This window comes from Sceloporus undulatus, chromosome 1 (genome assembly GCF_019175285.1).
Source record: "Sceloporus undulatus isolate JIND9_A2432 ecotype Alabama chromosome 1, SceUnd_v1.1, whole genome shotgun sequence".
Taxonomy (NCBI): domain Eukaryota; kingdom Metazoa; phylum Chordata; class Lepidosauria; order Squamata; family Phrynosomatidae; genus Sceloporus; species Sceloporus undulatus.
Window position 1 is genome coordinate 321,149,196 of NC_056522.1, and position 208,774 is coordinate 321,357,969.

At 40.7% G+C, this 208,774-nt stretch overlaps 7 protein-coding genes across 12 annotated transcripts in view; 3 read left to right on the forward strand and 4 right to left on the reverse strand.

The window, feature by feature from the left end:
* SPINT1 (serine peptidase inhibitor, Kunitz type 1) overlaps positions 1 to 41,454 on the reverse strand; it is an 87,835-nt gene extending 46,381 nt beyond the window's left edge. The window contains exons 1-3 of the mRNA XM_042460138.1: positions 41,425 to 41,454; positions 28,636 to 29,083; positions 2,019 to 2,173 (exon numbers count right to left, since the gene is read on the reverse strand). Of these exons, the coding sequence (XP_042316072.1) occupies positions 2,019 to 2,173; positions 28,636 to 29,083; positions 41,425 to 41,454 (633 nt within the window). The remainder of the gene's footprint in view (positions 1 to 2,018; positions 2,174 to 28,635; positions 29,084 to 41,424) is intronic.
* Positions 41,455 to 42,481: 1,027 nt separating this feature from the next.
* On the forward strand, positions 42,482 to 63,348 carry PPP1R14D (protein phosphatase 1 regulatory inhibitor subunit 14D). The gene is made up of 5 exons (XM_042460150.1): positions 42,482 to 42,868; positions 51,309 to 51,408; positions 52,449 to 52,480; positions 53,759 to 53,791; positions 62,661 to 63,348. Exons 1-5 carry the CDS (start codon positions 42,626 to 42,628, stop codon positions 62,727 to 62,729), a joined length of 477 nt encoding a protein of 158 aa, XP_042316084.1. The 5' UTR covers positions 42,482 to 42,625; the 3' UTR covers positions 62,730 to 63,348.
* A 10,148-nt stretch (positions 63,349 to 73,496) lies between these two features.
* ZFYVE19 (zinc finger FYVE-type containing 19) lies at positions 73,497 to 98,808 on the reverse strand. Of its 5 annotated transcripts, none has more exons than XM_042463747.1 (12): positions 98,690 to 98,808; positions 94,935 to 95,085; positions 93,034 to 93,155; positions 92,172 to 92,225; positions 90,879 to 91,039; positions 86,909 to 87,054; positions 84,390 to 84,504; positions 83,118 to 83,324; positions 79,819 to 79,898; positions 76,639 to 76,746; positions 75,199 to 75,353; positions 73,497 to 73,734 (listed from the first exon to the last, which is right to left on the reverse strand). In XM_042463747.1, exons 2-12 carry the CDS (start codon positions 94,986 to 94,988, stop codon positions 73,662 to 73,664), a joined length of 1,275 nt encoding a protein of 424 aa, XP_042319681.1. In that variant the 5' UTR covers positions 94,989 to 95,085; positions 98,690 to 98,808; the 3' UTR covers positions 73,497 to 73,661. The 5 variants fall into 5 exon arrangements, with proteins under 5 accessions (XP_042319681.1, XP_042319686.1, XP_042319705.1 ...); XM_042463752.1 differs by lacking the exon at positions 98,690 to 98,808 and adding an exon at positions 98,586 to 98,668; XM_042463771.1 differs by lacking the exon at positions 93,034 to 93,155.
* A 98-nt stretch (positions 98,809 to 98,906) lies between these two features.
* DNAJC17 (DnaJ heat shock protein family (Hsp40) member C17) lies at positions 98,907 to 126,276 on the forward strand. 2 transcript variants are annotated; one of them, XM_042463800.1, is made up of 11 exons: positions 98,907 to 99,122; positions 104,348 to 104,417; positions 107,031 to 107,089; positions 107,955 to 108,042; positions 108,245 to 108,327; positions 108,905 to 109,001; positions 111,730 to 111,770; positions 112,305 to 112,382; positions 114,563 to 114,643; positions 117,271 to 117,393; positions 126,073 to 126,276. In XM_042463800.1, the coding sequence occupies exons 1-11, from the start codon at positions 99,045 to 99,047 to the stop codon at positions 126,193 to 126,195; spliced, it is 921 nt and encodes a 306-aa protein (XP_042319734.1). In that variant the 5' UTR covers positions 98,907 to 99,044; the 3' UTR covers positions 126,196 to 126,276. The 2 variants fall into 2 exon arrangements, with proteins under 2 accessions (XP_042319734.1, XP_042319726.1); XM_042463792.1 differs by having other exon boundaries at positions 98,910 to 99,122; positions 111,721 to 111,770.
* On the reverse strand, positions 121,711 to 125,462 carry C1H15orf62 (chromosome 1 C15orf62 homolog). The gene is made up of 2 exons (XM_042463814.1): positions 123,957 to 125,462; positions 121,711 to 123,086 (listed from the first exon to the last, which is right to left on the reverse strand). Exon 2 carries the CDS (start codon positions 122,979 to 122,981, stop codon positions 122,442 to 122,444), a length of 540 nt encoding a protein of 179 aa, XP_042319748.1. The 5' UTR covers positions 122,982 to 123,086; positions 123,957 to 125,462; the 3' UTR covers positions 121,711 to 122,441.
* Positions 126,277 to 127,327: 1,051 nt separating the features above from the next.
* Positions 127,328 to 144,434, reverse strand: GCHFR (GTP cyclohydrolase I feedback regulator). Its single transcript, XM_042445440.1, is given in 4 exon segments — positions 127,328 to 128,102; positions 134,854 to 134,911; positions 134,913 to 134,942; positions 144,364 to 144,434. Coding segments are annotated over 4 exon segments (312 nt in total). The 5' UTR covers positions 144,400 to 144,434; the 3' UTR covers positions 127,328 to 127,914.
* Positions 144,435 to 156,174: 11,740 nt separating this feature from the next.
* On the forward strand, positions 156,175 to 202,348 carry RMDN3 (regulator of microtubule dynamics 3). Its single transcript, XM_042454427.1, has 13 exons — positions 156,175 to 156,309; positions 158,528 to 158,736; positions 159,751 to 159,946; positions 161,557 to 161,703; positions 166,402 to 166,669; positions 168,666 to 168,768; positions 169,909 to 169,969; positions 181,083 to 181,158; positions 183,035 to 183,112; positions 186,638 to 186,736; positions 187,796 to 187,849; positions 192,650 to 192,730; positions 196,043 to 202,348. The coding sequence occupies exons 2-13, from the start codon at positions 158,535 to 158,537 to the stop codon at positions 196,094 to 196,096; spliced, it is 1,419 nt and encodes a 472-aa protein (XP_042310361.1). The 5' UTR covers positions 156,175 to 156,309; positions 158,528 to 158,534; the 3' UTR covers positions 196,097 to 202,348.
* The last annotated feature ends 6,426 nt before the right edge of the window (positions 202,349 to 208,774 follow it).

The following is a 208,774-nucleotide window of genomic DNA, read 5'->3' on the forward strand; positions in this document are numbered from 1 at the left end:
GGACCGAGCTTCTGGTCAGAAGGGCTGGGGCTTCCACCCAGAAGGGCCGTGCACTGCCCCTCTTTGTTGTGGCTCACTTTTCTGTGGGAGAACTGGACTGCAGCAACAAGCTGGGCTGGCCATGTGCATGCCTCCCCGCCCCTCCTTCCTGTGGCCACTGCGTCCCCTGACAGATGGCTTCATATGCCACAAACAGCATGCATGCCATGGGTTCTCCAACATGGAGCTATAGAGATAGGAAAGTAAGTATGCGTGTGTGTGTGTGCGCGCGCGCATGCGCCTTCATGTTGCTTGTCAACTTATGGCAACCCCATGAATTTCACAGGGTGTTCTTAGGCAAGGACTACCCAGAGGTGGTTTTGTCAGTTGCTACTTCTGAAATATAGCCTACAGCACCTAGTATTCATTGAAAATCTCCACTCCAAGTATTAATCAGGGCTGACCCTGCTTAGCTTCCAAATTCAGATGGGCTCTGGCTCCTTTACAGAGTATTTGGAAAATACATAGTCCCAAATCACCACAACACCAAAGGATCTTCTGAAAGGCATTGTGAATGTGGAACCACATCCACCTGAAATAAATCCAGTATCCACTTAATATATTCCTGGGAAGGTCACTCTGATGTATTGAAATAACTATGCTTGCAATTACAGTGCTTATCAATTGTACCATCCTTTAAAAAAAAAACACCCTGTTACTGAGTTTGAAAATTTCTTTAATAAAATATATATTTTAAAAACAGGCATACAGAAAGGTAGTTGACCCAATCTTTTAAAAAAGTGATTAACTTAAGTTGTCTTTTGGATACTTCAGGCTTCCTAGATTTTCAAATCATCTTACTAGAACAATGAGGCCCTCCATTGCAAGACAGGGAAGTGTGAAGGAAATACATTCTGAATTGTAAAATAGGTGCTCCTGAGCACATTCTAAGCCCAGGAATTTGTTTAGTGCTCAATCTGAGCCAGTGATGGCTGATGGCATCCATGTCAAAGGGGCAGTAAATCCATTCATGGTTTTAATCTGAAGAGTAAAGAATCTGTCCAAGGTGCTGAAACTATTTGGAGAATAATGTCCAGCCCTCAGACAACTCCATTAAAGGTAGGAAATCCAGAATGGACAGACCCTGAATTAGTCTTACTCTGACTTTTAGAAGTTCTTCTTGAGAAGTGGCACAGGAAAATATTGCAATATAGGATAACAGCAGCTAGAATGATATATGCACAAAGATGGAAAGATCCAACAATCCTTTTGTGAGAAGACCTGATGTTAAAAGTATATGACTTAGCAGAAATGGATGTTGACTATAAGTCCAAAGCACACTGTAGAAATAATCCAGTTTGAGACCACTTTAACTGGCCTGGTTCAGTGCTAGGGAATCTTGGGAATTGTAGTTTATTGTGGCACCAGAGCTCTCTGACAGAGAAGAATAAATGTTTCAGAAAACGACAGTTCCTGAGGGAAGAGGGAAAGGGGAAAAGGGAGGAAAGAGAGAAGGAAAAGGAAAAAGAGAAAAGGAAGGAAAGGGGGGGGGCAGGATAGAATAATATTCATATGCATCCCCTATTCATCCTATGGCTGGAAACAAAGTATTAACAATCCTAATGGAACAATGGACATGCCGCATAAGAACATAAAAATAACAGATGACGACAGAAAGACAAATATCGTATACCCGTTTAAACAGCTCAACCATGTTCACAAAACAGAGGTATAAAGGTTATATATTCTTGGGCAATTTATATGTATTGTAATGTAAGTATGTTTTATATGTTTTATTTGTTCTGTATGTTTTATGTTTCTATATATTTTGTATGTCATGTTCAGTAAAAAAAAAAGGGGGGGGGAGAAAATGACAGTTCCCACAAAACTGGTTCAGACAAAAGAGATTACAGCTCTTGATTTGATCATGGTTCATGTGAAGGAAAGAGTGAAGCGGGTATAGGTTTGGGCAAAAGGCTTGTTCATCTCTTAGACATACTACATACGAGAACTATGCTTTAAAAAATCTCCTGTCTAACCTCCATTACCACTGAAGCATCTCCAGAGAGAAGTGTCCATTCATATTTCACAATTCCATTGTCATCAAAACTTTCAGTACCCCTCAGTGTCACAGGTTCATTAGGCTGCACCTTCATGTCCATCCCAGCACGGGCTACAGGTGGATGATCGTCCGCTGGAGAAAAAATTGCACAAAAAACATATATTATTTTCATGTTTGTCCAATTTCTCTGTGTATAGTGTCCACAGCAGGAAATAATCATTAAAACAACTTTAAAATAAACTAGAATATGAAATAATAGATCCAATTATGAACAGAAAGAACAACCAAATAAAAAATAAATAAGAAGCAATAGTTACACTGTCCCATGTGCAAAATGGATGCCCAGAGATAAGGCATACTACCTTCTAAGTTTATTTTCATTTAATGGGGATGGTTTATGGACAAGCAATACATCTTTCAATTCAATTTTGACTGAATCTCAGCAACTGCATTAGTAAAGCAGTTCTATGAGGGAAGAGAAGAAATGAAAGAAAGAGAATTGGAAACATGCAGTTCTACCAGCTTTGCTATTTAGGCAAAAAGAGGGTGTTGCAGGATCAGATGCTTTCTCCACAAGTTTTCTGGATTATACAAGAAATAATTTAAGGGCTTGGACTGTAATTTTAGTTTTATTTTAGCAGTGACCACAATCTGAAAATATTATTTGGGCCTTCATGACCTAAGATGAAGTGAGGGGATTAAAAGTTTACTATTTGTACACTTTTACTAGAAGAAAGGTGTTTTTCAGACTAGAGGAAGTAAGACTCTCAGCTGTTGCCCCAGATCCTAGAACACAAACCAATGGATTCCTATTACAAGAAAAGAGTTTCCACTGAAGCGTTAAGAAGAACTTCATTACTGTAAGAGCTGTTTGACAGTGAAACAGACTACTATGGAAAGTGGTGCACTCTCCATTTTTGGAGGTCTTCAAACAAAAAGTTGGATGAGCATCTTTCAAGGGTGCTTTAGTTTGTGTATTCAAGCATGGCAGGAGGCTGGACTAGATGACCCTTGTGGACACCTTCTGATTCTGCGAATTTATGCTTGCTAGGTCTATGACATTTTGCTACTTGGTTTTTACTAGTACTCTGAAATCCCATCAGTGCAAGACAGCAGCTCAGTGTGTGCCAGAGTGAAGGGCTCATACTTCAACCTAAAGAACAGATGCACCTGAATTTGAGCTTGTAGGCTTCCCATACAAAAATCCACCCCTGGTTTTTCACCACAGAGTATCACAGCAGATAACTATTTTCTTAACAGAGCAAGTTGAGGTGTTGAGATAGCCTTTCTTACAGAGAATAACTAAAATTGCAAGTGTTCTTTACCTCTCTAATTCAAAGTAATTTAAAACTGTTATTCTAGGACAAGGGAAGACATGAGTCTCAGATCAGCAGCTCTCTAACAACTTGCATGGAACATCATACCAACACTTGCTTATACATAAGGTTGACTTATAGTTGAGTATATATTGTACATAATAGTGTATAACTCTTCAGTGCTGGGAATTTCTGCACTTTGAGAAGGTAGAGGGAGGTTGCTGCAAATGAAATAGCAGCTCGGTTACTGAACACAGCCAAGCTGCTGCTTGGAGCTTCAGCAGAGCTTCAGCTTCAAAATGTTACTTTTGGGGACCATGATTCCAACTATTCCCCTCCCTTCCTCGATGCTACCAAGGTGTCCATTCCAGCTTAGCATTTGAAAGCTTATATAACTATAAACAATCACCACCTGAGCCTGCTTGTTTTATTTTCTCTTCCCCTCCCCTTTCCATCTTTCCTTCCTTTCATTTGTTTGTTCATTCATTTTATATCCTGCCTTCTTCCTGGTATAGGTACAAAATCCAAGGCAGCTTACTACAAGACTGCAGACATGAAATTTTCAACATTTATTTAAACAGCACCAAGCCTGGCATTTTATAAATAAATTCTAAGCAAATTTATTTGTGATCAAACCTTTATCATGTCCAAGAAGAGATTACACTCAAAGAAGGATGCATAGAATTGCAGCCCAACTCAATTTTTAGAATAAGGATCAACTGATGCTTAAAATGTATATGGATGGGGTTCTGAACAACCATTGACACACCAAGATGCCCAGGCCTAAAGTTTCAGAACTAGGCATGGCCACTGGAAAGTTCCCAAGTCTTGTGGATAATCCTACAGATCTCAAAAGCACTCCTTACACTCTTGAACTTTCTTATTCCTTGTTGGAGTGAGGGAGACTACATCATTTCATCAGACAGAAACAATAGAGGCTGTATATATTACAGATGAGAAACCTAGATAGACCATGACAGTGTTTCATCCAGCCTGCAAGCTCCATCTTCTGAGATCTGAGCACATTGAAAAGCCTAGGAAAGTTGTTGCATAGAACACAGTAAGAATTGTGCTGTGCTTTGTGGATTGGTGGAGAACTATTCAAATTGATAAAAACATCCCTTGGCTCCCTGCACTTTGAACTGCTTTCACCTCCATGACTTTCACCCACGAATTGGCTCCTTGAGATTCCTGAGATTGGAACTTGGCCTTTGGGGGTGAAAAATAATTTCCCACCCCAGTATCCATCCTTTATTATTTTGTATGCCCATTAGTTTCCTTCTGGAACATTATTCACACCTGTAGTTACTAGTCAAAACTTGAAATAATGTTATAAGCAGTAGTAAGAAACAAACTATTATTATGTTGTTGTTGTTGTCGTCATCATCATGAGGTGAGCTATCTTGCAGGGGCAACAAGGAACAGGATATTCACATTTCAAAAGCAAACCAATGAGAATTACAGTTGCCAGAGTGAAAGCCGGCGAGGGCTCCTGTACCTTAACAGTTGTGTAGAAGAGGGAATTTCAGAAAGTGTTGCTTGTTAATTAATTGCATGATAAGCAATACCTGTTAAATTTTCCCTCTTCTCTGCAACCATTACATGTTTCACTCTGGCAGACTAGTAGGAACAGTGTTATTTCAAGTCTTTTTCAACCTTTTTACTTTGAAGGAACCCTTGAAATAATTTTCAGGTCTCAGGATGCCACTGCATAAAAATTATTATATCTATTTCGCAAAAAAAGTTTTCTTTGTTTTTTAACTCACAATCTCTTTCAGAACCCTGGCTTAAACATTATAATGAGTAATGTGAATTGAACAACAACAACAAAACTTTCCAAGCACTGTTAGCTGTGTTAGCAACTATACTCCAATGACATTGTGTCATACTGACTGCTACTTTGTGGCATGAAATGTAAGTTTTGAGGAAATGGCAAACCATTTAAGGAAGAGGCATTAAAACTAAAAGTTTTACGCAAATGTCATACCTTTCTGCTTATCCATGTTTTTGACTGTTAACTATCTGTTGCACAATTTCTTTTAACTGGGCTGAGTTGCACTTGTATATTATTATTATTATTATTATTATTATTATTATTATTATTATTATTATATTTAATCACCTTTTAAAACTTTTTAAAATTAATGTTTTTTACAAGATTGTTTCCACCCACCACCCTTTTGTACTGTCTCATTGCTCTAACTGTATTTTGTTTTAACTTCAATTATGAACCACCTTGAGTACCATATTGAAAGAAAGGTAGAATATACGTAAAATAATTAAACAAAAATAACAACTATGATAGGCATCACAGAATTGCTAAGGTATCCTTCAAATATACTGCAAAACTTGAAACAGTTTAATTTGTCAGACTGAAACCTACAGTAATGAGTTTTGTAACTGTTTCACTACTGCCTCTTCGTTTATTCTGAAAGTGCCATGTTGCCTGATTCTTAGCCAGGAGTGTCACTTGGGGGCGGGGGCGTGGGTCACACCAGGTAACAACCTAAGTGTGTGTGTGTGGGGGGGGGGTGACACCACTGTTTCCCAAACACCTGCCTTTTGGCAGAAACTGGCTGTGGCTTTCACCTGTATCCTTTTAAAATACTGGAGCTCAGGACAGATGGTGTGAATGGGGATGAAGCTCACTGGGAGGAGAAAGGAAACATTTCAAATTTTTGTTTTTTAAAAAGAATCTTTAAAAACATCACAAAATTTACAATTTTTTTCACTTTAACCATATGAAACTGAATTTAATTTTTCTATTTGTTTATGTCACAACTATTGCCATTACATTCAGTGATATATAGGAATTACAATTTAGGAGTAACATTAGTACAACAATTTTTTTTTTACTAAGGATTGTGTATGATTTGGTATGGTAGGAGGTCAATGGGAATGACACCATGAGTCACCGCACCAGGTGACACCAATCCTAATGATACCATTGTTCCTAGCTCGATTGCGAAATTAAAAATCTTTATATTTATTTGGAAAAAGCAAGTATTTAACTTGAACAATAACATTTCAAGATGCAGGTGAGGGGCAAATTTTGCACAAGCTGCTATGCTCACAAAGGACAGGTGGAGGAGGAGTAAGAGTACTTGCAAGGAATCATTTTTCAGTGAAACCATCTGCAGTGGTAAAGTCTGGAACAAGCATGGTGTGGCTTGGAAGAAGTATTATCTTCTTGTGTGCCTTCAAGTAATGTTTGACTTATGGTGACCCAATCACAGATTTTTCTGGGGCTGGAATAATGTGACTTGCCCAAGTTCACTGAGTGGATTTCCACTGCAGAGCAAGGAACAAAACCCCAATCTCCAGAGTTACAGTCTAATGCTCAAATCACTATACCACACTGGCTCCAAGTATTATTTACTGGTTGCATAAACAAGCCCTTGTTCGGTTGTCTTTTATACCTAAAAGTTCAACTGTAGTCCTTTTGTTCAATGCTCAATTTTAGTACAGGTGAGAATCTATTAGCACATGTTAAAATTGGATTATTATTTTTTTAAAGGTGTTCCAATGTATTTCTGAGCAGCAAGTGCTGTTCATCTGAGATAGAGAAGGGGTACTAATAGGCAGCAGCACAAAACCTTTGCAGACAGCATAAACAGGACAACTTACAGTTTGACGTCAAAATGAAATATACCAGGAAGTTTCCAGTGACATTAACTGGACTGCCTTTATATAAGACAGTAAACCAATGTATTTGCTATGTTACCTGAGTTTCAGCAATTAAAATGGGCAGATAATTAAGGCCAATAAAAAAAATGTCAATGTCAACCAACATGGTATATTATTGTCCAAAATATTCAAGACACACTCAAAAGTTTTTATTAGTCCCCCCAAACACTCACAGGCACTCTCTTTTCCTTTGGACCTACGTGATCACTTCTGTATGTACCTGTAAGCAATCTGGCTACCATATTCTGAACCAGATGAGGTTTCTGGACTTGGTACAAAGGTAGCCCAATGTATAGCTTATTGCGGAAATCCAGCCTTACCAGCAAGTGTACTATCATCTTTAGTTCCTACGATTTTAGGGAGGGGCACAGTTGCTGTATCAGCCAAAGCTTATAATAGGCACTCCTGACCATCACCTTTATCTAAGCTGACATTTGGAGATTGGCTATCCTGACTAACTATCAAGGAAAGAATGCAACAGGCCACCTGTCTGACTAAAAAACACATGCAGCCAGCAGCACAAATAACAGGCACCATGGATGCACATTGCAACATCAGTGTAGCAAACTAAAAGTATGTCATTGCTATTTTCAAATCAGCTCCCTGATAACACTGTAAGGAAGAATCACTTTGGAAACAAATAACTCCCGGTGGGTGTTTTATGTCACCCCTTCTCTACCGAAACTCTTATGATCGGTTTCATTGTAGCAACAGGATGTTCTCACGTCACAAAGATTTAACATAAGCTGCCTCCTATCATGGCTCAGACTGTTCATGTATCAGGATCAGACATTATTTCCTCATGAAAGTTGTTATTTCCCCTGTTCTATGCAAAGTCAGTGGGGCTGTAGAGAATGTTTATATGGACTGCAGGCAAAGCTCCCTTCTACCATGATCACATTAGAATTCCCCTCTTTCATTTTATGCAAGGGGATACAGCAACATCAGTCACAGATCACACTTATTTTGTACAGAGTACTTTCTTATTCAGAAAAGTTACTTGTTAAGGACTATCAACTATGCTGACTGAGGAATTCTGGGAGTTTTACACCCAGAAACATAACTTTTCCTAGCTTAATCCCAGAACCATATAGTTTTCCCTGTTGGGCTGCTGCCAGTCAGTGGTCTCAGGCCAAGCTCTCTCACATTCACAACAGTAAATTGATACCTCCTGCATGCAAAATATGCGCCACTGAGTCACACCCATTCTCTACCAGCCACCTGCCCAACTGGCTGGCTATAGTAGTAGTAGGACTGTTTTCATACCAACTATGCTATTAAGCTCTACTCCTGCCAGTGGTGTTTGTCATACCCCATTGTGCTTCAGCCTTTCCACTGTAGCAGTACAGTGTCAGACCTTCTGTCTGAGGAACCCGAGAACATTAACAGAAACCTCCAAGGTTAGCCCAAAATGTTTTGCTGCCTGAGATGAAAGACAAAACTGCATCCCCTCCACAGTCTATCAACAGAATATGACTGGACTGGCAGCTGAAACTTACTTCTTACCTGGGCAGAAGGACAACATATTCTGCCACACCCAAGGGAGCAAGCTAGGTTAGTGGACCCAGGAAAATTGTGTGTCCTACATATTTGGTGTAACCAAGACCAGAAAGAGAAACAGCTGAGTTTAATTATATTCACAATTTTCAATCATAGAATAATAGAATAATAGAGTTGGAAGAGACCACAAGGGCCATCCAGTCCAACCCCCTGCCATGCAGGAAATCCAAATCAAAGCATCCCTGACAGATGGCCATTCAGCCTCTGTTTAAAGACCTCCAAGGAAGGAGACTCTACCACTCGCCAAGGGAGTGTTCCACTGTTGGACAGCTCTTACTGTCAGGAAGTTCTTCCTAATGTTGAGGTGGAATCTCTTTTGCTGTAGCTTGCATCCATTGTTAGCAGTGTATAAACAAAGACAATGGCTTCATGGCACAATACATATATTAATATAAGAGTCCTCGTTACTGCCCATATAACAAAAGGAATAATCTCAGAAAAAGTTTTCAATGTAGGGAGACTGACTTTTGATAACCAGATTTACTACATTCACACACCACCACTAACTGACTACTGTAAGGGTCTGGAAAGACCTATATCATCTTGCCCAACCCTTTGAAAATTGCATCTTTCTGGATTTCATTACATTCTATCCTGCTCCCTCCAATATAAAAATATGCTTTATATGTGAGGACTTTATATCAGTGTACAGCATCTGAAAAAAATGAGTTTATATCCATGAAAGCTCATGCTAAAATAAAAACTAGTCTTAAAGGTGCTATCACATTTTTATCCCCTCTCCCTTCCTGCTTTTTATACTAGTGTAACTATGTTCACCATGGCTAAAATCAGGGGTAGGCAACCTGCGGCCCGCGGGCCGGATGCAGCCCGGTGAGGCCTTGGGACCGGCCCCAGCCCAGTCCTGCCGCCGATTGCCGCCGGGGCCTTTGGCCTCTTGTGCGCAGGGGCAATTGTCTATAGAAGCCTCAGAAACATGCATATATATTAAAAAATTTTTAAAAATCAGTAAACGTTTTCACATGTCCTCCACTTTTTTAAAAAAAGTGTCCACCATTTGAAAATTTTGTCCTACATTTGTCCCGGTTTATTTATTTATTTAATGTTTAAAAAAAATATTTAATTATTTATTTTTTGGCTTCGGCCCCCAGTTGTCTGAGGGACAGCAACCTGGCCCCCGGCTCAAAAAGGTTGCCTACCCCTGGCTAAAATAAAGCCCAAAGCTTCACTCTGAGGAGATGAAATGCCACAGGTAACCTCAGTCCCAGCCATTCACCTGTGGAAACAAAACCATCTGCCTAATATGCCAAGTGCTACAGAAGTGGTAAGAAATTGACCTGTTCACTATAAATCACAGCTTTTTAATAAAAGATCTAAGCCAATTTCTGGGAGAGGTACAGCCAGCCAAAGATGGTCGAGTATATATGGTATTTCACAGAAAAGCACACTCATCCACGAATTGCTAAGAATGGTTTAAAAAAACACAAAGGAATACTGCACTTCCAAATAAATGTAAATATATTTGCAGCAGCAAGCTCTATCAAAAAAACAAGAAAGGCACCATTATTCATACCTTGATGTGATACATTACCTTGAACTCACACTACAGTCATGTGTGTTGCCCATGGATGCTTTGATGACTGGCATTTTAGTTAGGTGGTGGTGGTGGTTGCTATTATTATTACAGTGTTCTTGTTGTATCTCAGTTTCTCTCCAAGGATTGTGAACTAGTAATTTACTCATATAAACTGAGATCAACTCAAGAAAAACTAAGCATGTTCAGTGGCCATGGAACCCAGATCGATGGGGGGAGCATAGAGGGAAAAGTGGTCAGGAACCTACATTGCGAGCAACTGAATACTGCAGCATTTTGATACAGGTTCTACTTCAGTTCAGAAAGTAAACCTGTGGAGTGTCAAGCCATCTGAGCAAAACCTCTCAATGTAGATGGCAAATCATTCCTGGAATTTGCCAAAACTGAGCTTACCTGTTTGTTTCAGACAACAAATTTCATTCAAGACATGTTGAAGAAAAACAAACAGAAGGCAGATTCACTTCTAGAACTGGCTCAGCTTTTACAGAACTAAATTCATGCTGGCCAGTACTGAAGCTGAGTGCACCAAGTTCACCTTTGCAGAAAAAAAGAACATTTAAAAAACACAGCATTAACCTTTGTTCCTTCAAAAATGTTCATTTGCAACAGGGAAATTAAAAGAACAAAAGGGACACACCTATGTTATATATGAAGAAATGTATTACAGTACTTGCAAAAAGAAAGGTTGCTGGTCCATGAAATAGCACTACAGCGGACCCTTGTTATACGCTGGGGTTTGGTTCCAAGATCCCCGTGGATAACAAAATCCATGGATGCTCAAGTCTCATTACATATAATGACATAGCAAAATGGTGTCCCTTATAAAAATGGAAAATCAAGGTTTGATATTTGAAATTTATACTTTTTTTGAACATTTTCAAACTGTGAATGCTTGAATCTGTGTATAAGAAATCCGTGTATAAGAAGGGCCAACTGTACTTTTAAACCCGCTAGTGTCCAAAATACACTGCAAATTTAATTTTACAAAGTTGAAAATAATCTGTTTGTTGAACGAGCCCTAGCTTTGGGGAAGGGGGTGGGCATCCAAGTTAACGTCTGTAGCCTAACCATACAAAAACTAAACTCCATGGAAAATGAGAAGCTATGAAACAGTCTTCTATAGAATCATATTACACCTCTTGTCCAGCATTTGTTTATTTCTGACTGGCAGCAATCCTCAAGGTAGGAATGAAGAACATGTGCTCCATCAGATATTGTTGGACTCCAAATCCCCTCACTATTAGCTAGCATGGTCAACATCTGTAGCAAAGGAAGCTGGGAGTTGCAGTTCAACAATATCTCATGGCATGCTTTGGGTCCCAACCCAGGAGAAAGGCAAGGTATAAATTCAGTAAGACACTGGTTCCTCCATGCTGCTCTAAGGTCTCTAGCAATGGTCTCACATCAATAACTTTTAATTGGAGATGCAACTAGTAAAACCTAAGCCTTCTCATTCAACATGTATTCACTGAACACGGTTATACAGGAGTGGGTAACAAGGTCTATACTAGTATCAAAGTGCATCATACAATTCTGGATGAAGTACCCATGGCAAATCAAAACACAAGTTATCCTTTATGTATGAACTCTACACTTTGACTCAAAGCACTTGCATGCCATAAACTCGGACCAAAGTTCAACTTCATCAAATCATTCCCATGGTTACTTCTTCAGCACTTCTAATACTTTGAGCTACAAGATATTGCTCAGAGTCTCTCCCAGCACAGGGCTTGTGCTTCTTTTGTGTTCTCTCAGGCTTGGCTTCCCACACTTTCAGGGAAACAGAACTGCAATTTCCACAGTAAATCTGCCAAGCTCATTGCCAAATGACCTTAAAATGGATTAGGCTATTGTGAAGATGACAGATTTTAACTCTCTCACAACAATTCTGGTAAAGGAACAAGACTACTTTAACTTAAACCATCCATGTTGTGATCAATTTCAAAAATAAACTCTGAACAATCAAATGCATGCATGCATGAATGCATGCATGCACACCTTTTGAAACAGTATGCTCACACCTACCCATAAATGGTAGTACTGTACTGTATTTTTGTTGTAAAGCGTCTTTTTTTAAAGTTTTTATTTGTGATCCACCTTGGGTCCCTTTCTGGGAGAAAGGCAACATAAAAATGAAATAAATAAAAATAAATAGATAGTACAGCAGAGCTAGGGTTCACAAGATTGAAGCCAGGGACTTTCTGACAAGCAGGGATAATGATTTCATTTCCACGCCCTTTCCCTTTTTGCTCTGAAGTGAGCAGTACTTTTCATAATTGTAGTTGAAGTTAGGTGGGGAATATATTGCTGTGAGCAGTCCCTGTTGTAATCTGAAGTATTTCACAGGGACCTTAACTTGAAGGGGTCAAGATCTACTCCTGATATAAATGAGAACTGCTAAAAGTAGCTTTTAAATATAGAACAACTTGTGGCTGTGAGAACTCTTACGTTGAACATCTTAACATTTCTAATCTATTTCTCCACAGTCCCCCACAGCTAGGGCAAAATAGCCATAGTGCTCTACAGTAATGATTCCCAAAGTACTGCTCTCTGGAGATGGTGCGAAGATCCAGGGGAGCAGTGAGGGGAAGCAGGAAGTCCTTCAGTCAATGTATTGGCACACAAGAAAGACAAGGGGAACCTTTCAGACTATGGTGGCAATTCGGGTTGCCATAATGTGCTACCACCAAACCCGGACAAAAGTACAAAAATGTAGGGCAAAATGTAAGACAAAATTTGTCTGGAAAATGTAGGACATTCAAGAAAAATGAAGGACACAATCAACTAGAACCTGAAAACATTATTTTTAAAAAAGCACACAACAGTAGAATTCAAAGATATCGAGATCATTCCTGTGAGACTGATGCATCTGAGGAAGCGGACTTTAGACTAGGAAAGCTCATGCTGCCAAGTAGTTGCTGCTGCAGCAGCCCTGCGCAGCTCCACTGTCGCCGGAGGAGGCCTTGCCATGGCAACCTCCTTTTTTGGGGCCTTGCCGGCCAGCTAGTCCCCACCCAGCTCCCTCGCCACCAGAGAAGGCTGTTGCCATGGCAGTAGCCTTCTCTGGGGTCTAGGCCTCGCCCAGCTCCCGCACTTCTGGAGAAGGCCGTTGCCGCGGCAAATGTCTTCTCTGGGACCTAGCCAGCCAGCTAGGCCCCACATGGCTCCCCCGCCACCAGAGAATTCTGTTGGTGCGGCAGTGGCCTTTTTGGGGACTAGCCAGCCGGCAAGGCCCCGTGCGGCTCCCCCACCTCCTCCATGGCGGCCTCCAGAGGGCCCAGCTGGCTGGCTCAGGCCCTGTGCGGCTCCACTGCCGCAGGAAGCCTTGCCACCAGCAATGGAGGCCCCGCCCCAGCCCCTCCTTGGGCCCAGTAAGGCCTAGCAAGGCAGCTAGGCCTTGCTGCATGCTGCTGCCACAGAGGAGGAGGGGGGAGCCGGGAGCCGGGACTGGCTTCCACCCGGGACGGGACAGGCAGCACGGTTAAAAAAACCGTGATTGTCCTACGAGAAACCAGGATAAGCCTAGTGGCAATGAGGAGTTAGAGCACTTGGTGACAGGAGAGAAGTGGCAGCAGAAAAGACTTTTCACATTTGCAATAGCAATAGGAATAGCAACTTCATTTATATATTGCTTCATACTGCACTAAGCAGTCTCTAGATGGCTTACAACTGTAAGCTAATTGCCCCCCCCCCCAGCAAGCTGGGTACATCTGATCTTTGACAGGGCTTGGCTGGCAGGTTGGAGTTGCGCAGTTGTTCCTGCTTTCTTTTGTTGGATGGGCCAAGAAGTAGCAGAAGAAACAATGTTTGTGTGGTGGGAGGTTGACTTGAAGCTGTGTGACGAAGGCACATATAAGGGGAAGGAGGGCGAACAGTATTCAGGATTGATTCTTCAAAAGAGTCCTTCACCTTTCTTGCCCCAAGAGTCCTTCCTTGCTGAGAAGAAGCTTCTCCTTTTAAACATGGTCACCTTAGGAGCAGCAACCTAGAAGCCCGTCACCCTTATCAGCAGTAAAGGCTGATACAGGCAAGAGGCCTCTCAGCTGCTACTCAACCAGGCTGCTTGGTCAGCAGCCCTGCCTTTTACTGTAAGATCAGCATGGGCGAGAGAGAGGAGCAGGCCCGGACCACTGCTACTGCTGTATTTGCTCTTGAGAAGCTTTGTGCAGAGGAAGTAGTAGTTGCAAGCCGGGTGTGGCTGAGGTAGACATCACTACCCAAGTTGCTCCTGCAGAAACATTAGCCCTATTATCAATAAATAGGTTTGGGAGGGGGGGCACTAGGGTTGTCACCAAAGAGGAAAGGGGGCAGTAGCCAAATAGGTTTGGGGACTACTAATCTAGAACAAGTCTTCTCAAACTATCTCATATGATGGACCATCAGGTTAGGTTTAGATTCCCAGGTTTCAGAAAGTTTTAGCAAGTCACTGGAGAAGAATCTACATAATTTTAATTGAGCTATGTTTCATAGACACCTTAAGTAGACAGCCTGCAAAATGCAGTACAGTATTTTAATAATTTTGTGCATGAAACCAAGCTTGTGTATACCAAACCATCAGAAAGCAAAAGTGTCACCATCTCAGTCACCCATAAAAAGTTTTCCTTTTTGGAACATTTTGGATTTTGGACTCTTGTCAGGTAACTCCTAGATCAATTGCATCAAATGAATGAGTTATAATCCAGGGGATGGCCACACAAGAACTGAGATGCCAAAAAAAAAAAAAAAAAAAAAAAATAAGGAAGGGTGGGGTCCATATAGGGCCCACAGCCAATCTTCCCACCCCTGCTTTAGGCACTTGTGTGGCAAGAATACTTTTACTTTCACGTCAGTCTGCTTGGAAATTTTGAACGACCATGCAGTAGCTGTAGTTAAAAAGATTGTGGGCTGGACGCAAACTGAGTCAGAGCAGACCCATTAAAATCAGATGGACTCAGATTAGTCAGCGATGACTAAAGAACAGATGAAACAATAAACCAAGCAACTCAAACCTATGACTCCAGCAACAGAAGGTAGGAGTGGGGTGGAGGGAGGGGCAAAGAAGAGGCCTTAATGTCAAATTCAGAATTACCTATATTTGTTTGTAAATTTAAAACTCTTGGGGATATTGTCTTTACGACCATCTTGAAAAATTCTCAAATATGCTACAATTTACCATTTGCTGCATACAAGGTGTGAAGAGAAAATATGAGCAAACCTGGTTAAAGCCAACAAATCACAGCACAGGGATGATGTGAAGGCGAGTCTACAGAAGAGGTTAGAAAATAAATTAGAGGTTTCTCTAGAAAAGAGTTTTAGTGTAGTTAAGGTGTGTCAGAGAAAGGGTGAATATCTGAATAGGGTTTTGGGAGCTGGGAATGTGGAAAGTGTTTGGGGCATTCATGTTTAACATTTGTTATATAATAAATATTGCCAGGTTTTATTCTCTACAACTGTGTCTGACCGTTTACATTTAAGAAGTGAAAGGGAGAACTGACCATGTTTTACCATACTGAACCCACTGATCAACACAGCCATTGGTTCCTACAGTGGTCACCTTGAGGACTGAGTACTAGGGCAAAGGTGAGTGATGGGAACCTGGGGATGGAACTATGAGACCAACACAGAGAAGGGTTCTGCCTAAGTTTCAAGCCTGGGTTCATCCGAAAAGTGTATGACTTCAAGTTCTGTATCTGGAGCTGGGAAACCCAGATTAAAAGCCACACGTTAACCCTGGATGAATCACACACCATCTAAGTTTCAAGTTCTCTATTTGTAGCACACAACAACTTTCCTTAGAATGTTTTTGATTATGATGTCTAGAGCAGAGAATTACAAAACACCACCAACACTGCAATGCTAAGACATATGCTTCCAAGAAAATCCCCAATTCATTTTAGTAGAACTTATTTTCATGTACAGGTGCTTAGAATCAGACTTCAAAAGTCCTCAGTCCTTGCTTATTTATATTATTTATTAGTTGAGAGCCAGTGTTCTGCAGTGGTTTTGAGCGCTGGACTATGACTCTGGAGATCAGGGTTCAATTCCCCACTCAGCCATGGAAACTCACTGGGTGACCTTGGGCAAGTCACACACTTTCAGCCTCAGAAAAAAACACAACAGGTTCGACTGAGGGTCATCATAAGAGGCAAACACTTAAAGGCACACAGCAACATTCTTTATTAGTTATATTTACATCCTGAGTTCCTTCCAATGAACTGAAGGTCTTCCTGATCCACATTTTTATTCTCTCAATAATCATATAAAATGGGGCAAACACAGACTGTTCAAGGTCACTCAGTAAGAACTAGAACCCAAGTCTCCCAAGTCCCAGTCTAACATTCTAACTAGGATTTTTTTTTTTTTTTTTTTGCCAATCCATAAAATGTATGGCATAAACTAAAACTGTGGATTGTGCTTCCAAGTATTTCACAATATTAGAAGGTGCATTTCTAAAAACAGGCAGACGTTCAAGGATGTTATTGTTTTGATGCCACAGAACTGGTTTGCCTAGACCTAGAATAAACCCATGAAGTCATAGTGGAAATAGCAGGGCACAGTGCTGCTGGTAAAAATTTTATGTGACCTGCCCTTCCATGTAGCAATATTCCCATTTTGCAGAGAAAACAATAGGAGAAACACAGTACACTGTTGCTTCTAAAGAGTTAGGACAGAGATGGGCAAATTGTAGCCCTCCATATGCTGCTGAAATGTAAATTCCATACTTCCTCTCCATTTGCTATACTGGTTAGGCCTGATGGGTTTGCAGTCCCAACAGCTCTGTTGGGTAGGAATGCTGTCCACTCTTAAACTAGCTAGAGAATTGATAACTCCTCAGCATGGCAGTCAACTCAAGGAAAGAGATTATGGTGAAAAGTGTCATTCTCACAGAAATACAGTTTGTAGTAGCCACAACAAACATATAAGCCTTGAAGAGCATTGATACAACTAAGAAAATAAGAGTTCCATTTCTCTCCAACTTTACATATATGGATATCTATCATCTTCTTAAAGTGTATCTACTTTATTTTCATACATTTGAACTATATTTTCTTCATTGTCTTTTGACAGAGAGGTGGGGTAAAAATAAAGATTATTATTATTATTATTATTATTATTATTATTATTATTATTATTATCTCAGAGTACTGTGAGCTCATCTAGAGAATCATCACAGGGCTTTTGCCAGCAGGACAGCTGAAGGGTGGGGAGAACAGATATAGAATTTGGAAAGTTACTTTAAGAAATAATTGGTTCTTCCATCGGTTTGTTACAATAACAGTTGGATTTTCTTTAAAAGGAACTCTCTGCTTTCCCATTTCTCAAATGAAAATGAAAAGATCACTCTTAGTTTTGTTACTGTTGGGTGACTTCAAGTTATTTCAGCTTATGACAACCCTAAGCAAACCTAACAAAAGGTTTTCTTAGCCCTTTCTAAATATATATATATATATATATCTGAAAGCTACATGCTTTCTAGCCTGTTGTACAAAACAACTAAGCAACTTAAGACAAAGATGGGCAACTTTAGGGTTTTGGAGGGCAATCTTTCAACATCCAATGCAGGCCACACAAGTATTGAAAATGTTGTGGGTGGTGGTTGATAAAGTCCACGTCGAGTTTGCACCCTGTTTTGTTGCAAAATTCCTTTTCCTACAGGGCTCTAGACATGGAGAATTGCAATGGGGAGCCAATGGTGGGAAGGGAGGGGCATGAGATACCATGGAGGACCCACAAAAATAAATCATTGGCCTCACTTTACCCATCTCTGGCTTAAGACAACATGCAAAGTAAATGCACACCTACCCACAGGGTTAATAAGTGGCATAATAGTATGCTGAGACCAGTACATCTGTGCTCCAACAAGACTCAAGAATGATACACAGATTTTTTTTAATCAGAAAATTATATTTAAACGATTGCCTTTAAAATACAGTCCTTTCTGCTTCGGAGAACCCAGCTGCTCAAAGACCAACAATTGCTTCTGGTTTTCTTTGTTCCTCTTTTGAAATAAAATATTTTAGTGGTCTGCCTTAAAGGTTGCAAAAGTTAATGCTGTTCATTTGATAAAAGTAAAAGTGTATTAAAAATACACTGGAGTTATACTACAAAGAGGAGCAATGGTTTCCCTCATGTTATACTCATGGTTGTATGTTACTGGAAAAAGGAAAAGTTTATTTGTTGTTCTGTGCCGTCAACATTTTTAAAAACATATTTAGCCTGATGAATAAGCCAGTGGAGCATCAAAATCTTGCATTATCTATTTTGTGCATTTTGGCTGGCTCATAAAAGTATTGCTTTTATGTGGATTTTGTTGGATTTTGCTGAATGGGCAACATCGATATCCCTGAATATGTTTATTTCTAACTAGTTATACCCAAATTTGGGGGAACATAAAAGGGGGAAAGTTATTTCGGTGAGGGAAATCTGCCTATGTGGTACTCAGGCACACACAAACCTTCTTCTAAGCAATGGTTGGGAAAATGCAAGCCCAGAGGCTACATCCAGACCCTTGGAGGCACACCAGCTGCTTTTTAGTTTTCTTCATTCTAAAAGACTGAAAAGTCTAAGATTTAGGTACTACCAATAAGAGCCGTACTTTAAAATATGCTCATATTTTGGGTCTCACCCTTTTGCCTTTGACCCCATTAACTGTTGGAATGTAACCCCCAAGAATTTCTTTGATAGTAAATTTCTCCCTTAGGCTGAAGGAGATTCACCACTTTTTTCTAGCTATGGAAATTAACAGAGAATTCTTGCAAACTGAACAACTCCAGGTGTACATTGAGCTTCTGTACCTGGAACAGAGAACTACAACATTAAGAGAATCGTAATTTATATCACAACTTGAGTGGTGTGTATATTTGACTGCAAAAGTCAACACATACATGGGATGTCGCAATGTTTTGTGACCTGATTGGTCAACACCACTTTATGAAGTAGGTAGAAGGTTGCCATCAGAACTGGGCAGGGCTCTGAGAAATCACACTGGACCTACCAGTTGAGGCATTTGGCCTACAGGATGGTGAAAAGGGAAGTGAAGTGGACTAATGCAACTGAGGTGCCCATCCCTTTAACATGTGACACTATGGGTCCATCCTTTGCTATTACCAACATCATCATCATCATCACCACCACAACCCTAGTCCTACATGCTTAATGTTTTACTAGCCCAGAGATACCAGGTAGGTTTCCCCACTCTCCCAACACACACCCGCAGGTGCCCATTATTAATAATTATTTTTCAAGTACACTAGAATTCCTTCACAGTCATTTTGTTAACATCAGAACTGGGAGTTAACATTGTCCCCATATTATTGACTGGGAAATGAGGATGAAGGAAATGTTATTTTCTACATATCTATTCATTTCTGATTGTTGTTGTTATTGTGTGTATTCCAGCTGACTCTAACTTATGTTAAGCCTATCATAGGATTTTCCTGGCAAGATTTATTCTAAGGCAATTTGCCATTGCCTTCCTTTTAGGGTGAGAGAGTTGACTGTCCAAGCTAACCAGGGGTTTCCATGGCTGAGTAAGGTTTGAAACCCTGGATTCTCAGAGTCCTATTACAGTACAATAGTCACATCATTACATCATACTGGCTCTTCTGATCCCATTTTTAGCCCTGCCCCAATTCTCTCTCTACTAGGAGCACAAGAACATCAGGAGGACTGCCATTCTCTTCCTCACGAACACAACCTTGACACTTGTTTTAGTTTGGTCTTTCACAGTCACCTATGCCCTCCACCAATACCTTTATTTCTGGGATTGTAAGGAATAGGAGAACCCAATAAACTGATATATAAGATTTAGATTTAGAGAGAGGATAAGCAACTCTGGTGGATTGGAGGGGGCAATTTCCTAGACCCTAGAACCCTTCAGGGGTTAGCACCATCTCTTTGCTAACAAAATCTCCTATCAGAAATGTTTACCTAATTCATGTTCACCTCTGGTTTGGGGGAAATTCCTTTAGCTAGAACAACATACAGGGGTGCAACCTGTTTTAAATGACAACTGTACTGCCACAAGGCTCCCAGGATCAATGGTTTTTTGTTTGTTTGTTTGGGTGAGTGGGCAGGCCTGAATTTTGAGATTGGTAGCTGCCAACATACATGGGCCCTGAATGTGGCCTGCTAGCTACCTGATTCCTACCAGTAATTTACAGCCTTATTGCCTTTTGGTCCCCAGTGGCAAGAGGCAGGGACATACTGCACAGTGCATGCATTGCACAAAGTATGCATTAAATTGATCTTCACTCCTTCTGCAGGAGTATGTGAATAAAGTGTGGCCTCCAGATGTTGCTGAACTGCATCTCCTATCAGTCCTAGCCAGCATACTTAATAGAAGGCTGGAAGTTCCTGTCTGAACTAGTTCACTTGCATCCTTTCTACAAAATCTATAGCACTAATCTGCTAAATTGTACCGTAGGAATAGTGACATCTCCACTGCAATGTTTCTCTGGTTGCTGCTGCTCTGTGCCTTCAAATCATGTGCAACTTGTCTACCCTAAGGGGAACCTATGATGATGTTTTCTTGGCAAAATTTACTCAGATAGGGTTTGCCCCTGCCTTGCTCTGAGCTGAGAACATTTGACGTCACTCATTTTCCATGGCCAAGCAGGGATGTAAGCGCCAGTCTCCTGGAGTCCACTGCTCAAACCACTATTATCATGCTTGCTCTCCTCTATATATTTCCTATAATTTCTAACATAAAATAATTTGATGCACTTGCAGGGATGAAACAAACAAGATGAGTTTCAAGATGCCTTGGATTTTTTTTCTAGGAGTAAAGGTGGAGTATGAATCCAATATATAAATAATAAAAATAAACATGGAAACAGGACAAGTAGATATTTTTGAGCAGCTCTGCCACCTTGTAATTCTGTAGCATATATACAAAGTGCCTTGTTTTACCAAGACAAGATCTCACTTGTGAGGACTTGGCCGAGTACAGTCTTTTGCTTGAAAATACCCTCTATTTGAAAGGCATTCCAGCCTAAGCCCAATTTAGCTTATATTTATAGACAAACCATAGAAAGTGATAATAAGGACCTTTTAGCTGCCCATCAGTAGTTAAAACCTGGAGAGCAGGTTTTAACTATTGGTCACAGCCTTCCTTGCTCCCTAGGTAAGTTGTTTATTTCTATTTAAAATTAAGGTAATGTTTAACATTACAGTAATTTTAAATACAATTGAAGTTATTTTGGTGATCCATTTCCTCTTATTTATTTATTTATTTATTTATGGCTATTTATATGAGTCTATGCTTATTTCAAGTTCTTGATCCAACCAACTCCATCTTTCATTTAGTTCCCAGGAAAATGGTCTCCCTGTCTGGCAACAATTAATGTTTCATCTTCCAGCCCTGTAACTGCCACATGCATGTGTGTGCTGAATTTCTGATGGATTAAATCTGCCATCCCATGCCCAATTATCCTGATACAGTCTGAAGCAAACCCCCTTTCCTTAGAGTAAATAAAAACATGCCAGAGAGTGCTACATTGTGTAGTTAATGCAATATATAGTTTGACCCCAAGCTGGGTCACTCTAGACTTCAACCAGGGACAATGGAATATTTCTCCGTACTGTATAATAAATCTGTTAAACACAGGAAACGAGGTGTCAGAGTAAGAGGGTCTAATTAGCCTTTTCCCTGGCATGTAGTTCTCTATGTGCAGGGAATTCTTCATTTTTGACACAGAAGGACATTTAGTCATGCAAGCCTCTTTCCCCCCCCCCAACCACACCCACTTGCAGTCCGAAGTGGCCCAGCCCAGACATAGGTTTAGCTGCATAGCAAGGAGACAACTGATTGTGTTTTGTTTCCTGTACTGCCTTTCAGTTGCTTTGAAGTTTTGTCTTGTTCCGCTATGCACTGTGTGTCCTTCCGCCACTGTTCAAACTAGTTAGAGTGTTCACGGCATGACTACAATATGCAGTGCTGGTCAAAGATTTCTGCTGTCAGAAGCAAAAGGCCAGATGACAGCTGCCTTCCATTTCCATGTATAAAAGATGCCCTGATCTCAGTATCAGAGAGTGCTATCCACACCATCCAAAGGAAGACTAAGGGAGCAAATGGCACCTACTGTTCTATCCTTCAACAATGTATCACAGCTTTCTGATTCCATGGGGCTCGCCAACAGAGGCAGATGCCTTACCCTGGCTAATGGTAGAGCTGGCCCAAGTGCACATTTTTCCAGATAAAGTGGAAGAGATAATTATGTGCATCACTTTCAGCTCATCAGAGGAAAGGTGGGATATAAAAAATAACAACACCACATATTTATGTATATAAAGAAGACCATAAGAAGCCTCAGAATAGGTGGGGGAGGGATGATCAGCAAATTTTAAGTACACACAGCAACAGTCTTGACAGAAATCCCTCCCCAAGAGAGCCATTTGAATCAAGAGAAGCAGAACCCAAGGGAAAGGCATTTTCCCCTCAGGACCATGACAGGCAGAGGGAAGAACTCTCTACACCCATGCACTCACCTGCCCTGTTCAAACAAGCCTCACATTCTCCCCCTCCTGACCTAGTTTATACATCATATCACTTAAATTCATTTATTTGGGGGCTGTTTCCCCAAGTTGTGATTTTTTTTCTCAGCCACGTTTCCCCTATTCAGCTTTAATGCAGCTAATGTGCACGCACGCACGCGCGCACACACATACACACAGTCCTGAGGGTAATTAAGCTTTCAAGCATGCACATTAATCCCATTCCCACAATTAAAATCAAAACTGCACTCAAGAAATTGACTTCATACAGTTGGCCCTCCATTGAAAATATTCAATAACAAAAATTCTAATAAGCAAACCTTGATTTTGCCATTTTATATAAGGGATCCAATTTAATATCCCTCTGTATATAATGGGACTTAAGCATTCATGAATCTTGGTATCCATGGGGGTCCTGAGCCCACTATAGTTTGTTTTGCCCTCAGATTGGATGGATGATTAATGTACTTTGGGTCACAAATATTGATTTGTCTTCTGTAAAAAATCATATTTTAAAAGGAAGGGATGATTTAGGGGCATAATGTTTTCAAATGCTATCAAAAGTTTTTTCTCCTGAAATGGGACACTTAATGCAAAACATGCAGCTGTGGAATTCATGGGAGTGATGATCCATGAAAAACATTTCCATACTCCAAGAAAAACACTGTGGCTTTGTCTCTTCCAGTCCCTATAATACACCAGAGGAGAATATCTGCAGAGGTCTCTAAAAGGTCATGACAAAAGAAATGTGACACAAAAACTAAAGTATTTGCCAAGTAGGTGAAGTCATCTCACTGCTCAGAGGCTTTGTTAATCCCATCTCCTAGAAAGACACCTGCACAGCCTCACTCTTTTCCATTGCTCAACGGAAATGATGCACTCACCTGCCCTGTTTCAACAAGCCTCACATTCTCCATAGGGTTCCCCACCTCCTGACTTAGTTTATACATCAGATCTCTTAAATTCATTTATTCGGGGGCTGTGAGCCAAGCGTCGTTCCGTTTCCTCAACTTGTGATTTTTTTTCCCCTTAGCCACATTTCCACTATTCAGCTTTAATGCAACTAATGCACAGAGAGAGAGAGAGAGAGAACACCAACAAAAGACTGAAATCCCTTCTAAACAAAAATCATGATTAAGAGTAAAACAGTAGACACCAAGCAATCTTTCTGAGAAAAGCACTGCAGCACACAGAGTTTGGAAAAATTACCTTTTTGGAATACATGGACTACAGAGACATATGGGGAGATGTGGTCCAAAAAGTAACTTTTCCAAGGTCAGCTACAGCATCTGTACCATCAACAACCACAAAAGGCATGACCTGAGATTATAATCTAAATTCATGTGCATATTTGCATGGAAGCATTCAGATACCTGGTTTCCAGGTTAAATTATCATTATTATATTAAGCTTTCTTAATTATTTTACAACTTTCCCTACCTACAACAACACAACAATATGTCAGCAACATATTTCTTAAATTGCAAAGAAAGTGAAACTAATGCATTTCACTGTATTAGTAGGTTCTACATACACCAGCACTTTTCTTACAATGTCATGCAATTTCCACACTCAACGTTTGGGAATTTCATGTGAATCAGTTACCATTGGGGAATTCTGCAGTGATTTTGAGTGCACAAGAGAAATGTGTAGTAATTCTACAACAAATTTTTCAAGCTTCCATGTGAAACCAGTCTTCTCAATATAAAATGACAGGGGCAGGAGGAGAGTAATGTTAAAAAAGAAGGATGGATGCTACAGTGAAAATAATTATGAGCACATTACAATAACTACAACTGCCTTAGCAAAGAAGAGACAAGAAGAATTGCTAGGAGTAAGGAAAGTGTTGACTCTGTTATTGTAACTTCTGAATCTTAACCTTGTTTTTTTATTTAAAAGGGGGGGGGATGACAGAGAAGAGTGAACACACTGCACACAAATAAGTAGCAAAGGCTTTAAAATATCCTGAGCCTGGACAGTTATTTTCTTGGATTATAACCCCCAAGGATCTCCAGGTCAGCAAAGCCATGCATGCTGATAGATTCTGTGAACTGTAATTCAAAATACGAACCTTTCCAAACTCTATAAACATCCCTAACATCATTATAGCACTTGCTGGGATTCCTGGCTGTGCGACTTTACAGAAATATACAAAAACTACTATGTCACAAATTACACTATTGGTCCACTGTCTGCTCGGCTATCGGTTCTATAATGATGCAGAGAGAAGCCTTTGAGGTCTGTTACCAATTATTTTAACTGCAGATGCTGAAGTCTGATCACATATTGTTAAGCCCATAATCAAGGCATGTCTGCCCAGCAGTTACAGTATCTCCTTCGAACAGAGAACCGTCCCTTATTTCACAAGGGATGAGGTATTCCAGACGGCTCAGAATTGAGCCTGATGGCATTTCCAGCATTACATTTAGATTTTTTTATACATTCTTGAAATTCTTGTGACACAAAGGGGAGAGGGGCCATTAGAATGGAAAATATAAAACTATTTAACAGAAGGTAGGGGGCTCAACATAACAGACCCATTAAAATGAAACTTTTCTTAACACTTGGAATCAGAAATTCAATGGGCTTCTTTAGATGATGCAAAAAGAAGAATTTTAATTTTAAGGGTTTCTCACAGAAAGTGAGAAGACATTGCTTTGTTCCCACTATTCTTTTGACATCTGAGAATCAATTTTAAAAAAACACTAGGACAAATTTAAAAAGTAAAGAAAACACTTTGGATGGTTGCACCACCTCTTACAGACCCTTCTTTCAGCACTATAACTACTAATCACACAGCTCAAATCCAATCTTTGTTTAAGCAGAATATTTCGCATGGTCTAGCACCACTTTATTCATTCAAATGAGTTTAAAGCTGTCTTTGATCAAAGAATATAAGGCAGAAGAAGACATCTTTTCTACTATCTCCTGGGAAATTTCCACACGGCTATACAGTAATCAGAGCTTATACTTAACATGACACTCCCATAATCTGGATCTAGGGCAAGTAGGCTTATAACACATTGCTGTGTCATAGATGGATTAGTGGAGCCTTCTAGCAGGCAGTAATCTTTTGTGGGTCAGCAAATGGTAATCAAGCTGTTCCTCGTTTTTCTTTGAAAAGTAGTTCACAACCACCAGGGAGACACACTGGATATTAGTTCATGAGAGCTAATCTAACTGTCTTTAACCAGTTGGCCATGACTTCAGACAAGAACCACAATCACAACACTACTGGTGTGTGTGTGGGGGGGGGGGGCGCACAGGAAATCAACTGTCCTCTAGATGTTAGACTCCAACTCTCAACAATCCCAGTCAGCACGGCCAAAGAGTTGCAAAAGCTTCTTTCACAGAATCTAACCCCAGAATCCCCAACCAGCATGACCACAGGCCAAGTTAACTAAGGGATTCTGGGAACTGCAGTCCAAAAAGGTATTTTTTTCAAAGCCCTGGGGGAGCCACAAGTACACTGCCTCTGATCTAGGGACATGGACCCAGGAAAATGCCTACAGCACCATGTCCTGGGACCCACCAATCAAGACTATGTGCTCAAGTACCTTCTCAGTTCCTTTGTCAGGTTGAAAACATTGGCCTTACAAGAAAACTGCTTTAACCTTTGTGGTTTGTCAGTGTGAATGCTCATAGGACCGTTATATCAGTTCTGTGCTGCTCAGACAGTAGACATTTGAATTATTCTGACTGGAACTGCAGAAATTGAAAGAAATGGTAAGAGGGGAATACTAAAGATGCTCTTTGCATGTGGTGCCATTTGGTTTCTGCTCATCCTGCTCCCAAGCAATGGTTACACCAACTTTTGTCCACGGAACATGTAACATCCCCAGAACAGAAGCAGGACTTTGAAGGACAAGTAACTAAAATGTACTCAAAACGTATGCAACCGTGAAGTAAAAATTATCTGCGCAGAAAAGCCTTTGAAAAAGACATTTCACATCTGACAATTTTGCTCATGAAAATACTCAACATCATCCTTTCTCCACACCAAATGGGGATGCAGGATGGATTTTCATTACATGAATGATTTGTATTGGTACACATAAAGTAATATGATAAGATAGGAAGAGATTGTTAGTTAGTGCCATACTTAAAATAACTTGGGAGCTTCTTGCTGTATTCAGGAAGAAGTCTGAAGATCTATTAATTAATGATGACAAGCAAAATAGTGAAAAACGCATTGTGGTGACTATCTCTTTCATACACATACATTAATTCTTACTAGATCAGACTAGCTTCCATTAAATCCAACAGTCCGCTACCAACAGTGGTGAGCAGAGGCCTCTGGACCCTCATTCTCAAGAAAGTAATGAACTTCTCCCATTGTTTGTGCCCATGAGCAGCTGTTCAGAGATATGCTCCTCCTAGACACAGAGGTTTCCTTTAACTATTGGGTTAACAGATCTCTCCTTCTCTTGTCTATCTAGTCTAATCCTTTCTTAAAGAATCATCAGGATGCCCCAAATTATTATTCAGTGCCAAATCAGGAGAAGAAATCAGAAGCCTAGGATTGTGAAAGGCAACTATGAAAGAACTAAGCAAGATCTTAAAGTGCAAAGATATAAAACTGAATACTGAAGTCAGGATAGTCCAGGCCATGCTATTTCCCATCACCATGTACAGGTGAAAGAGCAGCACAGTGAAGAACTTCTATAGAAAGAAAATCGACTCATTTGAGATGTCGTGCTGGAGATTAGTGCTCAGGATACCGCGAATGGCCAAAAAGACAAACAAATGGGTCCTAGAACAGACCAAGCCTGAACTTTCTCTTGAAGCCAAGGCTGTCACATTATGAGAAGGCACTAGAAAGGGCAATAATGCTAGGGAAAGTAGAATGCAGTAGAAAGTGAGGAAGACTGCATGCCAGATGGACAGACTCACTCAGCCATGGCCCTCAGCCTGCAGGACCTAAACAGAGCACTTGAGGACAGGGAGGCCTGGAAGGGTCTCTCATTCATGGGGTCTCCATGAGTCCAACCTGACTCAAGGCAGTTAACAACAGCCGCCCAATTGAAATAGTATTTCTTCTTGCCTGTATAACAAAAGAAGCATAAAAAGAGACCTATGAGATAAGACCAGAGGCCTATCTAGTCCAGCATCTAGTCCGGCATCTTATTTCCCAGAGAGGCTAAGGAAATGCATGACAGAAAATCCAGAAACAGAACATTTGGTTTGTTCAGGTCCGGAAACCATGCCCTATGAGGAGCAGCTTAGGGAGCTGGCTTTGTTTAGCCTGGAGAAGAAAAGGTTAAGAGGTGACATGATAGCCCTGTATAAGTATTGGAAGGGGTGTCATATTGAGGATGGAGCAAGCTTGTTTTCTGCTGCTCCAGAGATTAGGACCTGGAGCAATGGATGCAAGCTGCAGGAAAAGGCATGTGACCTCAACCTTAGGAAGAATTTGCTGGTCATAAGAGTTGTTTGAAACATACTCCCTCAAAGTCTGGTGGCGTCTCCTTCTTTGGGGTTTGTTAAGCAGAGGCTGGATGGCCTCCTCCAGTCGTTTGCCTGTGTCTTCGACAGGGCCGGGAGTTGGACTGGAAGGCCCTGGAGGTCTCTTCCAAGGCTGTGAGTCTATGCTTCAGGTTGTCCCCCATCCAGCAGCAGCAGCAGAAGAGACCTGCCACTCTGCCATGGAAACTAGCCCTTGATTTACAGCCCCCTTTCTTCCCATAAGCTGAAGGCAGGGCATATGGCTCTCCTCCTCCTCTTCCTCGCCAAGGGCTCCCCAGAGCAACTCTTCTGGGAGGCGGAGGAGTGGTCTTTCGGAGCTCAGTGGGAACATGAACCTGGATCTTTCGAGGCCTGTCCCAGTGTTTTAACCACCTCTCTCTCTCTCTCTCTCTCTCTTTGGGGATTCTGGGAATGCTTGCTTGTTGCGGCACCAGTCCCCCCCCCCCCCCCCAATTCCCAGACTTCCAGAGCACGGAGCCCTGGCCGTTAAAGCGCTCTGAAGCCGGCTTCTTCCTGGCCTGGGCTGCCCCTGGAGCTTACCGCGGTGCCCTTGCTCCCCGAGGGCCACATAGGCGTCGTAGACCTCCCTCTTGACGTAGTTGAGGAAGCCGACCTTCCTGGCGAACTTGCAGACGAAGGCCTGGTCGTAGAGGCAGTCCAGCAGGAAGCAGCCCTGGACGGCCGCCTGGGGCTCCGGGCCGGGCCTCTCCTCCACCAGCGCCAGGTTGCAGCGGGCCTTCTGGCAGCAGGCCCTGACGCAGTCCTGGGCCCGCTCCACCGGAGGAGAGCCCAGGAAGCTGGCCCCGTTGGCCACCGAGGCGTCCGGGTCCAGCACGAACTCCGGCAGCCCCCCGGTGAAGAGGCCCAGGCAGCGCTCCCCGAAGGAGGAGGAGGAAGAGGAGGCCCCCTCCTCCTGGCCCAGGGCCCCCCGGAGAGGACAGCCCGCGCCAGCAGACAGCACCAGCAGCGGCAGACCCAGCCGGGGGAACTCGTCAGGGCCAAGGAAGGGAAGAAAGAGCAGAGGAAGGAAAGGAAGGGAAGGATGGAAGAAGAGCAGGGAGGGGACGGAAAGAAAGGAAAGGAAACAGAAGAAGAGAAAGAAAAGGAAGGGAAGAAAAGAGAACGAACTGTGAAATGAGAAGGGCTGGAGCGCCTCCTCCTCCTGCCTCTGCTCCTCTTCCTCTCAAATGCCCCTCCAGACGAGGCTCCTTCTTTCTGGCTCAAGTCGCTTTCTCCGCTGCCAAGCCTTCGCAGAGGCAAGCGAGGGAGCTGGCCCTTCCTCGTCGCCGGCTGAGCTGGGACGAGGCTTCCTGAAGCCCTGGGGCTTGGGAAAGGTGCTGCTGGGGTTCCCGGCTCTCCCTCTCCGCCCTGGCTTTAATGCGGGCTCTGCCTGGGGTCTCTCTCTCTCTCTCTCTCTCTCTCCTCCCTCTGGCCCTGGCTCCCTGCGGGCAGTTCAGGTGAAACTGACTCAGCTGCAGCCGGGAGGAGGGGAGGGAGGGGGGACTGCTTTAACTCCGGCTTCCGCCCTCCTCGCCAGGTGGGGCCTCCACGGCTGCATCCACCGGGAGAGATAACCGGTTTGGCACCGCTTTAAATCTTTGTCGGCTCTTTGCTAGGGAATTCTGGGAGCTGGAATTTGTTGTGGGCCCAGAGCCAAACAACACTTCTTAGGCTGTTACAGACAGCCAAAATAAAGCTGCTTCGAGTCACATGGTATTGGGTTTCATGATGCATGGGTCCTAAGAGTCCAGAAGTCACACCAAGAGCCCTAAGGACTGGAGCATGGCTTTTTGTGTGGCTTCTGGACTCCTTAGACGCCATGCATCATTGAAACCCATATCTCCACTGTGACTCGAAGCAGCTTTATTTTGGCTGTCTGTAACAGGCCTTAGAAAGGTAAATTCATCCTTCTTAGGCTCAGAGTGGAGGACAGTTTGAACTTCCTCCTGGGCAGAAGGTTGAAAGGGAGAAGAAGATGGCCAAAGAAAAGCCAGACGCTCTCTTGAGAAATGTAAGGACATGCTTTCTACCTGGGCTCAGAATGGAGGACATGTTGGACTTGCTCTTGGGCAGAGGCTTGAAATGGAGGAGGTGACCCCATAAAAACCAAAAACTCTCTTAGGAGTCTAAATTGTTGCCTTGTTTTAAACATTTGTACCCTTTTAACTGTATTTTATTCTTTTAACATGCAATTTGTTTGAATATTGGAATAATTTAAATCTATTCTAATGTACAGTTTTTGTATGCTTTTTAAAATATTGTAAGCTGCCCTGAGCCCTAGTTTTGGAAAAAGGGTGGGAAATAAATAAATAAATAAATAAAATTAATAATAATAATAATAATAATAGTCAGCCCTTCTTAGACATAGATTTTTTAATACCCGGATTCAAGCACCCACGGTTTGAAAAAGTTCAAAAAAGTATAAATTTCAAATATCAAACCTTGATTTCCATTTTTTATAAGGGACACCATTTTGCTTTGTCATTATATTTAATGGGACTTGAGCACCCACGGATTTTGTTATCCACGGGGGATCTTGGAAGCAAACCCCAGCATATAACAAGGGTCCACTGTAACAATAATATCATGCTTCTTAACTACATTCAGAATGAAGAGTGTTTCAGAATTTCTCCTGGACAGGAGGTTGAAATGGAGGACATGACCAAATAAAAGCCAAAAACTCTCTTAGCAATCTAAATTCATGCTTCTTTCCAAGGCTCAGAATGGAGGACATTTTGGACTTCCTCCTGGACAGAAGACTGAAATGGAGGAGATGACCAAATAAAAACCAAAAACACTTGTAGAAATGTAAATGCATGCTTCTTAGTCATGCTCAAGATGGAGGAGCTTTTGGAATTCTTCCTGGGCAAGAGGTTGAAAGGTAGGGCATGTCCTGGAAAAGGAGGATGTCTGATCACACTGACTTGGAAGAGACCTCAAGGGCCATCTAGTCCAACTCCCTGCCATGACCAGGGTGTCCAGACTGGGTCCTCCTTTTCCTATATTTCAACCTTCTGTCCAGGAGGAATTCTCCAAATTTGGCTTGTCCAAATTTGGATTTGATGCTGAAGTAAAGAGGGAGGGACCAGTCACTTATACCTGTTGAAACTTGTACATTGTGCTTCCCCAGCAGATGCCACAGTGCTAAAGCAAACAAAAAAAAAGGTGGGTGGGAATATCTCTGAGCTTGAGGATGTTCACATAAAAATCAAAATGGTTTGAAAGCGCTACATTAAAAATGGTATAGTCCTTATCACACTTCAAAACAATGTTTTTGTGTAACTAATTTGTGTTACAAGATCTCTGTTGTGCTGTTCTCTGAGTAGGAACTTTTCAATATGCACCCATATAATTGTCTTAAGGACTGGAGCAAACAGCTGGAATCTTGTGGGAACATTTTTATTGTAATTAGTATGATATATCCTCATTTCACAGAAGGTTTCCATGTCTGTAGGAATGAATAAGGTACTTTATATTCAGTCACATTTGGTCTCTCGTGTCCAGGAATGAGGATCCTGTGACCCTCCAGATGTGGCTGGATTGCAACTTGCAGAATTCCTCACCATGGACTATGCTGACTAGGAACTGGTGGGACTTGCAATGGAACAACATCTGCAGGCTCATAGGATTCCCAACCTTATTGTAGCCAATACTTTCTGCCATTATGATTGGCAGTGGCTTTCCAAAGCATCAGGCTTTTCCAGTTATGCTCCAGGAATATTTTAACAGGTGATGCCAGGGAATGACGATGGAAAGCACATGTTGTGATTGTATTTATTTGTTTATTTATTTATTTATATCCCACCTTCCTCCCAGTATAGGGACTCAAGGCAGCCAACAAAATTTAAAGCGATCCAAGTTAAAACAATGCAAGACATTAAAAATACAAAATTTAAAAATAATTAAACAAGTTAAAAACATTGCATATTAAAATCTAAAACTTAGGGCCCAAACAGACAGGCCAGAATAAAGCTGCTTCGGGTCACTTTGGAGGTATGCTGTTTAAATGCTGCATGCATCCTAAAAGGCCAGAAGCCACGCCAAAGCCACACTCCAGTCCTAAGGACTAGAACACAGCTTTGGTGCAGCTTCTCGCCTCTTTAGATGAATGTGTCATTAAAATAGTGTGCCTCCAAAGTGACATGAAGCAGCTTTATTTTGGTCTGTCTGTTTGGGCCCATTAAAACTCTATATAAAACTCTTATATAACCTTATACAGCACCCATGTCAGTGTGAGAAAGCCTGGTGAAATAAAAAAAAGTTTTATCTGCTGCTGAAAGGAAAGTAGGGATGGTGCACCCCTGGCTTCTCTAGGGAGGGAGTTCCAGAGCTTGGGAGCAAGCCACTGAAAAGGTCCTCTCTCTTGTTCCCACCAAACAAGCCTGAGAGGGTGGTCAGTCAGAGAGGAGGGCCTCTCCAGATGATCTCAGTGTCCTAGTGGGCTCCCTAAAGGGAGATATGGTCCTTCCTTGGACCCAAGCCGTACAGGGCTTTATAGGTAAAAACCAGCACTTTAAATTGTGCCCGGAAACAGACCGGCAGCCAATGGAGCTGTTGCAACAAGGAAGTTGCGTGCTCCCTGTAGCCACCGCCAGCTAACAACCTGGCCGCAGCTGTCTGGACCAGATGAAGTATCTGAGCACTTTTCAAAGGCAGCCCCAGGTAGAGTGTATTACAGTAATCCAAATGGGATGTAACCAAGGCATGTACCATTATGGCCAGATCTGACTTCTGCAGGAACAGCCGTAGTTAGCATACTAGTTTTAACTGTACAAAAGCACTCCTGGTTACCTCTAATACCTGGACCTCCAGGCTCAGAGCTGAATCCAGGAGTACCCCCAAAGCTGCAAACCTATGTTTTCAGTGGGAGTGCAACCCCACCTAACACAGGCTGCATCCCTAATCTTGGATCTGTTTTACAACTATGGCCTAATTTACAACTATGGCCTAATTTAGTGGTCAAATTGACAGGTCACAAAAACAATGTAATTTATGATTTAATTTAGTCAGCCTCATTATTCTATAGACTTATCTAGAGAACAAGGCAAGAAGTTACAATTAAGAAAGTTGAAATGGAAGATTTTCTCCTACACTCAGCAAAGGATTAGAAGAGTTACAATAAAGAAGATATCACAATGTCATTTCTAAAATACTAACTTTATCCTATCCTATCCTTTCTCACAAAGGAGCTCCACATGGTACATCCCTCTCCCATTTTATTCTTAGAACTAACCTACAAGGTAGATAGTGCCCAAGTTACAGTACCTAGCACAAAGCAAGCTCTTATTACTCCAAGTTAACTATTTTTCCATATTAAAGGGCTTTGATCTCAAGAGGCATGATTGTAATTTTAAAAAAGTAGCACCAGGAGCATTCTTCAAACATTTCTCTTTACAAAATGATGAGCTAAAATGGAATGGGAAGCTAAATTAGATCTGCTCACAGATCCCTGGGCACTTTTCAGTAGGCCAGTTACCATTATTGACTCATAACTGTTTAACAAGAAGAATAGCAAAATTATTTCCCCAGCTAACTTGGGCTGAATGAAACAGAGACCTCAGGCGTGGGTAAAAAATGAAGAACAGATTTTTCTGTAAAAGGAATGGCAGATTCAGTTAGCATACCAAAAACAAATTCTTTGCCCAAACTCTGTGCCTGGAGATAGCTCTTTTTGTAATCCTGCTTAATTTTTATCTACCACCAACAAATCTGCCACTGTTTTACTGCCCAAGTGGTGTGCCCTGAGGTTTTTTTTTAAAAGAAAAACAGAAAAGCAGATCCCAGGAGTCTGAAGTCTGCCCACCCCCTGACATAAGATACTGCATCAAAAATACCAGGAATTCAGGGGCTATTTGAGATCTCTGCCCCTTAAGCATAGTCAGCATCCCAATCTGATACACAAAGCAGAACTGCCCAACAAAGCCCTGCAAGCTACCAGCATTATTGGCAAGATTAGGGTTGCAAGAAGAAACACAGTGACAACATCCAAAACATAAACTTCTGATAAAGCATACCTCTTAATAAGGGAGGAATCAGAAAGTCCAGCATGCTGGCTTATCTAAAGTCAACTCATTTGTGTACTGCTTCTCTCTCTTAACTCTTTCTTTGTTTGCTCTTTCTGCAGAATGACACAAATTCTTATCAAGAATAAATACTGGCCCCATTACATAGCTTGACTTTCCATATCAATTGTCTATGCTGACCAGGCAGTGGGGTGAACACCACAGGTGTTATCCAGTAGTTAGAAATCAAGAAGACTCCTTTATTGCCACTTGGAGAGAATGGAACAGTGTCCCTCCCTGGCCCCTATCTCTGTTTCCTCATACTGTGGCTAAGAAAAATGTCCAGTAATGCTTTATTGAATACAGTGGGACCTTGCCATCTGCATAGATCTTCCTGATTGAGTCTATCCACCTGGCATGTGATTTTCCTCTCTTTCTACTACCATCTACCTTCTGGGAGCTGTTGTCCAAATAGTTAACTTGCCCAAGCTCTGAACTGAGCTATTTCTTTTTTGTGTAACACAACTTTACACCCTGACATCATCATTCTTCATTCTCCCCACCCATGATGCATATCAATCAATGGCTGCCACTGGCAGGAAATGCTCACCATGACATCAGAATGTGAGGTAAGGGACACTCTGTGTGTTGGCTATATTTCAGAGGAAGGAACTGGCAAAATCATCTTTGGGTATTCCTTGCTATGAAATTAACAGAGTCGTAAGTCAACAGGTGACTTGAAGGCACATATACAAGTCACCTGTTGATTTTTTTTATGACCCGAATTAATTTCATAGCAAGGAATACTCAGAGATGGGTTTAGTAGTTCCTTCTTCTGAAATATAGCCAACAGCATCTGGAATTAATTGGCAATCTTTCATCCACATACCAGATCTGACCATGCTTAGCTTCCAAGATCAGACATGATCTGGTTTTAGGGTATTTAGGTCCCCTAGAATCAGAGTTGGAAGAGACTGCAAGGGCCATCCATTCCAACCCCCTGCCATGCAGGAAATCTAAATCAAAGCATCCCCGACAGATGGCTATCCAGCCTCTGTTTAAAAACCTCTAAGGCAGTGGTTCCCAACGTGTGGGTCGGGACCCCTTTGGGGGTCAAATGACCCTTTCATGGGGGTCGCCTAAGACCATTGGAAAACACCTATTTAATTACAGTTATGAAGTAGAAATGAAAATAATTTCATGGTTTTGGGTCACCACAACATGAGGAACTGTATTAAAGGGCAGCGGCATTAGGAAGGTTGGGAACCACTGCTCTAAGGAAGGAGATTCCACTACACTCTGAGGGAGTTTGTTCCACTGTCGAACAGCCCTTACTGTCAGGAAGTTCCTCCTAATGTTGAGGTGGAATCTCTTTTCCTGGAGCTTGCATCCATTGCTCTGGGTCCTAGTCTTTGGAGCAGCAGAAAACAAGATAGCTCCCTCCTCAATATGACATCCTTTCAAGTATTTAAACAGGGCTACCATATCACCTCTTAACCTTCTCTTCTCCAGGCTAAACATCCCCAGCTCCCTATGTCGTTCCTCATAGGACATGGTTTCCAGGCCCTTCACCATTTTGGTCGCCCTCCTTTGGACACACTCCAGTTTTTCCATATCCTTTTTAAATTGTGGTGCTCAGAACTGGACACAATATTCCAGGTGGGGCCTGACCAAAGCAGAATAGAGTGGGACTATTACTTCCCTTGATCTAGACACTATACTTCTATTGATGCAGCCTAAAATCGCATTGGCCTTTTTAGCTGCTGCATCGCACTGTTGACTCATGTTCAACTTGTGGTCTACTTGCACTCTCATATCCCTTTCACACGTAGTCTCTTTCAGCCACGTGTCATCCATCCTATATCTATGCATTTCATTTTTCCACCCTAAGTTCAGTACCTTACATTTCTCTGTGTTGAAATTCATTTTGTTAGCTTTGGATCAGCTTTCTAATCTATTAAGGTCATTCTGAAGTTTGATCCTGTCCTCAGGAGTATTAGCCACTCCTCCTAATTTGGTGTCATCTGCAGACTGCAATAAAGAGAAGGAGGCAATCTTGACCTGGGACTGTTGTTTTCAACTACAGTTCTTTGCTTCTTATAATGCAGGGGTTCTCAGAAGTTTTACCCCCGTGACCCTAGTTCCATTTTTTATGCAGAGTGTCCCCCAACATAGTATACGGAAAAAAATATTTGTGGTGTGCATATTTTAATTTACCTCACAGATAGCCTCCTAGTCATAACACCTTTCTCTCACACACTGTTTTTGTTTTTTGCTATATCTGCGATTGGAAGAAGGCATAATGGGAGAAGATGCTTAGTGCCACATTTGCAGGGGCCAGTCAATCCTCAACCGTGCATGTACACAGATGCATGTGTGCTTGCCCATATTTTTCATATTTGCTGTACTTCCAGGCTGATTTTTCTTACACCATCCTTGTGCAACTATCGAATCCCTCAGGGGTCCCACCCTACAGTTTGAGAAGCACTGTTGTAAGGCATGGGTGGAGAAACATTCTTTTTCTTGATATTTTGGACTATACATCCCATGATTCCTTTTCATTGGCCATTCTGAGTGAGTGGGGTTGATGAGGATTGTGACGTGAGTGACATGTCACTCGGATCTTCAGTGCTGATTACTCTTTGCAAATTGCACATCTTTCTATCTGGTTATTGGATGTACTGTATTTCCATGTTGCCTTTATATTGCAATGTCAGCTTTGCTTCTAAGGAATACTAGGAAATATATTGGCTTGCTTGTTTTTCTACTCTGTTGGCACCCATCAGGTTAATTGCCCTGAGTGTCAAATTACCCAAGCAGAAGGAAAGGGAGTGGTAGTCAGACACCAAAAGGTGGCACAGGAAAAACACTGGGGAGGGATTCCAGAGTTCACCAGATAATGAGTAACCAGTAATGTGAAATGGAGCAAAGGAACAAATGAATGACAGAGTCTGGAGTGCACAAGGAAATAATGTGCAGTGGTATTTTGCAATATGTTTCTGTGATTTGTTTCTTAGATTTGCTTTCTAATGGGCAACCATCCCTTAATGTTAACCCATGGTATATATCCCCATTTATCATGGGTAATCAACTTCTGTCCTTCTAGATGTTATTGCACTGCAGTTCCCATGATCCTTCAGAGATATGCTGGGCACAGAGATCTGCAGACCAAGAACATGGAGAGCCATGCATTTCCTGTTTCATTTATATATTTTAGATTTTCTAACTGAACTATTCACACAAAGGATAGAGCTCAGAAAAGTTACTGTATTTTTAGACTACAGCTCCTCAATGTGGGACATAGTGACTGTGGAATTCTGAGATGTATGGTTCAAAAAGGTAACTTTTCCAAGCCTTAGGAAAGAGTTCTCTGTTTCTAGTTAATTTTCTATTTAGTCCTGTCCACATGAATCTGCAACTTGCTTTTTTAAAAAAACATACTATCAGAAATTCACATTCATCATGCTAGATATACCTTTTATGAACATTTGCCCTAAAATAATTCGTTTTAGCATGCATTTTATCCAAAATGTTGTGTTTGTACATGCATTTGGATAGCATTTCTGAGCCAAGAACTATTTGCAAAATTCAGAGAACTTTTTCTAAAAATGAAAAATAAATGCATCCTGATTCATGTATTAGTCCAAGAAGTGCAGATCAGGCCACTTTGTTTTAAGATACAGATCAAATAAAATCATCAAGCATTCATAGAACTCAGGATCTAGACCTAATAGAGCTCTGTATAATCCTTGTGCATGGATTCTTGGGCTCTTAGCAGAAAATTCACTATTATACTAGAAAATGGTGAGATGCACAATGCCCATCACCTTTATGGCTCTTTTTCAACTGCATGTTTAGCTGTGGCTTGGCCTGCACTTGCTCTTCTAGACAGTGAAGCCCATTAGACTTAGGAAGACATATCTGAATGAGCATACTTAGGGCCATGCTATGAGTGTAATATCAACATCCAGATGAGGTTTTGCACATATACCTTTGCTGTATTAATTGTACCAAATCGTATCCATTCTTGTAATAACCCCACAAGATGCCTGAGGAATTTTTCACCTTCTTCAGACCTTCTGAATTGACAATCAAGGAGAGCCAGCATTCAAGAAAGAACAGATGGTGGATATGCCTCCAATAACCAAATGTTCTGCCCACCTAGTGAATCCAGTAGACAATCCAGGATTGCATACTGTGGGCTTTGCTGGGACATTGACACTTAAGCAGCAAATTTTATGTGAAAAGAGTCATTTTCCTACCTTCATCTAAATGTGTCACAAAAATGTGTCATCTAAATGCCATTATCTAAACGTGTCACTAAAAAAGAGGTGAACACCCACCATATTTACTTTCTACTATAAAAATAAAAATATTTAAGGCATCTGTTGGAGACAATATGAATATCAGGGTTTTTTTCCCTGATAGATCCAATTTTGAAAGAATTGGCAATTTATCTAAACTATTAAGGATAATGAAGCAAGTTTACATGGGCTTTACAGTGGCTTTCGGTCCAACAGTAGGAAATTGCAATGACTTCACTCTCTTTAGAAAGGCTGCTGAATTATTTAGTGTGTGTGTAACAGTTATTCATTTTGACAGAGCAATGAGTGAAGGTCATCGGTAGACAAGCCAGTTTGTTAGAAAAGAGTGCAGTAAGAGCAAGACCTTTTTGCAAAACAGCCTGAAGGACAGTTGCAGCATATTATGCCCTGTATCTGCAGGGAATGCAAATCGTAGTTCAGATTATAACAGACTCAGAAGACATGGGCCTATGTTTGTCTGCTATACTAGTCTGCTGTTCGTTATCAGTATTGCTTCCTAGTGCGTTTTGTTCCAATACTAATATTTGCAGTGTATTTCTGAAGAAGTTTTTTGGCACTGTGCTTCTTTACTATCCAACTAGGATGTTGAAGGATATTTATCCATATTTCTTTATATTGGATCTGGTACAGCAGGACAGTAGAATAAAAGCAACCAATATTTTTACCATTATGCTGGTCACAGTAATTTACAGTGTGTATTATGTAAAAATGGAAGTATTTTGCTCATACAAATTCTTTCCACTTCAAGTGATGTTGTCAGATGTTCTCTGGATCATCTCTTGTTAGGTAAGTATTTGCTGAATTACATATATGTAATTGGCATAATAGCTGTCCAACTAGATTTGTCTTCAGTATTTAATACTGGACCAAAAGGACCTTGAAGCAGTGGTACTTGCACTGGTAACCTCTTGTTTAGATTTCTGTAATGTGCTCTACATGGGGCTACCTTTGTACCAAGTTTGGAAGCTTCAATTGGTTCAAAATGCTGCAGCCAAATTGGTCACCGGAATATCTAGGTTTGACCACATAACACCAATATTAAAATCTTTTCACTGGCTGCCGATCAGCTTCTGGGCCCAATACAAAGTATTGGTTATTACCTTTAAAGCCTTATATGGCTTGGACCCAAGTTACTTGAGGGGACGCCTCTCCCTACACAATCCACCCCGTACTCTCAGGACATCTGAGAAGAAATTATTAGAGTGTGCAAAAACTAGGTTAACAATACATTCCCACATAGCATTTTCCGCCATAGCCCCCAAGTTATGGAACGACTTGCCGGAAGAGCTCCGCCTTATTATCACCTTAGATGCCTTCAAGAAGGCACTCAAGACAGATCTCTTCCGGCGAGCCTATCCACCAAATTTGCTGTAAAATATCCCACCTCCGTTAGTACTAAATGTTTTATGAAAGTTAATTGTATTTTATTAAACTTATTATATTGATAATATGCTATTGTTTTTATTGAATATATTTGGTATGTTTTTATTGTTGGAATAATTTGCTTGTTGTAATCCTGCCTCGATCCACAGGGAGAGGCGGGAAATAGAAATAAATTGTATTATTATTATTATTATTATTATTATTATTATTATGTGACTGACATATGGTATTAAACATTTGACTGATAGCATGCAGTGATGATTAGTATCTGGCAGAAAATGAACATGATAGTTTACAAGATTTTTATATTTACTAAACCAATAAGAATCAAGAGATGTCAGCAAGAAGAGAGAGACAGAGAAAAACAGAGAGAGAGCAATTTCAAAATTTGAGATTAACTTTCACATAAAATATGACTTCAAAATGACACATTTCAGCTACAGTCGCCCCTCCATTTACACGGACTTGAGATCTGCAGTTTTGATTATTCATGGAGGGGTGACCTTCATTAAAGTTAATGGTCATGCACCCGTGACATATGCACATGGCCGCACACAGGAGCATGCAGGTATTCAAAGCTATAGGACCTGAATATACACAAATTTGCAAATGGGGGGGGGGGGGGGGAGTCCAGAATGGATCCCCCATGAATTCAGAGGGAGGACTGTAGAATGAAACTGGAATTAACCAAATTTTGAATGCCTGCAATATTGTTCCCAACTTTAATTTTATGTCTCAAAATACGAAGCAGTGGTTTGAATTCAAGTAACCATTTCTGGCTAGTAATGGACAAAGTAGACAGCCAGTGTGGTGTAGTGATATGAGCACTAAAACACTGGAGAACAAGGTTCAAATTGTTCAGCCATGGATATCTACTGGGTAACCTTGGACAGGTCATGCTCTTTCAGCCTCAGAGGAAGACAAATCTTGTCATGATAGGTTCGTCTTATAGTTGCCATAGTTTGGAAATGAGATGAAATCACACAACAGCAGCAAGGGACAAAGTCCACTGCATAGTCCAACTCCAACCTCTCTTTAAATGTGAAAGAGAGTGCATTAACGTCTGAGGCAGTCTATTCTACTTTCAACCAGTTTTTATCATTAGGAACTTTCTTATAATATCTCTGCTGTTAATGCCTATTACTGTAGTTCTCTTCCACTGAGAACAAGTCTGTGTCATCTTCTACATGAAAGCTCTTCAGATGTTTGAAGACTACTAACATGTCTCTATTTAAATAATCTTTTCTGCAGTCTAAGCCAGTCTGTCAGTATTCTTCTTAAAATGTAGCAGTTACAAGTACAGTACAGTACTTCACTATAAAATAGACCAATGTTCTATCTTGTTTATATATTTATAACATGCATCAATTGGAGCTCAAAGCAATTATATGGACAGAGTAATGAGAGAGAGAGAGAGAGAGATATTCTTCACCAAGTCCCACTTTGCGATCACATTGGAGGAGGCAGCGGCAGGTGGTTTTCATGTTAGTAGAGCAGTGAATCCACTCCAGGCTTCAGTCTGAACTTGAAAGGAGCTATCCAAGGTACTCAAACAAGTTCAGCACTTTGGACAATTTTAAAAATATATATATTTAGACTAAAACCCAAAGCAGGTTTACCTGCCCTCTGACAGAGGAGCCATCAGCCATCTTAGAGCTGATAAAGATTATGTGACTGGAGCATAAACTCTGGGCAGTTTTACCAAATCGGTAAGGTTTCAAGTATGGTCACAGACTCCCAGTGGCCAATTGCTTATCTCCCATCCAAGGAGTAGCCTATCTAACTACAGAAGGGCTCATCACATTAAAATTGTCCATTAGATGATGAATTGGCCACAGTAACTAGAAATATAAAGGAGATATAGAACAGTTGTGATCTCTGTCAGTGGAGGATTACCCACACTGGTGAACTAGTGTACGTACACACACCTGTTTCAGAAAGAGATGTCTTTGAAGGAATTAGGCCTAGATTAATAAACAAACTGGGACTAACTAGATGATGAAAAGTAATCATTGGGTACATTCTGGAAAAAACTTTCAAGTGATCTCCAGGAGGTCCATATATATATATATATATATATATATATAGTCAGTTTTGACTAAATAGTTTGCTAAAACATTTTGAAGTCCTCTTCTTTTTTGAGGTGTAGGAATCTATCTCTATTCTTTCCATGCTATTTCTGCCTCTGGTACCAAATTTTCTATTAAAGAGATCATGCCCAGGAATGCATTTACTTAATCAACTGAGGTATACCTGTATTCTTGAAATAACATAGGAATGTACAGTATGCAAATGGATCTTGTAGCACCCTTGAGACTTAACGGGTTTGTTTGAAAGATGCTACAAGATCCCTTTGCCTATTGATTTTCCAGATGAGCACAGCTATGTCTCTGAATTCTACAGGAATGTGCAGTACATGTCAGAAATGCATCATCAGTAGTGTGTGACAGCTTATTTCAGGGGGAACAGAATGGAATCCTGTCCCCTCGCTCTTCTCTTGTTCTCAATTATCCCCACTTAGCCCATTCTTCTCAGGAAGTGAATTGTATGAAATATTAATGGACTTTGTCCGCCAGGCCTATGAGGCAGCTCAGCTTCGTCTAACAACAGCCGTCATTACAATGACTCCCTCCCACAGTGAAACCCAAGCAGCTTTTTCCTGTAACAGCTGACTGATTGCTTCTCTTGCTACCTTTCTCTCTCCCTCCCTTTCTTCAAGTGACTTATTCCGGGACAAACAAAGTTATTGCTCTATTTCAAAAAAGAGAGAAAGGGATGGCAACTTTTTTGAAGAAATAGGAAAGGTGTGAAGGAAGCAGTATGTTGGAAGAGAGGACCTTATTACCGGAGACCACAGAGGAAGCAGGAGGCTTAGTGAGCAAAGCCCAAGGGTCAGGCACCCATCCTCGGGTCACCTTTAATGCTCCAGAGAAATCAGAAGAGGAGCCATCTCACAGAAAGTTGGCCAAGTTAACTGTCAAGTATAACAGAAAAGATCTTCAGAGGTGGCTAGATCTGGAGGAGTGGATTGACACCCAGCTGCAGAAACTGTATCCATATCAGGTGGGTAACTACAAGGAGAGGGGGGATGAAGGATTGGCAAACAGATCTGAATCATTTTATCTGTGTTGGATGATTGTAGCATGACAAAAGGATGTGGAGTGGAATGGAGCAGTGTCTGCTTTGGTGGTAAGAAAATATGGTCCATCAATCAGCTCTGGTCCTCACACTGCTGTTGTGTGCTTCTGATTACTGGGAGTGATTAGACTGAGGAAGAGTAATCCTCTCTGCCCTGAAGCCAAGGCATCCTGTATATCTAAAGCATTCCTGGGAGGCACCTGTCCACCTCTGCCTTGGAAATTGCTAAGCAAGAAATGCCACAATCTTAAGTAGCTCCTTTAATTAAGGAACTGTTCTTACACTCAACAAATGTTTCTTAATCTTTCATTTACATCTGCCTCCTGTAATTTAAAGTCATTGCATTCCTGCCAGGCATCTAGCCATGTTATTACCTAGGGAAAAGAATTGGTGAGTGTTCCTCTTTTCCTTCCAGAGATTTTTGGAAATCCCTGGAGAACATCAGTGTCTTTTCCTAAGTCAAGGGGAAATTGTGTGACTATCCAGATGTTGGACTACAATTCCTAGCATTCCTTACCATTGGCTATGCTGGCTAGAGAATGCTGGGGTTTGCAGTCCGGCAATATCTGGAGCGACTCACAATTTCTAGCTTGGTTGTTCCTGTTAAAAAGGATTTGTTTTTATTGTCACCTGTAAAGTAATTTGTTGTCACAGCTTGTTGCAATGTTACAAAAGCAGTTTGTTGTGTAACTTGTTATATCGTGCATTGCTTTTCCTTCATTTTCCATTACTTTTATGGGAAAACCTTATATCTTGGAATTGATTAGATAAGGGCATAAAACAGTCTCTCTTTTGATCTGCCATTTTAAACATTTGAAAGTAACTGTTACAGTACTTGTGCAAAAAAGTAACTGAACTCTTGCTTGGTAAATTAATGTTGAAATCTGATTTTATTATACTTGTGTTCCTCCAAAAGGAACTAATTCCAACTTTCTTTTCTACTTCTTAATTCTAACTTTTAAGCTCTTATACCTATTTATTAGTATTTATTAGTACATTTCTTTTCTGGGGGGAAACCGCTTTTCAAGTTACTAACAATAATGTGGCACAAAGTAAAAACAGAATCTTGATTAAAAACACAGACCTAGTCTTCTGGTTCTTTCAACCTGGGGCTTATAGCATTTTCTGTTTATATAGGCCTTAAATTTTAGGGCATCTGTGACCTGTCTACTTACCAAGAACATTTTTTGCATCATGGGAGCTGCTACAGAGAAACTTGCCCACAGTAATCAGAATGAATTTAAGAGCTGACACTGGACATGAATTAAGAGTGTCCCATTCCAGACTCACATTGAATCCATGCTTGCTTTCTACAGCTGAGTTATACCATTCAAGAGTTGGACAGCATGTGCTAAATAAGATCTTGGCAGTACCAGAGCTAGTGTGTTTTAGTTGTTGAACGTGGGACTACAACTATGAAGACCAGGGTTTGAATCCCCCCTCAGCCATGGAAACCCATTGGGTGATCTTGGGCAAGTCACACTCTCTCAGCCTCAGAGGAGGACAAGACAAACCTTTGGGAACAATTTTTGCCAAGAAAATCCCATGCTAAGTTTACTGTAGGGTCACTATAAGTTGGGTTGCAGGCACACAACACCAACAACAGTATCACTATTAACTTCCTTAGTCTTGAGATAGTGACATCTTTGCTGTCTGATGGTCCAGTGTACACAAACTTTCATGAACATTTTAAAAAAAATATGTATAAAGCCACCTTCAGGTTATGTGTATAAGGTGTATATGACACATAAATGAATTTGATGTTTAGACATGGGTCTCATCACCTGGATAACTTGTTATGTATATGCAAATCTTCCAAGTCTGAAGAAATCCAAAACACTTCTGGTCCCAAGCATTTGAATAAGGGAGACTCAACCTGCAGTAGAATTTCAGCCTTTGTAGCGAACTTAGGGATCACCTAATTCACTTCCTATTCAATTTATTGTTCTTTACTGATGGCAAATCAACTTTGACTTATGGCAACTCCATGAATGAATGAATAAATGTGTAAATTTACAGCGCTTTATAAATAAAGGTTAATAATAATAATAATAATAATAATAATAATAATAATGAATGAGAGACCTACTCAGGTCTTGCAAATTCAGGGCCATAGCTGCCTTAATAGAGTCTGTGCATCTAGAATGCATTCTTCCTCTTTTCCTACTGCTTTCTACCTTCTACCTTCCCAAGCATTATTGTCTTTTCTTGTTAGTCACTTTGCTTGTCTCCTGTCATGATATGTCCACAGTCTCAATTCAGTCATCTTGGCCTCTATGGAGAGTTCAGCTTTGATTTGGTCTTGGACCCATTTATTTATCTTTTTAGCCGTTTACGATATCCTCAGAACTCTTCTCCAGCACCACATTTCAAATGAGTTGATTTTTTTCCTGTCAGTTTTCTTCACTGTCCAGCTTTCGCAACTATACATAGAGATGAGAAATCAGATGACATGCACAATTCTTACTTTAGTATTCAATTATATATCCTGACACTTAGGATCTTGTCTAATTCTTTCATAGCTGCCTTTCCAAGCCCTAGTCTTCTTCTGATTTCTTGACTGCAGTCTCCATTGTGATTAATGGCTGAGCCAAGATATGGAAAATCTTGAACTATGTAAAGGTCTTCATTGTCTGCTTTAAAGTTATGTAAATCATCTGTGGTCATTATTTTGTTCTTTTAATGTTCAACTGTAAACCTGCCTTTGTATTTTGTTCTTTTATTTGCTTCAGTAAACATTAGATCTCATTTAATACAAGATATTTAATTCAGTTCTGGAGATGCAGGATATCATAGAATCATAGAATCGTAGAGTTGGAACAGATCAAAAGGGCCATCCAGTCCATTCCCTGCCATGCAGGAACTCTCAATGGATTGGCTGCACACCTGTTATCAACAGACCCAGGAAGACAACAAATGCATAGAAGCCAGTAAGCTCTGTCTGGCTTGGTGAACTGTTAGATCTGACCCCAGTTCTATGACACCATTAAGAACTTTTAAGGTGGAAAATAGAAAACAGCCAGGAGATAGTGGGGGTGAAAACTCTGTACAGTGGTACCTCGGGATACGAATTACCCAGCTTACGAATTTTTCGGGATACGAAAAAATCCCATAGGGATTTATTGTTTCGGGTTACGAACATTTTTTCGGGTTACGAAAAAACGCCGGCGCTGTTTAAATGGAGCCGCGGCAGAGCCGCGGCTTTTTTCCCCATTAGCGCCTATGGCAATTCGGGTTACGAAGGTTTTTCGGGTTACGAAATTAGCCGCGGAACGAATTAATTTCGTAACCCGAGGCACCACTGTAATGATTTTCAAATGTTTTCCTTGATAACATATTTTATCATATTATAAGGCATGGGAGGCTAAGATGTTATATAGCATCAAGTCATTTCAGACTTAGGGCAACTCTAAGGCCCCCTATCATGTGGTTTTCTTGGCAGCATTTCTTCAGAGATTTACCTTTTCTTTCCCCTGAGGCTGAGAGAGTGTGACTTGCCAAAGGTCACCCATATCTTAACAGAAAGTTGAACCCTGGTTTCCAAAGTCATATTCAGATGCTCAAACCACTACACCATGCTGGGTCTCATCTAAATGGGATCAAAGCAGAAAGCCCTGCCAGTACAGTAATGTGATTTCTGGTGTTTGCCACTATGCCCATGGCAATCCCTGATTAGAAACAGTGACTTGCACTCACCAGACAAGGTCCTGGATACCTCATTGCAATGAAACAACTCACACTACAATTCGTTGTACATGTAGTTTGCTGCAATAGAATCCTGCCTTGTATGTCTTGCATATGTAAGACAGCTCAAATGGGCAGCTGGATTCAGTTCTACACTGGCACTGGATCTCTCTGTCTTTTAACAGAGTAACATAAGGAAACAGGACATCTGGCTACTTTGAGGACAGCAAAATAAACTAGACACACAAAATTCATATTCTGTCCTTCTTGTGCTTATACCTGATTGAGACCAGCTAACAATCTGGCTACAATTTAATTTAAACAAAATTGGTCATGAACTAGAATCTCATCCCTTATGAGAAGGAAAAAGGTACTGATAAAAACAGAGAGATGGAGGAGATGAAACAAAGACAATGTATGTAGTGGTTAGAGTGCTTGACTACAATTTAGGAGATACAGGCTCGAACCCCCCACTCATCTTTTTAGCTCACTCTAAGTGACCTTGGGCTACCAGGCACTCTGCCTCAAATGAACTTACCCCAGTGGTTATTGTGAACTAGATTGTGTGGGCAAGAGGAGACCCCACCTTACATCCTTTGGAGCAAATATAAAGAATGTATACACACACACACACACCAGCCTAAATACCCTAAAGCAGTGATTCCCAAACTTTGGTACTCCAGATGTTTTGGTCTTCATCTCCCAGAATTCCTAAGTGTGGACCAAGGTGGCTAGGAGGTCTGGGGAATGAAGTCCAAAACACCTGGAGGACCAATGTTTGGGAACCACTGCCCTAAAGGCATCAGAATCCATCTGATCTTGGAAGCTAAGTATGGTCAACCCTGGTTACTAATTGGATGGGAGACCACCAATGAATACCAGGTGTCGTAGGCTATATTTCTTGCCTAGGAAAACCCTATTAAATTAATGAGGTCACCATGAATTGACGGGCAACTTGCACGCGCGCGCACACACACACACACACACACAGACATTGTTATTGCTGTGTGCCTTCATGTCATTTCCAGTGTAAGGTGATCCTATCACAGGGTTTTCTGAGGGCTAAGAGTGTATGATTTGCCCAAAGTCATCCAGTGGGCTTCCATGACAGAGCGGGGATTCAAACCCTTGACTCCAGAATCATCCAACACTCAAACCATTGTTCCCTGCTGGCTTTATACACGGACATACTTACACATTTAAGATAAAATTAAGCAGTCTTTACACAGGAAGAAAATCCAGAATGCCGTGTACATTCTGCTAAGAACATAAGGTCCAATAAATTCCTCACCAGTCTTGCAGACACTTTCATTTTGCAGAAAGTGAACAAGGCAACAATAATCCCAGGGGCAGAAAATGGACTCCCAAACCTACCTAAATTGCCTACTTCTGCTTTAGCCTCAGACAGTTTCCTTTCCTATATAGCAAGACTGGCTACACCATGATTTTGGAAAAGTTATTTTTGGACTATTATTCCCATAGCGATGGGAATTCCTAAGAGTCATAATCCAAAAACTTTTCTTAGTTCTGTCCTTGTCCATTACAGAATCCAGGAACTCTTTCTTCAGTGAGGTGAGTTTGAATGGGGCACCTGAAAATCCATGGGATATTTTCCTCTTTCCTGCGTCTGTAATTATGACAACAGGGTCTATATAAAGTGACACCAAGCAGCAGCTGCATGGATAATACAAAGGGATCTCTAATGAATGTCAGTCTGCGGAGGTGTGCATATAAATTGTGCCCTTCAAGTGTTCTTCATGGTGAAAGGACTTCCTGCTATTTCCATTGCTGTTTTTCCTTGTTCTAAAAGGAAATGGTGAAGCATGAGTAAAAGAGATATAGAAAAATGATAAAGGAATGTGTGAGAGCTCATTAAAAGTTAAGTTAGTTGTAGGTTGTCCCTCACAATTAGTCAGAGGCCTAACAATAACCCCTGTGGCTGCAAGGGAACTGTTTTGCCCTTTCATCTAAATTCCACAACTTGTGTTTTTTACACAATTATTTTGTTCATTGTTTGCTTTGCTTCAATATTACCTGCTTTTCCCAAAGCCACATTAAAATGGATCTATTATTAACTAAGGCACTGCACAGACGGGCCCTACGGGGAGCTGTTGTTACGTGTGAGGGGAGGCGCTTCCAGAAGCGATTTGCCCCTTGCACGTGACGAGGGCGTCAAAATGGCGGTGCCCTGTACATACGGGTGCTGCCATTTTGACGTGACGGACACATAGCATCCACACGTCCCGGCGCCTTTGTGATGCCACAAGTGCACCATTGGCGCCTTGCAGCATCACAAAGGTGCCACAAGAGGAACCCGCTTTTTGCGGGTTCTTTTTGCTCCGTGTTGGAGCCGCACAGTTTGTCCGCTGCGACTCCCTCGCAGAACAAAGCAGGGCGGCGGGAGACTGCCCTTTTTGGGCGGTCTGTATCCCACCTAAGATAACAAATAGAAACTTGTGCTCTCCTGTCGATAGACTCCAACTGTCCCAAATTGGCACAGACAATCCCAGTTAATGTTCTGCTATCCCATTTTTTCAGCTGCTTTAAAATGTCCCAGTTTCTCTCTTCCTCTAATTTCCCTCTTTGTCCTCAGCTTTCTTCATTTGCTGCAAACTGAGTTCAAAGTGCAAAAGAATTTTCCATTCAATTAGTTCTAGAGGGAAGAGAGGAGAAGGGGCAGAATCTTGTCCTTCCCAGTAGGCTCAGACAAAAGGAAACTGCTGCAGGCTCTCCTAGCTTTTCTATTATTCTGCATTAATAACTTTTAGTAATAATAATAATCTTTAACATACTCTGATGTTGCTTGGCCACATGTTTGTTTAGTTTTTAGTTGAACAGGGTTGGATGATATGCCAATGTTTACCTCTCTTTGTATAGTCTTAAAATCTCACAAATGAATATTTGAGAGAAAAGGCTCAGATAACTAATAGAAATAGGCTCTCCTGTCTTGTCCATTGTGCTTAACATGACATGGGAAGAGGATATAATTTTAAGTGGAGGCATGGGACTAATTGTTGTGGCTGCAGCAAAGGCGAAGAAAAGCAAATGATTGGAATTCAGGAGAATTTGTGGCTCTTCAGACTATGACTATGTTTATATTGATTTATATTTATACTTTTTCCAACCTGGAACTCAAGAAGATTTACAAAATTTGAAGCAGATAATAGCTTTTTTAAAAAAACCTGACATCATGCAAAAGTTAAAAGTACACTCATACCTCAATTTTCACAGACTTCAAGTCCATAGTCTCGGTCCTTCATGGACCGGCAAGCGGGGAGGGTTAAAATAGCGCACCCGCCCATGGCGCATGAACAAAGCTGTATGCAGGAGCACATGGCCATTCAAGTCAATAAGGCTTGAATATTTACAAATTTCCATTTTCGCGAGGAGTCCAGAACAGGTCCCCTGCAAAAATGGAGGGATGACTGTATAACTAAACTATCAATAAAATTAAAAGCAGTTATAAGCAGAAACAAATAAAAAGAACAACAAACACAAACAACTCAGCTCTCCCCCCCCCCCCGCTGAAACAAAAAGGTCTTCATCTGTCTATGAATGGATAGTAAGGAGGGAATTAGTTCCAGAGCTGGGAGCAACCACCAAGAAGCCTTCTTCCTTGTTCCCACTTAAAATACTTTTAATGTGGTGGACAGAGAGAAGTACAATCAACAAGATATTGGACTGCAATGACTATCATCTCTAATCATTATATTAAAAAAAGGGGATGCAGTCCTACAATATGTGACTGCTTGAGGACTAAGGATTGCTTGGGGGGGCTCCTCTCTGTCCCCCAGTATCGATGTGGGAGAGGACCTTCTTAATTGTAGCACTCCAAATGTGGATGCCCTCCCCTATAGGGCCTGATTGGTGCTGACGCTGGTTTCATATTAAGTTCCAGGTAAAAACATGGCTATTTGTTAAGCTGCTATTCCCCCCATAGGTTCTGCAGTTTAGATAGTTTGGATAGTTCACTGAAAGTTCAGGGTAGAGTTGCCATAAGTCAGGACCTCCAAACCGGGACAAATGTAGGACAACATTTTCAATGTAGGACACTTTTTTAAAAGGAGGACATGCACAAAAAATTGATGTTTTTTTAAATGTTAATATAAATGCATGTTTCTTAGGCACCCCCTCCTCCTCCTCTCCTCCTCCTCCTCCCTCCTCCTCTCCTCCTCTTCATCCTCCTCTTCTTCCTCTTAACTCCGCCTCCTTTCTAAAAAACACACTAAATCTAACAAACAAGAAACAGAGGGCCTGAACAGACAAACCAAAATAAAACTGCTTTGGAGGTATGTTGTTTAATGATGTAGCGTCTTAAGAGCCAGAAACCAGTCAATCCTAAGGACTGGAGTGCACCTTTGGCGCAGCTTCTGGCCTCTTAAGATGCATGTGTCATTTAAACAGCTACTTCCAAAGTGAACCAGAGCAATTTTATTTTGTCCTGTCTGTTTTGGGCCCTTCTCATACTTTCCAAGATGAAGTTCTCACCTGAATATTCCTCCTCTTTGCCCTGAGGGCTGGAGAAGTGGGGGCAGGCTCTGCAATGGGGAGCCCCAGCCTTAGGAGAATGGGGCCCAAAGTCCAACAACATCTGGGGGTGACAGTTGCTATCCAACACTGATCTGCACTGAAAATAAGGGGATTTTTTCATTTGAACACTGATTATTCTGCTATGTTGCAGAAGGAAGAGGAGGAGACGGAAGCAACAGCAGCTCCTGAGCCAGAGATTGACATTGAAGATCTTCTTGACATCTCTAATGGGAGCAGGAATCAAACTAACGGTTGGATGGAGACATCTGAGAGCTATTAAATTTATTTGTGGGAGGTAATAAAGTGTACCTTTCCAGATCATGCAAGTCAGCAAGACAACTGTAGCCAACCCCATGAGCCATTTTGATGGGGTTCATATACAGTGGGTCCTTGGTATCTTTGGGGTTAGTTCCAGGACCCTCCATGGATACCAAAATCAATGGATGCTCAAGTCTCATTAAATAACTGTATATAAAGGTATGCCTTATAAAAATGGCAAAATCAAGGTTTGCTTTTAATTTATATATTTTTAATATTTTCAAGTCAAGGTGGTTGGATCCAGGATGAGAAATCCATGGATACAGAAGGCTGACCAGCTTGTCCAAATGCTATGGGAGAGGGAATCCATCTGTCCTATTTGTAGGTGCGTGTTTGAAAATGGCTCACCATTTTCACAATTTAATTCACAATTAAAGTATCTAGCGCTGCATTGTGATGGGCATCAGAGTTTTGAAGAGGCAAGAGTTATGGCATGAGGCAGGACTTGCCTAGGCATTTGTCAGTCTGAGGCAAAGGGCAAGATGGTGCCCAGTTGCCTGCGTTCCATATATAGAAGCCAACCAGACTGGCAACTGGATCTTACTTTGACACTGGGAGTGGGATAGCCATCTCAATGACATCTGAAAAGAAAAGGCCTATTTATGAGCTTTCCTAATACAGGAATGTTTTGGGGGCAAGAAGATGAGTTGGGGGGCATTGCCACTACTTGCCTCACATTTGGTACCTAAGGCAATTGCCTCTTGTCAGCCTAATGTCAGAGCTTGGGGAAGTTACTATTTTGGATTGCAACTTCCAAAAACCCCCAACCTCCATAGCCAGTGGCCATTCTGGCTTCAGCAGTCTGGAGTCGTAGTCTAAAAGTAATAATGTTTTGAAGCTCTGCTAATGGTTGGATGAGCCCTGTCCAGAGAAGGGTAAATTCTTTTCTTGTTGAGGGCAAAATTCTTCAGGGTAATCTGTCAGATGCGCATATGGTGATGGGAAAGGCCTCTTTTCATTCTCTCTCTTCCAGCCTCCATCTACCAGAAAGATGCCAGGGAAGGGGTGAGGCTACCTTTAGCTCTGGGCCAGAAGCTGTCTAACCTTGGGCTCTTTTTATACCACACAGTTATAGTGCTATGACTCCAGTTCAGTTGTCTTGACAACATCCTATGGAATTCTGGCAACTGCAGTTTAGGAAGGGGAAATCTTCAACCATGCATTCTAGTGTTTCTCTAAACTGCAATTCCTAGGATTCCATAGGACTTTGGGCAACTGTTTCTGGGGTTTTCTTGACAAGATTTACTCAGGAGAGGTTCTCATTGCTGTCCTTCTCTAAGTCTGAGAGAGTGGGACTTGCTCAGGTCACCCAGTGGATTGTGTGGTTAGATGAGCATTTGAACCTCATCACTCTGAATCCTAGTCCCAACTGTCAAACCATTGCATCTGTAGTAGTGCAGCAGTTTGAATGTTGGACTTGGACTCTGGGAGACCAGAGTTCAAATTCCCATTTAGCTATGGTGACCTACTTAGTGACCATAAGCAATTATATTCACTCAGCCTTAGAGAGAAGGCAATATCAAACCTCCCCTAAATAATCCTGCCAATAAAAGCCTAGGATAGGGTTCCCACGGTTGGCATCACTTGAAGACACATAATACACAGCAGCTTTTAAAAGCTCTCTGTATCTTGATCAGTGGGATATGTTTATAGGCACGTGTGTAGAACTTAGACATGTTACTTTATGTTATGCAGTGCCAACTGGTGTCTTCCATATCAGTGGAGTAGTGGCCATTTTTGTACACCTTTGACCTCCCCTTCACCCTAGCAATATGACAGGAGCTGGATCTTACAGCCTTCGTCACACTCTTGTGTAGCAATAGCAATAGCATCTACATTCTATATCACTTCAGATGAACTAAGCAGTCTTTAAGCGGTTTCAATGTGTAAGCTAATTGCCCCCAACAAGCTGGGCACTCATTTTAGCCTGTGGGTGGAAGAGTTCATGGGCTGCGATTCAGCCCTTATGACGGCGCAAAAAGGAGCTGCTCTTGGTTGCAACGTGCTTAGTAAAGAGGCGGTGTTTCGCCATCCATCTGTCCAAGACCAATGTTAATAATAATATTCAACATTTGATACTGCCTGCTCAATATTTTGGTTTCTCTTACAAAAATCAAGGTTTGTTCTTGGAATTTATATATTTTTAAAATATTTTCATGTTGTGACTGGTTGAATCCATGGATAAAAAATCTGTGGCTATGAAGGGCCGACTGTATGGTTTTTTTTAAAAGGGGAAATGTTGCATTACAACTATATAGATAAGTATTATCTTTTCTCTTTTAGGAAATTCTTCATGAGTGTTCCAGACCAACAGAGGTGAGCAGAATTTGTCAATGACTATGACAGCATGTGCTCAACACTGTAAAGATGCTCCCGTATATAAATGAATGGCTTCCTTTCTGCATAGATTTTGAACTTTGCCTTACATTGTGTTCCTTATGTTTCCACTTTCCATCATTTTTTAAGCATCTGTGTGGTATACATTCTTTTCTCAAATCCTTGTTGTACTCACCAATAATTGATAACCCAAAAGGATTAATAATCAGATGTGTTACTCACTGTCTGCAAACAACCGGAAGCTACATAGGAGAATTGTAATGATCTTAATGACAAAATAGAAGTTCACCTGTTAAATATATCGTTTTTTTATGTGGAGGAGTAAATATCAGTGCACCTCTATCACAGCTTGTACAAGGACAGGTTGCTTACCTGTAACGGTATTTTTCGAGTGGTCATCGCGAATACATACAAATGGGTTCACTGCGCCTGCGCAGTGCTGCTCGGAACCTACTGGAATCACTGGGCAAAGTTACTTTGCAACATATAGAAACTTTTTGGCGCGGTAACTCCGCCCCACCCTTTATAAGGCCCCTGCCTTCCCGCTCTTTTCCCCAGTTCCGCAATTTTTCCGCCAAGCAGGGATGGAAGAGCCAATGAGAGCAGGAACTGAGGGGACGGACGGGTGGGATGTGTATGTATTCGCAGATGACCACTCGAAGAAATACCGTTACAGGTAAGCAACCTGTCCTTCTTCTCGTTGTCTCCTGCGAATCATACAATGGGTTTAGACTGACAAGCTAAGGTATGCGGCGGATGGAGTGTCCTGAAACCAAAGCTATGGTGAACCAAAGGTATATTATTACGTATAAAACCTTGAACATAAAAAGAGTCCGTCTTTGTTGTTCATGAAAGGCAAACACAGCAATAACATTTCTAAACTTAAGAGGGAACAGGGGTCATGCAAGGACCGGTCCCTCTAGAATTGTACAAATCAACATTCAACCGAATGTAAACAGTGTATATATGTACATCAAGTGCTGATGAAACAAAACCATCAGATGCAATCAATGCAACCCTGAACCAACACAGCCCTCTGAAAGCTGCGTCTCGGATGGCCCTGGTGTCCAACCTATAATGTTTGATTAAAATTCAGAGGTTGGGACCAGATTAGCAGCCTTTCAGACATCCTCCAAGGAAATCCCCGGCAGGAATGCAGAGGATGCTGCCATGCCCTTGTGGAATGGAGACCGAACCCTCCAGGAGAGGTTTGCCCAAAAGTTCATAGCAGAGTGGATGGTACCAGCCACCCATTTGGAAAGCCTCTGCGCCGACACAGGCCACCCTTTCTTCGGTTCTGAGTGCATTGGAAAAGTCTCTCGGACCGGCTGGAGGGCAGCAGTTCTGTCCAAATAAAAAGCCAGTGCTCTCCTGACATCAAGAGAGTGCAGGCGTCGCTCCGCATCCGAAGTCGGGCTGGATGCGAGAGTAGGCAACACAATGTCTTGGCACATGTGGAAAGCAATCACTAACTTCGCAAGAAATTATGTCTGTCCAGAGGACCACCTTGTCCTTGTGGAACCTCAAGAATGGCTGGTCCCTCCGGAAGGCACAGAGTTCGCCCGCCCGGCGGGCGAGGGCAGAGGTGATGGCCACAGAGAAAAGCGGTTTTCCAGTCAGTAGTCTCAGTCCGCTGTTGCCATCGGCTCAAAGGGCTTGGATTGGAGGCCGGACAGTACCGTCTCCAAACTCCAGCCTGGTGGTAGGTACCGACACAGGAGGATAAAGGTTGGCACATCCCTTAAGGGAACCCCTTCACCAAAGGGTCCTTGAGAAAGAAACCTCCCCGAACTGGTATTTGGCACAAATGGCAGACAGTGTAGCATTTGAGGGATAAGGGACAGCCCCTCATCCAGAGTGCCATCAAAAAACTCCAGAACCACTGGAGGGAAACTGAGCAGGAGACAAGCCCTTTCGTTCAAGGAAGAGGCTAAACCTCCTCCATTTCAGGGCCTAGGGACCGCTGGTGGAAGGTTTCTTTGCAGCCAGGATCACCGTCCTTACTGCCTCCAGCGGCAGTCAGGGCTGTATCCTCCAGGCTACCAGCGGTAGGCTCTCGATGTCCGCGGTGGAGACTCGTCCGTCCTGGATCACACAGCAGGTCCGGCGAGGGTTGAGCGGAGGGAGCATCTCCTGGAGAGGTGAAGAAGGATGCAAGCCAAGGCTTGTCTCGGCCACCACGGGGTGATCAGGATCGCATGCGAGTGGTCCACTGTCATCTTGGACGCCACCCTGATGATGAGAGGGAACGGAGGGACGGCGTTAGAGAAGCTCCCTGTCCGGAGGAGGCGAACGCGTCTCCGAGGGATCCGTTCCATTGCTTCCTGGAGCAGAACTGGGGACAGTGGCTGTTCCACCTGGTCGCGAAAGAGGTCGATCTGGGGGGTTCCCCACCGGTTCAAGCAGAAGAGGTCGCTGACCGTCTCAGGGTGGAGCCTCCACTCGTGGACACACCGAGGGAGATCTGCTGAGGCGATCTGCCAGCTCGTTGTCCTCCCCGGGAAGGTGAATCGCCTGGAGGAGGACGCGTCTCTGGATGCACCGTCCCAGATGCGGAGCGTGAGGTCGAGGCAGGGTCCGGACCTGGTACCACCTTGCTTGTTGATGTTTTCATCACAGTGGTATTGTCCGTCCTCAGGAGGACCACCTTTCCTGTGACGGCAAACTCGAAACGCCCTCAATGCCTTTTCCACCTGCCGCATCTCCAAAGCGTTGATGTGGAGGAGCTTGTCTTGTGTGGACCACCTGTCTTTGACGACCAAGTCGAGCAGGTGAGCGCCCCATCCCTCCAGAGATGCATCGGTTGTTCAGAGTCAGTTGTGCCTGGCTGATTGAAATGGCATTCCGTTGCATGTTTGCGGCGGTTCCACCACCTCTGGGGAGGCGGCTATCGGTCTCGTTACCTGACCCCTTGGACGGGGGGTCTTCTACCGGAGGAAGACGAAAGAACCAGGATTGGAGAGGCCGAAGACGAAGTCTTCCCAGGGGGGTGACGAATGTCGTCGATGCCATGTGGCTAGGGCGACTTGGACGTCTTCTGGCTCTCACCCTTCTTGGGAGATGCACGCCCTGAGGGACGTTGTCCGGCCTGAAACCGGTCCGGAGGAGGAAGGCTGCTGAGCAACTTTCAGAGTCGAGGATGGCCCCCCCCGTGAACTGACCTGCCTGGTCGGTTGTGAATGGGACTTTTCCCTGTTGACGACCAGCCCGTAGGGAGGTCCAAGCGGTGCAAGGCGAATGAGACTGCCTCCTGCCCTCGTATTGGGATTCGGCTGCAAAACAGCCAGTCGTCAGGTAGGGAAGACCATGAAGCCCTTTTGATGAAGGTATGCCACCACGGTGCCATGCATTTTGTGAAGACCCTTGGAGCCGTGCCAAGCGAAGGGAAGAACGTTGTAATGGTACGGTGGAGCCGACAGCGAAGGCGAGGAAATCTCCGGTGGGATTCTCGAATTCCCCGATGTGGTAGTAGGCGTTCTTCTAGGTTTGACGGTCGCAAACCACAGCCCTGTGTGAAGCAGAGGCAGAATGGTGCCAAGGTTACCATTCGAATCGGCGTGTCAAGGAACAAATTCAATTGTCTCAAGTCCAGATGGGCCTATCTGCCCCCATCCGCTTTCGGTACCGTGAAGTACCTGGAGAGGTGAAATTGCGGGCGGTGGGGGAGATTGCTCCCTTACGAGCAAGGGTGCCACTTCGTCGAGAAGGGTGTCCGGGGGGGAGTTGACATGAGGCTCCAGTTGGAGGGAGGCTCTTGGAAACTCGAGGCATAACCCCTAGGACGTGTTGAGACCCCCGAGTCCGATGTTTGGAGTCCCAGATGTTAAAAAGGGGCCTCAAAATGTCCAGTGAAGACGAGGGGTGAACGGAGGGACGAAGCGCGCTGCGTCCCTTCGGTTCTCTTCTTCCCCTGGTCGGTGTCCTTCCGGCGGGATTGCGGTACCGGGCGGGAAGTTGCGATGGCCAGGGAGGAGGCAGACTGCGAGGGAACAGTGTCGTCTCTGGGCGCTCTGTTGCTGGGGACTGCCGATCCCGGGAGAAGGTCCCCTGTGACTGACCTTGTGGCTGCCACGGGCTGCTGACGCCTTCCGAAATGGAGAAGCCAGTGTTGAGGACTGCTTCCATGCTTCTTCCCGCTGCCTTCATCCTGAACTTCTGTTCAGGCGGGTCGTCGGTCTCGGCGTGGAAGAGCCCGGGTCCCCCATCGGCGGCATGTCCTCGATGGCCGCTCTTGACAGTAGGGTTGAGGTCCGAGGCCCTCAACCAGGCTGAGTCTGAGTGCCATGGTGCAGACATGGCTCTCCCTGCACAGTCAGCCATGTTCCTGGATCGGTGTGTGATGAGCAACTTCCGATGGAGTGGGTCTCGTCCCTGACTCGGCCAACTGCCTCTGAACGTCATCCGGACGTCCGGGATGAGGGGGAAGATCCGTTCCTGAGGGTCTGGATTTAGCCCCATGGCATTGGCAGTGTAGTTGACGGCCTTCACCGCAAGGGCCGCTTGCCAGTAGGCCTTCTTGGCCGGCCTCAACTTTCTTCGCCTCCCGGTCACCGGGGAGGGTCGCCTGCTTCGGGACGAGCTGTGCTGGTCTCCCTCCACATAGCAGAGTTCGGCCTGGGGGTGGTCCAGCCAAGGACAACTCGCCGGAGCGACTTCTGTAGAGAGACTCTACCTTGCGGGAGGATGCAGACAGGGTGGCCGGGGTGTCCCCAAGACCTCTTAACGATGGTCTGAAGCAGGGAAGCGAGGGAGGCAGGGGGTGGAGTAGGACCCGTCCGTGCACCCGATGTTCAACTGGATCCTGAGCGTCGTTCGTTCCGGGAAGCGAGCTCGATGTCGAGCTCCTCGCCATCTTCACGACTCTGCTCACTGAAGGAACGAACGTCGTCCGAGGGAAGACGGCTCAGGATTGTGCCTCTTGAGGCGAGGCTGACACGGAGAGGACATCCTCATCGGATGTGTGCCTCGGACGGAGGCAAGGGCTCCTCATCGGAGTCCAAGTCAGAGGAGAGGGCATCCATCACTCTGACTTGGGTTCTTGGTTGGACCGGGAGGTCGGTTCGAGAGCGTGAGTGCCTGCGAGGTGGAGATGGCGGCCTCTCTACATGGATATGGTCGGGACGATCTGGACGAGGTGCCTTGGCGGGTCTGCTGGATGGGGGTTCAGTCTGGTAACTCCCTGATAGCTCTGTCCTCCCATACCGACATGTAGTACCGGCCCGACTGAGTGTCGAGGAAACAGGTCCGGTATCTGTTTCTACGGAGCGGGGTCCTCGTAGTCGTCGTTCCTGAGTGAGGGGTGGACCGCTGTTCCAGAGGAGAGGAGGAACGGTTTGTCATCCGTCCCGTGGACGAAGTCCATGGTGGGCTGAGGTGGTGGCGTGTCCGGTACCGGAGTCACGGACCTCGGCGCAGGCTCTGGATCACGGGAGCCCACTGGAGTGGGGCACGGGCCTTTTGGAAGGGGGAGCGCCTCTTGTCCTTCGCCTTCGGTGGGACGGTACCGGGCTGATCCTTGGCACGTCTTAGCCTTTTAGAGGCAGGTTCACGACCCGTCTTGTGTGATGCCTCTTCTTTCCCGGCCTCGGGTCTCTTCCAGTGGGGAAGACCGGATTGTCCGAAGATCCCAGGAGGACAGCGCCACTCCTGATGAGGAGGGTCTTGGAGACCTTGCCCTGTCAGCTGACGGGACGTGGGCGCTCCGAGAGCACAGCTGGCTCCTTCGGCTTTGGAGCGTGGCGAGATGCCTTGGATGCCCTGGGGACGAAGCGAGCGAAGCGAGTTGGACCTCCGCCTCGGTAGCTTTCCTCGCATGGGAGCCCTCGGTCTCTTTGTCGTTTGGAGGCTGCTCGGTCCCTCAGTCCCGAAGACTTGTGGGGGCGCTTGGAGGGTTCGTCGGTGGCACTGGGCGGTTTTGAGCCATGGGCCACATCGGATGGTGGTGGAAGGAATTGTCCGGCCGGGACACACCCACGCTTGTGGAAATGGTGTGTGCTTTGGGTCACGCTGGACACACTGGCCCGAGAAGTGTGAAGCAGGGGGCGCGGAAGGCGGGACGAAGACGAACGCGAACTCCCTTCTTGCACCTTTCCCAGGGCAATCGCCGAAAGTAAGCCGGGACTCACGGTTTTCCGGCCTGAGAAGAGGGGATCTGCAGAGCAGACAGGCCTTGGTGTCATGTTCTGGCCAGGCACAACAGGCAGGAAGAGTGCGGGTCTTGGACGGGCACCTTGCCCGCAAATGTCGCACTTCTTGAAGGGTGCGGCATTCCGAAGGTCGTCAAAGCCAGAGGAACATTCAAAGCGAGGTCCAACAGTCAGAGAGTCCGAAGTTACCGGGGGCGGGAGACAAAGAGTGGTCAAAAAACAGTCCAGGTCAAGATGAGAAGTGATTCCAATGCAAGCTAAAGCGAGCGAAGTTCCCTGAAGCAGCTAGCGCGGCGGAAAAAAGGAACTGGGGAAAAGAGCGGGAAGGCAGGGGCCTTATAACGGGTGGGCGGAGTTCGCCAAAAAGTTTCTATTGTTGCAAAGTAACTTTGGCCAGTGATTCCAGTAGGTTCCGAGCCAGCACTGCACAGCAGGCAGTGAAACCCTTTGTATGATTCGCAGAGACCAAAGAAGAAAGTTTATTTTTGGACTGTGATATCCAGAATCCCCTTTCACCATGGTCACTGGGAAATTTGGGAGTTGGATCCAAAAAAGGAACTTTTTACAAGCTCTGAATTCTGTACTTGTGTATTCAGAAGGACTTCCCACTGAGTTCAGTGGGCCTTACTGCTGAGTAAGTAGATTGCAGACTATCCAGTTCGTCATCATTATTCCCTCTCTCCTTTTCACACATATTACTCCATGTAGTAATTACTCCCTATCACCAATTTTTTCTACTCCATCAGCAACCCTTCCCCTTATAGAAAGCTGCTTGACATCATAAGAAATTGGAGTGGTTTGTGTGTGTTCTTAGTTATTTTGTTATTTTCTCTCCAAAAACGATGCAAACTTAGAATCACAGAAATCAAATCATAGGTAGTATCATAGAATCATAGAGTTGGAAGAGACCACAAAGGTCATCTAGTCTAAAGCCCCGCCATGCAGGAACACACAGTATTTCAAAGTGTAGTTATATTTGGAGGATGTACATCCAATCCCACACCAGTTATTTACAGAACATCATTCCTAACCAAATCACATTCAATATACCTAATCCTGTCTGATTTTGAAAGCTAAGCAGGGTCTGGTCTAGTAAGGACTGGACTGCAAGGGAACACCAAAGATCTTTAGGTAGAGCTAAGAAAAACAAAGTTGCCTAAAACACTAGAGACGTCTTGCTGCCAATCAGAGTTTATAATACCGGGCTGGATGGACCAATAATTGCTTCCTATGACTTACTACAGCTGAAACAGGCAAAATTGCCTTTTCCCACAATTATGAAATGTGTTTTACCCCCTACAGTCATTCACATGACAACTGATCTCCTTTGTCTCGTTAACATTTATTACCATGGTTACCTGACCAAACCTCGTAAAAGACATGCAGCAACAAATAGGCTGGTGAATGATTTACCAGTGAATAATAAAGATATGACAGTCTTGTATGCATATAAACCCATCTGTAGCTGTATGCTCTAGAAGTTTTCCAAGTTCTAGTACACAAAGTCCTTCATCTGATCTAGCAAGAGAGCAGGTTTTACCTGAGTATTCTCGCAAGCTGGTTGAAAAACCTTATGTACAATTTCTGCTCTAATCTCTTTGTTAGAAAGATGAATAATATTTTAAATATTGTATATATACGTATATATCCATATAAAAACTAGATATCAGAGGCAGAACTCTAAAAAGTTACTTTGGGATATGACAGCTCCCATAATGATCCAGTCAGCATGGCCAACATCTACACTGCTGGGGGTACTGGGAATTATATTCCCAAACAGTAACTTTTTCACTCTCTGGTCAAGTGACAAAATTTGGCTACCAGTCCTGAGGAATAGCAAAATAAGGACTCAGCAAATGCAAATGGGAAGCCATTCAGAGTCAGGGGCTTTCCCAGCAGATAATGATCACCAATTAGCAGACATTAATCTTCTGTTGCATTAGCCTCCCAGGCTGAGGCCAGCCATCAGCACAGAACAATACACATGCAAATCACTCCTGCATTCCCAGGCTCACACAGTATATATACACCTAACTTTTTCCAGGCAAAGCATTCTCTAAAGATGCCAGCCACAGATGCTGGCGAAACGTCAGGAAGAAAATTTTGTAGAACATGGCCACATAGCCCAAAAAACCCCACCAAAAACCATGGATGCCAGCCATGAAAGCCTTTGACTTCAAACATGCAAGTTCTTGCCTTCTCCCTTCATGACAGAAATATGTTTTCAGCTCCTTCCAAAATGAATTTAAGTGATTACTGTTTCAAAGGCTTGGTTTTCAAGGAGATGGCTTGCCCATTTGTTTCTATTTAATGGTTTATGAAGCAACTTTCAGAAAGATGTACAACTGAAGTGACTTACTTTCTTAATTAGAGACTGTGGCACCTGTATGGAAGAGAACTTTAAAGAGATTTTTTTCAAGCCTGGCTGAGGTTAACTATACCTATTCTGTCTGTTTTACTTATTTATAGGTTTAGCAAATATTTGTATCATTTGCTAAATGTTACATGTGAAATCATTAGTGCCAGACTTTCCTTGTTAGTTTTTTTGTGCTACTTAGTACAAAAGTACTAAGTACTTCTCTGTGTTAGGGAATAATGCCCAAAGTTTTCTTGTTGGGGGAGGTGACTAAGTGAATAAAAATGCACAGCTTGCATGTTAAATTGCTTCACTAAAAAGTTGTTTTTTACTGGTTTTGATCCAGGAATTTGTCACAGAACTGCTCAGTCGACTGAGAGGTCTCAGGAAGGTGACCAATCCTCAGAAGAAATGATTCAAAACGGCAATAATTCCACTAAACCCATTATCCTGCAGAAGGTAACTCTCCATGGAAATGGAAATCCAGCAGAGACAACCACCCTCATCCTTCACCTTTGGATTTCTGCCTACTGGCAATGGTGTATGCGTGTGGAAGAGGATGTAGCTCACAGATGGATCAGATGCTTTGCTTGTCCAGTGTCCCAGATTCAGTTCCACCTGGACATTTTCAATTGATAATCATGGAGCAGGAAATATCTTTCCCTGAAGTTATGCAGAGCTACTGCAGGCCAGCTAAATTGTGAAAAATAGACCAATGGTTGGACTAAATCCCCACTTCTGTCAGGAATCTCAAGGTGCTTTCAGACAATGCATTTGTCTGATTCCTAACATTTCCAGAACTTTATTGAGCTGGCTTCCATTTGTAACCTTTCTGTATTCTCCCACTATTTCTCCTACTTTTCTTCTTTCCACAGAAAATCTGTGGGGGAGATAAGACAATATCTCTTGATTGGTAGTGCTAGGTCCTGTCTGTCTAAAGCAAGAGTGGGCAATTGTGCCCGTTTTTTACCCCCATGCAACTCCTGGGCCTGCATGTCTGTACAGTGGGCCCTTGAAATCCACTCAGGTTTGGTTCCAGGACCCCTGGGGATATCAAAATCAATGGATGCTCAAATCTCATTCAGTAGAATGGCTTAGTGAAATAGTGTCCCTTACATAAAAAGCAAGATTTGAAATTTATAGGTTTTTGGAATATTTTCATCCCATGGATGGTTTAATTCATGGATATGGAAGGCCAACGGGATTTACCTGGAATCATTGCATCCAGTTTCAGTCATATGGTGGGAGAGATTTATGAAGTATAAGAAAAGGACAACCACTACATTTGTGAGTGGTTTATCAGTGTTTGGGGGTGTTTGAAGGGGGGGAAAGCCACTTTTTAATGGTCTCTGGAGGTGTCCTGGTAGCTTTAGGAGACTCAAAAAGGAGTTGGGGACCACAAATTACCTACACAGTCCATTTCCCAAGGAGACTAAAGAGGCAAGAAGTAAATCCTTCTTGAAAAACAGCCAAGGAAAGTCAGCTAGGAAGACTGCAAAATTTGACAAAGGGCTCAGTGTTTCTTCCTCACTTGCCTTTTTACTTTAAATCATCCATCCCCATCCTGGTGACATCAGTCCCAGGTAACATGGTCAATAGCCAGGAATCATGGAAGCTGAAGCATAAAACACCTGGAGGGTACAAGTGGGAGAAATCTAAGATTTGCTTTAGACAGATAAGGCATAGCCTGCAAATAAATACATAGGGTGTGCCATCTTTGTATCTAGTTAGGCCTTTATGTTGCTTTGTGTGTGGATGTTGATGTGTGTTGTTTACTGTTATTAACCTTTCCAGTTACCTTTGTAAATAGTTCATGAAAAGATTCTGAGTACCTTCAGAAATCACCCAAGGTTTGTATTCTCATTGATGAATAGGAACAAAATAATTTGTTTTTAGTTTTATGCTTTAACTTTTTCTGCTGCTGCTGTCTAATTCTGCCTCTCTGCTTATTTTATCTGCTTATCTTGCACATCCCTAATGACTGCCTCTGGATAAAGATAACAGTAAATGAGCCATTTCTTATATATGCAACATACCTTGTTTGTAAAAGATGGGCAAACAGTATTAATAATGTTTCTCCTGCCATGACTGTTTACTTTATTAGAATTAATACTTAATGTTGAGCTATGTGAATAAATACAGCAGCTGTGATGATGACTGAAGGAGGAACACTTCATTCTTACTTCACCATGGTCCTGTGAAATTAGTTAGATGAATTACAAAGGTATGTCTTTTGGAAGATCTATGCTCCTTCACCAGATACACTGCCATTGTTTGTTACCTCCCCAGACCAACTAATAGCCTAATCATATCAAAAGTTTTTTAATGTTTATAAATACCTTCAGACTCACCTGAAAGCCAATAAGGGAAGATGCCAAGTGCTATCCTCTAATTACTGAGAACATTCTATTGATTTTAGCCACCCGCTGTACTTCATGGTGGGAACACTTTCAAGACCACTTCAGATGATCTCAATGGACATTGAAAATATATGCCAGAAAGTGTTTCTGAAGATAGTAGGACATAATGTTTTAGGGATAAAAACACTGAGCCTAGAAACAAGTAACAAGTGCAGATTAAATTTTCTTGATAACTGTTATGCTATTTGCACCTCCCTCCTTCCCATGTCCTGGTCCTGTTTATGAAAAAAGAAACAGACAGCATAGCCACCAATATTTCACAGATGAAAGCCAGGAATACGTGTGGTCAAATGATGCCAGCATGTGATCAAGATTAATGCTATTGCTTGCTATTATTTGGGACCCTCCCTGCCAAATCAGGACAGTTGGAGTTCCCTAGGCTTCCACAACTGTCCAGTAACTGGAATCATTTTGGCTAGTTTTTCAAACCACTTATTGGGCAGCATCCTGTTAATGGCAAACATATGTGTAAGTGTAGGTGTGTGTCTTTTTGGACAAGGTGCAGCAAGTTACTGTTACTCCTTTGCTCCATCGAAAGCTTTCCAATCTTGGCATCCCAGGAGAAGCCATAACATTGCTGCTATAGCTGCGTATCAGTGGAAAGAGCTCTGGTGATGCAGTGGTTAAATGCTGGTACTGCAGCCACGAGGTTGTAAGTTCGATCCCTGGGCTCCACGGTTGACTCAGCCTTCCATCCTTTCATAGGTTGGAAAAATGAGTACCCACCTTGTTGGGGGCAATTGGCATACAGACTGTAAACCGCTTAGAGAGTGCTGAGTTCACTATGAAGTGGCATAGAAATGTAAATGCTAATGCTAAATGCTAAAGAGGAGGGAAAGGAGAAACGAATTAAGACAATACGAATATGTGGCTGCTCTGGGCTGGAATGAAAGGAAAAGGAGAGTGCATTCTGTCTGTGAGCACATGGAATAGACAAGTTGTTTTTCAGCAAATGATGGAAAAAGAAGATTGGACATGGAAGAATGGTTTTAACAGAGCCCTATTATACAATAGTGTGGGGTTTTTTTTTCCCTTCTCTGTGGAGAAATATTCTGATGTATTCACATGTGCTCCATTATCAGGGACACCAGAGCTTAGAATTCAAAAGTATTTTGGAGTAGAAACATGCAACGTGTTAAAAAAAAAAATGAAGGGAAAAAGCTGAAAAACCTGAGCTGCTGTAGAAGTGTGAGTATCATTTGGTTGCACACATTCTTTCAGGTAATTACAAGGTGGGGTTTCCTGCCCCTTCATTTCCTATGAGAAGGAATAGACATTGATGACTAAGGGGCTGGGTGTGCAGGTTACTTTTTTTCCCCAGAACAGTGAGAATTACTTTACCAGACAGCAGTTTAAAATGTTACTTTTTGGTCTACAATTTCCAGACTCCCCCATGGCCAATAGATGGGGGATTCTGGGAGCTGTAGTCAAAAACATAACTTTTCAAAGTTCTGCTTCACCTAAACCAATGCTCCATTTCTTTATCCATATCAATAAATGTGATCCAAGTTATAACAGTTTTCTAACATCTGATGTTTCATTCTCCTTTTCCTAGACATATGATTACTCAGGATACATTGGGAATTAACACTCAAAACTGAATTGGTGTTTCATTGCCATCATTATGTATGTCCTGTTTCACTACCTGTCACAAGAGCCGCATAACGTGTACCATTTCTATGCCACAGGCATGTTCTTTCAAATATCACTCACCAAAGGATTGTGTTCTGTAAATAACTTACCCCTTTCTCTTGGTCTGCCCTGTTCAGTACAATGGGAATGGAGACAACTTCATGTTAGTCCCTTCTAGATATTTTGGACTACAATTCTCATTAACTCCAGCTAACACTGGCAGCAGTGAGAGAATATAGGAACTGAAGTCCAAAATAGCAAGAGCAATTCTTCTTAAGCTATCTGATGTGAAAGACCAGCAACTTCCTACCACTGATATTAACACCAGCCTGGAGCTGTGAAAAGCTATTAGGCAATCTGGGATAAAATAAAGAGGTTTCAATTTCCTTTGTTGAAGAATAAGGCCACTGTGTGACTACCTCCTTGCGTGACCAGACAAAAAGAGCCTTTATGTTTTGTTAGTCTTTAAGGTGCCACAAAATTATACTTTAGCTAGTGGATATGAATGTCATTTAGAGAGACTGAAAGAAAAAGAAGTGGGAAAAACACAAGAGCCAACATGATGTATAGTGGTTTGAGCATTGGGCTATGATTCTGGAGGCACTCTGGAGATCTGGGTTTGAATTCTCACAGTCATGGAAACCCATTGGGCGATCTTGGGCAAATCACATTTTCTAAACCTCGAGATAGATTTGCCTTAGAGTCACCATAAGCTTGAAGGCATACAAAACAAGAAAAACATGTCACATGTGTCAGTGCCCATACCGGAAAAGGTCCCCAACCACACAAGGAACAATGACCACCTCTAAAGCAAAAAATAAAATAAAAAGTTTAGCAAATGATGGAAAGCATTGAGAGCCAGAATGGTGTAGTGGTTTGAGGATTAGACTATGACTCAGGGTTCAGATCCCTGCTCAGACATGAAAACCCACTGGGTGACCTTGGACAAGTCACTGTCTCTCAGTCTCACAGGAAGGTAATGGCAAACCCCCTCTTAAGAAACATGCCAATTTGCTCCTGTTCCCACTGGTCAATATATATTGCCTATGTGGCACTGGATCGTGACTGGGAAGAATGTGCTTACTCTGTACTTTTTTTGAAAACAAGGCAGACACAAATGTGAAGTAATGTTAGGTAGACATGCTTTATGTACCTCTCCTAGCAGCTATTTATACATGTGAACAGAAGTTTGGCTCACTTTGAATACTCCTGGAGTTGTATTCAATCTCAGGAGTAGAAATCCAGGTTATCCACACTATTATTTCTACACCAAAGGAAAATCTTATCTATTTTTTGAGGAAAATGCTGCATGCATACAACATATGTGGGTAGATTTCCAAACATTCATCCTGTCTTCCTCTTGGTATACAATGTGCCTCTCTGCCATTACTCTCCCCTAAATACCATTTACTGGTTAGTTGTAATGCTGAAATTTAGATTTTGAATCTGCCAAACACTCTCCACTTCTTTGCTTGCCCTTTTAACAACTCTGTGCAGTCAGTGATTCTTATTCTCAGTTTACAGATGGGGAACTAGGTCTGACATGGAGGTGGAGGAGTAAGTCATGAAAGCAAGGGCTTCAATGACTTATCTCTTAATCAAGTAGCACTAATACTTCACAGAAAAACAGAACTTCAATGCAATGAAGACAAAAGTGGCTATATACAGTAAGTAAATAGGCAATTTAAGAGCAAACAAACAGCACTTCTCACAAGTTTGTTCTGGATCCCAGAAGATTGCAGTTAATCACAATTGTTCAGTTAATAAGGAAAATGGTTCAGGTTCTACTTTCTTCTGTTGCTTAAGGTAACAACTGCTGAAACTACAACCAAGGAAGACAAAAACTGAAATATTTTGCTTATTAACTGAACTATTAAATTCTGGTTGTTCGTCACTTTAAGTAAATAAGTAAATAAATGCACCATGGGAGGGTTTGCTCAACTTTGTGGTCCCCACACACACAAGAATCCACAACCAACAAAACCGGGTTGACAAAGAGGATGTGTCCAGCACATTTAGAGGGCACCAACTGCCCTGTAACACAATTATTCCTATAAACTGGAATAAGTACACAAAATTGTTTTTGAAATGTTTATCCATTTTCTAACCAACTCTCTCCAAAACATGTTTTACTGGTTTTACAAGTTGGTTGAACACACACATGAAAAAAATGAGCAAACAATGTGTCAAGATGAAGTTGAAGTAAACATTGTGAGCTACAGGAAATATACCCAGAGCTTGGGAAAATGTATTGTTTGACATACAGCTCCTAGAAATCCTTCAGCCAACAATACCAGTGCTAAGCTAGCTGGTGGATTCTGGGAGCTGTACATAAAAAGAAGCAACACATCCAAGCTTTGAATATCCCATTATCAACTGAACCTGATGTTTCCCTGCTCAGGCATGCAGCTTCGTAACAACTTCAGCATGAATGTATTTTACACCAGAGCTTCTCAGGCTAGCTGGTGTGAAGAACTGTGCCGTGGACCAGCACAATGTGCCCACTGGATACAATTGTCTTCTTTCCTGGAAACTTACCTGGGGCCAGCAGCTAACAGCTCAGGGACTGGTGACAGTCTAAGGTTTATTTTTCTGATCTTGAATTCTGAAGTGAAACCTTTGATGAGGAATCTGATTTACCCTATCCCCTTTCCTTCTCTGTTAAGAAAACTTTCTGATAAAAAGGACTAAACATGCAGAGGGAATGTGGGGGGGGGATTTCAAACCAAAGGCAGGGCCCAGAATTGCTAAACATCAAATCTGAAAAACTGGTTATTGAAATCATTCATGGAACAATAAGCTTGATGTCGCATTAACTGTCACTCCCTAGCAGACAGTCTGAAAAACAGAGAGGAGAAGCCAACTTTTTGTACAGCAATCCAAGGCATGAATCTGGTTGATTGTCCCAATTAAATCTGACTCATTTAATTAATAGGACCTTCATAAGAGTCAGTCACAATTCAACAATTTATCCAAGGGATCTACCAGTTGGATTCAGGGCTAAATGAACCCCTGCCCCCAACAATGGCCTGACACTATAGTTCGGCTTTCTGTACTATCTTTAAACTGAACTGACGGTATATGGACCAAACACAACAGTGTGGTTCAGCAACTTGAGATAGGTGGATAACTTTGAATGTGTTTAACATTCTTTTTTTTGCTTCAGTTCACAGCAGCCTTCTAAAGTGGTAAACCAGTTTCCAGCGGTATGTTATTAAATGATTTTCTTCCTATGGTGGAAAAGAGCCAATCCCCATCCACTATGGACATGATGTAACATGAGATGTCATACTGGTGTTTTAGAGGAATGATTATGGAATCAGACCTCTGAATGCAGAGTGCAGCGCCCTACCTTGTCCCCTCTCCTCTTATGATGGAGAAAACATTTACCTTTGCTTCTCTATCACAAGAAAAGGAGCCTTCAGGTGGCTAAGCATATATAACTGGCCCCATATTGTAGACGGAGAACTGAAGCTGAGAAACAGAGTAATGTCCAAAGCCATTTGGGAACCCAGATGTTCCTCAATGGAGTTCACATCCAATGCACAGCAACTGCAACACCCTGCTTGTTAAATTCATTCTCCTCCAGCCTGCTGCCTGCCTGATGTAGTCCAATAGACTATATTCTTTATCATCTCCAGCCATCTTTGCCATGCTGACTGGAACATACAGTCCCACAGATCTGGGAGGGACCAAGTTGGTGGAGAATATACTAGTCCAAAGAAGTGAAAGCAACATCTCATTTGGCTTCACTGGAGCTGGAGATCAACCAGGTAGAGTCCAATTAACTTACAAAGAACTTTAACAAATACATTATTTTCTGATGATGCACCCCCTCCCCATCTTGATGGATCCTTGTTTCCATCCAGAACTCCAAATACTCTTTCTAAAACCCAGTGACCGTGATTGCTGACCACCTTAGTGTTGGGTCCTGAAGCTCTTCCATTGAATTTTCTAGTTTTATTCAGAAATTTGATCACTATAATCTATTAAATATATTTAGGTAACTTATGACACTACCCAAATAAATAAAAAAACTTTAAAAATAATGTTCATGACAATTTTTTTTAAAAAGAAGAGCTTCCACAATTTCCCATGACAGTGCCATAGATTAAAACAGCATTGTCTAGTAAGTGTTTACTTTTGTTTTAATCTTTCTAATGCTAACACACTACAGCCACAATCCTATTTGCTAACATAACAGGCCTAGTATGGGAGGTGATGCAGGTGGCGGAACAATGACAAGGGTAAAATAGCTACAGCAAAGTGAGGGAATGGCATCTGGAAAGAGAAGGCATATCTTTCAAGAGAGAAACCTGTCCTACCAGTTCCTGAGCTGCTTGGGAGCAATGGCCTTTCTCTGCCCATGGAGAGAAGATGGCTTTCTCTTCCATTTCCTGCCAGTGCTGCATATCCTGCCAAAAAGTGTCTCAAATTGGCATAACAAAACATTACACAATCATAGGTCACTGAGAAGAATCTAGCCATGGCTGCAATCCAAAGTACATTTCCCTAAAATAAGCTCACCGTGCACAGAGGGACTTCTTAATATACTAATTTCAATGATGCATGTATTACAATAGCATTGCTAAGTGCTGGGGTTATTTCCAGTTCTATTGATATACAAATTACCACACAGATTGAGATGTTCTGAATATAACTCTTTGTCTGCTCACACTTGCCTGCCAAATGTCTGGCTTCGCAAAGCAAATGGTTCTTTTCATTTACCTTTGAGGAAGATATGTGAAAAGGGCAACTATTGGATCTAAAACAGTACTGCAAAAAAGATGCTAGCAAGTACAGCTCCATTTGCGTGGGGGATCCATTCCAGACCCAACCCCATGAAAACGGAGGCTTGAACAGGGTGCCCCCCCCCCGTGCGTGCACACCATTAGAAATGACATAGGTCATCCCTCTGTGCATACATGAAGTCGTGAATCTCAGATCTGCAAGTTAGGAGGAGTGACTGTATTACATTTTTGCAGAACATCCTACAACCCTTTAAATTGATTGGTTCATTTCATTTCAATTTAGTTTGTTTATACACCACATTTTGTCAGTGATCGGTGCCCAAAATGGCTTACAACAAACTTTACTTAACCAACCATACCATATTTGAGAGAGAGAGGAAGTGTGGTGCCAGGGGCCACAATGACTGGAAGATTCTGGCAGTTGTAGTACAAAAGCATAAATGTTAAAAGCACTGGTTAGACCAGAGATGACAAAGTTGCTCAAGTATATGTTCACACAATAAAGCAGTCTGTTCTGTTCTGTTTCAATGACTCTACTGCCCTCAGTTCAGTCATGAGCTTAATCCATGTCAAAGACTGAACTCTGTATGAAGAAAAGCAAAGTGCTAGACACCAGTACAAGTCAATCAATAATCTGCTTTATAATTTTATTTACTCACAGTGAGGCCATTTGAGTTTTCTGCTTTAGGTGAAAAACATCTTGGTCTTGCCCTTCACACAATTCAAAAGAGCAAACTGGGCATAAATGTGGCTAATTTTAATTAAAAAAAGACACTGCTGGTTGTGTTTTACATTGTAATACGCCACAGTGTGATGTGCTGAAATATGTGTGAATCCCTACACTGCTAATAAGCTGTGGTTTAACCAGCCACAAACCACAATTTCAACCCACAGTTTTTTGTTGGCAAATTGTGGCTTGTTTAAACTCTGGCTTGTTATGAAGTCCAAAACTGAAAGCATTTTATCCCAAGTTTCTTTAGCTGTCCACCTTGGCAGAAGTTGATAAAAATGGTGGTGACTGAGAGAACAAACCAGAAACGAGGATGATAGCCATGGTTTGTATGGTTATTTGTTGTGCAATTTGTGGCTTAAGGAATACAAACCACAGGTTATTGATATATAACTAGGCCCAATGAATTCTCCAGAAAGAACCATTCTACCAAAATCTGGCAGCCGAAGCAGGGGTAGTGTACATCTGAAACAAAAAAGTTCTGTTCTGAGTCTGAAGTACTTCCTAAACCTAAATTTCAACAGACTTTTTTAAATGCCCAGTTGTTTTTAAAAACAATTATCTGCTTGTTTCAGCAAAAGACTGAGATTGGGAAAAGAAGACACAAAACCATATTCACTATCAGATTTTGAGATCAAATGCTCTGTCATACTATGCAATTATAGAGCTACAGTATTATGATTCTACTTTAATGGCCATTCTAAGGAATCTTGGAATTTGTAGTTATAGAGGGGTAGTTAGAGGGGTAATTTGATGAGGTACTAGAATTGCCAGATCGTTCTAGTGCCTCACCAGACTGCAAACCCCATGTTTCCCAAGGGTGTTACCATGGCAGTTAAAGTGCAATCAATGCTCTATGGGTGGATCTATACTAGAAATAACAGTTTGACATCAATGTAACTGCCATGGGCCCATCCTACAGAATCCTGGATTTTGTAGTTTTGTGAGGCATCAACACTCTTTGGCAGAGGCTAAATAATTTGTAAAACTACAAATCCCAGAATTCCACAGGATGGAAGTGATATCAAAGTGCACTATAAGTGATGATCAAGTGCATTACTTCTACAATGTAGATGCACCCTATAATTGTATGGTATAAAGGGACCCTAGGTCAACAAAACCACTTTACAGCTATCAGCCCAACAAATCATTATTTAATTCAGCCTTCTGCAATCATTTTTTTTTTGCCCAAGAAAGACAAAACCACTTGACATGTTCTCTAGTAAAGAAAGGACAGAGAGGAGTAGGTTTGGATGTGAACAGCACAAAATCAGCTAGCTAGCAGATTGAGTGATCATGGGACAGTCCAAAGGATTAACAGGTTACTGTGAAGAAAGAAAAGCATAGTCATTTCTTTTGGAAGTGCCATAAATCAAGTAACAGTGTGTGTGTATGGGCGGCTGGGGGGGGGGGGGTTAAGCATGAGATCCAAATTCAATTTTTAGTTTAAAAAAAATGAGAAGAGGAAAAGGAGCAATACATCTCCTACATTAATCTCGTGCTATAATTTATTAACTTACAATATTATAATTGTTTATCTCTTCCAGTCAGAATCATCCGAAGAAAAAAAGTCCAGCTCTTCAAGCATGCTATTCTTCATACCCTTAATTTGACTCACAAAACAAACCACATTCTGTCTATCATTTTTCTTCATAGCAGTTGCCTTTTCCACCAATTTTGTCAGCACTGAGAAGTGGCTGTTCACAATCCAAGAAGCTCCCAGCTCATGTTGCAATGGCAAACCCTTCTTTCCCCTTCTCCTCCTCCTATTTCTCTTGTTTTCTTTTTTCATTTTTCTCCATTTGTCTTTTGGCTCATTTGTGATCACGGGAAGGGTGATAACTAGCTGTCCGATGCTCTTTCCGATCAAACTCATCATGGCTTTCTCTGGAAGCCAAAAAAGGAAGCGTAATCCACGTTTAGTGAAAGTTGACCAGGTCAAGCAATTATTATTTATTTATTTGATTTAGATTCCAATTGTCACTTACAATTTATGTTAAAACAAAATAGCTAAAATGATGTGTGGTACAAAAGTTTTTAAAAAGCATTAACAAGCCCCATTAAAACCTTAAATTAAAACAATTAAAACACATGAAACACATATTACAAATTAAAGAAACGGCATAGCTATTGCACATCCTTCTACTCCAGCAGTTAAATGGCCTGTTTAAGTTCTTTGCCAGATGGCAAAAAGAGAACAGAGAGGGGGCCCTCTTAGCCTTTCTCAGAAGGGAGTTGCAAAGTCTCTAGGAGCAACCACCAAGAAAGCTCTCTCCAGTGTCTACATCAGACAAGCCTGTAAGGGTGGTGGAAGAGAGAAAGCCCTCTCTCATAGATCATAATAATCAAACAGGCTCATATGGCAGGATTTGGGCTTTCAAACAGTTGGGACCCAAGCTGTATAATGTATGTATGTTTTATCTCACTTTACTTTAAATGAAGTCAGTGCTGTGAGGTAAGTTACACAGGGTGGGAGACAGACAGACCCAAACTCACCCAGTGAGTTTCATGATAACTTGACTTGAACTTGGATTCTCAGGTTCCACTCAAAGGCTCTAACTGCTACAACATACTGGCATAACAATAATGGCAAATAATTTCCTCTGCCCCATCCCGGATTCGCCCCTTTTCACTTGCTGCCCCTCACTCCTGGAACCTTCTTCCTCCACAAGCAAGAGCCATCACTTCTTTAACCAGCTTCAAAACGGAGCTGAAAACCATCCTATTCAGAGAAGCTTTCCCAGGCATCGCATAATTGTCGCTTACTATCTGATGTTCTGTTGTTGGCTGTTTATCGATCCATTTCCTGTATTCCTATGTACTGTATATGTATTATCCTACTTGTGATTATGTATTTTCTCTGGATAATGATTAACCATCCATTATGAAGCCTTGCCCTCCCTCCAGTCCATCTGCCTTGGTCCAGACCTCGGAGGTTGAGAGGAACTGCTGGACCTCTTACCCTTTCCCTCCACCACTCCCTTCTCCTTCTGTGTCATGTCTTTTTAGATTGTAAGCCTGAGGGCAGGGAACCGTCTAACTAAAAAGATTGCATGTACAGCGCTGTGTAAATTTACAGCGCTTCATAAATAAAGGTTAATAATAATAATAATAATAATAATACGGGTGGGGGCTCTCACGCAGTGAAAAAAATTAAAGCAGCAGAGATGGTTGTGTGAGAATGTATGGACAATGTCTGGAGAAAAGTTTAAGGGAGTTATATACAACCTTGTGGAAAGGAGGAGGTGGCAATGCCATTTAAGGTGCATTGCCTTGCAACTTGAAAACCAGGTCCTGCTAAACAAATGGTAAGGAAAACTTGATTTTACCCTCTGAGGCAACTGCCATTACCTGAAGCATCGCTGGCAGTAGAGGTCATCATCGCAACCATGGCAGCGCAAGACAGCATCTTCATTGCAGATACAGCACCAGGGCAACTCTTCCTCATCACTGTCTGATGCTTTAGCAGGCAAGATGGGAAGTTTAGCAACAGTTGGAACTTTGGCCTAAAGGAAAGAGTGGGGAAAATGTAACACAATCATAGACATAAACTCTACTTGTTGCATTTTTCTTCAAAGGGCAACTGTGGGGAATAAATGTTTGTATCCCATAAATCTCTTCTGACCCATCCCTGCTATTCCCTCCTTTCTTTAATATAGTAAGAATGATGCTAGTCTTCTTTACAGGACTGTTACAAAGATTACAGTACTATGAATGAGAGTGAAGTCATTTCTGACATCTGAACTGTCAGCATAAATATTAACATCCTACAGCAGATGAGGGCAACTGCAAAAGGTGACAGCCATTTCCCATCTCCTTACCCCGCTTTCAGCAGGCTGTACCTGCACATTAAATGTGACAGGGAGTGACATCACACCACTTCCAGTTTCATTTTCATCTGATTTTCAACTCACATTGGAGGAAGAGTTACATTTGGGGAATGTGGAGTTGCTTGGAGGTATGTGAAGGGTAAAACTGCTGCATTTTGACCCACTTGCATGATAAAAAAAAAAATCACTCCTTTTTTTAAAATCTGGGGCATCTGGAGGGTTTGGGGGGTGCTTCAGAAGTTGCAAATTGGGGCCCTGAGAATCACACTTTGCCCAACCCTGCCTTACAGCAATGAGAACTAGGAGAAACTATATAGAACTATACATGGAAACTATATAGAAAAACAGAACTGTCTAGAATATGGTCCAAAGTGTGCTAGGAAAATAGGAGCTTTGCTAACTGCAGATAACTATGAACAGGTCTAGCAAGAATTACAGTAAAGGAGAGGCACAATTGAAATACCGAGGGCTTACAAATATTGCCTCAAGTCAGAACAGGAAATATGCAGAAAAACTGCTCATCATTTCACTCATCAACATGAATCATGCTTGAATGTTACTTATTTTCAAAAGCAAACACAAGGTCAAACACCTCTTTTGATTTGCTCACTCCTGGTTGATTCCCTTCCCTTGCATATGTGATCACCATCCCTACATTCTAGAGTGTTGAACTAAAATGTTACAGGATCCCTAGTAATTTTGCAAACAGCTAGAGAGCTTTGAATTGGCCAAATTAATAGAGAATGAAGTTTCAGACTGTGGGTTCTGAAGTCACATGTATTTTGCTTTTTGCCTCAGTAATTAAACCCAGAGGTAATTTTGATTGTTTGGTCAAATGTAGTCCCATTTGCTTTGTGGGAAAACATGTAAAGGAACCTGGCTGATAATTAGTGAACACTTGGTTACAATGAGCACACAGGTCTGAGACTGCTGCATATCTAGGATTCAACAGGCTGCTCACCTGTGCAGTTTTCTTGGCTGGTTTCTGCTGTATAGTTAGTGGCTGAGTGGACTGATCTGGGGAGATGTTGAAGCCACTTGCTTCATCCAGAGCAGCTTCCTCAGTAAGCTGAAGATAGACAACAACATACAAAACAAAGCCTTATTTCTTTACATAAAAGTCTTTCTTGGCTCTGTTCTGCCCCTTTAATTTTTTGTTTAACAGACTCCAAAATACAGTGCTGAAATATGAACCATGACCAACATGCTTTTACAACTAGTAGGTTTTCAAAAAAAAAAACCAAATACCACTGCTGAGCAAGTAAATATTCTCAGAGGGCCTAGGTTCAAATTTCTACTTAGCCAAAAAGTTTACTGGATGATATTTGAATGGTCATAACCTTAAATGTGCCAAACAGTTACTAGGCGGCGGCAGCAATGAAGGGTGACACGGGCAAACACTCGCTCAGAGACAATGGCAGTGGCACCATAGCTAACACTTATTGGTACTGAATGGAACAGAGCACAGTAAACTCCTTTGAATGTATTTTACTGTGAAAACCCTATGATGAGCCAATCCAAAATACAGATAGCACTAGAAGATAACATTCCAAGGTCACAAGGTGCTCAACAAGGTGGGGTACAGCAAAGGACAACTACAAGTAGCACTGGGGCTAATGATGCAACTGGACTCAAGTAGAAATGACATCCAGATGTTCCCATGCTCAGAGTGAAGTCTAAAGCTGCATAACAGCATATTATAGGAACATATTATAGGAAGATAGACATAGGTCGAAAACCGCAGAAATAATCTAGTTTGAGACCGCTTTAACTGTCCTGGCTCAGTGCTAGGGAACCCTAGGAATTATACTTTATTGTCGCATCAGAGCTCTTTAACAAAGAAGGTTAAATGTTTCACAAAACTGCAGTTCCCAGAATTCCCTAGCATCGAGCCAGGGCAATTAAAGCAGTCTCAAACTGGATTATCTCTGTAGTGTGTTTTGGACCACAGTAAAGCAAGAAATGGAATGTACAAACATTGCAATACTCCACAAACTAATGTGGAGAGGAATGGGACATTTTGAATGAGATAGTCACATATTGTTTTACACAGCAAATGAACATCTAAGAAGACATGCAGTGGCATTAATAGTGAGGAGTGAAGTAGCAGAAACAGTCAAAGGATATAATGCAAAGTCTGACCAAATAATAGCAGTAAGACTTGAGGGAAAACCCATCAATATAACCTTAATCCAACTTTATCCTCCCAACTACAGAGGCAGAAGATGAAGAAATGAAAGATTATGTGCTGGAGTCCAGGAGGAACTTGATCACACCCCAAAATAGGATTTCTTGTTAATCATAGGCGACTGGCATGCAAAAATAGGAAACAGGTCTGACTCAAAGAGTGTAGGAAAAATTGGCCTAGGGTGAAGAAATTGAGCAGGAGACTGAGTGATTTAATTTTGTGAGGCCAACTGGTTGTTCATCACAAACATATTCTTCAAGCAACTCAAGTACATCACTACATCACTGTATACATGGATATCATCTGATGGAGACTACAGGAATCAAATTGGAAACAGATGATGGGGAAGCTCCATTCTCTCTGCAAATACAAGACCAAGAGCAGATTGTGTAACAGACCATGAACTGCAGATATCAAAGATGAAAATAAAGCTGAAGATGAACACTAAATCAACCATTGTGCCAAAATGCAACCTGAAGGACATCCCTGTAGAATTAATGATAATGTTAAATATATATATATATATATATATATATATATATATATATATATTTGCATTATTAAGCCTAATTGATCAGGAGCCAGAAGAACCTGGGCTGAAGATACAGTGTCAGGGACAGTGTCAGGAAAAAATTCAAAACAACATTATCTGCAGCCAAAAAGAGAAGCCTGAACAGACAGAATTATTCAAGAAATTAAGGGCAGATGAGAAGCAAAAATAAAAAGTGACAGAAATAGGCTCAGAACATTGAATGCAACTGTTCAACTTCTTGCGTGCAAGAACAAGGAGAACTACTATAATAGTCAATGCAAAGAAATAGAATATAATAACAGAAGAGGGAAAACAAGATACCTCTTCCACAAGATCCAAGAAATCAAAGGGAAATTTAAACAAGTGTAGGGATGCTATGCAACCAGCCAGAAATGCATTATATGATCAAGTACAAATAAAAAGACAATGGAAACAATACACAGTAAAATTATATGAAACAAATGAAAGAGTCATTCGAGGAAGAAGCATTTGAAGATAAACCTACAATTTTAGAAAGCAAAGTAGAAGCTGCACTCAGAGCAACTAGGAGAAATAACACACCAGGAACAGATAATAGAATCATAGAGTGGAAGAGACCACAAGGGCCATCCATCCAAACCCCTGCCATGCACGAACTCACAAAGCATCCCTGACAGATGGCCATCCAGACTCTGTTTAAAGACCTCCAAAGAAGGAGACTCCACCACACTCCAAGTAGGGTTGCCATAATTCTCTACTATAAACCGGGACAAAATGTAGCACAAAATTTAGACCAAAATATAGGACAATTGTAGGATAAAATTTAGCCCAACATGTAAGACATTTAAGAAAAATGGAAGACCTTAAATGTCCTACATTTTGGGCTAAATTTTATCGTACAATTGTCCTATATTTGGTCTAAATTTTGTCCTATATTTTGTCCTGGTTTATAGTAGAGAATTATGGCAACCCTAACTCCAAGGAAGTGTATTCCGCTGTCGAACAGCTCTGACTGTCAGGAAGCTCTTCCTAATGTTTAGATGGAATATCTTTTTCTGTAGCATCCATTGGTATAAGCAGGGCCCACTAAACACAGTGTGCTTAGATTTGTGTAAACATGCATAGGAATTGCACTGAATGATTCATAGTTTATTGACTAAGACTACAATCCCATCTACACCTACTTAGTATATGTCCCACATAATTCAATGGAAACAATAAACTTCTAAGCAAAGAAGCAGTGGATTTCATAGCATGATTTGCTTAATCACAAAAGAGACAAAACCACACAACAAAGCTTATAGACCAATCTGGGGAAGTCTTTTTTTAACATGCTCAGAAGATGGAATTACCACACTAACAGTAGGCTAATTGTGCCAAACTACTTGCCTGGGTAGCTGGACAAAAATATCAAGACCAAGGCTAACAATGTAATTCCAAACCTGTTTTAAAACTCTCTGAATGGCTTCCTCCTCCTCCATTTCTTCATCACTGTTGGGAAGTTTGTAGTCATCCAAAGTAACTGCAAGAAAAAGAAAGGGAAAGAGATACCATTCATCAACAGCCTTTCATCAACTTATATCTCTGCACACATGGATAAAATCACACTGAATGATTCACGTAGGTGGATTTTCCTTTCAGATGAAGTTCATGAGGGATGAGCCAATCTGACTTCTCTTGGGAAAGAGTTCCAAAGTTGGGGCTCCTTTATAGAAAAAAGTAGTTTTGTGTTCTCACCAACATGACCTTGTAAGAATTGGTGGTATAAACAGCAGGGAAATCTTTGAGGATCTCAAGTTCTGGGTAGATTCATAATGGGGGTGGTGGCCCTTCAGATATCCTAGCCCCAAATATTTAGGACCTTTGCTCAATTGTTTATGTAAAAAAAACAGCACCCTGAACTGAGCTTAGAACATTGCAGAAACTGTGCAACTGACCCTAGAGTATCAACCAAAAATCAACAAAGGGTTGTCATGGTCAGTGAGGCTAACAACAACAAAAAAGTCATGGTATGTTTCCACCACTACATCCTCAACATGCCATCCAGTAATTATTTCAAATGAGGAGCCTGTGGGGATAGGGTTGAAAGAAAACAGCAGAGGGCTGTGACAACTTTACCAGGTACTTCAAAGCAAAAAGTAGCTCATATTTGCTCAGAACATGACACCATGGCTATTGCAGTTTGAGGACATGTCCAGTGCCCCAGCTGATCAGGATTTTTGGGACTGGTTTCAGGTGTTGTGATGATGTGAACAAAACATTTAAAGTGGTCTGTCCCACCACTTTTAATCTTGAGCCTTGCCACTTTGTCTAACAAAATATAGCATGGGTGGATTGTTCAGACAAGTACAAGAAGTAGTAAATGCTAGGGAGAGGTGCCTACTGTCTTGAAGAACTATTATGCCCTTTCCTGAAGAGGACCTCTCTGGACCCAGAGGAATGTGACAACTGCCATTCCATTCCTAAAATTACCTGTTGGGGCAAGGTGCTTGAGTGTATATGGCATTAATAAGAGAAACAGATTAATCAGGACCCACTTCAGTCTGGATCTGAGCACAGCTCCAAATCAATCTTGGAACTGAATAGTAAAAGGTAAAAGACAGTGGGCAGGGGAGTGCTACCCTGTTGATCTTTCTGCTTAGTTACTGATGGGAATAGCACACATTATGTTGCAGTGGTTCTCCTCCTAGCCATGGGTTGGTCCCACAGATTCCTATTCAGTCCCATGTGTATTAAGTTGTGGGGTGCCATAGGGTTACATCTTGTTCCCTGTGTTCCACTTTATATGAAACCACCAGGGGAAGTCATAAAGGGTTTTGGGGTGGTATCTCTATTTATCCTTGTCACCAGAATTGGACCCTGGTGATGTTAAAAGGATGCTGTTACAATGGGCAAGCACTGGTGATGATATTAACCATGATAAATCAATCTCAGCTGAACAGAGTATGCCATTCAAATCAGGTCCTGTCCTGGGAAAAAGGCAGAATATAATAAAGTAAATACATACATACATTCATACATACAAGAATAACAAATGAGGGGCAAGAATACACACACACACACACACACACACACACACACACACACACACACTTTTCAAGGCATTGCTCTAACCCTAAGCTTTCTCCACTTTGCCTTGAGGACCAGAGAAGAGATGCCTGATCCTGAGACCTGTCAACACCATCTAGCAGGGAATGAGAACAACTAGTGATGATCAGGGACAGAGAGGTGTACAGGTCAGGCAACAGTATTTTCTCACACTTGGGATTCTTCAAAGGAATAACAGGAATATTTTAAAGAAAAGTTAGCTGGGATGGTAATAGCATAACTTACAGCTAGAGAGGAATTCAGGTTTGATGGAGCTTTAGCAAACTGCCCTATTAAAAGACTCTTCTTTATCAAAGCAACCCTTTTGACATGCAGGTGACTCCTGGTGGGCTTGGTTAGTGGTGACAGAAGCAGAAGAGCATCATTTTAAATTTCCACAATCCTAACTGTGAGCGGAGTGATGCTACATTAGAGGTACTCTAATGGCAGCTCCTAGGCATATTCACACATAGTGTGACTATAGTCACACATAGTCACATGTAGTGTGTTAAAAGGCGCTACATGGAAAGTATTAATAGCTGCCACCTCAGAGTAGTATACAGTGATGTTAAGTGTGGATAAGACACAATGAATGTATTGAATCTTTTTTTGTGGTGGTGATGAGGGGGCTGTTTAACCAAAGAGAGCTTTGTCTTCATAGTTTTCCTTGTGAAAGGAACTCAGAGTTCCTGTTACCAGTCAGTGCTGAGCTGTCTGCTCATATTAATTACCCGTATATACTCGACTATAAGTCGAGGGCAGGTTTGGGGAGCAAAATAATGGATTTTGATATGACCCTTGGATAAGTCAAGGGTAAAACTTAGGGACATGTAACAAAGGATCTAAATGATGAAGCAAAGGAATGTCAATGTCAAAGAACTTACAAAATTATGGCAGGCATAACTATTTTGGCTAAAGGCTGGATGGAAGAGAGAGTAGAGCAGGGGTAGGCAACCTGCGGTCCGGCGAGGCCTTGGGACCGGCCCCAGCCCGGTCCTGCCGCCGATTGCCGCTGGGGCCTTTGGCGTCTCGCACGAGGGGCATGGTGGGGCAATTGTCTATAGAAGCCTCAGAAACATGCATTTATCTTAACATTTTTTTAAAAATCAGCAAATTTTTTCACATGTCCTCCATTTTTTGTTTTAAAAGTGCCCTCCATTTGAAAATTTTGTCCTACATTTGTCCTGGTTTATTTATTTATTTAATTTAAAAAAAATAATTATTTATTCTTTGGCTTCAGCCCCCCAGTTGTCTGAGGGACAGCAACCCGGCCCCCGGCTCAAAAGGGTTGCCTACCCCTGGAGTAGAGGGAGGTCAGTGCTTCCAGGAAAGATTGCAATCTTGTCTTTCACCAGTGGATGGTTCCCTTTTTAATAATAGTTAAAATATAGTATTTACACTGACCCATGGATAAGTCGACCTAGGTTTTTGGGGTCAAATTTTGACTAAAATTTCTAGACTTATACATGGGTATATACAATATCTGCTCTGAAGAAGACTGCAGTACCCACACCAGGAAACAAATACATTTCTTGAGAATTACATATTGGACACTATGTAAGAATATCCTACTAGTTAACAAATAAAGGTTTACATCTTCCAGAGAAATAATGTGGCTACCCCTCAGCTTACTCCATTGTTCCTTGTTACACACCTGAATCAGGATCTTGGCCCTTGAGTGTTGCTAATCGCTTGGCTACTTCTAGAATCTTCTCAGCCCTGGTGTTTTCCTCCCTCAGCTCAGAAGCAGCCTCTGCAAGAAGCCGGTTTTTTTCCTCTTCCAGCTGTTTGGGATCCAGATCCATTATGCCAGCAGTACTGTCAGTTCGATTTAAGTCATTCAAGGTCTGCGTCCTAACTTCTGCAAAACAAAGAATGAATTTGCTCATGCAGATCCAATTTGCAGTTACTGCAACATCAGATAAAGCCCTGCATGTGCAAAACAAACTTTGCAGACCAAACAGCAGTTATAAACCTACGGTTATAAAACCATATAAAACTACAATATATTTCAGTAGTCTCAATTCATGCATTGGATTAATACCTATCATGTGATGAGATGCAGAGTGATCCACAAAACTTGTTAGCCCATGAATCTTTGTAATAAATGCAAAAAGCTACAATACAAGACACTGAAAAAATAATATACTAAAAGGCATAATGTAGTAGTCATAATAATATGCAGTAGTAATAGCAGCAGTTTGCAGTATTTATAGCAAACTTTCCCAGCAAACTGTTTATATTCAAGAAACATATTAGCCTTGTTTCATAAGTAGCAATTTTGCAAGTTTTCAGAAGACACCAGTTGTAGATGGTGTCAACGGGCTATTGCCTGAATGTCATAAAGGACTCTGACCACTTGATCCACAGAATAGTTTTGCAATTCTTAAATCATATTTCTTATTAAGGGGGAAATTAAGACAAATGTACACATGGGTGACATTTTTTAAAAGAAGAGGATAATCTCCTTGAAATATAAAGGAAGTGTGGAGTGAGACTGCTACTGAGTTACAGGAATGTAAATATGACACATGAAATGTGAGACAAAGCTCAGAGTTGAAAGCTTAAATATCTCCCCACTGTACTATGAAAATGTGGATCAAATTAAAAAATCCATTATTATTTCCCTTATGATATACACATAGTTGTAGTAGTTAGATGCTACAAGTAATGATACATGAGGTTTTTTTTTTTTTTTTTTGGAAAGTGAATCATTGTAGAAGTTACATTTACAGAAAGAAAAGTGCCAACAAAACATTAACACAAGGCACCACAGGCTTTAATTAAAACAGCATGCTTCTATATTATGACTATTGTTATGATGCCCCCCACATACACACACACACAAAGAGATCTATACTTGCTTCTTCATCTACATTCAGAGGATTCTGAAAAACTGAGCCAGAATTTTTTTAAAATCAGAAACCTTGAGGAGTAACTCCTGAACCACCATTCTTGTCAATGGCAACTTCCTCAGCCATCTGGTTCAACAGGTCCTGTGACTGTTCGGTTTGTGTCCGGGTGTTAGAGAACTGGTGTACCTAACAAGAGCAAGTGAGACACTGAGAAACGCCCATCTTAGGAAAGCGCTGGAAGACTCCAAACTCAGAGCCTGAACATGCCCAGCTATGCAAACTGTCAAATGTCTCATTGACCTGGGGATATGCATACAAAATCCTGAGCATATTAAGGCAGAGTTGGGAAAGACCCCTGTCTGAAATCCTGGAGAGGCACTGCTAGTTATGAGAATTTACACTGTGGATAGAACTGAGCTAGATGGACCATTGGTCTGACTCATTATAAGACATTATTATGTTCTATTTTGTGCTAACACAAGGCATTTTAGCCTTATTTATATAGACTGAGTATCCCTTATCCAAAATGCTTGGAACTAGAACTGTTTTGGATTTTGGCACACTTGCATATATATAATGAGGTATCTTGGAGATGGGATCCAAGTCTAAACATGAAATTCATTTATATTTCATATACACCTTATACACATAGCCTGGAAGTAAGTTAATACACAATTTAGAAAGTAATTTTGTGCATAAAACAAAGTTTTTATATACTAAACCATCAGAAAGCAAAGGTGACACTATTTTGGATTTACAGATAAGGGATACTCAACTTGCAGAGAAGAAGGCTGTTGGTTAGGACCAAAATCTAACAAAGATAGGTATCTACAAACTCTAACTCAGTCAGCACCTCTGCAGTCTGAGTACTATATCCAATTGTGTGCCACTGCCCATGGAAGTTTCTTTTGTTCAGTGGTGGCTTCTATAAACAGAAGGCATGGAAAGAGATTTTAATTAATTTACCCTTCCCTCTGCACTATGTAAATTTACTCTGGAAAGATAGTGGCCTCTTTGAGAGTTTGCAAAAACCATCTCCCTCTTTCCTCTACTTATGGATGCCTTCTGTGAAGCAGAGGACCTTACAGGAATTGAGGGATACAATTTGACATAACCCTAAGACATAAAATCAAAACATCAAGAGACCTGCTCACAACATTCTGTATTCAATAGGACTAAAACAGTAGCACATCACCTGTGGTCAAGGGCTGTCCTCTGTGGGGCATGAAACTGATGGGCCTCATCTACTTTTCTCCCCGGGTACACCATTTGATACACCTCTAAAATCTGAAAATAGCACTGATCCCTGGCAGTGGGAAAACAGACATCTCAGCAGAGACTACTGGCAGATAGAAGCATGATGGGTATGTGCATATTGTTGTGTACCTTCAAGTCATTTCTGATATATGGTAATCCTAAGGGACAGGGTTTTCTTGGCAAGATTTGTTTAGAGGGGGCTTTTCATTGGCTCCCTTTCACACTGATAAAGTGTGACTTGCCCAAGGTCGCCCAGTGGATTTCCATGGCTGACTGGGGATTTGAATCCTGGTCTCCAGGGTGGTAGGCTCTATGTGCATGTAGGTGAATGCACATGCATCACTGTGTGGACTATGGACCCTGCTCCCTCAGCCAATGGGGAACATAGTCCTGGGATCAAAAACCTTATGTTGTCCTGAACTAGAGGAGAGGGGAAACTGATATCAGCTTATGCTTATATGTCTACCAGGGTGAAGAACCTGTATTGATGGGAGGTGGAGTTTAATAAAATCTAGAGGGCCATAAGTTACATAAGAAGATCTGTCTCAACTTTAGGAAGAACTGCCTGATGTTAACAACTGTTTGACAGTGGAATGGAATACCTCTGGGAGGATGGATTTGCTTTTACTGGAGGTTTGTAACAGAGGTTGAATGGCTATCTGTCTGCAGTGTGTTGAGTCTTGGGGTCTCTTCCAACTTCACAGTTCGATGACAGCATGAGAGTAAGAGAGTATCAAGACTGAAGAAATAACATTTGACTTTTATTTTATTTGGTATTGAGTCTTGCCTTCACATGGCAATCTTTCTCAAAATTACAGAAGAAGAAAAGAAACCTCAGGCTGTTCCAAAAGGTATGTTTCAACTTCACTGAGAAAAACAGCTTTTAGAATCATCACTAACATGTGGAATCTATACTTTCTTTGTATTACCGCTCCCAGAATTTCCCAGCCAGCATGGGTATGAGGGCTAGGGGTTCCTGACAGCAGGGACGTAGCTAGGATTTTAGGAAGGGGGGGTCCAGACTAAGTGCCACCATTATAATGGGGCTTGGGTGCAGCGGTGCAGCAGCACACACCATTCATTTTTCTAATGGAAGGGGGGGGGCCGGCCCCCCAAAACCCCCCCCCCCCGGCTACGTTCCTGCTGACAGTAACAGTACACCAAAAGCGAATTCTCCAAGCCTTGGCTGTATGAGACAACAACATGCTCATTAAACTATTAACATTTCTCTTAAACAAATACGTATATATATTTGGACCTATAATACTTTTAACAGCTTTTGTGGTAGACTCCAAAAAGGCATTTAAACAAAAAGAGAAAAAGGGAATCTTACTGATTGGGCAGCTGTGGAGGGAGGCGTTCTGCCCTGTAAAGCTGCCAGACGGTCTTCCATCTCCTGGGCTGACGGAATAGGTCTTGCAGGGTCATCTTTCAGTGCTGCCAGTCTAGATTCTATCTCAGCCTGCGAAGGAATGGACTCTGCACAATATAAAACAAACGTGTTTATTCATGCTGTCTAAGACTTTCATATAGCTTATTTCCTCACATTTAAACCAGTGGCACAGTAGTAACTTCTGAAGAGCATGAGCTTATTCTGTTTGCACATACACACATGCACAGACAGCAGTATAAAATGCACTACCCAGATAACTGATTCAGCATACACCTTAGAGAACAAGCTGTACAGTCGGCCCTTCTTATACACGGATTTTTTTATACACGGATTTAAGCATACACAGTTTGAAAATGTACCAAAAAAGTATAAATTTACCTTGATTTTCCATTTTTTATAAGGGACACCATTTTGCTATGTCATTATATGTAATGGGACTTGAGCATACACAGATTTTGTTATACACAGGAGATCTTGGAACCAAACCCCAGCGTATAACAAGGGTCCACTGTAATGAATTCAGTAGTGTGTGCTTACTTCTGACTTTATACGTTCAAAGTTGTAAACCACACTGAGGCGGTTTACAGACCGCCCCTTTAGGGCAGCCTGTACCCGCCCCTTTCCCCGACGGATCGGGGCCTCTACTGCCACAGCGGCAGCCCTGAGGCCCCAATCCGCTACTTTTCCAGGCCACGGGGGAAAAGAGAAAGGGGCCACTCGGCCCCTTTCTCTTTTGTGTCACTGGCGCAGCCGTATAAAGGCTGCGCCAGCGACACAAACCCAGGAAGGAGCTCCATTTCGGAGCTCCTTCCTGTCCCATGGAAAGGATGCCCTTTCCACAGGCGTCCTTCTGCGGCACCAGGATGTTACGTCCGCGCCACTCCATTTGGAGGCAGCGCCCATGTAGAATGGGCGCCGCCATTTTGTACGTACCCTGTACGTACTAGGGTTGGGGGTGTCTGAAAGAGACGCCCCTGGGCAACCCTAGTACACACGGAGTACATACTAGGGTGCCCTTCTGGAAAGGGCCTGAGTTTTAACAAAATATCTCTATCCAGCTCAGATGTATCCTTTAGTTTTTCACATGAAGTATGACAGTGAAGCAGGTACCCCTCAAAGAAAACAGAAGGATCCACCCTATTTTTTGTTGCTAACTGCCCTCAATTCAATTTTGGCTCATGACGACCCCATGAGTGAGACATCTTCAAGTCCCACTGTCCACAACAGCTCTGCTCACGTCCTGTAGGCTAAGGGCCATGACCTCCTTGATTGAATCTATCCATCTAATATGATGCCTTCCTCTCTTTCCTAGCATGACAGTCTTTCCCAGTCTCTACTGACTGTGCTATTCTGTCATAAACAACAGCTAAACCGTAAAAGCCTTATTATCCACTCATTCTTTTGGCAGGATCTCTCTGTGCTCTGGCAGATAATGTCATTGCTCCACTTCTGAAAACAATCCTAGAGCTATACTGCACTTCATCCTGCCTCCGCTATACTGGGATGCATAGACTTTAGGCCTCCAGGATCTACAACCAGGCCCTGGAAAAAGCAAGGACACTTTGAATGAAAGAACTGTGAGCTCAGCAGTTTGTTTTTAAGTATTAAGAAAAAACAGAACTCATAACTGTTCGACAGAAAATCCAGTCCTTAATGTCCCAGCATTTTTCAGTTTGAGCACTACAGTCATCCCTTCTTATACACGGATTTTTTACACACGGATTCAAGCATACACGGTTTGAAAATGTTCAAAAAAAGTATAAATTTCAAATATCAAACCTTGATTTTCCATTTTTTATCAGGGACACCATTTTGCTGTGTCATTATATTTAATGGGACTTGAGCATACACAGATTTTGTTATCCACAGGGGATCTTGGAACCAAACCCCAGCGTATAACAAGGGTTCACTGTATATCCAAGAATGTGGATGGAAATCATGATGTTGCTGGATGTCAGAAATCCTTGTTGCTCTACTAAAAATCACTCAGTAGATCCAGATCTTCCTTCTCCCCATCCTTGCACTACTGAACTAGATTATAAGGGGCAGAACAGATTGGCATAATACACTGGCTTGGGGACAGCGTGGCAACATGGTGTTTAGATGATGCATGTCCTGACGATGCATCCAAGCTGGCATCATGCCGCCCACCCGACCAGACGACAAGCAGCATTGCAGCGCTCCGGCGATGCTGTGTGTATACGCTGCATGTGTGCTGAAAAGGCACTGCCATGCATTTTTCCACCCCAAAAAAGGAGTGGAATTTTGCCACTTCTTTTTGGGACAGAAAAATGCAGGATCGGAACTTCAGCATGTAATTGATTCAGCCCTGATCCGGTGATCAAAGGTGCAGCGTCAAGCCACCCCTTTAGGGCTGTTTGTACTAGCCCTAAGAAAAGCAGATTTCTGCCTCACAACACACACAGCATAATAAATTTTGCTGAGGGACATTAACATAGAAGCCTAAATCCTTTTGTTGGTCCTGACTTAGTAGATTCACTGAACAATTGGATTTACTTTACCCACCATTCAACAGCCAATTCATTGGGTTTACTCTAGTTGGGAGTAATCAAAAGAGTTTTGGCCAAAATGTGCTCCCTCAGAACTATGCCCATTTATTGGCTCTGATCTCCACGTTCTTCTATCTGAATAAAGCTTAAGAAATACATAACAATCAATCCATTGCCTGCCAACTGTGGAGGCAGGACAAAGACTTATTCAAAATGCTGAAACTCCACCTGAAAACTCTTCCGATCTGAGTTTGAAGTTTCACATGATACTGCCCACACATTAAGCAATGTTCTCTGAAACCAAAATGGCTAGATGCCAACTTAAAAAGAAACACAACCCACAACAAACAGAAAAGCTACAAAATACTTCTTACACTATCATGATGTAATTATTACATTCTTCTCCTGTGCAGCAATTCCATTAGTGCAAGATTTATACACAGCCTTGCTATGGATAGTCTAAATATAACATGAATTAGTTAGAAAAACAAAGAGAGTCCTCTGGGGATTTTGTGTCAAAAAAGGGGGGAGACCCAGAGGAGGCTCCAGCAAAAATAAAAAGAGCTTTTTTAAAAATAAGGAAGCAGAGAAGCCCTATGTGAAAACAAATATAGTGGAATCAGAACATGCAACAAAATATCTACTACATGTAGTAGATATTACAGTGCAATATCAGATGTGTCTATTCAGATGTAAGACTTACAGAATTCAATGGGGCTTATCCCTAGCTAAGTGAAGCTAGGACTGCAACCTAACAGTGTTAAACAGAACTATCATATCAAAATTATACAAATGCAAATCTAATATAGCATTTTAAGACTGGAATACTGTGGGCAAGGACTTGTCAGGGACAAAACATGGAAGCACCATTGTAGACCAGCAGCATTGGTCTGTAATAACTGTTGTTTCACAACAAAACTTCCAAGATTAAAAAATCACACATACTGGTTGGGTGTATACCATTACTTTAAAAACTGCCTTCCTTGACTTAGTATCGTTTAGGATTATTAAGATTATAATTTTGAGAACTTCATAACCAGTACAGAGCAAGCATGTGTCAAACAACAATGGAAATAATAATGTAACATTGTGGAGACCATCAGGTTGGAGGAGGCTGCTTTAAACAAACAGTATGTACAAAACAACAGATGCTTTTGGGTGTGTATATGCTTGGGCATAATATGTATTTGTGTGTGAGACCCATAAGCATGCTGTTCATTCACGGGGTTTACAATCCTGCCACAGTTTCAAGCCCATGCCTAGATCTCAAAAGCTGAGGACAATTCCTCCTCCACATTTCTATGAATGGAAAGAAGGGTAGGGATTCCATTTTAATGTTGCACCTGAAGCGGACTCTCAGCAGGGTTGGATGGGATTCCACAGAATGATGCAAAACTCACTTGGCCGTGTCTCCTTCTTGAGCCTCTCCAATCTCTCTGCTAGAACTCGGTCCTCTTTGGACAGATCTCGATATCGGGAGTCTGTTTGACTTTGGGATTTCACCAAGCCCTTCTGAAGGCCCTGTGGCTGGTTCTGCTTAGCATCAAAAGCTGCTATGCGCCTGCAAAAAAAAAGGAGGGGGGAAAGAGGACCCCATATGAGTTAAAAAGCAGAACTACAAAACCATTTTCTGTGTGTTTCTCTAAAAAAATGGTTCTTTCTCAAGCACACTGTATAATCACCATAGAATCACTTGAATCATGAAGGCTCCAGCAATCAAATAAACGTAGAGCGGTTAAAATACAAATCCTCTAGCTGAAGATTAAACACGATACCAAAATTTAAATTAAATTTAAAAATCTGCAGGCATGTGAATGTGTGTGTGTGTGTGTGTGTGTGTGTGTGTGTGTGTGTGTGTATCCAGGGTAGCCATGTTGGATAACGTCCAAAATCCACAAAATAGCCATACCTTTATTGAGCTAATCGAAAATACGCAAATGCATAATACAAGCATTCGAACCTCCATTTGCTTCTTCATCAGGCAAAGGTTTTAAAAATGATACAGAAGAATCAAAAACAATGACAATGTTAGAGAGTCATAGGCCTACATTTTGCAAGACGTTTTTGTTGCTGTCAGTTAAGACAATCTGGAGATGTAGCAATGCAGGCAGAGGCTACATCTCTTTTTGGCCATGTGGACTCTGGGAGACAAAGAATAAAAAAATCCATGCAATAAAATGTTAACTCCAATAAAATGTTAACTCCTGTTAACAGCATCTTGACAAAATGTAGTCTGTGATTCTCTAACATCATCATTGTTGTTTCTTCTCCTATATGATTTTTAACACCTTTGCCTGATGAAGAGGTCAGTGGAGCTTCAAAAGTTTGCATGATGTATTTTGTGTATTTTGCTTGGCCCAATAAAAATATCACTGTTTTGTGGATTTTTTATGTATATGTGTGTGCAAGCTCAAGGGCAAGCACAACAACTTTAATAAGAAATAAGAGCGGCTAGTTTAGCAGCAGAGTTACTTTAAACAAGGTTAAGAAAGCCATATGAACTTTTAACCTTCTACATAAGCATTTGAAACCTGTCACAGACAAGAGCATTTTTACAGATGGTGAATAGATGACCAAAACTATTGGTCTCAGTCTAGTTCAAAACAGAGGTAAGAATTTATAGAATGAGAACACGGACCCACAATTTTTTTGCAATGTGTACCAAGGTGGGTGTTGAGGCTATTAAGACTCACTTTTTATAGTTCTGTGGCGGAGACCATTTAGCTGAATTGGATTTTGATGGACCACTGGAAAGAAAATGAGAAATGTGAGAAGGGCAAAGCATGAAGCTTGTATTTATGATATCAAGAGGTGGCCTCAAACCAAGACCCATCTTGCATGAAGTCCTAGGGATGGCACTATGATAAAGTCATGTTACTGCCTGAGGAATACCAGTTGGTGCCCTCTTAACCTTCACAGACAAAAGCCAATTGGACAGGCAGTTGCATCACATTATGGCAAGAGATGTTTGACTGTGGAATAGTCTCCCTCAGAAGTTCAGTGGAGGTTCTTAAACAGAAGTTTAATAACTATCTCTCAGGGATGCTTGACTCACAGCTTCCTGTACTGGTTGGAAGTTACACTAGTTACACTAGATAGCCCTTGTGGTCCCATAGGACAGCATCCCCTACTGTAACCTATGGCAAAAGATAAGCCGGGGGGCACAGAGCCACCTCACTCTGGCTAATGAGAGGGCTATACCAGACTGTGATATTCTGCCTTCTTCTCCAAAAACAGCAAATGAAGTGGTAAGTCTGCTTCTTAATTGTATCACACTTATTTGCCAAGTGAAAGACTGTGTTGCTGAATGCTTCCTCATACATAAAGATGATATGCATCATCTTTTCTCTCAAACCAGGACTCAAGGCAGCTGACAAATGAACACTTAAGCGTCCCTAAATTGTAGTGAAGTATCCACATATCTTTTTCCCAATGGCAGGAAGAAATACCAAAGTGCTAAATCTGCTAAATACAGATCAGTATAGTTTGCATTCTGTGCCTTAATAAAAAGCAAACCTGAAAGTATATCAATCAGAGCCATGTCTTTGGTCTTACCCTGTTAATTCCCCATGACACTGCTTGCAAACCTTCTGTTGAGCGTTTCCACAACGGGGAACAATGGCACTGAATCCAAGGCACCCTGAGCAAAATAACCGGCCACAGTTCCTGCATCCACACTGAGAAAGAAAGTAAAGTGAGGAGGGAAAAGGGAAAACAAGTCCTCTGAGCAGCTGGTTGTAGTCATAGGGAAAAGTCTGCAGTTCCTGTTTGTAGAGCATCCACTAAGGAGATGCTTCCACACCAAAAATGTTTAACTATATAGTGGAGGCTTTGATTATTTTCTGAATTTTAAGATGTAAATACTGTAATACATTTTAATGAAGGGTCTACAAAATCCATAAAGAATTGCATAACAATGCATTACTGTTAATTTGTTCATGAAACCTCCACCTAAAGACATGCACCTTAATTTTAGCCATTTTATTATGGAGCAGTAAACCTGGAGTTGCAACCAAATCTAACGAAGACTGGTAGGAACACTGGCACCTCAATACTATATATTATACTGTATACACATGCTTCCAAATACATGTTTGCCTCATATACACATTATGCATTAAGCAATTCTATACACAAGTGCTCTACAACAGCATGTTCTTCATCTCTCTAATAAACATTAATGATACATTTCAGATAATAATTAAATCTCTCTTTCTTTCTCTCCCACCCCCCACACTTTTGTTGTTATTAAGTGCCTTCAAGTCATTTGTGACTTATGACAACCCTATCATATGGTTTACTTGAGAAAATTTATTCAGAAGAGGTTTCCCATTACCTTCTTCTTAGGTTGAAAGAATGTGATGTGCTCATGTTCAGTCAGTCAGTTCATGACCAAGTCCTAGTTGAACACCCCAAACCATGCTCTTTTCTCAATATCTCTTACACACACACACGTACCGAGAGAGAAGTCAGTTATCAGTAATTTTAATGCAGACTATGGGCCGACACAGACGGCCCAATTAAGCTGGCTTCACGCCAGCTTGGGATCGTGGTGTTTAGACATGCCATGCCCCCAAGCCGGACAAAAACCACGTTGGCGATTACACGCAGGCTGGCTTCTATACAGCTTGGGGGTGTGGCATTTAAATGCCATTCGCCCCAGCGCTGGAGAAAAGCTGGCTCTAGAGGCAAAGGGGTGGCTTTTTTCTATCACAAATAGCAGATTTTTTCTACTCTAGGGGCAGCTCCAAGCTGCCCATTTTTGGCTGTTTGTTTCGGCCCTATATTACACAGTGAAAAGCAACACCTTACTAGCATTGACAAGCTTAAATTCTTTTTTTAAATTGGTCATCTTCACTTTGTAATATACACAAATGGTATATGATGGCACACTAATGGTGGATATAGTTCTTCTTAAGTGACCTTTCCTTAAAGAGACTATGAATAGTAATAATCAGTAATTATTAATGTACTTATCATTCTTATCTCACAATATTGACAAATAGTTTATAAAAGGCTATGTGTCATAGAATCATAGAGTTGGAAGATACCACAAGGGCCATCCAGTCCAACCCCCTGCCATGCAAGAAATCACAGTCAAAGCATCCCTTCAGTCAACCATCCTTTAGGTTTCAGAGAGGAAGCAGATTCTATCCATCTTCTCTAGCTCCATTAACTCCTCCTTAAACTTATACAAAATAGAGAAGTGAAGCTGAGAGGCATTGTCTTGGGCAAGATCCATACCATCCACTTCCAAATCTCTCCACATTTAAACATTATTGTTTACATTATTGAAAGTGAAAAGAAAGCACAAGTCATTACAAGATTGGAAACTTGGACACTGACAGGCTATTCTGGAATTCTAAATCCTGCTGTTCACACTCACAGGTCTGAAGACAATGATTCAAGTATAATGCTTACATTTCTGATGTATAAGTTAGCAAAGAAGAACTTGCCTGTTTCTTGAAGACACTGAATTTTGATGCACAGCCATAACATCTACTATCCATAGTGTCAAGATGAGATAGCACACTCAGTTCTCACAAAAAGCACAAATGGAGGCCCATGATTCTACTGTCTGTACACAGATATCCAAATTTTCTTCCTCTTTCAAAGAGAGAACAAACAATAAAAGAAATGTACAGTTATGAAATGTTAGCAATGGATCTCTGAAAACCTACCTTGCTATGAAATTTATACTCTGGTGCTGATTCAGTTAAATAAAAAGTTAGGTTTTGGACCTTGCTTAACCAGAATAAAAGCATCAGTATTAAATATTAATTTACACTGCAGCCTGGGAGGATTATGTTACTAATGGTTTTCATAATACTTCAAAGGCTCTTCTGTAGAAAATTTATAGGTCTGAAACTTTATTTTAGTCAGTCTTCCAAAGTGAAGAAAAATAGTGCTCAAGTCTCCTGAAATACATAATTTCAAGAAGTGAGAGCCCATGACATTTTGCTGCCTGAGAAAGAGCAGCAAATAGCATAGTCAATATCCATCCCATTCAAGGTACATAGAACTTATTAGCTAAGCTATTTTGGAGCAAGGTAGAAAATCCTACAAGTGCTTCTTCTTTCCCTCCGAGAGGAAAAAATAACTAAGAATGGTCTGATCTTTCATGCTACTCAAAATCTGCTACCTGAATCTGCCATCTCACTCCAGTTTTAGTTTTAGGATTCCAGTAGCATACATATCCAGTTTCAGTTGGGGGAGTATCCCATGAAGTCTGAATTTTTGAAACCCATTTACTTTAATCCAACTGTTACTTCCAACCAGAGTAGACCCATTGAATCAATGAGAACATTCCACTAACTCAGTGGGGCTGCTCCACTTGGGACTAAGAACTTTGTTCTCTGTCATCACCATCCATAATGAATGGCAAAGACAGCTCTACTGGCTCCTTCATCAGTCAAAGGTGTTAAAATCATACAGGAGAAAATAATAATAATTTAAAAAATGATGACATTAGTCACAGGCCTGCATTTTCTCAAGATGTTGCTGTTGTTGTATTGTTCTGTGGAGAGATATCTATGCAAGCAGGTCCCTCCTCTTTCTGGATATGTGTCACTGGGAATAAAGCATTCCAAAGTCCAGGAGGTAAAATGTGATAACCATTAGCAATACAAAAAAGTACTTCCTCTGAGATCCATCTGCAACATGGACCTCATTCTTAGTTCTTAAAGGATACATGTTGCAGGTGGAATTCAGAAGCATATAGCTGTGTTGGTCTGGAATATCAGTATGCAAAAGGATCTTGTAGCACCTTTGAGACTCACTGTCTGAAAGCTTTTGCATAGAGGCAGCACTGATGACATGAGAAAGGCAAATGGGCAATGTACTTTTCGCACAGTGAGTCTCAAAGGCACTACACCTTTGCCTGATAAGAAGCCAGTGGAGCTTGTGACATATTTTATGCATTTTGGTTGACCCAATAAAAGTATCACTGTTTTGTGGATTATGGGTGTTACTGTAAGATCCCTTTACATACTGATATTGCAGATAGAAATTTTCCTTCCTCTTTTTCTCAGTCTGAGTGCAGTTATCCCTCCTTTCTCCTCTCTTTTGGTAATACAACAGCAATAGCATTTACATTTCTATACCACTTATCCGTGAGCTCAGTGCTCTCTAAGCAGTTTACAATCTGTAAGCCAATTGCCCCCAAACAAGCTGGGTACTCATCTTACCAACCTACGAAAGAATGGAAGGCTGAGTCAACCTGGCAGCCCTGGGTACGAACTCACAACCTTGTGGTTACAGTACTGGCATTTAACCACTGCACCACCAGGGCTCCAACACAAAAAGGGGGGAAAGATAAAAACAGCAATGTTGATGATGCAATTTAGGCTCTGAGGGTTGAAATGGAGTGTCACCCCCAGCTGAGTCACTGCTGGAGTCGTAAAAGGAATGGACACACCTGAGCTTAACCAATATCTCTCTACCACAGAGGAGCTGTCCTCCTTTTCCAGGACACATTCTACATTTCAACCTTCTGTCCAGGAGGAATACCAAAATGTCCTCTACTTGGAGCATGAATACAAGAAGCCCATTGTGTAACACCGCGTTTGCTGTTCCCCTATGAGAAATTTGTCTACTTGGCAGCCTGTTCTCACTGCAAATAGGAGGATAGGACAGATTCTTCTCAACCCTTTTTTTCCTTAGAGGTAGAGTGAACAGATTTCATAATCCCAAAGGAGGAAAAGGCACCACAAAATATAGGAGAGTCAAAACAAATCATAGAATCATAGAGACAGAAGAGACCTCAAGGGATAGTCAGTCCAACCCCCTGCCATGCTGGAAGTCACAATCAAAGCAAAGTTTAAAAGCTTTCAAAGAATGAGACTGAAGCAGCAGAAAAGAAGCTTGATCCACCCTCAATATGACATCCCTCCAAATATTTAAACAGGGCTATCATATCACAAATATGAAACGTTCCAAAATAAAAGCTAGAAACATTAATGTAAATATAAATTCATGCTTCATAGTCATGCTCAAAATGGAGGGCATTTTGGAATTCCTCCTGTACAGAAGGCTGAAATGGAGGGCATGTCCTGGAAAAAGGAGGATGTTTGGTCACCCTTGGAGCAGCAGTAGACTAGATTCGCACCCAGAGCTGAGGATGCATTTGTTTCTCAGAGAGGAAAAGGACAGCAGAGGGGTTAGGAAAGGGGCTGCCTGAGGACACAATACAAATGCTGAAAGGGTTTCCCCCTTAATTTCAGCACAATGGACAGGAAATGAAAGGAGTAATTTAAACGCAGATCCAGTCAAGGGTCTGTGGTTAGTAAAGCGCAATTTCAAGCATTTGTCTTCCTCAGAGTTCTACACAAGTATGGTCCAAAACACACTGCAGAAATAATCCAGTTTGAGACCGCTTTAACTGCCCTGGCTCAGTGCTAGGGAATGCTGGGAACTGTAGTTTACTGTGGCACCAGAGCGCTCTCTCTGACAAAGGAGGCTAAATGTCTCATGAAACTACAGTTCCCAGGATTTGAGCCTGGGCAGTTATTTCTGCAGTGTGTTTTATATACATATTATATAAGGCCCTCTGAGTCCCTATGCTGAGAGAAAGATAGGATGTAAGAAAATAAAACTAATAGCAATAAGAAGGCACTGGGGCTGAGTCCATGATCAAAGGCAGCCGCCCTTGTCACACAGCTGCAGATGAACGACAAATGAAGCCTAGTCTTAATTTAATTTGGATGATTTAAAAATCTTTTTTGATTCTTGATTGATTGATATTTTATTGCCTTGTGGATGGAGGCAGGGGATTAATGGGGTGCATTTTATATTGTCTTTTGACCTGACGCTGTAAGCCGCCTGGATCCTGCGGGGGAGAGGCGGCATATTAAATAGATATAAATATAAAAGGTAAATAAAATCTATTATTATTAATATTGTTGTTGTTATGTATTACATGATATTAATTTATATTAGAGTCTTTTAGCTTGTGCTTTTTCTTGAAGATCCCCCCATTTTGTGGTGCCTTGCTGTCTTCCTTTGCTCTGGTGCAGCCCCTAACCAACTACATTTCCCAGAATTCCATAGCATGGGGCCGTGGCAGCTAAAGCGGGATCGAAGCGGATGCAGCCCGGGATTAGACCCACCCAAACTGAGGCGCCTCGCTATCGAAACATCATCAGAGACCAACGACGGAGCCCAGCCCGGCTCCCTTTTCGGTATCTGGCACCGAAAGCCGCCTGACACTCACCTCTCTAGCGCTCTCCTCACAGAAAGAGGCGCCGGGGAACTACATTTCCCATGAAGCCGCTTGGTGGCGCGGTGGCTGCTGGGAAACTCCGGAGGCGTCGCTTCAAAACGTCCGCGTCCGCGCTTTACGGCAGCGTGGGGGTTCGCCGGAAGAGGGGCATGATGGGAATGGTAGTTCGGCTGGTGTAGTTTCATTCTATAGGGAAGTGGAATTGTGGAGTGGAAAGAACTACGTTTCCCAGGAACCGTAGCGCGGTCGAGAGAGACCCTTGTGTGGGAGGTAAACGGAGGGCTTGGACCTTGGAGAGAGACCCCAGAGGAGAGGAGGCGACGGTTGGAAAGAGCGAAGGAAGAAAATGGGGTTGGAGAAGGAGCTGCTGGAGCTGGACTTGTACTCCTTGCTGGGAGTCGGCGAGAAGGCGGCGGATAAAGAGGTCAGAGAGGCCCCGGGAAAAGGAGGAGCAGGAGGAAGCTTCCTCAGAGGGCTTTGCCGTTGCCTCCCTTGAGGCCGAGAGAGTGTGGCTTCTTGGGCCCCATGACTGAGCCCTGGTCGAAGGCCCCCCTCTCCCTTCAGGTGCTGTCAAAGCCTAAGAAGCCTAGTCAAAAACTGACCCCGCAAAGCCTGAGCGGAGTTCTCACCCATGGCCCCTGCAGACACGGCCCTCTGACTCCCCCTTTCAAAGGAACCATCTCCTGGTGAAAGGCAAGAGTCTTATTCTGCCTGGGAGCACTGACCTCCCCTCTCTCTTCCCTCCTCCATGGCCAGCCTTTAGTGTCCCCACAGGGAAGGGTGGAAGGTTTTTGGTACTGCTTTGCTTTCCTTCATCCATTAGATCCTTGGTTCATATCCCTAGGTTTTGCCCTCAGTTTATCCGTGGGGCATGTCAGAGTCTATCATTTTGGCCCCAAAGCCTTCTCTCGACTTAGACGTGAAGTTGACTTATAGACAAGTACATATGGTGACTTCCTATAGATGTCCCACTGGGTCATGCATAAGGGCAGGTTTGGGGGCCAGAATGATGGATTTTAACATGTCCTGTGGGTAAGTATTGAAACAGGGCTACCTCTTAACCTTCTTTTCTCCAGGCTAAACATCCCCAGCTCCCTAAGTCGTTCCTCATAGGACATGGTTTCCAGACCTTTCACCATTTTTGTCGCCCTCCTTTGGACACGCTCCAGTTTCTCAATGTCCTTTCTGAATTGTGGTGCCCAGAACTGGACACAATATTCTAGGTGGGGCCTGACCAAAGCAGAATACAGTGGCACTATTACTTCTCTTGATCTAGACACTATACTTCTATTGATGCAGCCTAAAATAGCAGTGGCCTTTTAGGCTGCCGCATCGCACTGTTGACTCATGTTCAGCTTATAGTCTACTAGGACTCCCAGATCCTTTTCACACATAGGCGGGGTACAGACCGCCGCTTTGCGGCGGTCTGCCGCCGCCGCCAGTAGGTCCGCGGGGGAGCCGGAGCCTTCACACGGCCCGACTCCCGCGCGGACCAAAAAAGAAGCTCCAAAATGGAGCTTCTTTTTCCGTCGCGTTTGTGACGTAGCGAGGCGCCAGGGGCGCGCTCGCTACGTCACAAGCGGCGCAACGCGTACGGACGCTCAGCGTCCGGTACGCAAAGATGGCGCCGGCCATGTAGAAGGGCCGGCGCCATCTTGTACGGACAGAGTCCGTACTAGGCCCAGGGGCGTCTGTAAGAGACGCCCCTTTTTTAAAATGGGACGTCCAGAGGACGTCCCAAATGACGGTGCAGAAAGCACCATAGTTTCATTCAGCCATGTGTCTCCCATCCTATATCTGTGCATTTCATTTTTCCACCCTAAGTGCAGTATCTTACATTTCTCTGTGTTGAAATTCATTTTGTTAGCTATGGCCTAGCTTGATCCTGTCCTTTGGGGTATTAGCTATCCCTCCTAATTTGGTTTCATCTGCATAACTAAACATAACCAAATGTAAAGGACAAAGCAAGGGGGGGGGAAGCCAAAGAACTTAGAAAGTTCTGGCAGGTATTATTATTATTATTATTATTATTAACCTTTATTTATGAAGCGCTGTAAATTTACACAGCGCTGTACATACAGTCTTTTTAGTTAGACGGTTCCCTGCCCTCAGGCTTACAATCTAAAAAGACATGACACAGAAGGAGAAGGGAGTGGTGACGGGAAAGGGTAAGAGGTCCAGCAGTTCCTCTCAACCTCCGAGGCCTGGACCAAGGCAGATGGACTGAAGGGAGGGCTTGGCTTCAAAATGGGAGGTTAATCATTATCCAGGGAAAATACATACTCACAAGTAGGATAATACATATACAGTACATAGCAATACAGGAAATGGATCAATAAACAGCCAACAACAGAACATCAGATAGTAAGCGACAATTATGCGATGCCTGGGAAGGCTTCTCTGAATAGGATGGTTTTCAACTCCGTTTTGAAGCTGGTTAAAGAAGTGATGGCTCTTGCTTGTGGAGGAAGAAGGTTCCAGGAGTGAGGGGCAGCAAGTGAAAAGGGGCGAATCCGGGATGGGGCAGAGGAAATCCTGGGCTGAGACAGGAACCCTTGACTACCAGAACGGAGGGCCCTGGTGGGAAGGTGAGGAGAAAGAAGGTCAGATAAGTAAGGAGGGGCCAGTCCATGGAGGGCTTTAAATGTCGACAGCAGGAGCTTATACTGAATGCGGAAAGGGAGAGGGAGCCAGTGAAGGGATGCCAAGACAGGAGAGATGTGGTCAGAGCGGTGGGTGGAAGTGATAATGCGTGCAGCTGAATGCTGAACAGAGATTAAAGGACGGAGGTGAGAAAAAGGAAGCCCAGCCAGGAGGACATTACAGTAATCAAGTCGTGAGACCACTAGGGCATGGACCAGGATCTTGGCAGTAGAGGCGGAGAGATATGGTCGGATTTTGGCAATATTGTACAAAAAGAATCTACATGCCTTGGCTGTGGTCTGGATCTGAGGGATACACGACAGAGAAGAGTCAAAGATAAAGCCAAGACTGCGGGCTTGCTGGACTGGTTGAATGGAAATGTTGTCCACAGAGACAGAAAAGGAGTGTTGAAGGTTGGGCTTAGGAGGAAAGACAAGAAGCTCCGTCTTGGACATGTTGAGCTTCAAACGCCGATGGCGCATCCACTGTGAGACAGCTGTAAGGCAAGACGAGACTTGCTGTTCAAGCCTTGGAGAAAGGTCAGGGGTGGAAAGATACAGCTGGGTGTCATCGGCATAGAGATGGTAGGAAAAACCAAAAGAGCTGATGAGTTTTCCTAAGGACAGTGTGTAGAGAGAAAACAGAAGGGGACCCAGAACAGAGCTCTGGGGAACTCCAACAGATAAGGGAACAGGAGAAGAAGTCAGACCCCCTGCAACTACTGCAAAAGATCTGCCAGACAAGTAAGATCTAAACCAGTCGAGAACAGAGTCTGAGAACCCAAGGTCAGAGAGTATGTCAATTAGGAGACAGTGATCAACAGTGTCAAAGGCTGCAGACAAATCAAGAAGGATGAGAACAGAGTAAAGGCCATTAGCCTTGGCCTGTAAAAGGTCATTTGAGATCTTAGTGAGGGCTGTCTCAGTCGAATGCTTTGGGCGGAAACCAGACTGAAAGGGATCGAGAATGGAGTTGGCTTCAAGAAACTCAAGACAGCGCGAATAGACAACCCGTTCCAAAACCTTAGAAAGAAAGGGGAGAAGAGAAATCGGACGATAGCTAGACAGAGAGGAGGGGTCAAGAGAAGGTTTTTTCAGAATTGGGGAAATGAGAGCATGTTTGAAGTCTGACGGGAAGGAGCCTGTAGAGAGAGAGAGATTGAAGATATGGAGAAGCGAGGGTACAGTATATCTGTGCTCATTCCAAAGGCTGGATGGACGAGGAGGGATTTTAACTCAGAAAAGCTAACAAACACACACAAATGTCTTATGCATATCCTTCAATGCCCAATTCCTCTCAGTGCTCCTTTAAGGGGAAGCACCAAAGAGCTGCCATGACCGCCATTCACAGGGTGGCACTGAAGAAGAACCGACTGCAATTGGGGTTTCCTTGCATGTCAGCCAGTTCTGCAGGAGCCCAGTGTTCTTTCTCAGTTTTTACCCTTGAGCCCTGTCCCCTCTCAGCCAGGTCTTTCTATCCTCCCTCTTTTTCCATCCTGTGGCACTGGACGGGGTCAGTGCTTTTTTAGGTTCTCCTTAGATGGAATAAGCTCTCACCTATTGCCACCCTACACAGAGAAGGGGACGGTTCCTTTTTGGTAAGCATTATAGTACCATACTTGGACCCATGTATAAGGCGACCCAGGTTTTTAAGGTCAAATTTTTGGCTAACATTTATATAAGTATATACCAGTGGTCTCCAAACTGTGCCCTTTAAGACATTTTGGACCTCAGCTCCCAGAATCCCAGACTATTGGCCAACATGGCTGAGGCTTCTGGGAACTGAAGTCCAAAATCTCTTAAAGGGCATAGTTTGGGGACCACTGGTATATACAGTGCCTGTAAGTACTCTTCAGCACAACACTTCAGTTAAATGCATCCTTACCTCAGTCTCAGTAATAAGTGATTAATAGTACTGGTTCATTGTGTATGAGCTGTATTGTGGCAATTTAGAAAAAGCTACTAGCCTTTTCTTACTAGCTATTCTGCACATAACTATTTTTAAAAGAAAAATGAACCATTTTTGTAGAGTTGTCCTGTTGCATGGAGGGAATTTTCACTCAGCGAGGGGAACCACTTACTGTATATATTCATGTACAGTATAAGTCTAGAAGTTTTAGTCAAAAAATGAACCCCCAAAGGTTGGGTTGACTTATTCACAGGTCAGTGTAAGTAATGCACTTTGACTCTTAAAAGAAAGGAACCATCCTCTGGTAAAAGGAAAGAGTGTAATCTGAAAGCACTGACCCTCTTCATCCATCCAGCCTTTAGTGTGAACACAAACAGTTATGCCTGCTGGGATTTTGTAAATTCTTTGGCATTGTTTTCCTTTGCTTCATCCTTTAGATCCTTTGTTACATGCCCCTAGGTTTTACCCTGGACCTATCCACGGGTCATATCAAAATCCATAATTTTGGCTCCAAAACCTGCCCTCGACTTATACATGAGGTTGAATTATAGCCAATTATATATGGTAAATAGCATTTTGGAAATATGTTTTAACAAATTCTAAGAGCATGTATAAGAAGAGATGCTTTGAACAAATAGTGTTATTACCAGTAAATATGTATTGTAATCTAGTTTTTGCCCACAAGGTGGTGCACAAATACCAGATGCTTTTAGCAGGTGTGTTGACACAAATATTTTTCTGTGCCATCTCAAAAGGAGATCCTGCTTTGTAATTTGCCAAGATGGATTAATCCAGTTGCCTATGTTCTATCAATGAAGGTCTTCCACCATCAGTATTTCCATATAACCTGAAGTGTAGAAACCTGGTTGTTTAGTGAGAGGTGTATTTTGTGCTGCTATGGTGTGAAATGTGCAGTCAAGTTAGATTTTGGCAACCATTCATAATTTATTATGGTAATTGGTTGGATTCTGTCACATTTGATCAGTCACCCTTTGACAGAATAATATAATTATTTTAGCTGTTGTTCTTAAAGCTGTTTCTACTCCCTTTAACTATGTTACATTTCCTCATTCCATCCTATTTTTCTGACTCTTGCAGATTAAGAAAGCCTACAGACAGAAAGCCTTAACCTGCCATCCAGATAAACATCCAGATAATCCCAAAGCAGGTATTGACAGTCTTTGTGGAAACTCAGTCTTTTCTTAATACTGTCCCCTAGTGGTCACCAGGAGTGATTTTGTTCCAGGAACACACACACACATACACACACCGCCCCATGGATAACAAAATTGGCAGGTACTCAAGTCCCATTAGATACAATGGCATAGTAAAATGATACCCCATATATAAAATGGCAAAATCAAGGTATGCTTTTTGGAATTTATATATATTTAATATTTTCAAGCCATAACTCCGTGGATAAAGAATCCATGGGTACAGAGAGCTGACCATATAAAGAATTACATTGCTCTGTGCTGTTTCTTGGCATTTGTGTGATTGTTGGAGAGACATGGAGGTACTGTTTTATGTTGGCACTGTTCTTTCTTGGAGTGGTGCTCTCAAAGGGTGGTGCTGGGGCATACCTGCTCTACTCCTTGTGCATTGGTTTGTGGGGTCCCTCAGAGTTTAGTTTTGTCCCCAATGCTTTTTAACATCTACACCGCTAGGAGAGGTTGCCCATAGTTTTGGAGTAAGATGTCACCAGTATGCTCATGATGCCCAGCTCTATCACTCCTTCCCACCTAATTCCAAGTAAGATGTTCCTGTGCTAAACTGATGCCTGGCAGCTGTAACAGACTGGTTCAGGGCAAATGAACTGAAGCTTAATCCAAACAAGACAGTTTCTGGTCAGTTGAAAGACAGATGTAGGAATAGGGTTCCATCCTGTGTTAGATGAGATTTCACTACCCCTGCAAACATAGGTTCGCAGTTTGAGGAGTATTGTTGAATTCAGCTCTGAACCTGGAAGCCCATGTTTCAGCACTGATTAGGAGTGCTTTGCCCAGTTAAAATTAGTGCATCAGCTGCACCCGTTCTTGGAGAAGTTGGATCTGGCCATGGTGGTACATGCCTTTCTTGTATCCCATTTGCTTTACTGTAATAATCTCTATGAGCTTTGAAACTTCAGTTCACCAAAAGAGCTGCAGCCAGGTTGTTAATAATAATAATAATAATAATAATAATAATAATATTTATTTCTATACCGCTATTCCAAAGATCACAGCGGTGCACAACAAGCAAACAAAAACAATTAAAACATAACCCAATTCCCCAACATACACAATATCCAATTACAAAAAAAACCAATAAAACAGTTAACAATTAAAAACAGTTAAAACCATGCAAAACAACCCCATACAAATGGCTGGATAGATGGAATCCACCAATTACATTGCCAGGGGAGGAAGAAAGATGCCAGCAGGCTCATGGGGGAAAAGCCTGGCGGAATAAAAAGGACTTCAGGTTCTTCTTAAAACCATCAAGGGTGGCGACTGTACGGAGCTCATGGGGGAGTGAGTTCTAGAGCTGAGGGGCCGAAACTGAGAATGCCCTCCGGGATGAATTAAGTCGAGCATCTGGAACTCCTAAAAGATGTTTCCCACCTGACTTGAGAGTGCGGGGCGGACTGTATGGGGAGAGGTTAATGAGCTGGATATAGGGAGCACCACAACTCTCTTCTTGCACCAGCTCCATTGGCTGCTGGTCAGTTTCTAGGCACAATTCAAAATGCTGGTTTTGACCTAAAAAGCACTGCAGTGCCTCTTCTTATCCATGGACCTGCCATCTGCAGATTTGAGCTTCCACTGATGGCAAGGCCCCGCTGTTTGTAATGGAGGCACATGCACATGGCTGCATTAGCAACCATGCACACACCACGCTACCATAGAAAACAACAGGACTTAAGGTCCCATGTTTTTTGCTCCCCCACGAGCACAAAGGGACGACTGCATTTGGCTTAGCTCCAGTTATTTGAAGGGCCGTATCTCCCTTTATGATCCCATTAGAGTGCTGTATCATTCGAGAGAAGTCCTTCTCTCTGTCCCACCTCTCCCTCAGGCTTGTTTGGTGGGAGCAAACAAGAGGGCCTTCTTGGTGGGTGCTCCCAAGTTCTGGAACTCCCTCTCTAGAGAGGCCAGGATGACCTCATCACTGCTTTCCTTCCGGAGGTGGAATGTTTCAAACTCCTGAGGATAGGGCATTTAAATGCTGTGCAATTCAAATGTCAGTGTTTGTATATAGTTTTAAATACATTTTAATATTTGTAATATGTGATGCTTTTAACTTTTTAGATTGTTTAATTGTTTTTTAAACTTTATATCTACATTTTTAATGCTTTTGTATTATTTTTACTTATGTTATTTTAAATTTGTTAGCTGCCTTGAGTCCCTATATTACAAGTATGGAAAGATGTAAATACATAAAATAATAACAACAATAACAGCTTTTCAAAAGTTTATGTGGCAATTATTTATTGAATTTGTATCCTGCCTCCCCTTTCTATAGGACTCAAGGTCGCTCCCACTGAGGTGAATAATAAGTGAAGTTCACATATCAAAAGACAAATGAATTAAAAAGTCTATTTTAAAATATTTCAACAAAAAGGAAAGAAAACTCAGCATCCTCTTGGTTAAAAACTCAGTCGTTGTGGCAGGGGTTCATTTTCAAATGTTACAAAAAGCTTGTCCCATTCTGTAAAATCAGATTTTCAGTTTCATTATATCCAGGTATTGTGTGCAGTCTCCTAAGTTGCCACTTTAATTTTTCCCTTTTTGTTCCCTAGCTGAGCTCTTCCATCAGTTATCCCAAACATTGGCAGTTCTAACAGATGCAGCAGCAAGGGTGAGTTATTTAGTTCAGTCTCATAACTGCAAGCATATACTTGCTCTGCCATTGCACCGGAATTCTTGAAGAAACAAAAAAGCACCCAGGCACTTACTTCAACTGCTTTTGTGTGGGCCACTACAGATCCACTGGTTGTTTCCTGCTGGTCCAGTGCAAGGGAATGAGTGCCCTGGTCATTTGTAGAACTAAATCAACAAGCTTGGGCATATTTGGATGAATGGAAAACTCTGCTGTTGACAATGATTTTCCCGCACAACTCAAAAATTAATTTTTGAGAACTTCTTTATCTTACAGTGAAATAATGTGACCATAATATAGATGAACTTCTATATAAGAAAGTACGGGGGGCTTCTTTTACCTATTGATGTCATGTGTAAGAAACTGGTTGTGCTCATGCTTCACATGAGAAATGGCAATGATAATTCAGTGTTTTGATTTTCTCCATACTATTTTTCTAGAAATAAAAGGAAATCACCAAAGAATTGGGAAAGCCTTATGTTTCAGTTTAATTTATTTAAAATATTTTACACTGCTTTTCTCCTGAAAATGATATCCAGAAGGCCTTAAAAAGAAATAAACAATGTTGATAATAGTTGGCAACAAATAGCAGGACTATTTTTTTTCAAAAACATAATGGCATGCACTCATGCTTTTCCAAATTCTGGTTTTCCCCTTTATTGTGGTCTGTTTTATCCCACCTATAGTCAAGAGTGTAAGTGGTAGCTTCTTTCTCAGCTACTTACGTTATGCTTTAGTTAACTTTCTCCTGCTTTATTTCCTTAGTTTTAGAATTTTTACTTATGCAATTGCAACTTAGATTTCTTTTAATGTGTTCTTCATTATCTTGTTATTATTTCTCCAGGCAGCATATGATAAAGTAAGGAAAGCCAAGAAACAGGCAGCAGAAAGAACTCAGAAACTTGACGAAAGGAGAAAAAAAGTCAAGCTTGGTATGTAAATCCAGAACATTACTTCCACATAGGGGATAAATGCCAAGGGGAGGCATCCTTATAATTGATTCATGTCTATAATAATTAGTTTCAATAAAGTTATTTAAAAATTGAGATCATGCTATTGCATCAGTATTTCATAACCCACCCTATTATAAAAGTATTTGTGTTTTGCTGAGTTTGTGAACTTCTTATGCATCAGATCTCGAAGCCCGGGAAAGAGAGGCCCAGTCTCAGTTCAGCAGGGAGGAAGAGATCCATATAACTAGGACTTTGGAACAAGAGGTAAGGCTAGCATTACTGGACAAAATGTCATTTTCTGTTTGAAATGTGAGTCAGAGCAGACTGAGAGTTACTGGATTGGGGGTTGAGTAATTAAATAAATTATTCTGGGATCCCATGGAGGAAGGGGAATCTAAACTCGCATCTTCGTATGTGTGAAGAGGCAGCATAAAGAGATACATTTATTCAAGAGTCGAATGGATATAGCTGAATAGTAGAACATGTGGTTCATAAGCAGAAAGTCCCAGGTTTCAGTCCTTGGCATAGCAAGGTTAGACTCCAGTCTAAAAATGTAGAAACCCTCTGTTGGTCAGTGTAGTCAAGACTAAGCTAAATGAAATAGTGTTCTCATTTCATGTAAGGCAGCTTTTTATCTTCCTACTTACACTCTTGAAAATAAAAACTTTTCCATTTAGCTCTTGTTGATTGTCACAGAATGTAGAGCTAGATCTGCCATCAGCCTACTCCTTGTGACAGTCTTAGTCTGTAAAAATGTAGTCTATAAAATGTAAAGATGTAAATTGTTTTGTAACAGCCATTTTTTTAGGCAGCATGGTCACACTTTTGCCTTTCTTTCTAGATTCAACGGTTACGTGAAGAAGGGTCCCGCCAATTGGAAGAGCAACAGAGACTCATTAAGGAACAAATCCGACTTGAGAAAGAACAGCGAGTGCCTGGTAAGAACAAGCACGATCAGAGCCTCTGGTTATGCTGTGTTTTCTCTTCTGAATACGACCTTCAGTAGTCTTGGCCAGTTTGTGTTTTAGGTTATTGGGATTTGCAAGGAAGAGTGTACAGGATTGTATCTTCAGTTTATAGAATCACTTGCATACCAACATCTCACATATAGGCAATTACTGGAGTACCATATAGCACAGCCAGCAACAAACTCTGTAACTTTGTACTCACTCAGAACTGCTTCACTTTCGGAAGTAACTTATACCCTCAAATTAATGCCACTACTATTGGCACTTAGATGGTACCACATTATGCAACTACCTTCATAAGTGACATGGAATTCTTCCTCAGGTCTTGCACACAGAAGCGTTTGCTTGAACGGAGGTATACTGATGACCTCTTTATCATTTGGACTCATGCAAAAACAAAAAACAAAAAAATTGAGGCATTGCATTAGAATTACAACCATTTCCCCTCTGCCATCAACCTAAACTTAGAACAATCCACACAGACAAGTTCACTTCAACTCCACTGTACAGATACAGAGGACTACACTATAGTGTAGTGAACAGCCAAACACCACACTGTACTTAAATGCCTCCAATCTCCACCCAGAACACACTATCAAATCCAGTTTTTTTACAACCAAACCATTCAGCATCACTGTGTCTGCTCAGATCCACAAGAGAGAAACTCAAACATTATGGATTTACAATGGGCAAATTTAATGTAGCAGTTCTGGAGCCAAGGGAAAGTGGAAAGAGAAACAGCTGAATTGAGATATATTCACAAATCCCACTCCATTAGCAGAATCATGAATAAAGATAATGGTTTCTGCACTCTCTATGTATGTATACAGGTCTTCACAACTGCACATGTAACTGTGTGCAGGTTCACAGGGATGGCCATCCAATGGATTGCAGTCACCAGTGATGTGCTCCTGTGACTGGGCACAGGGATGGTGGGGGGAACAATTTTTAAGTAACTAGCTGTGCAACTTGAAGCCGCACAGTGTGGTCATGGCATGTACACTTCAGGCAACTTGGGAGCCGGCATTGCAGTTGGTGGGGACTCAGATCACTTTTGGAAAAGGCAGCTTCACATCACTTTTTCCGGCCCGTCGGTGTCGCCCCTCAGTTAATAATAATAATAATAATAACAATAACAACAACAACAACAACAACAATAATAATAATAATAATAATAATAATAATATGTATTTATATTTCCTGCCTCTCCCTGCGGATCGAGGTGGGATTACAACCGATAAAATCAAACAATACATTTACACAATACCATACTACATAAAATAATCAATAAAAACATGCCAAAATACAGTAAAATCATTAACATAGCCAAGTCGTTGTCTGTGTCTGTACTATTGAATCAGGTGTAGAAAATTCTGTAAGATCCACTATAAAAGATCAGGTGGATAGGCTTGCTGGAAGAAATCCATCTTAAGTGCCTTCTTAAAAGCTTCTAAGGTGATGATGAGACGGATCTCTTCCGGTAAGTTACTTCAAAGTGTGGGTGGGGGCTGCAGCTGCGAATGCTTTGTGGGAAGTTGTGATTAGTCTGATCTTTGTACGTTCCAATAATTTTTTCCCGGGTGTTCTGAGAGTGTGGGGCGGATTGTGTAGGGAGAGTCATTCCCTCAAGTAACTTGGGCCCAAGCCATGTAGGGCTTTAAAGGTAATAACCAACATTTTGTATTGGGCCCGGAAGCTGATTGGCAGCCAGTGTAATGATTTTAGTATTGGAGTAATATGGTCAGATCTGGATGTACCAGTGACCAATCTGTCTGCATCGTTTTGGATCACTTGAAGCTTCTGAACTTGGTACAAAGGTAGCCCCATGTAGAGCGCATTACAGAAATTAAACGAGAGGTTACCAGAGCATGTACCACTGTTTCAAGGTCCCTCTGGGCCAGGTAGGGGCGCAGTTGGCGTATCAACCGAAGTTGGTACCATGCACTCCTGGCCACCGCCTCCACCTGAGATGACAGCTGTAGAGATGACTCCCAGGACTGGTTGACAAATCTCCATCCCTGGACCAGGGATCCCTATCGCAAGCACCTCCATTTTCTCTGGATTCACCTTGAGTTTGCTTTCCCTCATCAGGCCCATTACCGACTTAAGACAGGCATTTAGAGGAGAGATGCCATCCTTAGTCACTGCAGCAGTTGGGGACATAGAGAAATAAATTTGGGTGTCATCAGTTAGTCTTAAAGGGGCTCCTGAATTCCTTATACCCCACCCCTTTTCCCCATTATGCTGAAGCAAATTAACATGGCTATATTTTTGAAAGTTTTAAATTTATCACTTGTTTTCTCTTCAGTGTGAGGAATTGATTTTGTCCTTTTGAAATCCTACCTCTTGTACAAAGAAAGGGGTAGAGTGTTGAGGAAGAAGTGTTTATCAAGAACTTGCCAAAATTTATTTTAGAAATATTTGTTTACCATTTAGTTTGCTTTTCTGTGGTAGTCTCTTGCTCTAAATAGGCATAATGAAAATAAGCATAAGACTTCGTTTTGGACTTATATCATTGCCAGGATACCTGCCAGCATAGATCTTGTCTACAAAGAAATACTTTGTGGTGGAGGTACATTAGTGTGTCCTTAATGCAGAATTGCTTGAATATTTCCATTTAGTAAAAAGCTACCTTATACTCTCAAAATAGTTTTCGTGGTATAACTTTTTTCCCCTTTTTTTCTTTGAGGTAAACAAGATGTGTATGGAGAGGAGGGCAAAGGAACACCCAAGCTCAAAGTAAGACATTCCCCAAAATCTGAGCTATGAAGAAAGATGAGCAACTAACTTATCATTCCATCAGTAGAAGCCACATGGATCACCTCCAGCCTCCCAGAAAGCTGGACTGTCCCTGGCATCCTCGCTGCTTATGAGAATGATCTCTTACTTCACCCTAATGTGTTCCTTGCACTTTAATCTAGAATCTAGGCACTAGGATGAAGGTAATTACATCTGTGACTTGGGATAGTGACAGGTTGCAAGATGCTGCTCGATGTATGTACCAGTTTTCCCATTTTGGGAGAAAGGAAGGATATAAATCCAATAAATAAATAAATAAAACTTTCCCATGTTCTTAAAATATGGACTCTTCTCTATGTATAGAATTAGTGTTTTTTCATATGTAGTCTAGAAATCCTTTTTCATTTGCCTACAAATATTTACGTATATTTAAATTTTCCTATATCAAACACGTAAAACAAATGCTAAATTCTCTTGTATATTGCACCCAGTTTGCTACCTATGTGAAGCTAACGTGTCAATTTTCTCTATTAGCTACGATGGAAGTGCAGGAAAGAAGATGAGACTAAAGGAGGCTACTCCAGAGATGTTCTTCTGCAAATTCTACAAAAGGTTCTGTTCCAAAATGCTGCTTCTTTTTAGTTAGTCTTGCCTAACAGAGAAGAGTAAGTCAGAATTCTGGTGTATCCTGGTTTACTGTGCTTTGTGTTTTTACACACAGCCTATTTGCTTCTACTTGGCTTCTCCCACCACTGCAAGCCATTAAACAATCTAGAAATGGTTTGTTCAACATACCTGGGGAACTTAGGGTCCTGTGTTGTGGCACTCATTGCAACCAGGACAAGCCAGAAATTGGCTTTGGCTTGCTTATTTATTATAATTTATTATAATAGCTGTATGGTGTTCTGTAGCAAAAGTTCTCAGAGCAAAACTCATTAATACAATGTAAAACTATATAGCATTTTTAAATAACTTACAATTATTTAAATCAATTTAAAATCATGTACATTGGGACAGAACTCAATAATCTTGCCAGGCTGTAATCCCTATGCCCCCAAGCCCTTGATTAAAAAAACAGCAACACCATAAAATTAACCTAGTGCTGAAACAAAACTAACATCAGCATCCATCCGTTGGCCTCTTAGGGGAGGACATTCCACAGCCAGTGCACCATAGCAGAGAAGGCTCATGCATCCTAGCTTACTTGGGAGCAACAAACCAGAATGCCAGATTGGAAAGTGTGTTAAAGAAACCATACCTGCTCTGTTTAATTGTTTGCATTAATGGGAGGAACCAAATGGGAACAAATCAACTGCATATACCAACACATGACTCATTGATAAACCAAGAGTATAGTAAAGCCAGGATGGTAAACCAGAAATATAGTGAATCCTGGCTTACTGTTCCATACAAACTTGGTTGTTGTGTAAAAATGAACCAAAAATGACTGATATTAATTTCTTCATAAACCTATGAGGCTATATCATAGTCAAGATAACTCCTTTAATTCTTTTTTGATGTAGTGGTTTGAGCATTAGACTATGACTCTGGAGAACAGAGTTCGAATTCTTGCTTGGCCATGGTAACCCACTGGGTTACCTTGGACATCTCACACTATCTCAGCCTTTGAGGAAGTTAAAAGGAAACCTTCTCTGAACAAATCTTGCCGAGAAAAACTCATGATAGGTTTGTCTTAGGTTGCCACAAGTCAGAAACAATGGATGAACACCCAATAAGAATTTAATAACTTGAAAACTGTCTTAAAGTTAATATATTCCTGCACATTGATTTCTGAATAACCTCTGATACAGAGATGTGGTTTTGTTTTGTTTTTCTCCTTCTTCATTACTATTACTATGTTCTTGATAACTATTCTTCTTCAGCAGCTGATTTTGTCTGGCTAGAGATTCCTCTATAATTTGTGGTTTTTGTTGAGATTAATTAATAATCACACAGTTTGCTGTTCTAATTGGTTTTGTTCCCACAAGTATGATGTATGAATTTCAGTGAATTTTCTGTGTCTCATTTCTTTCACCCCTCGAATTGCTAGCTGCCTTAGTAATATATCTGTAGATGTCAGAATCTGCTATGATGAAATGTCAGAATCTGCCATGATGAGAAACATGAGGGGGTATAGTAGTGGTAATGTAGCGATAACGGGGATAGAGAAACAATGGGGATAGAAAAACAGAGCTATGGTTTACTAGAGGAAACCACAGGAAGGGAAGGCAAACAGCTGAGAGTTCTGTAATTCAATTGAAATGCAAAAATGGTGACAGATGGACAATGGCTGGAGTAGTTAAGATATATGACTCTGTTAGGTCCTGAGTGAAGAAGTGTTTGATGGTCAACAAAGCTTTAGGAAAGATGAATTGATAAGGACATTAGGAAGTGGAGTAACCAGTTAAAAGACCTCTTTGATATGTTAGAAGCAGCATGGGCTTGGGGCTGGATAAAGGGGGGGGGTCTGAAAAGAGAATTCTGAAAGGTGAGGTGTTTTGGAGCACCACTTAGATTTGACTCCAACTGGTCAGAAAGAATCGTTGCCTTGTAATTCAAATAAACTGTCAATCAATCTCACTGCTATATTCAATTGGCTTTTCAAATCTTGGTTCGTGAATCATTACAGTAGAATGCATTCATTATAAATTGCCTTTTGCCAGTACTGTTCCCTTATTCCATTACAGTTTTTCTGTCATCTGTACTTGCAGATTTGTCAGAGCTTTAAAGTTTTAAAATATATTGTTACTCCTATAGACTTGTCTCTCACTTCTCGTTTCTTCTTCTGGCAGTATGGTGAAGTTCTGAATTTGTTGATTTCAAGCAAGAAGACTGGAAGTGCAGTTGTGGAATTTGCTACAGTAAAAGCTGCTGTAAGTTGCTGTGGGCTTTTTTATTTGTTTGTTTGTTTTTACCTTTGGGATTTCTTGGTGCATCATGCTGGACATAGTAGTGCAGGAGGTATCTCTTGTGAAGGACACAGCATTATTATAATGTGAACATTGATCTTGTAAAAGTTAGTTGTTTGGTGGCATGATACATTTGTTCTGGGAAAATATATATTGTATGGAAAGGGCTATAGTACAGTCAGCCCTCTGTATCCACAGATTCTGTATCCATGGATTACACCATCCACAGCTTGAAAATAGTCCAAAGACAAAGAAATTCCAAAAAGCAAACCTTGATTTTTCCATTGTATATAAGGGACACCATTTTACTACACCATTGTATATAATGAAACTTCAGCACCCACAAATTTTGGTATCCACAAGGGGCCCTGGAACCAAACCCCAGTGTATACAGGGGCCTGCTGTCTTGAATAGGACAGTTCTTAGCATTCAGTGTTTCTTGAATAAAGATGCAGATTTGATTTGTAAATCTGAGTTAATTTACCACTCAACAGGGCATTAAGGTCCTCTGGGAAGAATTTGCTGCAACCTAAAAAGACCAGACAGCCTAAAAAGACCCAGAAGGCCTTCTCATCTGCCACTCCTAGGCTATGGAGTGACCTGCTGGAGGAGATCTGTCACATTACCACCCTAGCAGCCTTTAAAAAGGCTGTTAAGATGGACCTCTTCCAGCAGACCTTTCCAGATTAGCCTCCCTCTTTATTGTCTTACTGTTTTGATACGGATAGCCCCTGTCTACCCCGTGAACACAGATGCTCTTGCTCTAATTTTCTACCTTTATTTTAGCTTATACTTTTTAGCCCATATTGTAAGCTATTTTAGACTGTTTTGTTTTTTATGATTGGGATGTGGGTTAGAATAGGGGATTATTTTTAAATGTATATTTTCTGTTTATTGTATTTTACTGTTTTTCTATTTGTAACCCGTCTTGATTCCTTCAGGAAAAGGCAGGCTATAAATAAATTATGATGTTGTTGTTGTTGTTAACAAAAACTTGTATATCTTTAATGCAACCTTCTTAGCACAGTATACAGTCATTACTGTACAATCAATCAGTGTACAGTCAATGTACAATGTACAATTTATCAGTTACCTGTATCAATTGGTGCTACATCAGTACATTAGGAAAGATAAGAAGTAAATTATTCAGATGCTACAGTTTAAAAACTTTTTTTGCATTTCATCAGTAAATAAATGTATACTGCCCTACAGCTAGATCTTCTCGTCTACAGTCCTCCGGTCATTTTCATTCATAGGCTGACACAGAAATTCAAGTTTTTCTGCTTTTTCCACTCCCATTTGATTTCTTGGCTTTGGGGGAATAATACCAACTGATAAAAATTTCTCTGTGCCTGCAAGAGGAAGTAACTGGCTGTGACCAATTGGCATACTAACTGAAGGAACTCTAGCTCAAAGTGGACTATGTATCCCCTTCTTATGCTATTTACACTTGACACATGTTCCTTTTTTCTTTTAAAGCAATTCTGGGAGGTAATTTTTTAAAATATTTCCAAATTAGGGGGTTCTCTTATGCTCAGGAGAGGCTATGACACTATTTCTTTTTCTGTGGTAAAATGTGGGGACCCTTTTGCCTTCCAGTCCTGTATTGTGTGCCGTAACTTACTGTTCTGCTTCTGCTCCACCTCTATGACCACAATCTCACTCAGCATATGACATTGTATATCATGAAACTTTAGTCACCTGAGAAGCAAAGCTGAAAGCTTGAGGGTTCTTTCCCAAAAGACAATTACAGCCCCTTGCTGCCATGGCTACATCCTATGAAATACTGGGATTTGCAGTTTGGGAAGGTACTAGAGCTCTCAGGCAGAGAACACTAAATACCTCAGAAAACTGCATGTCCCAGGATTCCATAGAATGGAACCATGGCAATTCAAAAAGCATCAAAGGAATATAATTGTATAGTGTGAAAGCGTCCCAGAACTTGAAGGAAGAACTAATTATTGTTGTTCAGTGCCAGACAGGCTAGAGCTATTTTTATGAGATTAATAACTTACATAAAAGCTCATGTTTGTTTGTAGATAGCTCAGTCTCCACAAGTGTGACTATGACAGAGCCATTAATTCGTTTTTGTAAGACTAAGGGAAAGTTTAGCTGTCACGTCATGATGAGTTTTACATTTAATTGTTTATTATTCAAGTAATATTTTATTTTTAATTTTTTAAAAAAATCATGAGACTTCATCCTCACTATCCAGTGACTTTACTTTTTAATTCTCCTTATAGTATGTGGCATGACTTTCCTGTTTGGAGAAATCTGGATTTGTTTTACTTACCTTGTTTCTTGTCTCCCAAGCACTTCCTTGTAACAATGTGTATCCTGCCAGTTTGTAGCAGAGAAAGAGAAGATGGCAATGGGGTGAGAAAGAGGCTATGGAATCAAACTGATGTGAACCTAGCTAGGAGTTTGGAAGAGGGACCTGTCCAAGTTTAGATGAAAGGGTTTTCAGGTTTCATCTAGCATTACAGTTAAATTTGGCTATGACTCTTCCTTTGTTTCCTGGGGTTTCATTAGGAAAACATGCCTCAGTTGAATGAAAAGGAATATAATTGCAAGCATTTAATTTTTTTTAGGCGATGGCAGTAAAAAATGAAGTTGGACTGATAAATAATCCCCTAAAAATCACCTGGTTAGAGGGCCAACCACAAGGCAGCACATTGTATGCCGATGGCACCATTCAACCACAAATATCCCAGGTAAGGCAGTGCAGATTACTGTTGCTTTGTGTGTGTGTGTGTGTGTGTGTGTGTGAGAGAGAGAGAGAGAGAGAGAGAGAGAGAGAGAGATCTTTTAACCTCTGCATCCTTTTGTAAACTGTTGGATTTTATCATTTGTATAGACATGCTATACTAGCACATTAGCTGTATTATTGCTAATTAAAATTGATTTAGAATAATGTCATCAATGTTTGTTAGGTTAGATTTGGGTCAATAAAGGTGGATCTGTGTTGTTTATAAAATGCAGTCCTGTGGGAAAAGGTACACTTGTTTTCTGTAAATTATGCTGAACATTGTACTGATACCTTTGACTATAGTCTGGCCTCTTTTTCTCTGTACACATAGCCTGCATATTTCCCCCAGCAGTGCGTAGGTGAGAAGGTGAGAATGTAGCAGTTGTGTATTTAATGAGCAGGTGTTCTGGCAGCTTCTTGGGAGAAGCTGTTGTTTGCATGTTCTCTTGTTTTGCTAGCAGGTTTCTTGGTACTTGATTCCAAGTGGCATTTCCTGAGAAACTACCTCTTAACTTCCCTGAGGTTGTGTTGGAATCTGGGCGGTTCCAGCTTGGGTATACTTGCAGCTCTCTGTGAAAGGTGGCTTCCCTATCTGACTACACAGGGCAGATTGTTTACAACCATAGATAGTCCTGCCTAGAGTGGAGTAGGTAACAGCCTTCTGACTGGATGGAATAAAACAACAACAACAAAACCAACCAAAAAAACAAGGTTAATGTTCTCCCTTCACAACAACATAGACAAAGCTGTCACAAACAGGCCTCCATAGAGTCCTTGGTGTTGTGTCCCTTTGTTAAGGATGGAAGAGCAACTGCTTACTCCAGCCAGAAGCCTTGTTTGCATTTAGGTGGAAGAACTTCGGCTGCGAGTATTGCTTCTTACTATATCTCTGGCTTGTGACTCAGTGTATCTTGGCTGATTTCCATCACAGCACTTCTGACTGGGAGGCTGTAGTCTGCCTGCTGTACATGATTAGTATGTCTTGAGCTGAGGGGTAAACCTGGCATCTGTGATTTATGTTCATAGCTCTATGATAGCAAAAGGGTTACACCAGTCAAAGAGAGGCCTTCCAGCTTCCTTTGACATTGCAGAAGTTGAAACATTCTGTTCTGAGCTCTTCCATAATTCCATTAGTAGGTTTTGTTCCTTAATACAGAAACAACTTGGGGAACATACTGCAGTTTAAACAAGCTCTTATATTTAACACTGGTATTTGGTGGGTTGCCAACTAGAATGAATAACATTGGTGCATCGTTCAGAGTGAAAGGAGATAGAAGCAAGTGCTTTTTCCAGAATGAGAGATTTGCCCATTAACTAGTTAGCATAACAGAGAACTGATCCAGCAATATCAACATTCATTAGGGATGAATTAGGGGTGAAACAGACCACCCCTTTGCGCTGACATCTGGGCGGCCTCAGAGCATGGCGTTTTGATGCCAAACACTCTGAAGCTGCCTGGAAGCCAGCTTCCAGCTGCCCAAGTGCACACACATGGTATGGCTTCCAGGTCTCATGGGGGCATGGTGGTTACACACCACAAGGTCCCAACTTTCCAGGAAGCCACCGCAGGGCCACAGAAGAACCGCTAAAGATGGCTTTTCTGCAGCTGAAATAGGAGTAATTCAAAACCACTCCTTTTCCGGCTGGCACCGCAGCAGATTAAGACTGCCGTGTGCGGCTGCCGCAGCCCCAATCTAGCTTTGTCTGGGGCAGTCTCTTTTGTCCCTCAGTTACCCCAAAAAAACTGAGATAGATTTGAATCCTGAGGTATTTTTGAAAAACATACTGAATTTTGTGCCAATTCCCAAGAAAACTGAATTCTACAACTTGATTAAGTTATATTTGCCTATAAGCAAATGAGATTATAAGACTTCAAAAGTATTTTGAAAATAAATCCCCACAATTATTCAAAATCTCAGAACTGTGAAAAGATTAATTGTGAGTCAGGCACTGAGTGTGGGGAGTGTACCTTTGTACTTTTGACCTGTGACTGTCAAAGTTCCAGTCAAGCTAACATTTTGATAATGAAAACATTTTCTTGTTGTCCCATATCTGTAAATGTGTATCCCCACCCTTCCTGTGTCTGTAGAATTACTCCTGTGTGACCTCACATTCCTTCCGGCCAAGAGTATGCTGCTCTCTACAGAACCCGTCTGAAATTCAGTAGCCAGAATTTGAATCTACATTTGTTGTTGTTGTATGCCTTCAAATTGTTTTTTACTTTTGGCAGCCCTAAAATGAATTTGTTGCAGGGTTTTCTTAGCAAAGTTTGTTCCCATTGCCTTCCTCTGAGGCTGAGAGTGTGACTCACCCAAGGTTTACCCAATGGGTTTCCATTGCCAAAAAGGGATTCAAACCATGGTCTTCAGAGTTGTAGTCCAGTGCTCAAATCACTACACACTAGCTCTCTTCAGTTTGTGTACTAATAATTTAATTCTCTGTTTCGCCTACTCTTTTCAAGCTGTATTGTTTGTCTTCATTATCTCTTATGTTAGTATTCATCTCCAGTTACTTCTTTCCTCAAAATGAGAACGGGTCCTGAAGCTAAAAAGTATATTAGTACTAATTCCATTATTTCCATCTGCCCTGCAATTGTTCTGCTTTCTGTTACATTCACATCACCATATATATTTGTCCTCCTTTTAGTTAATGTCTGTTTACCTGCTCTGTGCTTGAAATCTTGAACAGTCCATTAAAGGGGCAATCCTGTGCTCTCTAGAGGGCAGCTGAGAAAACATGGGATACTTCCAATGTCTGTCTGTCTGTCTCTCTCTCTCTCTCTCTCTCTCTCTCTCTCTCTCTCTGGCATTAATCCATTTATCAGGGCTCTACTTAATATTGCATATTCAGTAGCTTTTTTATGTTACAAGAGTGACAGACAACTTTCTCTGAAGCTTATTCAGATTAAGCAGATGTTTACTGTACCTGATAACAGAGGCACTATCCTGACACTGACATTGAAACAAAATTGTGTCTTTTTTCACTTAAGTGGAAATCTAGCATACTAGTATGTAAAGCAGAGCACACTGTACATTTTGAAATGCTGCTTACCTAAGCTTTTAACCTGAGGCAAGAAACCCTCAGTTCACATCTGATTCTGACTTGTTAGTATTATTCAGCCAGAAACTAAAGCAAGAGCAAGAGCCAACTTAATTAAAAACTCTTGACGTGTATTGGGGTTTTTCCCTTGATGGCACAGTCAGAATCTCAGCTATCCAGATGTGTGTGGGGTTCAGAAATCAATACAAGTATTAATTCTGTACTGAGACATACTATATTGACACTGGTCATATATTCAAACAGGCATGCCTAACCCAGCTAATTTTATTTTAGAGAAAAGGCCACTGCAGATCCTCTTTCTAGATCATACCCCGCACTCCCTTCTGCTTGTTTGTTTGTTTGTTTTTAATACAAACATTGCCTTCAAGGGCAAAAAGCACCCAGACACTTTTTTTTTTCAATAGAAAGCCAGTACCTGAAGGCTACTTTTCCCCCAAAATAAAAGTGGCCAGGTTAATCATGTTTATATTTTGCCCCTGTGATACTAGTGAGCCCAGCATAGTGGGAGGGTATGCCTGGGAATCACTCTTCGTTTATTCAGGATAGTCTGATATCCAATATTGTTTCCAATAGTGAGCTCCTAACACTACCAGTCAAAGGTATTGTGCAGTAGTTTCCATCCTTTCACAAAGCAATTTTTGTGGAGAGAAAAAAACAGAAGCAATTCAAAAATACTGGAGGGAAGACAATAAGTTTTAGTTCCCCACCTTGGTAAAATTCCACAAATGAAGCAGAAGAGGTGAACAATAAAAAGCCTTACTTTAAGTCAATAACCTACTACTGGAGACACTTGATTCTGGCCCTGGAGCATGCAAATTATTTTTCTTGTGGAAGGTCTCTCTTAGACTGTGGAAGAGAAAGTTTTGTTTGCTGGGTTCCTTCAGGACTTTTTTCATGTTTCTTCCCTAGAGGTAACATAGTTGGGCAGAGTCACTGTGGTATAATGGTTTGTGTGCTAGATTAGGACACTGGGAAACCAGGGTTCAGATCCCCACTTGGCCATAGAAACTCAGTGGGTGATTTCTGGGCAAGTCACACTCTCACAGTCTCAGGAGAAGGTAAGAGCTTCTAACACATTCTGACAAGAAAGCCCCATGAGAGGTTTGGCTTAGGGTTGCCATAAATCAGAAATGACTTGAAGGCAGACCAAAACAGCAACATAGGTTTCTTTCTTGTCTTTCTGCTGCTAAAGTAATGTTTGTCAATGGAAGTTAGAGGAGTTGATAAGGATGTAGAGTAAATACTTTTAATAAGGATAAAATATACAAGCTCTTTCACATTTTACAGTGGAATGCATATTCATCACATTTTGCGGAAGCATTTGTTCTATAGTAAGAGCCCTACCCCCTACCGCCTGGTGGTGAATACAAAGCATAACAATAATTGCTTTATGGCATGACTTTCCAATAGCTTAAATATGCCCATTAATTAGAATTAATGTGAGAAAATGTGTACTGATATAAAGGAAGCTAATTGTCACATTCATTGCCTCTACTTAACTAGGCACACTTCTAGGCTCCTGCCTTCAGTCTTTGAGATAACCTTATATGAAGGTTTCTGAATTTAGAGGTATTTGATATTTGGGATTGCTGAAATGATCCAAACAAACCTCTTTCTTCCTTAGGGTACTGATCATCTTGTCACACCACCTACTCTTCTGCTCACACACTTTTGTTTTAGGAACTCTCAGTCCAAATGTAGCAAATGTCTTGCCTGACTATGAGGATGAGGTACTCCAACACAGTGAGAATATTCTTAGAAAAGTAAGATGAACAGAAGCGGTACCTGTGGTTTCTAGTCAATGGGGCACTCTGCTGATAATGCACTGTGAGAATTCAATGAGAAAGGGGTACTTCTTCTTAAGAACAAAATGTAGGTTAGGCTGTTACGTACCAGTGAAGAATAGCCTGTAATCCAGTATGATTCCTTCCTCTGATCTAGCTGGAAAACCAGCTAATTTAATAGCAAATTCTGTTTCCTGAGTGTATGCAGAACATCATCGAGGAGTGAGGGCCCAAAATCCAGCGTGAAGGAAAAAAAGGGGTCTGATGGATCTGGAAGAGGTTTACCAAGCCAGGAAGAGGTATCATAGGGGAGCCAGGTTGTGTCTTGATTTTTGTAGAATAGGTCAGGTGATGTTTGAGTTGCCTTATGGGAGTGATGTAAAGTGATTGGAAAGGACAGGTTTGCAGAAGGGGAATCTGCGTGATCTATTATGTTGGGGCAGCTGGCACTGTCGAGATACAGCCGAGGGGGTTTTGGAGGGGGCTGTGGCTTTGTTGCTAGGTTTTGTTCGCTCTGGCATGATAAGTAGGCAGACTTCCCCTTCAAGTCCCGTAGAAATTCCTTTCGGTTGTACTGTCTAGTATTATCTAATGTTTGACTGTTGTGATTCAAGATAATGACTTGATTGTCCAGCTTCTTATGCCTCCTGAATGAAAGACGCTTGAAAAAACCTGAAGACCTCATGGATCCCCTCCGCCAAGTGTCCATAGTGAAGGAAGTCGTAAGAGGGTGGCAATAGTTAACTCCACAGTGACTGTTAGAGGCTTTGGTCCCAAGGGAAATTGAGGCTTTTTACCAGTTAGCTCCTATTTTCTGGAAGAAAGAGAGAGAGAGAGAGAGAGAAGGGAAAGAAACACTTTCTGCCATATGGATGCATTCACCTTAGCACCTACCTGCATTTTAAAAGCCGTAGGCAAGGGTTACATTAAAAATGATTTTACCAAAGTAGTAGATTTTATTGTTCTGGATTGGTGTTTTTTATTTTTTTAATTATGTAAAGGTACATTGGGAGTGTTCTTCCCTTGAAATTGGTTTAAAATAATAGTAAATAAAAATAAATATAAACACTGGGTAAAATGTACATGTAAGAAGGTACATACAAAAAGCCCTTCTGGTATTGTGAATTTTAAAATCTGTCTTAAGTTTTTGGGTATACATCATGTGTATTTCCCATTTTTCAACTGCTTCAAACCATTGTTTCAGGTAGTCTCTTAGAACACTTTTCTCTTGTTCTGTACTATTACAGGTTTCCATTTACACAGTCTCTTTTACAGTTTTTTATCTGTCTGTTTGCCTCCCTCTCTCTTTCTCTCAGCATGAATTCAGGCACATGCACTACCCTCCTGAAGGGTAGCTTCCCTATCCTCACTTGGTTCCATGACCTCTCCCTCCCACTTGCTTTGTCTTTCTAATGCAGACTGCAATCATAGCTTGGCACAAGGCATAGTCTGCCAAATCAGCAACAGTTGAAAACCAGCGTAGCCATGCCATTCCTCTAACAAATCTACCCAGATTCTAGAGCACAAGATAGCATCAATATTTTTAAAATATCCAACGTTCCATAGTAAAATTAGCATTGGTCCCTCATTATTAGCCCATTAGCAAAAAGATGCTTTTGAAGAGTTAATAAATCAGTGGTGGGATTTACTAGTCAGCAAAATGAAATGCAAAGTTACTACTTACTGTTAGATGGAACAGCAGGAATGTAGCCAAGAGGAACTCTGAAGGAAGTGTTTCGAACAGTGACAGCACACCTGTTTTACAGATGTCCTGCCTTGGCAGTCATTAAAAAGTTCATCTAATGTATATTTTGTCTTCCTCTAGAATACCTTTTCTTCTGTGGTGTTCTTCACTCATCTCAGTCAACCGCCTGTATGTTTTGCAGGTGGTAATTGCTTTGTGTGTGTTCTGCGTCAATCCCTTGCTGACTCAATCACATTAGAAACTGGGATTTACATTATTAGCTAATTGCCAAGGTTGCAGGAAGTAGGTGTGTAGAACTGGAGCACCAGCCCACATGCTGTGCCTCAGGCAAGTTCAAAGCTTCTATGGAGCACTTGAACTACTTTCATTAGTATCAGTTGGAGAGGAAAGGTAGGGAAGTATAATAAAGCCCAGCAACATTTAGTTCAGGCTCCCTAGCTCCAGGTTCAAGAAACCCATTTCATTCTAGCTGTTGTTATAAATGGAATTTCCCCCTCATTTTGTGATAAAATACAGACTTCTAGTGCTTGTAACTCACATACCCACCCAGCTGGTTAGTAAAGCTGATGGCCCAGAAGCTCTTAAGAGCCACAATGGGACCATCTTTATGTTGAATGTTACTCCTTACACATGAGTGAATTATCCACTAAACTTGCCCTGGTATTCTTTCTCATGGTATCATAAGGCTAGAGGAGTTTGGACATTCAGTAGCAGTACCTTCAGTTGCTATTTTGAACATTCTTTTGACTTGAAGCATCTGCTTTTTAAACATAAATTGGATCTCTTGTTTTGTAAGGTGTTTATAATAGCCCACTTCGTAACAGTGGATTTCTTTTTACTTCTATTGGAGAGACATTTAAAATGAACATTGAATTAAACACTAATTTCCTATCACATTTTGAAGTTATTACCATATACCGGTAAGCTAATAGAAGGAAGCGATTTCTTGTGATCTTCTGCATTAGCCAGGATTCAGATTAGTTCAGGGAGGTAAATACCCATTCAGCTGTGAAGCCCTCTACCTCATAAATTTACTGTAAAGGTGTAATGTTGCATACACTGATCTAAATTCATTCAAGTCTGGGTGGTATAAAAATATAAATAGTAATTAAATTTCTAGGGAAAGTTGCCTTAGATAACATTGGATGCCACCTTTTATTCCTTTTCCCAGATGTGTTAAGCATTCAGAGGAGATTCTTCTGTCAGCCTTGTACCCTCACACCCTAATCAGGATCCCATACAAAATCTATCCTCTCCTTTTCTGTTATGATTAGGATTGCCCATATCTCATAGAGGTCTAAAAATTAATTTGAGGTGCACTAGGTCAAGCAAACAAAAATTCTCAAGATTTGTCAAGCTTGAAAGCAGGCATATGTTCTACAGCAAAATTATATAAACAATCATTGATAAAACAATCAACACAATTACAGTTGGCTCTCTGTACTAATGGATTCAACAATCTAGGGCTTTAAAATATTTCCTTCTTTCCCCCCAAAATTGAATAAGCAACCTTGATTTTGCCATTTTATATAAGGGAAACCATTTTACTACACCATTGTATATAATGGGACTATAGCATCCATGGATTTTGGTATTGACAGGGCATACCAAGAGCCCACTGTATTTTCCTAAGAAATCTCACAGTTTTCCAGCTTTGAGCTTTATAGACAGATCAATATATTAATAAGCAAAACTGTACATAACAATCTAGAAGAAACTTTTTTTTCATTTACAGTTTAACAATTGACATTGTCAATTGTAGTTTATATCAAAAAGCACAATTCTAATCATTACTGACAGTTGAACAAGGTCTACATTCTGTGCATAATTTGTTCTGTTCACTATATGTATGTAGCAATTTTTATTAACTCAGTCAAAAAGATTCAGATATGAACTGCTTAGCATGCTGCAGGCCAAATATATTGCCAGCATCACAACTGTCTTAATTGAGTCTGCATTTCTATACACTGCTGTGAGATGCACTCTTTCCTTGCACCTTTGTGGCAGAGGATGATCTCCCTCTCTCTTTTAATAGAGTTATGACTTTTGAAAGAGACATTCCATTTAACATTAATTGCTGTCACTCTTTCCTTAGGATTCAGTAGTCTCGGAGAGGGATTATGAAAGCCTTGTGATGATGCGGATGCGCCAAGCTGCTGAGAGGCAGAAGCTGATTGAGCAGATGAAACAGGAAGATGAGGAAGAGTCATGCACGTAGTACAAGGGGAAACAGCATTGTTTGGTGCTTTTCGTTATTCTTCTTAAATTAAGTCAATAAATATCCTTTTTCTTAAACAACTGTATTTTTCTTGGAAATTTATACCTACTGTCCTAATCAATAGAATTTATATCTTCTGGGAATTTATATGAAGACCATTGATGTACTGCTCAGAATATTTTTCAGAAATGATAACCAGTCCCTTTTGAAAGAAGTGCATATGCTGTGTCTGTTGACCATTGTTTCTCTTCCCATCAATGAAAATGTGGGCTAGGGTACTTAAAATTGCAGTTATCTAGAAACTGCCAGAAAATATTTCCAACTCATGGTACCTCCATAAATGTTCATAAATTATACAAATGTCTTATCATTTTTATATGGAGTCTCCTCACTCCACCACTTGGTATGTAAAGATCCCAAGTCATAACTCTGATTTGTTGGGTTAAAGGGGATTTCAGAAGGGAGCATTGATACAGATTAAAATATGTTATATAAAAGAATAAATGGTTTTGTATTGAGAGGAGGAATTCTACACACTTTTGAGAAATCTGATTACTGCTTTAGCATTTACACTGAGTTTTTACAAATTCAGTTATGCACTTGAGAGCCAACATGGCAGAGTGATTTGAGTGTTGGACTATGACTCTGGCAACTAGAGTTCAAATCCCCACTCAGCGACCTAGGACAAGTCACACTCCTTCAGCCTCAGAAGAAGGCAAAGGCAACCCTACTCTGATCAAATCTTGCCAAGACAACTCTGTGATAGGTTTGCCTTTGGGTTGTCATAAGTTGAAAATAACTTGAAGGCAAAAAATAACTGTATTTAATGCATTTTCAAAGGCTACAGTATTCATAACCATATAAACAAAGTTCTGTCCTGTTCCTTCCTGGTTGTCCACACTAGAAGAGACTTGATAACACATCAGTGTTGGCCATATGGTCAACACACCATATTTGCACAGGGAATAGAGGCCTGTGCAGTTCTGATGAAGCACCAAATAAATATCCACGTAGTTTCTTTGATGAAAGGAAAAGCTGCACAATGTCACTGTGCCATCTTGACCCCCTCTCCCCCCCAAAAAATACTGCTTGTAGGTTGAAGAACACAAAATTTTCTAAAGACAATGTCAAGCCTGCTTCTGTAAACTCTTTATTATTTTACCAATTACTTCAGGAATGATTTCAGTACACATAATTCAAAACACAGTAATTCCAGCAAGAAAGGGCAACAGGTATATTTATAAAGCATGCTGAGATATTTGCAAGTTCTTTTGTTTACAATGTGCATGTAAATAGTTGAAAATCCACATATCACAGTCTCAGGATTTTCAACAAGGACACCATAGCTTATTTTTCATCTTGAAACCACATTGTGCATAACTGTGACTAACTTGTTCTTTGGCAACTTTTTATTAAGCCTTTACAGAAATAACCATCTTCTGCACCAAATAAGGCTGTTACTTCCACTGTGAATTTCATAATGCCAGGTTGTTTCCACTTAGTAGCAACAAATGGGGATAACACCTCATTACCAGCATTCAATACTCAAAAAATCTCTTTATGAAAGTTCCAACCTGACAGTCTTTAGAAGCTAAACTTGGCCACCTTTGTTCCTATAATGTTCTTGAAGTGATTGCTGTTTCAGAATATAGGGTTTGAACTAGCTTTGCTTTCCTAATGCCTAAAAATGTACAACACACTTGAAAAACAATGCCAAACCTATGCTGGGTGGTTTACAGCAATATCTTGGGCAGTCAGAAAATCTGAGTTCTCTGTACTTTCTTTGTGGAGACACCATACCAATGTCTGCCCCACTCCTGTCATGCTGATCACTCGGTAACCACATTTCTCCAGTTTGTCCAAGACGATCCGGGGGGCATCCTGCACATAGTATTCCCAGCTGTTGTAACAAAGATATAGCAACAATGAGAAAAGTGCAGTTTTCCAGGGAACAGGAAATAATCTGTAGCCACACTGATGGGAAGCTCTTTGAATGTTGAAATTCTAACAACGAAATAGCAAGATCTATATCTCAGGTTGTATTCTAAACCTTTATGAAGATTTTGAAAATGGGGCCAAAACAGCCAAGAGATGGGGGGGGGATAAGCTATATTTGTTTAAATCCAGACATAATATTTATTATACTGTGAGAGTCCAATGGAAATCTTTTGATGGGGACCTTCCTGATAAAGGAAATAGGGTTAGAAAACAAAGTCATTTATAGTAGTTAAAATGGTGATCCTGCTCTGTGCTTGGTTCAAATGAGATCATCAACATGATTAACTTGTCAGTCTTAGGCAATATATTAAAGTACACATGTAAATAAATTAGTTAAATTGTTAACTATCCTTTTGCATCAAAAAGGGAACAGATCATATTCAAATCAACTCTCACATTCTTACATGTTTATATTTAGAGTACTGTTGGGCAAGAGATGTCAGCATCACTATCTTATTGGTATGCTAGAAGAACTCATATTTGTCTGTTATTTTAGAGAGCAGACATTCACCATATTATCTACACAATTTGTCAGCTTGCTTGTAGCATGAAACTTCCCCATTTGTAAATACAAATGAGTTGACCTTGCCTGTGAAATCTTCAGTGTAGGTTTTTTTTTTCCATTTTAAAGATCATGTTGATGAGGCAGGTACCATGTATATATTCAGCAATTAAGGAAATTTAGCTTCATTAAGTATGAAGCCTATCATTTAGGAATTGTAACTGTTAAAGTGATTACAAACAGAATGCAAATTGACTTCTGGTTCTGCTACCTCCTTACTTTATCCAAACTAATACAGGATAATTAATGCCAGGGACTGAATGTGGAACTTAGACATGGAACGTATGTGTTCAACCAGTGGTAACAAACGCTAAGAAAAGCCACCCATCACTGTAGCCATTAGAAACCTAGCACTTACTAGAGCAGACAGTACTGGGCTGGATAGACCTAGTATGGAGCAGCTATCATTATTTAGTTAATTTTGGTGGTGTTTCTGCTAATTTGCTCAAAGTTAGTCAGTAAGCTTGTAGCACAAGCACAACTCACACCATGTTTTGGAGTTTAGCGATAAAGGAGGTTGCAGGTACCAAGTTTAATCCTCAGATTTTCAGCTAGAGCTGTCTTTGAAAACCCATTGGCTAGATGGATTTATTGGATTCTGATTTAAGGCAGCCTCATGCATTCCTACTACCCAGTAGGCCAGTAGCCTATAGAACTATGAGTCTGGATATAGGGTCAGTTCCCCATTCAGCCATGGAAACCCATTGGGTGACCTTGGACAAGTCACACACTCAGCCTCAGAGGAATGCAATGGCAAACCTCTCAACAAGTCTTGCCAAGAAAACCCCATGATAGATTCACTTTAGGGTCACCATAAGCTGAAAATGACTTGAAGGCACACAACACATGCACACACATTGGATACATAATGATAAATCCAGGGAGCCTTAGCATGTCACAGTATTAGGTGAACTATACACCTTTCAGTCTTTAAGGTCTTTAATGTGGTGCATGTCCTACATTATTTATTGTTCTTGTTATGGCTTTAAATAATTTTACAGTAGTGCCCCCCCTGTGGATATCAAAATCTATGGATGTTCAAGTCCTATTAAATACAATGGATAGTAAAATGGTGTCTTTTATATAAAATAGCAAATTCAAAGTTTTTATTTATTTATATATTTTTGATTATTTTCAAGCCGTTGATGCTTGAATCCGTGGATAAAGAATCCATGGATACTGAGGGCTGACTGTATATTGTTTTAAAGTATTGATTTTTTTTCTAAGGGAGTTTATTTAATTAACTTTTCATTACTAGTTTTTAATTAATGTACCTTGTTTTAATTCACGTTGTGAGCCGCCTTGGCTCCCACCTGGGGAAAAAGTGGGATGTTAAACAAACAATCTTGGGATTCCTCCAGCACAGCAAAAGAAAGAAAGAACTGTATTATCATCAGGCTTCTATTATGCACGTTCAAGTTGTTTAATTCCTTCCTACTGTCTCTGGTGTAGAGATGTGAAGGACTGGTAAAAAACCCGTTCTTTTTCTGTTTTTTTCCTGAATCATGCCAAAATAAAACATTTCATAATTGATTTTCTTCCTTTTTTTCAATTTTATCTGTTTTTTTCCAGGCCTTCACTTCTCTACTCTGGTGTTAAGATTCTGTATCTCCTGCATCCCATATCATGAGAAAAACAGGGTATAAATTAAAATTGGAAAGATTTTCTGACTTACTCTAAAAGTTAATCTTTCCATTAAGATTCAATGAAATTGTTTTATGGGAAAAGAAAATATTAGGAATAACTGAGCATTCAGTTAACTTTGTTAAGGATATAGCTATAATTTTAGGGTTGTCACAGTGCACAGGAAATATATCCATTTTGAGGTACAGCAAAGTTCCTCCCTTGACATTTTATTAGTTTCTCATTGTTATATCTATACTTCTATTTTGGTTTCTGAACTGACAGCTCTGTGTTCATCTCCCTGGAATGCAGCATTTCGCACCCACAACAAAGAGGCCAAGTGCTACATTCCACACAGGTTGTTTGGCTTTGTTCTCTCTTGCGGCTTCCTTCTCCTCCTCTTGTTCAATTGCAAAACTGGAGGAGGTTATACATCTTTTTACCATAGCACAGGAAAAGCACCTGTCCACTACTAAACCTCTGATTAAATGGATGGGATAAGAATTAGAACCTGAACTATTTAAATACACATGTGCTGAAGCCTAGCACAAATATTGACAAGAGCGATACTTCTAACAGCAAGATCCAGAGGGTATTGTCAGGATGGAATCTCGCACACTTATACATGCCTAAGTTGGCCACTTACACATTGCCAAAACAAAAACAAAAGAAGGCACAGATTTCCATAAAATGTGTAAATTATATGAATCTAAAATTGTCTGTCCAAATACAAATATGTCTATATGCAAGTTTGGAAACAACCTGTATAATTTAAATAGAATTCTAGTACATCTCAACATACTGGGAAAGAATGTGAACTGAATAGTGTTCAAAGTGGTATGTGGTGTGCTGTGTTTATACCTTGTTTTAAATTAAGTTTTGACTTTTTTAACTTAAATTATCTGCTTTTAATAGTACTACTGTTTAATTGTTTTTAACTTTTGTTAAATAATATTTTTGCCAACTTCTGTTTTAAATTATTATAAGCCATCTTGGGTCCCTTGTTAGGAGACAGACGAGATGTAAATTAAATAAATAAATAAACAAACAAGAGGTTTCACTGTCCCAAGTGCTAACTGTTGAGGGGTAACTTTAAGGTCTCTTCTCCCCCTTCTTATAATTCTTAATCTTTTAATCTGAGTATTTGGCTTTTAAATAGAGAACTCTCCTCATCTGAAAAATAGGACACAAGGCCATCCTAAACTTGCTTCATACCAGCTGAAAAGGAATGAAAGAATTAAATGTTGGCAGCTGGCTGAAACTGCACGAAACAAAGGCATCTTCAAAATAGCTATCTAATCAAAATTTTGCAGTGACATCTTATGCTGGTGTGCATGTGTGCCTAGCCAGAAAGTAGTCCTATTTGTAATGAGATTTGTTTTCAGGAATGTGTATAATGTGATTCTCAAGAGAAAGCCGATTCTCCCAATAAATGCCAGCTTTCAACACTGAAAACCGTTGATGTCTGCCTATTTGCTGTGTTCCAATTGCCTTGGTACCTTTGCCTCCCCCCCCCTTTCCTCTGGACATCTGAACTCTGTTTCTAAATGCTCGACTGAAGTTTTAAGTTACTGACTGCAATGCTAGCGATCTGAGGAATGAAGGAAAATTTCATTTGGGGAGCTCAATTCTGGACTATGCCCTCCATTTACATCCCTGTCTGCAAGCAACCTTAAGGAATTTTACCAAGTATTGTACATAAAAAAGGTATGATTACGAATAACAGATATATAAAATACTTTGGCAATGTTTTCTTCACCATCTCTTATTTCCTTGATCTGTCTGGTAAAAGTTAATGGGGGGAAAATATCCCCTCTTCCTCTTCATATCTGAAGAACCTTCTTGAACTGATTTCAAGATTTTCTTGATAGCTGTTAAATAAATAAATAATACCTGGAAAACCTATCTGTTTGGGGACTCTGTTTAAACCATAGTTTAAGTCTTCATGGCTGCACCCAAACTGTGATTTTTTTGCTCTGCCCCACAAACTGAAATGGCACTCTCTTGAGCTCTCATTTAGGCAGGAAATTGAGTGAGTGGCTAGATATACATCATTCAATGCCTTTGTTGTATCTGCTGTGTCTGTCTGCCTTTATATTTTCATTTTAGGATTATATTTTAATGACTGATTTGAACTTTTGGTTGCCAACCATCTGAAGTGGATAAATAAGAATTACAGAGAGAAATATTCAAAGCATGTCAAAGAAAAAGGAGGACTTCCATGTGAAAGTCAAAGCATCAGATTAAGATAAGGGCAACAGTTGGAACAGTGATGGGGAATGTGTAGGGCTCAAGCAGGAGAAGAGTAATATGTGGAAGAATGGCTGGATCATGGCACTTTTCTGGTGGAAATTCTGTCCTTTCATCAACTTGAATGTGCCACTATTTTTGTTGTTATTGCTGCTGCTACTACTATTGTTGGCATTTGGGCTCCACTTTAGATTAGGTACAAGTTCTGTTAGCATGGTTTGCACAGCCTGTGTAGGTTCACACTGAAGCTTCACGCCAGGATAGCCACCAAGTAACATGTCACGGAGCCATGTGGCTGTTCAGGAATCTCCTCCATTCCTTCTTGAAGCTGATAAAGCAGACTGAAACAGATGTCTCTTCAAAGAGGCTCTTTAATCTTCAGTTGCTATATTTACAGAATACAAAGCTACTTTCACTATACATCCACCATCAACCCACACTGTATTCTGAGGCTTGTCCCTTATATACACTTGTGCCACGCGGCCACTAAGTCCAGCTGTGTCACCTTAGTGCTTTGCAACACACGATGACCTTGCAGTGACATCACATGTCTTGATCCAGCTGAATCCAATTACTTGGTTACCAAGCTGCAAGTGATCCATAGTTACCTTTGTCACCCTTCCCCACATCTGGACATTTTTACTTCTGGCTTATTCTCCAACAAGTTCAGACATTCAAGCCACTCAGACTGAGTGGAATGTGCCAACCATTCTGAAGAATGTAAACAGAGTTGAGCTGAAGGATGATGGTGACAAATACAGTTTGGTGAGGCTTGTCACATATCAGGAAATGTTTTTAACAATTTAATATTGTACATACTGAACTGGTAATTCACCTGGATATGTTATTATGACATTTAATGTTTTGAAAGCGTGGATTTTAATATTAAAAATCCCATTTGCTGGGTTCCACAGCATCCAAATATTGACTAAAAACCAAATTAAAGCCAACGTCTCAGCTTCACTCATCTTTTATACACTTAAGTCTTATTGTACAGTTGGGGGCTAACAACTGAATGTGTAAACCGAACTCCTCTGAGTCTGCATCCGCACTGCAGAAATAATCCAGTTTGATACCACTTGAACTTCCATGGTTCCATCCCAAGGAATTCTGTGATTTGAAGTTTTGCTGTGGCACCAGAACTCTCTGACAGAGAAGGCTAACTATCTCACAAAACTACAAATCCTAGAATTTCATCCCATTGAGCCATGGCAGTTCAAGTGGCACCATGTACTATGCTACCACACTATCCATGTTATGTTCATTATTAATAGATATTTTAATACTCTATTTTAAATGTATTATGTTTAATTCTTTTTTTAAGGGGGGGATGTTGTGATGTAATATTGTATGTGGATGTTTTAACTTGTTTGTTTGCCACTTTCATTGTTTTATTACAGAAAAGCGGGATAAAAATAAAAGATTTATTTATTTATTTATTTATTATTTCTGCAGTGCAGATGCAGCCTGAAAAAGCTTGTTTGGCAGGTGGTATAGACATTTTACCCAAAGCAACTGTGATGGTTCTGCTTAGACACTCAAGGTATCATGTGATATGTGTAGTCATCCAATAATAAACATGGATGTATGAATCAGCCATCAAGTGTTTGTGGGGAGAGGTTAGGCAGTACATATATTAAATCAAAAGAGTGGATGACAGGACAGAACCTCCCTTTATCAACCCTTTAGAGCTCTAAGATCTTCTGGAGAAGCCCTTTTCTCTGACCCACCACCTTCTCAGGCTTATTTGCTGGGAACAAGGGAGAGGACTTTCTTAGTGGCAGCTCCCAGACTTTAGAACTTCCTCCCTTGAGAGGCCAGGACGGCTCCTTCTTTACTCTCCTTCCACCAGCAAGTGAAAACATTTGTATGCCCTCAGACTTTTAGAAACTAAGAGGATAAGCTTTTAATGGTGTGCTGTTTTACAGTTTATACATAGTCTTTTAATAAATTTTATTGTTTTTTACATATTGTTTGTCATTTAAATAACATGTACATTTATACTTTTATTGGTACTTTTGTATAGTTTTTAATCTGTATTGTTTTAAAATATGTTGTAAGCTGCCTTGAGTCCTACTATTGGGAGGAAGGCAGGATAGAAATGATGATGATGATGAATTGATAATAGCAGCAGCCTTATACTACAAAAATGTGTAGAAAAGGAGAAAAGAATGAAAGAAGATGCAGAAAGGGAGATCAAAAGGCACAGAAATACTTACAAATGATTCCTAGCATATTTCTTTTTGTGGCCCCAAGATAGTGCATCAAGTTTGGATCAGAATGCCTCATCCCCAACCATCGTGGGTCCAACTTCCTGCAGAGAGAAAGATATAGTTCCATAGCAAAACTATGCAGCATCAGAACATTCATTCTGTCCAGCAGGGTTGGGGAACAGGTGGTCCTCCCATTTTTGTGGACTAACTCTCATGATCACTCAGCAATGACAATGCTGGCTATGCCTGAGAAAGTTGACATCCAGCAACATCTGGAAAACTGAACATTTTTCGAGCTAGGCTTCTCCAAACAAGTGTCCATGTTGCCTGGGAATCATGGGAACAATGCTGGGGAAGACTGGTCTAAACTATAGTTGGAAGAAGTTTTTGCACTAGTTATTTGTCTTGGAAAGTGTTCATAAAAGCATTGATACATCAAGACTTAGTTTGGCATGTCACTGTAGCACACCACCTAAATAATGATAATATTGCCACAGATGTCCATGTTGTACATCCAGATTATATGTTTGAATGCAGTGTATGGAGCCACCTTGAAGACATAATGATCAGATAGGCAAATGTTATACAGCTACTAGAGGCCACCCACACCGCAAAATAATCCAGTTGCACCACTTTAACTGCCACAGTTCAGTGTTGTAGGATCTGGGAACTCTAGTTTGTTGTGGCACCAGAGCTCTCTGAAAAGAAGGCCAAATGTCCCAGAAAACTACAGTTCCTAGAATTCCATAGCTTAGCCATGGTAGTTAAAGCAGTGTCAGACTGGATTACTTTTCTAGTGTGGACGCAGCCATAGATGCATTCCATGAATAAAAATCCAAGGTTTCAGCTTCATTGTCTTTTTGGTGCCAATTCAAGGCACTATTCAATAATTGATTGGGTGGCTATATTGTGTGGCCCCTGCTCTTATTTTGAGCTAATTGGCTTTTCTTTTAGTTTGGCATTGTATTTTATATTATTGTTGCTTGAATAATGTTTTAGCCAGCTGGGTTGAGGAAAGTAACATAATATGTAAGCACGGAGAAAAAGCAAAATAAAAAATAAGTGATCAAAAAGTAAAGAAGAAGAAGACAGAATAGTTGTGCAGGGTTCTGTTCTGGCCCAGTGCTATTCAACATCTTTATCAATGATTTGGATGACAGAATTGGAAGCATTCTTATCAAATAGCAGATGACACAACAATTAGGAGGAGTAGCTAACACTCCAGAGGACAGGATCAACATTCAAGATGACATGAATAAACTAAAAGTTGGGCCACAGCTACAAAATGAACTTCAACAGGGAGAAATGCAAGGTACTGCACTTAGGGCGGAAAAATAAAATGCACAAGTATAGGATGGAGACACATGGCTGAATGAGACTACGTGTGAAAGGGATCTGGGGAGTCCAAGTAGACCACACAGCTGAACATGAGTCAACAGTGTGATGCGGCAGCTAAAAAGGCAATGCAATTTTAGGCTGCATCAAAGAGTATTGTATCTAGATCAAGGGAAGTAATAGTGCCACCTATTCTGCGTTTGGTCAGGCCCCACGTGGAATATTGTGTCCAGTTCTGGGCACAACAATTCAAAAAGGATGTTGAAAAACTGGAACGTGTCCAAAGGAGGCAAGTAAAATGGCTAAAACAATGTCCTATGAGGAACGAATTAAGGAGCTGGGGGTGTTTAGCCTGGAGAAGAAAGTTAAGAGGTGATATGATACCCCTGTTTAAATACTTAAGGGATGCCATACTGAGGAGGGACGGACTGTTTTCACTTGCTCCAGAGACTAGGACCCGGAGCAATGGATGCAAGCTACAAGAAAAGAGATTCCACCTCAAATTAGGAAGAACTTCCTGACAGAAAGGGCTGTTCGACTGGTGGAACAAACTCCCTCGGAGTGTAGTGAGTCTCCTTCTTGGAGGTTCTTAAAACAGAGGTAGAGTCCATCTGTCGAAGATGAATTTGATGGGATTCCTGCATGGCAGGGGGTTGGACTGGATGGCCCTTGCGGTCTCTTCCAATTCTATTATTCTATGGTTGTTTATCAGACGAGCTTTAAAAGGAACTATCCCAGTGTGACTCCTCTAGCTGCCTCCTGTTGCATGCTGGGATGGCAGTTTTAAGGAGGGGTATTTAGAATTCCAGCAGAGAAGTTCAGCTCCTTAAACTGCAATCCGCATCAACAGGAGGCTGCGAGAGGAGTCACACGGAATAGTACCTCTTAAGAGCAGTAGTGGAAAATCTATGATTCATGAAAACTAACAGCAAACTTGCTTGCTTAGAGTATGATGCTGCAGCCAGAAGGCTCAAGACAGAGGAAGGACGACCACCTGGAACAAAATGCTCTGCAAGACTCCTTCTACAGGTTAAACAAGACCACCGAGATTCCAAAACTACTGTACACCCATTATCTTAGCTTTTAGTTCAAAATACCTAGAGCACGGGTAGGCAACCTTTTGAGCCGGGGGGCCGGGTTGTTGTCCCTCAGACAACTGGGGGCCAAGCCAAAAAATAATAATTAAATATTTTTTAAAAAAATTAATTATATAATAACCAGGACAAATTTAGGACAAAATTTTCAAATGGAACACTTTTTTAAAAAAAATGGAGGACATGTGAAAAAATTTGCTGATTTTTAAAAAATGTAATAAATGCATGTTTCTGAGGCTTCTATAGACAATTGCACCCCAAAGGCCCCGGCGGCAATCGGCGGCAGGACCAGGCTGGGGCCGGTCCCAGGCCTTGCCGGCCGCATCTGGCCCAAGGGTCGCAGGTTGCATACCCCTGACCTAGAGATCATTTGGAGAATTGCAGGGAAATCAGCATCCCATGTTTATATGTGGAGAACTACCATGAGGCCCTTGGGGGGGGAGGAGGCTGAAAACCCCAATCCCCAAAACATTTTCATTCCCCAAATCCCCCCAATTACTTTATGTGTGCACCCTACATTATTTTAGCCAGGAAAGAAAAAACTCAAAATTACACTATGGATTTATGAATAGACCAAGGGTGACTGGAACATCATTTCCAGTTCTTGGAAATGACAACACGTGCATCATGAGTAGGATTGGAGGGAGCCAAAAATGATACTCCCATGGGGCCCGTCCCTGCTATAAACAAATATATAATTACACCTACGCACAACCACTGCATACAGAGAACTTGGAAGATCTTTTGGACTACAGCCCCAGAATGCCCCAGCCAGCATAGCCACAGCTTTGCACTGGCACCATGTTGGGTGGGAAGTTTCTAAAAATATGCCTTTTCCAACTCTGTGTATATGCATTGCAAAGAGTCAAAGTTGTTGTTTTTACATACAGAGCATGTACTCTTCTCTCCATCAGAACTTAGCAGAAATTTCTTTGGACTACACCTCCCAGAATCCCTAGAATTGGCCATACTGGCAGGGGTTCTGAAAAATTCAGAAGTTCAACATAAGTAAGGTTCCAGATTCTGTGCATAGGCTTTGTAAAGTGAAGTTCAAGTGTTCAACATCTGTAGAAAAGGCCTATTGACTGTGTTGTGACTTATTAATGTAACCTGAAAGCAACACAGAAAGCAGTCCTTCCTTATGGTGGCACCAACCCTCTGGAATGGCTCCCCCCATTATTGATGGGCACCAAACAGTACTGTGTTTCCAATGGTTATGAGGAACAAGCACCTTTTTTTCAAGAAGCCCCTCGCTTGTTATGTGTGCCTCGAGTCATTTCCAATTATGGCGACCCTAAGGGGGCCCTATCATAGGTTTTTCTTGCAAGTTTTTGCAGAAGGTGTTTGTCATCCCTGAGGCTGGAGAGAGTGTACGTCCCCAGGATCACCCAGTGCATTTTATATGGCTGAGCTGGTATTCAAACCCTGGTCTCCAGTCTCCTAGTCCAACACTCAAATCACTATGCCATGCTGGCCCAGTGTCTCACTACTGACACATATCAATAGTCATCTGTGTGTTTCATGCCACATTTTATGGTTTCTGATTTCTGTACTCTGGATTGGTTTTAAGAACTTTTTAACACAGTGAATTACTTTGACGTTTCTTATAATAGTGTGGCATAAGTGTTCTAAATAAAATAACAAGGATACAAGCTGTGACAGACATTGCAGACTTTTTGTCTGGTGAAAACATGTTCATTGCAGCTACAGTTTCTTGTTGATTTGTCCAGTAATGAATCTGTACTGAATTTGTACAGTTCCCTGAGTCTCTTAGGAAAAGGCACAAAAGTGCTGGAAGAACTGTTTGCCCAGAAATTTTGCACATCCTTGAGTTTGACAGATATAAAGAAACTGCATGCTTTGAAATTTTTTCAACAGAGTGACAAATAGATGCGTATTCATACATTTGTCCTATTACAGGGGAAGTGGCTTTTGTTATGCTCCAAGGTCTCTGAAATCTGGCTCTTTTTCGTATTTCTTGGAAGTAGTCCCGGAAAGAACATTGCAACAACAACAACAACGATTATTATTAACTCTGCCAGGCATCTAAACCACTTGATTTGTGGTTTTGTTGTTGTTGTCACTACTATCTATCTATCTATCTATCTATCTATCTATCTAATGACAGGATACAAATACAGCTTTAAAGAATTTGAAACTGAAACCAACTAAATAATTTAAATAGACTGAAACATATTGAATAATTTGACATTAGAAAAGATTAAAAGATTAAATCAGTTTAAAACACATGTACATTTTGGAAGAACTCAATTAAGGCCTAATAGCTTTAATAAAAAGGTTTGTTTGAACTTGGTGGTGGAATGCAGCCAATGTTGGCTGGGCCTCAAAGGGATGATCATTCCACAAGCAGGGTGTCAAAGCAGAGAAGTTCCTCTGCCACCTCTTCCCATAGTGAATAATGACTCAATTAAACTTTCTTTTAATTAGGTAAAGCTCTCTTTAAAGTTTACTTCAACATGAAGTGTATCACACAGAGACACAGAAGTCAAAGTTGGAAGAGCAGAATAACTGAAAGCAAAAGATTTTACCTATCTATCAGAATTTTTTAGATTGATTTTTAAGGATCATTTTGCCATTTCATTTGCTCTGCCTTGCAGAGTGAAACTACCTGTTTTCATTCATCCGAATTACCTTAATACTCTTCATGAGCATGTTTCCTCAACTCCTCTCTCATCACTTAGTTAACACTTTCTGTGTTATCCCCATCACCTCACTTTAATCATGATTTCCAGACAGTTTGGCAGTCTGGGCTGTCTAGCAGAGTTTTTTCTATATTTGCAATATTCTAGAGATGCAGAGAATGGACGAGATGATATAGCCATTTCTCCTCCAAAAGCAGTACAACAGGTCTGCAGAAGCCCTAAATCCCTTTGCCAAAATTACTAAAGCTGATCTTCACACAAAATATGCAGAACAATGAACTAAACACTATTAAGTTCCTAACTCTTAACTTACCTGTCCCAGCATAAAAATGATGCTAGTATACAGCATGTAACACATGTAAATTTGTCATACAATACATCTTCTATTAATCAATGACTGAAGATTTCCCAACCCTTTCAAAGGTACAACACATATCATACAGTTTTGTATGGATGCTAGTTTGGATATTTGCCTGCCTCTTGAAAGCATCACTCACGACATATTCACTGTTGGTCTATTTTTCATTTTTCCTTTTTTAAAATTTGCCTGCTTTCTCTTTTATTAGTATGATTTTTGCAAAAACAAAATACAAATTAAAAAAAACATTTCCTACCAGGGAACAAAAGTATATGTGTGCATATGTATATAAGCCTAATTTTTCATTTTTTAAAAAAATGTTAATGTATTGCTCTGCAGAAAAGTGCATAAGGATATAATTATACTCATGGCATGGAAACAAGCATTCAAAGATCATGCAAGGCCAATACAATTAGCCAAGCACTAATTTCAATTCTGAAATCACAGCTGGAGAAGACAGTAACAGTTTAGCAATACAGTTGTGAAACAGGGCTGTGAAAAAGAATAGACCATCTGTACATATCCAGACAAAACACTGTTATGGCTGATTTTGCAAAGACAGTAACACTATAATGTCTGTTACAAGCAGTGACAGACATGCTTGGCAGCTCAGTGGGACACTGATGCAAACAGCTATCATGGTACAGGAATGGAGGACCAAGTAATAGGCATGTTGGGACAGCTGTGGGGTCAGGATATTCTGGGCTGCCCCCGGATTATCCTGGCCCATGCAGAGATGGCCATAGAAGGGTAAGTGACAAAGGGAACAGAATTCAGTTTTGTTTTGTTTTAGTGAATCCATTTTCACTTCTTAAAGCACGATTGAAAACTTCAACCCTTTAGATGTTTCTGGACTGCAAATCTCAACCTCCCTCGCTATGTTGGCTATCACTGGAGCCGTAGTCCAACAAAGGCCATAATTTTTCATCCCAGCTTTAAAGCTAGCTACCTTTGCTTTCACAGTTGGCTATGCTAACTATGGATCATGAGAGTTGTTGTCCAGCTGGCAATGGAACATGCTGGACAATAAATAGCTAGAGCGCAGGTGGCATTAGTCATGGAGCAAATACAAATTAAGATTGATGAAGACTCTTGATTTTACCTATTATGCAGCAATGGGGTTGGCAAAAAAAAGTTATACTGTGCTTCTGCTATTGCATCCTTGACATCTATCCAAGAGTTCACACTGGTGAGGAAGATCCTGTTGTGAGGATGGTCAGAGAGAGAAGGAGCAGTCATCTGCTGTGATAAATGTGCTAAGCATTTCAAAGGAAAAGTTGCTTAAATTTACTCAGAACATGATACTCCAGTTATTATAGAGTCTGGGGAAAGCCTCCAAGTGGCTCATTTGGTTAAGTCTGTTGGGATTAGTTTCAGCCGGATGATGTGAACAATACATTAATCAATTCATCCCACATGTAAACTTGACCCCTTGGTTCATCCAGGCTGGTAAGATCTAGTACAGATGGACTGACTGGGCAGGCTGAAGGGGTGGTCACTGCCGTACTCAGTCAGTGGGTGGCACATGCCACTTTGAAATGTGCTATAGCATGCTTCCTCTTTAAGAAGGCACCCTTAGACCCATAGGTATATGAGAACTACCACCCCATTGCTAATGTCTCCTTCTGGAGCAAAGTGCTTGACCATGTGGTAGCTGGACAACGTCAGACCCTCTTGGAGGATACAGATTATCCGGACCCTTTTCAGTCTGGTTTCAGTTTGATACAAAAATAGCCTTAGCTACTTCCACTGATGACCTATTCCAGGCAAAAGACAAGCTATCCTGTTAGGACCTCTTAGGCTGCATCTGCACTGACAGAAACGATCCAGGTTGACACCATCTTAACTCAATGCTATGGAATTCTGGTAATTGTAATTTGTTGTGGCACCAGAGCTCTCTGACAGAGAAGCTTGAATGTCTCACAAAGTTACGATTCCCAAAATTCCATAACACTGAGCCATGACAGTTAAAGTGGCATCAATCTGGTTTATTTCTGCAGTATGGATGCAGTCTCAGTGGCTTTTAATACTGTTGATCATGATGCCCTACTCACCAGTTCAGCAGGATGGAAGCACTCTTATGTACTAAGCCAGTTCCAGAATAGTATTTAGAGACAGACTGCCCTTAGACTGATGAATGAACTCTACCTTTCCCACCACCTTTATTTTTATAATAACAAATAATACAAAAGGAAAAACAGTTTTTACTTTTGAAAAGTTGTCTCATAAAACATATTCTAATAGTCTAAAAATTGCTTCTTGCAAATGCATTTAACATAGTTTCAGTTTGCTTCATAGTTTACATTGGTACTTCCTTTCATTAATCTGATCTATAAAAGCATTTTATGTTGTTTTCCCTGACTGCAGATTTAAATAATCATGGATTTCTTTGAAGGCTCTCTAGTTTGTTACTTGCAATCTTCATTGTATTTGACCAGATAGACAGAGCTGTACCTTTTGTTGTCATTTCAGTCAGCAGATGCTGGGAAGTGCCTGGACTGGTGATGTTCAGGTCTAGGAAACGGAAAAGGTCCCTGCCCTGGATGGAGTCACACTCCCTTGGAAAAGCAGGTGCATAGCTTGTGGGAGCATCCTAGATCCATCTCTGTCACTGGAGGACCAAGGGGGCTGGTCCACCCGCTATGGCATTTCCTGGACATAGCTCCAAAACACACTGCAGAAATAACCCAGTTTGTGACCGCTTTAACTTCCCTGGCTCAGTGCTAGGGAATCTTGGGAATTGTAGTTTATTGTGGCACCAGAGCTCTCTGACAGTGAAGGCTAAATGTCACACAAAACTACAGCATTGAGACAGAGCAATTAAATCTCAAATTGGATTATTTCTACAGTGTGTTTTGGACCTCAGACAGCAGTCCAGCATCTGCTCATTGTGCTGTTACCCCAAGGCCCTTTCACACAGTGCAATTATAGCACCATGATTCCACTTTCACTGCCACCATTGCATCCTACAGAATCCTGGGATTTGAAGTTTAGGGAGGAAGCAGCCAGAGAGCTCTAGTGCCTCCCCAAATGAACATACATCTCTGCCCCAGGATTTTATTTATTTATTTATTTATGGGATTTATATCTCGCTTTTCTCCCCGAAATGGGACTCAAGGCAGTTTACAATTGTAATAAACAAAAATAAAGTAATACTAATATTAAAACATTACATTTAAAATGGCATAGGATGCAGCCATGATAGTTAAAAGTGGTGTCACAGAGCTCTAATTCTGCTCTAAACCCAGAAAGAATCAAGCATCAGTGTTGACAAGACAGGAAAACAATGAAACTCAGGCTGCATCCACACTGCAGAAATAATCCAGTTTGATACCACTTTAACTGCTATGGCTCAAGGCTATGGAATCATGGGGGATTGCAGTTTGTTGTGGTGTGAGAGCTGGTGCTGCAACAAACTACAATTCCCAGGATCCCATAGCCTTGAGCCATAGCAGTTAATGTGGTGTCAAACTGGATTATTTCTGCAGTGTGGAAAGCATCTAGCTGGGTTTAAATGCCAGCAAAGCAACACACAGAGTGCCTTGAGAGACATTTGGCAACTAGGTGCAGAAAGAAAAGCAAAGACTGGGTCAGTAGGCCATAGAGGAGTGTTGGACTATGACTCTGGAGTCCAGAGTTCGAATCCTGCCATGGAAACCCAATGGGGGTGACCTTGGGTAAGTCACACTCTCTCAGCCTCAGAGGGTGGCAATGGCAAACCCCCTATGAAGAAACTATTATTATTATTATTATTATTATTATTATTATTATTAATCAGCCCTTCTCCCCCCCACAAAGCAGTTTACAGATGATAAAACAACTAATTATAAACATACAAAAATGAATATAAAAACAGAATTAAGCTAGAATAGTATTAAAACACTGGCCAAGAAATACCCCATGACAGATTCATCTGCACTGGGGAAGTAATGCGGTATTAACCCGCATTATTTCCCCAGTGCGGATGCAGCCAAAAAGTAGAGCCAAGCACAGGCTGTTTCCTTCTTAGGCACCAGGGCCAATGGGCTGAAGCCCAGCAGCAGGAACCCTCCCTTCTTCCCCGGCTGCTCACCATGCGGATCTGGGTGCTGATGAGGAGGTAAGGCATGGTCCCTGAGCACTCTGCCAGCTCCAGCTCCACTCCAGCGCCTTGTTTTCTCCAGCCCAGTTCCGCCAGTGACGCCTCCTGCCAATCCCGAGCCACGCCCACTCTAGAAGCAGCCAATCAGTGAAGAGGGATTCTGGGGGCGGGGCTGATAGAGGAATAATACTGGCCCCAGGGGGAGACATTTTGTGGTGGAGGGGAAGCGAGGAGGGCTGCAGCTAGATTAACTCCTCTACACTCTTCAGCTGCTCTGGCTGCCTCCTGTTGCATTCTGGGATTTGGAGTTTAAAGAGGGGCATTTGGAGTTCTCAGCCAGAGAGCTCTTAAGCCCCTCTGAACTACAAGCCCCAGAATGCAGCAGGAGGCAGCCAGAGCAGTCAAAGTGGAATAGCAGCACTATGAGAGTGTGGTGCTTGGTCCTCCTTTTCCAGGAGGGTACCTGCATTTCAGCCTTCTGTCCAAGGAGGAATTTCCCCAAATGGCCTCCATTTTGAGTAGGGCTAAGAAGCATGGGTTTACGTTTCTAGATGAGTGCTTGTGGCTTTTATCTGGTCATGTCCTATCTTTCAGCTTTCTGTCCAGGAGGAATTCCATAATGTCCTCCATTTTGAGCAGGACTAAGAAGCATGAATATATTGGCCGTTCAAGAAAAATGGAGGAGGTAACCAATTGAGGGGGGCCAGCCTATGCACATGTATGTGTGTGCATGTGTATTTGGTCTAGAATGGCCTATATTTTCAGTGCCTTGTCCTCCTTTGAGATTAGGACATCTAGAATCATAGTGTTGGAAGAGACCCCAAGGGCCACACAGTCCAACCCCATTCTGCCATGCAGGAACTCTCAATCAAAGCATCCCCGAAACATGGCCATCCAGCCTCTGTTTAAAGACTTCCAAGGAAGGAGACACTACCACTCTGCAAAGGGCAGTATGTTCCACTGCCAAACAGCCCTTACTGTCAGGAGGTTCCTCCTAATGTTTAGGTGGAATCCCTTTTCCTGGAGCTTGCATCCATTGCTCTGTGTTCTAGGTCCAAAACACTCTGCAGAAACAATGGTGCAGAAATAGTGGTCTCAAACTGGATTATTTCTGCACTATGTTTTAGACCAATGTTGACGTTTCTCAAAACTCAACAGCATGGAGTGAATGTGAGAGTTACCCTTGTTTGCTTCAGCATTTGAATATCCACAGTGACAGCTGAATGCAATGTTGGTTGTCTTTTAGCTGGAGCATTCATTCCTCAAGGAAGCAGACTATTGTGTTGTCAGATGCTTTCAGATTTTACATTTAACACAAAAGTGTTGTCGGATGCTGTCAGATTTCTCAGTCATTGGCATTTTATGTGGATCTCTGAACAGCATCCCTCATGTTTAAAAACATCTTAGGCTGGGAAAATGAGACTTGCCCGAGATTTCCATGGATGAACAGGGATTTAAAGCTTGGTCTCTAATCTTCTGAATGTCTGGAACATGCTAAGTGCTCAACCAAGAGTTTATTTTCTGCTGCTCCAAATGGTATAGGCAAACTAATGGATTCAAATTCCAAAGAGAAAGGAAAAAGAGAGAGTTTTCATGTAAACTTTAGGACAAACATGCTGATAGTTAGGAAGAGTTGTTTTTTAGTGAAACTAACTACATCGGACGATGATGGGCTTTAGTCTGATGGGCATTTTTATGTAGCATTTGGATGGCCTTCTGATGCTTTAGCTTTGAATTTCCTGCGCCAGCAGCAAGGAATTGGTTACATGAGCTTTGATGGCCCTTCCAATACAGTACTATGCTTCTATAGTTTTTCCATGGGCTTTTCAGGCTACGTGGCCATATTCCAGAAGAGTTTATTCCTGACGTTTCGCCAGCATCTCTGGCTGGCATCTACAGATTCTGGCAAAACGTCAGGAATAAATTCTTTCTAGAACATGGCCACATAGCCCCCCAAAAGTACAAAAAACGATGGATGCCGGCCTTGAAAGCCTTCAACTTCACACCATACTTCTATGATTATAAGACAGGGAAATGTCAGGATTCATATTGTTCCTGGATGTTATATGGATCATGGGAGAGCCAGCATGGTGCAGTGGTTTGAGGGTTAGATTAGGACTCTTAGAGACCAATGTTTAAATCCCTGTTCATCATGGCAATTTTGGGCAAGTCTCATTTTCCCAGCCTAAGAGGAAGGTAATGGCAAACCTCTTCTTATTGTAAATCTTTCCAAGAAAACCCTGTGAAAGGCCAGCCATAAATCAACACTTGAAGGCACACAAAAACAACAAATATTGATTATTGAAATTTTGTCATTTGGATTAATTTTTGACAAAGAACTTCTGGCATTATGTCAAAATATTATACTTTGGGGTTTTTCAGAAATCTTAAGAATCTAATGTTTCAACACTGGATCTTTATTCATCTGCTTTGAAATATATCTCATTTTTCCATGAATGGTTTGGTGCTGCCTCTTAGTCCTCATTCTTACTGCGAGTGCGACTAAACTCCCTAGTTATTCCCTGGTTATTAATGGGGTAATGGCTCTTGTATTAATCACATTTTAATTTCATTTTAATTTCAGTTGCACGATTTTGATGGGTTAATCACCCAGTTTTTCCCGGTGTAGCAAGAAAGTTGTAGGCAGACTCCTAAGAACATCATATATAGTTGAAATAATGTTGATTATTTGGCCACTGTCCATGCTCATTAGGGGATTGTGGAAGCTGTAGTCCAAAATGTAACATTGCTAAACTCTAGTTGAGTCTTTCTCTATTTACTACTACTGTGTCAACTCTCCTACCCTGCTTCTTCCTCTTTTCCCCTCATGTCAAATTTGTTGGAGATGTTCAGATGGGGAAAAAAGCCAGGAGTAAAAGGCATACTCCTGGCATAATTGCACAATCGCACTGAAGATGGTAAAAATAATGAAAAAGATTTTCAGACACATTGCTCTCATCCAGGACTTATCCAGTGAAGATCCAGGAATGCTCCAGTAACAAACTATTCAGTCCCATGAATGGTTTGTTGCTGGAGCATTCCTGGATCTTCACCGGATAAGTCCTGGATGAGCATGATGTCATCTGAAAATCTTCAGCATGATTGTGCGATTATGCCAGGAGGATGCCTTTTACTCTTGGCTTTTTTCCCTATCTGAAAATCTCCTTAGTGCTAAACCCTCTTGTCCAGGATCTGCCATAGTGAAGTATCATGTGCATTGTTGCCATTATAATCCTGGAGTTTGTATTTTGTACTTGAAATTTGTAGTTCATATTTAGAATTACAAAAATACTTGTCAGATATCCTATTAGTGAATTACAATGGCATAAGCTGGACTTAAGCCATCACAACTCACTTGTATGACTGTGTGGAAATCATTCTGTTCTGACCACAGAACAACCAACCACTCTAAAAACTAATACTCAGTAAGCCCACCCCAAGGAAGCATTTCCATGTTGAAGAGCAGGGGGGTGAGTGGGAATGGGTCCAGCTATTTTCTTGTAGTGGAAACACCACAAGAACTGCTGAAGGTCTTGGTTGACGCCTATTGCAGTGCATCGAGTAACACAAAAATAGCTGGAAAATGGCCATGTTGGGACAGGGGATTGTGCTGCTTGCAAAGTGAGTTTGGGTTGGGTAGCATTGGAAGACTTAACCATGTGATAAAAAAAGAATCTCCTGATGCAAGATCGCCACCATATATTTTGTACTTTGCCTATGTCCACTCTTTCTGGGTTGGAGGGGTGGGTCGTATAATTTCCTTTGTATTTGCACAAACTTTTAGCCACAGGCATTTTATTGGAGTTTAATATATTCTTACAAGACAAAAGATCCAGACATATGTTGAAGCTTCAGTAAAAATAAACTTGCAAATATGTGTGTCATCAGCTCCTGCTACATAAAAGTTATAGGATTTCAAAACATCCAATTTTACTAAAACTAGGGCACATCAAATGTAATTACATTTCCTTTCTAATATTCTTCTTAATTGTTTAAGATGACCTTGGCTTGGAATAATACCTTGCCACAGTCTACCTCCTTTGATCCTGCTCCATGTAATGAAGTCATGGCCTTGTTTTCATGATGGGACAATGGTTTTCATTTTGAAGTCATGACTAAAGAATTAAGAACTTTCCTGTTAGCAGGAAGAAATAATATCTAAAATAAGAAACTTCTGGGTTCTCAGTAGAATACTATGAGAGAAAGATCCAATAAATAACATTTTATACTAATCCAATTACTAACTATAAATCAAATCCAAAGCAAGAGGAACTGGTCAGTCTATCAAGGATTTTTGGTATTATTCAGCAGTAGAGTACTCAGGTTTGCAAGGATTAGAAATTTGCTAGTCTCCACTCCATTCAAGCACACTCTCTTCTCTTTAACTGATTTTCTCCTTCTTCTTGATCTTTCTCTCTACCCTGCCTTTCCCTCTATTCATTCTTCCTTACTCCATCCCTTACTAGGCAGCAGGTCTTTCTCTCTTTTTCTTCCTCTGTCTTTCAACTTTTTTGAGTGGGACTTCAAAGGGAAGCAAAATTTCACCCTAGATCTCCTTTGGAAAAATTATTATTCCAAGCCTATCTAGAGCTTTATCTCTGATGTTTGGGGAAGTGAGCCACATATACAACTGAAGATGGAAGAACAGAGAGAATCTAATAAACTAACATCAATCCTGCCCACTGGGTGGTCTTGAGTAAGTCACATGCTCTTAGCCTCAGAGGAAGGCAATGGCTTCTCACCAAGAAGAATGTGTGACAGGCTCACCTTAGGATCATCATAATCAGAAACGATTTAAAGGCCACAACACACACACAAATAATATTTTTAATTTGCAACTCACCAGAGTTTAGTCAATATCCATGCCAAGTTTCAAGTGTCTTAAGTGCTTTATAGTCTTAAGAACTATGAAAGAGTCAGACACAAGATACAACTGACTGTATATGTATACATGTATTTTTTTACTGCAGAAGGGCATAGGAGCAAGTAGTGGGGATATTAATGGTAACTATTCAAAATTAGGAAAGACCCAGTTTTAATTCTTTGCATCTCTGGTGGAAATGTTTCTGGAAAGTATGTTTCTGGAAAGCAATCTGCTATGTTCTGGAGAGTAGTTTCTGATCTTAATAGTTAAAACATGATTTAGTCTGTAGATATTCCCCAATTTTAGCTAAATTTTTATGGAAAGATGTCTTTCAGGATCCCTGAATATACCTTTTATCTATAATTTTCAGGGCTTTATCTGGGTTATTGTCTTTATTTATTGTTGTTTTGGTGTACTGTTTGTTGTCATGCTTTGTTTCAGAACGTATTAATAAATTTTAATTAAAATAGTTGTTACTGGATTGATAGATCAATAATCTGACTTAGTATAGCTGTTCCTTTATTCCTCTTTATTCATGATGGACAGCATAAATACAAACTTTTTCACAGTTGTCAATTTCAGGAAAATTTTGAAATGAAGTATTTTAAGCCATTTTAGTAGTCACACATGATCTAAAAACCTTGCCACAATTCTAGGTGTGTCAAAATGGGTTGTAAGTCTGAGAGATCAAGTCTATTAGCACTTCTAATAGTGTATTAAGGTGGTGAGCATCTGTAGAACTATAGACACAACGGGGCCACTGAAGAACACAATGAAATCTTCATCACAATATTCTTCCATTACTCTGGGATGCAGTTCTAGCTCTGCAGATTTGAACTCATTTAGGTTAGCTAGGTGATTCCTATCAATTCAGACCCTTTGCCAAGGTCTCTGCTGCTTCATGGAAGCACCATTATCTTTTTGGGAGAAAACTGAAGCAAAAAGGTCTTAAGTAGTTCTGCCTTTTCATTTTGTGATGTGTAATAATAATAATAATAATAATAATAATGATTTATTTATAGCCCGCCCAATCACAAGGAATCCAGGCGGGTTACAACAGTAAAAATAAAGAAAATAAAATACAATACAATAAATAAAATACAATAAAATTAAAGAGAGCAAAGTGAGTACATTCACAGTTAGGCCTGATGGAAGTTGGGCCTCTCTTTTTCACTCCCTCCCAGGTCTGATGATGATGTCATGAAGGGAGGGCTCTTCTTCTTGAGGGAAGGATTTTATTTTAATTAATTTTAATTTAATTCTTCTCATTAAATTTAAGAGAAGAATTGGTGGACAGAGTGACATAAGTCACAGTAAATGGGGAGTAGAACTAGGTAGGGAAGGCCTGCCGGAAGAGATCCGTCTTAAGAGCCTTCTTAAAGGCTGTAAGAGTAGAAATGTCACGGATCTCCTTCGGCAGGTCATTTCATAGCTTCGGAGCTGTGATGGAAAAGGCCCTCTGGGTGACTGAACTTAGCCTAGATTTTATTGGCTGAAGTAGATTCTTCCCCGAGGACCTTAGAGTGTGGGACGGACAGTATGGAAGTAGGCGATCTCTTAAGTATTCTGGACCCAAGCCATGTAGGGCTTTGAAGGTAATCACCAACACCTTGTACCTTGTTAGTCTTTTACCATCCTTACTGAACAGCATCCCTCCTGTCTTGAGCATTCTCTTGCCTCAAATATATCTGGGGGGGACGTTTTGTTGCTTTTTGTTTGCCAAGCTAGTCTCAGCTCATTTTAAGTTTTAGCTTTCCTTATACCGTTCTCATACACACACATTTTCCTCTCCTTGCTTGCCAAGATAATCTCAGCTCATTCTGAGCTTTAGCTTTCCTTATTCCTCCCCCTCCTCTCTTTGTCTCTCCCTCTCCCCCACCCTAATATATAAGATTTGTCTCTATATTGCAAGCGTTAGCTCTTTTGTGTTGCTGCCTTTTTGTAAAGCATTTGTAGGAAACCAAGTTGCCTAAAATGTACAGTAAAATGACAATTAACATTCTCTCATAGATATTTGACAACTGCTCTGCTGGATTAAACATCCCTCCAGTCCAGCATTTTGTTTCTTCCAGTAAGCCACCAGAAATATCTGGGAAGCCCATGAAGAGGGAAAGTCAGATGGTGACCATAAGGTCTAAATGAGATATATCCACTTTGAAAGAAACAGTTTGCTTAGTCATACAAAATATTTTTAAGCTCTGAGTAATTTCAAATTAAGCTAAACATATGCAACATACTATATTCTGCACCAAGTTCCAAAACATTTTGATCTGTTCTGCTGACATGATAACAGAGAAAACACCACAATAAGATGCAAAGAACTAGTATGACATACTGTACTGTATATACTCTGGAAATAGTACTTGCTCTTTATTGGTGAGTTTGTATGTATGTCACAGTCTTTTGATGCTCAACTGCTGCTACTGCATGTTTTTGTGAGATTTCTGTATAAAGTTGATTTAATTGCTTGCTTAGTGTGTAAACTTAGGCTACCAAGCTAGAGTCCACCAGACACTGGGTCGTTAAATAAACTGTTGAAGTCAATTTACTGTTAAGACTTCATTCATGAACTTTTTAAAGATTTTTAAAAATCCCCTTCACTCGAAAGCAAATCAGGGAAACCACAATGGCATATGCAACTGGTATTCAGGAGCATACTGCTTCTGAATTTGAAAGTTTCATATAGCTGTTTTGACTGATACCAAGGGCTGGAAAAGTTCTTTTTGGACTATATTTTCCCAAATCTCCCAGCCAGTATGTCTCTCATATGAGAACAGTGAAGATGGTAATCATAAAAGTAGTTGTTACTATAGTATGATTTCTCTGTAGTGTGAACATTGTGGCTTGGTGGTTTTGTTTAAGGACATTCTGATATCACATGTACAAGGTTGATACTCCCACACTAGCCAAGTACCATAAATACAGTTTGAGCTAGGAACTTCAGTAGTGTCTAGATAGGATCTTTTAATATCCGTAAAAGCCAGCATCAAACTCTCAGGGCCTTGAGCCCCTATTATTCCTTCCCTGATAACAATAGACAGAGAAGCCCCGTGGCAACATTGTTTCCATTTCCCGCACAGTCTTACAGATTTATCAAATGAAATCTATTCTGTTTGTTTTCACCAAGCTATCTTGCGTCAGCAGTGCAGCCTTGACAGGCCAAGAGCAAATTTCAAACAGCACTAGATGGCTGGAAAGCTCATAGCTTTAAGCAATATCCTCACGTCATGATCTGATACTATCTGAATGTGATGAAAACCAAATATTGTTGTCTAGAAACAACAGATTTAGTGACTAGCAAGTATAACGCCTCAAAAGTTTGAACACATTTCTGAAGAAGTGGAAAGACTGAGATATTAGACATCATGGGGTGTTTAATATTAGTTAGTTCCAATGGGCCAAATGGTGTACAACACATTAAAATCTTTCATTGCAGCCCCTTTCTGTCCAGAGATGTTGCATGCATTAGATGACACTTTTTTTACAGTATCTGCAAAGGGACATCTTGTGTCATCAAAGCTCTGGACTTTTTTGAGAGTATAGACAAGCATGTAGAGGGATGATCCATTAGAGCTAACCAAGAAGACTTGATAGCCATGTGATATTGATGGATATTCCTCCTCGCTGAAGGCATGTTACTAGGGAGGAGGTCCAGTTGACATCATTTCCATTTATAATCCTTTCTCATGTTTGCACTTTTTCTTTTCACACACTCTCTCTCTCTCTCTCTCACACACACACACACATGAAATAATTAAGGAGCACACAATGGAATACAGGTATACCTCAGTTAACAAAGTATCTAGTCTTTAATCACTTCCACAATAAGACAGTGGTCATGTGCAGAACTTTGCTAGAAGCTGTACCCCCAAATGTTGCGTATGTAGGCTGGTTTTGCATAGGGAAGCTTATATAAAAAAAGTTCTTCTTGAATCAATTCCAAAAGGGAAAGGCATCTCGTCACAGAGACAGAAATGTGATCATATAAGAGTGTGGCTTAAGTTTTTCCAGAGAGAAGATGGCCTTACAAAGATTTATTCAATTACAGTGGACCCTTCTGCTAGTCTTGGTTCCAGGACCCCACATGGACATCAAAATATGTGGATGCTGAAGTCCCATTAAATACAATGGTATAATAAAGTGGCATCCCTTATATAAAATGGCAAAATCAAAGTTTGCTTTTTGGAATTTATTTATTTATTTATTTGAATATCAAGCTGTGGATGCTTGAATCCATGGATAAAGAATCCATGGATACAGCAGGCCGACTGTTTTAATTTTTTACAAAATGGTTTATTAACCCTACAAATTAAATGTTCACTTTAATTTAGATGAAAATCTCCCTTCTGGAGCCTCACTGAACTAATGATGCTCAATTACAATTCCCATTATTCTGGACCACTGGCCATTCTGACTTGGGCTGATAGGAGTCACAGTCCAACACCACCCAGAAAGCCAAATGTTCTAATAATTACTCATCTTCATAACTGTTCTAACAGCCTCTTTTTTGATTTAAAGAATAGTTAAAATGTTTCAAGTGAAAAACTCTAAGCAGGCTCAGAGGCACACAATTTCCCACACATACCTTGTGGTATAGTAAAGCCAGGGCTTGCAGGGATGATTTCATGATTAGTAAGGTCATCCTCTGCCATACCACGTGAAACTCAGATGTATCCTTGCTGGATGAGAATAGGATATTTATTTATTTATTTATTTATTTATTTATTTTACAATACAATATTATTATAGTTTCCATTATTTTTGTCTCTGAGTATTCAAATATCATAAATTTCAGCTGAGATAAATAAACAGAATTATACGCTACCATCCAACATTTCTTTGTTTTTTAAAAAAAAAATTAAAAAAATTATTTTAACCACAAAACATAAAATACACACACATCTTTATATGCCCATTACATTAAATGCATATATTATCCAACATCTATTTTCCTAATACATTTCTACTCTTTAATATATTTAACAGAAAAGTTCCTTTCTATCCATACTTCCTACTATCTCTCCTCCATCCTTTTAAGTACCATCCATTTCCTTGTCTTTCTTTCTTTCGCCCTCTGCTTTTTATCTGATCTCTATGGACGTTATCAGACAAGGGAAATTGGAAGTATAATCCAATGGAAATCCGAAAGCAATCATGGGGTTTAACGTTATTACGAGATAGACCACACGAAATTTCGGGCAATGGCAAGCTATTTTCGGGCAATGAGAAGTCAGTTCGAACGCAATTCGAATTCACGTAAATTTGCTGAACTAGCGAATTCACGTGAATGCGTTCTGGCCCCACTTTCTTTTCATTCGAAATTAAGAGAAATTCCTCCCGTGTGATAAACTCCTCCTTTCCCTTTATCTTTTCTTCCTCCTCCTACTTCCTCCTTCTCCCTCAAACACCCTTCCTACCCGTTATCCCTGTTCTCTCTTCTCCCTTCTTTCCTTCTCATCCTACTCCATTCCCTACAACCCTTCTCACACTTTCCCATTTCCTGCTTCCTCTTCCCATATATATATATATATATCCCCTTAACTTCTTACGTGTCTGTTTTATCCTCTGTTTGAGCAACTATCTCTACTCCCACCACTAAAACTTCCACCACCAGCACTTTTATGTTTAATTCACTTTCTTATATTACAACAATTAACCCACAATTAATACTATTCTTATTCTGAAGAGACTAGGATATTTCCAGCAACAATTTATTGCTGTAAATTACAGTGGGCCTTTGGCATCCGCAGGAGTTTGGTTTCAGAACCACCCACTCCTTGGACACCAAAATCCACGGATGCTCAAGTCCCATTATATACAATGTCAAAGTAAAATGGTGTTCCTTATCAAAATGGCAAAACCAAGGTTTGCCTTTGGGAATTTATATATTTACACACACATTGATATTTTCAAGGTGTGGATTGTTGAATCCATGGGGAAAAATATGTAGATATGGAGGGCAGAGTGTATCCCTGTTGTAGGTCTTGTCTTGAGTTGGCATGACCTATTAGCTTTACAGTAGACCTGCTCTTTGTGGAAATGAAAACACTTAGAAATTTTGTTAGACCTACACAGTTCCTATATTTTTGGACTCTCCCTGCGTACGATGCGACAGCTGGGATCCTGGAAAGGGCTCCCACTTCAACATTTAACCACTGAATTCAGATGCCCAGTTATATCTGTCTCCCTCAGCTCAGAGGTTCATTATCTCCCAGCACTAACAACAGAAGAGTGCATTAAAAAGGGACAGGCGCATTTCCCTCTTGGAACTAAGCCACGCCAGGCCCCTGTCTCCTTATTGCTCCTTTAGGGCCACCCACTCTCTGCATTGATTATGGCCTTTGTGGCTGTTGTGTGCCTTCCAGTTGCTGGAGTTGGGGATTAATTAGAAATGTGAATTTTAACTGTATATTGTATTTTACTATTATTCTGTTTGTTGTAACTCGCCTCAATCCGTAGGGAGAGGTGGGCTATAATTAAATTATTATTATTATTATTATTATTATTATTATTATTCCCAGTTATGGTGAGCCTGTCACAGGGTTTTCTTGGCAGGTTTCTTCAGAAGGGATTTGCTACTGCTATCCTGTAAAGCTGAGAGAGTGTGACTTGCCCAAGGTCACCCAAGGGGTTCCCATGGCCGAGCCAGGATTCGAACCCAGAGTCCTCCTAGTCCAATTCTCAAACCACTACCCCACACTGGCGTATTTTTTGTCCTTGGCAAGCTTCTTTAGAAGAGGGTTTGCCACTGTCATCCTCTGAGGCTGAGAGAGTGTGACTTCTTGCCCACAAGGCCACCCATTAGGTTTGCATTGCACAGCCAGGACTCGAACCCTGGCCTCAAAAAAGTCACAAGCAGCGAGAGGCGTGGCCCTGTGCCGTGCGTCATTCTGACGCGCCACTCTCTGCTGCTACGTCACTCTCGTGCGCTGCTGTGGAGGAAGGGGAGGAGGCGGGGCCTGGCCGTTCCGCCGCAGAGCAAAGGGGCAAATCTGGAAGAGCGAGGCGGACGGTGGCCGCGCGAGGACACACCGCGCAGGAAGCGTTGCCGCGAGGTTTTCCTCCCTTTTAGTGTAAGTGGCCCTTCGTTTGTGACCCATGGACCCCGCAACAAACTCCAACTCCCAGAATTCCATAGCCTTGAGCCACAAAGGAGTTAAAGCGGTGCCAAGCCGGGTTACTTCTCCAGTGTGGATACAGCCTGAGAGAGTGTGGCCTAGGCTTTTCTTGGCAATGTTTGTTCGGAGGGGGTTTGCCATTGCCTTCCCCTGAGGCCGAGAGAGCGTGACTTTGCCCAAAGGCCGCCCCCCACTGAGTGGGTTTCCAGAGGGATTCGAACCCTGGTCCTAATCCGGCACTCAGATCCCTAGGCCTCGCTGGCTCTGCGTGTGTGTATGGATCACACAGACACAGGCACAGACTCTGCTTTGTGACACTTCAAGCAAAGGAGAGTCACGGGTGCCTTTCTGCTTAGAAACTACACTCGTCTTCTCACACTGCTGCTCCACTTTGGCTGCTCTGGCTGCCTCCTGCTGCATTCTGGGGCTTGTAGTTCAGTGAGGCCCAAGAGCTCTCTGGCTGAGGATTCTCAATGCCCCTCTTTACACTCCCAATCCCAGAATGCAACAGGAGGCAGCCAGAGCAGCAGCACTATAAGAGTCTAGTGAGGCAATCTAGCAGGTCCACTGAAGGAGTGGGGCTTTCTTCTTTCCCCCCTTTAAGTGAGGAGAGCGATGGCGGCATTTCTCCTTGCTGCCATGACTCGGGGGTGTGTTAGTTGTCAAGAAACCCAAGGCCTCTTCCTCTCAGGCGTCTGGTCCGTGGGCCTAGGATTGCAGCAGCAGCAGCAGCATTTACCAACCCAGGAGGAGCAAAGTGTGTGTGTGTCTTAGGCTGCATCCACAGAAGTAACCTGGTTTGACACCGCTTCAACTGCCATGGCTCCATGCTACGGAATTCTGGGAACTGTAGTTCATTGTGGCACCAAAGCTTTGCCAGAATTCTGTAGCATGGGGCCATGGCAGTTGAAGCGGTGTCAAACCAGGTCATTCTGGTGCCACAACAAAGTACTATATAGAGATCTTGTAGCACCTTTGAGACTAACTGAAATAAAGAAGTTGGCAACATGAGCCTTCATAGACTTCAGTCTGCTTCCTCAGATGCATTTGGTGGAGTCGCCTGAGAAAGTAGACTTTAGTCTACGAAAGTTCATGCTGCCAACTTCTTTCTTTCAGTTAGTCTCAAAGGTGACACAAGACCTCTCTACATACTGATTTCACGGCTATATCTTTGAATTCTACAATAAAGCACCGCTTGCAGAATTCCATAGCATGGAGCCATGGCAGTTAAAAGTGGTATCAAATTGGATTATTCCGGTGTCAAAACAGACTACAGTTCCCAGAATTCCATGGCATGGACCCATGGCAGTTCAAGTGGTGTCAAATCGGATTATTTCTGCAGTGCGGATGGAGCCTCAGTTCTGCAGCTTGCACCATTCCCTACTATCACTGAGCAAGGCTTGTCGGGTAGCGTCTCTTCTCTCTCTCCCTCTCAACATCTGTGACATAAAAATGCAGCGTCATTGCCAGTAAGTGACTTGGCCCAGTTATCACATTGTCTCTAGCTGGTGACAAGAGTTTGATGTCCTTTTCAAGCATGCTTGGTAGCTTTTGGACATGGTGACCAGATGTCCTCTTTTTTAAGGACATGTCCTGCATTCCAACTTTTTGTTGAGTAATTCCAAAATGTCCTCCACTTTGAGCACGACTAAGAAGCATGAATTTACATTTATATTAGTGGTTTTAGCTTTTATTTTGTAATGTCCTACATTTTGAGGGGTCCTTGTCCTTCTTTGCGGTGATGACATCTGGTCACTCTGCCTTTGGACTGTTAGGGCTTGGTTCATCTGGCCTCCAAAACAATCACATAAACACACTGGGAAGCAACAATGATGCTTTGTCTTACAGTAATGTCTAGAGGGTGAACAATATGAGGAGTGATTTAGGGAGCAGAGCAGTGGTGAAATAGGGGGGTGCGGGTGTGTGGACTGTACTGGATGACACCCCAGAAGAAGGGGGACACCCAATCCCCCCCCCGCATCTTGTTGCCATGGCCTCATGAAGAGAACAATAATGCTGCTGCTGCTGCTGCTGTCTTCAAGAGCCCCACTTTATATTGTTGCTTTATATTGTTTTATTGATATGTGTGTAGTCTGCACTAAGATTAAACAGCGGAGGCTATAAATACATAAGTAAACAAATAAATAAATGTGGTCTGTTTGATTTGTTTCAGATGCATCATGTCCAGAATGGGAGCCTTACGTGTGGGACTTGGTGTGGTCTTGGGAGCAGCTGCAGGAATAGGTCTATTCTACTACTTCTACAAACAAAAGAGAAAAAAACCCTGGCATAAAGGAGAACCCAGACCTCAAGATTTACAGAGTCAGAACAATGCACTAGACCCTCAGGAACATATAGAAATTATGCAGCCTCATAATCAGGGTAGGATGGTGATTGTCATGTTTTATTTTGTACGTTTGTTTGTTTGTTTTAAATAAATGTGATAGTTCTTTGTGTTTGTTTCTTTTGAGGAGTTTACTACGTCAACTACAGCTCTATTGCTAACTTTACCAAACAAGCATATATTAAAAGATTTTGATTGTTTGCTGTTTAGCAACTGTCTACAACTTCCATTCCACAACACTTTCTACACATTAAGTTGAATGCATAGAAAAGCAGGAGCAGGCTTGCATAGTACAGCAGCATGATTTCCAACTGGCATGTGTTCTGTTTAATATCACAGAGCAGATTTGAGGTGAATGTGGTAGGCTGTAAAGGTAAGTCTGTTCCTCCAATGGTATCAGTTCTGCTAATAGATATGCACAATTGGATTTCATCCCATGTGCCCAGTTTAGCCCTGTGCATGTCAAGGATATTTTCTGTATACTCGAGAGCCTGGACAACATTTTTATATGAGTGTTTTAAGCTGAATGTGTGGAGGATCCCTTATCATTTAAACCCCCATACTAGTTGTTATCATTGCTATTAATGTAAATATGTTTGTAGTTTTATGGGAAATATCTGTATGGGGATGTTTTTGCTAAAGCAGATACACTTCTAAGTTCTTTGTTCTGACTAATTTAAATTGATACATTATAGCTATTCCTAGTCTAGAGAGGATCATATTGTACTTGTCGTTGCTATGCTGTTGTAGAGGAAGCTTGACAAACCTAATTCAACATCTGAAACATGGCTAAATATAAATATACAGGGATTTTAAGAGCTACCAGTATCAAAGTCCTCTGCCTGGATGGCTCACTCTGTCATTTTCACTTTCCTGTATTTGTTTTTTTTTTAATTCCAAGTTGTTTCTGTGTGACTTATGAAGAAATCAGTAACTTCTAAAAAGCTCATATACCCCAAGTCTAAAATTCCTTAGAATTAAGCAGCAACAACATATATTGTACCGTGATGGTGAAATAGTCCTATTGTAGCTAATTTCTTCTCTCACTTTAGTTCCGTTGATGAGAACAGGACCAGTAGAGGGTGGTGATAATATACTATATACATCTCTTCTAACACGTGAAGAACAAGCTGAAGTGCTGAACCGTTTGGACTTTCTGCTTAGAAGCCTTATAGATTTGCGAAATGAAGTGGAAGAGCTACGGAATAGCCTGCAGGGTTTAGCAGGAGAGATTATTGGAGAAGTCAGGTTGGTGTAAAGCTACTCTCAGTGACAATACAGGTTGCTGAAGATCTTCCAATCAGAGACAGACTGAACCAAATTTTGAGTGCAATTAATATTTGTCTTACTATTGACTGTAGAGGGTAATTCTTCCAGAGTAAATTTACTGAAGTGCTGCTCAGATAGATACGTCTCTCCTGACCTTCCATAGCTCCCCAGGGGAGCTATTGTGAATTCCCTAACCTCAAATAAATTCCAGCCCATATGAGGACAAGCCATATGAGTCTCACACTCTTGAGGGCAGAGAAATAATTATGGAAACTTTGATACTAGGAGAATCCTGGAATACTTTCCTATCCCTCCTTAGAACTCAGTCCTCTTTATTAAAGGGATGAAAAAAGAATGAACTAAAATACCCCCTGTCACTTTAGACTTCTATCTGGATATTGTGACAAACATATGGCTGCACACCCATCAATATGGAGCCCTGGTGGCGCAGTGGTTAAATGCCTGTATTGCAGCCATTTACTCAAAACCACAAGGTTGCGAGTTCAAGACCAGCAAAAGGGCCCAAGCTCGACTCAGGCTTGCATCCTTCCGAGGTCACTAAAATGAGTACCCAGACTGTTGGGGGCAAATTAGCTTACTTGCTAATTAGCTTACTTGCTGCTTACCGCTATGATCTTTGGAATAGCGGTATATAAATAAAACAAATTATTATTATTATCTTGGAAAGATTAAAGTATTTTGAACTGATTTTAGTGGTATAATATGGTGTGGTTCTACTATTGTTCATAACTGAATTATATTGCTGTTTATCTGGTGCAGCAGGAGGGGTTGACAAACTTTGTAAATTTTTGAATTGAATCTTCCTGTTACTTTGCAGATTGCTTTTATATCTGCACACTGTCACAGGAATAATACTGAAGCTGTGGAGGTATTGAACTCTCAAAAGCTGTGAAGATGCTTAACACACTTGTCCTTACAAAGATACTTACTTTTCGCACACTCTTCCTTTTCTTTAGCTATTCATAATGTGAAGGCTCTGTCTTCTCTATACTAAGCAGTGTTTTACATTAGAATCCATTCAGTCATCTATAATAACAAAACACTTTGTCAATATCAAAGATTACTATGACCGCAAAGGAACACTGATATGAAGCAGACTTTAGTATGGGTTAGAATTAAATGTGAAGTTTACCAACAGAAAACCTAATATTGTAGAAAGTGCAAATACTCAAACTAGTGCACTGGAATGCTGCTTGAATAGAACTGTTGAATATCCAGTGTTAAAGTTCCTAGTTTCAAAAGAAAGTGAATTTATACCCTGCTGCTCCTCATAAAACCCCAGAGCAGTTAACACAGTTAAAAGTCACAAATTACAAATATTATTTTCAGCATTCCTTCTTAATTGTAGTTGGTAATACAGTGAAATCTTTATATTAAATCATGTAAATATTGTGGTATATGCAACCTTATATGCTATGTATCAATGATTAAAGGTCTCATTTATAGTAGGATTCATTCTAAGTTTTACTAAGCAAGATGGGATGATTTTATTGGTTAAGCAGGGGAGAGTTAAAAAGGACCAAAGAATGAAATAGCATAACCTTTCACCATATTAACTCCTCTTCCAGGTCCCATCTAGAAGACAGCCAAAAGGTTATTCGGCGAAGACGTTTTCCATATCCCAGAGAAAGAAGTGATTCTACAGGATCTAGCTCTATATATTTCACAACGAGCTCAGGAACAGTCAATACAGATGATGGGGAAAGTGAAGGAGGGTGAGCAAACACTAGTTCAAACTTTAAAAAAAAATTGAAGCAAAGACTAATTTAAAAGATAAACCTATGGCAAAATGTAGTGTGCAATGTAAATGATCTAATTTTGTATTTATATTATAACATAGTGGCTTATTCATGTATCTTGTTTTAATTCATATTTTAATCTTGGGTTCCATTCAGGAAAATGCCAGGCTATTAAATAAACAAATAAAGTGAATATTAAGCCTTTTGGCTGGAAAGTTCAGAAAGAAATGTTTTTCAAGACAGTTATCTATATTTAAGTATGTTATGGTTGACAGGGTGATATTAATTCATAGCAGAATGCTGCTCTGGGTTGTATATGTACCACTTGAACAGCTGTTTTTGCAGATCACAGCAGCAAATTTGCTAGCAGTGAGGAACATCTAGAAGTGCTAGAAATGGGGAGAAAACTGATGTCTTGTTTCTGAAGGTTTTGCTAGCTGTGCTCCGTACATTGTTATTTTTCGTATTCATTGTGAATATGTTTAAAAAGCACTTAATTTCCTAAATAATAATAATAATAATAATAATAATAATAATAATAATAAATTTTTATTTGTATTTTCCGCCTCTCCTTGTGGATCGATGTGGAATTACAGCAAAGAATAAAAACCACAATACAATACAAAATACAATGTTATCTAAAAATACAGTCAGTAAAATAACAGCAGTATTACTACCAATCACTAAAAATGCCAAATCTTCATCAATTTTCCATGCTATCAAGTCAGAGTGGGAATGTTCCATAAAATCAGCTATAAAAGGTCAGGTGGATAGGCTCGCCGGAAGAGATCCGTCTTAAGTGCCTTTTTAAAGGCTTCTAAGATGATAATGAGACAGATCTCTTCCGGTAAGTTGTTCCATAATTTAGGGGTCGCGGCTGTAAACGTTTTATGGGAAGGTGCAGTTAGTCTAGTTTTCATATGTTCCAATAGTTTCTTCCCTGATGTTCTAAGAGTGCGGGGCGGATTGTGTAGGCAGAAGCATTCCGGTTGGGCCCCGGAAGTGGCACCGCGAGATGCTAGTTGCGCACTCGCGGCGTCACTTCCACCGCGCAATGTCCAGACGCTACGCGTCCGCGATGTCAAAATGGCGGCCCCCGTGTGGATGGACGTCGCCATTTTGCACGGCCTCGATCCGTACTAGGGTTGAGGGGCATCAGGAAGTGACGCCCCTTCCTAACCCTAGCAAGCCCCTTCGGCGCGTCTGTAACGTGCCTTTGATGACTAACTAAAACCTTGCAATTGCTGAAATTCTGCCTTTCTGTCAAGGCACAGACTACAGAGTATTCTCACTGACCTTGGCCTGCACATACTGTACAGTGCAAAGTCAGATACATTTTCTTCTGTTTATTATTTTATTACAGTTTCTTCTATAATACAGAGCTTCACCAAAGAGTGGGATCACAGTAATGATTAAATCCAAACTCTGACAACACTTTTCCTCTTGAGCCAATCAGTGATATTGTTGATAGTCTGAAGGACAGTTTGTGTGCAGCCCTGGATGTGGAATGATTGGGCAAAGCTGTGTGTATGTACACATGCATTTTCTTGTTCATCTAGAGCAGGGGTGGGAAGATGCAGCCCCCAGGCTACATGAAAACCCAAACTGTCTTTTGCTGCCTTCAAAATCCGCTCAAGTCTTCCCTAGTCACAGAGGCTTGAAACTGCCTGTCACCAAAACTATGTCGCAGTGTGTCTCTCTGGTGCAGTTTGCTGGTAAAATTCAGCAGCAAAACATTCTAGCAGTTTGGTGCTATAGTGCAGATGTTTTCAAAGCATCAAGATACTTCATGCATTTCCTAGCTAGCTAACATCTAGACTTGGATGCAAGGATTGTAAGTCCACTACTGCTGTGATTTTATTCAATTACTATTGATTTATTTTAGAATTAGTTTAGAATTATTTTAATGAATTTAATCCTAAATAGTTCATATACATTTAATGAAAAGAATGATCAAAGTTAAGGAAACAAACATCTCCATTTATTTACATACAATGTACATTTGGCCTTCCGTGTCCATTTCTGCACCCATGGATTGAACCATCCACAGCTTGAAAATATTCCCATTCCCCATTTAAGGTGCCACCTGGTACAGCCTCCCTCCCCCCCCCCAAGTGATGCCCCTGGTTAATATTTTAAAAAGCCTGTTTTGTTGCCCCCAATATATTTTCATTTACATGTCACTAAAATGTAAGCAGTTGCTGCCCGTGAATTTAGAGTGATTAAATACTGTTTCTTCTTTCTGTATTTAAGTTAGTATTTGATGGCAAAAAACTTTTAGCTGAGTAATGGGGTCTTAATGCTTAAAATCTTGTGTATTTATACCGTACATGTCAAAACTGTGTAACATTACACTGATTAAATTAGAATAAACTGACAAAATGAATGTGCTCCAAAAAAATGTTTTTTAGCATGTCAGTATGTGGGTATGATGTGAGACAATAAAAAGAAAAATGGAATTGGCAGTTTGGTTTTGGAATTGGAACAGCTGAGGCTACACTATCTTAATAAATAACCAGTTGGAGAAGCTCCATATAGACTTTCTAAAAATAAATTCTTTGTTTTGTGCTTGAAACTCAAAACAGATCATTACTGCTAACATTACCCCCCAAAAAGCAAATAGGAGCACTCTGTAATGTAAAAGGTATTTTTAAAAGTTTCAGTTTGGCTTTGCACATGTATATAATTTAAAACATGTAGGAAAATTGTTTGCTTGATATTTTTAAACCTTCCTCTGCATGAATCTTTCTCTGCATTTTATATTTAGTGCGTAGACACTCCTGGCGTAGTGGTAGCAAAGTAACAAAAGCTATTAAAATTATTCTGTCTCAGTCCAGAATAGACTTCGAAATCTGATACGTGAGTCCTGTCTAGATGAATCTTTTAAACTGATTGGTGATGTGTCTACTGCAAATTAGCCAGACACTTTCCACCTGCTTATTCTGTTGCCCATGTGCCTTTCTCGACTTCATAAATTAATCTTGCTTAACAGGCAAGGTGTTTGTGCATTGGAAAGCTGTTCTTTTGATCCTTACAAGTTTGAGAACAACAATTTTGCATAGTACTAGGGAGCATCTGTGGTGATCCTGACTCTATTTGACATGACTGTGATATTTTCCTTTGCTGCACAGCAGATTGTCCTTACTGGAATGTGCATGCTTTTAATTTCCTTTGTTTAGTTGTGTATGTCATGCATCGGGAAAATGTTTGTGTATTGTCTGTCTGCTTGTCCACTTGGGATTCAAAATTTAAATGCTAAGCAGTTTGTTATTATCCAGAAGTATAGTTAATTATCCCTGACACATGACATCCTTCATGCTTTTTCACAGTTCTACTTGATCTAGTGACTAGGAAGCGGTGTACGTTCTGGGTAAAATCCAAATAATGGGTTCTGCTAAAGGAACTACTTCCAGCAGTAGAACTTGAAGTGAGAGACTTTCTTGCATTCCTACAGATCTTTCTGCTCTGCACAGTTAGACAACTAAATCTTCAGAGGTGAAGGATTATGCGGTAGAGGAGAAATTCCCATCACAAAAGTGGAGATCTACTCATTGGATTTCCTTTACCAGGATGGAATAGCTTTTAAGAAGAAGGCAGAACTGATACTGTTTGCATTTTTTATTTTATTTTGGTATAACAGATACATGCCTTGATTGAAGCTAATTCCCATCAGGATTAGTCTGGAAGTCATGTGAACAATGCCATTTGGGACTTTGTGAAATGATATTTTCAGAACTGATCAGTTGTATGTCTGTTTGAAAATGGGACTTCATGCCTAGGCTAGCAAGTGGAAGCTATAAACAGTTATTTTCTTAATTATCATTCCTTGTATATTCTTTAAATTAAATAATTATCATTGCTTAAATATCATTTTAAAATGTGTTATTAGGCTGGGTCTCAGATTCATATGTGATTTGAACTGATGACCATGGCTGTGTATCATAGCTCCAAGAGGCAGGGTAGAATAATGTTTGCCTATTTTTCAGATACCAATACATAATTTAGTGCTAAATTATCTGCTTCCTCTGCCATTGATATCAAAGCTGTCTTGCTGTGTCAGATAGTTCAGGCTCTTGCTCTTTGTATATTAGCATTCTATGTCTTTTAAATTCTGTTTTATTCTGTACAAACTGTTGACTGAGTTTACACACAAGAATGAGCAGGATTTGTTGGTTCACACAGCCAGTTCATGCATTTTTAATCCTGTCCTTTTAATGCTGCTAATCCTGAAATCTTGGCTCTTCCCCCCCCCCAACAAACAAACAAAAAACAGGATTCATGAACCAAAAACCAATTTTGATTTGTAATCTTATCTTCTTTAAAGCGGAAAGTGGCAGGAATGTGGGTTCTCATAATATGGGAAACTTTCATTTTCTGGTTGAGTGAAGATATCTTACATTACAGATTCTCTTCATAACATTGACCTAATTGGTTAAGGCTGATGCACATAGTAATCCCAAATATCAGGAGCACATTAGATTGAAGAAAGATGATTTAGCAGCATCTGCTAGTAGGCACCAAACAGGCACAGACAAACCAAATGCACCAGCATATAGCTTTCACAGTAACTCCAGAATGTCAAGAAACCTAAATGTATATGCAGCCACTGCCATGAATATATAAAGAGAATGAGTGTGTTGTACATTTTGTATTCTTTTGTATCTTGGGTTAAAGGTACACCACAGCTAACGCAGAGTCTGATTATGATCGGGAGTCAGAGAAAGAGAGTGAGGAAGGAGATGATGAAATCAGTTGTGAAACAGTGAGGATGGCAAAAAGGGATTCCCTGGACCTTGTCAATGAGGATGATACCACCTTGACCATGGACTCTGCTGCACAAGAGGAACTTGGTCAGTTACTACAACAAGCAGATCACTTGCACCAGGGGAATGACCAGGAGAAGAGAGAAGGATTCCAACTGCTGCTTAACAATAAACTAGTGGTAAAGTTCACTTTAGACATTTCCCAGAAAAACTGAATTGAACAAACCAACAGGGGACAGCAGAACATGATGTTATGCAAAGTCTTGTCTCTACCACAATTTTAAACAAGACCACTTACCCAGCTGCAAATTGCTTGTGCTCTGTGTAGTTAATTAAAGCCCAGAAAAGCTCCTGAGACTTGGCCTCTCTGAAAAATTATTCAGTTATATTTTGCCTCTTATACATTGAAGAGTACAGTCATTCAGTTAGTCATCTGATGTTGTTAAGTGAAATTGCAGCATCTGTGAAATGGATAATGAAGCTCTCCTGAGATATTTTACCCTGGATAGGCAGAATTGTTCAAGAAAATGTATATGCCAGTTTCTTCTAAATTGATGTAACAATTTTTCCCAAGCCTGTTAAAGAGAAGAAAAGTTCATCAAAATTTGTTGTGCCTTCATTTACATTCCTCTTGTATTCTTCTACTGATTAAGAAGTACTGTCTACCTTGGCTCTTATTACTGGGCTACCCCAAGAGCCTTGCATCCCATTAAAACTTTGCCCATCCAACTGCTACAGTCTATTTGTTTAATTTTAAGTTGGACCTGCCATCTGAGTGTTGAAGATCACCACCCCAGATAGAGTGGACCCTTCCCATCTATGAGGGGTTCAGTTGTGGCACTCTCCATGGATGTGGGAAAAAGTGGACACTCATGTCCCATATTATTGAATGGGTGGTAGTGTGTGTGTATGTGTTCACATGCACACACCACTACTGAATAATATGAGGCATGGCATTCTGTGGATGATGAAATCAAAGCAAAATTAGGTTAATAAGCAACTATTTAATTCTTAATCCAGGTAGTTGGGTTTCCATTTATTGGATTCATGTATGATCTGTCAGAACAGGTTAAGCCTGAAATCTTCTTGCAAGCCAAGATGATCAAATTGAGGCTGTTATGCTTTAGCCACATTATGAGAAGGCACAACTCATTAGAAAAGACAATCATGCTAGGAAAGTAGAAGGAAGCAAAAGGAGAGGAAGACAGCATGCCATATGGATAGACTCAATCAGAGAAGTCATGGGCCTGGATTTGCAGAAACTAAGCAGAGCAGTGGAGAATAGGGGATCTTGGAGATGTCTCATCCACATTGTCACCATGAGTTGGGGTTGACTCGAGGGCAAACAAGCAACAAATAGTCTGTCATGATACATTTCTCATTACTGGAGTTGCAATCCATACTTTATACTCAATAATATCTACTCATTCCAATTATACTTCTTTGTTACTTCATATAACGCTATGAAAATTTAGCTGTTCTCTGGTAACAGACATGCTGTTATGAAGCTGCACATTTAATTACTTCTGTCCTGATCAAAGAGTGTATCCAGTCCTCTGCAGTGCATATTGTGCACAGTATTGTTTGATGTACCACATCTAGTGCAGACAGTGGTATATAGTTGAAAGGCAAGCACAATGCCTCTGTGTAATTGCAGTTATTGTAAGCCTTCTAAAACGTTATTGCTAGTGCAGAGAATCATAGGATCGGTTTAACAGATTATAAACAATGTGTGCCCTACATGAAGTTGCTAGTCCTAATTATGGTAAATTGATTGACTCAAATGCTGAATGGTAAATCAATACTGATGTAAGTCCCAGTGGTCTGCTCTGCTTGGGACTAATACTTGGATTTTGGCCTGTGTCCCCCCCCCCCCCCCCCCTAGTAGCTTTTCCCAGTAATTCATAAATATACAGTACTTGACTTTTGGACTTTGTTCCTATACTACTTTAAAATCAGTGCTGTAGCAATATATTGCACTATGATACTTCACATCAACAGAGAGGAGTTTATCATAGAACATTTCAATACAAATCTCTACAAAGCAGTTAAAATCTAAACAAAATGTGATTAGTTAGATTTTAGATTTTGTTATACGTTGGAATTGAAAATCATACTTGCCTATAATCTCAAATCACTAAAATACAAGTGAACCAATATCTATTCTTTCCACAGTATGGAGACAAGCAAGATTTTGTTTGGCGTCTGGCCCGAGCATATAGTGATATGTGTGAAATCACAGAAGATGCAGATGAGAAGAAATCCTATGCATCTGATGGTAAGAAGACTTTCTGAAATAAGTTAGCTTGGAAACAGGTATTGCTTATACAATTTCACTACAGGTTGTTCATGCTGATCCAATCCAACAGTTTTATATAATACCTTTAAAAATACTAAATTGTATTCAGAGTACACAGAATTGTCAAGCACTAAAAAATTAATTTTTTAGCACACACTTTAAACCGACAAATGGCACAATAAATTAAAATAGCTGCAAGTATATTGAATGCTTGTACCAGGTCGCACTTCTTATTCATGCCTTTATAAAGAGGCTCTTTTGTTCATTCTCAAATTCCTGAGCTTTATGGTTATCTCAAAGCTTCCCACTTTTTTTTCTTCTTGTACCATCTTCTCCTGTCGGTTAGCTACAGACAGCAATAATCTGCTTCTCTTTGTGAATAAAAAGAATATCAACTGGTATTGGAATATCCCAGTTCTTCTACAGATTGTATCCTGACTGCTCATTGCTGTAGGAGTTCAAGGCTCATGGGTCACAATCCATAGTTGCTATTAAGAATATACTGCCTATGTTGTTTGTATTTTTCTCCTTATTTTTGAATCTGATTATAAGCTTATTGATTCCTTTCTTCTCTTTCCCTACATTGTGGCATCTTAAGATATGCTGGAGATGAGGTTTAGGCTGTATCTGCACCTCAGAAACAATGCAGTTTGACACTACTTTAACTGCCATGGCTCAATGCTATGGGATTCTGGGATTTGTCATTTTGTGAGCTATTTGGCCTTCTCTGTCAGATAGCTCTTCGGCTACAACAATCTACAAATCCTAGGATGTCATAACCATGGCAGTTAACACAATGTCAGACTGCATTATTTCTGCAGTGTAGATGTAGCCTTAGTGCCAGTCTCTTAACATAATGAAGTGTACAGCTTGACATTCTTTTCTAGAGGAATATGGACCAAAAAGATAATGGGCTGTGTTTACACAAATACCAAACTGCCATGTACTTGGCTGTTTGGCCCTTCCCAGCACAGGTAACTTTCCTGAAAAAAATATGTTTTAATGAGCATGTGAAATTTTGTCACACACTGTATAAATCTCCATTTGACAATTGTTCTGATAGCTAGGTGTTCAAAATGTGGTGTGGAAATACGTTATTTTTGTTGTATTATGTTGCAGGCAAAGAAGAGGCGGAAACAGCTCTGCAGATGGGAGATCAAAGTGCTGAGTGTCACCAGTGGTATGTAATTACTTCCTTTTTAAGGAAATGAAAAAGAGATAAAATTGTTCTGTATGTTGTACTTCTGTACCTTGTCATATTTAGGAAAAAGAAACATAGTTGGAAGTACTCCAGCCCAGATGAAGAAATTCTTTTTCTTAAAGACAAATTTGAATTATGCCTCCCACACAAACACAAATACACAAAAAACACATCTTCATTTGGCACAAGAAATTATGAGTTCAGAGACAGTACTGGTTACAGTTTATCAAAATGGTGTGTGAAGAGAATAGAGATTCTGTATCTAGCAATGGCAGAAGGCTGAGTTTCATATTCAATGGCAGTACTAGGCATTTCTCTTGAGGATGGAATATCTTGTATCTTCAACAAAACAAAATGGAAAATGTACCCAGGGATAGCAGTGTTGGCCATGTCACGAAGTACAATAACATCCCAAATCCTCAAAACTCTGATACCTTTATTGGGCCAAACAGAATGCACAAAATACATGTTGCAAGCTTTTGAAGCTCCACTGGCTTCTTCATGAGGCAGTGATGTTAAAAATCACACAGGGGGGGAAAATATGACAATGTTAATCACACACCTCCAGTACCACCTGAACTAAGAACAGCCACATCTTGACTAAGTGCAGGCTTGTGACTAACGCTGTCATATTTTTCTTTCTACTGTATGATTTTAACACCTTTGTCTGATGAAGAAGCTAGTGGCCCTTTGAAAGCTTTTAGCATTTATTTTGTGAATTTTGGTTGTACCAATAAAGGTATCACTGTTTTGTGGATCTTGGATGTTATTGTACTAAAACAAACTGGGTGTCTGGTGTAGCCTAATTTTTATATAGAATGTCTTTAGCATTATTCCACAAATTTTCAAAACTAGTTCTAATCATTAGTCGTGTGACAGAGGAAGAAAAACATGAACACAGGCCAAAGATAAGGACATGTTTGTGCTGCACAGGATCTATCTTAATATGCCGAGGCACTGATATGCAAATTCCCAAAAGCCTAACGAAAGAAAAACAATTGAATTCCCTTTCCACTTTAGCGTGCCTGTGGCCACTGCATTCCTTTAAAAGTTACTCTGAGAGTTGAGAATCAAGAGAGGGAGTTGCTTGTTTGGCTTGGCTTCAGATTTTGCTGTTAAAAGAAGTGTTGGAAGTACAACAAGAACAGTAGGGGATTTCAGGGATCTCTCTGGAGAGGAAGTTGTGCAGATGCAGAATTGTTCTTTATGTAGAGTAGCTCTGAAAATATTTACTGACAACTTACGAAGTCAAAGTTTGTTATCTGCCTTCTGAGACTGAACCTACAGACTCAGTTTACAAGATGAGTAAGGCTTACCTCAAAATCTAAATGGAGCTCACAAAACACCTTTCCTTAAAAAGAACGAAATATTTTATGTACAGAAAAGATGGAGCATTGGGATATTTACAGAAGCAGAAATGTCAAAATTATGTCCCTGTGTTTTTGTGCAGTAAAGTGTAACATACATGGGCTTCTCGTTGTGTAACTTTATTTGTGGGTAAGAGCTGCCTAGAAATTTTGAAGGTCAGGTTTATGCTCCATATTGTTTCTGTTAATAAAAGTGCATTGATAGGAAGACTGGTTTCACCATTTATCATAGTACCTTATACACAGTTGTCCTGTAACAGTTACTTTACCTGTTACTGTTAGAGCTGGTGGCCTAAAAGAGATTCACATTTTAGCCACCTTAAGTAGAAGAAAGAGAGAGAATCATAGCTGTAGAATCAACGGCATCACTAGAGTTGGTGTAGTCCAGTGTGCTAACTCATGGTATCACCCCCCTGGACTTAATAGGATGGGGGTGTGGATGGGAAGAAGGGTCTTGCCCCAGGGAACCTCACATCCTACTGCTGCTGCTCCTCCCCCCCCCCTCCCCCCCAACTGAGACAGTAAAGATGAAGGCACTCTTGTGAGTAAGAACAGTTTTTTAAATTACAAAATATCTCTACGCTCAAGGAATGAGGAATTCACAGCAAACAGCATGCCTTCCCCCCAGAGGATAATAGTGGAAAGGAGCCAAACAGATTGGGAAGGGGAGTCTGCAAGGGGGGGGGGGAACAGAGAGAAACATCTACAGTTTCACCCTCATCCTCACCCCCCAAAGAGGAGTGGCATGCCTAGAAGAGTCCCCCTTTGTTTCCAAGAGAGGGACCTTAGGATGCCTCACTGCTGCTCAGTATCACCCTGTTGATGGTGTGTCACCCTGTGCAGTCTGCACCCCCTGTGCCCTCCAGTGAGACCACAATGTGGAATAAGCACTGAAACACCATTTTGATGTATGTTTACATTAAATTGCAGCACACAGTTGAAAAGAGATTTTTTGGTCATGATGCATAGGTGAGAGAAATTTCTTAGATGTGGTATTCTAAGGGACTTTCCTCATGTTACCAATCCTCCTCCCCAGTGTACCTTTTCAAGTTGGAACTGGGTCATAGGCATGTATAATCAGCTCATTCTCATCACTATGTATACAAGTAAATGGTGTGAGGTATGCTGTGTATATATAAAAGTAGGATTATGTTTGTCCCATGATAGGGAACTCTGGTTTTGGTAATCCACTTCAGTATGAATCATAGAATCATAGAGTCGAAAGAGACCACAAGGGCCATCCAGTCCAACCCTCTTCCATGCAGGAACTCTCAATCAAAGCATACCCGACAGATGGCCATCCAGCCTCTGTTTAAAGACTTCCAAGGAGGGAGACTCCACCACTATACAAGGGAGTGTGTTCCACTGTCGAACAGCCTTTACTCTAAGGAAGTTCCTCCTAATGTTGAGGTGGAATCTCTTTTCCTGTAGCTTTCATCCAGTGTTCTGGCTCCTGTTCTCTGGAGCAGCAGAAAACAAACTTGTTCCCTTCTCAATATGACATCCCTTCAAATATTTAAACAGGGCTATCATATCACCTCTTAACCTTCTCCAAGCTAAACATTCTTAGCTCCCCAAGTCATTCCTCATAGGGCATGGTTTCCAGATCCTTCCCCATTTTAGTCGGCCTCCTTTGGACACACTCCAGGTTCTCCACATCCTTTTTGAAATGTGATGCCCAGAACTGGACATAGTATTCGAGGTGGGGCCTGACCAAAGCAGAATAGAATGGCACTTTTACTTCTCTTGATCTAGACACTATACTTTTATTGATGCAGCCTAAAATTGCATTGGCCTTTTTAGCTGCCTTATCACACTGTTGACTCATGTTCAACTTGTATGAACATGAGGGGAAGAGGAAGTCTGAATATGAACCTGAGACCAGCTCATTGTTAATGGATATGAGAGAGTACATCTTTGCTTCTGCCAGTTTCTAAAATAGCTTTTAGCAAGATAACCGTCAACTTGAGCAACTTTAAGTGGCTGGTTAAGTGTTTACCATATTAGCAAGATTCAGTGATCGCTGTATGTGGTTTCCATGGGCTTCGTTTTATTTTTATTTTAAAAACTGTTTCTCTTCTTTTTAGTGCTGGTATAGTACAACAAAAGCCAGTGTGATGTAGTGATTTGAGTAATAGACTAGTATTCTGGGAGAGCAAGGTTCAAATTCTCATTTGGCCATGGAAAACCCTGGTTGGTTTTAGGCAGATCAAACTCTCAGCCTTGGAGGAAGGCAGTGGCAAATCCACTGTGAAGAAATCTTTCCAAATCTTTCCATGATAGCTTCACCTTTGCCCTAAGTCAGAAATGACTTGAAGGTACAAAATAATAACATGGTACAAATGTTGTCCCTGAATATTTTCCTTAAGTAATGCTTAAAACAAGTAGTCAGATTAAAAAAAAAGTATAAATGTATGAATCAGAGCAACTTCTAATCCAGATGTCAAAGCAATTGTTGAAATTTCCTACATCATCTGTTATTCCTTTTTGTCCACCGTATTGAAAAGTATTTTGAGAAATACAATGACTGAGGAAAACAGAAATATGACCAAAGTTAGAATATTCACATGAAAGAAGATAATAGAGCCCTGTCCAACTCAGCAGCTGTATTGCTTTAATTTCTGACTTGTCCTTGTAACCAGTCCCAGCAAATCTTTAATATGGTTTGTGAGTGGCTGATCTTTATATATAGCACAAATCTTTTAGTCTTTAAGATGTTACAAGACTTTCTGTTTGAATGTCTTAAGTTGGAGGGAAAACTAGATGGCTGAGTGAATTTAATCTTGGTAGATCTTGTTTAAATGAAACTTCCAAAAAGTTATGTTTGTATAGAGAAGAACTTTGAGGAAAGTGGTTTCCTTATATCCAGCAATCTTCCCCTGGGTCTGTCTCCAGGGAAAGGTTCATTTATAAGTCAACTTGAATTACTTCCTTCACTGATTGACCTTGCAGACAGAATGGAAACATCAAGTCTGCTTTTTGGCTAATGTCAAAACTGTTGTGCAGTAAAAGAAGTAACTAGAAGGAAGGGAAAATAATATTGTTTTGACAAGCTGAACCTTTTGCCGTGTGTGTATGTCTGCATGCAGGACAGCTTTAAATGGTACAAAAAGATTTTGGTAAAGAGTATTGATATTATATACTGTACCATTATATTTGATATAATGTTTAATAGCATTCTAACTATTCATTACTGAGTGGTTCCTAAGTATTTGTCTGTTTTCTGCTTCATGGTTGATGAGAGCTTCAGGAGAGGATCAGCAATGAAATGGTTAGTCCTACCTCAAAATGAGTGCTGCTATTAGATTTCGTGCTTTTCAAATGGCTACTTAATAAACATGTTAGGGAAATCTGATCACACTTCTGTTTGAAAGTAATATTGCTTGTATTTCCTCATTTACTATTTCTCAGAAACAACAGATCCACAACATGTGGGGGGGGGGGAATCACTGCTCTAATGATAGATTCATGATGAAAAGAGCCATGTATGCCGCTTTGAAGTCCTTAGGAGAAGGGGCAGAGAAAATATAATATGTAAAAAAAAATCAATAGCATCTACCCATATTTTGTAATGTGTAAGGTGATTAAAATTGGTTTCAGCTACGTGATGGAAAGCTAGGGACAATCTGATTTTCTTTTGGCATTTGGAATTTAACTGGATACTATATAGTTCTCTGTAGTCTAAATCTATCTATAGCAGATCCAACATGTTTAATAACAAAGTGTTCAATCGTTTTCTGAAACCTACAATAAATTTGAAATTTTTCTCAAATGTTGAGTCCCTTTGCTGTTTGAAATGTGGAAACCATAGTGAACATCCTCTGGGCAGAGATTACACTGCTTTCTCCCCCATGTGTCCAGGGCTCAAGTTAAAGTGTGCTATGCAGAGATTTTTTAGATCATATTGAGGATGGAACAAGCTTGTTTTCTGCTGCTCCAGAGACTGGGACATGGAGCAATGGATGCAAACTACAGGAAGAGATTCCACCTAAAACCTTAGGAAGAACTTCCTGAGAGTAAGAGCTGTTTGACAATGGAACACATCTCTTTCTTTGGAGGTTTTTAAACAGAGGCTGGTTGAGGATGCTTTGATTTTGAATTCCTGCATGGCAGGGGATTGGACTGGATGGCCCTTGAGATCTCTTTCAGTGCTATGATTCTATGATTTTTCTGACTGTTCATTTCCTTTCTTACTGTCTTGTTTCATATTTTTAATATTTCAAGCTCATTTCTTACTTTATTTTATTGTTAAAGTTATTTTGGCTTATTTTATATTTTAGAGTGGACTTGAGCAACCTGAAACCTTCTATGTGTAAAGCTGCTTGAGGATAAAGTACACATCCAACTAGACCCTAAGAGTTTCAATAGTTCAGTCACAGGATGGCCTGATTTGAGGAATGAGATTCAGACATGCACCATTCTCTGTCTCCTTTCACACACCTGCTTTGGCGGGGAGATCTTGGTTTATTTTAAACCAGTGCTCCTTGTTAAACATGAAATCAGGATCTCTGCACATAAGCTCGTATGTGAAAATAGGAGGGTACCAATACGTGTATGATGCTCATTCCTTGTACCTTTTCAGTGCTTACACAAGGAAGATATCCTGTACATCCTTGCACAAGTGGTTATCTGTTCATTAAAGGGAACATGCCTATGCTATGACTGTTTCTGAACAGATGCCTCCTTCCACCTCACCAGCTCACAACATGTGTAAGTAAACAGCAAGGCTTTTTATTAAACCAACATTACATTGAATCTCAGCTTTAGTTTATTGCCCACTTGTTGATCAAAAGTGGGAAATATAGCTATATTAATTTTTTCAAACAATAAAAAGCATATAGCATAGATGTAGCATGGGGATCAATTTTTGCTTCTGCCTTCCTCCTGTGGGCTGCATCAGCATATCAGTTGTATCATTTCTAAATGCCATTTTCAGCAGATTTCATCTGGAGTTCTGTGTGTTGCAGGGGTAGGGGTTTTGTTCTGGAACAAAGAATTGCCCTCCCCAAAAGTCTCTTTTTAAAAAAACAACAAGGATTTCAGGGGGCTTTGGAGGTATCCAGGGGAGTTTTGAGGGTTGCAAAAGTGAGTTCAAGGGCTACACTTTCTCCATCCTTGGCATATACAATCAATGATAAGTTGACCTCATGCATAAATCGAGGGCAGGGTTGGGAGCCAGAATTATGGATTTTGATATCACCCGTGAATAAATTGAGGGTAAAACCTAAGGGCATGTAACAAAGGTTCTAAAAGATGAAGCAAAAGTAAACAATGCCAAATAACTTACAAAATCCCAGCAGGCATAACTGTTTGTATTCACACTAAAGGCTGGATGGATGAGAGAATAGAGGGGACAGATTATATTCTTGTCTTTCACTAGAGGATGGTTCTCTTTTTATAATTAGAATGAAAGTACAGTACTTAAATTTACCTGTGGATAAATTGATTCTGGTTTTGGGTCCACTTCCCCCCCCCCTAACATTTCTAGACTTATACATGAGTATATACAGTAGTTACAATGTGAGGTATGAGGTAGGCACGTCTGTGGATCTCCTTATAATACTGGGTGGCTGATTCTGTTTTTTCAGCTGCCCACGTATGGTCAAGTCACATTCTTTCCGCCTCAGAAGAAGGCAAAGCAAACCCCCTATGAACAGATTTTGCCAGCTCCCTGGTTTGCCTTAGGGTTACCATAAGTCAGAAATTACTGGAAGGCATGCAACAACAACAGAGTTTCATGAGAAACTGTTCAGTTCTGAAACACACAGTGTGACTCCAAGATCTGAGCCCTCAGCATCTACAGCTTTTGAGTTGTAGGTCAGCAGAAGGGGGGGAAGATAAATGGACCTCTGACAAGCTCCCCAGTTTTTTTCCCAAGGAGAGAAACTTAATGTGAACTGCTGGGAGATCTGTGTGGTATTGAGTTCCTTCCTCAGCCTTGCCTGGGATGACTCATTTTCTGATCTCTAACATTCCGATGCACAGTGTGAGTTTCTGCACAGTTTGACATTTCCTGATGGCTTGACCTGGTGTATGTTAACCAGGAAAGGGGGACGGGAAATGAAAGTTATTACTGATCTGATATATATGTTTATTTAGGACTAAACCCGACTGAGTTCAGTGGAACCTAAATTCACGAAGAACTAAAAAAAAGTGACTCTCTTGATCTACAGCTCCTAGAATTCCTGTTGACACTAGTTGTGTTCACTAGGAAATTGGGAGCTCTAGTCCAGGAAAATAACTTTTCCCAGGTCTGCTCACACATAAAAGTGCCAAGGATTTCAGTTTTAACATTCTTGGAATAAATACCAGAGCTGCCTCTTGAGAAGCTCTGATTAAGTTGTCCAAATTCTTCTTGCTAACCCCAGCAGCAGAAATTGAAAGTGCTGTCTTCTCTGAGTATGGTAGAATTTACAAGCCACTGCGGTGAATGTTATTATGGGGAATAGAGTTCCTAGTGCCTGGTTGGCTTCAGGACAAGCATGGAGATAATTAACTGTGTTTATTAGAAGGTCTGTGAGAGTTCACATGGCATTTATATGGCATTCTCTTGTTTGAACAATCTTGTAAAACTGCATTTTAAAGAGCAAATTAAATTTTAATACTCTTCTAATAACCTTCATTATATAAGCATAATGTTTTATGGAGTTTCTGAGCAGAATAAATTAGAATATGATATGAACCCTTGAACTTTTACGCTTTTGCTTTTGGGCCTCATGGTTTTCCGTACCCATTTAGCAGGGGCTTCTTTGTTTTCCAACATACAGTATTGTAGTGAAATGGAAGCAGAAATGGTAGAAAACAGTAACTCAGTTTCAGAGAACTCTTCTTCCCTCAATATTTCCCTTCTTTACAACCAGGACGGGAATCATGGAGCCTTCCAGATGTGGTTGGACTGCATCTGCCATCAATCTTCTCTATTGATTATTCCAGCCAGGGCTGATAGCATGATTCCCATCAGTGCTCTACAGCTAGGTTTGCCATGTTATGTGGTTGACTGGATCTTAACCTGAGTTCAGTTACAGCACCCAATATTAGTTAGATTGTTAGTTAGCATGTACTTCAGACCTTATTTCTTTTCTGTTCTGTTTAAAGTAAGCCCTTGTAGAAGCTGAGATATAGGGTAAAAATGTTCAGTTACTATTCTGTTGAGTTGTTTCCTGAGAAGCAAGCCTGTTACTTACTGTCATTCTTCTGAGTGGCACTTTTATAGGCTGGCCCACCCTCCCCCAGTTCCTTGCATAAATGTTGAAATTTTAGGAGAAAGTCCAGCTTTTGGGAAAGGGTCAAGCTGAGGCCTGTTTTCAGAGCTCCCTGTATAAGACAGTGGGGACATAGGAATGAAGAGATAGGTGCTTCTGCAAAGCAAAGTAAAAGCTGCTATTATTAAGAGAACCTAAATACCCTAAAAACACTAGATTCCTATATGATCTTGGAAGCTAAGCAGGTTCACGCCTGGTTAGTGGTTGGATAAGAGACTGCCAGTGAATACCAGATGCTGTTGAGGAAGGAAATGGCAAAATTATCTCTTGACTATTCCTTACTTAAGAAAACCCTATGAAATTTATGGGGTCACCATAAGTTGATAGGCATCTTGAAGGCACATGTGCGCGCGCGCACACACACACACACACACACACTTACACACATATAATGTTCACTTCGTTTTTGCTAACTGAGTTTCTTATTACTTCCTGTGACAATATTACAGATGTCTACTAGACCTCCAGAAAAAGAAAACAAGTGAAAATTATCAGGAGAACTAGAGTTCTCCCACTTCTCAGTATGGAAGGAAAAAGAGCCACACTTCCCCCATCATTACTGTACTCTCTGCCCCACCTTACCTTCCTCCACAAATGGTCCTCCTACCACTCTCCTAACTCACTTTCTCTGCTTCTCCTCCAGTCGTGTAACAGCACCACTGCTTCCACCTACCCACCTGCTTACCTGGCTTCTGTTTAAATCAGCATTAGGAGCCTTGTGCAGCCATTGTTCTAAAGCAGTGATTCACAAACTCTGGCCTTCCAAGTGTTTTGGACTTCAGCTCCCAGAATCCCAGACCATTGGCCAAATGGCTGAGGTTTCTGGGAGCCGAAGTCCCAAAACACCTGAAGGACCAGCATTTGGGACACTGTTCTAGAAGCAAATTACCACAAGCATGCATTTCTAAACTCCTTGAGAGGCTGGGTGCACCTAATTATCATAGAGTCTCAGCATGTAAAAGTTGCTATACCAGCACTAGTTGCCCTTTAGAGAAGAATAAGTTTGATTTGATTAAAAGTTTTGTGGTATGCTTCTATGGAAACAGAAACATGGAAGTGTTACTTTAGCTGTGGACATTAGCAAATAGTAGGTATGTAGTAGCATAGATAAGCTAGCAGAGATGAACTAATAAACACATGTATTGTGATGAAATTCAGAGCACCCCGAAAAAGGTTTTTCTCTTTTATAAAACACTGTATATTTAATCTGGTGTCTCTGAAGGAAATCATGCCATACTTGTTTCCTGCAATTGCTACTCTTTGCTCTTACTGTCCTCTGCATTTCCCTCTGTAAATCAGATATCTGTGTAACTCTTAGGAACCTCCTATGGTATCGGTATAATTTATTATTATTATTATTATTATTATTATTATTATTATTATTATTATTTGAAAATGACAAAACAAAAACCCACCAGTGATCTGACAAGAATACTAGTGGAAAAATGTATACCTGGTCATCTATACTTTTACTATTGTTATTTTATCTGTGAGATACCAGGGATGCCCATGGCCACTTTCATCATATCCCCACAATAATCTTGTGAATTACTGAGACATGGTTATCTCCCAAAGCCACATGGTAACCAAGCAGGTCTTTGAACTTGAGTCTCACTGTTCCAAATCCACCAGTTTAAACTTTACAATATACCATTTATCTCAGTTCAATGGCTACATAAGAATGCTACCAAAGCTGAAACATAGGAACAGGAAAACTGTAATAATTAAAATGCGTATTGTCCAGATTTGAGGAACTAGATCATAACAACCATGTGTACATCCCCAGATCTAGTCTGTTTTTCTGCACCCCTCATAACCTCATTACCACAAGTATAAGTGTTAAAACTTACATCATAAGTCTATCTAGACCAATAGTGTCTACTCTGCCATACCTTCATAATTTCTTTCCACTCAATTTCTTTCCCTCAGTTTAGCAATCTACATTTGTCTCAGACTCCTCCAGGAATAGTACATTGCACTTGTGAACTTCTTTTGTATCCTTAATAAGGCTAAGCAAAATAGCTTTAAGCTAAATACGCTGACTTGTCTGCTTGAACCAAGTGCTGGACTGTGTCCAGAATTTAGCAGACATCCTGAAATTGGTTTATGTTCAGTTCGTGTTAGCCAAAGGTTATCTGTGTTTATAAAGGGTCTGGAGAAAAGTTTTTCATGAAAAAAGAAATCAAGGTGGTAAAGCAAAGTAGATGGTTGTTTTTTGCATGTATTTGCTACCTTTGCATTGTTTCTGCTATGCTGTTATCACCACATGAGGAAACTATTGTAATTCAATATACTTCAGCGGTTAGCCTCTCCATCTATAAAACTGATACAATGCATCTGTTTCCCTAGAAAAGATATTAAGTTTAGATTAAATTTCTGAGCTCTGTATAAGAAAAATAAATACAGCATAAAACCCATATTTGGGAATGATGCACTAATGTTTAGGCTTACTGTAATTTCCAGGTATGCTGTTCTGTGTGGTCAGTTCTCAGAGCATGAAAGTATACAAAAACGCATTCAAGCAGGGCATGATTTCAAGGTGAGTATGACTGCTTTTTGTACATGTTAAAAGAGGTTTTGTTGCAAGGGAAAAAACATAGGACATTATGTTAACAAGGTTTGGAGACATGCTTGGAAGAACACCAAGAGGAGTGCAAGTTGTTGTTGTTAGCTGCCCTTGAGATGACTTCGCTTTTCGGTGACTTCATGAATGAAATATCTCCAGTGTGCCCTGTTCTCAACCAATCTACTCAGGTCCTGCAGGTTCAGGGCCATGGCCTCCTTGAATGAGTCTATCTGTATGGTATGCAGTATTCCTTCCTTCCTACTGCTCTCTACATTTTCTAGCATTATTGTTTTAGTGAGTAATGCCTTCTCATGATGGGGCTGAAATATGACAGCCTCAATTTAGTCATCTTGGCTTCCAGGACATGCTCAGGCTTGATCTATTATTGGACCCACTTGTTTATCTTTTTGGCTATCCACATTATCTTCAGCACTCTTCTCCAGCACCACATCTTGAATAAGTTGATTTTCCTTCTATCAGCTTTCTTCACTGTCCAGATCTCACATCCATACATGTTGATGGGATATACTATGGCTTGGACAATCCCAACTTTAGTGTTTAGTTTTATATCTTTGCACTTGTCTAGTTCTTTCATAGCTGCCCTTCCCAATCCCATCTAGTCTTCTATTTCGTGAATGCAGTCTCCGTTCTGACAAATGATTGATTCAAGGTATGGGAAGTCATTAAGTATTTCAGTTTCCTAATCTAGATGGAATTCATGTAAATCCTCCATCGTTATTATTTTTGTTTTCTTAATGTTCAACAGTAAGCCTGCATTGACCCTTTCTTCTTTGATTTACTTTAGCAGTTGTTCCAAGTATTTGTTGTTTTCTGCTAGTATAGTGGTGTCATCTGCTTAGCTTTGGCGCATTACAGAGCACCCAAAATGGGCACTCTGCCAGTGCCGCTGGTTGCTGCGTCCGGGAACCGCAGCGGACAAACCGCGCAATTCCCGGACGCAGCAAAAAGAAGCGCAAAAAGTGGCTTCTTTTTGCGCCCTGGAAGTGGCGGCGCAATTCGCTAGTCATGCACTCACGGAGTCACTTCCACCATGCAACGTGCGGATGCTAGGTGTCCACGACGTCAAGATGGCGGCACCCGTGTAGAACGGGCGCCGCCAGTTTGTATATGCCGAGTGCGTACTAGGGTTAGGGGTGTCCGGAAAGGATGCCCCTTTCTAACCCTAGTACGTGCTTGACGCGTACTTTACGCCCGTGCAGAACGGGCCTTAGATTGTTGATCTTCCTCTGATCCCACGACAAGACTGACCTCCAAAGATTTCCATCTAATTATAGTCATAGTTTGCTTAAGACTGTTCTATATATTTATGGCCAAGGCAATCCTGACTTGGAGTCTTCTGTACTAGATCCCTCTCTTTTGCATACACACAAGAGCCATTTTTTCATGATGTTAACCTGAATTTATGCAGAGCATCTATATATGTGAATCAAACATCCCTAGTAGACTGGTTCTTCTGACCCACACAGTAGGTTCTTCTCATACTATTGTTGGATTCACATACACTTTCCAGGAGGAGGTATTTTAAAAGTTATAGACATAAAAGAAAATGCCTTCCTTGTCCCTCAAGAGATGTCAAGACACAAGCTGAGGTGATTTCAGAAAAAAGAAACATCAGAAAAAAGAAGAGAACTTGTGATTTATTTATATTTGGTGTAGACTGTGGCATTGGACGTGGTATATTCACAATCTGTTTTTGTTATATAAGTAGAATGGTCACATTTTCAGATCTGGGCTGTAATAGAATTGTAGGTTTTTCTCAAAATGCAGCCTTCTCAGTTTTCTAGGTATGCTTAATGAACAAAATAAGTCTCTTTGTATATCTTTTTAGAAACATGTGGACAAAGCAATCGCTCTGAAACCAAATGACCCCAAATCTTACTATCTTCTCGGTCGATGGTGTTACCAGGTAATTGATTTTCTTTGGTATATTTTTCTGGAATTCACAGGATATCATACTAAATAGGAAATAAGATGCATCTGTAGAATGCCTTGGGATAGCTCTGTTTTTGGTTTTCTGGATTTGTAATTAATCTTTGAACTACTGATAAGATCTTCACAGAAATGGTCAGCTTCATTGACTGGTTCAGTGACTTGAATTATTGCATTTGCTTTGAGACATATGGATTGCCTTTTACAATGTAATTGCAGTGATACTGTCTTTCCAGTATAATCCTTTTGTGCCACATAGTTACAGATTTAAAAGACAATTCTGTCCTACAGCTATTTCAGTTTCTTTCTGTATTTTGTGACTGCCAATATAAATGCTTGCATTAATGAAGACAATGTAAGTTATGGGCTAAGAATAAATGAAAGTAGGTACTTTGCAATGAGATAATCTAGGCAAGTGCAGTGGCCCTGTAATGCTAGCTCACATGGACATCTTCACACACATCTCTGATGATGGAGTCCAGTGGCATTTGACATCTTTCAGTCATCAAAAAGTATAAGCACCACAAATCATTTGAAGCAGAACCAAGGACATGACAAAACAAAACAAGGTTCTCTAAGTAGTGATGGATAGTCCTTGTAAAAATTTCTGATATTAGGAAATCAAAACATTTTTGTAACATTTATATACTTACATCAGACACAAATCCACCCCTAATGATTAACTAATAGGTTAACTCCAATTCTCATGTTCATGTTCCACCACAGCACCACAGGAGATTTTGGTTTGGAGTTTTAAATGAGACCTCAGTTTTGTAAATCTGTATTTTAGCTTGTGTTTTTAAAGTAGAATGGTGATGTAATTGTGTTTTACCTTTTGTAAACAATAAAAAAATTGTAATGGTAAAGGAACTAGATGTGTTCCTGGGCATTACTTCTTTAACAGAAAATTTGGTACCAGAGGTAGAAATAACACGGAAAGAATGGGGATAAGTTTCTGCATCACAGAAAAAAAGAGCACTTTAACATGTTTTATCCAACTTTTTATTCCAAAAATTCTGGAGGCAGATGCTGTTTAACTTGCCTATTGTAAGAGGCAGGAAGACACAGCTACAGTACAATAAGCTAGAGGAGAGTCCCATTCTTTTCCAGCTCAAACTTTCTCTCATTGTTTACTGAAGACATGCTTCTGCAGTCTGAAAGTTTGTGTTTCTCCAGCCCTCCTTGATCATCCTCCCAATGCTTATGCTGCTAAAAAAGTTCAGCTAGACAGAAGACAAGGAAGAAAAGTGGGGGTTTGGACAGATGTAAAAAGATTATGGGGAAAAGGAGCTGCTTTGCCAGAGGTTTTGTTAACTTTGGTACAACTATGATTTTATGCTAGCTTGAGCTCCTTGGAGAAGGGATGGGATATGAATGTAAATAAACAGAAATGCATAACAGCAGCTTTGTAAAACCTATTGAACATTCTATTGAAATATAACTTATTCTTTGTACCAGTGGATGGCTTTAAATTATTTTCTTTTTCTACATGTTAATTGTGTGAGTTTTGTAGTAGCAACATTAACTTCTTGGTTTAAATACCTTTTTTTCCTCTAAAGAGGAAAAAAAGGATTTTACTGAAAGCAGGACTTTCAAGCTGTGAGAAACCCAAGATGGTAGGTAGTGTTAGTGTTCCTAATTTATTGCTTTGGTCGGTCATTGGAGGTGGGGGAGCAAGGGGAAGGAAGTGGACACAAAGGGATCATGAAAGCAAATTACTAACTTCATTTTGCTGGCATTTTTTACTCAAGTAAAAAAAAAGTCATGCTGTAGACTTTGAAACACACATGGATGTGATTAAAGATTTTTTTCCAGAACTCCAGGCCTCCTGCATAAAGTGTATCTGTATAATCCCTTGCATGTGTTTTTCATCTGCTCCTTTATCACAAACTGTTTCAGGTATTAGAAAAAGCATGTCATCTGCTTTTTATTTTTCAGTGGAGTAAGTAATGGAAACCTGTACCAACACTCTCTGTTTTGAGGGTGTCTGTAAGGAACAAATAATTTGGTGTTACTTTAGCGTTGATGGATAAGTAGCATTTTAATTAAAATGAAGCCACCACCATTCAGAGGGATTGCACTGTGGCTTTCACCCTCTTATTCTATTTATGCAGAGATCCTTCAGTCTGTTTGCATAAAGATCAATTTCTGGGTTAAAGTCTGAAAAATCAGTGTTGAACTGCAGAATCTGGCTATGAGATTCCTGTCAAAACATTAGTAAGAAACCATTAAGGTTTCATTGGCTGCCAGTCTGCTTCCAGTTCAAGCTCAAGGGTATTTAAAACCCCAAACCGCTTAGGATCTCCATATTGGAGGAAGGACATATATCCTTGTATACTAAAATGCAAAGATATACATCTGAGCTCAAAAGTTAGAATCATGCAAGCCATTGTATTCCCTATTACAATGTATGGATTTGAGAGCTGGACAGTTAAAAGAATATAGGAAGAAAATCAATTCATTTGAGATGTGGTGCTGGGGAAGAGCACTGAGGATTAATCAAAGTTTTTAGACACTAGCAACCATGGTTAGATTTTGACTCACCATCACTAATTACCAACTATGCTACAGAGGTCTTGTTTTATGCTTCTGTTGTTGCTGGCTTTTGTTTGATTGCTTTGGAATTTATTAATAGAGCTTGGGTTGCAATAGTTTAATAAATAAATAATAACACATTTGTCTTTAGCTTTTGCTATAATGAGAAAGCCTTACTGTGTAAGTTGGCCTGTTCTTTTTCAGTGTTGTGCAGGGTTTTTCCAGTTAATGGTAGCAGCTTCACAAAGTACACTTAGATTAAAAGAATTTTTCACTTATTCAATTCAGAATTGTTGTTGTTGTGTGTCTTCAAGTTGTTTCTGACTTATGGCGAACCTATCATAAGGTTTTCTTGGCAAGATTTGTTCAGAGCTTCCCCTGAGGCTGAGAGCATGTGACTTGTCCAAGGTCATGGACATTTAAATTAATGGGTCTTGGACAAAAGTTAATTTTTTGTCTGCTGGACACTGAAAAAAGAATCATTACTCCGTATAACATCATTTTTTTCAGTAGCCAAACATAGATCAAAATGTACAGGGAAAACAGAGATAAATTAAGATAAATTCAGATAAGTTCATTTATCTGAACAAAGGTACTGATGGAACTGAAAGGTATTTGTACAGTGACTGAGAAATCAGAGAAAGACCAGGCACTGGGATTTAGGAACATAGAAAGCTTCTCTAGAAACATAGGAGATCTTTGCTCTGGCTCATATTATCTGAGCTGATTGACAGTGGCTTACAATGGTTTCAGGCAGGGGTTTCTCCTAGCTCTACCTGGAGATGCTGAGGACTGCCTCTGGGATTTTTGGCATGCAAAACATGTGTTTTACTTCTGAGCTGTAGCCCTCCCACTTTCCTCTTCTTTAGCTCTCTACCTTGAATGTCAAATGTTTTTAGTTTAGCAGTACTGCATAACAGAACAGAGTATCAGACAGTATAACAAACTTCAAACTATTCTTATATAGGTCTCTCACCTGGGATGGCTGGAAAGGAAAACTGCTTCTGCTTTGTATGAAGAGCCCCCTACAGCCACTGTCCAAGATGCACTGCAGAACTTCTTAAAGGTGCTGACAACTGAGTAAAAACTGCCTAGTATACTAACTTTGCACAAACCATGAACAGAAGCAGCAAGAGGTGAAACATTTGCAACAACCTAATTTATTCACCTGATACCGCATCAAGCCTCTGTGAGCAACAGTAAAAGTGGCTGCTATGTTGTACTTATTCCTGAATAGGCTCATTTAGGGTAGACCTTTGTGTTACTTCAGCAGTACTCAGTAAGCTTAATTAAGGGTAATAGAATTCCCAGTTATTAACCTGTTATAGTAGTATATCTGTGCCTCAAAAGGCTAAAAAAATAAACAATTCACGCTTTTTTAAAAAAAAAATGATTGCTACATTTGTGAACCACAGTGACATTTTAGATTTATTCTATAACTTTGTGGCATCACTACGTAGAGAGATCTTGTATCGCCTTTGAGACTAACTGAAAGAAAGAAATTGTTAGTCTCAAAGGTGCTACTAGATCTCTCTCTACATACTGATTCTACAGACTAACATGGCTATATCTTTAAATTCTACCATTTGTGGCATCAGTAAAGCTAGGGAGTGATTTGGCTAAGTCCCCACATCATAGCTTAGCTACACTGCACAAGTACTAAAACCTGGCAGTTGAAAATATGCAAAGCTTATTTGCTTTGCAAGTAGTTCAGAGCAAATTTCCTTACATATGAGCTGACATGTTGCTTACCATGTTTTTTTGTGAAACAGCACCTTAAATACTTATACAAATGTATAATGCCTGCAACAGACCAATAGTTATTCCTTTATGTAGTTAGATAGGCTGGTTAGCTGCATTGATGGGGAAGGGCACTGAATTGTGGGGGGGACATGTGGAAGTATGTAAAAATTTTCTCAAAATAATTTGAGTGTCGCAAATGATAGATATAGTTAATGGGGAGAACTGCAATTAAAGTTAACTGAAAATGTCTGTGTCTAATGTTTACTGCCTAGGCTGGATTGTTTCAAATGTGTAGTATGTAGCATGAGCAAAATACAGCATAGGCTTAGTGAAACTGGTTCCCTTTGTAATCTTTCTTCCCCCACTTCCCCCCGCCTTGTAGGCTGAAGAGCTGAACTCAGGTTTTTCAAAGATGGGAAGAGTATACATTACCAAGGTAAGTGTTTGTTTGCTCGATCACTGACTAACAACTTGTATTGCATATTATGTATACTTCAGGTGTTTATACCAGGATTCCTTGCTGTAAACATATAAAGCTGCCTATCATCACACCAGACCTTTATTGATTTAAAAAAACTTGCAGCCCACGCTTCCAGGATATCTGCATTGTTCAGAATGATCATTAGGCCATTTAGCCCAGTATTCATTGTTCAATCTGGCAATGGCTATTGTATGTCTTAAGAACATTTCCAAATGCTGTAGCCAAAGATCTTTTTGACTTGAAGATGCTGGGAAATAAACATGAAATCTTCAGCCTGTAGACCACTGATATGGGAGGGAATGTAGGGTCAGGGTTTTGTGGGTTTTATTGTTATTATATTGTGTATCGTATAAACTCTGTTGTTACCTGCCTTGATCCCCAAATGGGGATATAAATAAATATTTTAATATTTATTATTATTATTCCACCACTGATAGAACAGGGCTGGGCAACTTGGGAAAATCCATAACCTGCACATATCCCTGACTGCCCACTTTAGAGGCCACATACTTACCCTTATTCCTACCTCTCCATTTCTCCCCAGAAAAAGCTCCTCTTGCCTTCTGATGCATTGGGGACAATTTGACCAGATTTCTCCTTGAGATGCTCTGGGCTTAGGGGAGTTATTTTTGCAAAACTGTAAATGACCAGAGGACAATTGCAGGAAGTGCAAAACAGTTCAGAAATGCCCACAACACTTCCTAAAGGGCATGAATGGTCTTTCTCAATTAAAAATGTCAATTCCTGGTATAAAAGATGGCTGTCAAATGCAACATGCTGAAATAAAAGCAGACATTTTTACTTCAGAGTGATTGAATAGTTAAGAGAGAAATTGTTAGTATAAGTGAGTTTAAATGTAGTACATAACAAAAACCTGAGGTGATAGGAGAGGCAAGACAGGTTAAAATTGTGAAGTACCAAGGGAATCAGTTACATAATATTAAGGACTGGATTGTAAGTCACAGAAGAAAATTATTTTCCCCTAAAATATTTTGTTTTCCAGTAAAATCATCTCCCCATGTATTTAATAAATTTATGGATTACATAAATGGGATCCAGCCCATTTCTGTTGGATCGCAGAAATACATTCCCACACCTACTTCGTTCACACAAGATGAAACTATCATTATTTTAAAAGAATTATATGACACAAAAATGTGTGGAAGCACAGTATGTCCAAATTGTTTTTCACCAGCATATGAGGTGGAACAAACATGTGATTGTTCATTTCATAATTTAACTTAGACACACAAAGGATTTGGAAACTGTTTTTGTTTGCACAGATTTTCAAGTGCTAAACCTTCTGCAGTGTCCTGTCCCTTTGACCTCAAGTGGCAGCCTACGCATTTTTAAAGCCAAATGACTTTTGCTATTACTGCCGGAGGAGAGGCTAAGCAGAGCTGAATTAGTTCCCTGTGAAATCAATATATTCCCAAAGTTTCAGACAATCTTATTTTCATTTTGAGTGTATAAGTTTCTGTTCTTGCTCTATAAGCTAGTAGAATTTGTAGCTTTCTTACAGTAAAAAGATGTTCTTAACACTGGAATATATGTTCACTGGTGTGTGTGTGTGTGTGTGTGTGTGTGTGTGTGTGTGTGTGTGTGTAATTTTGTAGTGATTTAAAAGCTGAATACAACAAAATATAGAAAAGCTTGCACTGATATCAATTTATATTCCTTACTGTGGGCCATTTTGCATTTTGTATATGACAGTGCAGTAGGTATTCTTATCTCCAATACTCAGATGAACACCAGCTTCAATTTATATGTATACTCCCAAGAGAATTACAAGGATTTCCTCTTCTGTCAGTGTTTTTCCTAAATACTTCTCTGTGTCTCCATCTTTCTTCCATTTCAGAAGACAGTTGGCTTTTAATAGAGCTTCTATTTTAATAAGGAAGCAACTGTTTCTTCCAGGGGTGGACAAGTTAGTTAAAAAGTGGCATTACATTACATTTAGATTAAATACTTCTTGTAAAAATGAGGTAATTACATTTATTCTGGAAAGGGGACATTTGCTTTAACTATGATTATTCTAATCTGCTGTTAAAATTTACATTAGATTACTCTCCTAAAACCTTACCTGGAAGCAAATGAAAAATCCCATCCATAATTCTACTGTTCCCCACCTCCTTCCTTTTGTTAGCTTGGAAGAAAAGGGAACAGGTAAAGGAAAAGAGTTGTGTTTTTCTAAAAACATCTTCATTTCTCACCTGCTGAAAGGAAATGAATGAATAAGGTGTAAAAAAATGCAGGAAACAGTAAAACTTTATCAATCTGAAGTGTAAGCCTGAACCACCTCATTCCCATCAATAAGACCCAAATCCAGATCATTTTTTTCAGAGTCCTATGGCCAGCCCTTTTCTCCCTTTTATCACCCTTCTGTCTCACCCTCTTAGATTTTCTCACTTCTCTGTGTGTGGACATTATCACACCAGCCTCATGTCTTGCAGCAATTGTATTATGAACGGAAACAGGAACATACCGCTTTGAAAATGTTTCTTATCACACTTCTCTTCTTTTGCATGACTGCACTGCTTTGAATCCATTCCTGGTGTGATAAGTCACTTCACTGCAGTTCCGGCATTGTGGCAGTCAGTGCCATAAGGGGAATTGATTCTCCTTTTCTTCTCCTCTATCCCTCTCCCATTCATTATTCCAAAGCAGGCTAACTCAGGACCTGCTGGTTTATTTATTTTTAATTTTGCTGTGTTTGCATAATTACAGCAAAAATGAAAAAAAAATTTTTTTTATTATTTTCATGAATTCAGAAACATAGCAATGATAAAAAATAAAAAATCCTGACAGGCACAGAATTAGCATGCTTTGGAATAGTGACTTGTAAGGGGAAAGAGGAGAATCAGGCCCCGTCCTGTCATGTGACTACTGTAATGCTGGAATTAAAGTGAAGGGACTTTTCACACTTGTGCAGCTGCAGTATAATAGCAAGACTGAGAGTTCGCTGATGGGTTTTGCACATCAATGAAAAGGTGCACTACAGTAACTAATGGAATGCAGGTGGCAGCAGGACATACATGATGTCATCTGATAAATACTGGCCAAAGATGCTTTTATTGTGATAAAATTTGGCTTTTTAATAATGGTGGGGTACAGACCGCCAGAAAGAGGCACCGGGGAGGTGCCTCTCCTTGCTCTGCAGCAGCGCTGCAGCAACCAAATTGTGTGACGCTGCTGCGCAGCAAGAAGGAAGCACTTGGAAGCGGCTCCTTTTTGCAGTGCAGTTGCAACGCCACAAACCTCCAGAGACGTCGGGATGGCGTCGCAGCTGCGCAGCGCTGTTTGGACACTGTGCAGCTGCAACGTCATACCTGTCTGTGCCATGTAGAAGGTGCTGCGCAGCTGCAATGTCCTCGTCACGTGCAAGGGGTGTCTGGAAGCGCCGCCCCTCGCACATGACGAGGGTGCCCTATAGAGCCCGTCTGTAGAGCACCTTTGTGTGGTAAAGTCTTCTCTGTCTGTTTGCTCTTTTTTCCTTTCTGGCTTATGGCCTTCTCTTCCAGCTTAGATCCCCGCCTGCTCCCCTAAAAAAACATAATTTAACTTCAGTACATGCATTCCAATACCTAGTTTCTTCCAATGTATGGTATTGTATGTGTTGCATTGATATCCAAATTCAATTTATGATGTATGGTCATCAATATGGTGACATGCAGGGTTGCTCTTAACTAAAACTCTTAATATTTTTTTAGTAGAGATGTTTGTGTTTTATAAACATTACAGTTTACATGCAAACCTATATCTCTTAATACATTCCTGTTTTGAGTATTTTAAAAATCATATGCTCTTGCCAAAGGTGTGTCTTTTTAACTAAGGGTACAACCTTCTGTATGTGTAAATGAAGGATATGCCCTGTTAAACCCAGTTGAATGTACTTATAACCGAATACGCACTTTACCTAGCATTATGCAAAGTGAGGCAGGTACCTTAACCAGCATATTTTTACCATAGTGGAAAGACAACAAATTATTTGGTTATTTATATTTTTTGTTACTTTTTTACTGTCAAGGATGGGGAAAGAGGTTTATGGGATTATCTGTCTTGCATGGCAGAACAACTTGTTGGCCTTAGGTACTGCATTTCTTCACTTTGGTGGGTGGAGGAGGGGGTTCCTCAGAAAAATATCTTGGTCTGACCTGAAAAGGGCTGCATTGTGAGGTTAATAGTGAAACTTCTATCTCTAGGGCAAGACCCAGCACTGGACTTCCATTGGTAGAGTAGAGAATCCAGTCGAGGCAAGACAGATTAAAGCATTATATACTCAGTTGTAAAACCTCAGTTTCTCCTGGTAAACTTCTAAATATCCCCAGTCTATTCTTTCAGACTATGAAAATTCATTCTGGTTACCTACACCTGTGCTTAGTCCAATAGAGTTTACGCATATACAGGTTAAAAGTGAAAAATCTCATGAAGTGAAGTTGTCTTGCAAAGAGTGAATGAGGCTCAAATTTCCTGATGCCAGAATGATACTGTACAGTACTGTGGCAGTATACTGTTATGTGTATGCCATAATATGTTCATTGGGATTTATTCTCAAGTAAATCTGTGTATAGTTCAGGCCTCAGATAGCTTATCTGTGCTATAGCTAAGCATGATCTTGACAGAAAAGAATCTGAGGCAATGTAGTGAACCTCTGAGTTGCTGAACAATTGGCTGAAAAAAGAAATGATTTCCCACCTGCTTTTCTGAAATGTTCTATTGCTTTGTATTATTTGTAACTTTCACCCTTTCTTGCAGTGCTACAAGGAGATGGGGGATAATTCTGCCGCTGCTCATTGGCTGAGTTTGGCTTCAGAGCTGCCAGTTATTACCAAAGAGGTAGTGTTTGTCATTCATATGAAAGACATTGATTCACTTAAAGAGCGATCCAGCAAGGGAAGAGAATTGAGAAGAAGTGGTGAACAGGCCTTCTTCCTACCTGGCTTATGCTGACAGGATGGAGGGCATCAAGGCCACTTTCCCCCCCTCATTGTGTTGCCTTTCTTTTCCACTGGCTACAAAACAAATCATGCCAGCTCCACGTATGGCTTAGGGGCTGTACAGACCGGCAGTAAGTGCCTGCTTGGAGGCGGCATGGGGGGCGTGGCATTTGGATGATGCCTGCCCTGACACCACCCTCAATCCGACGTCATGCTGCCCATCTGACTGCACGGCAGAAGGCATTATGGTGCTTCTTTGGCACGACATTCACATGCCACATGCCAGAAGGAGCGCGGAAAAGTGTTGCTGTGGCAGCAAGGGCACATTTTGCTGCTTCTTTTTGGCATGGAAAAACACTGGATTGGGGCCACAGTGTGCGGTTGCTGTGGCCCTGATCCAGTGCTCAAAAGGGCAGTGTGAAGCTGCTTCTTTGGAACGGCCTGTTTCGCCCCATAGTTTCCCTACTACAGGTATACCTCTGTTAACAAAGTAGATGTTTGTGTGTGTGTGTGTACATACACACATATATATACATACACACATGCATACACACCAGAAGTAGAAATAACATGGAAAGAATAGAGTTAAATTCCTACACCATAAAAAAAGAACTTTCTTTTTATCCAAATCTAACAATAAGTACGTGTAAAGTGAATCAGCCAGGTCAAGTAAGCCTTGCCTAAGTAAATAAAAACATTTGGAAATCTCCAGCGACTACCTGAAAGCTTCTTCCAAAATACACCCAGGGATTTTTTTTCTTTCACTGGCCTATACTTTTTACTTTTCTTTTTTTATGATTTCCATTCTGGTGGTGAGACATACAAATCTATGCTTTAACACAGTAAAGGTAAATGGTAAGACAGGTTTATCTGTTCTTCTCTTTCTATGTTTTTCTGTTCACACATACTCAGTGAGGAATTCTGAAGGCAATTGCTGTTTACCTCACCTATATTAGGCAATTTCACACGGCTAGAGGAGGACTGTCCTGAGTAAAATCCCATTGTTTCCCAAGCTCAAGCTTATATGACACTGTACTGCAGAAATGCTGCTGCAACCTGACAACAAAAGTCTGTATCTTCTCAATGCTGATGCTGCTAAACAAAAACAAAACTTCTAAACAGGACAAGGTGGAAAACCAAGACTGGATGAGTGCAGAAAGCATTTGTGAAAGGAACTCCTTTTGTCAGAGGCTTTGTTTACTGAGGTATGCCTGAATTTGCTGAGGGCATTATTGGGGGAAGTAGGAGGACTTAAGATCATGGATCAAAAGCATGCTACTGCAATTCCTCCTTTTTGCCCTCTCCAACATTTGGGGGGGGGGGGCTGGTAAAGGTGTGAGCAGCTCAAGCTTCAGTTTTGTGGCATTTGTTCCAAAACCTACCTAATTTTTGTTCCCATCTTGTTTCATAATGGATAGGAAGACTTTGTTTTATCTTCTTGCGTGGACTTTTAAAATACTTTGGTACACATTTGTATACATTTTCTTAACTTATGCTCTTTCCTCTGCATTTTTCACATTGAACTGAGCATATTTGTGCATGTGTCTCATTATGGTTGGAGGGAAGTAATAGTCCCACTCTATTCTGTTTTGGTCAGGCCCCATGGAATATTATGTCCAGGTCTGGGCACCACAATTTAAAAAGGATGTTGAGAAACTGTAGCATGTCCAAAGGAGGGCGACCAAAATGGTGAAGGGTCTGGAAATCATGTCCTATGAAGAACGACTTAGGAAGCTGGGGATGTTTAGCCTGGAGAAGAGAAGGTTAAGAGGTGATACAATAGCCCTGTTTAAATACTTGAAGGGATGTCATATTGAGGAGTGAGCTAGCTTGTTTTCTGCTGCTCCAGATACTAGGACCCGGAGCAATGGATGCAAGCTCCAGGAAAAGAGATTCCACCGCAACATTAGGAGGAACTTCCTGACAGTAAGGGCTGTTCGACAGTGGAACAAACTCCCTTGGAGTGTAGTGGAGTCTCCTTCCTTAGAGGTCTTTAAACAGAGGCTGGATGGCCATCTGTCGGGGATGCTTTGATTTAGATTTCCTGCATGGCAGAGGGTGGACTGGATGGCCTTGCAGTCTCTTCCAACTCTATGATTCTATTAGTTACATATAATTCCAAGCATGAAAAGAATCTATTGCTTGGAGTTTATTCCCAGTGAGAGGAAAGTCAAAGATATGTGCACACTGCCATTAATAGTCTTGCAGAACATAAAGTAGAAACTTGGTGTTGTTGTTGTTTTTAATTGTTTTTAATTGTCAAGAGTTTTTTCTCCATTCCTAGTCATTTGTCATCTTTATATTTTTTTCCCTCTACTATCTTTGTGGATTCTCCATCTGGAATTCCTTCACTTGCCTCCTGTGTCTCATGTGTTCATGAAGCCATCTCCCCTAGAAAGCTTCTTCAGTGAAATTATCCACTTAGTGGACCCCACAGTTAACTGAATAGTAATGCAGCTTTGTGCTTTTATTTTAATTTTGTGTGTTGCTGTAAAAGATATTTAACTGGACTTTTAGACTATAGATCTACAGAGTCTTACTCACTATTTGGTGTTATGGAAATCTGACATTGCTGCCATCTCCAGAGCAGTGTTTAGCATTGCATTAGCCAATGTTTCACTGCAGACTACCAATACTTGGGGGAAAAGATGTCACATTTAAAAATTCCATTCTTTGAATAGAGCATTTTGGGGCTCAATCCAAAGTTAGAGTCATTCAACTTGCCAAATTTAGCTAAAGAAGACATTTTTGTTTTCAAGTCATACTAGGGAAACAAGTTACACACTCGGGAGAGATGTTTATCCTAAAACTAAGTAGAATGAACTGCCAGACTGGAAACTGAACATTTAGTTGAGAAACTGATATTCCTATAAACTGCAAGAAATCTGTTGTTGTGCAGGTGGGGGGAAAGGCAGACACAACATAAAGGGAAGCAGTAAGTACTGGGAATCACTGCTAACTAATAATATGTTTAAGGACTATGCTTGACTAAATCTGAAAACAGTGCTTACAGGAGATATAGAAGAGAGAAAAGGAAACAAGCTGTGTTATACAGTATTAACAGTTTGAAAATTAACATGGCAGAATGCAAATACTGAAGGGTTCTTCTGTTTTAGTCTTGTCATTACAAAACTGAAGAGTACTGGTCAGTAGGAAAATGTAATTTGGCAAATGGGAATGCTCACAAATTTCTTTTAATTTCTTTCTACAGGATGCAGAAGGCAACAGAGAAATAGAAGAGATGCAAATAGTTTCAGAAGACTAAGCAAGTTTAAAGTTCCCATCCATGCAACAGTTATGTATGAGCAAGGCAAAAGATTTCACAATCATGATTAGCCTCACTGGACCTCTTAAACAAGCCTAAGAAAACAAAAATGAAAACCAAACTGCTGTTTTAGCAGTTTTTTTCTGAAAGATTTCAGCTGGCAATACTATCACAATTGAAGAAAAGTAGTTCAGCTCTCCTCCCTCGCTAAATTAGATAGTCTGGTTAAGTCCCAAGTTGATGGGCATTTCTTCATACTTACTTTGAAGTCTTGATGTTCACCAGCCATTTTAATCATTTCAAGATGTATTAATTTCACCCTTCCTGTAATGATGTTGAATCAATATGCCATTTCATATGTTGATTCTCTTTCATAAAGTGTAAGTAACCTGGTGCTCCAGGGGACCAAGGACGCAGCCAAATTAAAACTTCACTGTTAGACTGGAATGAAAAACCCCTGTTCACCTCAGCCTGGTTCATTGGAGAACAGGATTCAAGTATCCATTTGAATCCCATTGGCTGATGGTTCCACCTCTCTCCCAGCCAAGACTGTCTCCTGGGAGAGAGGAAACCAGTGGGTAGCCATGAGGAGGCCACCGCTACACGCTTCCACTAAATGGCTACGTGGTAAGTTGCACAACCATGTTATTCTTAGAAAATAAGGGCCATATTTAATCTAAATCCTTTTGCCATACTAGGCACTAATATGGAAGAATTATGCAGAGGCTAGGTGCATATTAATCCTTGTATATTTCCTCTATGGGGCAAATAACAGCTTATTTAGGAGAGGGTATTGTTAAGACGACAATGTGGGGAGGGGAGGGGAAGGCTTATTCCTCTTCATCTAGACATCATAGCCCCAGTTCAGATTTCTCCTGTCACTGCTTTAATTTAGAAGAAAGACCCACCACCACAAGACATCTTGCAGGTAGAGCCCCCATCCTGAATCCAGTGGGAATTTGGAAGTCACAGTAACAAGTTGTGTTCTATAGATCCAGTGGTTTTATTCTAATTGAGACTCAAAACAAGGTCCTAAATTCAATTCTGTCTAACTGAATACACAAGTTAAATTGAGAGATGATTTCCCCCCACTAAATTGATTCTCCCCACTCTTTGTTTAAATACTACATTTAAACTGTTAGCTGCTGTATGTACACAACCATGTGTATAATGGCTTGGATATTTGTGGTCAATTTATGGGTTAAAGTGGAGAAACTTTACATGTTAGATAACCATTCACTGACTATTTTTCTTTAAAGACAGTGGAGCACTGTTGCTTTGAATTTTGCTTGTGGTTAACATCCAAGTGTAAATTAATAGCATGACATTAAGAATGCAGTTCCAATAAGCTATTACTAAAAACTAAATATAAAAACTAAAGCTCCAATTGACCCCATAGAAATTTATCTTAAAATATTTGGATCTAAAGCACAAACATAACTAACTCCTTTGGGACTTTATTGCTTCTTGACCATGCTGTGAAGGTATTCAGCATGAGCAGAAGAGCCAAAATCAAGGAGCATTTGTCACAAAAACATCAACAGTAATGTTTGGGGACAAAATCACCTGTTTTCAGTTTCTAAACATATTTTGAAAGGAAAAGTAACACCACCAGAAGAGACAACTAAAATCAATTGAAGTTTAAGAGATTTTTAAAAAGAAGAACTTCTTGTCTCTGCTGGGTTTGGCTTTATAAAGCAACATGTGTTGTTCTTGTTTTTTAAAAAAGTTGTCACTGAAATGCATTCCTTCTCTTCAATCTGGTACAGAATCCAGTTTGACATTATATTAACTGCCCTGGCTCAGTGCTGTGGAATTCTGGGAACTGTAGTTTTGTGAGACATTAAGCTGCCTCTATTAGAGAGCTCAGAATTCCAGAACTTTGGGCCACAGCAGTTAAAGTGGTGTGAAACTGGGTTACTTCTTCTGTGTGGATGCAGCCATTGTAGCTGAGGTATTATAATAAACTTTAATATACACTTATAAAATAAGATTAGAAAAAACTTAAGTTATAAGAAGTTTATGATCCATTCTTTTAAATACAACATTATACTAGGATTGCTTTTTCTAACATTCCAATAATCATTATGGAGCAGGGAACAATAATTTTCATCCAGATATTTTCTTCTTTCACATTTCTGTCCAAAATATTTGAAATATTTCACTTTGGCCTGAATATATTTCCGAGCAAACAAACCAAAAAAACACGTTTTTAAAAGTTTAGAGTTCACCATTATACCTTTAATTGCACTAGTGTTAAAGCACCAAAATCAGAACTTTGAATAGATGGCAATACTTTCTTCTTATATGACACGATCCTGCTTTATCCAAAAGCAACAGCAAGTACATTTCTATACCGCTTACCAATGTACTAAGCAGTTTACAAAGTGTAAGCTAATTGTTCCCAACAAGCTGGGTACTCATTTTAGCGACCTTGGAAGAATGCCAGGCTGAGTCTACCATTGCTCCTGGCTGGTATTGAACTCACAACCTTGTGGTTTGTGAGTGAGTGGCTGCAGTACGGAAAGCGGAACGAAAGCAAAGTGGGCAAAGTGCACACAATACACTGTCAAGCTGTGCCACTGATTGATTTTTTTTTGTTGCTTCCTCACCATACATACACATTGTTATGATCTCCAAGTACCTCCCATATCTGCCGAGATGCCATTCTATTGCATAGCTGCCCCTTTGATAGGTCACACAGTCACACATGTGATGCTCTGCTGTCCAGGACATTAATACATCACTGTGTGATTGATACATTGACAAAGTACAATCCTGTTGGTTCCCCATACACACTCCCTTCAACCCCCTTCACCCATACCCCCCTGTTTTTGTATGTTGTATGTTGTAATTAAATCCATTGGAGTTGTTGCACTTTAATTTTTTTGCACTCAGATCAGGGCATTTATATGCAGGTGCATAGATGCACATTTTTGGGGCTAAGCTGGCGTATCCACGCTTCTTTTTGCTCTGGTTTTTAGCCCCAGAGCTGGCTTCATTTTCCACCTGCTTTGGAGGCATGCATCATATGAATGCCATGCCTTCAAAGCAGCTGGAAGATGTTTTATTTTGCCCATCTCTTTCACCCCTCAGTTCATTATGTAGCCAGAAGAATTGACCAAAAAGTGTGTGTTCTAAAAGTTCCCTCCCTTAATACAACTTGAAGTGAGCATTACCTCCTATTTAAAGGTTTATATAAACTTACTATTGCTTATTAATCCTTAAGTCCTTTAATAAGTCCTCCCAGCCCTGATGGACCATGATCCAAAATAGGTCTGTCTGCCAGTGCAACTGTCAGTGGAATTGGATGATCTTCCATACTCCTTGAAGACCATCCACCAAAACAAAACCCAAAATGTTCTGGAGGACTGTGAAACAGCACATAGTTGTTGCTGGACAGTTGCAAGGGCTGCAGAGGGTAAAGGAGGAATGTCTTGTACTTTCACTGCATTATGAGTGCAGCATTGAATTTAAGCCTTAAAATCACAAACCACAAGCTTAATTCCTCACATAAAGCCTACTGCACAGCCTACATACTTGCTTCAACAATACTGATGCAAGAGGAGGTTCATGCTGGATCATGTCCTACTGTCCATAGTCTATGTGTCATATTATAGCAAGGTTTGTAGCATTTTCAGTTTGAAGTCTTGGAAAATCAAATTGTGGCACCTTTCAGGTAGAAATAAACTGTTATTGCTGCCCTTGTTTAACCCTAGTATTTAGTATTTAGCAGAATATACCAGTTTTTACCCAAAATAATTCATAACCAGATCCAAGGTCCTATTTATGAAGTTAAAAAAACAATAACTGACTAGCTTAACAATAGCTTTCTATCTGTAAATCTTAAATAATTTTAAAATACATAATTTTAAAAATAGAGAATATAATCTTGCCAGTTTCACCATTTGCAGTTTATTTTCTCTTTTGTAAGGTGTGTGAGACAGAAAAAACGGGAGGGGGATGCTGAACATTTCATTTAGATGTCCCTTTTCTGTTCTAAAACAAAATGTACATGTGGATATTTGATACTTGGATTGGATGAGCATTTGACTGTTCCAGGTGTGAAGATGCATTTATGCACACACAGGTCTATGATTTTTGTCAATTTTAGCCTTGGGGTTTTTATAAGTATGCCTTGCAAAGGACCCTGTTATTCTGACTCAGTGGTTCCCACCCCCCACCCCACCCAAATAAATATCTGCTGGAGATCTTTACAAATCATTTTTAAAAACATTTCAGCTCTAGATTCACTGTCAAAATCAGTACTGTACTGTTATAATCACAGCACCAACTGCTGAGAAAGCCCCTTTTGATTGGCTCATGTTTAAAGAATAAACCTAATATGGCACCGGCACAGCTTCATGTAAAATTCACAGGTCTCATGTCAGGGCTTGTAAACCTGTTTGATAATCCAGCCCTTGTCAAAAGAACTGCAAACCTCAGGTTGATTTTATAAAAAATTAAGTCAATTACAAATATTCTCCATTATTCCACAGCCTTCCCATGGACCACCTGAATTAAGTTCATGGACAGTGCTTGGGAAAATGATATTTTTACTGCAGCTCTTAGAACAATCTAGTCAGTAGCTATGCTGATGCAGAGTCTGGAAGTTTTAATCTGAAGATGTAATTTTTTCAGGATCTCATGGACCTCAGCAGTATACAGATATCAGTTTGAGAACCACTGAACTAACTCCATGTATGCATATATCTGAAAGCTAAAAACATGTTCAATCACTGCACTATCTGGACCAAATTTTGACTTTTCATGGTAGGCAGCATCATTTGTTAGCAAACCTCTCTTTCCTCCAGTGATCAAGAAAACTGACAGGCTGCTCCCTCTTTGAGATCAGTTTTGGCTCAAGGGAACAGAAATTTAATTTTACCAAAGTTCAGTGTCTTTATGTGATATGCAAAGAGAGCTGACTAACTTAATAGGTGTTGACCAAACTGTTTTCTGTAGGTGTTAGTTTAAAAAAACAAAAGCTTTAAAAGCATTTAAAAGAAATTGATAATTTGTAACTAAGGCTGAAATCCTATCCCCACTTATCTGTGGGGAAGTCTTATTGAACTGACTTATTTTCTGAATAGATATAGATTGTGCTGCAGATACACTTTTTTCTGCCATATCTTAACATTCCATGTGAATTCTTATTGATGAGAACGTAGAATGGCACAGTATTTTCGGTCAGTCATTTAGAGACCAGTTGTTCAAAGTTTGTTCCCCATGTGTGATATTCTGAAACTCTATTGAGAAATCTTTTTTAAAAAACCAACTGTGGACCTATTTCTAATTGTGTAGTGTGGGTAGATGTTTGAATCAAGCATTGTTAATCTAATCATGGTTTAGCAAATAAAGCTAGCTAACATGGCACTGAGGATATAAAACTGAGATAATTCAATAACTTAACATAAATGTTAAGGGCGAGGATGGGCAGCTAATGATCCCCTGGCTCTATTATATTTAGTTATTTTTTGAGAAATTACAACATTCCTACTTTCACCCCACCACCACCATCTATGAGTGAATGGCTATAAGGGTGCTACATGGGGCTTTCTGAGGTGGAAGAAAAAGCCTTGGGATGGTTGGCAAGCTGTTCATTGCTTGTCCTGAATTTAGAGAACCAAAGAGAAGTTTTCCTTGGAAATAACCCTGCTTTGTTCTGAAGGATTCTTATCCAAAATAATGTTATAATTAATGCCACAGCATACTGGGCTGAAAACTCAAAATATTCTGAAATTGGTTTAAATGACTAAAGTGATATAAGCTTGAATAAAGTAGATAGTAAACCATTAAGAAAGTAGTCTTGGAGCAAGACATTTTTGGGAAGAGGTTGATTGGAGCCTCAGGTGAAAATAAGGTGAGTGAGTATGTATGTAGTTTGGTTGTACAAGTTTTGCTGACTAACTGTGAATTAAGGTAAAAAAAGATTTTATGAATGCACTGAAGCCCTCTGAGGGTAGACTACTAGGCACTGAAAGTCATATGGGTGAGTGGTAGTTGGGAAAAGGCATATCATGTTATTAATGTGGAAATACTGATTTTCAATATCTGATATGGGGAACAAAAGATTATTCTATTTCCCTAAAAATGCTTTGATTGTGTATTTTGGTTGTTTTTAAAACCAAACTAATATAAGAATTGTAATACTGCGTAAGTGTTCACAACTTGATTTATTTGAAATAAAAGTGAAAACACTGTCCAATGTAAGAGTTAAACATTAAAAGACCTTACATTCTTTGGCTATGATTTGAATCCAGAGTTCCATTCATGAGATATTTCTACAGAAAAAGGGAGAGGGGTCATTTTACTGGTTCATGAGCTTTTCTTGCGGGTTGAGATAACTTTCTCCAGTGATGATGTGAACATGTAATGTTGACCAAAAGGGAAACAACTGATAGGAAAACATGAACAGCCAAATATTACTTGAAAACTCATCTCATCTTTTCATAAAGTATGTTTTGACTCTGAATACATAGTTGACAGTACAGTTGGCCCTCCATATTCACTGAGTTTTTATCCACAGATTCAAGCATTTTTTAAAAAATATCAATTCCAATAAGCAAACTTTGATTTTGCCATTTTCTATAAGGGACATCAATTGACTATGCCATTATATTTAATGGGGCTTGAATATCCATGGATTTTGATATCCATGGGGGGTTCTGGAACCAAACCCCAGTGGATATCAAGAGCCCACTGTAGTGATATTGGTACCCTCATCTAGTATTTCTTTTCAAAATAAGGAAATATATTAAAGGGGAAAGTGGTACAAAATCATATTAACAGCAAATCATTGTTTTAATGTAGTCTGTCCTCTGCGACTTTCAGCCATCTGTACCAAAATGGAAGACAAATTAATTCTGGTTAAAATATGGTATCATTTTTTCTTCTGTATTATCTAGTGCAGAATGTATAGCTGTCTAAACATTCAACCCATTGGCCTAGTCAGTGGAGTACTTCTGCTAGACTAGTGCTTCCAGAATTGGCAGCTAGCCTCTTCATTCCTACAACATTGTTGTTGTTGTTGTTGTTGTGTGCTTTCAAGTCTTTTCCAGTTTATGGTGACTTTAAGGCTAAACTATCACTGTTTTTTCTTGGCAAGATTTGTTCAGAGGGGTTTTGCCCTTGCCTTCCTCTGAGCTTGAGGATGTTTGACTTGCTTAAGGTCGCCCAATGGGTTTCCATGGCTGAACAGGGATTTGAACCCTAACTTCTAGAGTTGAAGTCCCACCCTGAAACCACTATGTCACACTTTATGCACCCTTAAAACCTGTTCTGGAGGGTTAGGAAATTCCTTCATACAGGCATGGAGGGCTCCAACAGAGGAGAAGCAGGAAAGGTCCCAGATCAGCTGCTTGGATGGCCATTTAGTACAGCAGTTAAGTTGTGATTAAAATCAAAATTGTATTTCATGTGCCTATAGCATAGAATTTGGTATATAGTGAAGAGATCTTTCGAATAAGAGTCAAATACAGTCCTAATATTTCCACTTTTTAAAACCGCATCTAATTTTTATAATTAGTTGAATCAGTTAGAAATAGACAATATTTAAAATTCAGTAGATCTGATATAATTTATCTCTTAACTTTTGGTGCACCATTTTATTTGAAGTGGAGCTTCTCAGAGGATTTAGTGGAATGTTAGTGGTTTGCTGTAATCGTCTCAAATGGTTAAGTTTCTGTAATACAGAAAAATCCTCCGGGAATTATAACCCGTGGAATTTGATTTCAAGCAGTTTTTAAAAAATATTTTAAGACAGTAATAGAGAATTTAAGAGCCAGCAAGGTGTAGTTGTTTGATTTGGATCTCTGCTCACTGAAACCCCTTGAATGACCTTAGACAAGGCACTCTCTCACCCTCAGAAGAAGGCAAAACCTCTGAACAAATCTTGCCAAGAAAAACCTGTGATGGAGTTGCCTTAGGGACACCATTTGAAGACACATAACAGCAACAATTATAGGACAAGATAGCTCCATGATAGTACTAATCAGAAGCTGGAGCAACCTACCATGGCAGATGGAAGCCTCCATGCTAGCCATCCATTTTGGTTGTCTGTTAGTGGGAAATTCTTAAAATGGGTGAGTTTTCAAAAATGTGGTTCCCTACCTGCAGTCTGACATGATCTTATCCCTTACCTCCATAGACCATTGTTAGCTTATTTTACACATGTAGACCAGACCTGCAGTTATCCCAAACCCCAACTGGTGACAGAACTTACCCAAAACGTTTTGGAAGTTTATGTATGATTTTCCTGGATCACTCCTATCTACATGCTTTTTGCTCATTTAGTGTATCATAGCACAAAATTTAAGGGGTTTCCCACAGGAAATAGAACAGATTTTTTTTTGCCAGATACATTAAATTAATAAATAAATATATTTGTGTTTATGAGCTGAACTCTCATTTCTAAGTTATAAAATGGTAGTTTTGCTAGAAGGCAAGCATTTAATTAAATGCTTGCAAAGTCCCCCTGTTTTTTCTTCTTTTTTATAATGTGGGGAGGGGTCTTATAGTACAAATCACCAGAATGTGTTTATAGTAGAAAAGGCAGGAGTGGTAAAAAGAGGCTTTGTGTTCCAGCTCCACACTTTAGCCATGTAGCAAAGTCATGGTAACTGTTATGGTTCATGCAGTGGTTTGCTTGCATTCACTCACCAACTACCAAACACTGTTAAATTTTTTAAAAAGTGCTTGCCCACCAGAGCTTGGGAAAGTTGTATTTAGGGAAAGGAAATTCTGGTAGTTGTAGACTAAAAACCCTCACATCTGTAATTTGCATGGTTCATATAGCTACCAACAATTCTTTGCCTGCCTGATAATCCTATTGACCTCAACATCAGTATTTACTAAAATATAATGTTTCATTAGAATTGGACATGGGAGATAAAATAATAGCTGTATGGTGGAAAAAATGCTGGACAAAATTTTGAAGAATAGGCCTATTTAGTCCTCTTTCTGTGAGATGTGCAGACTATATCATGTGAGCTCTTCTGGACATTCACTCTGAGAACTAAGTCTGTTGACATCCAAATTGGTTGATCCTATCAGGATTTCCTTACACTAACATAATCTCTTCTAAAGGAAGCCTTTGACAGAATAATTTACTAAATAAAAATTGCAAATTTTTCTGGTGTGAAAAGGGCACAGATGTTCTCTCCAGTGATATGAAGAATTGGCTTGTGTCTATAGCATCTAAAAGTACAGTGACACCCATGGGAAACCTTGATGTCTTCCCCAATGAGTGAAGAACACTGGCAAACTGCTGCCAGATTTAGTCATATGTGATTGCTCAAAGGACTAGTTGGATTAATGCCTGAAAGCAATGGAAACATATACTGGGATATACACAGACAACAAGATTTGGTTGGGAGTACAACTGTGTTTCAGAAAATGGCCCACTGTGTCTTGGACTAAGCTGGAGCCAGTCTGCTTTGACTCCTGTCTAACCCAAGATGAGATACCTGAAGGATCACCCTTCCCATTAACTATAATTGGAAATCCAAAGTCAGTTATGTTTTTCTTTTTGCCAGAAGTGCTTGAAATTGAAGTTATAGTAGCACCTTTGGAAATTAGGGCTACCAAACTGCAGGCAGATAGGTGAAGAGAGTACTGTCATGTGCCTTTAAATGTCCAACTTTTAAGGATATTGCTTATAATTTCAATTTCTTGGCAGAAGGGGGGAAGAAAACCTTCAGGCACAGTTGCTTCTTCTGAAGTTATTCGGGTGTTAAACGAATAGGTATAGGGACTTTTACTAAGAGCAGTTTTACTGTTCAGAAGGTATCCAGAAAAGGGCATATTTATTCTCCCAAGTTCCTTGTGGACCACTGTGTGAGACACATGATAGTGATGACTTTAAGTGACAAACTTAGAAGATTTCAGAAGGACAGATGTAGCAGTTTAAACAGAAGGGAGTTCCAAATTGTTTTGCTGGACAGTATGTTTTGGTTCCCTTCCCCTCTTGTGTTTTTTAGTCCATCTTGTGTGAAAGTGACACACACAGAGGTGTCCCTAAGCAAGAAAAATTAAATGTTTCCAGAAGACAAGTGGAGGGACTAGCAGTTAATGATTCTTGATTACCTATTGAAGTGTGATGGAAAATGAAGAATGGCCACATCACAGTCCCATATTTTTCCCACTTCCAATGCATAGTGACTGGAAAGCTCCTTGTTAAACATGCCCTAGAATTAGGTGAACATTAGAGGGCATTATGTTTGGTGTTTCTTGCTGTGTTGAGTTTATGCATCTTGTGGTTCTTTTTTTATTATTGATAACTTTTCTTTAAATAATTATAATTAGAAGATGGACTTTTCCAGTCACTGAACCCCATTCCTCTTCTTCCCCACACTGGGTATTTTTACAGTCAGTAACACTAAGATACTTTTCTTTTCTTTTTTAATTTTTTTTTGCTTTTCTAAATTCCACACAAAATCTTGGACAAGAGTTCAGTTCCATAATTTTGGAAAGAACACCTGTTTGTCTCAGTAAGCAACAGAAATGGTATGGAGTGGCATAAACTAGCTCAGGCTTTGGGCTTTATTTTTGCTTGGGACCAGAACAATTGGGCCCACAAACATTTCCAACAGGTATTAGTAGAAATCAGTAATGTAGTAGAGTTGATTGACTCAAGTCACTTCAGTGGCTCAACTAATATTTCTCAGAGGGGAACAGCAAATGTGGTAGGTAATGATCTTGAGGTGGAAGGATCCTTCTAAAGCTTTCCTAAGAGAAGTAGGCAAGACTCACCTCCATAGATCTGGGCATGTTTCTCAAAGGGGGAACACATTAGTCTTCAGGTGGGGACAGGCTATTGAGTAGACCTCAGCCTCCACCTCAAGCCCATTGCCTAATGTGCTTGCTGTTCCACTCTGAGAAACATTCCCAGCTCTATGTGGGTGAGTCTTGCCTGCTGCTCCTAGGAAATGCTTCAGAAGGATCTTCTGATGAGCAGTAGGGAGAGGCTACTCAGCAGACCTAAACCTCTGCCTCAAGTTCACAATACAGGGCACATTTTTTGGATGACGGCAATAAACATGTTAGGCAATAGGCTTGAGACAGGGATTGAGGTCTGCTGGGCAGCCTGTCCCTGGTACACATAAGAGGGTCCTTCTAAAGCTTTTCCTAGGGGTAGCAAGCAAGACTCATCTCCAGAAGTGGGTGGGTGTTTCTCAGAGGGAACAGCAAATGTATGAGGCAACAGGCTTGGAATAGAAAGATCTTTCTAAAGCCTTCCTTAGGATCAGCAGGCAAGACTCGCCCTCAGAACACAGGGCGCATGTCTAACATGTTTGCTCTTCCCCTCCAAGAGACACACTCCACGCTCAGGGGCAAGTCTCGTCTCCTGTTCTAGAAGTGAATGACACTATAACCTTTACTCCCAGTGGTGGGATCAGCCATCAAGATACAGTGGGCCCTCAATATTCGTGGGTTCGATATCCACAGATTTGAGCAACTGCAGATTGAAATGAAGAAATGTTTAATTTTTTTAAACCTGTGATAGCCAGGCTGAAAAGTGGTCTCAGGGCAATAGTAGCGGCTGAGGCAGGGCCATGCTTGCCTTCCCCATGGAAGTCACTCCCACCACAAACCAGAACTTAAACCTCTTCTTTACCCTCTTTCCCACCTTCACAAAGCCACTGCCAAAATTTAAACCTTTGCCTCACTCTGTTTCCCACTTTCTCAGCCTCTTCCAGAATTTAGACTCCTTTCCTGCTGATACTCCTCCTTGCCCCACTCCTTCTGCTGCCTCTCCCTGAGGTGGATTGGGGCAAAGGGGATTAAAATCTGGAAGAGGCTTTCTGATCGGAAGATTGAGGGGTGGCAAACAGAGTCAGAAAAGGATTTAGATTCTGACAGAGCCATTGTTATGGGAAGGTGGAAAACAGTGCAGGCAGAATGCCTTCCTGGTGCCCAGACCTTGTCGCCCAGGTAATTTTCAGTGTTAAATATTGACTTAGGGGTTCTTCCCACTTACCTATAAAGCGGGTCATGATCCGAATTTAGGGTGCATCGTTCCCACTGAAGCTCGAATTTAATCTCCATTACTCCTCATTCGTTCCCACAGCATCTCGAATTAGAATCGAATTAAAATGTTTAAATCGGATTATCAGCCTATAATGCGGTTTTAAAAAATAGTTGGTTATAACGCGAGTTATTTTTGCTCCTGGGGTCCGATTCGCGGTATCCGAATGGGAACGAAAGGGTGTCTGATTCGGGAACCTGGAGATGGGAGGAGCAGCACTCAAGGGGCTGGCCTGGGGGCGTCATCCTCTTTGTTCTCTTTCTGCATCGCCAGCACCATTTTCTTCAATTCACATAGACTTTCCCCCGGTGGATTGCAACCTCCCCTCTGCTCCTCATTCATAGACCAATGTGTGAGGAGAGCCATTGAACACCATTTTAAACTATTATTTTTTCTTTTTTCACCTCTGCCTGAGCAGCAGATGGGCTTTGCAGTACATGCCTGCTTGATCGCCCTCCAAACAGCCCAAGGAGCAATGGGGGAGGCAAAGCGATTTTGAGAAAGGAGGCTCATTCCAGAGGAACTATGGGATGGGCTTTGCAGGACATCCCTGCTTGATCGCCCCCCAGACAGCCCAGGGAGCAATGGGGGAGGCAAAGCAGTTTTGGGGAATGGAGAGCCTGGACGCTCAGGGATCGGGGGGGGGGGGG

Excerpts from the sequence above, each read along its gene's own strand:
- DNAJC17 (XM_042463792.1), top strand. The coding sequence starts at position 99,045 with ATGGGGTTGGAGAAGGAGCTGCTGGAGCTGGACTTGTACTCCTTGCTG. Across the intron at positions 111,771-112,304 it reads AAGGAACACCCAAGCTCAAA|CTACGATGGAAGTGCAGGAA; the intron begins GTAAGACATTCC and ends TTTCTCTATTAG. Across the intron at positions 114,644-117,270 it reads TTGCTACAGTAAAAGCTGCT|GCGATGGCAGTAAAAAATGA; the intron begins GTAAGTTGCTGT and ends AATTTTTTTTAG.
- C1H15orf62 (XM_042463814.1), bottom strand. The coding sequence starts at position 122,981 with ATGGACACTTGGCGGAGGGGATCCATGAGGTCTTCAGGTTTTTTCAAG.
- RMDN3 (XM_042454427.1), top strand. The coding sequence starts at position 158,535 with ATGTCCAGAATGGGAGCCTTACGTGTGGGACTTGGTGTGGTCTTGGGA. Across the intron at positions 166,670-168,665 it reads TGCTTAACAATAAACTAGTG|TATGGAGACAAGCAAGATTT; the intron begins GTAAAGTTCACT and ends TTCTTTCCACAG. Across the intron at positions 187,850-192,649 it reads GAAGAGTATACATTACCAAG|TGCTACAAGGAGATGGGGGA; the intron begins GTAAGTGTTTGT and ends CCTTTCTTGCAG.
- ZFYVE19 (XM_042463747.1), bottom strand. The coding sequence starts at position 94,988 with ATGGATAGTAGATGTTATGGCTGTGCATCAAAATTCAGTGTCTTCAAG. Across the intron at positions 83,325-84,389 it reads TTCAGGAGTTACTCCTCAAG|AAGTTAGGACGCAGACCTTG; the intron begins GTTTCTGATTTT and ends TTTGTTTTGCAG. Across the intron at positions 79,899-83,117 it reads GGGCCAAGATCCTGATTCAG|TTACTTTGGATGACTACAAA; the intron begins GTGTGTAACAAG and ends TTTTTCTTGCAG.
- PPP1R14D (XM_042460150.1), top strand. The coding sequence starts at position 42,626 with ATGTTGGAAGAGAGGACCTTATTACCGGAGACCACAGAGGAAGCAGGA. Across the intron at positions 42,869-51,308 it reads AGAAACTGTATCCATATCAG|AAGGAAGAGGAGGAGACGGA; the intron begins GTGGGTAACTAC and ends GCTATGTTGCAG. Across the intron at positions 51,409-52,448 it reads GAGCAGGAATCAAACTAACG|CCTCCATCTACCAGAAAGAT; the intron begins GTTGGATGGAGA and ends TCTCTCTTCCAG.